General features: G+C 49.9%; 11 protein-coding genes and 3 long non-coding RNA genes across 25 annotated transcripts; 6 read left to right on the top strand and 8 right to left on the bottom strand.

Moving 5' to 3' along the window:
* Positions 1-8650: 8650 nt before the first annotated feature.
* Positions 8651-10210, top strand: LOC105480513 (IQ motif containing F2). The gene is made up of 3 exons (XM_011739512.3): positions 8651-8771; positions 8945-9037; positions 9777-10210. Exons 1-3 carry the CDS (start codon positions 8754-8756, stop codon positions 10155-10157), a joined length of 492 nt encoding a protein of 163 aa, XP_011737814.1. The 5' UTR covers positions 8651-8753; the 3' UTR covers positions 10158-10210.
* LOC139361971 (uncharacterized) lies at positions 10166-34896 on the bottom strand. Its single transcript, XR_011620071.1, has 4 exons — positions 34473-34896; positions 31412-31522; positions 10413-10566; positions 10166-10282 (listed from the first exon to the last, which is right to left on the bottom strand). It is a non-coding gene; the product is annotated as an uncharacterized lncRNA (long non-coding RNA).
* A 791-nt stretch (positions 34897-35687) lies between these two features.
* Positions 35688-64649, bottom strand: LOC105480523 (IQ motif containing F5). Of its 3 annotated transcripts, none has more exons than XM_071091807.1 (4): positions 64615-64649; positions 64335-64439; positions 37072-37222; positions 35688-36142 (listed from the first exon to the last, which is right to left on the bottom strand). In XM_071091807.1, the coding sequence occupies exons 3-4, from the start codon at positions 37199-37201 to the stop codon at positions 35700-35702; spliced, it is 573 nt and encodes a 190-aa protein (XP_070947908.1). In that variant the 5' UTR covers positions 37202-37222; positions 64335-64439; positions 64615-64649; the 3' UTR covers positions 35688-35699. The 3 variants fall into 3 exon arrangements, with proteins under 3 accessions (XP_070947908.1, XP_070947911.1, XP_011737826.1); XM_071091810.1 differs by lacking the exon at positions 64615-64649 and adding an exon at positions 60012-60074 and having other exon boundaries at positions 64335-64411; XM_011739524.3 differs by lacking the exons at positions 64335-64439; positions 64615-64649 and adding an exon at positions 37496-37653.
* Positions 36204-105212, top strand: LOC139361970 (uncharacterized). The gene is made up of 3 exons (XR_011620070.1): positions 36204-37081; positions 96841-96978; positions 105085-105212. It is a non-coding gene; the product is annotated as an uncharacterized lncRNA (long non-coding RNA).
* LOC105480521 (IQ motif containing F1) lies at positions 58068-64724 on the bottom strand. The gene is made up of 4 exons (XM_011739523.2): positions 64615-64724; positions 64335-64439; positions 60012-60074; positions 58068-58520 (listed from the first exon to the last, which is right to left on the bottom strand). The coding sequence occupies exons 1-4, from the start codon at positions 64615-64617 to the stop codon at positions 58074-58076; spliced, it is 618 nt and encodes a 205-aa protein (XP_011737825.2). The 5' UTR covers positions 64618-64724; the 3' UTR covers positions 58068-58073.
* LOC105480519 (ribosomal RNA processing 9, U3 small nucleolar RNA binding protein) lies at positions 97527-106469 on the bottom strand. 2 transcript variants are annotated; one of them, XM_011739522.2, is made up of 15 exons: positions 106312-106469; positions 105944-106026; positions 102146-102252; positions 101730-101797; positions 101609-101650; positions 101203-101329; positions 100445-100569; positions 100271-100363; positions 99677-99777; positions 99436-99570; positions 99291-99353; positions 98726-98871; positions 98570-98649; positions 97805-97878; positions 97527-97696 (listed from the first exon to the last, which is right to left on the bottom strand). In XM_011739522.2, exons 1-15 carry the CDS (start codon positions 106396-106398, stop codon positions 97603-97605), a joined length of 1425 nt encoding a protein of 474 aa, XP_011737824.2. In that variant the 5' UTR covers positions 106399-106469; the 3' UTR covers positions 97527-97602. The 2 variants fall into 2 exon arrangements, with proteins under 2 accessions (XP_011737824.2, XP_011737823.2); XM_011739521.2 differs by having other exon boundaries at positions 97527-97878.
* Positions 106470-106842: 373 nt separating this feature from the next.
* On the top strand, positions 106843-116761 carry LOC105480518 (poly(ADP-ribose) polymerase family member 3). Of its 4 annotated transcripts, none has more exons than XM_011739519.3 (11): positions 106843-107194; positions 107911-108095; positions 108644-108769; positions 108940-109128; positions 109328-109460; positions 109548-109774; positions 110044-110193; positions 110402-110488; positions 110722-110899; positions 112286-112441; positions 112856-116761. In XM_011739519.3, exons 2-11 carry the CDS (start codon positions 107913-107915, stop codon positions 113023-113025), a joined length of 1599 nt encoding a protein of 532 aa, XP_011737821.1. In that variant the 5' UTR covers positions 106843-107194; positions 107911-107912; the 3' UTR covers positions 113026-116761. The 4 variants fall into 4 exon arrangements, with proteins under 4 accessions (XP_011737821.1, XP_011737819.1, XP_070947899.1 ...); XM_011739517.3 differs by having other exon boundaries at positions 106844-107603; positions 107906-108095; XM_071091798.1 differs by having other exon boundaries at positions 106844-107194; positions 107906-108095.
* A 3801-nt stretch (positions 116762-120562) lies between these two features.
* On the top strand, positions 120563-122687 carry LOC105480526 (G protein-coupled receptor 62). The gene has a single exon (XM_011739537.2). It carries the CDS (start codon positions 120835-120837, stop codon positions 121924-121926), a length of 1092 nt encoding a protein of 363 aa, XP_011737839.1. The 5' UTR covers positions 120563-120834; the 3' UTR covers positions 121927-122687.
* LOC105480524 (poly(rC) binding protein 4) lies at positions 122637-127264 on the bottom strand. The gene is given in 14 exon segments (XM_071091799.1): positions 122637-123500; positions 123503-123531; positions 123993-124162; positions 124250-124302; positions 124431-124494; positions 124569-124613; positions 124782-124856; positions 125100-125228; positions 125393-125524; positions 125728-125844; positions 126068-126100; positions 126209-126232; positions 126354-126498; positions 127131-127264. Coding segments are annotated over 13 exon segments (1209 nt in total). The 5' UTR covers positions 126435-126498; positions 127131-127264; the 3' UTR covers positions 122637-123243.
* Positions 127265-133723: 6459 nt separating this feature from the next.
* Positions 133724-140144, bottom strand: LOC105480528 (abhydrolase domain containing 14B). 2 transcript variants are annotated; one of them, XM_011739543.2, is made up of 4 exons: positions 139162-140144; positions 136667-136905; positions 135142-135383; positions 133724-134809 (listed from the first exon to the last, which is right to left on the bottom strand). In XM_011739543.2, the coding sequence occupies exons 1-4, from the start codon at positions 139326-139328 to the stop codon at positions 134630-134632; spliced, it is 828 nt and encodes a 275-aa protein (XP_011737845.1). In that variant the 5' UTR covers positions 139329-140144; the 3' UTR covers positions 133724-134629. The 2 variants fall into 2 exon arrangements, with proteins under 2 accessions (XP_011737845.1, XP_011737846.1); XM_011739544.2 differs by having other exon boundaries at positions 136667-137099; positions 139162-139248.
* A 109-nt stretch (positions 140145-140253) lies between these two features.
* LOC105480527 (abhydrolase domain containing 14A) lies at positions 140254-146423 on the top strand. Of its 4 annotated transcripts, XM_011739541.3 has the most exons (6): positions 140285-140407; positions 142710-142872; positions 143065-143276; positions 143451-143566; positions 145617-145852; positions 146060-146423. In XM_011739541.3, the coding sequence occupies exons 3-6, from the start codon at positions 143083-143085 to the stop codon at positions 146240-146242; spliced, it is 729 nt and encodes a 242-aa protein (XP_011737843.1). In that variant the 5' UTR covers positions 140285-140407; positions 142710-142872; positions 143065-143082; the 3' UTR covers positions 146243-146423. The 4 variants fall into 4 exon arrangements, with proteins under 4 accessions (XP_011737844.1, XP_011737840.1, XP_011737843.1 ...); XM_011739542.2 differs by lacking the exon at positions 142710-142872 and having other exon boundaries at positions 140254-140407; positions 145617-145702; XM_011739538.2 differs by lacking the exon at positions 142710-142872 and having other exon boundaries at positions 140255-140407.
* A 3170-nt stretch (positions 146424-149593) lies between these two features.
* LOC105480529 (aminoacylase 1) lies at positions 149594-155222 on the top strand. The gene is made up of 15 exons (XM_011739545.2): positions 149594-149729; positions 150115-150226; positions 151261-151325; positions 151415-151519; positions 151906-152000; positions 152309-152385; positions 152470-152559; positions 152660-152716; positions 153045-153118; positions 153204-153253; positions 153366-153510; positions 153613-153681; positions 154582-154661; positions 154814-154874; positions 154958-155222. Exons 2-15 carry the CDS (start codon positions 150133-150135, stop codon positions 155120-155122), a joined length of 1227 nt encoding a protein of 408 aa, XP_011737847.1. The 5' UTR covers positions 149594-149729; positions 150115-150132; the 3' UTR covers positions 155123-155222.
* A 3115-nt stretch (positions 155223-158337) lies between these two features.
* LOC105480530 (ribosomal protein L29) lies at positions 158338-160953 on the bottom strand. 2 transcript variants are annotated; one of them, XM_011739546.3, is made up of 4 exons: positions 160898-160953; positions 160432-160476; positions 160050-160114; positions 158338-158835 (listed from the first exon to the last, which is right to left on the bottom strand). In XM_011739546.3, exons 2-4 carry the CDS (start codon positions 160466-160468, stop codon positions 158464-158466), a joined length of 474 nt encoding a protein of 157 aa, XP_011737848.2. In that variant the 5' UTR covers positions 160469-160476; positions 160898-160953; the 3' UTR covers positions 158338-158463. The 2 variants fall into 2 exon arrangements, with proteins under 2 accessions (XP_011737848.2, XP_070947912.1); XM_071091811.1 differs by lacking the exon at positions 160898-160953 and adding an exon at positions 160820-160836.
* Positions 160954-195818: 34865 nt separating this feature from the next.
* Positions 195819-200792, bottom strand: LOC139361773 (uncharacterized). Its single transcript, XR_011619401.1, has 3 exons — positions 200777-200792; positions 196604-196653; positions 195819-195852 (listed from the first exon to the last, which is right to left on the bottom strand). It is a non-coding gene; the product is annotated as an uncharacterized lncRNA (long non-coding RNA).
* Positions 200793-212399: the final 11607 nt, after the last annotated feature.

Raw genomic sequence — 212399 nt, forward strand, 5'->3', positions numbered from 1 at the left:
ATGTTGCCCAAGCAAGACTCGCCCATCTATCCTATCTATGCTGACTCTTGCCTCCTGGGTCCTAATGCTTGTCAGACAAACTTCCTCTCACCTCTCTTCTCTGAGGCTGGTCCTGCTTCTAAAAACCACTCCCTGTTTCTGGTGCTTTTCTAGTTTCTCCTATAAAAATGATTTCTAGGATAAACTCCAGGACTCTGTTACCTTCTTTAGGTACCTGGGATCACCTGTCAGAAAGACATAATTTTTGCCCAAAGCCCCATCAGGGCAGGGGACTATCTTATCTGGAATTTTAGGATCCCTCCTCACACTAACAGACCTAACAAAAGCTATTCCAGAAGCAGAATATGGGGAGCTTCAGAAATGATATCCTTCCTATTCATATCAATGAGGACAAAAGGCATCACTCTTCCAACTCTGGAGATCCCTCCCCTCCCTCAGGGTATGGCCCTCCACTTCATTTTTGGGGCATAACATCTTTATAGGACAGGGGTAAGGTCCCAATACTAACAGAACACTTAGGACTCTAACAGGTTTTTGAGATTGCATTGGTAAGGGCCACTAAATCCAATTTTTCTCAGTCCTCTTTATGGTCTAGGACGACAGGCAAGGGTGCAGGTTTTCAAGAATGCATCAGTAAGGGCCATTAAATCTGACATTCCTTGGTCCTCCTTGTGGTCTAGGAGGAAAACTAGTGTTGCTGCTGCTGCATCAGTGAGCACAACTATTCCGATCAGCAGGGTCCAGGAACCATTGCAGGTTCTTGGGCAAGAGGTGTTTCTGCTGCTGTTTCAGTGAGCGCAACTATTCCGATCAGCAGGGTCCAGGGACCATTGCAGGTTCTTGGGCAGGGGGAGAAACAAACAAACCAAAACCATAGGTGGTTTTGTCTTTCAGATGGGAAGCACTCAGGCATCAACAGGCTCACCCTTGAAATGCATCCTAAGCCATTAGGGCAGATTTGACCTGCAAACCCAGAAAAAGAGGCAGCTCATTTTTTTCTGCACTACGGCTTGGCCCCAGTATGCTCTCTTTTATGGGGAAAAGTGGCCACCTGAGGGAAGTAAAAATTACAATACTATCCTGCAGCTTGACCTTTTCTGTAAGAGGGAAGGCAAATGGAGTGAAATACCTTATGTCCAAGCTTCCTTTTCACTGAAGAATATACAACTATGCAAAGCTTGCAATTTACATCCCACAGGAGGACCTCTCAGCTTACCCCATATCCTGGCCACCCTATAGCTCCCCTTCCTATTAATGATAAGCCTCCTCTAATCTCCCTTGCTCAGAAGGAAACAAGCAAAGAAATCTCCAAAGTGCCACAAAAACCCCTGGGCTATCGGTTATGTCCCCTTCAAGCTGTAGGGGGAAGGGAATTTGGCCCAACCTGGGCACATGTCCCTTTCTCCCTCTCTGATTTAAAGCAGATCAAGGCAGACCTGGGGAAGTTTTCAGATGATCCTGATAGGTACATAGATGTCCTTCAGGGTCTAGGGGAAAAGTTTGATCTCACTTGGAGAGATGTCTTGCTATTGTTAGATCAAACCCTGACCTTTAATGAAAAGAATGCGGCTTTAGCTGCAGCCTGAGTTTGGCGATACCTGGTATCTTAGTCAAGTAAATGATAGAATGACATCTGAAGAAAGGGACAAATTCCCTACTGGTCAGCAAGCCATCCCCAGTATGGATCCCCACTGGGACCTCAACTCAGATCATGGGGACTGGAGTTGTAAACATCTGTTGACCTGTGTTCTAGAAGGACTAAGGAAAATTAGGGAAAAGCCCATTAATTATTCAACGATGTCTACCATAACTCAGGGAAAGGAAGAAAATCCTTCTGCCTTTCTCGAGCAGCTCTGAGCCCTGGGCCCTGAACAAAATCTGGAGGCATTATTAAATCTGGCAACCTCGGTGTTCTATAATAGGGACCAAGAGGAACGGGCCCAAAAGGAAAAGTGAGATCAGAGAAAGGCTGCAGCCTTAGTCATGGCTCTCAGACAAACAAACCTTGGTGGTTCAGAGAGGACAGAAAATGGAGCAGTCCAATCACCCAGTAGGGCTTGTTACCAGTGTGGTTTACAAGGACACCTTTAAAAAGATTGTCCAACGAGAAGCAAGCTGCCCCCTCACCCACGTCCACTATGCCGAGGCAATCACTGGAAGGCACACTGCACCAGAGAACAAAGGTTCTCTGGGTCAGAAGCCACCAACCAGATGATCCAACAACAGGGCTAAGGGTGCCTGAGGCAAGCGCCAGCTCATGTCATCACTCTCATAGAGCCCCAGGTACGTTTAACCATGGAGGGCCAGGAAATTGACTTCCTCCTGGACACTGGCACAGCCTTCTCAGTGTTAATCTCCTGTCCCAGACGACTGTCCTCAAGGTCCGTTACCATCCAAAGAATCCTGGGACAGACTGTAAACAGGTATTTCTCCCACCTTCTCAGTTGTAATTGGGAGACTGCTCTTTTCACATGCCTTTCTTGTTATGCCTGAAAGCCCCACACCCTTATTAGGGAGGGATATATTAGCCAAACATGGAGCTATTATCTACATGAATATGGGGAACAAGTTACCCATTTGTTGTCCCCTGCTTGAGGAGGTGAAACTAGGCCTCATAATTCCTAACCTTATAAAATTTAGAAAGCTTGGCCATCATGAAACTTAAACCCCAGATGGCCACGGATAGCCCCCCGATGTTCCCAGAACCCAAACAGAAAGACAATTCCGGGAAATAGCCTCATGGGGTCCCACCCTGATAACCTCATGGGGCCCCACCCTGATAGCCTCATGAGGTCCCACCCTGATAGCCTCATGAGGTCCCACCCTGATAACCTCATGGGGTCCCACCCTGACTCAATGTCCCCGATGTTCCCGGAATCAGCAATTCCAGGAAAGAACCTCCTAAGGTCCCGCCCCAACCAATCAGAACAAGATACCTTGCTCAGGCCATAGACAGACCCAATTACCATGCGCCTAAAGCTTTGTTTGAATTTCGCACCCTAAGCTGTGTTTGAACTTGTGTTTGCCTATATAAACAACCTGTAACAAGCACTCGGGGTCCCAGGGCCAACTTAGAGCTTGGGACCCTAGCGCGCTAGTAATAAATAACTCTCTGCTGTGAATCTCATGTCGGTGATCCTTCGCGGCGACCCCTGCCCAGGGGGGGAATCGACAGTTCGGTTCCAACAGAGGGAATCAACCCTGAAGTCTGGGCATTGGAAGGAAGGAACTCAAGCTCCAGCTTTAAGCCTTCCCACAGGACATAACTTCTCTTTATACGTCACAGGGAGAGCAGGAATAGCTCTTGGAGTCCTTACTCAGACTCGTGGGACAACCCCACATCAGTGGCATACCTAAGTAAGGAAATTGATGTAGTAGCAAAAGGCTGGCCTCACTGTTTATGAGTAGTTGGGGTGGTGGCTTAGTGTCAGAGGCTATCAAAATAATACAAGGAAAGGATCTCCCTGTCTGGACTCCTCATGATGTAAATGGCTTACTAGGTGCCAAAGGAAGTTTATGGCTATCAGACAGCCACCTGCTTAGACACCAGGCGCTACTCCTTGAGGGACCAATGCTTCAAATATGCATGTGTGCAGGCCTCAACCCTGCCACTTTTTTCCCAGAGGATTGGGGAACCAATCGAGCATGACTACCAACAAATTATAGTCCAGATTTATGCTGCCCGAGATGATCTCTTAGAAGTCCCCTTAGCTAATCCTGACCTTAACCTATATATCGATGGAAGTTTATTTGTGGAGAATGGGATGCAAAGGGCAGGTTATGCCATAGTTAGTGATGTAACCGTACTTGAAAGTAAGCCTCTTCCCCCAGGGACCAGCACCCAGTTAGGAGAACTAGTGGCATTTACCCGAGCCTTAGAACTGGGAAAGGGAAAAAGAATAAATGCGTATACAGATAGCAAGTATGCTTATCTAATCCTACATGCCTGTGCTGCAATATGGAAAGAAAGGGAGTTCCTAACCTCTGGGGGAACCCCGTTAAATACCACAAGGAAACCATGGAGTTATTGCATGCAGTGCAAAAACCCAAGGAGGTGGCAGTCTTACACTGCCAAAGCCATCAAAAGAAGAGGACAGAACAGCAGCATAAGCAGCTGATAGAGGGAGGGAAAGACCAGCAGAAAGGAAAGAGAGAAAGAGACAGAAAGTCAGAGAGAGAGGCAGAGAGAGGAAGAGAGAGACAAAGAGGAAGTCAGGGATAGAGAGAAAGAGAGACACAGAAAGTCAAAGAGAGAGAGGAAGAGACAGACAAAGAGGGAGTCAGAAAGAGAGAGACAAAGAAGAAGTCAAAGAGAAGGGAGATAGAAGTAGTAAAGAAAAAAGTGTACCCTATTCCTTTAAAAGCCAGGGTAAATTTAAAACCTGTAATTGATAATTGAAGGTCTTCTCTGTAATCCTATAACACTCTAATACCACCTTGTTTTCAGTGTAAACAAAGGTGTAGCCCAAAAGCACTGAGGCCACTGATAACCCGTAGCCTTCCTATCAAAAATCCTTAACCCAGCAGAGTTCATAAGAGGGGATCCAAATCTTAATTAATTACCATACAAAGGTCTGACCAGATCTAGGAGGAACTCCCTTCAGGACAGGAGACAGATGGTTCCTCCCAGGCGATTAAGGAAAAAAGACACAATGCGTATTCAGTAAATGATAAGGAAACTCTTGTAGAAGCAGAGTTAGGAAAATTGTCTAATAATTGGTCTGCTAAAATGTGAGAGCTGTTTGCACTCAGCCAAACCTTAAAGTACTTACAGAATCAGGAAGGAGCCATCTATACCAATTCTAAGTTAATATGGACTGAACAAGGCCTTATTAATAACAAAGAATAATTGAAATCCCAAACTTACAAGGTTTTCAACAAAAGTAAAGTTTGCTAAAAGTTAACAGTGTAAACATATATTATCCTAACTTCTGATCTTGTGGAAATCAGACCCTATCACTACTCCTCAAAACTCAAGTCCATCAGCACAGAGTCATACAACTAATACCCCTACTTATAGGGTTAGGAATGGTTACTGCTACAGGAACCGGAATGGCCTGTTTATCTACTTCATTATCTTACTACCACACACTCTCAAAGTATTTCTCAGACAGTTTGCAAGAAATAACGAAATCTATCGTTACTCTACAATCCCAAATAGACTCTTTGGCAGCAGTGACTCTCCAAAACCACTGAGGGCTAGACCTCCTCACTGCTGAGAAAGGAGGACTCTGCACCTTCTTAGGGAAGATTGTTGCTTTTACACTAACCAGTCAGGGATAGTACAAGATGCTGCCCAGTGTTTACAGGAAAAGGCTTCTGAAATCAGGCAACACTTTTCACACACTTATACCAACCTCTGGAGTTGGGCAACATGACCTCTCCCCTTTCTAGGTCCCATAGCAGCCATCCTGCTATTACTCACCTTCAGGCCCTGCAGTTTTAACCTGGTCAAATTTGTTTCCTCTAGGATCAAGGCCATCCAGCTACAGATGGTTTTACAAATGGAACCCCAAATGAGCTCAACTAACAACTTCTACCAAGGACCCCTGGACCAACCCGCTGGCCCTTTCACTAGCCTAAAGAGTTCCCCTCTGGAGGACTTTACAACTGCAGGGCCCCTTCTTTGCCCCTATCCGTCAGGGAGTAACTAGAATAGTCATCACCCAATTCCCAAAGCAGTTGGGGTGTCCTGTTTACAGGGGGGATTGAGAGGTGAAGCCAGCTGGGCTTCTGGGTCAGGTGGGGACTAGGAGAACTTTTCTGTCTAGCTAAAGGATTGTAAACACACCAATCAGTGCTCTGTGTCTAGCTAAAGGTTTGTAAATGCACCAATCAGCACTCTGTAAAAACACACCAATCAGCGCTCTGTGTCTAGCTAAAGATTTGTAAATGCATCAATCAGCACTCTGTAAAAATGGACCAATCAGCACTCTGTAAAATGGACCAATCAGCAGGATGTGGGCAGGGCCAAATATGGGAATAAAAGCTGGCCACCCGGAGCCAGCAGCAGCAACCCTCTTGGATCCCCTTCCATGCTGTGGAAGTTTTGTTCTTTCACTCTTCACAGTAAATCCTGCTGCTGCTCACTCTTTGGGTCCACACTACCTTTATGAGCTGTAACACTCACTGTGAAGGTCTGTGGCTTCACTCCTGAAGTCAGTGAGACCATGAACCCACTGGGAGGAACAAACAACTCTGGACACATCACCTTTAAGAGCTGTAACACTCACTCCAAAGGTCTGCGGCTTCACTCCTGAAGTCAAGCAAGACCACAAACCCACTGGAAGGAAGAAACTCTGGACACATCTGAACATCTGAAGGAACAAACTCCAGACACACCATCTTTAAGAACTGTAACACTCACTGTGAGGGTCCACGGCTTCATTCTTGAAGTCAGCGAGATCAAGAACCCACTGGAAGGAACCAGTTCCAGACACAACATCATACTTAGTGGTGAAGTACTGAAAGCTTCCTCCCTAAGATCAGGAGCAAGACAAAAATGTCCACTCACCACTTGTATTCAACATTGTACTGGAGATTTCAGTCAGAGCACTTAGTCAAGAAAATTAATAAAGACATACAGATTAGGAGAGAAGAAGTAAAACTCACTATTTGCAGATTATATGATTCAAGGTTGCAGGATATAAAATCAATAACAAATAATGGTTGTATTTCTGTATCAGCAATGAAAAAGCCAAAAATGAAATTAAGAAAACAATTTCATTTACAACAGCATCAAAAAATACAATACTTGGGAATAAATTTTACAGAAAAAGAGCAAGATTTGTACACTGAAAACTCCAAAACATTGTTGAAAGAAGTGTAAGAAGACCTAAACAAATTAAGACATCTGTGTCTGTAGGTTAGAAGACTTGATATTGTTAAAATGACAATATTCCCCAAATTGATCTACAGATTCAGCATAATTCCTATCAGAATTCAGCAGACTTCTTTTGCAGAAATTGACAAGCTGGTTCTAAAATTCATATGGAAACTCAAGAGACTCAGAATAGCCAAAGCAATCTTGAAAAAGATAAAGTGGGAGGACCCACGCCTCCTGATTTCAAAACTTACCACAAAGCAACAGTAATCCAACCAGTTTGGTACTGGCACAAAGACAGACATATAGGTCAGTGAAATAGAATTGAGAGTCTGAAAGAAACCCATATATCTATGGTCAATTTAATTTTGACAAGGGTGCCAAGCCCATTCAATGGGAAAACAATTGTCTTTTTGACAAATTATGCCAGAACAACTGGACATCCACAATCAAAGAATTAATTTGAACCTACCCTCAATCCATGCACAAAACTTAAAATGGATCAAAGATCTAAATGTAAGAGCTAAAGCTATAAAACTCCTAGAATTTTAAATCGGCCAGGTATGGTGGTTCACACCTATAATCCCAGCACTTTGGGAAGCTGAGATGGGAGAATCACTCGAGCCCAGGAGTTTGAGACCAGCCCAATCAACATAGTGAGATCCCATATCTAAATAAATACGTATTTTTAAAAATAAAAGAACAAAAAATGAAAACAATAAATAGCCAGGCATGGTGGCATGTGCCTGTAGTCCCAGCTACTCAGGAGGCTGAGGTGGGAGGATCACCTGAGCCCAAGAAGGTCAAGGCTGCAGTGAGCCAAAGTTGTGCCACTGCACTCCAGCCTGGACAACAGAGTGACACCCTATCTCAAAAAAAGAAAAAGAAAGAAAATCTTTTTCTCTTAGTGTTCAAATTTGTCACTATTAATATTTCCTTGTACTTATTTAAATTTCCCTGTGGCTATTTCACCTTTTTCATTCCACTTCGTTCTCTTTCTTGATTACCCAGGTTGGTGAACTGTGTATCTTTAAAACTAGTCTTGTCAGAACACTCTTTTAAATTTATTTTCCACTACCCATCTTTGTTTTCTATGTCATTAATTTAAGTTTTGATCTTTATTTGACTGCTTTCTGGATTCGTCTGGTGTATCTTTTTCTAGTTTCCCAAGGCATTGTGAGGCATTGAGTCAAGGGAAGACAGGAAGTGCTAAATCTCACCAGACACTGGAGAGCGATATGGGGTTGCACTGTCATGGTCCTCCCTGCTTTACCATGCCGCTGATAATGACAAGGGACTGTGGATGGATTTCACATGAGGAGAGCCCTGCTATGGAATGGCACTCAAGTGCTCTATTTTTCCACCCTCAGCTCTGACACATCTCTGACTGTAGGCAAGTAGACAGGTGGTACTGAGGAGAGAGGCCATTTCTCTTACTGTCTCCTGTCTCTGAAGAGAAGGAGGAAGTAAAAGCTGAAGAACAACAGGAATGAAGTCAGTGGCAAGACCAACCAGTGCCACTGACCAGGCCTGAGGTTTAAAGATTAACCCCCCTACTCTAACCACATGTGCTCTCAATCTATCAAAACTCTTTCACGTGGACCCCTTAGAGTTGAAAGCCCTTAAAAGGGTCAGAAACTCTTTCTTCGGGGAGCTTGGTTCTTGAGACACAAGTCTGCCAAGATCCCGGCCAAATAAAGCCTCTTCCTTCTTTAAACCAGTGTCTGAGGGGTTTTGTCTGCAGCTCATCCTGCTACAGTACAAGTTCCCCTGGAGTTTATTTCTGACAGAGACCCATCTCTGTGGCAGATGCACCAATCCCTATGTCACAATGCAATTGTGAATTCAGAGCTCTCTCCTCACTCATGTTACTCATGCCAGACCTTGGGAGCAGAGAAATCAGGGCTAATGAACCATCTAAGGACAGGCCATGAGGGTTCGATTTTGTGTAAGAGACATGGCCAGATCTATTAGGTGGACCAGGGGTGGGTGGGTATCTCCCTGGGCTTTACAGGACTTGAGAAAAGAGAGGATGTTAAAGTAGTAATTGTCTTTGTATAGAGCCATAGAAAGAAACAGTCTTAACTGATTTATGTATTTCCCATTTAATTCTGATGACAGACCAAAGGCAATTTAATTTTAATTATAATTGATGATGTCGAAGAAAGCATTGAATGGAAGACAGTGCAGAAGAAAAAACAGCATAAAGTCAAGGTGAGAAGAATTCCATGTAGTTAAGAGAAATCCAGAACATTTATATCTACATCATGAGGTGTGGGACTTTGCCTCTTATGGATCCAGAGTCTAATTAGGAGTCAACTCAATGTTGGCTCATTTGTCCTCCATCCCCTTCTCAGCCTGGGCTGTCTGGATCTGGGCCTGACTGAGACATTGAGAATGATTGGAAAGAATGAAAACCATCAAGAAATGCATGAGGCTGAGAGGTGAGAATGTGAGAACTTAGAATTAGAGAGTAGACTGTTCAAAATATGGAAAGACTTGGAGTAGAACATGTGGTCAGGGTATTGAAAATCTACCACAGTATTGAAAAATGGTCGTGGCAGACAGAAATCAGCCTGTAGTGGTTTGGGGCTGGAATTAGCAGAGAATTACCAGCCAGAAGGTTATGAGACCTTTCCAAACCCAGTGTGACTAACAAGGTCCTGCACATCACTAATGCACCCTTCTAGTTATTAATGGTTTTTCCCTTGATCCATGCACTGCAGAGATAGTCTGGAGAAGGACTCTGTGACTCTGAGATTGAGATGATGTGTCCACAGTGGCAGAGGAAGGTCACCATCAGGTCCGCTGGCTCCTAGTCAGTGTCCTGCTAACTCCCCTGAACTCTGAGGAAGGGCTGTGTGTTGAGAGAGAAAATCCAGGCTCCTTCCAGGAAGATCCTAGAAGTTAGTGGCAGGAAGTTTTCTGAGTGATCTCTCTTGTCTCTGCCTAGGCAAAACTTAGAATAACAAAAGCAGCTGTAAAGATCCAGGCCTGGTGGCGGGGCACCCTGGTGCGCAGGACACTGCTGCATGCAGCCCTCAGGGCCTGGATAATTCAGTCCTGGTGGCGGATGACGCTGTCCAGGGTGCTGGAGAAGAAACGGCAGGCAGCTCTGATCGCCTACGCAACCAGAGAGAGGGCAGTGATCAAGCTCCAGTCTTTGGTCCGTATGTGGCGCGTCCACTGGCGATACTGCCAGGTGCTCAACGCCATCTACGTCATCCAGGGCCACTGGCAATGCCACAACTGCCAGACCTGCGCTCTCCTCCGGGGCCACTGTGTGGTCACAGCCACTCACCTGCAGTTCCACATTGAGATCATCAACTCCTAAGGGCTGGCAAGAAGGGCACTGTGTCTACTGTCCCTATTAAAGGTCTAACCTGGTCTGGTGTGTCTCACGGGCTCCCCCAGCTAATGAGATTCTTGAGACTTGGTCCTTGCTGCTTCCTCTTCTCCCTGGGAAAGAATTTCAGTGAGGCTTGCCCCATGTGTCCATGGACCCTGTTTTGGACTGACAATGGCCATAGGAAGCCCCAGTCTGTCCTGATATATGACAGAGCCAGAAGTCCCAGTTCCCATTCCCAACCTTATTTTCTTCTCTGGGAAGCAACTGGGCTCCATCTTCCTGAAGATTCTGGGCACCGCTGCACATATGGATGGACTACTGGGTTCTGCTATGTCAACTGAGAATCAAGGTCGGCTGGGGTCTGGGATGCCTCAGTTTCCTCTTTGACAAGCACCTAGATGGAATGGCAATATTTGGCTGATTCTCCCGGGAGCAATGCAGTGCAGCCCCAGGTGAAGGATAAGAGGCTGGTCTTAGTGGTAGGTGGGGCTGGGGCTAGGCATGCTAATGATTAGGTGGCGACCCTAAGGACTAGTGGAAAACAGAAGTTTACAGAATCTCATCTCTTCTCTATAATTTCCTCACTAGTTCTCCTCTCCCCAAGGGCCATGTGACAAACAGGGCTCCCTCTGATATTACCCCTACCCCTACTTTTATCTCAATTATTGGTGATTTTATCATTGGTCAAGATGACCCTACAATCTCCTCCATTCTAACCTCAAATAAACCTTTTCTGCTCTTCTCCTCAGCTACTCACTCCCACAGTCATACCAAAACAGTGTTATTCTATGGAACTTCTGTGATGATGGAAATCTCTCTCTATGCTGGCCAATATAGTAGCCACTAGGCACATATGGTTGTGGTGCACCTGAAATGTGCCTAGGGCAACTGAGGAGTTGAAGTTTTTATTTTATTGAATTTAAATTTAAATAATCATTGGACAGTGATGCTCTAGACCTCATCATCACCAATAATTGTACTATTGTTTAAATTGCTTTTTCTAATTTTCCATTCTTTGATTATTCTCTTCTTTCAGTTCACCTTTTCAATAAGCCCAATATTTCTTCAGATATGATAAGGTCTTCCAGTTTATTGACACCACCCTTTTTTTACAGACACCACCACTGACATGCTGTTGCATGTTTCCTTACCTAGTGCAGATTCTGTGGTTAATTATTGTCTCTCCCCTGCACTACCTCACTCCCTTGGCCCACTCTCATTCTGCAAACGTGTATGAGATGAAGCCAACCATCTCCCTGTTCCATGCCTACAGAATAAGGGAACATGGCTGGGACAAAACCAACAACCATGAGGCATGGTCTTCATGTATGTTCATGATCACATATCTCAACTGGACTAATTTCCCAATACATTTCCCTAGTATGTTTGCATTTATATTTTCTGAGTTGAATAATTTACACCACCTCCTCTCCAAATGTTTGTTATTTTGGTTGGAATAAATGGTGTCAGAAATGAAACCTGAAAAAGAACACTATTGGAAGGGATTGGCAATTCTTAGAAGTGGTGTTCAGGACCCACTTGAGCCCTTTGAGCTCTCTGCTTCCAAGGTTTGCCTTTTCTTCCCTGGTGAGTCTTCTCTCAGGCTGAGCCTCCCTCTTTGTAGTATTATTTGATATTATTTGGGATCTGATTTGGATCATGCAGCCTTAATAAAGGACCATACATCTCTCCTTGGATGATAAAAAGACTTTTTGCCTTTTCTGGTAAGTTCTTTCTTGTATAAAGCTGTGTGTCTTTCTGAGTTGAGTACTCTTGGTTTCTACAGAATTTACATTCAGCCTGTGAGGCATGTCTTTTCTGGTTTGTGGAACTCATTTAATATTTTGATCCACATGCATAGGTTACAATTTTTGCAAACACTCTTTTCTTCTTTTGAGGCAGAGTCTCACTCTGTCACCTAGACTGGAATGCAGTGGCGCGATCTTGCCTCACTGCAAGCTCCACCTCCCAGGTTCACGCCATTCTCCTGCCTCAGCCTCCCGAGTTGCTGGGACTACAGGCGCCCACCACCACACCCGGCCAATTTTTTGTATTTTTAGTAGAGACGGGGTTTCACCGCGTTAGCCAGGATGGTCTCGATCTCCTGATCTCATGATCTGCCCGCCTCGGCCTCCCAAAGTGCTGGGACTACAGGCGTGAGCCACCGTACCCGGCCGCAAACACTCTTATACTGGTTTCTTTTGATTTGATTTGACTCTTTTCTCTTGTTTCTGAAAATCTTCTGAAAGCAAAAACAAACATTCTGGATGGTGAGTGCAGGATGGCTAATGAAAAGCCACTAGGGCAGTCACCACCATCTAAAGCACCAGCCTAAACTCCTGAAATTCCCTAACAGGATTTATAGAATTTTCTTTGCTCTTGAGAGATTAATAAGAAACAGAGTGGAATTCTCAAGCATTAAGGCATACCAGGTTTTCTGGGACTCCAGCTGACTGCATACTACAGCCCACTCTTGTGAACATTTAAAAATTGATGAGCAAAATTATTTATTTTTATTTATACTTTTTGTTTTTGAGACAGTTTTGCTCTGTCACCCAGGCTGGAGTGCTGTGGCACCATCTCAGCTCACTGCAACCTCTGCCTCTTGGGCTCAAGTGATCCTCCCCCGTCAACCTCCCAAGCAGCTGGGACTACAGGCAAGTGCCACCGCACTTGGCTAATTTTTGTATTTTTGTAGAGATGGGGTTTCACCATGTTGGCCAAGCTGCTCTCGAACTCCTGGCCTCAAGTGATCCTCCTGCCTCAGCCTCCCAAAGTGCTAGAATTACAGGCAGGAGCCACCACACCTGGCACCTGATGAGCAAACTTAAATCAGGAAAAATTCAGAACTGAAATGATCAATATTCTAAAAACCTGCAATTGTAAAGTTAACATGTAGAGTCTTCTAAGTTCTCGGTCTGTTTTATTCTACCTACTTTGAATCTGCTGACTTTTCTAGTGGTGTTGAGATAAAACCTACTCCTTATAGCATTCTGGCCAAGATTTTTTTTTAAGCCTTAAAGGACTTTCAAATTAATGGCTTTACAAATTATAACAGCTTTATAGTAACCAAAACTTAGACACCTTTTAGAACTATAAATTTAGGGCCAGGCATGGTGGGTCATGCCTGTAATCCCAGCACTTTGAGAGGCCAAGGTGGGCAGATCACCTGAGGTCAGGAGTTTGAGACCAGCCTGGCCAACATGGCAATACCCCGTCTCTACTAAAAATACAAAAATTAGCCGGGAGTGGTAGCAGGCACCTGTAATCCCAGCTACTTGGGACGCTGAAACAGGAGAATCACTTGAACCCAGGAGGTGGAGATTGCAGTGAGCCAAGATCACACCACTGCACTCCAGCCTGGGCAACAGAGTAAGACTCCATAAAAAAAATAAACAAACAAACAAAAAACCTATGAATTTAGGTTTGCCTGACTAATAATTGCATATGGCAATGGAATGCTTAATTGAAAAATTAGTAAGCTGAAGGAAAAGGTACTAGATAAATATTCATAAAAGTTAGGCTCTCATATCAAACGGTTCAAAATCTTGAGTTCACAGCCATGCTGTGGCATCTCTGTCCAGCATAAAAGGCATAAGGCATCTCTGTTCAGCATAAAAGTTTTACTTTTTCGGCCACAGAGAGGCCAAAGAGAAAAAGCTGGAAAAAAATTGCTAAAGTCTTTCCCCTCCTGCATATGCTCAGGAAACCAGACCAGCAAACAAAAGATAGATTTGTTACTAGTTCAAGACTACTTGGAGATTTTGTTTTCCTTATACAATTCAGCCAGTCTTAGCTAAAATGTAGACATGGAAAATTTAACCCTAAACTTTGAAATTTAAAAAGGACAAAAAGAAGTTAGGGGCGAAAGAAGCTTTTAAAAATCAATCTGCCATGGAAACTGCTTTCCCCAAAATTTTAGTTCACTGGCTTCATTAGAATACCTATAGGGAAAACAAAGTTAAGCCATATGAGTTGGTTCCTATTTTGTCCGAAATGTAATTTAGATCCAACTGTCTTTTATAAACCAGTGAGCTTGCGTTACTGTCTTGTGAAAAAAATTCTAAAATGAAAGATGTAGATCTCTCTCTCTCTCTCTCTCTCTTTCTCTCTCTCTCTCTCTCTCCTCTCTCTCTGTGTGTGTGTGTGTGTGTGTGTGTGTATTTGGATGTGTTTATGTAAGTAGACATGTATTGTATGTTATGTCAACATGGTAAAATCTGACATAGTCAAAAATCCCTTACATTTGTTTTATTTAGATTGAATAAGGCAAACAGGAGTGTGTATAAACTATATAGGAATTAACCCACATGCTTTTTAGTTCCCGTGACTTAAGTAAATATTTAATAAATAAGCTAATTTTAAAATTATTTGTAAAATTTTAAAATGTGTTCAAAATTGTCAGTATACATTTTTGCCTGGGTTTACTGGTCAGTTTTATATTTGTCTCTCAAAGATGTTTAAGGTGTCAGAGTTTGACACAAAAATTACAGAACCATAAACCCAGCCTAAAACAGAATTGTCTTTGTTCGTGTAATTTTTTATCAATAAAAACAATTTAATATTGTTGGTTTAGTGAAAATAGCTGTATCTTCTGAATTACCAGCAAAATATCCATATATTTAACTTTAAGTTTCCTACTTAGGTGAATGCCTGATATTCACAGGCTATAAAAATGGTTAACAAGAAAATAATTTGAGATAATGACTAGTTTGTCTAATATTCCATTTCTCATAAGTAATACAGGCAAGCACTAAAAATAAATAAATAATGCAAATATAAGCTAGATAAATGCATATAAATGAACTTTTTATGTAATTTGACATCTTAAAGTTGTGTTAAATAATAGATACCCACTAAACATTTGGGTTACTTGCAAATAAGACTAGAAAATACTAAACAAATTGCTGAACATAAATATGAGTTTGTTTTTGGCTTCTTAAATTTTATAGAAAGCCTAAATATATTTTAGCCTCTTAATATACATTTTTAAACTATGGGGAAACATGTTTCTAAAAATTATAAAATGGTTCTCATTTATAAAACACTGACATGTGACAGACAATTCTAAATTTCTTGTTTCTAAAGTTTTCACTACAATTTAAGGTTACTAAGAGTTAAAAATTCTAATTGATGTATAATTGACATGTAAAATGTATCAAAAAAGTAAGATGTGTTTTTGATCAGAAAAATATATAAGAAAAACATTAAAGTATGTTCTTTATTTTAAAATAATTCACCTAATTTTGAAGCTATTTAAAGGTTATTTGAAAATATGAAACAAGATAGAAAGGAAGCGGCCGGGCGCGGTGGCTCAAGCCTGTAATCCCAGCACTTTGGGAGGCCGAGGCGGGTGGATCACGAGGTCAGGAGATCGAGACTATCCTGGCTAACATGGTGAAACCCCGTCTCTACTAAAAATACAAAAAACTAGCCGGGCGTGGTGGCGGGCGCCTGTAGTCTCAGCTACTTGGGAGGCTGAGGCGGGAGAATGGCGTGAACCCGGGAGGCGGAGCTTGCAGTGAGCCGAGATCACACCACTGCACTCCAGCCTGGGAGACACAGCGAGACTCCGTCTCAAAAAAAAAAAAAAAAAAGATAGAAAGGAAGCAGTGAAGAAAGTTATGGATATGATGATGTAGTTTGGTAACAAAGGTTAAAAAGAAATGATAATACGTTTGTATAAAAATCTTGTGTGATGTGTTTTTGTCCTAAAGTAAAATCATCAATCATTTAAGAAAGAGGAAGTATAGGCTGGGCATGGTGTCTCATGCCTGTAATCCCAGGACTTTGGGAGGTCAAGGTAGGTGGATCACTTGAGGTCAGGAATTTGAGACTAACCTGGCCAGCATGGCAAAACCCCATCTCTACTAAAAATACGAAAAATTATCTTGGCATGGTGGGCACTTGTAATCCCAGCTACTCAGAAGGCTGAGGCAGAATAATTGCTTGAACCCAGGAGGCAGAGGTACAGTGAGCCAAGATCATGCCACTACACTACACTCCACCCTGGGTAACAGAACAAGACTCCAAAAAAAGAAAAAGAAAAGAAAAGAGAAGGAAAAAAAAGAAAAGAGGACATATAGAATGGAGCAGACAGTTCAAGTATGTCATCAGTGGTCTCAGTAAGTCATAAAAAGCTTAATGAAAGAGAATTTATTAACAGAATTTTGTGTGTAGTTGACTATAATTAGAAGGGAATTATTTATGTCCTTCTAAAGGTTAAGCTTCAATATTAAAAGTACACTAACACAAAACTAAAAAATATGGTTCCCAATGTTACAATAACAAGGTTTTCTTAAAGTATTAACTTGCTCTTAGTAAAATTGCAAGAAAGACCCTAGGCTGTATTGCAGAAATGTGACTTTGGCTCACTGCAGCCTCAAACTCCTGGACTCAAGTGATCCTCCCATCTCAGCCTCCCGAGTAACGGGGACTACAGGCACATGCCCCGACACCCAGTTAATTTTTTAATTTTTTGTAGGGATGGGCTCTCACCATGTTGCCCAGGCTGGTCTCAAACTCTTGGGCTCAAGCAGTCCTCCCACTTCAGCCTCTCAAAATTCTTGGATTATCGGCATGAGGCACTGGACCTGGCCTGACATTTTCCTTTTTAATATTGAAATGTGTCTTTAACAGTCATCTCCTAAACTACAGTTTCTATTACTTCCTGATATGTAGTTAAATTCCCTACTTTCAGGTTGGAAATGCTGTACACCATTTTTACATACAAAATGGTAATTTCATTTATTGAGGTAAAATTTTTCTTTTTGAAGCTTCTCAAATTTATATCTCAGAAGTTCAATTTTTGCTGTTCTTCAATGCACAGGGTTTACAGGTCATACACCATCGCCTTTCAGTCTCCTCCCCCTGAAAACGTATATCTTTTTGCTTGGATGGGGTGATAACTCTCTTCTTCAATCTTTTTACCAACTCCTATGATTTTTTCCTCCAGTTCTAACTCTATTGATATGGCCTGATGCTGAAATATTTATCTTGAAGGTCTAGAAAAGCAATGTTTTCCTTGAGTATAGCTTCATTCTCTACTTTTGTCTTTTCTTAATGTGTCTGAAGTTTTCTATGTAACCAGGACACTTCTCATACTGTTGCTAAGAGCCATGTATTTTCCTGCTCAAGGTACTAGTTTCCTTGTTTATATTCCCCTATAATAGTGTAAACTCATAACCCTGAACACCGATGTGAAGGACCTCTTAAAGGAGAACTACAAACCACTGATCAACGAAATAAAAGAGGACACAAACAAATGGAAGAACATTCCATACTCATGGACAGGAAAAATCAATATTGTGAAAATGGCCATACTGCTCAAGGTAATTTATAGATTCAATACCATTCTCATGAAGCTACCAATGACTTTCTTCACAGAATTGGAAAAAACTACTTCAAAGTTCATATGGAACCAAAAAAAGCCCACATAGCCGTGACAATCCTAAACAAAAAGAACAAAGCTGGAGGCATCATACTACCTGATTTTAAACTATACTACAAGGCTCCTGTAACCAAAATAGCATGCTACTGGTACAAAAACAGATACATAGACCAATGGAACAGAACAGAGGCCTCAGAAATCACACTGCACATCTACAGCTATCTGATCTTTGACAAACCTGACAAAAACAAGAAATGGGGAAAGGATTACCTAGTTAATAAATGGTGCTGGGAAAACTGGCTAGCCATATGAAGAAAGCTGAAACTGGATCCCTTCCTTACACCTCATACAAACATTAACTCAAAATGGATTAAAGATTTAAATGTTAGACCTAAAGCCATAAAAACCCTAGAAGAAAACCTAGGCAATACCATTCAGGACATAGGCATGGGCAAGGACTTCATGACTAAAACACCAAAAGCAATGGCAACAGAAGTCAAAATAGACAAATAGGATCTAATTAAACTAAAGAGCTTCTGCATGGCAAAAGAAACTACCATCAGTGTGGATGGGCAATCTACAGAATGGGAGAAAATGTTTCCAATCTACCCATCTGACAAATGGCTAATATCCAGAATCTACAAAGACCTTAAACAAATTTACAAGAAAAAAACAAACAACCCCATCAAAAAGTGGGCAAAGGATATGAACAGACACGTCTCAAAAGAAGACATTTATGCAGCCAACAGACATACGAAAAAATGCTCATCATCACTGGTCATCAGAGAAATGCAAATCAAGACCACAATGAGATGCCATCTCACAACAGGTGGAATGGCGATCGTTAAAAAGTCAGGAAACAACAGATGCTGGAGAGGATATGGAGAAATAGGAATGCTTTTACATTGTTGGTGGGAGTGTAAATTAGTTCAACCATTGTGGAAGACAGTGTGGTGACTCCTCAATGGTATTTCACCCAGCGATCCCATTACTGGGTATATACCCAAAGGATTATAAATCATGCTACTGTAAAGACACATGCACATGTATGTTTATTGCAGCACTGTTCACAATAGCAAGGACTTGGAACCAACCCAAATGTCTATCAATGATAGACTGGATTAAGAAAATGTGGCACATATCCACCATGGAATACTACGCAGCCATAAAAAAGGATGAGTTCCTGTCCTTTGCAGGGACATGGATGAAGCTGGAAACCATCATTCTCAGCAAACTATCACAAGGACAAAAAATGAAACACCGAATGTTCTCAGTCATAGGTGGGAATTGAACAATGAGAACACTTGGACACAGGTTGGGGAACATCACACACCAGGGCTTGTCAGGGGTGAGGGACTGGGGGAGGGATAGCGTTAGGAGAAATTCCTAATGTAAATGACGAGTTGATGGGTGCAGCAAACCAACATGACACACGTATACATATGTAACAAATCCACACATTGCCCACACGTACCCTAGAAGTTAAAGTATGAGAAAAGAAAAGCAGGGCCAGGCACGGTGGCTCACACCTGTAATCCAGCACTTTGGGAGGCTGAGGCGGGTGGATCACGAGGTCAGGAGATCGAGACCATCCTGGCTAACACTGTGAAACCCCATCTCTACTAAAAATACAAAAAATTAGCCGGGCGTGGTGGCAGGCAACTGTAGTCTCAGCTACTCAGGAGGCTGAGGCAGGAGAATGGCGAGAACCTAGGAGGTAGAGCTTGCACTGAGCAGAGCCCGCCACTGCACTCCAGCCTGGGTTACGGAACAAAACTCTGTCAAAAAAAAAAAAAAAAAAAAGCAATTACACTAAAGGAGGTGTTTTTGGGTTTTGTTTGTTTGTTTGTTTTTACCTTTTTGATAACTCACCTTAAAAAATGAAGATTTTATGTTTTATCAAGATAATTCCTGAGTTGTCTTTATTATGTTTCTGATTATTTAAGGAAACTGAGCTTTAAAAGGATTGAAGTTTCTATATCCATGTAACATATTGTACTGCTTTTGAAGTCTTTTGATGATCACTCTGGTTAAATGAATGACCCTTATTTTACAGTGACCTGTGATTTTGTTTTATTAAAGTGTTTTGAATCTTCTGACATCTTTGGCAGGTTTCTCCAGAATCAAAACCTAAACTAAATCTTTTTTTTTAACTGAGTAGTTTAACTTTATTGTTGAATTATTCCAAATGTATTCATGGTGTTTATAAATGATATATATGATATACATCCACAAGGATCTAATCTTTATACATTAGATTTTTACTATATCCCATATATGTATACATTTTTACTATATCCCTTATGCATATACATATCCCTTATACATATACATTTTTACTATATCCTATACATGTTATCCAAATAATATACTCCAGTGAATTCTTTATATTCGTGGATATGTTGATATTTCTATCCAAAGAATCACCAAGTATTTATTTATTTAAATAAAAACACTAATTGCTTATAAAAAAAAAAGACATTAATTAGAGTAAATCTTTAGCCACTGGTATTTTTTCAGAAGGAATGATTCTAGAAAGATGTGTAAATTTCTAGATAGCTAAAGGTTAACCCCCTATTCCTGGATTTATTTGTTTTAAACAAAATTGCTGGAAATCTTTTTAAATAACTTTCTTGCTTGCTTTCTTAAACAAATAGCACATTGAACTTAATGCAAACATTTCTCATTAAATCCAAGGAATCTTTGAACTTTGTTTACTGTGAAGCACTAAAGCTTCTGCTATAGATAGTAAAATAGATAGAATGGAAAATGCATCCAAATGGTTATGATGCTTGAAACATGTAGAAAACGGTTTAATTCTGGTCTTTCTCAGTGGTTGATTTTTTTCCTTAATTTGTATTTTTTTACATAATAGTCACATATATTAGTGGGGTACATGGGATTTTTTGATGCAGGCATATAATGTATAGTGACCCAATCTGAGTAATCGGGGTATCCATCACCTCAAGAATTTATCATTTATTTGTGTTAGGAACATTCTAATTCCACTCTTTCAGCGATTTTTAAATATACAACCGATTGTTGTTAACTACAGTCACCTTATTATGCTTCTGAATGCTAGATCTTATTCATCCTATCTAGCTGCATTTTTGCACCCATTAACTATCCTCACTCAACCTCTCTCCACCTCCATTAATTGCCCAGACTCTAATAATCATTATTCTACTCTCTATCACCAAGAGTTCAATTTTTTATATATATTTACCTCCCATGTATGAGCAAGAACATGAGAAATTTGTCTCTCTGTGCCTGGTTCATTTCACTTAATGCCCTCCAGTTTTCTCCATGTGACTGTAAGCGACAGAAATTCATTCTTTTCTATGGCTGAATCATATTCCATTGTGTATAGGTATAACATTTTTATCCTAAGTTAAGCTTTTTTTTTTTTTTTTTTGCTTTTTTTGTATTTTTTTAATACTTTCAATTCTAGGGTACATGTGCACAATGTGCAGGTTTGTTACATAGGTATACATGTGCCATGTTGGGTTGCCACACCCATCAACTCGTCATTTACATTAGGTATTTCTCCTAACGCTATCCCTCCCCCAGTCTCCTGCCCCCCAACAGGCCCCATTGTGTGATGTTCCCCTTCCTGTGTCCATGTGTTCTCATTGTTCAACTCCCACTTTTGAGTGAGAACGTTCTGTGTTTGGTTTTCTGTCCTTGTGGTAGTTTGCTGAGAATGATGGTTTCCATCTTCATCCATGTCCCTGCAAAGGACAGGAACTCATTCTTTTTTATGGCTGCATAGTATTCCATGGTGTATATGTGCCACATTTTCTTTATCTAGTCTGTCATTGATGGGCATTTGTGTTGGTTCCAAGACCTTGCTATTGTGAACAGTGCTGCAATAAACATGTGTGTGCATGTGTCTTTATAGTAGAATGATTTATAATCCTTTGGGTATATACCCAGTAATGGAATCACTGGGGGAAATGGTATTTCTAGTTCTAGATCCTTGAGGAATCACCACGCTGTCTTCCACAATGGTTGAACTAATTTACTCTCCCATCAACAATGTAAAAGCATTCCTATTTCTCCACATCCTCTCCAGCATCTGTTATTTACTGACTTTTTAGTGATCGCCATTCTACCTGTTGTGAGATGGTATCTCACTGTGGTTTTGATTTGCATTTCTCTGATGACCAGTGATGATGAGCATTATTTCATACGTCTATTATGCAGCCAACAATGGCTGCATAAATGTCTTCTTTTGAGACATGTCTGTTCATATATTTTGCCCACTTTTTGATGGGGTTGTTTTTTTTCTTGTAAATTTGTTTAAGGTCTTTGTAGATTCTGGATATTAGCCCTTTGTCAGATGGATAGATTGCAAACATTTTCTCCCATTCTGTAGGTTGCCTGTTCACTCTAATGATAGTTTCTTTTGCTGTGCAGAAGCTTTTTGGTTTAATTAGATCCCATTTGTCTATTTTGGCTTCTGTTGCCATTGCTTTTGGTGTTTTAGTCATGAAGTCCTTGCCCATGCCTATGTCCTGAATGGTATTGCCTAGGTTTTCTTCTAGGGTTTTTATGGCTTTAGGTCTAACATTTAAATCTTTAATCCATTTTGAGTTAATGTTTGTATGAGGTGTAAGGAAGGGATCCAGTTTCAGCTTTCTTCATATGGCTAGCCAGTTTTCCCAGCACCATTTATTAACTAGGTAATCCTTTCCCCATTTCTTGTTTTTGTCAGGTTTGTCAAAGATCAGATAGTTGTAGATGTGCGGTGTGATTTCTGAGGCCTCTGTTCTGTTCCATTGGTCTATGTATCTGTTTTTGTACCAGTAGCATGCTATTTTGGTTACAGGAGCCTTGTATCAGGTAGTATGATGCCTCCAGCTTTGTTCTTTTGTTTTTTTGTTTTGTTTTGTTTTGTTTTGAGACAGAGTCTCGCTCTGTCGCCCAGGCTGGAGTGCAGTGGCATAATCTCGGCTCACTGCAAGCTCCACCTCCCGGGTTCACGCCATTCTCCTGCCTCAGCCTCCTGAGTAGCTGCGACTACAGGCACCCGCCACCATACCCGGCTAATTTTTTTGTATTTTAGTAGAGACGGGGTTTCACCATGTTAGCCAGGATAATCTCGATCTCCTGACCTCGTGATCTGCCCGTCTCGGCCTCCCAAAGTGCTGGGATTACAGGCGTAAGCCACTGCGCCCAGCCGCCTCCAGCTTTATTCTTTTTGCTTAGGATTTTCTTGGCTATGTGGGCTCTTTTTTGGTTCCATATGAACTTTAAAGTAGTTTTTTTTTCCAATTCTGTGAAGAAAGTCAGTGGTAGCTTGATGGGGATAGCATTGAATCTATAAATTACCTTGAGAAGTATGGCCATTTTCACAATATTGATTCTTCCTATCCATGAGGTTGGAACATTCTTCCATATGTTTGTGTCCTCTTTTATTTCCCTGAGCAGTGGTTTCTAGTTCTCCTTGAAGAGGTCCTTCACATCCCTTATAAATTGGATTCCTAGGTATTTTATTCTCTTTGTAGCAATTGTGAATGGGAGTTAACTCATGATTTGGCTCTCTGTTTGTCTGTTATTGGTGTATAGGAATGCTTGTGATTTTTGCACATCAGTGTTGTGTCCTGAGATTTTGCTGAAGTTGCTTCTCAGCTTAAGGAGATTTTGGGCTGAGACGTTGGGGTTTTCTAAATATACAGTCATGTCATCTGCAAACCGAGACAATTTGATTTCCTCTTTTCCTATTTGAGTACCCTTTATTTCTTTCTCTTGCCTGATTGCCCTGGCCAGAAGTTTCAGTATTAGGTTGAATAGTTCCAATACTGTGAGTGAGAGAGGGCATCCTTGTCTTGTGCCGGTTTTCAAAGGGAATGCTTCCAGTTTTTGCCCATTCAGTATGATATTGGCTGTGGGTTTGTCATAAATAGGTCTTATTATTTTGAGATACATTCCATCAATACCTAGTTTATTGAGAGTTTTTAGCATGAAAGGCTGTTGAATTATGTCAAAGGCCTTTTCTGCATCTATTGAGATAATCATGTGGGTTTTCTCATTGGTTCTGTTTATGTGGTGGATTATGTTTATTGATTTGTGTATGTTGAACCAGCCTTGCATCCCAGGGATGAAGTTGACTTGATCGTGGTGGATAAGCTCTAATGTGCTACTGGATTCAGTTTGTCAGTATTTAATTGAGGATTTTCACATCAATGTTCATCAGGGATATTGGCCTAAAATTCTCTTTTTTGTTGTTGTATCTGCCAGATTTTGGTATCAGGATGATGCTGGCTTCATAAAATGAGTTAGGGAGGATTCTCTCTTTTTCTACTGATTGGAATAGTTTCAGAAGGAATGGTACCAGCTCCTCTCTGTACCTCTGGTAGAATTCAGCTGCAAATCGGTCTGGTCCTGGACTTTTTTTAGTTGGTAGGCTATTAATTATTCCCTCACTTTCAGAAGTTGTTATTGGTCTATCCAGAGATTCAACTTCTGAGACCATCCTGGCTAACATGGTGAAACCCCGTCTCTACTAAAATACAAAAAAAAATTAGCCAGACGTGGTGGCGGGCGCCTGTAGTCCCAGCTACTCAGGAGGCTGAGGCAGGAGAATGGCGTGAACCCGGGAGGCAGAGCTTGCAGTGAGCCGAGATCGTGCCACTGCACTCCAGTCTGGGCGACAGAGCGAGACTCCATCTCAAAAAAAAAAAAAAAAAAAAAGAACAAAGCTGGAGAGTGTATGTGTCCAGGAATTTATCCATTTATTCTAGACTTTGTAGTTTATTTGCATAGAGGTGTTTACAGTATTCTCTGATGGTAGTTTGTATTTCTGTGGGATCGGTGGTGATATCCCCTCTATCATTTTTTATTGTGTCAATTTGACCCTTCTCTCTTTCTTCTTTATTAGTCTTGCTAGCGTCTATTTTGTTGATCTTTTCAAAAAAACCAGCCCCTGGATTCTTGATTTTTTAAAGGGTTTTTTGGTGTCTCTATCTCCTTCATTTCTGCTCTGATCTTAGTGATTTCTTGTCTTCGGCTAACTTTTGAATTTGTTTGCTCTTGCTTCTCTAGTTCTTTTAATTGTGATGTTAGGGTATTGATTTTAAATCTTTCCTGTTTTTCCTTGTGGGCATTTAGTGCTATAAACTTCCCTCTACACACTGCTTTAAATGTGTCCCAGAGACTCTGGTACGTTGTGTCTTTGTTCTCATGGGTTTCAAAGAACATCTTTATTTCTGCCTTCATTTCGTTATTTACCCTGTAGTCATTCAGGACCAGGTTGTTCAGTTTCCATTAGTTGTGTGGTTTTGAGTGAGTTTCTTAATCCTGAGTTCTAATTTGATTGCACTGTGGTCTGAGAGACAGTTTGTTGTGATTTCTGTTCTTTTACATTTGCTAAGTTGTGTTTTACTTCCAATTATGTAGTCAATTTTAGAATATGTGTGATATGGTGCTGAGAAGAATGTACATTCTATTGATTTGCGGTGGAGAGTTCTGTAGATGTCTATTAGGTCTGCTTGGTCCAGAGCTGAATTCAAGTCCTAGATATCCTTGTTAATTTTCTGTCTCATTAATCTGTCTAATATTGACAGTGGGGTGTTAAAGTCTCTGCTTATTATTGTGTGGGAGTCTAAGTCTCTTTGTAGGTCTGTAAGAACTTGCTTTATGAATCTGGGTGCTCCTGTATTGGTTGCATATATATTTAGAATAGTTAGCTCTTCTTGTTGAATCGATCCCTTTACCATTATGTAATGGCCTTCTTTGTCTCTTTTGATCTTTGTTGGTTTAAAGTTTGTTTTATCAGAGACCAGGATTGCAACCCCTGCTTTTTTTTTTTTGTTTCCATTTGCTTGGTAGATCTTCCTCCATCCCTTTATTTTGAGCATATGTGTGTCTTTGCATGTGAGATGGGTCTCCTGAATACAACACACCAATGGGTCTTGACTCTTTAAACAATTTGCCAGTCTGTGTCTTTTAATTGGGGCATTTAGCCCATTTACATTTAAGGTTAATATTGTTATATGTGAATTTGATCCAGTCATTACGATGCTAGCTGGTTATTTCACCCATTAATTGATACAGCTTCTTCACAGCATTGATGGTCTTTACAATTTGGCATGTTTTTGCAGTGGCTGGTACCAGTTGTTCCTTTCCATGTTTAGTGCTTCCTTCAGGAGCTCTTGAAAGGCAGGCCTGGTGGTGACAAAATCTCTCAGCATTTGCTTGTCTATAGAATAGTCTATTTCTCCTTCACTTATGAAGCTTAATTTGGCTCTGGGTTGAAAATTCTTTAAGAATGTTGAATATTGGCCCCTACTCTCTTCTGGCTTGTAGGGTTTCTGCCAAGAGATCCGCTGTTAGTCTGATGGGCTTCCCTTTGTGGGTAACCTGACCTTTCTCACTGGCTGCTCTTAACATTTTTTTCCTCATTTCAACCTTGGTGACTCTGAAAATTTTGTGTCTTGGGTTACTCTTCTTGAGGAGTACCTTTGTGATGTTCTCTGTATTTCATGAATTTGAATGTTGGCCCACCTTGCTAGGTTGGGGAAATTCTCCTGGATAATATCCTGAGGAGTGTTTTCTAACTTGGTTCCATTCTCCCTGTCACTTTCAGGTACACCAATCATAGATTTGGTCTTTTCACATAGTCCCATATTTCTTGGAAACTTTGTTCATTTCTTTTCACTCTTTTTCTCTAATCTTCTCACTTTATTTCATTAATTTGATCTTCAATCACTGATATCCTTTCTTTTGCTTGATCAAATCAGCTATTGAAGCTTCTGTATGCTTCATGAAGTTCTCGTACTGTGGTTTTCAGCTCCATCAGGTCATTTAAGCTCTTCTTTACACTGGTTATTCTAGTTAGCCATTTATCTAACCTTTTTTCAAGATTTTTAGCTTCCTTGCGATGGGTTAGAACATGCTTCCTTAGCTTGGAGAAGATTGTTATTACCAACCTTCTGAAGCCTACTTCTGTCAACTTGTCAAACTCATTCTCAGTCCAGTTTTGTTCCCTTGCTGTGTTCCTCTGGAGGAGTTCCAAGGAGCTGTGTTCCTTTGGAGGAGAATGGGCATTCTGGTTTTTGGAATTTTCAACCTTTCTGTTCTGGTTTCCCCCGATCTTTGTGGTTTTATCTACCTTTGGTCTTTGATGTTGGTGACCTATGGATGGGGTTTTGGTGTGGATGTCCTTTTTGCTGATGTTGCTACTATTCCCTCCTGTTTGTTAGTTTTCCTTCTAACAGTCAGGCCCCTCAGCTGTAGGTCTCTTGGAATTTGCTGGAGGTCCAGTCCAGACCCCGTTTGCCTGGGTATCACCAGTGGAGGCTGCAGAACAGCAAATATTGCTGCCTGATCCTTCCTCTGGAAGCTTCATCCCAGAGTGGCACCCACCTGCATGAGGTGTCTGTTGATCCCTACTGGGAGATGTCTCCCAGTCAGGCTACACAGGGGTCAGGAACCCACTTGAGGAGGCAGTCAGTCCATTATTGGAGCTTGAAGGCCATGCCAGGAGAACCACTGCTTTCTTCAGAGCTGTCAGGCAGGGACGTTTAAGTCTGCAGAAGCTGTCTGCTGCCTTTTGTTCTGATATGCCCTGCCCCCAGAGGTGGAATCTAGAAAGGCAGTAGGTCTTGCTGAGCTCTGGTGGGCTCTGCCCAGTTTGAGCTTCCCTGCTGCTTTGTTTACACTGTGAACATAGAACAGCCTACTCAAGCCTCAGCAATGGCAGACACCCCTCCCCCCACCATGTTTCAGCATCCCAGGTTGATCTCAAACTGCTGCATTAGCAGTGAGCAAGGCTCCATGGGTGTGGGACTCACCGAGCCAGGCATGGGAGGGAATGTTCTGGTCTGTCAGGTGTGAAGACCATGGGAAAAGCACAATATTTGGGCAGGAGTGTATCATTCCTCCAGGTACAGTCACTCACGGCTTCCCTTGGCTAAGAAAGGGAAATCCCCCAACCCCTTGCACTTTCTGGGTGAGGCGGCACCCTGCCCTGCTTTGGCTCACCCTCCATGGGCTGCACCCACTGTCCAACGAGTCCCAGTGAGATGAACCAGGTACCTCAGTTGGAAATGCAGAAATCACCCGTTTTCTGCATCAGTCTCGCTGGGAGCTGTAGACCGGAACTGCTCCTATTCAGTCATCTTGGAAACAACCCCTCCAAGTTAAGCTTTTTGACCTAAAATTAACTTTGGAATCTTCCAGTTGGGCCTTTTGAGATCATCAAAGAACACAACTCTCATTTTATAGAGATATTAAATGATTAGGCTTATTTGTTATATTGTGTGGACAACCTTGTCAAAAGATAAGTGAAACTAGATCTTCTTTCAGTTACATTTATGGATATATTATTAATATAAGTGTCCCAAACATTATATAAATTCATAAATATGTACTATGTTATCACTCATAATTTTGATTATGTTAAATCTTTTTCTAAGGTTACATTTGTATAGATATGTTATTAATGTGAGTATTCAAAAGATTATACGAAATTTATATAAGTCTGATGGTGCTGTGACACTGTCAGTCATGATTCTTGTTGTTATCTTAAAATGCTATATGTAACAGAAATAACTAACAGGCCACAGCAAGCCTTTCATCCTGTCAGTGGTCAACCACACCAGCTTTCCTAATTCCACAGTTTACACCAACAGAACCTGAGCCCTGGCTCACCTAGTGAGGATCTGACACCCACAACATGGGAGGGAGCCAAAGGTGCCTTGCTTTGACAGACTGTATGGCAAAATGTCACAACCACAACTAACAAAACCATGGTGGGCTGATGCTCATTTGATTACGTGAACAAGAAGTATACCAGAAGTGTACCAGTAGTCACAACAACAGTGGAACTAGCCCTCTATGTAGGGGCTTCATGAACAATATCATACAGGTGAAACTGAGCTCATGCAATTTTGCCAGAAATTAGACCTGGCTGATGGAAGCCAATACCTCCATACCCACGAATGCGTCACTGAGCAATAAAGCAAGGAAAGTGGTGCTGTACACACTCAAGGGCTACCTATTTCTCTGGAGGTGATCTGGGGGTGACTCAAACACAGGATGGGTAATGTCATGTCTGGAAAGCTGGCAAATGGTGGGATTCTGCATACTGGGCATATTGGGGGGATCCCCCTAGATATCACCCTGGAAATGAATCACACCATTGGGCCAGCAACCTAAAGCTATACATCAGGCTTACTAGGGACCTACCAGATGTGACTGATTCTGGGTTTATGTCCTTTATGAAATATTTGCTATCATACATAGAGGTCAGTGCTCATGAAGAAAAAAATGATAGGAAAGCCATTCCTGACCATGGCAAATATAGCTTCCTCTGCTGTCACTGCCTTGACAGCCCAACAGGCATCCCTCATGTCCTTTGCGAAGGTTGTCATAGACAACAGAATTGCTCTAGAATTTTTTTAGCGCAACGGGGAGGAGAGTGTGCAACTGCCAACACCTCCTGCTGTACCTTAATGAACAAAAGAAGTAGAGGAGATCGGAAAGCAAGCCCACTGGCTTCAGCCCATGGGGCCACCTGAAGGATGCTTCTTTGACATCTTTAGCAACTTCTTACCTGGTTCACTGGGATTATGGGATAGGTCACTGCTCCAGACAGGCCTGATCATCCTACTTTCTGTAGCAGTCCTTCTGGGCTTACTAAAAGGAATCCTGGCTATGGCTCAACAATGTTGCACTAAGATTGTGTCAATTAAGGTTTTATATCAGCCTAATGAGACAAAGCTTCACCTCTGAATCCAGGAAGATTGGTAGACATATGAAACAGATGAGCTTTGTTAAGAGGGATGTATCAATCAGGATGTGGACTGCAGGACAGTCCTCCACGTGGCCTGGTTCAATCCAGTTCTTCCCCTTTCTCACTTGTAGTTCTCAAGAATAATAGCAGATTGTACTGGGAATGTGACTGAGATACTGGAACAGCTCAGGCTCTGTTCATCTGCCCCTTGCCAAACAAGATATTTTTTAATGCTTTCGCTCATCAATTCCTGTTTCCCTGGAGAAAAAAAAAAAACTAGGGCAGGCTGCTTTTTGGGGTCCCTCAGTTGTAGTGCATGTGGGGCACATGCAGATGAGACTCCATCCACCACAGGAAGCTTTCTTAAGCCTTGGGTGACTGGCTCGTGATGAATCCAAGGTTTCTGTCGTCCCTTGCTGCATAGATGTGCGTAATGAATCTACCTCATGTAATGTTTTGCATATGAATATGTTCTGTCCCACTGAACTCAGATAAGTTGATAATCAGTACACAATGGATCTGCTTCACAGCTAACAAATTGGATAACCTAGATGAAATGGAGAAATTCCTAGAAACAAAAACCTGCCAAACTAAATCACAAAGAAATAGAAAATCTGAATAGACCAATAACTAGTAAGGAGATCAAAAGAGTAAGCATCTGCATGGGTTGAAAAGAAAAGTCAAAAATGAAAAAAATTAAAATTTAAATTTAAAAAATAATAATCAGAAACTTCAACAAAGGAAAGCTCTGGACCTGATGGTTTCACTGGTGAGTTCTAACAAAAATTTGGAAAAAATTAACAGTAATTATTTTCAAACTTCAAAAAAATTGAAGAGGATGGAATATTTCTAGTTTATTATAAGGCCAGAATTGCCCTGATACCAAAGACAGACAAAGATGGTACAGGAAAAGAAAACTACAGAACAATATCCTTGATGAATATTGATATAAAAATTCTCAAAAAAATGCTAGCAAACAGAATTTAATAGCAGCCAGGTGCAGTGGCTCATGTCTGTAACCCCACCACTTTGGGAAGCCAAGGAGGGAGGATCACTTGAGGCCAGAAGTTTGAGACCAGCCTGGCCAATATAGCAAGACCTCATCTCTACAAAAAGAAAAAAAATTTAATTAGCCAGGCATGGTGGTGCACGCCTGTAGTCCCACCTACTCAGGAGGCTGAGGTGGGAGGATTGCTTGAGCCTGGGAAGTCAAGGCTGCAATGAGCCATGAATGTACCACTGCACTCCAGCCTAGGTGGTGGCGCAAGACCCTGTCTCCGAAAAGAGAAAAAAGAATTAAATAGCACATTAAATGGAATATATTCCATGACCAGATAGGATTTACTCCTGGAATGCAATGATAGTTCAATATATGCAAATTGCTCAATAAAATATACCACATTAACCAAATGAGGGGGGAAAATGCATAATCATCTCAATTTTTGGAGAAAACAAAGTATCTGACAAATTCAGATGTTTCATGATTAAAAACCAACAACAACAACACAACAGGAATAGAAGGAAATTACCTCAACATAATAAGGAGTATATGGGAAAAGCCCACAGCTAATAGTTGGTGGCAGCCAAAGCAACTTTATCTCGGATACTAATTCACCTTGTTCACTTCTGATTAACCCCTGGTTCCGGGAATGCTTTTGATATGATTTGGCTCTGTGTCTGCACCCAAATCTCACCTTGAATTGTAAAAATCCCCATGTGTCAAGGGTAGGACCAAGTGTAGATAATTGTATCATGGAGCAGTTTCCCCCAGGCTGTTCTTGTGATAGTGCGTCTCACAAGATCCAACAGTTTTATAAGCATCTGGCATTTCCCCTGCTTGCACTCACTCTGTCCTGCCACCCTGTGAAGAAGGTGCCTGCTTCTCCTTTGCCTTCTACCATGATTGTAATTTTCCTGATGCCTCCCCAGCAATGCAGAACTCCCCAGCAATTGCAGAAGTCAATTAAACCTCTTTCTTTTATAAATTATCCAGTCTCAGGTATTTCTTCACAGTAGCATAAGAACAGACTAATACAGCTTCTAATATTTCTACTTTATCTGCTTTTACTGTAAATCCTTCCCTAAGGCAGATTCACATGGCATTCTCACCTTTTCCTGAGGGGTTGGTTTCAATCATCCTACACATTCCTTCCCTGTAGTGGATAAGCCCTGGGTCTGGAGGGTGATGGTGCAGGGATCCACCACCTTATCTTGCTGCTGCTGGAGACACAGACATGGCTTGTGTTTGTATGGCCATATTAAATGTTTCTGGATGACTGGATTTGTCATCCTCTTTCTTCAACCTCTCAGTTTCCTCAGACTTTGGGGACAGGTTTGCACAGACCTGCTCACCACAGAACCTATCTTCAGTGGTGGAAGACCAAAAGCTTTTCCTCTAAGATCAGGAACAAAGCAAAAATGACTTCTTTCACCACTTCTATTCAGCATAGTATTAGAAGTTCTAGTCAGGACAACTAGGCAATAAAAAGAAATAAAAGGCATCCAGATTGGAAAGGAAGGTGTAAAATTACCTCTGTTTGCATACAATATGATTTTATATGTAAACCCTGCAGATTACACACACACACAAAAACTTAGAATAAATGAATTCAGCAAAGTAGTAGGATACAAAATCAACGCACACAAAACTCAGTTGCATTTAAGGGATAAAAGACTAGAGAAATTAATAAATAAAAATTTAATAAAAAAATTTAAATCAGTTGCACTTCTGTACACTAACAATAAATAATCCAAAAGGGAAAGTAAGAAAACAATTTCAGCCAGGCGCGGTGGCTCATGCCTGTAATCCCAGCACTTTGGGAGGCTGAGGCGGGCAGATCACGAGGTCAGGAGATCGAGACCACCCTGGCTAACACAGTGAAACCTCGTCTCTACTAAAAATACAAAACATTCGTGGTGGTGGGCACCTGTAGTCCCAGCTACTCGGGAGTCTGAGGCAGAAGAATGGCATGAAGCTGGGAGGCGGAACTTGCAGTGAGCCGAGATCATGCCACTGCACTCCAGCCTGGGCAACAGAGCTAGACTCTGTCTCAAAAAAAAAAAAAAAGGAAAGGAAAACAATTTCATTTACAATATCATAAAAATGCTAAAATACTTAGGAATACTCTTACCCAAGGAAGTGAAAGATTTGTACTTTGAAAACTACAAAATGTTGCTGAAAGAAACAAAAGAAGGCACAAACAAATGTAAGGACTTCCTGTGTGCATGGACTACAAGACTTTATATTGTTAAGAAGCCAATACTACCCAAAGGGATCTACAGATTCAATGCCATCCCTATCAAAATCCCAATGACATTTTTTGCAGAAATAGAGAAATTATCCAAAACTAGAGAGGGGTATGAAAAAAAGAAAAAAAAAGTATTCTAAAATTTATTAGTTTTTTTTTGTTTTTTTTTTTTGAGACAGGATCTCACTCTGTCACCCAGACTGGAGTGCAGTGGTGTGATCTGGGCTCACTGCAACCTCCACCTCCTGGGTTCAAGTGATTCTCCTGCCTCAGTCTCCTGAGTAGATGGGATTACAGGCATGTGATACCACACCCGGCTAATTTTTGTGTTTTTAGTAGAGATGGGGTTTCACCATATTGGCCAGGCTGGTCTCGAACCCCTGACCTCAAGTGATCTTCCTGCCTTAGCCTCCCAAAGTGCTGAGATTACAGGCATGAGCCACCACGCCTGTCCTAAAATTTATGTGGAATCTAAAGAGACCCCACATAGCCAAAATAATACTAAAAAAAGAAGAGCAAAGTTGGAGATCTCACACTTCCAAATTTCAAAACTTATTACAAAGCTACAGTGATCAGTGTGGTACTGGCATATTGGACAGATCTCTAAGCCAGTAGAATAGAAGAGAGAGACCAGAAATAAACCTTCATGGATATAGTCAAATAATTTTCAACAAGGGTGCCAAGTCCATTCAATAAGGAAAAACAGTGCCTTCAACAAATGGTGATAGGAAAGCTGGATATCCACATGCAGAAAAAATGAAAAGGCACCCTTACCTTACACCATATACAAAAATTAACTCAAAACGTATCAAAGACCTAAACATAAGACATGAAGCTATAAAACTCTTAGAAGAAAACATAGAGAAAAATCTTCATAACACTGAATTTGGCAATGACTTCTTGGATATGATACTAAAAGAACAGGCAACAAGGAAAAAAATAAGTAAATTCAATTACACCAAAATTTAAAACTTCTGGCCAGGCACAGTGGCTCACGTCTGTAATCCCAGCACTTTGGGAAGCTGAGGCGAGCAGATCACTTGAGGCCAGAAGTTCGAGACCAACATGGTGAAACCCTGTCTCTACTAAAACAACAAAAATTAGCCGGGTGTGGTGGCATGTCTGTAATCACAGGTACTCGGGAGGCTGAGGCAGAAGAATTGCTTGAACCTGGGAGGCGGAGGTTGCAGTGAGCCAAGATCGTGCCACTACACTCCAGCCAGGTGACAGAGAGTGACTCTGTCTTAAAAAAAAGAAAGAAATTTAAAACTTCTTTGCATCAACAGACAAAAACAACAGAGTGAAAAGCAATCCACAGAACAAGAGAAAAATCTTTATAAATCATATATCCGATAAAGTATTAAAATCCTACAACACACTAACAGGACCAAAAAACCTCAACTCAAAAATGGGCAAATAATTTTAATAGACATTTTTCCAAATAAAATATTAAATTGCCAACGAGGACATAAAAAGATGTTTTTCACCACTAATCATTAGGGAAATGCACATCAAAAACAATGAGATGCCACTTCATATCCATTGGAAGGACTATGATGAAAAAAGCAGAGATAACAAGTGTTGATGAGGAGGTGGAGAAATTGGAACACTTGTGCACTGCTGGTAGCAACGTAAAATGTTACAGCTGCTATGGAAAACAGTATGGTAGTGCACTATGCCAATGGGTTGTCCACACTAAGTTTCGCATCAATATGGTGACCTCCTAGGAGCAGGGCACCACCAGGTTTCCCTAGTAGGAGTGAACCATCCCAGGTTGGAAATGGAGCAGGTCAAAATTCCCATGCTGATCAGTAGTGGGATTGCACCTGTGAAGAGCCACTGTACTCCAGCCTGAGCAACATAGTGAGACCTTTTCTCTTAAAATAACACAAACCAAACAAAAAAATTAAAAATAGAATTACCATATGATCCAGCAATTCCACTTCTGGGTATATACCCAAAAGAATTGAAAGTAGGGTCTTGAAGAGATATTTGCACATCCGTGTTTATAGCAGCATTATTAAAATAGCCAAAAGGTGAAAGGATCCTAGTGTCCATCCACAGACGAATGAATAAAATGTAGCACATACATACAATGGAATATTATTTAGCCTGAGGAAGGAAAATGTGACACACGTTACAATATGGATGAGTCTTGAAGACATTATGCTAAGTGGAATAAGCCAGTCACAGAAAGAGAAATACTGTATTATTTCACTCATAGGAGGTACTTGGAGTAGTCAAATTCATAGAGACAGAAAGTAGAATGGTGGTTGTCAGGGGCTAGGGGAGGGAGGACTAGGGAGTAATTGTTTAATGGGTACAATGTTTCAGTATTGCAAGATGAAAAAAGTTCTAGAGATGGATGGTGGTGATGGTTGCACAACAATGTGAATGTACTTAATGCCAATGAACTATACACCTAAAATGGTTAAAATAGTAAATTTTATGTTATGTATATTTTAACACCATGTTTAAAATAAATATTTAAAATTTATTTTAAAAGGCTGGGCACAGTGGCTCACACCTGTAATCCCAGCAACTTCAGAGGCCACGAAAGGAGGACTGCTTGAAGCCAGGAGTTTGAGACCAGCCTGGGCAACATAATTAGACACCTATCTCTACAAAAAAACTTTAAAAATTAACCAGGTATGGTGGTGGGCATCTGTGGTTCCAGCTACTCAGGAGACTAAGGCAGCAGGAAAGAGTTGGAAGCTGCAGGAAACTGTGATTGAACCACTATACTCCAGCCTGAGCAAGAGAGCAAGACCCAGTCTCTATGAAAGAAAGAATGAATGAATGAATGAATGAATGTATGAATGAATGAATGAATAGCAAAGGATGACATAGTCTTCCACGCTGCACAACCAAGGGGGTTCCATTTACATAGTCTCCCTGGAGTTGGTTGACTTGGTCACCCTGAAACCGCAACTCTTCTACCTATGGCAGACATTGTTAATCAATCACAGGTCCTCCTCATCTCAGATGGCCCCCAGAATCCTTCTCCACGTGGAACCCAAGACTACCCCTGCTGATTCCTCACAGCTGACTTGTGACATGCCTAGTATTTCCCATCATTACCTCAAACAATGACCTCCTGAAAATACATCTGACGAAGAGAGCTGGGGACACAGATATAGCAGACCTGGTCATTCTTTTAATGGAAGGGGTATGCATTGTTGCACCTTACAAGCCTGTGAGCCCAAAGAGATTTCAAGTTGAATATCAAGTTGGTTTTCTTTGAGTTCATAGTGGCCCTCAATAAAGCCACGGGAATGGCAGGTGTGCCAGCGCCAATAGACCTGGATGATGCGGACAGCGTTGAGCAAACGACAGTAACGCTGGCGGACACACCACATGCGGACCCAGGACTGCAGCCTGACTGCTGCCCATTCCTGCTGCACATAGAACTCCAACACCATCCTCCGCCTCTTCGCCAGCAGCTTCTCCAGCACCTGCCTCCACCAGCACTGAATAATCCAAGCCCTGAGGGCTGCATGCAGCAGTGTGCGTCGCACCAGCGTGCCCCGCCACCAGGCCTGGATGAAAACAGCTGCAGACCTTTCTGTCATGATGATCTTCTCTTCTGGGCCTTACAAGAGAAAACAGAAACACTCAGGGTATGCCAGGAAGGGGCCCTGATCCTCTAGCAATGATGGCTCCTTCCTCTAAAGTTCAGCACTGGGCAGGGCAACGGCTGAATCCAGGAGACCAGGTAGGTGTCTCCACTCTGCCACCCACAGGTTAGTGGAAGTGCTCACCTCACTTGACCTCTGAGTCTCAATGTCCCCATCTGCAAAATAGGTGTACATCTGCCCTAGCTACCTCACCCCATTTTCCATGAACCTTGCTGGCCAGTCTAGAGCAAGAACACTGTGACTTAGAGGTAAAAGAGCTGCCATCTCCCTGGGATCCATGACTCTTGCCTTCAGAGCCCTCCCACCTGCTGGAGAAGTAGTGTGCTTTGCTCCCCCTGCCCTCTTTATCCTGACTTCAGGTCAAACCCATAAGCTGCTGTGTTCCCTCCTCTTCAACAAAGTAGTAACAGATTCCTCCACCTCACACACATTGTGAACAGCTTGAACTTCAGCTATGCATGCATCAGTACAAACATGCACGCTCCACCCACTAACACACATTTTGCCCCTTGGTCCCTGCATTCCCCACAGTCCCACTTGCAGCCCGCAACTCTATGTGGTCTGAGATCACACTCTTCTGCCCCACTCTTGGCCACAATCTCCAGTCTGTATCTCAGCCAGACTCACATCTCTCTGCCTGACAAGAAAATGGGGCCAAGAGGCAGCCAATCCCCGTTCATTCCAGCTCTGCATACCCTGACGTTTCACCCGTTTTTCTAGGACACCCTGATTGATGTCAGGTAACGAGGACAGGTGCCTGTTTCCCTCACTGAAGCCACTCTTTGTACAATAAATTACAGGGTCATAGATCTTTGAGTCACTCTGCTGGACCACAGGGGTCAGAGATGTCACTAGTTAAGGCTCTCTGGACCCAGCTACTCACGGACTTGCAGGTAAGGGTGTGGCCTGGTAGGGGTGAGGGTGTTGGGGGTGGAGTCGCTTCCCTCTTCTCCCCTTTGTTCCTTCCAGCTCTGTTCTATCGATATGATTTCATCACTATCTTTGATGATCATTTAAAACAGCTTGCCATCCTTCTGGAATCAGAGTGTATGGGGGGAAATAGGGAAGAAAATAAAAGGTGCTCTCCCACTGCTGGGTACCAAGTCAAACACCATTCTCACTGTTTCTAGACAGCTTCCTGGCTTTCTCTAGGACTTCAAATGGAGGTGGGGGGTCCTGTCATGCGTAACTGTGGGGAACTTACCCTCCCCTCTCAGAAAGCTAGTGTGGTTCTGAGTGCTTCTTACAAAACATCTGATTGGGGACAGGTCATAAAATCCCCACAGGTCTGGACTTTACTAAATTACCTATGGTTAGGGGCTAGATGGTTCCATCACCCTCCGGTCCGCACTCCTCTAATCAGGACTCCAACAGGAAGAGTGGAGGAGGGGCGGGACTTGTGATGTCATAAGGGCACCTGTGATGCAGGCACCAGGACGGCTTCCAGCATATGAGCCTCTTCTCGGGAAAACCTAGAAGACCCCATTATACACCCATTGACACAAAGGTGTATAATGCTGCTCATTAAAATCTGGCTGGTATTCATTAAATGGCTTTCAGTTCCTTCAAACACTGGTATTCCAAATAACTATTAGAATGGGTTTGCTGTCTATGTACAGATATAGAAAAGTACAAGATTTAGTAAGTGAAACAAATCAAGATGAAAGGCAAGGTGATCCCAATATAAACACACATTTATACACATGTGTTGTAAAGGCATTATCTTAAAGAGGGGGAATAGGAGGATGTACACAAAAACTAACAATGATATATCTGATGAGGACGGCGGAATTGGAGGGACACGACAAACTCCTTCACTGTGGCTAAGCCCCCTATGTCTAACCTATCTGCAGGTCAGTCTGTTTTTAGGCGCCTGAGAGGACAGGACACACACAGGCCAGAAAACTCCCTGAGGCCCCCAGGACTAGCCTGGGCTCCATCTAAAGCTTAAATGGGTTCAAGTGCTCTCCTGTCTTCCTCTGCCCCTGAGCACCTCAAGGCCATGATCAGATGGATTAGGGTGACCACTGCATAAGCAGTGCCCCTTTCTGCCTGATCGCAGCCTCTGAAGACCCAGCTGGACATGGTGAGGCCCTGGTCCCCCTCAGAGGCACAGCCCCTGGGGTCACTGTGGAGTGCACTGGGAATGTGTAGGGTGAGTACGGGAGAGGCCGATGTGGATCTGCAGGAGGAATGTAGGGAGGAGGAGGAGGTGCTTTGAGGATGGCGGGTGTGTCGGTTTGAAGTTAATGGAATGAGGGAGTGGGGAAGACAGCAATAAGGTGGGGGATGGGGAAATAGTGGGGTACAATGTGTAGGACAGGGAAAGAGCAGGAAGCCCCTATTTGAAGATAAAGATCTTGGCCAGGCCCCGCGAGACCTGTGTCAATTTAGTGCCTCCATCAGTCTGGCTCCAGAGTCAAGCCACTAGTAACCACATTCTTGTCCGTGGTAATAGCAATGCAGTGACATTAGCCCACTTCGCAGCTGAGAAAATGGAGGTGCAGAGATCATGCCTGGCTCACCTCACCCTGTTTCATAGCTGGTCAGCTGTGGAGCTAGCATTTGGTCCCAGCTCTGCTCCACCCTGAGCCTTGGCTCTAAACCACCACATCATGCAGACCCCAGCATCTCCAAGCTTTCTCAAAGCTTCTGGTTCTCATCGTTTCTAGAAAATCCCGCTAAAAAACCTCCATCCTGAATCTTAAAAAATTAGCCAAGCAAAAGAAGCCAGACTCTGAAGAGGGCACACTGTGTGAATCCGTGTGTGTGCACTGCAGTGGGGACAGCTGTCATCAATGGGGACACAGCAGTGGTTGCCCAGACTTTGGGATGGAGACTGAATGTGAACTCTGTGGGTAATAGAGTGTTCTAGATTTTTTTCTGCCTGTGTCACCCAGGCTGGAGTGCAGTGACACAATCATGGCTCACTGCAGCCGCAGCCTCCTGGGCTCAAGCAATCCTCCAACCTCAGCCTCCAGAATAGCCACCACACCCAGCTAATTTTTGTATTTTTTGTAAAGACAAGGTTTCATTTGTGTTGCCCAGGCTGGTCTCAAACTCCTGAGTTCAAGCAATCTGTCTGTCTTGGCCTTCCAAAGTTCTGGGATTACAGGCATGAGCCACCACACCCAGCCTAGAATGTTCTGTATTTTGGTTGCAAGATGGTCACACAGGTGTATAAACTTGTCCCCCAAAAATCAATGAAATGTACATCTAAAATGGATACATGTTATACGCATATAAATTATGCTTCAATAAAAGCTGATTTAAATACCTCTATCCATCTCAGTTATGACACAGAGATCATCATACTAGGATCCAAGTGTGTTTGGGTGTTAGGGGAAGGATAAAGGTCCCTGCACTCCAAGGGCACAGGAAAGATCCCATTACTAAAGCCCAGTGGAACAGGGGGACTGGAGTCCAGAAAGGAGGGAGATCCAGACAGGGAAGAGGCCCAGGGGCTGGGGCGCTCGTGGATGAGGTAACCCTAGAGGCAGGGTGGGTGCTGGGCCTTGAGTGCTACTAGAACCAGCTCAGCCTCTAGCCAGTGGGCAGGGAGGAGGCACCCCAGGGGCTGAGGAGCAGAGGCAGATGCCATCCAAGGGGAGGTTGGAAAGTGCACTGTGTGAGGTGCCTGGGGCGAGCATGGTGGAGTGAGCCTCCTGGAGCCGGGGTAAGGGACGCAGCACAAGGTGCAAGACACAGGCCCCTCAGGGTCACTGTGGGTGACCGCTGAGCACAGAAGTACCAGCATCCTGGGGTACCATTCTCCCATCCCACCCCCACAATTCTCCACCTCCTCTACCAGAGTTTCCCCCAGAGGTTCTCAGTAGGCCCCTTGAGGGAGGGCTGGAAAAGGGAGAAGAAAGCAGGACTCAGTGAGGGTCCCAGTGGGACCAGCCCTCTGCTTGTGCTCCCAGGCCCACGGCCTGCAGAGGAGGGAACGCAGGTCTCCTGGGAATGGGCTGTTCTAAGGCAACCCTCAGCCCCTGCCTCAGGCATTTCTTCTGCAGCAGCCCCAGCCCCATCCCCAGATAAGTGACCCTCACATGCAGCCCCTGGCACAGCAGCCTCCCAGGAGGACCCAGGAGTTTACTTGGTGGATCCTGCACCTTGGGAAGCCCCATGGCCCCCTTTAAAGATCTCCACCTGATCTATATCCACCTGTGGTCCTCCCCTGATCTTATGCAGTCACCTGTTTGCTGACTGGCCCCTTTCCTCACTGGTTCCTAGAGGGCAGAGGCTGAGCATTCGTCATGTTTGTGACTCTAGAGGCTGCACAACACCAGGACATAGTAGGTGAAAAATAATTGTTCACCGAATGTATAATGAGTGGATGAATGAATGGACTTAACTACTCATAGCCCACCTCTCTGAGGAGACCTGAAGCCCTCAGGGTCTGCATTCCTGGAGACAAATTCTGTCATTCCCTCCTCTGTCCCCTCTACCCTGGCAGGGGTGGGCATGGGCATGGAAAGGACATGGGCTGCTGCTGAGAGTCCCAGATCTGAGGTGAGAAGGCTGGGTGCTTTGGGACTGGAGGAGAAGGGTGACACAGGGAAGGCAGGGGAGGGAGAAATAAAGAAACCTGGAGGGGTCGGGCACAGTGGTGCTCCCTGTAATCACAGCACTTTGGGTGGCAGAAGAGGGAGGATCACTTGAGGCCAGGAGATCAAGGCTGCAGATCGTGCCACTGCACTTCAGCCTGGGCAACATGGCAAGACCCTGTGGAAGGGAGGGAGGGAGGGAAGAAAGAAGGAAGGGAGGGAGGAAGAAACCTGGAGGGGGAAGAGAGAGGGGAAACGTGGGAACTTGGAGTCTGAGAGAGAAAGGGGGAGCAAGGAGGAAGAAGGTGAAACAGAATGTAATTTATTTTTCTTTTCTTTCTTCCTTTCTTGCTTCCTTCCTTCCTTCCTTCTTTCCTTCCTTTCCTTCCTTTCTTCCTTCCTTCCTTCCCTCCCTCCCTCCCTCTCTCTCTCTCTTTCTTTCTTTCCTTCTTTCTTTCTTCTTTTTTTTTTTTTGACAGGGTCTCGCTCTGTCACCCAGGCTAGACTTCAGTAGCGTGATCTCAGCTCACTGCAATTTCCACTTCCTGGGTTCAAGTGATTCTCAATCCTCAGCCTCTCAAATAGCTGGGATTAAAGGTGTCCACCACCATGCCCAGCTAATTTTTGTACGTTTAGTAGGGACGGGGTTTCACCATGTTGGCCAGGCTGGTCTCGAACTCCTGACCTCAAGTGATCCGCCCGCCTTGGCCTCCCAAAGTGCTGGGATTACAGGCATGAGTCTCAGTGCCCAGCCTTATAGTATTTTCTTATAGCAGCCTGGACAAACTAAGACAGGGGACTAGAACAACAGAAGTTTAATTGGCTCACAGTTCTGGAGGTTAGAAATCCAAAATCAATGTGTCAGCAAGGCCTTGCTCCTGAAACCTGTAGGAAAAGGACCTTTCCTTTCCTCTTCTAGCTTTGGGGGATGTGCTGATATCCCCCATGGTGTTCCATGGCATGGAGACACATCGCTCCAATCCTGTCTTCACATGGCATTCTCCTTGTGTCTTCACATATTCTTCCCCCTGTTACATCTGTGCCTGTGTCCCACTTTCCCCTTAATATAAGGACACTAATCATATCGGATTAGGGCCCACCCAATGACTTCATCTTATTGACTACATCTGCAAAAACTCTATTTCCAAAGAAGGTCACTTTTTGAGGTATTGAGGGTTAGGACTTCAACATATCTTTTAGGAGGGATGCACTTCAACCTATAACATCAACCACAAGCCAGTGATTGGCTGCAGGATTCCCCTTAGGAGGGGACATAATCTTGGTCAAGTCTCTTCCCTATGGCCAAAGACAATTCCCAATGGATGACAGCAGTGACCCAGCAGCAGCCAATATTCCCAAGAGATGTGGGATGAGTCACCAGCTATGAAGAAAGGCTCCACTACATCTGCAAATTCACTGCAGCCCAACTGTTTATGCCACTCATATCTACTTGCTTCCCATAGTAAATGTTCACCATTTAAAAATAATGATTCTGGTTGGTCTTGTCTCCTGGGAAAACTTAGAAGAGAAGGGTTGTGTCTTTGCTACTGTGAATGGTGCTGCAATAAACATACATATGCCTGTGTCTTTATGATGGAATGATTTATATTCCTTACAACCTAAATGCCCATCAATGGTAGACTGAGAAAATGTGGTATATACACCACGGAATACTATGCAGCCATAAAAAAGAATGGGATCATGTCTTTTGCAGGAACATGGATGGAGCTGGAGTCCATTATCCTTAGCAAACTAACACAAGAACAGAAAACCAAATACCACATGTTCTCACCCATAAGTGGGAGCTATATGGTGAGAACACATGACACATAGCCAGGGGAACAACAGATGCTGGGGCCTACTGGAGGATGGACGGTGGGAGGAGGGAGAAGATCAAGAAAAATAACTTATGGGTAATAGGCTTATTACCTGGGTGACAAAATGTACAAGAAACCCGAATAACACAAGTTTACTTATGTTTAATAAACCTCCAAGTGTTCTCCCAAAGAAAAAAGAAAAGGGTCAAATGGACAAGCTACAGGCCCATCATTTACTTTGAGACCATTAGTCACACACCTTTTCCCCTTCATCCATTACCCTTTCTAGATTCCTTTCCTGTTTGACTTGCATCTCTGCTGTCTAGACAGGCTGCCAGTAAGGGGAAGGGGAGTGGGTGCAGTGGTGATCCAGACCCTCATCCCTGGCTATAATTCTCTGGCTATAATTCTCAGGCTATGATTGCTGTGTGGGTTAATCTACCATTACACCTGGGCAGCGAGGCACCAAGAAATTTTCCAGTGAATCACCCAAGCCGCATTCATAGTCTTTCCTGCTCACCCCCACCTAGTGTAGCAGCAGTGCATCTTCTCCTAATGATCAGGGTTAATTATTCCTGCCAATTGAGTGACTCCTTTCATTATAGAGTGACTGCTTGTCTCTTGGCATAAGGAGGATAAAGTGACCAGGTCACAGCCATAGCTTTATGTTTAGTGAGACTCTTACTGTGACCCCTGATAAATGTCTTCCCTCCCTACAATCTAGTACCTCCAGTCAGATGGAGCCTGAAGTTACAGGGATAGAATACATAAATTCCCAAGTGAATAACTTGAGAGGTAGTCACAGGTCCACTATCATTCCACACATTGGTTCCTGTTAGGGACTCAGCATTGTGTAATGGACATTGACTTGGGGCACGGTTGGGCATTCTACAACTGGTAGGTCAATACAGCCCACTGTCCGCCTGTTTTTGTACATCCTGCAAAGAATATTTCGTACATTTTGCAGTGATTGGAAAAACTCAAAGAATATTATTTCATGACACATGAAAATTATACAAAATTCAAATTTCTGTGTCTATCATGCTTATTTGCCTATATATTATCTATAGCCACATTTGCACTACAATGACAGAGTTAAATATTTGTTGAAGGGGACCATTCATGGCACTCTCCTCACTTCCACTGCTGCTCAGCCCACAAAAATCACAGAGGTGCAGTTATAGCTAAACGGTGTTTTGTGTGCCACATATAGTGCTATACTGTGACCTATTTTTTAATTACCAGTGCATGCCCATCACATCAAAATAAGAAGAAAAGAGAAAAGCAGACTTTAAATGTCTCACTTTTAAGACAATGGCAAAGCATTGTGCCCATTATGCAATGACACTATAGCTGTGCTAAAAGAACACGATGTTATACATCAATGTTACAAGACTAAACACTCCACAATATTCTCAACTTGCAAGAAGTCACTAATCATCAAAGCTAGACATTTTAAGTGGTATATCTCATCACAGTAGAATTTCTTTACAAAAACTAAAAAATGAAAATGAGACTGCAAGCAAAATAGGTTTCTAAGTTGCTCATTTGTTAGCCAAGCAGGGAAAGCTTATTTATTACCAGTAGTGAGTTAATTAAATCATATTTGATTGCAATAGCTGAAGAAATGTATCCAGAGAAAATAAACATTTTTAGCCTTTTTTTTTTTTTTTTTTTTAAGGCAGACTGTAGCTCTGTCACCCAGGCTGGCATGCAGTGATGCAATCTTGGCTCACTGCAACCTCCACCTCCCAAGTTCAAACAATTTTCCTGACTCAGCCTCCCGAATAGCTGGGATTACAGGCATGTGCCACCACACCTGGCTAATTTTTGTTTTTTAGTAGAGACAGGGTTTCACCATGTTGGCCAGGCTGGTCTTGAACTCCTGACCCCAGGTGATCCACCCGTCTCGGTCTCCCGAATGCTGGGATTACAGATGTGAGCTACCGCGCCCAGCCCATTGTTAGCCTTTTAATGAGAATAACTGCTCAAAGAGTCAAATACATGAGTAACAATATCAATAGCCAATTAAACAAGGCAAATGATTTCAAGTGGTTTTTCTTGGCTCTTAATAGTTGACAGATGTACCAATACCACTCAGCTGTTGCTTATTGAAGGGTAACTGCCAAGTTTGAAGTGACTGAGAAATTAACCTGTATGTGTAGGAAACAAACATGGACGAGAATATTTGTAGAAGAAATTGAGAAAATGCTAATTCAACACAGCCTGAAATGGAATCTGCCAAGATGTGATAAATCTGATAGTAGTGAAAATACGTGTGAGGCTGAACAAAGGCTTAGTTGAAAAAACAAAGCTTATGAAAACATAGGTGCTTAAAGCCTATGGTTATTCATTGTATCATTCATCTGTAGGTACTTTGTGGAAAATATTAGAATCATTCCTGTTACTGAACCAGTAGTGTCAATGGCAGACTTCACATGGCATCATTGACTCAACCATCGTCAGTTCCATGAACGTTTTTTAGAAATAGGAGCTGAATTTGCTGACTTGCCCAACCACACAGCAGTTCCATAGTTTAGCAATGATAAGGTTTTACTGAGAACTTTAAAGTTTAAGGTCGAGATTGAAATTTTTCTGAATGAGAAAAACTGCCTTTAACTACTATTATCAAACACCGAATAGCACTAGAAACAAGTTTTTGCTGCAGTCTTTATGTTCCTTAATGAATTAAACCTGAAGTTAAAAGCAAAACAAAACTTATACATAATATCTATATTATAGTAAAGTCAAGTTGGCAACAATTTTGAATCACAAGTAATGTTAGGCTGCTCTAAGTACATCCTGAGCTGTCAAAAGTTAAAACATGAAGTGAGATATCCACTCCCACACAAATTTGCAAGGGGTATCTTTTCTGAACTCAAACTGCAGTTCCAGCAGCACGTGCATTTCAGACTTCTATGCAAGTACAAGGGGAATTTCAACATTTCTAAATATATTTTTTTAAGCAATTGAGTAGCAACCACCCGAACTTCAACTGCAAGTAATCAACAATGTAATGATATGCATACAGGCAAATGTCAAAAGAAGAATCTAATAGAACTCTATAAATATCTCCCAAGTGAAGAATATTCTCAATCAAAGTCATATGTTCATGGATTCTATATTAGTCCATTTTTCCACTGCTATAAAGAAATACCTGAGACTGGGTACTTTATAAAGAAAACAGGTCTAATTGGCTCATGATTCTTCAGGCTGTACAGGAAGCATGGCAGCATCTGCTTGGCTTTTGGGAAGACCTCAGGAAACTTACAACCATGGCAGAAGATGAAAGGGAAGCTGGTACTTCACATGGCTGGAGCAGGAGGAAGGGTTGCGGGGGAGGTAGCGGAGGTGTTACACTTTTAAACAACCAGATCTCATGGAAACTCACTATCACAAGAACAGCACCAAGGGGATGGCACTAAATCCTTCATGAAGGACCACTCCCACGCTCCAATCACCTCCCACCAGGCCCCACCTCTAACATTGAGAATTACAATTCAACATGAGATTTGGTGGGGATACAGACCCAAACCATATCAGATTCATATTAGTATTTGGCAGTACTAAATATTTTACATAGTGTCTATATGTGTAAAAAGACAGTGCAAAGATGGAATATATAAAATTAATCACATATAAGCATGTGCAACTGATTCTGATGACAGAAAACACTAACTTTCAGCCCTAATTAAACAAAATATTGTCCCCCCCCAAAAAAAATGCATTATTTTCATTAGTTCACCTGTATTACAAAACTTACTCAATTTTTATTATATCTTTAATTTCATCAATAAAAATTTGTGGAAACTTGTTTTCTCTCTTGCTATATAACTATGTATACATGTCACATCATCAATTTTGCCTCTCAGCCCATGAAGCTGGAAATGTTTACTATGTATCTAATCCTTTACTGGAAAAGTTTACTAACTCGTTTCTCTAATGGCTAAAGGTGATGAGCATCTTTTCATGTCCTTAGTTGGTATCTATATATCTTCTTTAGTAATGTGTCTGTTCAAGTCTTTGGCCATATTTTAATGGGCCATTGAGGTTCTCCAGAGAAACAGAACCAGTAAGAGTTAGAGATAGAAATAGATTTATCATGGGATTGGCTCACTGAAACTATGGAGGCTGAGAAGTCTCACAATCTGCTCTCTGAAAGTTGGAGAACCACGAAAGCTGGTGATGTAATTCGGCTGGAGTTGGAAGGGTGGGAAAGGGAGGAGTGCCCTCTGATGCAAGTCCCAATGTCCAAAGCCAGAGAACCCAGCTCTCTAGGAGAAGGTGAATGTCCCAGCTCGAGAGAATGAATTCGGCCGCGCGCGGTGGCTCAAGCCTGTAATCCCAGCACTTTGGGAGGCCGAGACGGGCGGATCACGAGGTCAGGAGTTCGAGACCATCCTGGCTAACACGGTGAAACCCCGTCTCTACTAAAAAATACAAAAAACTAGCCAGGCGAGGTGGGGGGCGCCTGTAGTCCCGGCTACTCGGGAGGCTGAGGCAGGAGAATGGCGTAAAAACCCGGGAGGCAGAGCTTGCAGTGAGCTGAGATCCGGCCACTCCACTCCAGCCTGGGCGACACAGCGAGACTCCGTCTCAAAAAAAAAAAAAAAAAAGAGAGAGAATGAATTCACACTTCTTCCACCTTTTTGTTCTATTTAGGCTCTCAACAAATTGGATCCTGGCCACCACACTGGTGAGGGCAACCTCATTGACCCAGCCTACCAATTTTAATGCTAATCTCTTCCAGAAACATCCTCACAGACACACCAAGAAATCGTGTTTTACTGGCTATCTGGGCATCTTTTAGCCCAGTCAAGTTGACACATGCATTAACCATCACAATTACTACTAAATTTTGAGTCTTCTGTATATATTATGGATAAAAATTATCTGTGAGGTAGTGATTTATATTTTCTCCCATTATGTGGCTTATATTTTCATTCTCTTAACAGTGTCTTTCACGGATGAAGTCCAATTAATAAATTTTTTCCTTTATGAATTTCACATTTGTTGTCATATATAAGAACTGCTTTTCTAATTCTAGGTGATAAAGATTTTCTCATATGTTATCTGCTAAGATTTTATAGTTATATTTTACATTTATAACCATGATTCATTTTGAATTAATTTTTATATGAGGATTAGGTTGAGGTTCGTTTTCTTGCATATGAATTTCCAGTTATTTGACCATGTTGAAAAGACTGTCCTTTTTCCATTGGAATTCCTTTGTATCTTTGTCAAAAAATGATTGGCCTTGTTTGTGTGAATCTCTGGACTGTCTAGTCTATTTCATTGATCTATGTGTCTATCCCTTTACCAATACCACAGTCTTAATTATTACTGCAGCTTTATAAAGTCTTAAAATTAAATAATATGATTACTCTACATTTATTGTTTTTTTCAGAAGTGCTCTGGCTCTCCTAATTCTTTGAATTTTCCACATAAATTTTAGAATTAGCTTGTCTATATCTAAAAATCTTTCTGGCATTTTGATTGGAATTACATTAAATCTATAGATCAATTTGTGTATAATTAACATCTTTACTTTGCTGAGTCTTCCAATCTGTGAATACAGTATGTTTCTCCATTGATTTAGGCCTTCTTTGCTTTCTTTTGTCAGTGTTTTTTAGTTTTCCAAATATAGATTTTTACATGTTTTGTTAGATTTATACTTAAGAATTTCATTTTATGGAACTATTGTAAATAGCACTGCTTTGGCCGGGCGCGGTGGCTCAAGCCTGTAATCCCAGCACTTTGGGAGGGCGAGACGGGCGGATCACGAGGTCGGGAGATCGAGACCATCCTGGTTAACACGGTGAAACCCCGTCTCTACTAAAAAATACAAAAAAATAGTCGGGCGAGGTGGCGGGCGCCTGTAGTCCCAGCTACTCGGGAGGCTGAGGCAGGAGAATGGCGTGAACCCGGGAGGCGGAGCTTGCAGTGCGCTGAGATCCGGCCACTGCACTCCAGCCTGGGTGACAGCGCGAGACTCCGTCTCAAAAAAAAAAAAAAATAGCACCGCTTTTATATTTAAGTTTCCAATTGTTAGTATATAGAAACATGACTGAATTTTGTGTTAACCTTGTTTCCTGCAATGTTGCTCAATTATCTTATCTATTCTAGAAGCTTTTTGGCTTTCATTTTGTAGATTCCTTGGGATTTCCTACATGGACAATCCTGTTGCTTATGAATAGGGCTAGTTTTATTTTTTTGTTTCCAATCTGTATATCTTTATTTCTTTTTCTGGCAGGAACATCTAGTAAATAGGACTGGCAAGAGAAAATACCCTTGCCTTGTTCCCAACCTTGGTGGAAAGCATTTCATCTTTCTCTCTTAAGTAGGATGTTAGCTGTGGGCTTTTTGTAGATAAACTTAATCAGGTTGAGAAAATTCCCTTCTAGTCCTACTTTGCTGAGAGTTTTTATTATGAACAAATGTTGAATTTTGTCAAATGCTTTCTGTACTTCAAGTGATACGACCATGTGGTTTTCCCCCTTTAAATTAATCATATAAGTTACAATGTTTGGTTTTCAAGTATTGAAACTGCATTCTTGAAATATTGAAGTTGTGCATTCCTGAAATAAGGCCCATACAGTCACGCACTACATAACACTATTTCAGTCACATATACACCAGTGGTCCCAGAATGCTATAATACTACATTTTTACTGTACTTTTTCTATGTTTAGGTACACAGACACTTACCATTGTGTTATAATTGTCTAAAGTATTCAGCAGAGTAACATGCTGTACAGGTTTGCAGCCTAGGAGCAATAGGCTGTACGTCTTCTCTATAGCCTAGTTATGTAGAAAACTACACCATCTACGTTTATGTAAGCACACTCTATGGTGTTCCCACAATGATGAAATCACCTAATGATGCATTTCTCAGAACATATCCCCATTATTAAGCAATGTGTGACTGTAATATTGTATACTTTCTGCTGAATTGAATTTGCTAATATTTTATTAATAAATTTTTTGCTTCTATGTTCATGAAGTATATTGGTCCACAATTTTCTTTCTTTTTTTTTTTTTTTTTTTCTGAGACAGTTTCACTCTTGTCGCCAAGGCTGGAATGCAGTGGCACAATCTCAGCTCACTGCAACCTCTGCCTCCTGGGTTCAAACATTTCTCCTGCCTCAGCCTCCCAAGTAGCTGGGATTACAGGTGCCCGCCACATCTGGCTAATTTTTGGATTTTTAGTAGAGACGGGGGTTTCACCATGTTGGCCATGCTGGTCTCAAACTTCTGACCTCAGGTGGTCCACCCGCCTCAGCCTCCCAAAGTACTGGGATTACAGGCATGAGCCACCGGGCCCAGCCTTGGTCCATAGTTTTCTATTCTTAACGCTATCTTTGTCTGGTCTTAATGTCAGAATAATGTTGGCCTCATAAAATGAATTGAGAAGTGTCTCTCCTCTTCTATTTTGCAGAAGAGATTATGTAGAATTGGTGTTATTTGTAAAATATTTGGTAGAAGTTGCCAATAAAACTATCTAGAAGGTTTTAAACTGCAAATTCAATCTTTTAAATAGCTATAGAATGACTCCAGTTATTTATTTCATCTTGGATAACTTTTGGTATAGTAGTTTTTCTGTTTTCAAGGAATTGATTCATTTCATTAATTTAATGTGTGTATACTTACTTGTTCATAGTATTCCCTTCTTATCCTTATCAAGTACCATAAGAAGCTCTGATGCTGAAATGGCCTGGCAGAATTGCCCGATTTGAATGTGGTGGTCAGGTGGTTATCCATTCACCTGTTTCAGTCATTGTGGGTGGCATCTGGAAGGACTTAACCTTGGGCAAGGCAGGCTTTCCGCAGCTGAAGCAGTACCTGAAGGAGCTGACAGCTGTAGTCAGTACTCCCAGGAGCTGATACAACAGGTCCTTTGTTGAGGGAAGTCTAAATGGTGCATCTCTGCATCCACCACAAGCATAATCTGTCTAACCTAGCTTGAGAGTCTCTCTCTCTCTCTCTCTCTCTCTCTCTCTCTCTCTCTCTCTCTCTCTTTCTCAGAGACAGGGTCTCACTCTGTTACCAAGGCTGGAGTTCAGTGGCATGATCACAGCTCACTGCAGCCTCAACCTTCTGGGCTCAAGTGATCCTCCCACCTCAGCCCCTCAGTAGCTGGGACCACAGGCACATACCACCATGCCCAAATAATTTTTGTATTATTTTTAGAGATGGGATCTTGCTATGTTGCCCAGGGTGGTCTAGAACTCCTGGGCTCAAGTGATCCTCCTGCCTTGGCCTCCCAAAGTGCTGGGATTATGGGTGAGAGCCACTGTGCCTAGCCAGAAGTCTCATTTTCTAATAGGTCGGCATTACTAATTTACATTTACCGAATCCTAATATATCAGGCTTATTGCTATATTATTTTGTACTCTAAATCTATCATTTCTCTTAAGATTTATTTTTATTATCCTGTCTTTTGTTGGATTAATTAGGTTTTCAGGGAGTTTTGAGATTGGTGAGGTTTTTTTCTTCCTACTGTTTTAGAAATTGTGTCAGATATTGTGAGTTGCTTACCCATACTTAGTCCCACTTCATCACTAAAAAGAACTGATTTTAGTGGTGTTGGCAACATGTGCAATTAAAGGAATAGCGTTTCTCGGCCTCTCTTGCAACTGGAGTGGTCACGTGATATTCACTAGCCAATGAGATGTCAGCAGAGTCACTGGGTGGGCCTTCTGGGAAACCTCTTTAAGGAGCCAGGCTGGGCTCAAATGGACCCTTTTCCCATTTCGCCTTAACCCTTTGCTTCCCTAAAATGTGAACTTGATGGCCAGCACTCTGGTAACCACTTTGAGAGCATGAGGACATGGGTTACCTCCCCAACACGGTGGGGAGGTGTTGCGAAAAGAGTAGATGCTTAGTTCCATGATGACATCATGGCGCTGTCCACTGAGCCTGGACTGTCCACTCTCAGACTTCTTTTAGGAGATGTAAACCAAACCTCTAATTTGTTTGACTCACTGTATTTTAGATTTCTTTTTTTTTTTTTTTTTTTTTTTTTGAGACGGAGTCTCGCTCTGTCGCCCAGGCTGGAGTGCAGTGGCCGGATCTCAGCTCACTGCAAGCTCCGCCTCCCGGGTTCACGCCATTCTCCTGCCTCAGCCTCCCGAGTAGCTGGGACTACAGGCGCCCGCCAACACGCCCGGCTAGTTTTTTTGTATTTTTTAGTAGAGACGGGGTTTCACCGTGTTAGCCAGGATGGTCTCGATCTCCTGACCTCGTGATCCGCCCGTCTCGGCCTCCCAAATGTATTTTAGATTTCTATGTTAGCTGAATGTAGTTTCTAATTTACCTAGACGTTATATACCTCATTGCTGTTCTTCTAGTACTTACATATTAACAGATTTTATTTTGCCTGTGGAGCATCTGAAGCAAATCAATATCACTTGGGCCTCAAATCAGGCAAGAACTTTAGCCCAAGTTCCTTTTTTCCATACACTGTCTCCAGCAACCTCCCATGTTGCCATCATTTGAGAAACAGACATATTTTATGGAAATATACATATTTTGGCTAGACGCAGTGGCTCACGCCTGTGATTCCAACACTTTGTGAAGCTGAGGCAGACAGATTGCTAGAGCCCCGGAATTGGAGACCAGCCTGGGCAGCAGAGTGAGACCACATCTCTACAAAAAATACAAAAATTAGCTGGGCATTGAGGCATCGACCTGTAGTCCCAGCTACTCAGGAGGCTGAAGTGGAAGGATCACTTGAGCCTGGGAGGTGCAGCCTGAAGTGAGCCATGATCCAGCTACTGCACTCCAGCCTGATTACAGAGAGTGAGCCATGATCCAGCTACTGCACTCCAGCCTGATTACAGAGAGAGACCTTGTCTAACAGGAAAAAAGAAATATACATATTTTATAGGAAAATCTTATTCAGTCGTAATAATAAATGTTAGTGGCATCTATACTCATCACTATGTCTTGTGCCATTCTCCTGGATTTGTTTTCCTTTGTCATGGAGTTAATTTCCCAGAGATACAGTCAGAGACTTTTGATGTAGACTAAATTTTGAATTAAAAGGATGCCTTTCACTTTGCACTTACACTTGAATGACATTTGGGGTAGCATAGCATTCAATGCTCACATTTACTTTCTCTCAGAGCATTGGGAGTGTTGCTCCATTTTCTTCTTGCACTCAGTGTTGATGCTGAGAAAGCTGATGTGAATCTGAAACTTGTTCCTTAGGAGGTGATGTGTTGATTCCTTTTCCTCTTTAAATATTTAAGTATTCTATCTTCATCAGTTATGAGATTGTGCTGTGACCTGTGTGAAGCTCCATCTGTTTTCCTTCATCTTTTGAGGGCAAGTGAGTCTCTTTAAGCTCTGGAAAACTCATCAATGCTTTGAATGTTTCTGCCTTTGTCTCTGCAATTCCTTTCTCAGGAATACACAGTCAACCATGACTGGAACTTCTGGATCAATGCCTCATTCTTTTATTTATTTTCTTTAAGCTTTTCATTTCTCTGACCTTTTGTGCTACACTCCAGGAGGATCCTTTTTTTTTTTTTTTTTTTCTGAGACGGAGTCTCACTCTGTCACCCAGGCTGGAGTGCAGTGGCCGGATCTCAGCTCACTGCAAGCTCCGCCTTCCGGGTTCACGCCATTCTCCTGCCTCAGCCTCCTGAGTAGCTGGGACTACAGGCGCCCGCCACCTCGCCCGGCTAGTTTTTTGTATTTTTTAGTAGAGACGGGGTTTCACCGTGTTAGCCAGGATGGTCTTGATCTCCTGACCTCGTGATCTGCCCGTCTCGGCCTCCCAAAGTGCTGGGATTACAGGCTTGAGCCACCGCGCGTGGCCTCCAGGAGGATTCTTCACATCAAAATTTCCACTCACTAATCTGCACTTTATACCTGCATTCTGCTATTCATCCCATCTACTGGGTTTTAATTTTGACAAGGATTATTCCTTTCTGAGATCCATAAATGGCTTTTTAATAAAGGTTTGTTCTTTTGTATCTAAGATGTCTTCCTCCACCCAATGAGGATATTAATTTCTCAAGTATTTCCCTTGGTTATCAGGTTTCTGCTTGCAGAGTTTAAGAATGCTTTTTCATGCTATTGGTTTCCTCCAAAGCTTGGTGGTTCTTGTTTGGATGCTCATCTTTGGTTTTAGATTTCCCATTAGCCTATTGAGTGCCACGTCCCTGACTCCACGGATTGCAGGGGAGCGGGGGGAGGGGACAACACTTGGATAATATCGGGGTGAGTTTATGATTCTGTGCTGAGAAAGATTCTTCTGCAGAAAGTTGAGGCTGTGGCTCCACTCTCTCTTTGCAATCAGTGTTGCTGCTGAGAAAGCTGAAGTCACCCTGACTTACTCTTTGGTGGATAAGCCATTGGTTTTATTTCTTGTTTAAATGTTTCAGCATTTTGGCAGGGGGTGGTGGCTCATGCCTACAATCCCAGCACTTTGGGAGGCCAAGGCGGGTGGATCACCTGAGGTCAGGAGTTCAAGACCAGCCTGGCCAACTTGGTGAAACCCCGTCTCTACTAAAAATACAAAAATTAGCCGGGTGCAGTGGTGGGCACCAGTAATCCCAGCTACTCGGGAGGCTGAGGTGAGAGAATCGCTTGAACCCGGGAGGAGGAGGTTGCAGTGAGCTGAGATTGTGCCACTGCAGTCTGGGCAACAAGAGCGAAACTCACCTCAAAAAAAAAATTTCGGTATCTTCATTCAGTTTATCTTCAGCCATAACATATTTTGGGTTCCATCTGTTTTCACTCATCTTCGTGCAGTTGGTCAGCTGTCTTAAACTGTAGTTCTTTCTAAAGAATCTCATTAAAACTCTCATTAATGGTGGGAGATCCTCTCATTCATGCTTGCGTGCTCCTTCCCTCCATTCTCCATCCTTTCTCAGAAGCACACATTCGACCAACAGTGGAACTTCTGGGTCTTCCATTTCTGTGAGGTGGCCTGTCGGGGTGGGACCTCTGTGGGTGGTCCTCTGGACAGGGTCCTTGCTGTGCAAGGGTGTCACATGGCACCAGGCCCTGGTGGGTCACAGAGCCCTCTGCCGTCAGCCACTCTTGCCAACTGTGTAGCTCAGCAGAGAGCCAGCTGCTCCTCCTATGGGCATATTCCAACCAATGCCCTGCAGAGCCCACAGCCCTGCTGTCCCTGGCCAGCTAGCTCCAAGCATGGAGAAACTGCATGGCCACTCTTGCCTTTGCCTTTGCCTTTTCTAAAGCTTTAATTTATTGTCTTTCAGTTTTTCCACATATACCTTCTGACTTTTAGGGATTCCACATGCTTCCATTCCCTGAAGGCCCCCTTCCTATATTTTAGGTACTAGTACAAACTTTTGAAATCAATGTTGTTGTTTTTTTTTCTGTTATTCCTATGAATTTGTAGTGGGAGAGGAAGGCCTGAACCTCAAACATTTTGATTCATTATTTCATGAACAATTTCCAGATCTTCTCTGTGGTTATGCTTGCTTGAGGTTTGGGGTGAAAATGTTGAAGCAGATGTTAGCCCATGATTGAGAATTTTCTTCTGCAGATGCTTTGTCTCCATTTTTTTATTGAAAATTTAGTTTTCTCTTGCCCTTGCCTTCATTTTCTTTTCCCTTTCCTTCCTGAATCACTCCATCAGTCTGAAATCCTCAGGCTGGGCAGTGCAACGTAGCTGCACCAGGGGAGAAGAGAGCCACCGTGGAACAGAGCCGGGTGAGGGCGGGTCACAAGACGGGGGAGGAAGGCATTGTTCTAGGAGGGACCAGCATGAAACCCAGGCAGTGGGAGGAGTCGTCCACACAGGGGTGTAAGTCCATACCAGTTATAGTGTCATATCAGGCAGGATGAGAAGGGCATCCTTGGTGGCACAGACCATCAGAACTTGAGCACAGTGAGGAGGATATGCACGCAGAGGGTGGCCTGACATTTTGTTTCAGCTCAGGTTGGGTGAAGGAGCATTTACCCCAGTCATCAGACCAACGTGGGGAGCCACAGCCTCAGCCACAAGAAGAGGGCAATAGACAGTGTCGTATATCAGAGATCAAGAGAAACGGGCCAGTGTCTCTGTAAGACAGGGGCCAGTAGTAGCTGTGCAGAATTAGTTGCACACAGGGAAAATCAAACAAGAAAATGTATTAAAGATCATCGGAGCTAGGGGTGTCACTCTCAGAAAGAAGAGTAGAAATATGGAAAGGAGGCCGGGCACAGTGGCTCACACCTGTAATCCTAACACTTAGAGGCCGAGATGGGTAGATCACTTGAGGTCAGGAGTTCAAGACCAGCCCAGCCAACATGGCAAAACCCTGTCTTTACTAAAAATACAAAAATGAGCCAGTCGTTGTGGTGGACGCCTGTAATCCCAGCTACTCGGGAGGCTGAGGCAGGAGAATTGCTTGAACCAGGGAGGCGGAGGTTGCAGTGAGCCAATATTGTACCAATGCACTCCAGCCTAGGTAACAAAGCCAGACTCCATCTCAAAAAGAAAAGAAATAAGGAAAGGAGAAAACTAGAGTGAATTCTTCAATTTGGGGTGGGATTGGAGGTATCAGTGTGAGCTCACAGATTTCAATATAGATAGGCACAGAAATGAACACGGATATAAATGTGCAATGCTTATGCATATACACAAACATGTATTTCCTGGCTCTGTCCACTGAGGAGGCCTGGGAGTGGGGAGTACCTCAACAATGATGAAAATGCCTCCATGTGCTTTGCTGGGCCACTCCAGCTGACCCCAGAATTGGCTGTTTTTTCTATGGCTACCGGTATTTGAGGCTTGTTTGTGACTCCTTTCCTTGTTTTGATGCTGATGCAGAAAATTTTTTTAGCTTTATTGAGGTATAATTAACAAAGTTAAATGCAAAGTAGGTGTACAAACTTGATGTTTTGAAGGTGCTAGTTTTTATGGTGCTTGACATTTACCCTGGAAGGTGGGGAATGTTAGCGCCAGTTCACAGCTCGGGACACTGGGCTCATAGAGGGGAAATGACTTGTCTATGGCCACAGGGCAATGAGAGGTGGAGCAGACGGAGGTCACAGCTCTATGCTCTGATACTCTGAACACAGGACAACAGGGGCAAGGAGAAAGACAGGAATCCTTCAGAGTGGGTATGAGAGACCCAGGCCCTGAACGAGACACAAGGGGCAGGACATGGCAGGACAGAGCAGGAAATACAGAGCTCATGCCCGAGAGCTAGAGCCTGAGACTTCTGGGCAGCATCTCAGAACATCTATGAGCTGAGGGACCAGCTCTCCAGGGCACAGTCGTTGAAGCAGGGCTGGACATAGGGCTGTGACTCAGTCCTCAGAATCCCCACTTTCTGCAGGGAACCACAGGACAGTGACAACAGTGTTGACAGGCAGAAGTTCAGCTTAATTTTAACCTCTTTTTGTGTTACTAATTTTTTAATTGATAATTGATAATAATTACACATAATTATGGGGTATAATGTTATATTTCAATGCATGTATATATACTGTAATGACCAAATTGGGATAGTTACCACATCCATCACTTTAAACATTTATCATTTCTTTGTAGTGACAACATTCAAAAATCTTTTTTTAAGTATCTTAAAATATACACTACATTGTTATTTGCTAAGTGGCAAACAGGTATGTGAAAAATTGTTCGACATCACTAATCATCAGAGTAATGCAAACCTTCACCTCTTAATTGGCCCTTATCATCACCTGGGCCCCAACCCCACCCCAGCTGGCAGCATTTCACAGGAAGGGACTTTCAGAAGAGCCAGCTCTGCCTGGATTGGCCCTTGTAGAAGTTGGGCCAGTGGGGAGGGTAAGGAACACAAGACTAATGCTTGCTCAGCTCCTGCAGCTGTGATAGCCTGAGGTCTAACACTCACCAGAGGGTTGGGTTGGCAGCAAAATGCCCTCTCTCCCACCCCCTTGCTTGTGGAACCTCCCATGCCAGCCTGGTCTGGAGGAAAATGAGTCCTAGCTTTCATATGGGGCTCGAGGGCAAGGGACAGATGGGGTTTGAGGTGAGGATGAGGACTTGAGTTATGCTAACAGCTTCCAGTTTGGGTCTCAGATTCTTAGAAGCCAAGTATAAGGACAAAGACCCCAGTGCAGCAGGGAGACAGGATCTCAGGGCTTGGGGTTGGGGGACTCCTCTCAGTCCTAGGGGTTGGGGAACAAGCTCTGAGCAACCAGACCCAGACGGGTGAATTCCTGGAGAATGTGCTGCCATTGCCATGACCACCACCCGCCAGGTTTCTATTATACCCAGTCCTGGGGAGGGTGCACTATGTACATAGAATGATGTAAATATGAATGATATTCCATGGAGTTGACCAATTGACAGGTCTGTACCCTCAACTTTCCTTCCTACGGCAGATGTTGCTAATCAATCACAGTCTCTGCTCAGTCTGGAAAAGAGGCTCAGAGTCTGCCCCACATGAGGCCTCAGACAAGCCCTGCCCATTCCTCAGAGCTGGTATATGAAATGCCAAGTATCTGCTATCCATTGCTCTGACCTCCTGAAGCTTGTCAGAGACTATCTGGAAAAGACCAGTTCATTCCTTTATTGAGAGGGGAATACACTCTGTGACAATGCAAGGCCCTGAGCCCAGCAAGATCTCCAGCTGGAGATGCAGCTGGTTGGCTGTGACTCTGTACTGGCCCTTGATGAACCCTCGGGAAGCACAGGAGCGGCACCTCCAGTAGGCCTGGATGATGCGAACAGCATTGAGCACCTGGCAATAGCGCCTGCGGATGCGCCACATGCGGGCCTGGGACTGCAGTGTGACTGCTGCCCACTCCTCCCGGGAGAAGGCCTCCAGCGCCGCCCGCCGCCTCTTCTCCAGAATCTTGGACAGTATCAGCCGCCACCAGCACTGAATGATGCAGGCACTGAGGGCCGCGTGCAACAGTGCCCGACGCACCAGGGTGCCCCGCCACCAGGCCTGGATCTTGGTGGCTACCATATCTTTGTCAGAGAGCTTCTTTTGGTTTTCTGGGGGCTTTCAAGAAAAAAGAGGGACCTTCAGAGAATGCTCCCCACTGCCTTCAGCCCTAGGGTGTGCCAGGAAAGGCCCTGATTCCCTATCAGCAACTGTCTCTTTTTCTGGAATTCAGGAGCACTGGGCAGGACACTAGCTGGAACCAGATCAGGTAGGTGTCCTGCCTCTGCCATTCTCTGGTTGATAGCCACAAGCACATCACCTTGCCCCTGGGTCTCAGTGTCCTGCCCATCTTGGGGCACACCTGCCCTGGCTACCTCACCCAGTTTTCCACGGACCTTGTTGACCAGCAAGAACACTGTGATATAGGGTCAAAGGGTTACCATGTTCCACCCAGATCTGATCCTTTCTTTCAGACCCCTTCAACCTGCTGGAGAAGTCACATCCTTTGCCAGTCCTGCCCTCTCATCCCTGGCAAAAGTTCATAGCCACAGCCTGTTCTCTCCCTCTGTCATGTCTGAAGACTAAACCCTGATTTTTTTTTTTTTTTTGTCTTGCCCAAATTCATATCTAAGGGGCCTGGGGAGTCATGCCCTACAAATCATAACTTCTCATCAGATGGGTTTTATTTAACCCTTTACTTTCCAACCTGACCCTGGCATAACATTATCAGACAAGGAAGAAAAATATTTTATCCCAAAACATGCTTCTTTGCCATATTTTGAAATGGCCCTACAAAGCTGTTCTTTGTGGAGGAAAATTTGCATCTGTAAAGAATCTCTACTAACATAGCTAGATCTTCTTCTTCCAGACCCTCCCAAACCTAAAGAGATTAACTAAGATCTGACTAGGAAATATTTGTCATCTGTTTTCTCTAAGGGGAGATACTACAAGAGTTCAAAAGAACTTTGGTCTCCACAATCTTTTATCTTAACCTGAATGTTCCCTTTCTATGAATCTCAGGTCTTTAGACAAATTCAACCAATTGTCAGTCAAAAGATGTTTAAATTCACCTATAGCCTGGAAACACCACCCTCCCCCCAGCCACCGCTATGAGTTGTCCCACCTTTCTGGACCAAACCAATGTATTTCTTAAATGTATTTGATTGATGCCTCATACCTCTCTAAAATGTACAAAACCAAGCTGTGCCGGGACCACCTTGGGCACATGTTCTCAGGACTTCCTGAGGGCTGTGTCATGGGCCATGGTTATTCACACTTGGCTTAGAATAAATCTCTTCAAATATTTTGCAGAGTTCAACTCTTTTCTCTTTTTGTCAACATGTCATAGTATCAAAAGTTCCTCCACCCCAAAGTTAAAACTCTTACATCTCTTCCCCATCATCATTTTTCTTAACTTTCACATTTTAAATCTTAATTCACAAGCACACATACATGCACAAGCTCAAATACATGCACACACATACACACACACACATGCACACACAGGTACTTCTAACTGAGCCCCGCTTCCATATCATGGTCATTCCATTCCACAAGCACAGCCCCCACATCCCCAGCCCCAGCCCTGTGTGGTTTGGGAGGTCATACTTTTTCTAATTTCTCAATGGCATTGTCCACTCTCTGTGTCTCAACCAGAACTGGAGTTTTAGCCTGAAAGGGAAATGGGGAAAGAGAACGGACAAGATTGAGTTTATTTCTCTTCTTAGCTCAGCACTGTTAGATATGAGTTCTAAATTTCTCTTCAAAGAATCAATCTGTCAGTACGTTCAAATCTTTGCCTTCTACTTTTAAACTTAACTTCCTCATAAAGCAAGGTTTTTCGATTACCTGCTCCACCCTGACTCATTCCCATTACCTGCTCATTCTCCACCCTGACTCATTCCGATTTCCTGCTCTGCCATAACCATTTTTCCTGCCAAACCACTCACTCCATCACTCTCTTTAAATTAACCAATTGGAATTAGTTTAGCCTGTGCGGTCTAACCCTAGCCAACCGAGGAAGGACCCAGCAGCAGGGGCCACGAGTGTCAGGGATAAGAACCCCTTCCCCTCCCTTGTCCAAGGGTGCGCTCACCATTGCTCCATCTGTAAGGGCGCACCCTTCTATAGAAGCACATTGCCTTGCTGAGAATTAAAAAGAAAATTTAACATTCGAGTGCTATTTCTTTTGCGGCACTGAAGCTTTACTTATAACAATCTGGGGGGCTCGCCTGTGATTACATTCCACTCTGGGGAAGGTCTCTGGTTCTCTCTCATGAGGAGGTGCACCCCGCCCCCTTGCAACAGCCTCAGGGGTGAAAAATCAGGACCCACCCAGTGCGAGGAATAACCCAAGCTCTCAGCAACGCGGAAAAAAACTGGCCAGCAACCTAGCTTAAAGGATCCTCACATATTGTGGCAACAACTCTGTGCACAGACCAAGAAAGGAGAAGCTGTGGGAGCCGATAAAGTACTTCCTTGGTGGTCAAATTCTGGAGGGCTAAATGTGTGTGTGTGTGAATGATCACAAACAACCCTACTTGAGGTGTTGTTCATGTGGATGGTGACAAGTCCTACTTCTGGACGGAATGAGTGGATCCTCTCTGCAGTTCTGTAGCTACCTCTTATGGCTTAGGGTGGATCCTGCCATGGGATTTATACCAGCATGCCAACACTAAGAGGGGCCTAATTCTCCCTTGGGGAGTGGCCAGAGAGGACAACATGAGTGGGAAGTGTCCAAGGGACCTTCAGAGGGGGAAAGAGAGGAAACGGGTCAACCTTTCAGAGCAGCAAGGCAAGATGCACCCTGATTTGAGGGGTTGAACCTTCCAGGATAGGCAAGGCAAGACATCCCTGGTTTGTGGGGTTGAGACTTCTAGGGCAGGCAAGGCGAGACATCCCTGCTTTGAGGGGTTGAGCCTTCGGCAAATTTCAGGGGGTTGAACCTCACACAAACCTCTGGTAGTAAGAAAAATATTCAGAACACCCCTTTCCTTTCTTGGGGGAAGAGAGAGTAGCTCCTCTCCCAATGGTCCCTCCCCTAGGGGAAGGGGAAGGAGAGGGGAGAACAGCAGCATAAGGGGCTGGCAGAGGCAGGGAAACACCAGCAAAGAGGAAAGAGAAACTGGGAGAGGAAGTCAGAGAGAAAGAGACAGAGTCGGAGACAGAGAGAGAAGGAGAGAGGCAAAGAAAGAACGAGAAAGACAAAGAGGGAGTCAGAGAGAGAGACAGACAGAGAGGCAGAGAGAGAGAGAAAGAGACAAAGAGGGAGTCAAGGAGAAAGAGAGACAGAGAGGCAAAGAGAGAGAGAAAGAGACAAAGAGGGAGTCAAAGAGAAAGAGAGACAGAGAGGCAGAGAGAGAGAGAAGGAGACAGAAGGACAAAGAGGGAGTCAAAGGGAAAGAGAGAGACAGAGTCAAAGACAGAGAGAGATGGAAGTAGTAAAGAAAATATAGTGTATCCTATTCCTTTAAAAGCCAGGGTAAATTTAAAACCTATAATTAATAATTGAAGATCTTTTCCATGACCCTATAACACTCCAATGCCACCTTGTTGTCAGTGTAAACAAAGGCATAGCCCGAAAACACTGAGGCCACTGACAACCCATAGCCTTTCTAATCAAAAATTCTTAATCCAGTAACCTGCGGATGGCCCAAATGCATTCAGTCTGTAGCGGCAACTGTTTTGCTAACAGAAGAAAGTAGAAAAACAAGTTTTAGCGGAAACCTCATTGTGAGCACACCTCAAGTCAGAACTATCCTAAGTCAAAAAAAAAAAAAAAAAAAGGCAAAAAGGTAGCTTAGTGACTCAAGAACCTTGAAGTATGAGGCTATTCTGTTAGAAAAAGATGATTTAACATTAACCACTGAAAATTCCCTTAACCCAGCAGATTTCCTAACAGGGGATCTAAATCTCAATTACCATACAAAGGTCCGACCAGACCTCCAAGGAACTCCCTTCGGGACAGGACAATAGATGGTTCCTTCCGGGTGATTGAGGGAAAAAGACACAATGGGTATTCAGTAAGTGATGAGGAAACTCTTGTAGAAGCAGAGTTAGGAAAATTGCTCAAACCTGCGAGCTATTTGCACTCAGCCAAGCTTTAAAATACTTAGAGAATCAGGAAGGAGCCATCTATATGAATTCTAAGTTAATATGGACTGAACGAGGTCTTATTAATAACAAAGAATAATTGAAATCCCAAACTTACAAGATTTTCAACAAAAGTAAAGTTTGCTAAAAGTTAACAGTGTAACACGTATTATAGTAACTTCTAATCTTGTGGCCTTAGGCAGTCTAGTCCACAGACATGAAGGAAGTTCACTTTGGAAAAGAATGGTTATCATCTTCAAGAAAAAAAAGCCAGTGGGGGGAGGGAGGATTTATGTAAAAAGGAATGTTATATGATAAATTCTTGTCCTAAAATAAATTAACTGGTTGTTTAAAGAAAGGGATGTTTGCAACAAGTCAGAAAATTGAGGCATGTCGAAGAATTGTCTGTGAAAGTCATGGAAAAAAAATGTTATAATAGGGAATTTGTGCAAGAAATGTTGTATAATTTAAAAGTAATTAGGCCTCCTGAATGTAAAACTATTGAAGAAACAGTTTATGTGCAAGGTGTGTAGGTGTGTAAGGAAAGTAAAATATACCTTTGGTGAAAGGATTATAAGGAGGTATAAGAATGTGGATTTTTACCTACATTAAAAGGTTTAAAATTTTTTTTGTTTTAAAGGTTTAAGCAAGTTTTGAAATGTTAATTGTAAAGGAAGTTCTGCGTGTAAACATATTGGCTAAAGTTAAAGGGGTATCATCCAGTTTTTCTGTGAACTGGACTTTAAAATAAAAGCACAACAGGTTTTTCTTAAAACACTAACCTGCTGTTTAACAAAAATTATAAAAGGTTAAAAAGAGTCTATAAAATTCTTACCTTATAGTCAGATATTAAAAATTGGATAAATATGTCTACAAGGTTTTATTAAAATTAAGTTTAACATTAATAACACACTAACATAAAGGTTAAATTTAGCTTATCTGGTATAAAAGTCATATAGGAAGCATTGTCAAATATAAAATGGTATTTGACTTTCTTTGGTCTAAAAACTAATAAAAATAGGTGCTAAAGGAAATTTCTCAGTAAGAAGTTACAAAGGACTATAAAGTCCACTGCTGATGTCCCCACATTTAAAACAAAAGGTCAATTTCTTAGAAATTATATACTTGGTTTATCTTCTATTTTCCTTTCCCTCAAAACAAAAAGTATTTTAGCACAGGTACCACCCCTAGAATTTCTGGTAAACCAGCACCAGCCTGAGGATCACGTTCTCATCAAAGGGTAGAAAGAAGGAAAACTCATAGATATGAGTTCTAAATTTCTCTTCAAAGAATCAGTATGTCAGTATGTTCAATTCTTTGCCTTCTACTTTTAAACTTAACTTCCTTGTAAAGCAACCTTTTTCAATTACCTGCTCCACCCTGACTCATTCTGATTACCTGCTCCACCCTGACTCATTCCGATTACCTGCTCATTCTCCACCCTGACTCATTCCAATTTCCTGCTCTGCCATAACCATTTTTCCCACCAAACCACTCACCCCTTCACTCTCTTTAAATTAGCCAATCAGAATTAGTTTAGCCTGTGCGTCTAACCCTAGTCAATAGGGGAATGACACAGCAGCAGGGGCCACGTGCGTCAGGGATAAGAACGCCTTCCCCTCCCTTGCCCAAGTGTGTGCTCACCATTGCTCCACCTGTAAGGGTACACCCTTCTATAGAACTACATTGCCTTGCTGAGAATTAAAAAGAAAATTTTATATTTGAGTGCTATTTCTTTTGTGGCACTAAAACTTTACTTATAACAGCACCATGCAAAAGACACTAGCCACAAGCACTAGGACATAGGATCAATGACATCCAAGTCAGGGCTCCTCTTACCTCTGCCTTCGACTCTGCTTCTAAGGACAAATGGGTCAGTGTCTCCTTCTGCTGAGGCTCATCTTCTTTTGAGGGCTCCTCTGTCTTTATCGGCTGCTTCTCCTCCTGCAATCAGCATTAGGGGAAAGGCAAGAGTGAGGTTGCTGTCCCTCTGTCTCCATTCAGTATGGCATGCATCCCCAGCTTCCAGGGCTTCTCAGAGTCTTCAGTGTCAGGGGGTCCCTTCACCCTGAGAGATCAATGGGACACCCCTAACAAGCCTGGTGTGTTTGGCTCTTACCATTGGTCACATATGGATTGGTTGTAGATGGTTCAAATCCCCTCACATCTGTGTTCATCCAGCCATGGCATAGGCAGGAAGGGTGGAGGAAAAAAGGCCTGTGATGTCATAATGGCACCTGTGACTCAGGCACCAGATGGTTCCTAACAAGTGAGCCCCCTCCAAGGGAAAGACAAAAGCGCTGCCCATTCTTTTCTGCCAGAAATGGACAAAGCCCTGACTTCAAAGGCAAGATGCCAGAAATCCTGGCCCATTGCTGTAAAGGTTTATAAAAAGCCAGTCATTGGTAATAATATTTAATTGAAAAAACTTGGCCAGGCACGGTGGCTCAGGCCTGTAATCCCAGCACTTTGGGAGGCCAAGGCAGGCAGATCAACTGAGGTCAGGAGTTCGAGATCAGCCTGGCCAACATGGCGAAACCTTGTCTCTACTAAAAATACAAAAATTAGCTGAGTGTGTTGGCTGTCACCTGTAATCCCAGCTACTCAGGAGGCTGAGACAGGAGAATTGCTTGAACCCAGGAAGTGGGGTTTGCAGTGAGTCAGGATCATGCCACTGCACTCTAGGCTGGGCAAGAGAGCAAGACTACATCTCAAAAAAAAAAAAAGAAAAGAAAAAACTTAAATAGCCCACTTTAATAATCAATAGGGGATTAACTTAATGGTGCATAGTTCATTCATACTATAAAATACTACATAACTATTAAAAATAATGAATTTGATCTATATTACTAATGAGGAAATATATAAAGATGTATTTATAAGTAAAAAAACTAAAGTTCCTTTTGATCCCACTATGTAAACAAAACTAGGAACATAATTCTACACATAAAATTGAATAATTTATGCCAGAAGTTATTATATGATACACATTTTATGTTGTAAATTAATATAAAGAAGAAAAAAGGTATATATACCAAACTATTACCAATGATTACCTCTGGAGAGGAGAGTTAAATTGCTGACTCATGCCTAACACAGTCCCCAAGGAACCCCATGAGGGTTGAGGACCTGCCTGGACTCCGTCTGAGGTTCAAATGGGTTCAAGTGCTCTCCTGTCTTCCTCTGTCCCTGGGGTCTCAAGGCCACAGTCAGATAGATGAGGGGGGCCACTGCACAAGCACAGTGCCTTTCTGCCTGATCTCAGCCTCTGAAGACCCAGCTGGACAGGGTAAATCCCTGAGAGGCACAGCCCCTGGGATCACTGAGGAGTGCACTTGAAATATAGGGTGAGTATGGGAGAGGCCAATGTGGATATGTAGGGGGAATGTAGGGAAGAGGAGGAGGCCATTTGAGGCTGGGATGTGAAGTTAATGGGATGAGGGGGTGGGGAACATGGGAATACATTGAAAGATATGGGAAGTTGTGGGTCTGATATGGTTTGGCTCTGTGTCCCCACCCAAATCTCATCTTGAATTGTAACTCCCACAGTTCCCGTGTGTTTGGGAGGAACCCAGTGGGAGGTGACTGAATTGTGGGGGTGGGTCTTTCCTGCATGGTTCTCATGATAGTGAATGAGTCTAATGAGATCTGATGGTTTTAAAAATGGGACTTTGGGCTGGGTGCAGTGGCTTATGCCTGTAATCCTAGCACTTTGGGAGGCCGAGGCAGGAGGATCATGAGGTCAGGAGATCAAGACCATCCTCACTACCATGGTGAAACCCCATCTCTACTAAAAACACAAAAAATTAGCCGGGTGTGGTGGTGGGCGGCTGTAGTTCCAGCTACTGGGGAGGCTGAGGCAGGAGAATGGCATGAACCTAGGAGGCAGGGCTTGCAGTGAGCCGAGATTGCACCACTGCCCTCCAGCCTGGGTGACAGAGCAAGACTCCATCTCAGAAAAAAAAAGGGAGTTTGCCTGCACAAGATCTCTCTTTGCCTGCTACCATCCATGTAAGACGTGATTTGCTCCTCCTTGCCTTCCACCATGATTGTGAGGCCTCCTCAGTCATGTGGAACTGTAAGTCCAATTAAACCTCTTTCTTTTGTAAATTGCCCAGTCTTTGGTATGTCTTTTCAGCAGTTGAAAATGGACTAATACAGTAAATTGGTACCATTAGGGTGAGGTGTTGCTGAAAAAATACCCAAAAATGTGGGAGCAACTTTGGAACTGGGTAACAGGCAGAGCTTGGAACAGTTTGGAGAGCTCAGAAGAAGATAGTAAAATGTGGGAAAGTTTGGAACTTCCTAGAGACTTGTTGAATGGCTTTTAAAAAAGCCTGATAGTGACATGGACAATAAGGTCCTGGCTGAGGTGGTCTCAGATGGAGACGAGGAGCTTCTTGGGAACTGGACCAAAGGTGACTCTTATGTCGCCAAAAAGAGACTGGCAACATTTTGCCCCTGCCCTAGAGATTTGTGGAACTTTGAACTTGAGAGAGGTGATTTACAGCATCTGGCAAAATAAATTTCTAAGCAGTAAAGCATTCAAGATGTGACTTGGGTGTTGTTAACAGCATTCAGTTTTATAAGGGAAACAGAGCATAAAAGTTCAAAAAATTTTCAGCCTGACAATGTGATAGAAAAGAAAACCCCGTTTTCTAAGGAGAAATTCAAGCCGACTTCAGACATTTGCATAAGTAATGAGGAGCCGAATGTTAATCCCCAAGACAATGGTGAATATGTCTCCAGGGCATGTCAGAGGCCTTCACAGCAGCCCCCCACCACAAGCCCAGAGGCCCAGGAGGAAATGGTTTCAGTGCTGTGTGCAGCCTAGGGACTTGGTGCCCTGTGTCCCAGCCACTCCAGCCATGGCTGAAAGCGGCCAATGTACAACTTCAGAGGGTGCAAGCCCCAAACCTTGGCAGTTTCCACATGGTGTTGAGCCTCTGAGTGCGCAGAAGTCAAGAATTGGAGTTTGGGAACTTCTGCCTAAATTTCAGAGGATGTATGGAAATGCCTGGATGCCCAGGCAGAAGTTTGCTAGAGGGACTGGGCTCTCATGGAGAACCTCTGCTAGGGCAGTGTGGAAGGTAAATGTAAGGACAGAGCCCCCACACAGAGTCCCTATTGGGGCACCACCTAGTGGAGCTGTGAGAAGAGGGCTACTGTCCTTCAGAGCCTGGAATGGTAGATCCAGCTTGCACTGTTTGCCTGGAAAAGCCACAGACACTGGATGCCAGCCCATGAAAGCAGCTGGGAGGGAGGTTGTACCCTGCAAAGCCACATGGGTGGAGCTGCCCAAAACCATGGGAACCTACCTCTTGCATCAGCGTGACCTGGATATCAGACATGGAGTCAAAGTAGATCATTTTGGAGCTTTAAGATTTGACTGCCCCACTAGATTTCGGACTTGCATAGGGCCTGTAGCCCCTTTGTTTTGGCCAATTTCTCCCATTTAGAATGGCTGTATTTACCCAATGCCTGTGTTATGCCCAGACCGTTTATTCCCCGAAGAAGACCACCAGAGTCCAGAGTCAAAGCTAAGCAGCAAGGATCTTTATTACAGGTTCGAACTTGGAACTCTCACTCGCTCGCGAAACGAGACGGGCAGGAGAGAGCTCCCCCACTGAGCCCCGAACAGTGTTATATAGTCTAAGAAAAGTGGGCATAGAATTATTATACAAATCAGATGTATGATTGGCTAGTGTTTGAACAAGGCGATTTGGCTAACTATGATTGGTTCCCGCCATTTCTGATATATCGGTTAAACCTTTGAGGCGGGAGAGCAGTTTTACACAAAGGCAGTTAATTATATTGCGTCAGGTTGCACAACCAGTTCATGGCAGCAAGAGTTTATCTTACTTAAACACGTCTTGTGACCCTGCCTCAGAACTTATAAAATCTCTGGTACGTGCAGAAAAACAGGTACTCACAGAATTTACGAAATCTCTGGTATGTGCAAAGATTAGAGAGCAGAACGGGGGGGGTGGGTACACATCTTTGTGTCCTTTCACCTGTACCCTCAATATATCTAGGAAGTAATTAACTTGCTTTTGATTTTACAGGCTCATAGGCAGAAGGGACTTGCCTTGTCTCAGATGAGACTTTGGACTGTGGACTTTTGAGTTAATGCTGAAATGAGTTGAGACTTGGGGGTACTGTTGGGAAGGCATGATTGGTTTTGAAATGTGAGAACACGAGATTTGGGAAGGGCCAGGAGTGGAATGATATGGTTTGGCCCTGTGTCCCCACCCAAATCTCATCTGGAATTATATATAACTCCCACAGTTCCCACATGTCGTGGGAGGAACCTGGTGGGAGGTTATTGAATTAGGGGGCAGATCTTTCCTGCACTTTTCTTGTGATAGTTAATGAGTCTCCCGAAATCTGATGGTTTTAAAAAATGGGAGTTTGGGCTGGGCGTGGTGGCTTACACCTATAATCCCAGCACTTTGGGAGGCCAAGGTGGGTGGATCACCTGAGGTCAGGAGTTCGAGCCCAGCCTGGCTAACATGGTGAAACTCTATTTCTATCAAAAATACAAAAAATTAACTGGGCATGGTGGCTTGTGCCTGTAATCCCACTACTCAAGAGGCTGAGACAGGAGAATCGCTTGAACCTGGGAGGTAAAGGTTTACAGTGAGCTGAGATCACACCATTGCACTCCAGCTTGGGCAACAAGAGTAAAATTCTATCCCCCCCCCAAAAAAAAATGGGGGTTTGCCTACAGAAACTCTCTTTGCCTGCTGCTATTCATGTAAGACATGACTTGCTCCTCCTTGCCTTCCGCCAGGATTGTGAGGCTTCCCCAGCCATGTGGAACTGTAAGTTCAATTAAACCTCTTTCTTTTGTAAATCGCCCAGTCTTGGGTATGTCTTTATCAGCAGCCTGAAAATGGACTAATAGAGGGTGTGACAGAGAAGGTGTGATATGTGTTCATTTGAGAAGGAAAATAGGATACAGGCCTTTGTTGTAACACTAGTCAGTATTTTACTTCCCCCAACTCCCAACACTCTCCACACCTCCCCTCCGACACACACACACATACTCATGAAAGCCTTGTGCTTCATCATCTGGAAGAATAAACCCCAAACTCCTCACAACCTAAGTAGTGGGCATCAGCTTTTTGAGAGAGAAGAAGACAGAGAAGGCCAAGTGCAGTGGCTCACACCTGTAATCCCAGCACTTTGGGAGGCCACGGCAGATGGATCACTTGCACCCAGGAGTTTGAGACCAGTCGGGGCAATATAACAAAACCCTGTATCTACAAAATATACAAAACTCAGCCAGGCGTGGTGCATCTGTAGTCCCAGCTACTTGGGAGACAGAGGTGGGAAAATCACCTGAGCCCAGGGAGGTCGAGGCTGCAGTGAGCCATGATCGCACCATTGCACCCCAACCTGGGTGACAGAGCGAGACCCAGTCTTAAAAAAAAAAAAAAAGATAGAAAAATTAAATCAAAAATCTAATTACTGATCAGAATATATGGGGCAACTCACATCCTGTGAATAATAAAAAGCCTTGGCAACATCAAGAAAGGAAATGAGACAGTATAAAGGCAGGTCTGGGCATGGAAGGGCTTCCCTCCGGAGTAGCCAGGAGGAGGAAGAAACACCACTTCATGGGAATGTCAGAGGGCTCCACCTCCAGTTAGGATGCAGAGGGTCACAAAATACTCCCACAGCAACTGCACAATAAGAAAACACCTGACAAACTTAAAACATCACATAATAGTAGTTATAGCATCTAAATAAACTGAATTCTAAAGTGGCTCTATCCCTCTCTAGGTGCACGGAGGTTAGTGGCTGCTTTCATGCCTGTGGATAGGTACCAAACCTCTGGACACAGGGACCCGCAGGAGTAAGCCTGCCATATGCAGTGAAATGCTGTGATGAGGATAAACCAGCTGAACTTTCAGTGGCTGCATGCGAGCTGCAAGACAACTTGGAATCTGGAAAAGACACACACACACACACACACACACCGCCCCCCCCACACACACACAGTGAGTCCTCTGCTGCCATCATTCCTTCCCGTGGGACTTCTGTTGGATCTACAGCAGCACAGGGAGCCAGGGGCTGGCTTGGACAGCAGAGAGAGCTCTTAAGTCTCACAGTGCTAACATTCCACACTTTTGCTGGAGAAAGGAGTCTAAGCCCAGCCTCAAGACATTTGAAACTGAGGGGGATGCAAACCAACTAAAGTGTCAACATAGCCCCAACCTAACTGAACTCCTGATTAGTTGAAAAATGGCCTACCCTAGTCTCTACTGCTTTTATCTAGTGTTTGCACACAATTTTTAAAATGAGACACATGAAGCAGCAGAAAAATGTGACCTGTAATCAAAAGGAAAAAAGCAATAGAAGCAGACTCACAGATGATTCATATGTTAGAATTAGCAAAGACTTTGAAACAACAGAGATTATATAAATATACATATAACAGAAAAATGATTTAGAGGTAAAGGTAGAAAAAAATGAAATAAGAAAATGGAGAATTTGGGCAGACAAATGGAAACTCTAAAGAACAGAATAAAAGAAATGCAATTTTTTTTTTCTATTTAAAGAGACAGGGTCTTGTTATATCATCCACCTTGGTCTCAAACTCCTGAGCTCAAGAAACACTCCTGCATCAGCCTCCTGAGTAGCAGGGACTACAGGCACGTGCCACCATGCGCAGTTCTGAAATTCTAAAACTGAAAAATACAATACCCAAAATGAATAGTTCACTAGAGAAAGTAACAAAAGAAAGGATTATCAAACTCAAAGGCAGGTCAAAAAGTTATACGAACATGATAAACACAAAGAAAACTACATATAGGTACAATAATGAAATTGATAAAAATCAAGGGAAAAGATAATTGTTTCTAAAAAACCAGGTGGTTCATGCCTGCAATCCCAGCACTTTGGGAGGCTGATGTGGGTGGATCACTTGAGGTCAGGAGTTTGAAACCAGCCTGGCCAACATGGTGAAACCCTATCTCTACTAAAAATACAAAAATTAGCTGGGTATGGTGGCATGTGACTATAATCCCAGCTACTCAGAGGCTGAGGCAGGAGAATCGCTTGAACCTGGAAGGTAGAGGTTGCAGTGAGATGAGATTGCACCACTGCACTCCATCCTTGATGACAGAGTAAGACTCCATCTCAAAAAAAAAAAAAAAGAAAGAAAGAAACCAAAGATGGCCGGGTGTGGTGGCTCACACCTGTAATCCCAGCACTTTGGGAGGCTGAGGCAGGTAGACTACTTGAGGCCAGGAGTTCAAGACCAGCCTCGTCAACATAGCGAAACCCTATCTCTACTAAAAATACAAAAATTAGCCCCGTGTGGTGGTGCATGCCTGTAATCCCTGCTACTTGGGAGGTTGAGGCATGAAAATCACTTGAACCCAGGAGGCAGAGGTTGCAGTGAGCCAACATCGTGCCACTGCACTCCAGCCAGAGTGAGACTCCGTCTCAAAAAAACAAACAGCTGGATGTGGTGGCTCACGCCTGTAATCCCAGCACTTTGGGAGGCTGAGGCGGGCAGATTACAAGGTCAGGAGATTGAAACCATCCTGGCTAACACCGTGAAACCCTGACTCTACTGAAAATACAAAAAATTAGCCAGGTGTGGTGGCAGTCACCTGTAGTCCCAGCTACTCGGGAGGCTGAGGCAGGAGAATGGCGTGAATCTGGGAAGCGGAGCTTGCAGTGAGCCAAGATCTCGCCACTGCACTCCAGCCTGGGCAACAGATCGAGACTCCATCTCAAAAAAAAAAAAAAAAAAGAAAGAAACCAGAGGAAAAGGTCACATTACATTTAGGGGAAGAAAAATAAACAGTATAGACGACTTGTCATCAGAAACAAAAAGAAATCAGAAAACAAAAAATGGAATGACATTGTAGAGTGCTAAAGAAATGGGAAGAGAAAAATAAGCCAACCTAAAATCCTATACCCAGAGAAAATGTCCTTCAAAAATAAAGATGTAGAAATAAAACTAAAAGTTCTGCTCTTATCATTTCTACTTAACAATACACTAAATGCACTAGTGTATTTATTAACTAGTGTATTAACAATGCACTAGTCCTAGCCAGTGCAATAAAGCCTTTAAATGGCCTTAAAATTCTGTTTAAAGAAAGAAAACTGTGTTATTCACAGCATGCTTATTTGCATTAAAATGTCCCCAAAAATGTACCCAAAAAACCTTACTAGAGCTGATAAAGGAATTCAGCAAATTTGCTAGATATCCATGGTGATGGTGGCACGTCTATAAATATACTTAAAACCATTGAATTGTACATGTTACATAGGTGAATTGTATGGTATGTGAATTATGTCCCAGTAAAGCTGTTTAAAAAATAAAAGTCATCAAAACATTTTCAAGATACAAGGGTAATATATGAAAACCAACTGCATTTTATTTTATTTATTACTATCATTATTATTATTATTTGAGACGCAGTCTCACTCTGTCGCCCAGGCTGGAGTACAGAGTGCAATGGCATGATTTCGACTCACTGCAACCTCTGCCTTCCAGATTCAAGTGATTCTCCTGCCTCAGCCTCCTGAGTAGCTAGGATTACAGGCATGTGCCACCATGCCCAGCTAATTTTTGTATTTTTAGTGGAGACAGGGTTTCACCATGTGGGCCAAGATGGTCTTGAACTCCTGATCTCAAGTGCTCAGTTCAGCCTTCCAAGGTGCTGGGATTACAGGCATGCCACTGTGCCCAGCCAATCAACTGTATTTTCATACATCAATGGATGATTGGGGAATTCTTGATATAGAAGAACAAAGTTGGCCAGAGGCAGCGGCTCACTCCTGTAATCCCAACACTTTGGAGGCCGAGGCATGCGGATCACTTGAGGCCAGGAGTTGGAGATCAACCTGGGCAATACAGTGAAACTCCGTCTCTACTAAAAATACAAAAAATTAACTGGGCGTGGTGGTGGGCACCTGTAATCCCAGCTACTCAGGGGGCTGAGGCAGGAGAATTGCTTGAACCTGGGAGGGAAAGGTTGCAGTGAGATGGACAGAGCGAGGCTGTCTCAAAAACAAACAAACAAAACAATTAAGAACAAAGTTGAAGGATTTATATTATCTCATTTCAAGACTCACTATAAAGTTACAGTAATCAAAACAGCATGGTATAAGAAGAGACAAACAGATCAATGAAATGGAATAGAAAAAGCCGGAAAAAGACTTACACTTATATGGTCTGTTGATTTGTTTAATGTACCAACACAATTCAATGCAGAAGGAAACGCATTTTTCAATTTAAAATAAAAGAATCTTGATCCTTATCTAACACCATAGACACAAATAATAATTCAAGATGGATCACAGCCTAAATGAAACCTAAAACTATAAAACTTCTAGAAGAAATCCTATGAGAACTATTTTGTGCCCAAGAATCAACAAAAACTGTTTTCTTAGCACACAGAAAACACTAAGTATAAAATATTAATAACTTTGCCAGGCATGGTAGCTCATGCCTATCATCCCAGCACTTTGGGAGGCTGAAGCGAGAGGATTTCCTGAGCCCAGGAGTTTGAGACTAGCCCGGACTCAAACACGTTGAGACCTTGTCTCTACAAAAAAAATTTTTTTTAATTAGCCAGGCGTGGTGGCATGCACCTGTATAGTCCCAGCTACTCAGGGAGGCTGAAGTGGGAGGATCACTTGAGCCCAGGGATCAAGGCTGCAATAAGCCATATTTGCACAACTGTGCTCCAGCTTGGATGACAGAGTGAGACCCTGTCTCAAAAAAAATTTTGATAAATTAGACTTTGTCCAAATTAAAACTTCTCTTTATCAAAAGACAGCACTTAAGCTACAATCTGAGGAAAGAATATTCACAATACCTATATCTGGCAAAGGACTCCTACTCAGAATATAAGAACTCTTACAACTCAGTAATAAAAAGCAACCTAATAAAAATGGACAAAAGGCTTAAACCAAAGCTTTATAAAAAAAGATATTCAAGTGGCTTCCAAACACATGAAATTTGCTCAACATCATTAGTTATCAGGGAAAGACAAAATTTAAGCCACCATCATGATGGCCAAAATTAAAGAAAAAAAGAAAAGGAGAATACCAAATGTTGGCAAGGATGTAGAACAAAAGAAACTCTCATATATTTTTGATAATACAACCAATTTGGAAATTCATTTGGCTATTGCTTTTAAAATTAAACATATACCTACACCCACTCTCTGACTCAGCGATTTCACTCTTAGGTATTTACTTAAGAGAAATGAAAACATATCCACAAAAAGACTTGTACAGGAATGCTCATAGCATATACTCATAATAGTCAAACATTGGCAACAAGTGAAATATCTATAAATAGGATAATGGATACACAAATTGTGGTATATTCATAAAATAAAATACCATTGGGCAATAAATAGCCAAGAACTAATGATACGTGCAATAACATGGGTGAATCTTATCCATGATATTATATTGAGCAAAAAAAGCCAAATGCAAAATAGAACATATTGTATAATTCTATTTATATCAAATTTAAAACATGCAAATTTGTTGTGGTGGCTCATGCCTATAATCCCAGCACTTTGAGAGGCCAAGGATCTCTTGAACCCAGGAGTTTGAGACCTACCTGGGCAACATAGGAAAGCACTGTCTCTACAAAAAATGTTTTTAAAAATAATTAACCGAGGATGGGTGTGGTGGCACACGCCTATAATCCCAGCACTTTGGGGGGCCGAGGTGGGTGGGCCACCTGAGGTCAGGAGTTCACAACCAGCCTGACTAACATGGTAAAACCCTGTCTCTACTAAATACAAAAAATTTAGCCAGGCATGGTGGCACATGCCTGTAATCCAAGCTACTTGGGAGGCTGAGACAGGAGAATCACTTGTACCTGGCAGACGGAGGTTGCAGTGAGCCAAGATCGCACCATTGCATTCCAGCCTGGGCAACAAGAGCAAAACTCCGTCTCAAAAAAAAAAAAAAAAATTTAGCCAAGTGTGGTGGTGTGCACCTGTGGTCCCAGATATTTGGGAACCTGAGGTGGGAGGATCACTTGAGTCTGGGAGGTCGAGGCTGCAGTGAGCCAGGATCAAGCCGCTGCACTCCAGCCTAGGTGACAGAGCAAAACCCTGTTTTTTAAAAAATGCAAAACTAATATATCATGATAGAAATCATGAACAGTGGACCGGGCATGGTGGCTCATGCCTGTAATCCCAGCACTTTGGGAGGCCAAGGCGGGCAGGTCACCTGAGGTCAGGAGTTCGAGACCAACCTGACCAATAGGGAGAAACCCCATCTCTACTAAAAGTACTAAATTGGCAGGGCATGGGGGCACATGCCTGTAATCCCAGCTACTCGGGAGGCTGAGGCAGGAGAATGGCTTGAACCTGGGAGGCGGAGCTTGTAGTGAGCCGAGATCGCGCCATTGTACTCCAGCCTGGGCAGCAAGAGCTAAACTCCACCTCAAAAAAAAAAAAACCTCAGCTGGGCACAGTGGCTCACGCCTGTAATCCCAGCACTATGGGAGGCCAAGGCGGGCGGATCATGAGGTCAGGAGATCAAGACCATACTGGCTAGCATGGAGAAACCCCGTCTCTACTAAAAATACAAAAAAAAATTAGCCGGGTGTGGTGGTGGACGCCTGTAGTCACAGCTACTCGGGAGGCTGAGGCAGGAGAATGGCGTGAACCCAGGAGGTGGAGCTTGCAGTGAGTCGAGATTGTGCCACTGCACTCCAGCCTGGGCGACAGAGCGAGACTCCATCTCAAAAAAAAAAAAAAAATCTCAAGCAGTGGTTGCCTCTGGGAGTTGAGATTGATTGGAAAGGGATACAAAGGGACTTTCTGGGATGACATGAATGCTCTATATCTTGATGCGGTGTGGATTGGAGGTATATGCATTTGTCAAAACTCATTTAACTTCACATTTAAGATTTCTCCATTTCACTGTACATAAATTATACCTGAGCTTTTTTAAGGAAGGTGAAATAAAGACATTTTCCAAAAAATAAAAGCTGAGATAGTTTATTACCAGCAGACTCACACTGCCAGAATACTAAAGGAAGGTCCTGGGTGGAAGCTCAGAGCAGCAGGTGGAAATGAAAGCCCCACAATGATGATTATGTGGGCAAACAGAAAAGATCATCTTTTTAAATTTCTTTAAAACACCATTGAATCCAGTGCTGGCAAGAGGAAGTAAGTACACTATAGATAATCTTTCCTAGTGATTACAATAGAAAACTCTGGACAGAATACAAAATCAACTAGACTCTGAAAAGTAAACAATAGCGGCCAGGCATGGTGGCTTACGCCTGTAATCCTAGCACTTTGGGAGGCCGAGGCAGGCAGATTACCTGAGGTCGGGAGTTCGAGACCAGCCTGACCAACATGAAGAAACCCTGTCTCTACTGAAAATACAAAATTAGCTGGCCATGGTAGCATGCGCCTGTAATCCCAGCTACTCAGGAGGCTGAGGCAGGAGAATCCCTTGAACCTGGGAGGTGGGGGTTGCAGTGAGCCAAGATTGTGCCATTGCACTCAGCCTTGGCAACAAGAGCAAAACTCTATCGAAGAAGAAGAAAGAGAAGAAAGAAGAAAGAAGAAAGAAGAAAGAAGAAGAAGAAGAAGAAGAAGAAGAAGAAGAGGAGGAGGAGGAGGGGGAGGAGGAGGGGGAGGAGGAGGAGGGGGAGGAGGAGGAGGGGGAGGAGGAGGGGGAGGGGGAGGAGGAGGAGGGGGAGGAGGAGGAGGGGGAGGAGGAGGAGAAGAAGAAGAAGAAGAAGAAGAGGAAGAGGAGGAAGAGGAAGAGGAAGAGGAAGAGGAAGAGGAAGAGGAAGAAGAAGAAGAAGAAGAAGAAGAAGAAGAAGAAGAAGAAGAAGAAGAAGAAGAAGAAGAAGAAGAAGAAGAAGAAGAAGAAGAAGAGAGAAAGTAGCAATAGCACACAGATTGGGGAAGAAAGTCAAATGTGAAGAATTATCAGCTCCGGTTTCCAAGTCAAAGTCAAAAACAGCCTAAAATGCAGAACTGCTCAAGTGTGAACATAAATAATCCAAAAGAAAGTCCTTATTTTGGATCAGAGGATCAGAAAAAGACACTTCCTCATGCTAGAGAGTATGGACAGCATCCTTCTTCTTCTTTCTTTCTCTTTTTTCTCTTAGCCCTACCCCAAGGCCAGGCTCCGTCACAGAACCGCATTGTCACAGTGGTGGTGCTATGGGCACCTGAAAAATCATCTCCCTGGCTAGAGGAAATGTACAAAGGGACGAGACCCCTGTAGTCCGAAAGCAGTAATTTTTTCTCATTGCTTTTGCCACTTTGCCCTGAAGGCAGCTCTAGTCACATGGAACTGCATGCAAGTGTAGTGGTCTATAACTCTGAGACAAATCTATATTTCTGGCCAGAGGAACCAAGAACATAATTTCTAGGAGTGGAAGAATGAGGCAAGTCCAGAAAATAAGGAAAAGGGAATCCCCTAATTCTGTGTATAACAAACACATGGCCGGGCGCGGTGGCTCATGCCTGTAATCCCAGCACTTTGGGAGGCCGAGGCGGGCGGATCACAAGGTCAGGAGATCGAGACCACGGTGAAACCCCGTCTCTACTAAAAATTACAAAAAATTAGCCGGGCGCGGTTGTGGGCGCCTGTAGTCCCAGCTACTCGGGAGGCTGAGGCAGGAGAATGGCGTGAACCCGGGAGGCAGAGCTTGCAGTGAGCCGAGATCGCACCACTGCACTCCAGCCTGGGCTGGGCAACAGAGCGAGACTCCATCTCAAAAAAACAAAACAAAACAAAACAAAAAAAAACAAACACATGTCTCAGGTTCATGCCTTAGCTGCACATTATAAATCAAAAATAAAATGCTAAGCCCCCAACCACCTGAATGAACCCCTCCTCTTGGCCAAGGGCACTCCAAAGTTAACCTGTAAAACTAGTTCAGGCTATGCTGGAAAGTGGGAGTCAGACATACCTCATTACTATTAATATCAACACAGACCTTAAGACTGATAGAACAGACTCTTTAAGTCTGATAAGAAACACATACAATCTATTTTCTCTAAAGCCTGCTACCGGGGGCCTCCATCTGCATCATAAACCCTTGGTCTCTGCAAGCCCTTATAACCCAGACATTCCTTTCTATTGATTCCAAGTCGTTAGATAATAACCAATTGCCAGTCAGAAAATCTTTGAATCTGCCTATGACGTCGAAGCCCCCACTTCCAGTTGTCCCACCTTTGCAGACCATACCAAGGTACATCTTACATGTACTGATTGATGTCTTATGACTCCCTAAAATGTATAAAACCAAGTTGTAGGTCACCCACCTTGGGCACATGTCGTTAGAACTTCCTGAGGCTGTGTCACAGGCATGTCCTTAACCTTGGAAAAATAAACTTCTAAATTGAGACTTCTCTCAGATGCTTTTGGTTTACAGCATCCTTTGAAAAACGAACTACAACAAAAACCACTTCCAAGTCCCAAACTAACCCCTATGTAGCAAATGCAAGGGCAGACCCAAACAGCATAGAAAAGGCTTTGAAAGCTGACACTGACATCAGAATTATCATCCGTGGAAAGCAAGACAAAGCCTCTGGCCTTTATGTAACTGATTTGTCTGCTAAAATAAAAACTAAACGTTGTCCAGAGATGTAATATTTAAACTGTCTAGGATGCAATCCAAAATTACTCAATATATGAGGAGCCAGGAACATCTGATTAATTATCAAGGGAAAAGACAATCAGTTCTTGCCATTCCCAAATCACCCAGCTGTTGGAAATATTGAAGACTTTAAAGCAGTTACTGTAACCATTATCCATGAAGCAAAGGTGAACCCTTTTTTTTTTTTTTTTTTGAGACAGAGTTTTGCTCTTGTTGCCCAGGCTGGAGTGCAATGGCGCAATCTCAGCTCACTATAATTTCTGCCTCCCAGGTTCAAGTGATTCTCCTGCCTCAGTCTCCTGAGTAGCTGGGACTACAGGCGCCTGCCACCACGTCTGGCTAATTTTTGTATTGTTTTAATAGAGGCAGGGTTTCATCATATTGGTCAGGCTGGTCTCGAACTCCTGACCTTAGGTGATCCGCCCGCCTTGGCCTCCCAAACTGCTGGGATTACAGGCGTGAGCCACAGTGCTTGGCCGAACCCTTTTCAAATGAATGGAAAGATAGGAGCCCTCAGCAGAGAAATAAAACAAAACAAAAATATAACCAGGACCCTGTCCTCCCTCTCCCTCAGGAGGGCAGACGGGTCCACCAAAAATTAAAAAATAAAGAAATATAACTGAATCAAAATTTTAGAACTGTAAAATACAATCAATATCTGACATAAAGAATCCACTGACAGGCTCACTGGCAGAATGTCAATGACAGAAAATCAGTGAATTTGAATATAGAGCAATTGAAATTAACTAATCTGAACAACAGAGAAATAAAAGATTGGAAAAAATAATAAACAAAATGCCAGTGAACTGTGGAACAGTATCAAAAAGCCTAACATTCATGTTATTGAAGACCTAGAAAGAAAGGAGAAAAATCGTTTAAAGAAATAATGGCTAAAAATTTCCCAAGTTTTGTAAAAGGCACAAATCTACAGATTTAAGTATCTCAGCAAACACCAAAAAGGATATACTCCAAGAAAACCATGCCCAGATACATTATAATCAAATTGTTGAAAACCAAAGGCCAAAAAAAAAAAAGAAAGAAAGAAAAGAAAGAAAAGAAAAGACAAAACACCTTAAAAGTAGCCAGAGAAAAAATGATGCATTACTTATAGGGAAATAATGATTCAAATGACCGAACTTCTCATCAGAAATCATGGAGACCAGAAGACAGTGGAACAACATCTTTAAAATGCTTCAAGAGAGCTGTCACCCAGAATTCTATATCCAGAAAAAAAAATAGTTTTGAAATAATGGTGATATAAAGACATTCTCAGATGAAGGAAATAAGAGAATTCATTGCCAGCAGAACTATTCCTAAAGAAATGCTAAAGGAAGTTAGGAAGAAGAGAAATAATATCAGAGAGAAACTTGGAACTTCAGTAATGAAGAAAATACAACAGAAATGGTTATCTAGGTAAATATAATAGACTAAAAGTAGTAGTCTTTTAAGTTCTTTAGAATATGTTTGATTGCTGTTACAGTATTGTCTGGTGGGGCTTTCAAAATATACAAATGAAATGCACACGGCAACTATTACATAAGAAGGGAATATAAAGGGACTTGTATGGTTGTGAAGTTTCTACATGTTACTTGAAGAGAGAAAGCATTAATTCTAATCGATTGTGAAGGTATGCTATATGTATAAATATATAGTAATCCTGAGAGAAAACACTAAAAAAATACAAAGAGACACATTCAAAAATCCAAAATGTAAATTAAAATGGAACACTAAAACATATTCAAATAACCCAAAAGAAATCAGGAATGGAGAACAGAAGGGGAAATAAATAACAGAGGGAACTCACAGAAAACAAATGACAAACTGTAGTCTTAAATTATATCAATAATAATATTAAATGTAAACCGTCTAAATATGCCAATTAAAAGAGAGGTATTAACAGATTGGCTTTTTTTAAAAAGACAAATTGTGTGCTCTCTATAATAAATCTATTTAAAACATAATTATATAGGCATGTTAAAAGTAAAACAAGTACTTTATGTACAATGAAAATAGTTCAAATTGTAAACTTTATGTGTATTTTACCTCAATAAAAAAATTAAGTAAAAGGATGGGATTTCCATTTCCAGCCAAGATAGAGTAACAGTAACTGGATTTACTCTCCCACCTGAAACAACCAAAAACTACACAAAATCTAGAAAACAATGATTTTTAAGATTCTAGAAACCAGGCAATGAAGGACAGTAATCCCCAAGAGAAAGGAAACAAATGAGAGTTTACTGCCTGGAGAGTTTCCAGGCAACTGTACAGGAAGGGGGAGCCAAAGAAGATATCTCAATGGTAAATAAGCATATGTACAGATACTCAAAATCCTTAGTAATTAGGGAAATGCAGACTAGGACAATAAACTATTATGGCCCACATATTAAAATGCCTACAATTTCAAAGACTTACGCCAAGAGCCAGTAAGGATGTAGAGCAACTTGAACTCTTTAGATGAGAACGAACTCGCATACACTGCTCATGAGAATTAAAAATGGTACAACTGTGCAAAAAATTTGACAGTTCTTAAAACATTTTACATATACCTACCATGTAACCCTCCTATTCCAGTCCTAAGTATTTACCCAAGAGAAATGAGAGCATATGTGTACATAAAGACTTGTACACTAATGTCCATAGCAACTTTATTTGTAATAGCCAAAACCTTAAAACAACACAAATGTGAACGCATAAACGTAGTACACCCATTCAATGGGACACTATTCCACAATAAAAAGGAATAAACTATTGATATACGCAGTAACAGGAATTAATCTCAAAATAAATTTTGTTTGAAAGTATACAGATGAGGCCAGGTAATCCCAGCACTTTGGGAGGCCGAGGTGGGCAGATTACGAGGTCAGGAGATCAAGACCATCCTAGCCAACATGATGAAACCAGGTCTGTACTAAAAATACAAAAAAAAAATTAGCTGGTATTGTGGCACACGCCTATAGTCCCAGCTACTGGGGAGGCTGAGGCAGGAGAATCGCTTGAACCCGGGAGGCGGAGGTTGCACTCAGCTGAGATCACACCACTGCACTCCAGCCTGGCAACAGAACAAGACTCCATCTCAGAAAAAAAAAAAAAAAAAAGGCCGGGCGCGGTGGCTCAAGCCTGTAATCCCAGCACTTTGGGAGGCCGAGGCGGGCGGATCACAAGGTCAGGAGATCGAGACCACAGTGAAACCCCGTCTCTACTAAAAATACAAAAAATTAGCCGGGCGCAGTGGCGGGCGCCTGTAGTCCCAGCTACTCAGGAGGCTGAGGCAGGAGAATGGCGGGAACCCGGGAGGCGGAGCTTGCAGTGAGCCGAGATCGCGCCACTGCACTCCAGCCTGGGCAACAGTGTGAGACTCCGTCTCAAAAAAAAAAAAAAAAAAAGAAAGTATACAGATGAAAAGGGTATATCTAAAACATTTATCACTTCTTTGTGTTGAGAACATTTATTTCAAATCTTTTTTTTTTTTTTTTTTGGAGACGGAGTCTCGCTCTGTCGCCCAGGCTGGAGTGCAGTGGCCGGATCTCAGCTTACTGCAAGCTCCGCCTCCCGGGTTTACGCCATTCTCCTGCCTCAGCCTCCCGAGTAGCTGGGACTACAGGCACCCGCCACCTTGCCCGGCTAGTTTTTTTGTATTTTTTAGTAGAGACGGGGTTTCACCGTGTTGGCCAGGATGGTCTCGATCTCCTGACCTCGTGATCCGCCCGTCTCGGCCTCCCAAAGTGCTGGGATTACAGGCTTGAGCCACCGCGCCCGGCCACATTTCAAATCTTTTAGCTATTTTGAAACATACAATAAATTCTTTTTTTTTTTTTTTTGAAACAGTCTCACTCTGTCACCCAGGCTGGAGTGTAGTGGCTTAATCTTGGCTTACTGCAACCTCCGTCTCCCGGGTTCAAGCAATTCTTGTGCCTCAGCCTCTCGAGTAGTAGCTGGGACTACAGGCTCACGCCATCACACCTGGCTAATTTTTGTACTTTTAGTAGAGACAGGGTTTTGCCATGTTGGCCAGGTTGGTCTCGAACTCGTGACCTCAGGTGATCTGCCCACCTCGGCCTCCCAAAGTGCTGGGATTACAGGTGTGAGCCACAGCACCCGGCCACGTGCAATAAATTCTTAACTATAGCCACTCCATTATGCTAACAATTTAACTTATTCCTCCTAGCTAACTGCATTTTTACACCCATTAACCAATCACTCTTCATTCTTCCTCATACCCGACCCTTTCCAGCCTCTGGCAACCATCATTCTACCCACTCTCTCCATGAGATCAATTTTTTTAGCTCCCACATATGAGTGAGAAAATGTAATATTTGTGCCTGGCTTATTTCACTTAACATGTCCTCCAGTTCCATCCGGCTTGCTCCCAAATGTCTGAAGTGATGGATATCCCAATTACCTTGACTTGATCATTACCCATTCTATGCATGTATTAAAATATTATGTGTACCCCATAAACATGTACAACTTTTATATATCAGTAAAATATATATATATATTTTATATATATATATATATCCTGTATAATTTCATTCATATAAAATTCTGGAAAAATGTAAACTAGTCTAAAATGTCAGAGAGCACATCAGTGATTTCCTGAAGATGGAGGTGGAGCTTCAGGAGGGGTGAGAGGAAGGGATGACCGAGGAACATGAGGAAATATTTAGGAGTGATGAATTCTAAACAAAGCCCAGGCTGCGCACGGTGGCTCAAACCTATAATCCTAATGCTTTGGGAGGCCGCAGCAGGTGGATCACTTGAGCCCAGGAGTTCGAGACTAGCTGGGCAACATGGAGAGACCCTGTCTCTATACAAAACAATACAAAAATTAGCCAGGCATGGTAGTGCGTGCCTGCAGTTCCAGCTACTCAGGAGGCAGAAGAATCACCTGAACCCAGGAGGAAGCGGTTGCAGTGAGCTGCACTCCAGCATACACAACAGAGTAAGATTGTCTCAAAAACCAACAAAAGAAAACCACAGCCCAAATCCTAGCAGATTAACATAAATCCTCATACTAAAGGCATATTTACCTCAGTTCCTATTACCTAATACATGCCCAGCATTTTTTTTTTTTTAAGAGACAATATCTTGCTCTATCTCCCAGGCTAGAGTGCAGTGGCACAATTATAGCTCACTGCTGACTCGAACTCCTGGGCTCAAGCAATCCTCCCACCTCAGCTGCCTGAGTGGGTAGGACCACAGGCATGCACCACCAGGCCCTGTTAATTTTTTTTTTAGAGATGAGGGTCTCACTATGTTGCCCAGGCTGGTCTTCAACTCTTGACCTCAAGCAATCCTCCCACCTCAGCTTCCCAAAGCACTGGGATTACAGATAGGAGCCACCACACTCAGTCCATGCCCAGCTTTCAACACAACACTACAAGCATGCTAAAAGGCAAAACATACCACACATACACACAATTTGAAGAGACAAAGCAATCATCAGAATCAAACCCAGATGTAACACAGATATTGAAATTATCAGAAAATTTTAAGTAACCATGATTATTATGTGAAGGGCTCAAATGGAAAAAGTAATGCAAGAATAGATGGGTAATATAAGTAGAGAGATGGAGACCCTAAGAAAGCATCAAAATGAAAGCTAGAAATTAAAAAACACGGTAACAACAGAAATGAAGAATGTCTTCAGTGGGCTCACCTGTGGCTTGACGTGACTGAGAAAAGAATCAGTGAGCTTGAAAATATGCCAACAGAAACTTCCCAAACTAAAATGCAAAGGGAAAAAAAGACAATGCATCCAAGAACTGAGGGACAATTTCAAAAATGTGTAACATATGTGTCATTGGAATACCTAAAAGAAGAGAGAACAGAGCAGAAGAAATATTTGTAGAAATAATGGCCAAGAACTTTCCAAATTAATGGTAGATACCAAACCATCGATCCCAGAAACCCAGAGAACACCAAACAGGATAAATATCAAAATCTACACTAATGCATATCATATTTAAACTGCAGAAAATCAGCAATCAAGAGGCAAAGTTGAAAAGCCAGGGGAGTGGAGAGGAACACCTTACCTACAGAAGAGCAAAGATAAGAAATACAGCAAACTTCTCATCACAAACCATCTGAGCAAAGGAGAGTAAAGTGAAGTGTTTGGCGTTGAAAGGAAAAAAAAAAAAATGCTGGGATTACAGGCATGAGCCACTGCACCAGGGCCAGGCACAGACGCTCACACCTGTAATGCCAGCACTCTGGGAGGCCAAGGCAGGAGGATCACTTGAGGCCAGGAGTTTGCGACCAGCCTGATCAACACAGCGAGACCCCATCTCCACAAAAAATAAAAATAAACAAATTAGCTGGGCATGGTGCTGTACACTTCTGGTCCCAACTGAGGTGAAAGGAACTCTTGAGCCCAGGAGTTGCTACAGTGAGCTATGATTGCACCACCTTGGGTGACACGACCTCATCTTAAAAAAAAAAAAAAAAAAAGGAAAAGAAAAGAAATTGACTTTTATGTTTAAAACTTTCTAATAAAGAAAATCCCAGATAAAGATGGTTTTGCTGGCATATTCTACCAAAAATTTAATGAAGAAATAGCACCAATTCTATACAATTTCTTACATAAAATATAACAGAAGGGAATCATTTTCAAATGGCTTTAGACAGCAGAATTACCTTGATATCAAAACCAGACAAAGACATTATAAGAAAATTAAACTATGTTCCTCATGAACATAGAAAAAAAAATCAGCAAAATATTAGCCAATTGAATCTAGCAATACATAGAAAGAATAATACACTACTACCAATGGGGATTATCACGGGAATGCAAGGAGGGTTCTACATTAAAAAAAAAAAACCATACAATCCATCCTATAAACAGATTAAAGAAAAAAAACTATATAAGCAGGCTGGGCGCAGTGGCTCACGCCTGTAATCCCAACACTTTGGGAGACCGAAGTAGGCAGATCACTGGAGGTCAAGCATTCAAGACCAGCCTGGCCAACATGGTGAAACCCTTTCTCTACTAAAAATACAAAAATTAGCTGGGCGTGATGGTGGGCACCTGTAATCTCAGCTACTCAGGAGGCTGAGGCAGGAGAATCACTTGAACCTGGGAGGCGGTGGTTGCAGTGAGTCGAGATTGTGCCACTGCATTCCAGCCTGGGCGACAGAGTGAGAGACCCTGCCTCAAAAAAAAAAAAAAAAAAAAAAAAAAAAAAACCATAAATTGGCCAGGTGCAGTAGCTCACACCTGTAATCCCAGCACTTTGGGAGGCCAAGGCAGGTGGATCACCTGAGGTCAGGAGTTCAAGACCAGCTTGGCCAACATGGTGAAACTCCATCTTCACTAAAAATGCAAAAATTAGCCAGGCGTGGTGGCACATGCCCGTAATCCCAGCTACTCGGGAAGCTGAGACAAGAGAATCACTTAAACCTGGGAGTCAGAGGTTGCAGTGAGCTGAGATCACGCCACTGCACTCTAGCCTGGGCGACAGAGAGAGACTCCTTTAAAAAAAAAAAAAAGTATATCAATTGATTCAGAAAAATTATTTGACAAAACTCAACATCAATACATGATAAAAACTCAGTCAGGCACAGTGGCTCACGCCTGTAATTCCAACACTTTGGGAGGCTGAGGTGGGCCGATCATGAGGTCAGGAGTTCAAGACCAGCATGGCCAAGATGGTGAAACCCCATCTCTACTAAAAATACAAAAATTAGCCAAACGTGATGGCAGGTGCCTGTAATCCCAGCTACTTGGGAGGCTGAGGCGGAGAATTGCTTGAACCCAGGAGGCCGAGACTGCAGTGAGCCAAGATCACGCCACTGCACTCCAGCCTGGGCAACAGAACAAGACTGTGTCTCAAAAGGAAAAAAAGGCCTGGCGCAGTGGCTCACGCCTGTAATCCCAGCACTTTGGGAGGCCGAGACGGGCGGATCACGAGGTCAGGAGATCGAGACCATTCTGGCTAATACGGTGAAACCCCGTCTCTACTAAAAGTACAAAAAATTAGCTGGGCGTGGTGGCGGGTGCCTGTAGTCCCAGCTACTCGGGAGGGTGAGGCAGGAGAATGGTGTGAACCTGGGAGGTAGAGCTTGCAGTGAGCCGAGATCGCACCACTGCACTCCATCCTGGGCAGCAGAGCAAGACTCATCTAAAAAAAAAAAAAAAAAACTGGCAGGTAAAATAATTGTTAATGGTGATAAACTAAATGTTCGCTCTTATGATTGGGAACAAGACAATGGGTCCACTCTCACCACTCCTGCTCAAGATTGTACTGGAAGTCTTAGTGCAACAAGGCATGAAAAAGAAAGAAAAGCCACACATATTTTTAGTGCAACAAGGCATGAAAAAGAAATAAAAGCCACACACATTCAAAAAGAAATATAAGTGTCCATATTCACAGTGACTGTCTACATAGGAAATCTCAAAGACTCCACCAAAGGCCCCTAAGTGAGTTTAGCAAGATTAAAATAAGGATTTATCTTCATGCTCAAAGAAAAAAAAAGATGTAAGGTTAACATACAAAATTTAATCACATGTCCATATACTTCTATGAATTGTTGGAAACCAAAATTATTTAAAAAATCATTTATAATAGCTTCAAAAATATAATGCTTGGATTTATCTAATCTAATAAAACACATATCTAATAAAACATGAGCAGAATACATATTCTGAAATATACAAAATGCTAATGACCAAAATAAAAAGATACAAATAGAAAGATATATCATGTCTATTGATTGGGAGACTCAATATAGCTAAATACTCCCCAACTTGGTCCATAAATTAAATGTCATTTGAATCAAAATCCCAGCAGAATTTTAGAAGAGACAAGGTGATTCTAAAATTTATGTAGAAAAGCAAAGGAACTAGAATAGCACAGTTCTGAAGATTAAAAAAAGTTGAAAGACTCACATAACTCAATTTTAAGAATTACTATAAAGCTATAGTAATCAAAACAGTATGACATTAGTGAAGATTAGAAACACAGACAAGGCCGGGCGCGGTGGCTCAAGCCTGTAATCCCAGCACTTTGGGAGGCCGAGACAGGCAGATCACGAGGTCGGGAGATCGAGACCATCCTGGTTAACACGGTGAAACCCCGTCTCTACTAAAAAATACAAAAAACTAGCCGGGCGAGGTGGCGGGCGCCTGTAGTCCCAGCTACTCGGGAGGCTGAGGCAGGAGAATGGCGTGAACCCGGGAGGCGGAGCTTGCAGTGAGCTGAGATCCGGCCACTGCACTCCAGCCTGGGTGACAGAGCGAGACTCCGTCTCAAAAAAAAAAAAAAAAAAAAAGAAACACAGACAAATCAATCACAATAGAATATCCAGAAATAGATCTCCACAAATATGACTAATTGCTTTTTTTCCCCACAAAGATGCAAAAGGCAATTTAATGGAGAAAGAGTAGTCTTTTTTTTTTTTTTTTTTTTTTGAGACGGAGTCTTGCTTTGTCACCAGGCTGGAGTGCAGTGGCACTATCTCGGCTCATTGCTAGCTCCGCCTCCCAGGTTCACACCATTCTCCTGCCTCAGCCTCCCAAGTTGCTGGGACTACAGGTGCCCACCACCACGCCCGGCTAATTTTTTTGTATTTTTAGTAGAGGCGGGGTTTCATCATGTTAGCCAGGATGGTCTTGATCTCCTGACCTCGTGATCCGCCTGCCTTGGCCTCCCAGAGTGCTGGGATTACAGGCGTGAGCCACCACGCCTGGCCAAGAGTAGTCTTTTTTTTTTAAATGGTGTTGGGATAATTGGACATCTATCAGAAAATGTAAAAAGGAGGACTCTCAGCCTAAACTTCGTACCTTATAAAAAATTAACCCAAAATGGATTATAGCTGTAAATGTAAAATGTAAAACTTTAAGAAGAACACAAGAGAAAATTTTCCATAATATTGGAAGAAATACTTCTTAGATATAACACTAAAAGCATTATCCATGAAAATGAAAGAAAAAATTAATTTACTTCAAAATTTAAAACTCGGGCACAGTGGCTCATGCCTGTAATCCCAGCACTTTGGGAGGCTGAGGCAGGCGGATGAGGTCAGGAGTTCGAGACCAGCCTGACCAACATGGAGAAACCCCATCTCTACTAAAAATACAAAATTAACTGGGCATGGTGGTGCATGCCTGTAATCCCAGCTACTCCAGAGGCTGAGGCAGGAGAATTGCTTGAACCTGGGAGGCAGAAGTTGTGGTGAGCCAAGATCACACCATTGCACTCCAGCCTGGGCAACAAGAGCAAAGCTCTGTCTCAAAAAAAAAAAACAAAAAAAACTTTTGCTCAGTGAAAAAAACCATTAACAGAATGTAAAAGCAAGTCACAGAATTGGAGAAAATGTATGCAAATCACATTCTAGAAGGGACTTGTATCAAGACTATTATTGAGAATTCTCAAAACTAAATAATAAGTAAACAAACCCAATTAAAAATGGACAAAGGACTTGAACAAACACAGCATCAAAGAGGATATAATGATAGCAAGTGAATGTATTAAAAGATGTTCCATATAATTAGCCATTAGGAAAATGCAAATTAAAACCACAATGAGATATCACTATGCCCCTGTTAGAAATGCTAAAATTAAAAATCCTGGCAACACCAAGAGCTGGCAAGAATGACGAGGAACTGGAACACTCATACACTGCTTGTCGGAATGAGAAAAATACAACCATGCTGGAAAATGGTTTAGAAGTTTCTTATAAGGTAAACACATACTTATCTAATCGTCCAGCAATCCCACTCCTGGGTATTTGCCCTAGTGAAATTAAACCTTACGCTCACACAAAAGCATGTACACAAAGGTTCACAGCAGTTTTAATTGTAATAGCCAAAAACTGGAAACAACCCAATGTGCTTCAAAGGGTAAATGGATAAACACGAACTGCTGTAATTCCAGCAGTGAAAAGGAACAAGCTGTTGATACCCCCAACCACTTGTACAAACTCAGAGACATTAGGTTGAGTAATAGAAGCCAGTCTCAAAATGTTATATGCTGTATAGTTTCATTTATTTGACATTCTTTTTTTTTTTTTTTTTGAGATAGAGTCTCACTCTGTCACCCAGGCTGGAGTGCAGTGGTGCAATCTTGGCTCACTGCAAGCTCCACCTACCGGGTTCATGCCATTCTCCTGCCTCAGCCTCCTGAGTAGCTGGGACTACAGGCCCCCGCCACCACGCCCGGCTAATTTTTTTGTATTTTTTAGTAGAGATGGGGTTTCACCTTGTTAGCCAGGATGGTCTTGATCTCCTGACCTCGTGATCCACCCGCCTCGGTCTTCCAAGGTGCTGGGATTACAGGCATGAGCCACTGCGCCCGGCTATTTGACATTCTTAAAAGACAAACAACATAATATTTAAATAAGCAAAGGATTTGAACAGATACTTCACTAAAGAAGATACACAGATGGAAAATAACCACATGAAAGATATCCAACACCATTATCCACTAGGAAATACAAATTAACACTAAAATGAGATACCACCACACATTTATTTAAATGGATAAAATTTAAAATACTGATAATAAGAAGTGTTACAAAGGATGTGGAGTGACTAGAAGTCTCATAAATTGCTGATGGGGATGCAAAATGGTACAGCTGCTCCAGAAAATAGTTTGGCAGCTTCTTTTTTTTTTTTTTTTTTTTTTTTTTTTTTTTTTGAGACGGAGTCTCGCTGTGTCTCCCAGGCTGGAGTGCAGTGGCGTGATCTCGGCTCACTGCAAGCTCCGCCTCCCGGGTTCACGCCATTCTCCCGCCTCAGCCTCCCAAGTAGCTGAGACTACAGGCGCCCGCCACCACGCCCGGCTAGTTTTTTGTATTTTTAGTAGAGACGGGGTTTCACCATGTTAGCCAGGATAGTCTCGATCTCCTGACCTCGTGATCCACCCGCCTCGGCCTGGCAGCTTCTTATAAAGTTCAACATATGACCCAGCAATCTGGCTCCTTGGTATTTAACCTAGAGAAGTGAAAAAGTATGTCCACGAATATTGAGAGTAGTTTTTTTTTTTTTTTTTTTACTTATTTATTTATTTATTTATTTTTGAGACAGAGTCTTACTCTGTCATCCAGGCTGAAGTGCAGTGGTGCCATCTCGGTTCACTGCAACCTCTGCCTCCTGGGTTCACACAATTCTCCTGCCTCAGCCTCCTGAGTAGCTGGGATTACACGCGCCTGCCACCACACCCGGCTAATTTTCTGTATTTTTAGTAGAGATGGAGTTTCACCATGTTGGCCAGGCTGGTCTCTAACTCCTGACCTCAGGTGATCCACCCGCCTCGGCCTCCCAAAGTACTGGGATTACAGGTGTGAGCCACCGCGCCTGGCTTCATAGTAGCTCTATACATAGTATCAAAAATTTGAAACAACCCAAATTTCTATCACAAAATGAATGGATAAACAAACTGGAATCCATTCATACAACAGAATACCACTCAACTGGAAAAAGGATGTGAAAATGTGAATGAATTTCAAAGACACTATGCTGAGTTGAAAAAGACAGTCTCAAAATGTTACATATTGTTTGATTTCATTCATGTGACATTTTCAAAAAGACAGTTCAGTTGCTGCCAGGGGTTAGGGATGTGGGAGGTCTGACCACAAAGGGGTACCAAGTGGATTGTTTTAGGGTAACAGACTATTCTGTATCTTGGTTGTGATGGTGGTTACATGAATCTATGTATTATAATGTATACTTCACAGAACTGTACATTCCCTAAAAAAAGTCAATTTCAATGCACAATTTTTAAAAATTTAGAACCCCAGGCTGGGCACGGTGGCTCAAGCCTGTAATCCCAGCACTTTGGGAGGCCGAGATGGGCGGATCACAAGGTCGGGAGATCGAGACCATCCTGGCTAACACGGTGAAACCCCGTCTCTACTAAAAAATACAAAAAACTAGCCGGGCAAGGTGGCGGGCGCCTGTAGTCCCAGCTACTCAGGAGACTGAGGCAGGAGAATGGCGTGAACCCGGGAGGCGGAGCTTGCAGTGAGCTGAGATCCGGCCACTGCACTCCAGCCTGGGCGGCAGAGCGAGACTCCGTCTCAAAAAAAAAAAAAAAAAAAAAAAAAAAATTTAGAACCCCATATGTCACATGAAAGAAGTTTATTGTGTGTAAGTTTTAAAAACAACTCAAAACAATCATGATCCTTTTTTTTTTTTTTTTTTTTGAGACAGAGTTTTGCTCTTGTTGCCCAGGTTGTAGTGCAATGGCACAATCTCAGCTCACCGCAACCTCCCTGTCCCAGGTTCAAGAGATCCTCTTGCCTGAGCCTCCCGAGTAGCTGGAATTACAGGCATGTGCCACCATGCCCAGCTAATTTTGCATTTTTAGTAGAGATGGGGTTTCTCCATGTTGGTCAGGCAGGTCTCAAACTCCCAGCCTCAGGTGATCTGCCCACCTCAGCCTCCCAAAGTGCTGGGATTACAGGCATGAGTTATCCCATCCAGCATGATCCTCTTATTTGGGTCTATATGAGAAGCAAAGAGATGAAGGTCCTTACACTCCAAGGGCATAGGAAAGATCCCACATTTGGAGCCTAGGGTGACTAGAGAGCTGGAGCCCAGAATGGAGGGAGGCCCAGATGGGGAAGAGACCCAGGGGCTGGGGGATTGGTGGATGAGGTGACCCTAGAGGCCAGGTGGGTGCTGGGCCTTGAGTACCACCAAGACCAGCTCAGCCTCTAGCCAGTGGGCAGGGAGGAGGCATCCCAGGGGCTGAGGAGCAGAGGGAGATGCCATCCAAGGGGAGGTTGGAGGATGTGATGGGTGAGGGAGCTGGGGCAAGCATGGCGGAGTGAGCCTCCTGGAGCCGGGGTAAGGGATGAAGCACAGGGAGCAAGACAAGGTCACTGAGCACAGAAGTACCAGCATCCTGGGGTACCATTCTCCCATCCCACCCCCACAATTCTCCACCTCCTCTACCAGAGTTTCCCCCAGAGGTTCTCAGTAGGCCCCTTGAGGGAGGGCTGGAAAAGGGAGAAGAAAGCAGGACTCAGTGAGGGTCCCAGTGGGACCAGCCCTCTGCTTGTGCTCCCAGGCCCACGGCCTGCAGAGGAGGGAACGCAGGTCTCCTGGGAATGGGCTGTTCTAAGGCAACCCTCAGCCCCTGCCTCAGGCATTTCTTCTGCAGCAGCCCCAGCCCCATCCCCAGATAAGTGACCCTCACATGCAGCCCCTGGCACAGCAGCCTCCCAGGAGGACCCAGGAGTTTACTTGGTGGATCCTGCACCTTGGGAAGCCCCATGGCCCCCTTTAAAGATCTCCACCTGATCTATATCCACCTGTGGTCCTCCCCTGATCTTATGCAGTCACCTTTGCTAGCTGGTCTCTTCCTTCATCTGGCTCCTTGCTGGCAGAATCTGAGCATTTCCCTCATTTGTGTCCCCAGATGCTAAAAAGTGCCAGCACAGAGCAAGTACTAAATACTCATTGAATGAATGAATATTATAAAGTAAAAGAGGACCAGATGCTTCTGTAAGGAGACTCAACGCCCTGAAGTCCCAATACCCTTTTCTCCATGCCTAGGGACAGGTCCTGTCACTGTGCTTCCCTGTACCCAGTGTCCCCAGAAAGAGGTGGGGGTGAGCAGGAAGTGACTGGGCTGGGATTGAGGAAGCTCCGCATTGGGGAAGGTGGAGTTCAGCACTGGGAACTGGACAGCAGCCAGAAGAGCCAGCACTGGAAAGGTAGGGGTGGGGAAGACAAATGAGGCAGAGACATGGTAGACTAAGAGGGGTTGAGAGAGGCAGGGCATTTAGCTGGCAGCCAACCCCATCCTGCACCAGCTACCCCTCTGTCTTACCTCTGCCTGGGGTTTCTGTCCACACACTTCTCTAGTCAGGAGGCCCTGGAAAGTGGCTCCTTGAGGAAGATTCTCTTGTATTAGGCCTTTGCACAGATGATTCCAAGACTGGGGGTGCTCTTCCCCCAGATCTTCCCATCATTCAGGTCTCACTGGATGTCACTTCTCCAGAAACCTTACCCAGTCTCTGTCCTCTCACTCTGCTTGACCTCTTCATAACACTAATCATCTGGATTTGCATTGTATCTGCTTATTTACATGCTTTATACCTTCAGAGGTAGGCTCCTTAAATGTAGGAACTTTTTCTTGTTCATTTCTGTATCCCCATAGCCTAGAACAGGAGCTGGGGCTTCACTGGAACACAACAAAGTTTTGTTGGACGGATGGATGGATGGATGGATGGATGGAGGGATATGTTACAAGGTGCAAGGGATAGTTTTCCAAGAGAAATTGGAGTTACACTTTCAGAAGGAAATGGGAATGAGTACCTGGCAGACCACACAACAGGTATCGAAGACATATTACTGTCACCATCTCCATAAAGTGGCCTCAACCCTTCTTGTTTGTGGAAAGAAGGTGGGCTGTCAGCCCTATTGCCTTCACCTCCCTGATTTCTAGTTTCCCTTTTGAAGTTAGAATTGATCGTAGATTCCCCCAGAATGACAGTGATTTGGGTGGTTCAGAGGTTCAGACCATACTCCTAGGCCCATTCTCAGGCAGGAGGGAAGAGTGGATACTGGCTGCTCATCTGTCATGCCAACCTCCTAATAGTGGCCAGGGGGCGGCCAGCTGCCGTGGCTCATGCCTGTAATCCCAGAACGTTGGGAGGCCAAGGTGGGCAGATCACTTGAGGCCAGGAGTTTGAGACCAGCCTGACCAACATGGTGAAACCTCGTCTCTACTAAAAATACAAAAATTAGCCAGGTCTAGTGGCTCATGCCTATAAACCCAGCTACTTGGGAGGCTGAGGCATGAGAATCACTTGAACCAGGGAGGCAGAGGTTGCAATGAGCCAAGATCTCGCCACCGTACTCCAGCCTGGATGACAGAGCGAGGCCCTGTCTCCAAAAAAAAAAAAAAAAAAAAAAAAATCTTGGCCAGTGGGCTAGGGTCTGGCCGTTCATCCCTGACTCTTCCTGCACCATTAATCAGAGTCTGAGGTTGCCCTCTAGCACATCCTCTGCCAAATCAGGAGTAAGAAGAGCCTAGCTCTGGCAGGAGAAAGACGGAGTGATGTTCTGCACTGGACAGTAGACTATGTGGATTCCCTGCCGAAATGTCCCACTTCTGTGCCCTTCACAAAATGACATGGCAGTCACTCCCATCAGGAGATGAAGTTTCCTTCCCTTGAATCTGGGATGGCCTGCCATTCACTTTGGCCAACTGAATGCAATAGAAGTGCCATATCCAAGCCTAGACCTCTAGATGACTTGCATGCTTCTCTCCTGGCCTGGGCTAGCCTGCTGGAGAATGAGAAATCACATATGGAAGTGAAGTTTTCCCAGTGTGTCCATTGCCAGTCAACCTCCAAACATAGATAAGTCAAGGCCAGCAGAGCTTCAAACACACAACTGACTGCAAAGCCATGGGTAAGCTCAGCTGGGACCAGAAGAAACTCCCAGCTGGGCTCGGCGCAGTGGCTCATGCCTGTAATTCCAACACTTTGGGAGGCTAAGGTGGGCAGATCACCTGAGGTCGCGAGTTCGAGACCAGCCTGACCAACATAGAGAAACCCCATCTCTACTAAAAATACAAAATTAGCCGCGCATGGTGGCGCATGCCTCTAATCCCAGCTACTCGGGAGGCTGAGGCAGGAGAATCACTTGAACCTGGGAGGCAGAGGTTGCAGTGAGCAGAGATTGCACCATTGCACTCCAGCCTGGGAAACAAGAGCAAGACTCCGTCTCAAAAAACAAAACAAAACAAAACAAAAAAAAACCCTTTGGCCTACAGATCCATGCACACTAATGATTCTAAACCAGTTTTAGGATGGTTTGCACCCAGCAATAGCTAACAGATGCAGGAGCCAGGGAGAACACCTACTCAATCTCAGCCTGAGAGCTAGGTGGAACGCAACCCTCCCGGAACAGCCAGATTTTGGCCAAAGCAGAGGTGAGGGGAAGGGTTGTGGGAGAGGCTGAAGGCACCATATTTGCTGATAGCAGCTCCTGCTCAAGAATCCAATAGCAACGAAGCCCTGACGGAGCAAGGCTGAGAATAGAAACCATGGGAGAAGTTATCTTCACTTTGAATCTGGAGTCCTTGTTCTCATTTGAAGAGAATGTACTTAGGAAAGGGTTCTCTCGTTCAGCAGCTTCTCTGTGTTGTTCACAGTGTTCTTCAGGTGTTTATGACATTGCTGAGCTCAATTTGAGACGGGACACAGGAGTGAATGAATTCTATCAACATCTCATCTGTAATAGGATTTTTCAGGCTGGGCACAGTGGCTCATGTCTGTAATCCCAACACTTTGGGAGGCCGAAGCAGGTGGATCACCTGAGGTCAGGAGTTCAAGACCAGCCTGGCCAACATGGCAAAACCCCATCTCTACTAAAAATACAAATATTAGTCAGATGTGGTGGCACGCACCTATAATCCCAGCTACTTGGGAGGCTGAGGCGGGAGAATTGCTTGAACCTGGGAGGCAGAGGTTGCAGTGAGCCGAGATCATGCCACTGCACTCCAGCCTGGGCAACAAGACCAAAACTCTGTCTCAAAAAAAAAAAATGATTTTTCAGAGGCTCAGCCTGAACCTGATCCCTCTGGCCCCAGGTTAACTGCAGGCACAGGTCAGTCTGAGGGGGAGGCCTCGTGAGCATAGGGTCAAGGGAAGCCCTGTGGCTTCATCTCTCAGGGGACTGCACCACTCCTTCACAGGTTCAGGGCCCCATGGGCACAGGGCTTTCCCTTAATACCCCCTTCTCCTTTTTCCTGACAGGAAGGAACCTCACTGTGCCTCTACACCTCCAGTCCACCTCTGCCTCCTCCTCACTGGCTTCACCCCACAGCAGGAGGGAGCTACCCACTCGGTGAAATCAGAGAAAGTGAACATTCCTTTGACTCGCTTGCCTGGCAGGTAGGTCCTGACTGTGATAAGCACTGTAGCCTGGTTCTGACATTCAGACCAAAGACGGAGCTCTTCCCAACTTGGACCCCTGTCTCCAAACAGTAAGCCCATGGTGCAGGGTCCCACTCACACTCCCACTCCCGATCCCCACACCTCAGAGGCAGTCTGTCCCCTCCAGCTTCCTGACCTGACCTGGGAGAGGAAGCCAAGCCAGTTTGACATGCAGGTCCACTGTCTAAAGCCCAGTCCTGACCCCTGCGCCAGCCCTTACAAGCCATGGCTTCTGAGCTGAGGGGTGAGTAGCTTCTGACCCCAACCACCCCAGAGCAGTGGTGGGCAGCTAGCCTGATGAGGTCGTGCAGGACACACAGGGACCAGGAGCCAGAAGCCAGTTGAGGTCTCCATCCCAAGTTCTTTGGAAAAGGATAACAGCCCTCAGGCTAGCAGAGGGGCAGAGCTAGGAGACTGCTGGAGTCCTGTCCCTCCCCAGGCCGCCTCCCACCCAGTCCCTGATGCACTCCCACCCCCACTCCCCCAAGAAGCTACAAGAGACAAGGCCCAAAAGAGGAGGCTTTTAATACAAAGAGGGTGGGGCATGGCCTGGGAAGGACTTAAATAAGGAGGGTAAGAGTGTCAGGAACCAGCAGCTGGGGGTACGGGGACCCTGCGGAGTGGGATGATGCAGACAGAATTCCGAGCCTCTTTGATTCTCCACCATCGGCCAAGCCTGCAGACAGCGCAAGAAGCAGTTGAGACTCGGCCCAGTCTCCACCCCATTTCCACCCAGCTGTCCAGCCTGCACCACCTTACCTGAACCCTCGAGGGCCACACATACCTGTGCTCTTGCCCCACCCCAGCCACCAGGAAGTCCCCAGAGCTGGAGAACTTGAGGCTGTTGATAAAACCCACCTGAGCAGAGAGAGACACAACACAGACAGACATTAGAATGCCCCTCCACCACCGTCCTCAGCATCACAGTTAAGGGCCGGGCCTTACCAGGCCTGGGTTAAATCCCTGCTCTGCCTCCTGCCACCTGGTGACACAGGCCAGCCCTTCACCTGTTGGGGCCTCAGCCTCCACATCTGCGAGATGGCGGTAAGCAGAGCACGGGGCTAGCAGTGAGTTTGTGAGGATGAAGGAGGCAGTGTACACCAAGTATGGCCTGAGGCTGGCTCCTGGTGGTGGGGCCCTGGAGACCCCATGACTGTCCCCATTGACCTAGACCCTGCATTCTCAGCACACATCACTGACAGATCCTGCCACCCTCCCCCAGGTCACCCGAGTGTGGACAGTAGGGTCCACACGCTCTAGCCTGGCACCCAATCTGGCACCAGCGGTGCAGAATCCATCACAGGGCCAGGTCTCCATGCCTCTGCCCATGCTGCTCCTGACTTGTACCCCAGCACCCTGGACAGGGCCTAGGATAGGAAGGGGAGCAGAGCGGGGAAAGTGAGGAGGGTTCCTGCCAGGCCCAGTGCTATAAGCTGGCCCTGCCCTGAGAAGGTTCCCTTCTGGCAGGAAGACAGACCTTAAAGAGCTAATTCCAGGGGCCTCAGCAGTGTGGCAGAGACAGGCTGAGCATTCAAGCCCACTTACTCACCAGGGGAATGTCGCAGAGAAGGTCAAGCTGCCGGAAGCCTTCCCCACACTGCCAAAGCCGCACGCAGGAGCTGTGGGAGCCTGGGGAGACAACAGTGAGCAACCCCCGCACCGGCCCACCCGGCGACCGCTCCTCCCTGCCTCTCAGGGCACCCACCTGTAGCCACGAGATCTGTGTTGAGGAGGGCTGCCACCGACGATATCCAGAAGGGTTGCTCCAGGCCTGGTTCTCCCCGCAGCCCGTGAGCTTCACGCTGCAGGGCAAGTGGTCGCTTCTTGGAGAGGCCCCACAAGGCCACAGAGCTGTAGACAGGGAGGGAATACAGCAGTGAGGGGGCCAGAGGCAGAAAATACCACACGTGTAACACAAAGGATTAATGCTTGAGGGGATGGGTACCCCATTTCCCATGACGTGATTATTATGTACTGCATGCTGTATCAAAACATCTCAAGTACCCCATAAATACATACACCTACTAAGCACCCACAGAAAATTTTTTTTAATTCTAAAAAGAAAGAAAAAAGGCCACATGACAGGAAGGGATCAACAGCACACAGCCCAGACAAGGTCATCTGAGCTCTCTGCCTCAGCATCCTCAACTATGAAAAGAGGTTACAACAGCTCCCCCACTGGGGGTACCCTGAGGCACGCTCAGGGCCCCATGGGCAGCCAGCGCTCGGGAGCCGAAGCCGTGGCCAGAGACATCCAAAGGAGCTCTTACCCATCATCTGCGCCAGACACCATGTGCTCCTCATTGATTAGGTGGATGCAGTCGATGGAGCCCCTGGAGAAAGGGGCTGTGAGGAGCGTGGCCCAAGCCCACCCCCAGCCCATGTAGCCCCCACTGGCACAGCAGGCCACCTTACTGGTGGCCATAGAAGACAAGCTGGGACTCCTCAGGGATCTTCCACACACGTACAGTCCCATCCCGGCCCCCAGCCGTCACACAGCAATCCCGGCTCAAGGCATCCAGAGCAGCCACTGCGTCCTGGTGTCCAAAGCTGGAGGGCCAGACAGAGCAGGATAGGGGTATTGCGTGAACTCACGCACGCACACTCACACCCCCTCTCCCACGCCATCCACACACCCTCTCCCATACACACTCACAGTGTCTCCACATAGGAGTTCTCCGCCACATTCCACACCTTCACGGAGCGATCGTGGGATGTGCTGTAGAGCTGGTGGGTGCCCCTGCGGAATGCCAGCCCCTAAGGGTGCATGGGGAGAGGACAAAGGGGACCTGGACTACAGCAGGCAAGAGACAGTTCAGGCCCAGGGAGGACTTCCCAAAAACCAAGCCATGCAGCACGTCCTGTGAGGCACTTTTGTGCAGCCCGGCTGTATTGCTCAGGTTGGAGTGCAGGGGTGCGATCATAGCTCACTGCAGCCTCCATCTCCTGGGCTCAAATGATCCTCCATCTCGGCCTCCCAAAGTCCTAGGATTATAGGCAAAAGCCACCACATCCCACCCAGAGACAGCTTCTCAAGGCCCTCCCTGATTCCCGAGCAAGCTCAGCCTGGTCTCCCCCAGCTCCTCTCCATCCCTCTAGACCACTTATGTATTTTACAGCACCACTCACTACCCACTCGCTACCCCAGGATGCAGGTTCCCTGAGGACGGGGACCCCAGAAGCCAGCACTGAACCTAAAACACTAGCATGTGCCCGCTAAAGATCCACTGGGGTAGATCCAGCTCCTCACCGACACTGCATCACGGTGTCCTGTGAAGGTGTACAGATGCTGGCAGCTCTGGGCCTCCCAAATGAGAATGAGCTTGCTGCGGTCACCTGAGGCCTGCAGGAATGAAGACAATGACCACAGGCACCCACCGTGCACCGGACCTCCCACCTGCCCCCAGGGCCAACCTGGCCTTACAAGGTACTTGCCGTCGGAGGAGATGGCCATGCAGAGGACATGGCTGCTGTGGCCAGGGGGTTTTCCCTCGGCACCCTTCTTGGCTCGAGGAATCACATGAAGCTTCCGTCCACTCTCCATGCTCCCTGCCATTGGGGGTGGGGGAGAAGCTACTGGGATGGGGGAATAGGGCTGGCTGGTAACCTCCCTCAAGGGGCAGCATGGAAACAAGAGCCATGGCAAAGGTCCCGGACTCCGCCAGAAGACCTGGCTCAGCCACCATGAACCTCAGGACAAGCTGCCTCAGTTTCCTCATCTATGAAGAGGGACATTAGTGCCAAACAGCAGCCATGAAGCCCAAAGAAGAGAAGAGATGCACAAGGGCTTTGGGATTGATGGTGTGAGCTCTCCTGTTACTACAGCGGGTGGAGAAGGAACTGCTCAGCCAGCAACAGATGGGAACGCAGGAGGACCAGGCACTCAATCCAAGGACTGCACAGCCTCAAATGTCTTCTAGTCCAACCACCCACCTGCGGCATTAATTCCCATTAAATCATCTTCCTGACTTTGCCAGAAGGTCACTAGGGACAGGGAGCTCATAAGCCCCACTGCTGGGCAGCAGCTTCCACGGTCACCCAGAGAGCACCTCTAGGGCAGCAAACCTGCCTCCAGAGACGTCTCCACTTCAGGGCTCAGCCTGCCGTGACCACTCCCACTGCCCTGACCAGCCCTCCCGGATTTGCCCTGAGGGCTGCAGCCCCTCCCAGGCACTCACTCACACTTAATGATGGTGCAGTCTTTGGCAGCAGAGAAGATGGCCGAGTCATCGGGGGTGATGACCAAACATGTGATAGAGAGCTGGTGCCCCCGTAAAACACGAATGTCAGCTGAGGCTGGGGCCTGGATCTGGGCAGACAGGTGCTGGGTCACTGCGGCTAGTGGCATAAAGGCACCACCCCACCAACCCCACCACGCAGTGTTGGCCTTTCCTACCCAGGCCAGAAGGAAAACAAGACCCAAGGCTACAAGGACCAGATCCTTACCTGACCGGATAGGCCCAAGTGTCCATCATGTTCCAGAGCAAAGACTCCCACACACTGAGCCCACACTGAGCCACCTGCCCACCAGCCCAGGTGCGGCCCCCAACTCCCTCTAACCTTATACCAAAGTACCATGCCCACTCACCTCCTTTGCCACCGACTTCTGCAGCCGGCCCCTCTGCTCGAGCTGCACAGAGAAGAGATGGATGAGACCCTGGGAGCAGATCAGCTCCACTCCCGCCCTCCCCACCTCTCCCTCCACTTACCACATCCTCCTTCAGGCGCCCTGCCACCTGATCCTCCTCAAATGCACGGGCCTCAGCCTTCTCCTCCTCTGCGCAGGACAGACCAGACCAAGTAAACTGAGGCTGAGACGCCTCTTTCCCCTTCCATCCCACTGCCGCAGGGCTGGGTAATGCAGGAAGCTCCAGCTGCCTCAGCAGAGGGGAGGGCAGGCTGGAGGGTTTCCTCCTGCCTTTACTTATCGGATCAGCCCCCTGCAGGCTCCCCAGGAGGCCCATGAGAGCTCCTGGCCACCCCCACAGAGCAGCCAGCACCAACAGCCCGGGCACCCACTGGAAACCCATGTCAGTCACCCATCAAGTGGCTGGGGTTGCAGCAGAGGGAAGCAGAACAGCGCAGGCACAAGCCCTGCCCATGGCTAGCCTGCCCACTGGCTCACCTTGCTGACGGAGCTGCTCTAGGTAGAGCTTGGCCAAGCGCAGCTTCTTTTCCTGTGCAGTTTCCTCCAGCTCTTCCTCCTCCTCTTCAGGCTTCCTTGGAGCTAGGCTTTGGGTAGGAAGGGGCTGGGTCTGAGGGGCTCACCTTGTTCCTCTGGCCGCTAGGATCGTGCCTTCTGAATGCCCGCCCTGCCATCCAACCTTTCCCATTCCCTGCCAACCCACATGGCCGGTGACTACACAGCAGAAAACTGAAGGATGTGACTCCCCAAACTAAAAGGCCCCACTCAGTGCCCCACGTAGGGGTGGAAACAGACCCAAATCCCAAAGAGATCACTAAAGCCTCTCAACTCTGGGGGAAAGAGGAGGCTTCCAAGAGAAACCAGGCTTCCAAAAGAAACCAGGTCACATACAAAGAGTCAGGAATCAACATGCTCAGGCATCTCAACAGCAATATTGAGAACAAGAAGACAAAGGAGCCTCACACACAAACCTCTGGAGGAATACACTGACCCCTAAAATGCCATGCCCAGTCAATCAATCAACGACGACACTGCCAGGTGTGCAAAGTGCCACATAACTTTCTCCCTCTTTCTTAAGAAGGATAGAGGATGTGCTCCCCAAACAAGAGGGTAAACTGGGAAAGAGAAGGGAAGGGATACCAGAAACCAGAGATGTGACACAGAGAGCAGAAAAGATGACACCATCCCCAGACATGACGGGGGCAGTCTGGATCAGATCCATGGATCACCAGGCAGACACACCGGGACTGTCATCACCACAGCACCATCCTTTACCCTGGGAACAAGGTTTCAAGTGAACCTTGACTGTTTGGGGATTGACCGTTACTGGTGAAGTTACTGCTTTCCCTTCCATGACCCAGCCCTCAGGACCAGCTGAGAGTACTCACTTCACTCAAAGACAGGTCCTGCTGTGACCCGCTCCTGGGAGCTGGGGGTAGGTCATGGGCACTCAGACGCACAGAATCCAGGGCAGCCCACTCCCTCTGATCATGTGCCTGCAGACATCTAGTCTCTGTCCACTCCCCTAACTGGGTTTCCCAGGACTCACTCGTAACCCTGCCCCTGACTTCCCCAGAAAGGACCTCGAAAACTCTCAGCAAAGCCAAAGCTGGACCATGCCCCAGAAATAATTCAGTGCCCTGTGCCTGGCAAGCCTTCAGCCAACAGGGCTAGTGCTGCCCTTCCCTTACACAGCCAAGAGACCTGTGTTAACTTCAGAGTTCTACTCAATCTGCCAAACCAATCAATCTATTGTTGAAGGATTCATACACATGAGGCAGAATGCTAAAGAAATGCAAAGGAAGACACACTATGATTCCGTTTACAGGACATGCTAGAAAATGCATGACTCCAGGGGCAGTGGTTAGCAGAGACTGGGGGGGAGGGAGAGGGGCTGACTACAAAGGAGCAGGAGGAGTTTTGGAGGGTGATAAAACTCTTTATCTTCAGGGTAGCGGTGGTCACAGGACTGTTGTGTGTTTGTCAAAACTCACTGAACTATAACTTTAAAAAGTGAATGGTACTATATGTAAATTATACCTAAATGGAAAATACTAATTTTTTAAAAGAAGAGCAAAGAAACCAAAAAAATGATTAACTCAAGTTAGGAATGACAGTTGGGGTTTCTAAGTTTCTGCAAATGTTCTAGTTCTTTTTTTTTTTTTTTTTTTTTTTTTGAGACGGAGTCTCGCTCTGTCGCCCAGGCTGGAGTGCAGTGGCTGGATCTCAGCTCACTGCAAGCTCCGCCTCCCGGGTTTACGCCATTCTCCTGCCTCAGCCTCCCGAGTAGCTGGGACTACAGGCGCCGGCCACCTCGCCCGGCTAGTTTTTTGTATTTTTAGTAGAGACGGGGTTTCACCATGTTAGCCAGGATGGTCTCGATCTCCTGACCTTGTGATCCGCCCGTCTCGGCCTCCCAAAGTGCTGGGATTACAGGCTTGAGCCACTGCGCCCGGCCATGTTCTAGTTCTTAAACTAAGTGGTAAGTGTACAGAGATTCACCAATTTACCACTACTCTCTGTAGTACAAATATATCTCATTCACTCTTCTGTATCTAACACACTTCACAACACAACATTCTAAAAATATTTAAAAGCACTTAGCCCACGCTAGTTTGTCACACACTCACGCACAATAACCTACAGATTAAGAAAAGTACATTAATGGATGGGTGTGGAGGCTCATGCCTATAATCCCAGCACTCTAGGAGGCTAAGGTGGGTGGATCACTTGAGGTCAGGAATTTGAGACCAGCCTGGCCAACATGGTGAAACTCCATCTCTACTAAACATACATAATTAGCCAGGCATGGTGGTGCAGGCCTATAATCTCAGCTACTCAGGTGGCTGAGGCAGGAGAATCACTTGAACCTGGGAAGCAGAGGTTACAGTAAGCCAAGATCGCAACACTGCACTCCAGGCTGGGCAACAGAGTGAGACTGCCTCAAAAACAAAAACAAGAAAAGTACATTAAGTCTTTCTGTGAGCAAATTAAGGCAACACGTACTCAATCTTAGAAGTGAGGTTCTAAAGTCAGCTCACAGGGAAGGCACTAGGATTCTCTGGTCCAAGAGCCTCCCACCCACAGGGTCAGGCCTGACCACTTGCCTGACCCCTTGCCTGACCCTTCTTTGAAATCCTGCAAGCAACCATACCCATCCCTTGCAGAAATGAGGGAGGCATTCAAAGCCCTCTACAATTTGCATGCACCTATGACCAGCCCTCCTGTTTGTGTGTGTGTGTGTGTGTTTTTTAGAGACAGGGTCTTGCTCTGTCACCCAGACTGGAGAGCAGCGCATGATCATAGTTCACTGCAGCTTCAACTTCCTGGGAAAGGATCCCCCAACCTTAGCCTCCCAAGTAGTTGGGACTACAGGTGCAGACCACCATACCCAGCTAACTTTTTTTATCTTTGTACAGACAAGATCTCGCTATGTTGCCCAGGCTGGTCTCAAACTCCTGACCTCAAGCAATTCTCCCACCTTGGCCTCCCAAAGTGCTTCGATTACAGGCGTGAGTTACCAGGCCCAGCCCCCTTCCATCTTTCCTAGTGCCCATTCTGGCACACTTACACCTCAGACTTTCCTCTGATCCCTGAATGCCTTCCCTACCTCTCCATGACAGACTCCTCTTCATCTCTCAAGACCATATTTAAATGTCCCTCCTCTGTTCCCAGAACACACAGCTATAAGCTACACATCTCACCACAACCCTGTCTTCACCTGCCTGCCTACCTTTGCTGTTCCCTGAAGGCCTTCCCTACCTCTCCGTGAAAGACTCCTCCTCATCTCTCAAGACACTATTTAAAAGTCCCTCCTCTGTTCCCAGAACACACAACTATAAAATACACACCTCATTACAACACACTCTCTTCACCTGCCTGCCTATCTCTGCATTTCCAACAGTAAAGACAGTGCCTGGTGCGTTAAGAGACGGGGAGTCCAGTAATTGTGAAATTGCAGGAAAACTGGCAAGTGAAGAGGGATGCAAGAAATACTTGACAGCTTTGTTCTGTTTTCCTGCGATTTCACAATCAGTCCAGTCCCTGCCAAAGACTAAGTAGGTCTCAATGGCCTCGGACTGGGGCCTAGGGTCCTTCCCACCCAGAGACCTCGCAGAAACGAGACTGCAGGACGAGAAACTAAAGGAAAGAGCCATGATCTCAGAGCCAAGGGCCAGAGTCTTGGGTTCTAGGCTCAGCTCTGCTAGGACTCACTGAGTCTTCCACACACCATGGGCCTCAGTTTTCCCTCCCACTACGTGCAAAAGAACAGCTCACCTCTCGCTCTCAGAGTCACTGGAGATCTCCTCATTCATTTTGCCGCCACCCTTGGATTTGCCTCTGTCCCCCGCAGAGTCGGCCTGGGAATTATACGGTCCTTTCTTTGGTCAGGGGTCCCGACCACCCTGGCATGACCAAGGGCCCCCCCTCGGGTCCCTCAGAACCCCAGGACTGGGAAAGGCCGTGGCTCCCGGGTTAAGCGCACGGCTTTCTAGGATTTGGCCCGCGGAGAGAGGGACGAAGCTGAGTCCAGCAGGGATCCCGGGCGAAGGGCTGGGGAAGGGCCTGGACCTAGGTCCCCTGGATGGGATGACGGTTGTCCCAGTAGCAGGGCTGACCACAGGCCTCAGAAGCGCCATGCTCACCTTTCGCCGCCGCTTGCCGGCCCCCGCGCCAGCCCCGGCCCCAGAAGCCGGCATTCCCCGCTTACGAGCTCCCGCTGTTGCGGACATGCTGCCTACCAAGAGTGTAGCAGCAGCCGCCGGGGAACTCACGTGGCAGCTGAACCCTCCCAGCTCCCCAGCCGCATGGCAAGACCCCGCGTCCTGATAGGCTTCCACCGCCCGCCGGGCCCCGCCTCTTACTGCTCCATTGGGTCCTTAGGCAGGCTCTGCCTCGCCCCCAAGCACCCATAGGATGCACGCTTGTGGCCCCGCCTCCTGAAGTTCCTAGGCTCCCGCACCAGGCTCGAGTAGGAGGCCCGTATCTCCCGGGCGCTTCCGGCCTAAAGCTGGCGCTTGCGCTCTGCTGCTGGCCGACTTCGAAGTCGGAGGAAGAGCCTTCTCTGTGTTTGCGCGCCTTGGCCGCTGGGGGGCGCCAGAGACGCGGAGTCCTTTCGCGTTCTAGAGCGTGACTCCTCCCCTCCTTGGGCAGCCCGGCACTAGACCCAGCGGGGATCCAAGCAGACCCGGGGAGAGGGAGGCTGCGTACCCGGGCCCAAGATCATCGGGCGACTGGCAGATGCGTGCTCTGCAGGCCCCGGCCACAGGAGCAGCGCTACGGATGCGACTGCCCTGGCCTTGGATATGCCAGATCGAGTGTCCACCCGTCCAAGGGACTGGTCGCCTGACTCGGCCTGCCCCAGCCTCTGCTTCACCACACTGGTGGCCAAATAGCCGATGTCTAATTCCCCACACAAGCTCATCCCCGGCCTCTGGCGATTGTTGGGGAATTCCCTCCCTAATTCACTCCTAAGGCTCATGGAGAGTTGCTAGACCTGGGACTGCCCAGGGAGGCGCACACAACCAGGTGAGGTGGCAGCCAAGACCTCTCCCATGTCCCTGCTTTTCTTAGGTGAGTGTCCTACGGTCCTGCCCACAGCCCTCCGCAGGGCAGGGCAGGGCAGGGCAAGGCCTGGTGGGAGTGGCCTTTGCCCTCTGGCAGTTCAAGACCACTGATCTGGAGTTCTGGCTCCTCAGAACTCTTGAGACCATTGGGAAGGACCAGCCTGGCCTTCCCAGCACTGGATTCTAAGCTCCGGAGGATAAATCTGGCCCCAAGAATCCTGCCCCCAGGAGCCTCTGCCCACCCTCCCCCATAGCTCAGTGACTCAGCCCGGCAACCATGCCAGGGCTGAACTAGCTGACACAGTGGGAGGAGCCCTGAAGTGGAAGACAGAGATCCTCCTTTCACTTTCCCTACCCCTCGGGACACACAGGTGAGCTGGAGAGGGTAGGGAGCCAGGCAGACCCTGTTGACCCGAGTGGGCAGATTGGACAGGGTCCTAATCTTGCACTTGGGATTGGGGAAAGGGGCGTTTCTGAGTGACAAAGAGCCGGGTGTGGTCTGGGACTGGGAATGCCGTCAGGGTGGACAGAGGACGCAGTGGAAGGCCACCGAAGGGCCAGCCTGGGGTGGGGCAAGTTGATGCTGTGCTGGCCCAGGGCGGGGGTGGGGAGTGAGAGTGGGTGGTTAGGGATGAGGAGACCATGGAGGCCTAAGGGCCTCTCTGTGCCCCAGGACAGCCATGGCTCCAAAGCGAAAGTGCTCGGTACAGACTGAGGGCCCTGAGAAGAAGAAGGGCCGGCAGGGGGGAAGGGAGGAGGACCCCTTCCGCTCCACCGCTGAGGCCCTCAAGGCCATGCCCGCAGAGAAACACATAATCCGTGTGGATCCAACATGTCCACTCAGCAGCAACCCTGAGACCCAGGTGAGCTGCAGTCCCCAGTCAGGCCCAGAGCCTGCCCGCTGATAAGCACAAACACACCCAGGCCACTCCCTCAGGGCTCAGTTCTGGTTTTGGAGCCCAAGGCCCCCAGGTAAGCGCCAGAGCAAGGCCATGTTCTCCTGACCCCAGACATCAGGGCTGTGTCCCATCGGGTCCAGGCGGGTCACGTCTGCCCTTCAGACCCCATGCAGGCCTCCCCCAACCACACTTAGGGAAAGGCTCTGACTACATCAGTCTCCTGGGTGCTCACCCATGTCCCCTCAGGGCAGAGCCATGTCCCTCTCAGATTCCCCCATCCAGGGCCCAGTTGTGTGCCCCCGGAACTCCCCACACCCCCATGTCAGGGTTTAGCCATGTCCTCTCACACCGCATCCCCTACGGAAGAGCAGTGACCGCTCAAGCTTCCAAGACAGGGTCCCTCTGACTCCCACTGCTGTTGGACTCCTGTCCCCATCAGAGCCCTCTCGGTGTGCAGCCAGGCACCCCATCTGACCCCAGCCAGCCTGCCCCCCACCTCCCCTCTGGCCCAGGTGCATGAGGACTACGACTGCACCCTGAACCAGACCAACATCGGGAACAACAACAACAAGTTCTACATCATGCAGCTGCTCCAAGATGGCCAGCATTTCACCTGCTGGAACCGCTGGGGCCGTGTGGTGAGTGCCCCGCCTGCTCTGCACATACTCCCCAGGGTCCCCAAAAGGCCACAGCTACTGAGTGGGGGGACACCCCCAGCTGTCCCGGGGCACTTAGCACAGGGCCTGGCCCAACACACAGGCCAGCAAATGTTGATGGTGGACATACCCCTGAAGGCTGTCGGTTTCAGGGAGAGGTAGGCCAGTCGAAGATCAACCACTTCACAAGGCTAGAAGATGCAAAGAAGGACTTTGAGAAGAAATTTCGGGAAAAGACCAAGAACAAGTGGGCGGAGCGGGACCGCTTTGTGGCTCATCCGGGCAAGTACACGCTTATCGAAGTACAGGGAGAGGATGAGGCCCAGGAAGCTGTGGTGAAGGTGAGATGGCCAGGGAAGGTGGGCGGGCCCTGGGCTGAGGGAGGGGACTGGTTGGAGAGTCCCTGTTGGTTGGGCTCTGCCACTGTCCAGCTGCGCAGCCTCAGCCACAGAACTCCCCTCTGGCCTCAGGCTGTCCGGTCTCTGTCTGGTGTCACGCCTTGCCCAGCTGCTCCTGCCCACATGTGCCCTCTATCTTCAGGTGGATGGAGGCCCAGTGAGGACTGTGGCTAAGCGGGTGCAGCCCTGCTCCCTGGACCCAGCCACGCAGAAGCTCGTCACTAACATCTTCAGCAAGGAGATGTTCAAGAACACCATGGCCCTCATGGACCTGGGTGAGGGGTGAGAGGCAGGCAGAGTGGCAGGGGCTTCAGGGTGGCAGGGCTGTGGGGCTGAGTCTCCCCACTCCCCTGTCCCTCCAGATGTGAAGAAGATGCCCCTGGGAAAGCTGAGCAAGCAACAGATTGCACGGGGCTTCGAGGCCTTGGAGGCTCTGGAGGAGGCCCTGAAAGGCCCCACGGATGGTGGCCAAAGCCTGGAGGAGCTGTCCTCCCACTTTTACACTGTCATCCCGCACAACTTTGGCCGCAGCCGGCCCCCGCCCATCAACTCCCCTGAGCTTCTGCAGGCCAAGAAGGACATGCTGCTGGTGAGGGCTGGCAGGGGTGCGGGCAGGCAGTGGGGCAGTGAACAGACAGCCTAGGCGAGCGAGATGAGGTACAGGTAGCCGAGAAGGCCCACAGGGATGGGTTGCCTGGGCAGGCTGACAGACGGGTGGGGAAGGCCAGGCAGACAGATAGGGTGGGAAGGGAGAGGTGGATACACAGTTTGGGTGGCTGCAGTACCAGTTGTGTGAGAGAGAATAGGGCAGTCCAGAGGTCAAGTGGGAAGACAAGCTGCCAGGGCCCATCATCCTAGGTGCTGGCAGACATCGAGCTGGCCCAGGCCCTGCAGGCAGCCCCTGAGCAGGAGAAGATGGTGGAGGAGGTGCCACACCCCCTGGACCGAGACTACCAACTTCTCAAGTGCCAGCTGCAGCTGCTAGACTCTGGAGCACCTGAGTACAAGGTGAGTTAGGCCCCATAGAGGGGCCAGGCTATCAGTGGGCACCGTCCCTCTGCCCACCTGCCCTCGAAGTGCCCAGAGGAATGCTCACCCTCAGCCTTCTCTTCTTGTGTCTCCAGGGCCTGAGGAGGGCTTGGGACTGGGGAAAGAAAAGAGGGGGATTAGCTCCTGAGCCTCCCACCCTGGCAACCAGCTTCTGCTCTCCCCACAGGTGATACAGACCTACCTAGATCAGACTGGCAGCAACTACAGGTGCCCTACTCTTCAACATGTCTGGAAAGTAAACCGAGATGGGGAGGTGAGGGAGGTTCCTCCACCCCCTCCCCCATCATCACTGTGCCTTAGGAAGATGTCCTTGGCTTATCTGCCCCTTAGCAAATCGTTTAGCAACTCTGGTCAGTTTTTGCCGGCCATGAGTGCATGTGAGTAAGCAGAGGGGCGCTAGGCCTTGGTCACACCTCTGAGCAGCAGGGCAAGGCGCCTGAGTGCTTGGGTGGCAGAACTCCCATTTCTCACTTCCTCTCCACTCAGGAAGACAGATTCCAGGCCCACTCCAAACTGGGTAATCGGAAGCTGCTGTGGCATGGCACCAACACGGCCGTGGTGGCCGCCATCCTCACTAGTGGGCTCCGCATCATGCCACATTCTGGTGGGCGTGTTGGCAAGGGAATCTACTTTGCCTCAGAGAACAGCAAGTCAGCTGGCTATGGTGAGGTGCCCCTCTGGGCCAAGCCCTGGGAGGGCTGGCACTAAGGTGGATTGGACCCAGTCCTTGCCCACTGGAAGCTCATGGTGAATCCAAGAGAGGAATCCTTTAATGGTTAATGACTACAGTGCTCAGTGGGTTGTCCTGGGCTTTGGCGGCGGGGTTCTTAGAGGAAGTGTCTGATGGTCAGGGATGGCTTCCTGGGGGAGGTGATACAGATAGGATGGGTGCACCAACCAGACCTGGGAGGGGGTAAAGGGGGAGCCTTTGAGCCAGGTGTGGTGGCACACACCTGTAGTTCCATCTACTCAGGAGGCTGAGGCAGGAGGAGCGCTTGAGTCCACGAGGTTAAGGCTGCCATGAGCTATGATCACATTCTAGCCTGTGTGACAGAGCCAGACTCCATCTGAAAAAAATAAACATAAAAAAAGAGATGTCAAGGCAAGGGGATGGGCAGAGAGGCTGGGAGGATATGAGGATGTGGCAGGTCGGGGCTTCCAAACACTTCCTGATACTGGAGCTCAGAGCAATGCCTAGTGGGGGCAGGGTGGGTTAGGGGCACAGAACGATCGATGAGGCTTTATCCAGAGAGTGATGGTGAGCCCAGCTGGACTTGTCTGTAGCAGGATCCCAGTGGCTACAGCTGTGGAGACAGGGGCAGCAGCCAGAGGCTGAAGGGAGGCCATGCTCTTATCCAGGCTGGATGTGATGTGTGCCTGGCCCAAGGGCTGGGAGGTGCAGGGGAGGGGGCCCGTGAGAGGTACATGTAGGAGGTGGGACGGGGAGCGTGTGGGAAAGGGTCAATGCTGTCTCCAGTGACTTCTGAGTTTCCGGCCAGGAGTGTCCTCACCAAAATGACCTCCCCAGACCAGCTCCTCAGCCCAGGTTGACCTCATCATTGGAGGCCAGCTGGCCAAGAGAGCAAGGACAAGGGATTCATCCCAGAACAGATGGGGCTGAAGTTCTAGGATGCCTGAGGTCACCAAGAGCAAGGGGTCCACCAGGAGGGCAGAGGAGCTTAGGAAAGAGTGGCGGGGTGGAGGGCTCAGGAGAGCCAGGGCAAGGAAGTCCCAGGTAGGGACTGATGAGGTCAGGAGCAAAGTCAGCAGAGCAGGCCAGGGAGAAAAGCCCTTGCCCCGGGTTTGGTCACTGGGAGGCCATTGCTGACCTTGGTGAGGACAGCAGAGGGTGCAGAGGCCTGGCCATAGGGAGCACAGTAAGGTGGGAGGGAGTGGGCCAGGACAAGGAGGAAGTGACGGCTGGAGGAGAGTGAGCCTTTTCTTGCTGGAGCAGCAAAGCCAGAAGGGATAACATCGCAGCAGAGAGCAGCCCCGTGGGTCAGCAGGAGGAAGGCCGAGCTGCCCACTGGTGCCTCCCTGTGTCCTCCAGTTACTGGCATGAACTGTGGGGCCCACCATATCGGCTACATGTTCCTGGGTGAGGTGGCCCTGGGCAGAGAGCACCATATCACCACGGACAACCCCAGCTTGAAGAGCCCACCTCCCGGCTTTGACAGTGTCATTGCCCGAGGCCACACCGAGCCTGGTGAGTCCTCAGAAGCTGGACAGCCCAAGGAGAGAGGTGGGGCCGAGCTAGGGGCTGGGACATTTTCAGCGAGGGGGCTGGGAAGAGGGACAAAAAGAAGCTTCCCTGCAGTCACTCAGTTTGTCATTTGACAAATATCCACTGGTTCAACAAATCATTCCTGGGCATCCCGGAGGGCTTCAAAGAGAGGAGTCTTGACTGAACATTGAAGGATGAGTACGAGTTTCCCAGAGAGAAGTCGGGGCAGACACCACAGGCAGAAGCCCCAGCCCCTGCAGTGGTTTGGAGGTGGGCAAGGTGGAAATGAGCAGGCGTGCCCTGTGACAGACGTGGAGAGCGTAGGGGGCAGGACTTACTGATAAGGCCAGGGACCAGTGATCCCTGGGCCATCCTGGCCCTTGCTATGCCCTGCAGATCCGACCCAGGACACAGAGCTGGAGCTGGATGGCCAGCGAGTGGTGGTGCCCCAGGGCCAGCCTGTGCCCTGCCCAGAGTTCAGCAGCTCCACATTCTCCCAGAGCGAGTACCTCATCTACCAGGAGAGCCAGTGTCGCCTGCGCTACCTGCTGGAGGTCCGCCTCTGAGTGCCCACCCTGTCCCCCGGGGTCCTGCAAGGCTGGACTGTGATCTTCAATCGTCCTGCACATCTCTGGTACCCCTATATCACTCCTTTTTTTCAAGAATACAATACGTTGTTGTTAACTATAGTCACCATGCTGTACAAGATCCCTGAACTTATGCCTCCTGTCTAACTGAAATTTTGTGTTCTTTGACCCACATCTGCCCAGTCCCTCTCCTCCCAGCCCATGGTAACCAGCATTTGACTCTTTACTTGTATAAGGGCAGCTTTTATAGGTGCCACGTGTAAGTGAGATCATGCAGTGTTTGTCTTTCTGTGCCTGGCTTATTTCACTTAGCATAATGTGTACCATATTCACCCATGTTTTCACAAATGACAAGATTTCCTCCTTTTTTAAGGCTGAATGGTACTCTGTTATGTATATGCACCACATTACCTCTATCCGTTCATCTGTCAGTGGACACCAGGGTGCTTCCATATCTTGGCTATTGTGAATAGTGCTGCAGTGAACTGGGAAAGCAGACATCTCTTGAACATTCTGATTTCATCTCCCTTTGTTGTATACCCAGTAGTGGGGTTTCTGGATCCATATCACCCCTTCTTACCAGGCTCCCCTGTGTCCCAGACGTCAATCCCTTCCCTCCAATCCCTGTTAGCCTTGATGTGGCTGTGGCCCCAGAGTCTTGCCTCCTGAAGTGATGGGTGTGGTAGGGGCGTATTACAGGGACACAGATGCAGCAGCCTCCCCAAGGGGCACAGCTGAGAGTGGCTTGGATCCCACATCCACCCAGGCCGTCCATCCTGGCCTGGACTGCATGTCGGAGCCATGTGGTCACCAACGTAGGCTAAACTGCAGGCATACGCAAGCAGCTTTACTAAACATGGTATTCTCTTGCCCCAACCTCTGCCTATCTGTGCCACAACTGTGCTGGGCTTGGGCCTCCAGCCACACTCCAGGGAGCAAGTGCTCCCATCAGTTGATGTGGATCATGCACATACTCCTTGCCCCTCCTGGTCCATAACTGCAACAACCTGCTTCCTCCAATTGAGGCTTCAAGGGGGACCCCCACTGTCAACTCAGAACTATTTGTCATCTGGGGACCCACGTGGTGATTCTGTCCTTTATCCCAGACATTGCCAGGTGAATCAAGCATTCCTCATGTCTTGGCACCAAACATCCCTTTGTGTCTTTTTTTTTTTTTTTTTTTTTTTTGAGCCTGGGTCTTACTCTGTCACCCAGGCTGGAGTGCAGTGGTGCAACCACTGCTCACTGCAGCCTCAGCCTCCTCAGGCTCAGGTGATCCTCCCACCTCAGCCTCCAGAGTAGCTGGGACTACAAGTACATGACACCACACTTGGCTAATTTTTGTGTTTTTTGTAGAGATCGAGTTTTGCCATGTTGCCCAGTTTGGTCTCAAACTCCAGGGCTCAGGTGATCCTCCTGCATCTGCCTCCCAAAGTGCTGGGATTACAGGCGTGAGCCACTGCATGCAGCCTCCTTTGTGTCTTAATCTAAATGTTACAAACAAGTTGAGCACATGTGAGAGGGGCACAGCTCTGCAATCATGAAAGGAGGCAGTTCAGGCAGGAATGCCAGTGATCGCCAGGCAGGTCATCCTATCCACAGACAAGGGGTGCCATTGCTGGAGCAGGCCAACATCCAGGCTAGGGTTGCACATTGCATTTAGTTGTTGTGTCTCTTTAGTCTCCTTTAATCTGAAAACACTCCTCAGTCTTTTTTTTTTTTTTTGAGACGGAGTCTCGCTCTGTCGCCCAGGCTGGAGTACAGTGGCGCAATCTCGGCTCACTGCAAGCTCCGCCTCCTGGATTCACGCCATTCTCCGGCCTCAGCCTCCCGAGTAGCTGGGACTACAGGCGCCCGCCACTGCGCCTGGCTAATTTTTTCTATTTTTAGTAGAGACGGGGTTTCACCATGGTCTCGATCTCCTGACCTTGTGATCCGCCCGCCTCGGCCTCCCAAAGTGCTGGTATTACAGGCGTGAGCCACCGTGCCCAGCCTTTTTTTTCTTTTATAACTTTGACATTCTTGACACTCAAAGAATACAGGCCAGTTGTTTTATAGAATGTCTCTCAGTTTAGGTTTCTGTAATGCTTTGTCGTGATTAGATTTAGGTATTGCATGGGCAGGAACGCGACATAGATGATAAGCCCTTAGGGAATTCCATCTATAGGGGCATGGCTCATTCTTGGTGATGTTAAATAATTTTAATCATCCATTAAGGTGATGTCCACTATGTTTCTCCACTGTGAAGCTGCCATTTCTCCCTTTTGTAATTACTCAATAATCTGTGGGGAAATACTGTTGGGTGTAAATGTCCCTTTCCTCATCACCTTTCACCCACTAGCTTTAATATCCATTGATGATAACTGAAATCAACTACCTGAATCAATTTTTGCTAAGATGATTGCAAATGGTAGTTATCTAACTCCATCATTCCTTTTATATGTATTAGTTTACATTATCCTTTCTGCCTTTATTATCAGTGTAGACTCATGGATTTTGATTTTATTCAGTGAGTTATAATCCATTACTATTCAATAGTTATTTTGATCCTCAAATTGTCCCAGATTTGGCCAGCACAAGGTCCCTTCTGTGTCCCAATCATTTTTTGAGCACATCCTTTCTCTCTGGCATCACAAGATGTTCCAGGTTCATCTCGTACAAACCTGGAATCAACCATTTCTCCAAGGAGCCCTGGTTTCCTGGAGCAGGAAATGTTTAGAATCCAAGATCTGGGCAATAGATGTGCTCCTTGGTACTGAGGTGTCATTGCTTTTAAGTCCTTTCAGCAAAGAGAGCTAAGGAATGTGTATATGTGGCTGGGCGCAGGGGCTCTCACCTGTAATCCCAGCACTTTGGGAGGCCAAAGTGGGAGGATCTCTTGAGCCCAAGAGTTCAAGGCTGCAGTGAGTTATGATTGCAACACTACATTCCAGCCTGGATGACAGACTGAGACCCTGTCTCTTAAAAAATAAAAAAAGAGGCCGGGCGCGGTGGCTCAAGCCTGTAATCCCAGCACTTTGGGAGGCCGAGACAGGCGGATCACGAGGTCAGGAGATTGAGACCATCCTGGCTAACACAGTGAAACCCCGTCTCTACTAAAAAATACAAAAAAAAACTACCCGGGCGAGGTGGCGGGCGCCTGTAGTCCCAGCTACTCAGGAGGCTGAGGCAGGAGAATGGCGTAAACCCGGGAGGCGGAGCTTGCAGTGAGCTGAGATCCGGCCACTGCACTCCAGCCCCGGTGGCAGAGCGAGACTCCGTCTCAAAAAAAAAAAAAATTAAATAAAAAAAGAAAAAAAGAAAGGGGAGAGGGAATATGTATGTGTGAATAAATAACAAACACATCTCTCTATATCTATTTCTGCAGTTCCAGTCAAACACCACAGAGTTCTTCCATTCTTCCCCAATTCCCTATTTCCTTGATTCTCAAACAGTAAGAACCTGGGTTTCCATCAACATCAATGTATCTACTTATTTGCTCAATCCTACACAAAAAGGAGTTTCAGAATTGCCATACCAATACCCTGTAAAAAAAACAAATGTTCTAAATAGAGCTCAAGATGTATCTGATCTTACTCAGTATTTTTTTTTGTCTTTGGACTGAGGGTCCACGGTCAAAGTAACAGTTTGAATACAGGTTCAGTTGTTATTTGGATTGGTTCTTTCTCTTCAATGTAGTTATGTTATTCATTTGAAATACAGGTAGGCTCAGCCATTTCTGTCTACATTCTTCTTTGTTACTTTATTGTTTTCAATATGTGGAACATTAACATAGTTCCAAAAGGTCCACTCTATGCAAGGTGTGCTCAGAAGAGTCCTTCTATCCCCCTTACTCCATTCCTACTCACCTGCTGAAGGGAGCCAGTTTCATTAGTTTCTGGTGTATCCTTCCTGTGTGTGTGTTTTTTTTTAACTTTGTTTTGTTTTTTGCAAATATTGCAATACACACACATACATACACATGCTAACAAAGTGTTTTAATTTTTTATTTATATTGATGATGTTGAAGGGAGCATGAACTCTGCAACCCACCATAGTCCCCACCCCTCCCTGTCGCCTTCCCCAGTCCACTTTTCTCATTTGCTGTTCCCACTTGGCCCTACTGAGCTCTCTCCAGGCCCTGGTAACGCAGGGGCTGCCCCGGGCCTACAGAGCTACCTGGGTAAGGACCAAAACTTCAAAAATCCAGCTTCACCTCCTACAGGCAAATGCCCAAGTTCAAGTTGTATTCAAGGACAGGAAGGGACACCTGTGTGGACAGAGCTCCAGGAAGCAAGTGACCTGGATTCCAGGTCCAACTCAGCTGTGTGACCTGGGACCCATTTCTCCACTCTCTGGGCAGGCCCTACTTTTCTCATCTGAATAATGGAGAACTGCACTGGAGCCCTTTGAATTCCAACACAAAATTAGTTAAACCAAGAGGTCCATGTGCTGTCTTCACCATCTAGATCTGCAGCGATGCTGACCCTGTGTCTGTGAGGGGTGCTAGGGCCACAGGCAGAAGTGAGGCTCAGATGAGGTCCCTGCTCTCATGGAGCTTACATTTTAGTAAAGCAGGCTCTAATCAAATGTATGCATAAATATGAAATACCATAGCAGGTAGGGAAAGTGCTGGGAAGAAAAAGCAGGATAAAAGGATTTGAGTGATGGGAAAGTGGAACAATTTTAGAAAAGATGGTCACAGGCTGGGCATGGTGGCTCATGCCTGTAATCCCAGCACTTTGGGAGGCCGAGGCAGGCGGATCACAAGGTCAGGAGATCGAGACCATCCTGGCTAACACGGTGAAACCCTGACTCTACTAAAAATACAACAACAAAAAAAAATTAGCCAAGTGTGGTGGTGGGTGCCCATAGTCCCAATTACCCGGGACGCTGAGGCAGGATAATGGCATGAATCTGGGAGGTGGAGCTTGCAGTGAGCTGAGATCGTGCCACTGCACTCCGGCCTGGGTGACAGAGTGAGAACCCATCTCAAAAAAAAAAAAAAAAAAAAAGAGGCCGGGCGCAGTGGCTCACACCTGTTATCCCAGCACTTTGGGAGGCTGAGGCGGGCGGATCACGAGGTCAGGAGATCGAGACCATCCTGGCTAACACAGTGAAACCCCATCTCTACTAAAAAAATTCAAAAAAATTAGCTGGGCGTGGTGGTGGGCGCCTGTAGTCCCAGCTACGCGGGAGGCTGAGGCAGGAGAATGGTGTGAACCCAGGAGATGGAGCTTGCAGTGAGCTGAGATGCGCCACTGCACTCCAGCCTGGGCAACAGAGCAAGACTCCGTCTCAAAAAAAAAAAAAAAAGGATGGCCGCTGAAGGTCCCTCTCAAGCAGAGACCTGAATCATGTGAGGGAGCAAGCCATGGACAGATCTGCAGCAAGGGTGTTCTTGCAATGGAAACAGCAAATGCAAAGAAACTGGCTTGAAGGGCGGAAGGAACACAAGCAAACTGCTGTGGCTAGAAATACTGTGGGCAAGGAGGAGGGTGAGCTCAGAAAGGGGCAGAAAAGGCAGATAAAAGGGCCTGGTTCCCATCACAGAGGAGCCGAGATTCTATTCTGATCTATTCTGATGACAGGAAGCTCTTGGAGGTATGAGAGCTGGGTCATGCCCCCATCTGCTTTGTTTTTAGAGGGATCCACTTCAGCCACTGTGTAGAGAGTGGACTGTAGAGTATATGTCAGTTAACATCCAGTCAGCAAAACAGAAATTACCCTAGGTATTTCAGACAAGGGAAATTTGATACAGGGAAAGAATTGAATGACCAAATGGGGGATGATGAGGCAATCCAAAGATTAGCAACAGCCGGAAGTCACTACCACCCTAAGACTGGAGAGATAAAGGAAGTGAATGGTGTTCTGATGCCCAGAGGCTAGGGTCACCCTGCAGGAGCCAGAACCACAGAGGGGGCCACCTGAAGGGAGCCCCTGGCTGAGCTTCAGAGGGCAATAAATCCTGGCTTCTTCCCTCCTCCCATCCGCCAGTCTTTTGCTGGTAGCTTTCATTGGCTGAACATACCCAAAGTCAGTTGACAAAGGAGCCTGGGAAATACAGTTCCCAGGAAGGCACTGGGGAAGAAGGAAATGAATCTGAGGGCAAACAAGGCAGATGGCCAGCACAAGGTGCAGGAGCCGAGGCCAGGAGACCAGCTAGAAGGATGCTGAAATGGTCCAGGTGAGAGGTGGTGGTGGCTGGGACCAGTTTGATGGTGATGGTGAGAAATGGCTGGATTCCAGAGACCTCAGCGGATTGGATATAGGGCGTGGGGGAGAGGGAGGCATCCTGAGATGGAGTTCACTAAGATGGAGAAGATTCTGGGAGGAGCAGGTTGCTGGGGAGGGGTCAAGAGTCATGGTTCTGTTTTGGACATAGGAAGTTTGAGATGCCCATTAGTGAAAGTCCTGGGGGGGAAATGTTGAAAAGGCAGCTGGATACCCAAGAAAAGAGGAAGAGGCTTCAGATACCAATGCAAGCTATCAGACTATAGATGGGGTTTTGCCATGAAACTGGGTGCCATACCTGGGGGCATATGCCCTACTGGAGTTACACAGCTTTCCATGAGCCAACCACATTGGGGCGGAGAACCCTACCATTCACTGATTAGTCAGGACTGGGTTTTGTGCCTAATCAGGAAAATGGAGGGTGAGGATCTTGTTCACCCAAACTTCCTGTCCTGAGAATTGGGGAGGGGTGGTTTCCTAAAGAAAATTCAGGGTGTTTAGCCAGGTGTGGTGGTTCGTGCCTGTAGTGCCAGGTACTCGGGAGGCTGAGGTGGGAGGATCGTTTGAGCCTGGGAGGCAGAGATTACAGTGAGCCAAGATTGTGCCACTGCACTCCAGCCTGGGCAACAGAGACCCTGTCTCAAAAAAAAAAAGAAAAAAAAAAAGGAAAGAAAAAATTCAGGGTGCTTTTACCAGAAGGGCACCTGTTTGCTAGCAGCAAAAACAAAAGCAAACAACAGCAACAAAAAACCAAAGAGCATCTGCCTGCTAAGGCCTCCTCTCACTTATCCCACACAGTATCATGGAGCACCTATTCTGTGTGAAGTTAATATTAGCTGAGCACCTACTATGTGCCATGTCCTATGCTTTTCTCTTATTTTTCCAGCCTCCTTTCTTTCCGAGAGAACTAGCCCTCTTGGGGGGCCAGGGCATGCCTAAGGGTCCTCTTGCTTCAGCTTTTGTCTCACTGGTACCTCAGTTTCCCTTTAATATGAGAGCTAAATGCTGTGATTACCCCCATTGATGAGGATGGGGGAACACAGAAGATGGGGGCCACTTCTCACCACTGAGAAAGGTAGAGCAGACTCTCTGGCTGACTCCAAAGCCCACACTCTAACCTTCTCAAGTCTAAGCTCCAGGTCTGTGCCTGCTCTGTCCTCCACCCTGCCACCCTAGAGGCACCCCCAGGCACTTCCACAGCAGAGCCTCCAGCCTTCAGCTGGCAGCTGCTAGGACCCAGGGGGCTGGCGCCAGGCCCTGCCCTCCCTTGCCAGCCCTGTGTGGCAACATCAGAGTGACAGCCAGTACCATCTCCGACAGGGGCTGAGTTGCTGGAGCTGGGCTGGGGCAGGGGAGAAAGACAGCAGACTCATCCTTGCACCCCTCCATGGGCCTGGCCAAGCCCCCAAGAGGATGGCAGCCTGGGCGTCGGAGCCACCTCCTGGGCAGCCAATGAGGTGAGGGGCCGGAAGAGCAAGGGACAAGAGGAGCAGGGGACAGGTGATGGAAATCCTGCAGCTGTAGGCTCCATTCTGCCATCTACATCCCAGCGCAAGGTGAAGCCTGAGAGCCCAAATGGCCAACTCCACAGGGCCGAATGCCTCAGAAGTCGCAGGCTCGGTGGGGTTGATCCTGGCAGCTGTCGTGGAGGTGGGGGCACTGCTAGGCAACGGCGCGCTGCTGGTAGTGGTGCTGCGCACGCCAGGACTGCGCGACGCGCTCTACCTGGCCCACCTGTGCGTTGTGGACCTGCTGGCGGCCGCGTCCATCATGCCACTGGGCCTGCTGGCCGCACCGCCGCCCGGGCTGGGCCGCGTGCGCCTGGGCCCCGCGCCGTGCCGCGCCGCTCGCTTTCTCTCCGCCGCTCTGCTGCCGGCCTGCACGCTCGGGGTGGCCGCACTTGGTCTGGCACGCTACCGCCTCATAGTGCACCCGCTGCGGCCAGGCTCTCGGCCACCGCCTGTGCTCGTGCTCACCGCCGTGTGGGCCGCGGCTGGGCTGCTGGGCGCGCTCTCCTTGCTCGGGCCGCCGCCCGCACCGCCCCCTGCTCCAGCTCGCTGCTCGGTCCTGGCTGGGGGCCTCGGGCCCTTCCGGCCGCTCTGGGCCCTGCTGGCCTTCGCACTGCCCGCCCTCCTGCTGCTCGGCGCCTACGGCGGCATCTTCGTGGTGGCGCGTCGCGCTGCCCTGAGGCCCCCACGGCCGGCGCGCGGGTCCCGACTCCGCTCGGACTCTCTGGATAGCCGCCTTTCCATCTTGCCGCCCCTCCGGCCTCGCCTGCCCGGGGGCAAGGCGGCCCTGGCCCCAGCGCTAGCCGTGGGCCAATTTGCAGCCTGCTGGCTGCCTTACGGCTGCGCGTGCCTGGCGCCCGCAGCGCGGGCCGCGGAAGCCGAGGCGGCTGTCACCTGGGTCGCCTACTCGGCCTTCGCGGCTCACCCCTTCCTGTATGGGCTGCTGCAGCGCCCCGTGCGCTTGGCACTGGGCCGCCTCTCTCGCCGTGCACTGCCTGGACCTCTGCGGGCCTGCACTCCGCAAGCCTGGCACCCGCGGGCACTCTTGCAATGCCTCCAGAGACCCCCAGAGGGCCCTGCCGTAGGCCCTTCTGAGGCTCCAGAACAGACCCCCCAGTTGGCAGGAGGGCGGAGCCCCAGCATACCAGGGGCCACCTGAGAGTTCTCTCTCCTGAGCAGGAGAAAGGAGGGTGGTTTCCGTGGGGGCTCATCCAGCCCCTGCACAGGTCACAGCAGGTGCCCTGCTGGACATCTGGCACTGGAACAGGAGGAGAAAGGGTATCTGCAGGCTTTTGAGGCCCACGGACTTCTGAGAGCCAGGAATCCTGGGGTCTGGGCCCAACACTGCATAGCACTGTGCACAGGCCGACCCATCCTTAGGCCTCAGCTTTCCCATCTCCACCCTGCAGCATCTCTAAGGGCCCCTCCAGCATAGGTGGTTTGTGAAACTCACAGGTGGTCCCCAGGCCAAGGTGGGCAGGTGTTACAGAGAAGAGGGCCCTAAGGGCTCACAACCAAAGTGATCCGCCAAGCAGGACAGTATCTGCGTTACAGCCACAGCAGGAAGAACCACTGGAGAGACACTCGCAGGGACTTCCCTGACATCTGCACCAAGGAGAGTCTGGACAAAGCTACTGAAACTCCTCCATCTGCTTCTAAAATGCCCAGAAGACAACTGGACCAGTTTGGTGTTAGAAGTAGGAGGTTGGACGACTTCATCCCCAAAGGGTCCTGAAGCACCAGAACTGGCGTGTGGAAGGGGCCGAGGCCTAACTGAGGTTGGTGGATTCACACATGGGGGTCCTCCAGGACCTCAGCTGCACCCATTTTCTGGAGGTTTTGCTGCCCACAACACCAGTATTTCACAACTTCCTGGTCGCTGAGAATATTTATTCAAAAACAGGGATTGAAAAAACTGTACAGAGTGTCTGCTGCTGAGAACTGGGCCCCTGCCCCATGCCACTCCCCCAGCTACCTGGCAGTGCCCCCTCTTTAGGGTGCCCCCTGACAAGCCCAGCCAGTTCATTCCAGTCAAAAGGGTATCAGTGGAAGCAGCAAGAAATCTGCAGGTGGTGGGGAGAGAAGCCTGGCCCCAGCTACCCCCCTGGGCCCTCCTCCCTGACTCCCAAAAGGATGCAGTAGGCCAGGAAGCCCTAAGGGATGGGGAGTGTGTGAGTGACACCCCCCATGGTGGGGGCACTAGGGAGTCTCCTGGCTGCTCCCTGTATCCAAGCACAGAGCTGAAGAGGTACGCCCCCTGCTCTGGGGCTGCCGCAGCTCAGACCCCTGGGCCAGAAACTGCCCCTACTCTGAGAGAAGGAACTCCCATAGACGGAGGCAGGGTAGGGGGTGCATCCATGCGTCTGGGCGTTAGCGGCGTTTAGGACCCCAGGGTGGAGTCTCCTTGGGCGGGCAGGGTGCGGAGGCAGCCCCCTGCTGGTGGTCCTGCCTGCCCCTGCCTGTACCTCAGCTGGCCTCAGTAGGGGGAGAATTTCTGCCGCTCAGCCTTCTTGCTCCCATTAGCCGCTGCCATCTTGGCAGTGTAGGCCGCCAAGCCCGGCGGCGGCCCTGGGGAAGCAGGTGGTAGAGCCAAGAAGGGCACAGGCTTGAGGCCGATGAAGTTGGAGAGGGAGATGGCATAGGGTGTGCCCAGCAGGCCTGGGGGAGCTGTGGGCAGGGCCGTCAGGGGTGGCGAGAAGGGGGCAGGCAGGTCTGCGGGGGCCGAGCCGGGCGTCCCCCAGAGGTAGACTTGGCCGTCTCTAGACTGGAGAGAGGGATACAGAGGGGAGACGAAGGGGAAAGTGGGAGTGAGAGAGGGACAATGAAGGCAGAGATGGGTATGAGATTAGATGAAAGGCAAGAGAGAGGCAGTGAACAGAGAACAATCACATGGGGTGGATGTGTTTGAGGGGAAGATGGGAAATGTGGAAGAGGAAGGGAAGAAAGGACAAGCAGATATAGCACGAGGTGCAGGGAGAAATGGGGTTGCCAGAGACCCAGGGAAAAGAGACAGCAATGGAGAATGAGAGGTGGATATAGAGGGGGGAGATGGGGCAACAGAGGGTGAATTAGGCGAAGACCATGGGGAATTGGGGTAGGGTTAGGAGAGGCAGAGGTCGGGCCCAGACAGAGAGAGGAGGCCAGCTGTCCTCTCCCCACCCCTGCCTTTCTTGGGCACATGAGAACCGTGACCTGCTCCCCTGCTGCCGCCCAGCCCACACTCACCAGGCAGTGATGAGGTACTGGGCCAGGGCGATGGAGACCGGAGAGCCAGTGATGGTGACATGCCGCTCCCCAGCGCCCTCTGCTTGGTTCCCGATCTTGATGTGTGCCCCTGACATCTGCCGGATCTCGCTGATCTTGCTGCCCTGGCGCCCGATCACACAGCCAATCAGCTAAAGGGAAGACAGAAATCAACCCTGGGTGAGGCGCAGACCCCCAGGCCCCTTACCCACTCTCCAGCCATCCCATCCCCTGCTCACATCGTTGGGAACCAAGAACTCCTGTGAGCTGGTCTGTGTGCCGGGATCCAGTCCTGAGGGGGAGAAGAGGGACTGAGTGTGGTTCTGGACCTTTCCCATGCCACCATTTCCACTCTCCCTGGAAGGGAGGGGGCTGCCCTCTTAGGACCCTCCCCTGCCTCCTTGTGCAGGGGTGGCTCACCTGGCACCACACTGGGTGTGGCAAAGGGGACCGCATGGCTTGAGAGCTGCTGGAGCTTGGTGACCTGTGCCAAAGAGGGGTCAGAGGTCAGAGGAGGCATGGTTCAGGAAGGGGTGCCTTGGGCTATGGGTCACTCACCTCAGCTGGGGTAACAGCCCCATACTGACCCTGGACAGAGAAGCCCTGTGGGGACAAAGTGGGTGAAAAGGGGGTTACTGTGACATTAGGGCAGTTCAGCGACAGTCACTCCTTCCCTGCTCCCTGGACCTCCAATTCCTTCTTCCATCCCCTTCTCCATCTCAATTCCCCTTCTCCAGTAATGTGTCCCACTGCTCCTGTTGTTCCCCTCACCTGGTTGGCAGAGAGAAGGACAGTACCTAGGGAGAGGCTCGGATGGTACGGGATAGTGGCTCCTTTGGGTGGGGACTGGAAGGCATAAACAGGGAGGCTCTGTCAGGACCCTCTCAGACTCCAATAACCTCTCCAACTGCCCAGTGGCCTCAGGCCCCACCATGACCCCCAGGGAAATGCACATGATCCCCGGAGCTCATCATCCATCCCTGCAGCCCTGCCCTGCACCACCTGTGGCACAGACATAGGGTTTGGGGTGCCCGACAAGGCAGACCCAGGGCCCACCTCCTGCCCCCACTCCCTGCCCCAGGGCAGCACCTCCAGGATAACAGCGCAGATCTGGCGCACACACAGGATGATGGCATCAGGCACCCCAGACACCGTAACAGCTCGCTCTGTGGAGTTGGGGAGCAGGTCCCCTGCCACCTGTACCTGGGCACCTGTAGTCTGCAAACAGAGAACAGGGGCCACTTCTGGCTGCTACCGTAACCCAGAAAAGGGCTGCCTAGGCTCAGAGCTCTCTAGTTGGGAGGACGCCATAAGCCCAACACCCCTCTTGCAACTGCTCCCTTGCCCCGGACTCCCTGTGTGCAGTATCCCTCTCCCCTCACCTCTCGGATCTCCTTGATCTTGGTGCCAGCCTTCCCAATCAGTGAGCCACACTGACTGGCAGGGATGACAAGGCGCAGGGTCACTGGAGGCCTGGAGACATTTCCACCATTTGCAGGAGCAGCACAAAGGTCCTGACAGGGAGACGGTGGGTTGGCCATGCTCGTCCCTGCTACATCCGCCCAGGAGTCAGGAGGGTACCCTTTCCCCAGTCCCACTTCAAGGGAACACTACCCTGGGCTTGACCTCCCCTCCCACCCACAGCCACTATCTGAAGTCGGAGTTGCGTTCCTCCTAGGGAACCACTCTTGGTCTCCTGCCCTGGCCAGCCACGGACCTCATCCAGTTTGAAAGCAATCATGGAGACTGCATGGAAGACAGCCGCTGTAGACCCGGTGATGGTGGTGATGCGTTCGGGGCAGGAGCCCTCGGAGATGGTGATCCGGGCACTGCTCTGCAGATACAGAATGAGCGCCGGGCAGCGGGGCATCTTCCCTGCTCCCTTGCCAGAACTTGTCTGCCTGCCCCACTCACCAAGCCCCAGGCAAGGCTCAAAACTGCCACCCTCTGGGGCACTCACTGGTCAGCCCAGAAGGAGTGGTTCAGGGAGAAAGTGGGGTAGGGATCTCCCCTCCACATCAAGTGCCCTGGGCTCCTCCCCCAGACTCCATCCTCACCTGCTCCCGGATTCGCTTTACAGTCTCGCCCTTCTGTGGGAGAAAAAAACAGAATCGCTCTTAACTTAGAGGTCACAGCCTCCTTCCCTGGGCTGAAGCCTCAGCTGGAGGGGGATGTACAGAGCAGAGCTGGGCACCTACCTTCCCGATGATGCTGCCCACTTCCTGCAGACAAGACAAGAGCCGTCAGATAGGTGCCAGTGCCCAGGCCCAGCCCCTCCCCATTGGGATAGCCAGTGAAACCCAGCCCAGCCTCACCTCGCCTTGCCCTCCACCTCCTACTCACCTTCCCATGCATCAGCATCCGCAGCGTGAGGGTGATGCTGAGCTCTGGCTCCTCCTCCAGTCCCCCATCCGAGCCGCTCATTCTGTCAGGCGAGGCTGGGGCCACAGCGACCTGCAAGTGTGTCCACGCTGCGACCTGGCCGGCTCTGGCAGGGGCAGCCAAAGAGGGGTTCCAGAGGAGCCCAGTTCACCCTGTCCCTGCCCTTACATGGGGACCCCAGAGCTAGGCTAGTCAAACTCCCGGAGGAAAGAGACTGCATGGACCTTGAGTGCCACACATTCCTCTGACCGGATGCTTATGTGTGTCTCACGAGCTGTGCAAGCCTGGGGAGCCCATTCAACCCTCTGAGCCTCAGCTTCCCCATCTGTAGAAGGGGGATACAAATTCCCATCTCCAAAGAGTGATGAGAATTAAAACAATAAGCACATATATGGTAGGTACCTAGTCTTTCCCTTACCCTGAGACACTAAAGTAAATAATTAACTAGGAAGCCTATGGGAGACCAGAGAGAAGAGCCTCCTCCCTGACCTCTTGGAAGAGGGAACCTCTGTGGATTGGGCCTTGAAGGTGGAGCTCAGGCTGAAAGCTTACTCCATATGAGAGGCACTTGCATCCAGCAGCCAGAACCTCTACAGAAGAGCAGCTGGGGAGGAAGCTGGAGCAGCCATGGGAAGTCTTGAAGCGAGGGAGGCCTCGGGTGTGGTCAGGTCTTGCCCCTGCCTGGTAAAGGCTTGAGGCAGGGGTTGAGGGGGGAATTGAGGCATACCTCCCACCTACCAGAAGTCACTAGGGCAGAGGCTCACTACAGACACCTCTGGGCAGGGTTCATTCAGCACTGGGCTGCAGTGGGTGGGGCACAGCATGTCAGGGGACTGCCAGTTCTGCACGTTGGTTTCCAATCTCTCTCCTATGTGCTGGAAATGGCCTTGGGAACAGGAGGTAAGAAGTGTCCAGGCTGGCCACATTCCCAGCCTGGAACACTTTCTACTGTACCAGAAACAAGTCACTTGGGCTCTGAGTCTCAATTTCCTCACTCATAAAATGGAGGGAATACCTCTCCCTGGGATTGCGTGATGGGTAAGAAAAGGATTTGGTGGGCTGCGGGAATGTCAAGGCCATTAACTGATGGAGAAAGGTGGAGCCTGAGATTAGCTGCTGGGATTAGCTCAGCAGTGGGCCCTCCCCACCCGACCCTTTTTCATGCCCCGACTTAATCCTGAACCTTAATCCTGCTTGGAAATCCCTCTCCTTAGGCGTCTGTCTCCTGCCAAGGCTCAGCCTTGATGGGGAGCTCACTGGGGGACCAGAACCCTATGGGGAACACAGGGAGTGGGACTAACTGGTGCTAAGTCTGGGCCAAGACCAAGCTCTAACACTGCAAATTCCTCATGCCCAGAAGGGTGTGGGGTGAAGGATGAGTGTGCTGGGCTTGGAACACTCCAGAAGTCTCTGGGCGCCTTCCTCCTCAGCCCCCTGCCCCATCCCGACATGACAGGAAAGGGCATGGAGTTCTGTCTAGCGCCCTCTTCTGAACTCCCCTTGCTAGACAGAGCTTGAGCACAGAAGGTGAAGGGGGCTCCCAGCCTGGCTCCTTCTCAGAAGCCCCAGCAAGCCACCGTATGGCATAAGGTCTTTGTTTCCTCACCTATCCAACGGAGGTGACACCCTGCTCCCCTGGGCGCAGCTGCTCCTCCTTCTATTTGAGTTCTGCCATAGGGACTCCAGAGGGTGGAGATGAGCAGTGGATGCAGGGACTGTGCTCTCCGAGCATCCTGGCCAGCCTCATGCTGGCTGCCCTTGCTAGACATTCCCCCAGCTGCCTGCACTTCCCCCATCAAAGCACTTGTGATGACGTGCTTGGTTTCTGCCTCTCTGGACAGCCAAGCCCAGGAGCCCCTTGGAGCAGGAGCCAAGGCTGCTGCCTTCTCCTTATGTCCCCAGGGCTCAGTTCAGAGCCAGGCCAGAGAAGGTGCTCAGAACATACTGAGCTCAGCTGGAACTCAGCTAACATACCGGTTAGCTGAGCAGATGAATTCACTGCACAGAAGGAGAACCTGATGCCTGGAGAGGATCAGTAACCTGCCCAAGGTCACAGAGAGGTGGGACACGGTGGGACTAGCATTGCTAGTGTGGGGCTATCCAAAGCCCCACCTGCCTCCCCTTTCAGGCTGCTCCTGTCTGGATCTGTTAGTCCTCTTCCTGGAGGGCAGGCTCCTTCCAAAGTGGGGATTGGGCTTCAGTTGTCTCTGAGACCTTTGCCTGGCTAGTAGACAGGGATCCTATTTGGAAAGGACTGACAACTTGTCCAGGGCCTCAGTCTTAAGTTCCAAAATTTTCTGGGATTCAAGCACCCCCCTGGGATGGTAACCAGTGGGAGACCTGATATGGTCCCCAAACCATCTCCACATGACCTCTCGTGGCTCCAGGAAAAATGGGGCAGGAGGGCTGGAACATGGCCAGAACTAGAGCTTTTGCCATGAAAAGATGCCTGAGTCTCCAGCAGAGACCCACCGCCCCAAGTCCAGTGGGTAACTTTGCCCAGGTCCTCACCTAACCTAGACCTTGGTTTACCCACTTGCATTGTGTTTAAGGGCTGGGGGTAGGGAGAGAGTTGCTGGTCTATCTGCGCCCTTCCTATTCTGAGAGACTCTCAAGGTCTTTCCCATCTTTAGGCAAGAACAAGGGGTTCTAACCCATGTCTTCCAAATTATTCTCCTAGGGCCCAAGGAATAAGCAGCCCCACTAGGCATCACTGGCTCCCCCTGCCCTCACTGGGGCTCTAGGGAGTTATTTGTTGCTCCAGCCTGGTGGGCCCTGGGTCTTTGCTGGGCCACCCACGTGGCAGCCACACAACATGCCACAGTGACCTCCAGCTCACCTCCGAGGGTGCCCAGCCCCCTCTGGTCAGCAGGGCTCCCTGGCAGGACACGCCAAGCTCACACCAGGCCTCTGACCTCGGGCATTCCCTCCTGACTCCCAGGCCCCCTCCCCAGCCCCAGTGCCCACTTCTTCTGTCCCTGGCTTTCTGCCACTCAGGCTGGAGGGGGTGGCGGGGGGGGGGGCGGTGACAGCTGTGTAAGCGATGGCGGCTGCCCCCTTCCTGCCCCTCCTCCCCAGCTGTCTCTCTCTCATGACAGCTGCCCAATCAAAGGGCTGGGGGCTTAGCCAGCTCCCCCCACATGCAGGGATCAAGTGTCCACCCTGCCTTTGTTCTGGAACAAGAACAATCCGGGGGAGGGGAGGGCTCCTGGGGCCAGGCGATTCAAGTAGACTGGCCCGCCCCTTGGGGGATTCCCTCTGCTCTGCTGGCCAGAATGTCTGGACCAGCTAGGGCCTGTGGACCCACCTGGGCTTCACTCTCCATCTCACATCCCCCTACATCCCCTCAGCACCCCTAGCTCTCCACCTAGCAGCCTCCTTCTCCTATTCCCACTCCCAAAGCAGCCATGCTAGCCACACCCAGTGATGCTGGGGAATGGCCTGGAGCATCCAGGGAGGCAGGGTGTGGTGAGGGTGGAACCTGGGCCTGAGCAGGTCTACATCGAGGGCTCCTAACTCTCCTGCCCAATCCTTTCTCCAGAGATGCTCACTATCCTAACTAGCCAGGCCTTCATAAGAATTGCCCCAGCGTCCTTGGACACATGTGCCCAGCCTCTTGGCCTCCCAGCCTCCGGGGATGGCCAACCATCTGCAGTTGGGAGAGGAGGAGGGGAGTGGGGAGCCTCAGGTGAGCATCCTGGGATCCACAAGCTCCAGCCTCTGGCTTCTTGATTCAGATCTGCCACACAGACAAAGTGCCAGGAAGGGAAAGGCAGCTCTGACAAGTTGGCAGGTGCCAGAAATGCTACAGCTTCCGTACAGCATCATTAGGCAGCCCCCAGAAGTCTTCGGAACCAAGGCAAACCAAGTCAAGTCCGGGCCCAGGCTTGGCTCCAGGAGAAAGGACACAGCCTCCTCATGGTACCCATCCCCTCACTCTCTCACCTACACTGAGAAAGACCTCTAGCTTCCATTCTTCGTGCTGAAAAATGTATACTTACTCTGCTGCTCAATAGCCACCCATGGCTCCCCAGTGCCCAAAGAATAAAGCCTGAGCTCCACAGACAGACCATTAAGGACCTTTGTGATCCAGCCCCCGTCTCTCTTGTCTCATCTCCACCCCATCCTTCACATATGGCAGGCTGCAGAACACACGTAGCACCTCCAGCCCTTCAGGCCTTTATCCAGGCTTACCTCAGCTCAAAACACCCATCCTCCCCACTCTCTGTCAAAATCCTTCTCAAATGTCACCTCCTCTGTGAAGCCCTCCCCAGGCTTCCAAGTCAGATGTGATCACTAAGGCCTCTGTGCCCCTCAAAGATGTTGCTGCAACTCAAAGAAGTCCCTGTTGGGCATTTCTGAGCCTGTCTTTCCACTATACACAGAGCTCCAGAAAGAGGAAATTTGAGACAGGACCAGGGTCAGTGTGCAAGGAGAAGAGTTAAGGTTCATGGGGCCTGGGGACATTTGGAACCAAAGATGGGGCTAAGGGTCCCGGAGGAGTAATGAGACCAGAGTGAGAAGACCCAGACGTGAGGGGCCAGTCACATGGGCAGAGGTAGGACCTACCTGGACAGGATTCCTGGTTCGTTTCTCAGCATCCCCAGTCCTACTCCTGCCATTTCACCAGAACTAGGAGCTCCCTAGGTATGCTGCTGGGGTGGGGGATTTGGGCTATGCTTTAGGTTTTCAGAGGGTGGGAGCAGAGTGGGTCTCCTCACGCAAGAGGGGGACTGGAAGAAGAGCTAGGGGGTGGAGTACGTTTCACAGAGTCGAGTTGGGCTCAGCCTGCCACAGCTGGAAAGGCCTCACCAATCACAAGAGGGGCCTGAGGCCCAGAGAGGAAGGGAAATATTTCTAAGGCTACATGGGAGGCAACTGGCAGAGCTGGAGAACCCAGGGGTCTACCTGTGCAGTTCAGAGCTCTTTCCTCAAGATGTCAGCGCCACTGAGCAATGGTGATGGAAGCTGGAGGGGCAGCAGTGATGGGAGTAGGGAGGGTGGACAGCCTGTCTGGGGACACAGGGTGGGGCAAGCCAGCCTCCTCGTGGCCTGGGCCTGCCAGGGTGTGTGGGCTGCCTGCTCCCAGCCCCCCACCCTGAGCATGCAAGAAGAACAATCCCCTTGTGTTTGGGCAGCCTGAGCCTGCATGCTGATGAAGGCTAGGGGGTGGGGGCTGGGATGGGGGTGCCCTGGAGGTTGAGGGGGCTCCAGGACCTGGGAAGGCCAGGGGATTTTTTCAGATGGGGAAAGAACAGGGTCCCAGGTACTGGTCCTGAGGCAATGAGGGTGACCCAGGGAACAGGGAGGGCATGAGCTCAGCTCCTAGGGAGTTCATGGGTTTTAAGAGCCTTTGTGGCGGAAGGCGAGCCCCTGGGGACACATGTCCTGCTGGTTCAGCAGGAACATGAGCATCCTGGGCTTGGTGGGGAGAAAGGAATGCAACTGGCCCTGGGTGCATCACCTTGGAGACCACTCCCCTGGGTGCTGGGGCTGGGTGGGGCACTGGGTGCCACAGGTCTCAAGATGGCGGGCCAGGGATAGGGGAGAGAGGAGGCGGGCACCTCCCTCTCCTGGCCAGGCAGGCATGAGGGCCAGGTTGAAGTGAGTAGCAGAGCCTCCCACCCCCACCGCCCAGGACCCCAGCCAAGAAGCTAGGTCAGAGCTGAAGGGCTGAAGAGCTATGGGGCAAGAGGGACCACTCTGAGCCCCCAGCTGTCATCTCCATACACCCCTGGCCTGGAAGTCTGTATCTGGTTCCTCCAAGGACTGCAGAGGATGGGAAGGGGTGTGTGCCCAGCCAGGAGCTACAGGGGAGTGGCAGATGAGGGCAGAGATGGAGCAGAACCAGAACCCAGGGCAGGAGGCAGAGAGAGGAGCAGGCCCAAAGGACAGAAACAGCGAGTGGGATGGGGGCCTCAAATCTGGGATCTAAGGTCCAGGAAGCCCCTCCCTGGTGCCGACAGCGCCTCTGGCAGACCAGCGCCCCCCACCTGTGCAGGCCTCAGCCGTGTGGGACAGGGAACGTGTTCCTCGCAGTCTCACAAACCCGGGACCCCAACCGAGGGATCCAGGCGCGGGCTCCCTGCCCCCGAGCGAACCCCCAAACTTCGCGGCCCGCCGTGCCCCGCCCGGCCCGCGCCCTACCTCGCTGGGGCTGTCCTGCGGCGGCGGCGGCGGCGGCACGGCGGCTGGGCCGCTCAGTCCCACATTGTCCCCGGGAGAGGCGGCCGCTCACAACTGCGAGTGACATCAGCTGCGAACAATGAGGGGTTTGACAGGCGCGGAGCCCGGCCGGCCCGGAGCCCGGCTCCGCGCCCCCCCCCCCCACCCCCCGGCCCGCCCGGCCCGGCCCCTCCCCGCCCCCCTCCCCGGATCCGATTACAGAGCGGCGGGCCCGCCCCAGCCGCCCCAGTGCCGCAGCCACCCGCCCCGCCCCGCGCGCCGCGGTGCGCCCCGAGCGGCGGCCGCTTCCAGGAGGGCTCGGGCGACCCTTCCCCTGCCGCTCCCAGGGTCCCGCGGGTTGGGGGTAGGGCCATCCGGCCTGAAGCGCGGTCCCCAGCCTTGGCCTTCCCCGCGCCGCCCCGGGCTCCGAGCCCCCTCCGCTCCCGCCAGGCCAGTCCTTCCGGCCCGGGCCGCCCGCCCGGCGCCTCTGCCGAGCCCCCTGCACCCCCATCCCCGCCTCGGCCCCGCCAGCCCCGGCTCCGCCTCGCTCCCGGCCCGGGGCCCTCCGAGCTCCGGCTGGGACCCCGCGCCCCGCCTAGTTCCTAGCTCTGCTCGCTGCGCGCCATCCTCCGCTCGGGCTCGCGCCCACCAAGACCCGCTCCCCTCAGCCACCCACAGTTGCACCGCCCGGCCCTCGTCCGCGCAGGGCAGGCTGGAGGAGGGGCCTGAGAGCTGTGTGGCCCTGTGCCCCCGGTCCTGTGATAACCCCAAATCTACCCCCGGAATTCCTTTTGGGGCTAGGGTAGCAAGGAACGGGCTCCGTTGAGTCTTTTACTGGAGAAAAGATACTAGTGGGGGAGAAGCTGAACTGTTCTCAAGTCCCCTGGGCACCCCCCGGCCTCGGGGGAGCAACTATTCCTCCCCCTCTCCTCCATAATCGGCTCAGCCTGGTCCCACTGACCTCCACCTCCCCCCACAGCTGAGTCTCTTGGCACCTGGGTATGTGTGGGTGGGGAGGGGAATCCAATCTCCCTTCCTCTCCATCTGGCCTGGTGGACAAAGGGCAGGGGGACCATCTGGTCCCGCCGGGGTGGGGGAGGGGCCCACAGTGTTGGTCCCAGGGGTGGGGGAGGGGCGGCGCTCTTTAGAAGCAGCAGCCGGTGGGGTCTAATTGCATCACTTTATTTCACCGACCTCCACTCTGGCTCCCACCCCCCAAAGCCTCAGAGCAGGAAACAAGCTTGGCTGAGATGCTTCAGGCCTGGTAACCTCGGGAGGTATAGAGCACCCAGAAGGAAGGGTAAAAGCAGGGGGGCAAAGCGGTGGCCCTCCCTTTCTGGGGGTCACTTCTGAGCTGGGGCCCGCTGAAACCTGTGTCCAAAGTAGCTTTCAGGGCTGGCCACACCCTAAGCCTTGCAAAAGGGCCTCCTGCAAGGGCTGGCCCCATGGGGTCCCCACCTTCCCAGCCAGTGAGGTTAGCATGGTTAGGAGTCCACGTGTGCAAGTGCTTGTGTGAAGGATCATGTATGCATGTGTGTATATGCAAAGCTGTACATGACAATGTGCTTGCCAGTCCAGAGTTACATGTACCTATGCAGTTGCTCTCAAGCGAAGGGTCATATTTGGGAACAAGGATGGCTCTAAACATGTAAGCGTGCATGTGGGCATGTAAGTATCTGGGGCCTAACGGGGTGGGGAAGTGGGTGTTGGGGGAAGGGCTGGCCTTCAGGGCATTTGCAGAAGGAGGAGGGGGTGGGAGGGAAAGGCTGGGCAGAGCAGAGGAAGGAGTGAAAGCCAGGCAGGAAAGTGGAAGAACAGGAGAAGCTCATGTAATGGATTACCCTCCACCGGATTATGTTCCTTGATTCCTGAGGGTTTTTTCTCTTGATTTTACCCCCTCAGCCTATCACTGCAAGAGAAAGAGGCAGAAAAGACAAACAGACCACAAAAGACAAGAACCCAGACAGACGCACCTGTTGCATGTGCATGAGGCAGAGCCCGTGAGAGAAGAGAGAGCGCGCCAGAGAGAGCTCGGCAGGCAGGCAGCCCATCCCCTGCAGCAATGCTGGGCTTCACTGGAGCCCCTGCAGGAAGTCCAGCAGCCCTGTATGCCACTCCTCTGGTTTGTCCAGGTAACAGGGGTGCCCCGCCCCCTTCATGATCAGCACCCGGTGGTTGGGCAGCTGCTTCAGGTGCTCAAAGCTGGACTGACCCATGGGGTCCTGGTCTCCATATACAATCAGAGCCGGAGTCTGAGAGGAAGGATGGGGCAGAGTCAACAGGGACCTGCCATAGCATCCCCAGCCCTCCCCACCACTTCAGTCTCTCCCTGGGACCACCCCATATAAGGGAGAGAGACAAGCTGTCCCAGTGGGTGGGGGCACATATTGGTATCTGCCCCAGAACACAGTTTCGCACAGGGCTTGGGACAGTAGTCTGCTGAGTAAACCAAAATGGTGGAGTTGGGTGGTCAGTTCCTCCCAGAAGACACCCCTTGGTTACCCAGCCCCCAGATAAGGAAGGTCCAGGGATGCACCCTTCCTTGCTCCTGGCAGGGACACCTCAGCTTCCCACACAAGGGTACCTTCACACTGGCATAGTTGGCAGCATTGATTTTGTCAGTGCAGATGGGGGCCACTGGCACATAGCCGCGTAGCTGGGAGCCAGGGGCCGTGAGGAAGGGCAGGGAGTACATGCCACTCAGTGATGGACTGATCACAACCGGGGGGCCCAGCTCCAAGGCATCCACCACAGCCGCCAGGAAGCTGCCAGGGGCCAGCTCCCCAATAGGCGCAGGGGCTGCTGCTTCCTTGGAGTGCCCCAGACCTGCAGGGATTCAGGTGTGGAAGAGATAAGACAAGGGCAGTGAATGGCAAAACAAGGGAGATGGTTGCTCTCTCCAGGAAGCCCTCCTAGGTCAGTTTCTCTGTGGCCAGGTTCCTATAACACCCAGTGTGCCCACGTTTATTCCTACAGTAGCCTCACTCTATCCTATCTGTGCCAAGCATGAGGCACTTCTCTCCATGTCTGTGCCTGTCTCCCCAGCAGTAAGTGTCCTGGAGAGAATCAGACTCTGAAGCCCAACAAGTCTGGGTCCAGAACCCAATTCTGCATTTATTATCTATGTGACCTTGGGTAGGTCCCCCTCAGCCTTCTCTCAGCTGCTCAGTTTCCCTGTCTGTTAAAGGGGGATAACAAAAGTATCTGCCATTTAAGATTGTTGTGAAAATTAACTGCGTGAAAGGCACCTGGCCTTGGATTGGGACAGGAGAGGCTCCTGAAGGACAGCAGCTGAGGGGCAGATTCTGCAGCTCCTCCTCCGGTCACTCAGGCTTCACCAACAAGATTAGCTCCAGACCTTCACCCTGAAGCTCAAGCCAACCCACCATTGGAACCAATCCTGCCTGGGCTGGAGGCTTGCCCTTGAGCCATGAAACCATACCATCCCTGGCCTGAGGGGGTGGGACCAGCCATGCTGCTCCTTTCACACCTGGCACCAAGGATTGGGACCCAGCCGTCTGGGTTATCACAGGCAGTCTGGGCACTGATCCCACCTCCCTAGAACCTAGCTCAGGGCTTTGCATGTGGGATCACAACTGGGGGCCTGGCCACCCACCAGGCCCTGCCTTGTCCCCCAAGGCTCCAGAAGACTCAGATCTCACTCCTTAGGGCTTCCAAAAGCCTATGGTTATGACTCAATCAAAATACTTTACTTCCAATTGGCTGAGCACCAATTACTCTGTGTCACATACTAGCCACATACTCACACGGATTATCTCATTCCATTCTCATTAGAGCCAGCCCCAAACATGAGTGTGGTTATCTCCCACTGCAGATGAGGAAACAGCGGCTCAGAGACACTGAGACACTGCCCAGGTAACAGTGAGGAGCAGCTGGGCGATGAGGACCACATCTGGATCAAGACTGCTCAGAGGCCCTTGCAGTGTGCTTGACCAAATGCTGTCAAGTTCAGGGCCCAGCCTGGCCGGGTCCTCCAGATCCCACCGCCCCCACCTCTAGAGTGGGGAGGGGCTACATGTTATAGGAACCTGTCCCTGTCCCTGATGAGAACTCCCCAACCCCTGCCCAGAAGCCTGCCCCTTAAGTACCTGGCAGGTCAATGGCCACAGCCTGGTAGCCAGCCTGGGCCAGCCTGTGCAGTGTACCTAGGTTCTGCCAGGTCTCGGAGGAGAAGCGAATACCATGCAGTAGCAGTACAGAGAAGTGAGCTTGCCCACTGCTGGGCCGGGCCTCTCGGAAGAAGAGGGTCTGGCCCTGCACCTGGATGGTGCCCTCGTGCTGCTCCACGCTTGCCGCCATGCCTGCCGCTGCTGTGCTGGTGAAGGGCCTGTGGTCAAAAGCCACAATGATGAGGGGCCACAGAACACCCTGCTCAGGGTGGTGGTCCCACAGGAGCAACAAGGAAGCCTCCAGTTGGCTTCCAGAACTTTAGGAACATGCTTTGGGGTCAGGAGGACATAGGTGTTATTTCTGCCTCTGCCATTCACTTTAGTGTGTAACCTTGGGCCTCAGCTTCTTGATCTGAAATATGGGAACAATAAAGCCAACCTCAATAATTAAGAATTAAAAGTTTAAGAAAAATTATCGGCCAGGAACAGTGGCTCACGCCTGTAATCCCAGCACTTTGGGAGGCCAAGGCGGGTGGATCACCTGAGGTCAGGAGTTTGAGAGCACCCTGGCCAACATGGTGGAACCCCATCCCTACTAAAAAAAATAAAAATAAAAAATTAGCCAGGTGTGGTGGCGCGTGCCTGTGGTCCCAGCTACTCAGGAGGCCAAGGCAGGAGAATCGCTTGAACCCGGGAGGCAGAGGTTGCAGTGAGCCAAGATCGCACCACTCTGCTCCAGCCTGGGCAACAGAGTGAGATTTGGTCTCAAAACAAAAAACAAAAAGAGCCAGCTGATGGTCACATGTCACTGCCATTAGGCCAGTGTGGTGGCACACGCCTGTAATCCCAGCACTTTGGGAGTCCGAGGTGGGCAGATCATCTGAGGTTGGGAGTTCGAGACCAGCCTGATGAATGTGGAGAAAGAAACCCCATCTCTACTAAAAATACAAAATTAGCCAGCTGTGGTGGTGCATGCCTGTACTCCCAGCTACTAGGGAGGCTGAGGCAGTAGAATTGCTTGAACCCAGGAGGTGGAGGTGCAGTGAGCCGAGAACATGCCATTGCACTCCAGACTGGGCAACAACAGCGAAACTCCATCTCAAGAAAAAAAAAAACAGAAAAATTATCAGTGGGGGTGCCTGCTGTAAAAACTCAGCATGTGGTAGGGCTCCATTACGATTGCTGTTCTTATTCTCATCGTTATTATCCTTTTCTATAAATGGGGATAATTCAGTAGTACTAGCTCATAGGTGGTTGATAGGATTAAATAAGGCCATGCATGTACTATGCCTAGCATGTAGTAAGGACTCAGTGCTCAATTAAGTTACAGATCATGAGTTGGCAATGCAGGCCAGAGGGAGCCCAAACTGGGGTAAAAAGCCCATTTTATTTTATTTATTTATTTATTTTTATTTTTTTGCGATGGAGTTTCACTCTTGTTGCCCAGGCTGGAGTGCAGTGGCATGATCTCGGCTCACTGCAACCTCCACCTCCCGGATTCAAGCAATTCTCCTGCCTCAGCCTCCCGAGTAGCTGGGTTTACAGGTGCGCATCGCCATGCCCGGCCTTTTTTTTTTTTTTTTTTTTTTTTTTTGAGATGGAGTATCGCTCTGTCGCCCAGGCTGGAGTGCCCGTGGCGCATCTCCGCTCACTGCAAGCCCCGCCTCCTGGGTTCAGCCTCAGCCTCCAGCCTAGCTGGGACTACAGGCGCCTGCCACCACGCCCGGCTACTTCTTTGTATTCTTTTAGTAGAGACGGGGTTTCACCGTGTTAGCCAGGATGGTCTCGATCTCCTGACCTCGTGATCCGCCTGCCTCGGCCTCCCAAAGTGCTGGGATTACAGGCGTGAGCCACCGCACCCGGCCTAATTTTTGTATTTTTTGGTAGAAACGGGGTTTCGTCATGTTGGCCGGGCTGGTCTGGAACTCCTGACCTCAAGTGATTCGCCCATCTTGGCCTCCCAAAGTGCTGGCATTACAGGCGTGAGCCACCGCGCCGGGACTAAAAGCCCATTTTCTTCTTCTTCTTTTTTTTTTTTTAAGAGAAGTTGTCTCGCTCTGTCGCCCACGTTGGAGCGCAGTGGCGCAATCATGGCTCACTGCAGCCTTGACCTTCCTGGGCTCAAGTGATTGTCCCGGCATTCACCCCCAGTAGTTGGAACCACAGGCGCGCACCTCCACACCAGAAAGCCCATTTTCTAGAGGCGGAAACCGAAGCGCCCAGTGAGAAAGGCGACCCGCCGGGGACGCGGGGTGCTCAACGCGCTGCCACCTGGGGCCCAACGCGTTGACCTCGCGGTCAGGTTGCTTCCACGGACCACGGTTCTGGCTCGCTAGGTGTGGGAGGGAGCACGGGGAGGGAATGGTGGCAACCCCCAAGGAGGGGACCCAGGGATCCGAAAAACGAAGACTTGGGGTAGGTGGGGTTGGGTTTTGACTGGAGAGAAGAAAGGGTCACAAGCGCAGGGCGGGTACCTGGGGAGCTGTGTGGACTCGCGCAGACGGGAAGCAGACGCGTACTGGCGGTGAATTGGAGCCGGCGGAGGAATGGTGGGGGAAGAGGCCGGTCCCCATCCAGCGGGGGCGGGGACTGGGCCGTGCTCCGGGGCGCCCTCTTGTGGCCACAAGCTCGCAGGGTCCATAGGCTCCGCTCAACTCGTTCTTCTCACAGCTGCGTCAGTTTCCCCAAGCCACTTGGTCCCACATGCCCCAAACGCGGTGCTGAGCACGGTTTCGAACTCCTCAGCGACCTGCCCCACATGGACATGGAGCAGTCTGAGGAGGAAAGTTCCTTCGGGATCGCATCCTTGCTGCTCTCTTCCGGCTCCCCATCCCCCTTATCTCCAGCCAGAACTGCCCAGGGCAAGTTGTTGGCCTGGCACAGAGTTGAGGCCGGACAGGTTTGAGTGCGAGGCTCCGCCAGTGTCCAGCCAAGTGGCCTTGATCGTTTTCCCAATGCCTCCGAACCTGTTTCCTTCCTGTAGAGCGGGTCATACGTTGCCAACCTCTGCAGAGTAGCAATAAAGAGTAAACGCCACGCTCTGCACAGCCTCCCAGTGCTGGGCCTGGTTGCCACGCGGAGCCTTGGGCCTGGGACAGGCCAGACGTTGGTAACACATCACCAACCAGGGCAGGCGCCATGAGTAGATGTGAAGGAGCCCAGGGCCGGTCCAGGCTCTGATCGTGGGTGTGCGTCGGGGAGGGGTTGGGGTGGAGTGGGTAGGAGTCAGGAAAGTGGCTGGGCCAAGACCTGGAGCTGCTGCATAACAATATCTGACATTTACACAATGAGGCCTCTGCTCCGGACACTGTTCTGAGGCTTGACCCGTCCTTAAGAACCTAGAACAACCCTGTGCTGTGGGTTTTATCCTTAACTCCATTATACAGGCCAGAGAACAGAGCCAGAGTGGAGATGTTCCATTGGGAAGAAGCCACATGGCTCTCTGCCATCCTTCAAGCCAAAAACAATTCCGAAAATCTGGGCAGGGGGCGGGCCAGTGAGCATTTGGGCTCTGCCCCCAGCACCCCCTTCGCGCAGACGACTCGGTAACTGGGCTGCAGGCCCGCGGCTGCGGAGTGCGCAGGCGCGCCTCGGTGGCCGCGGTCCTGGCCTTCTAGAGCCGGAGCGGCCCGCGGAGCTGCGGAGGTAGCCATGGTCGGGGCGCTGTGCGGCTGCTGGTTCCGCCTGGGCGGGGCCCGCCCGCTCATCCCGTTCGGCCCGGTGAGTCTCCCCGGGTACGGAGGCCGGCCGGTGGCCCGGGGGCGGGCCATCTTTACCCCGCCCCTTGCTCCGGGGCAGAGTCCCGCGGAAGAAGCAGATGCTGGGGCCGCGAGTGTGCGTGTGCGCGCGTGTTGTGTGTGCGTGCGTGTTGTGTGTGCGCGCAGGATCTGCGTGTGTTCTTGGGGGTCTGGGTGTATGTGTACGCTCGTGTGTCTGCGTGGTGTCCGTCAGTGTGTTTCTGCGCGCTTATATTGGTGGGGGGAGTGTGTTCGTTGATGTCTGCCTGCTTGCGTCGGCGTATGTCTTCCCAGTGTATTTCTGTGTGCGTGTGATTTTAAGGGTATGTGTCTACCTGTCTGCGTGTGTGCATTTCTGAGGGTTTGTGTGTGTGTCTGCTTTCCTATGCATGTGCCTTTCTTGTGTGAGTGTGTAGTTTTACTGTTGTGTGTATGACCATGCTTGAGTATTTCTGAGGATCAGCCTGTGGTTTTGAAAGCGTGCACCTCCATTAGTCTCTCTGGCTTCCTGATGCCTGACTGCGTGCGTGATTTAGAGGATACCATTACTAAATGGAAGGGATTGATCCCACACGGGCCAGTGTGTGTGCAAGGAGGCTGCATGTACATGCAGGGAATAGCTTGTGCAAAAGAAAAGCGTGTGGGGGCAAGATTCGTATTTGTGCTTGTGTGCACCTGTGTATTACTGTCAACGCATATTCCAATGACCTAACGCGGGCACAGTTTACCCTGCCCCTCGCATATCCCCCCAGGCGGCCGGCTGCAGGTCCGCTACAATTGCCTAGTACTGCGTAGCACCTTGGGTTGCCAAGGCAACATCCTAAGCCCCGCCCTTCCCTAGTTGGAGAGGCGCGGGGTCGCCCCGAATGGACTACAAGGAAAGGTCCCTCGCGCCGGGTGGGTACCTGGGCTAACGCCCTGTTAGAGACGTGCGTCTGAGGTTGTTCGTGGTCTCGAAGAAAAGAGGAATGCGGTCTTCCTCCACTAGGTCCTGGTTTTCCAGAAACAGCAGAAAGGCTGCTGCTGTGGCCCACAAACCCCGGAAGCCTGGGGATGCAGGCTCAGGAAACATCCCTAAAACATCCCAGAGGGATGAATAGGACCCAAGACGGGCCCCCGGCTCCTAGCTCGGGCAGATGCCCAATTGGCACTCAACAAAGGTGTGCTGGCCGGGCGCGGTGGCTCACGCCTGTAATCTCAGCACTCTGGGAGGCCGAGGCGGGTGGATCACGAGGTCAGGAGTTCGAGAACAGCCTGAACAACATGGTGAAACCCTGTCTCTACTAAAAAATAGAAAACTTAGCCAGGCGCGGTGGCGAGCGCCTGTAATCCCAGCTATTCGGGAGGCTGAGGCAGGAGAATCGCTTGAACCCGGGAGACGGAGGTTGCAGTGAGCCAAGATTGTGCCACTGCACTCTAGCCTGGGCGACAGAGCAAGACTCTGTCTCAGAAACATAAAAATAAATACATAAAGATGTGTTTGCTGGACTCCGGGAATGAAGCAGGCGTGCTCATCCTAGGCCCAAGAAATGGCAGGAACAGCCCTGATCCAGTCCATGGTATTATCTAAATCTCACAGGAAGCTTAGGAGGGCAGCCACGAGGTTATCCGATTTTACTGACAAACTGAAGACACAAGGCCAGGAAGTGGCAGTCTCAAAGGCCTGCCCAATTTGAGTCCTGGGTCCTAAGGGCTGTCCTCTGGGGTGGCAAAGACCCCAGACTGGAGGAGTCCACGAAGCAGGTCATTTGGCCAGAAGCTGTCTGTGTATGGGTTGGGGAGTAGCATTCATCTCTCCAACCTCTACGCTGTGTTTTTCATTTCTGGGTGTACCATGCTCCTCCCTGGCCCTGCAGCCCCTCACTCCTCAGCATTTTCCTCTATTACAGACATTCACTGTGAGCCTCTTCATAACAGCTGGGTTAGACCGTTAGTTATAATGTGATTGTAAAACGCATTCTGATTTTAGCAGTATTAAATGCAGCGAGATTAAAAGAACCATTTCCAAACATGCCCTTAAGTGGGAGGTCCCTTTGCACGCAGTCTTTCTCCTTTGATGGCCCTCACCACTTTTTCCACCTGCAAGGCTCCAGTTCATCCATCACCTCCCAGCTCCACGGGTTCCTCCTTGGCAAACCAAGTGTGGCCTGGTAGTTAGAAGCCCATTCCTAGGTTCAAACCCCAATTCCCCCACTTGCTACTTGGCACTTTGGGCAAGAGAATGTACCTCTCTGAGCCTCCATTTCCTCACCTGTAAGAGAACTGTAATCACATCTGCTCCCCAGCGTTCTTGGTGGAAAAGAACGTTGTATGTAAAGTGCCACACTCAGGGCCTGCTGTCATAAGCGCTTGATGAACGGAAGTGGTTTCAGTTGATCCCATGATGGTGGCGGTCACTGAGCATGCTGTGTGCCAGAGGACACCTCAGATGCACCTCCTCACACTGAGGTATCTGAGCATTTGCCCTGGCATGTGGAGTAGTTGAGCATGAACCCCCAGAACTTTGCCCATAGCAAGGGAAAGGGCAAGGGCTAGAGCTCTTCCTCTGCTGGGGACTCTGGGTGGGTTTTTGGGATGGGATCCAGGGGTCCTTGTAGGGGCTCACTCCCAGCCTCTTTTCCCTCTCCTCTCCTCCTCCAGACTGTGGTACAGACCTCCATGAGCCGGTCCCAGGTAGCCCTGCTGGGCCTGGGTCTGCTGCTCATTTTCCTACTGTATGTGGGGCTGCCAGGCCCCCCAGAGCAGAATTCCTGGTTCTGGGGAGACCCCAATGTCACTGTCCTGGCTGGTCTTACTCCTGGCAACTCCCCCATCTTTTACCGCGAGGTGCTCCCACTCAACCCGGCCCACAGGTAGGTGCTGCCCCAAGGGTCTAGTGGAGGGACTAGGCCCAAGGGGAGTCCCTGTGTGGGACCTCCATTATACTCAGAGTGCTCAGGGCCTGGGAGGGCAATGGGAGAAGCCTAGGAATAAAGAAAGGCGGGCTACACCAGGTCCCCAGGATATACATTCCCATGTGCCTGCAGGGTGGAGGTGGTGCTGCTTCATGGAAAGGCCTTTAACTCTCACACGTGGGAGCAGCTGGGCACACTGCAGCTACTGTCACAGAGGGGCTACCGGGCCGTGGCCCTTGACCTTCCAGGTGAGCACCCCCAACCCTTTGTCTAGGGAAGCCCTAAGGTGTGGCTGGGGGGCAACTGGACCCTAGTGTATGGACAAGCAGTGGCAGGTCACAACGTGAGGAGGCACCATGAAAAAGTCTGTGTTTTCATTTTCTACCATGAAAACTAGTGTGAATTCTAGGTCACGAAGCAAATAAAAACTCTTCACAAGCAGTGTACTTTCTTTTTTAATTTTATTTATATATATTTTTTGAGACAGAGTCTCGCTTTTTCACCCAGGCTATAGTATAATGGTGCAATCTCAGCTCACTGCAACCTCCGCCTCCTGGGTTCAAGCGATTCTCCTGCCTTAGCTTCCGAAGTAGCTGGGATTACAGGTGCCTGCCACCACACCCGGCTAATTTTTCTATTTTTAGTGGAGATAGGGTTTCACCATGCTGGCCAGGCTGGTCTTGAACTCCCGACCTCAGGTGATCTGCCCACCTCAGCCTCCCAAAGTGCTGGGATTACAGGTGTGAGCCACTGTGCCCGCCAAGCAGTGTACTTTTTATGACAAACTATATAGGTTTTGTGTTTTTAAGTACACAAATGATTTATGCTATCATTTTTGTCATTAAAAAAATTTTAAAATGTCATCGAATCATAGAGGATAAAAAAAAAACTAAAAAATAGCGAAGCACTCGGAGACCGGTGCCGCATTTCTCTCCCTCTCTAAGAAGTTTAGGGGATGCCACACCCTCTTCTGGGTATTCCCACACATAAAGATGCAGATAATATAGAGAATTGTCTGGTAAGGTCTGTAAACATGACTGGTGTCCTGCCTGCTTAGCACATCCATCTGCAGCTTGGTTTTCTCTCCCTACATCATGTCTCAAAGATCATGCCGGTCCCTGCAAACCTCCCTCTCTGTTGTTAACCCTGCAGTATGTCCCATAGAAGGGATGGACAGGCTTTATCCAGCCATTCCTCTACTGGCGGAATGCTCAAGCAATGTAGTAGCTAAAGCATCCTTGGACATGCTTCTTTGAATATGTAAGCAATAATTTCTCTAGGGTAGCTACTGAGGACAATTGATGGGCCAAAGGACATGGTTTGTTTCTTTGTTTGTTTGTTTGTTTTAGATGGAGTCTCGCTCTGTCTCCCTGGCTGGAGTGCAGTGGCTCGTACTCGGCTCACTGCAACCTCCACCTCCTGGGTTCAAGTGATTCTCCTACCTCAGCTTCCCGAGTAGTTGGAATTACAGGCGCGCACCACCACGCCCAGCTAATTTTTGTGTTTTTAGTAGAGACAGGGTTTCACCATGTTGATCAGGCTGGTCTCAAACTCCTGACCTTATGATCCACCCGCCTTGGCCTCCTAAAATGCTGGGATTACAGGCATGAGCCACCGCGCCCAGCCACCAGGACATGCACTTTTAAATTTAGATAACTACTACCTCATCCTCCAAAAACACTGTATGGATTTATCTTCTCATCTGTCATGTATGAAAGTGCGCATTTCCCCATGTCTCCCCCAACACTGGGTGTTATTTCAGTCTTTTTCATTTTGCTAATATTAGATGAATGAAAGATATGCTTTTCTTTTTCCTTTTTTTTTTTTTTTTTTTTCCTGAGACAGAGTCTCACTCTGTCACCCAGGCTGTAGTGCAGTGGCACCATCTTGGCTTACCGCAACCTCCACCTGCTGGGCTCCAGCAATCCTCCTGCCTCAGCCTCCCAAGAAGCTGGGATTTCAGGCGCCTGCCACCATGCCCAGCTAATTTTTGTGTTTTTTTTTTTTTTAGTAGAGACAGTTTCTCCATGTTCTCCAGGCTGGTCTTGAACTCCTGACCTCAGGGGATCCGCCTGCCTCAGCCTCCCAAAGAGCTGGGATTACAGGGGTGAGCCACCACACCTGGCCAAGATATGCTTTTCTAACAGGCATATTACGTTGCCAAAAAATAGCTTCTGGGCAGTTTTAGGTAGTGTGCGCCAGTGCCACTGGTCCCCAACTTTTTCCCCCACTGTGGTGGGCAGGAAGTCTTGTGCTCCTTCCCATTGCCCCTCAGCTGGTACCTGCTGCTGTTCCTAGGTTTTGGGAACTCGGCACCTTCAAAGGAGGCAAGCACAGAGGCAGGGCGGGCAGCATTGCTGGAGCGGGCGCTGCAGGACCTGGAGGTACAGAATGCCGTGTTGGTGAGCCCCTCGCTGAGTGGCCACTATGCCCTGCCCTTCCTGATGCGAGGCCACCACCAGCTACATGGATTCGTGCCCATTGCACCCACCTCCACCCAGAACTACACCCAGGAACAATTCTGGGCTGTGAAGGTACTGGGAGAAGGATCTCAAAGGTCCTGGCGCCCTGTCTCTGGCTTGGGGGGGTTCAAGACTCAAGTCTTACTTGGCAGGACATGGCCTTATCCCTGATCTTGGAAGGAAGAGTTGGATGGTGTTGGGGAAGGCTTCCTAGGAAGTGGCTTGGGGGTCAGAAACTCATCAGGCCCCAAGATCACAGCCCCCTGCCTTGCCCTGCAGACTCCAACCCTTATCCTGTATGGAGAGCTGGACCACATCCTGGCTCGAGAGTCACTGCAGCAGCTCCGCCACCTGCCCAACCACTCTGTGGTGAAGCTACGAAACGCGGGCCATGCCTGCTACCTCCACAAGCCGCAAGACTTCCACCTTGTCCTGCTTGCCTTCCTTGACCATCTACCTTGAACTAACCCACTCCCAGGTCCCGACCTGGCCTGAGCTTGGACAGTCTGGACTACCACCCTCCCCTGACCAGGGAGACAACCTCTGGGATTGGAGGCCAGAGGCCAGAGGGTCAGACCCAGCCAGGACTTCTCATTTCATCTCACAGACACAATAAAAAAGCATATTTGTCCTGCCTGGGAAGTGACAGGTTCCATTTCCTGGTGTGCTGTGGGAGAGACGGGAGTGGGAGGCAAGTCTGGGACTACTTTGGGCCTGGGAGCTGGAGGGGATGCTCCAGCAGTCTGGGAAGGCTAAGAGTGCGCCACTTCCTAAGTGCCTGGCCTCACCACTGTGTGCCTGAGTTTCCTCATCTGTAAAACAAGTATGATGGCAACGCCTAGGTTGGAGGGTGGTTACAGGACTGAATGAGTCTGGATAACTGAGTACTCAGCCACATAAGGCTGGGGAATTGCTGGTGGGAGGCGGGGTGAATTACTGCTGCTGCATGACCACTGGGATTGGTGGGAAATCCAGGGTCTGGACAGCCAAGCTGAGGGAGTCAGGAACCTAGAGGGTGTGGGGAATGCGATTTAAGAATTAGCCAGCATTGCCGGACGTCGTGACTCACACCTGTAATCCCAGCACTTTGGGAGGCCGAGGCTGGCGAATCACAAGGTCAGGAGATCGAGACCATCCTGGCTAACATGGTGAAACCCCGTCTCTACTAAAAAATACAAAAAACTAGCCGGGCAAGGTGGCGGGCGCCTGTAGTCCCAGCTACTCGGGAGGCTGAGGCAGGAGAATGCCATAAACCCGGGAGGCGGAGCTTGCAGTGAGCTGAGATCCGGCCACTGCACTCCAGCCTGGGCAACAGAGTGAGACTCTGTCTCAAAAAAAAAAAAAAAAAAAAAAAAAAAGCCAGCATTGCCGGGCATGGTGGCTCACACCTGTAATCCCAGCACTTTGGGAGGCTGAGGCTGGCGGATCACGAGGTCATGAGATCAAGACCATCCTGGCTAACACAGTGAAACCCCGTCTCTACTAAAAAATACAAAAAATTAGCCAGGCGTGGTGGCCGGTGCCTGTAGTCCCAGCTGCTCCGGAGGCTGAGGCAGGAGAATGATGTGAACCCGGAAGGCGGACCTTGCAGTGAGCCGAGATTGCGCCACCACACTCCAGCCTGGGCGACAGAGTGAGACTCCATCTCAAAAAAAAAAAAAAAAGAGCCAGCATTGGCTGGGCACAGTGGCTCATGCCTGTAATCCCAGAACTTTGGGAGGCCGAGGTGGGCAGATCACAAGGTCAAGAGATCCAGACCATCCTGACCAACATGGTGAATTCCTGTCTCTACTAAAAAAAAATACAAAACATTAGCCGGGCGTGGTGGCAGGTGCCTGTAGTCCCAGCTACTCCGGAGGCTGAGGCAGGAGAATGGTGTGAACCTGGAAGGCGGAGCTTGCAGTGAGCGGAGATCATGCCACTGCTCTCCACCTGGGCAACAGAGCGAGACTCTCTCAAAAAAAAAAAAAAAAAAAAAATTAGCTAGCATTGGGCCTGGTGCAGTGGCTCACGCCTGTAATCGCAGCACTTTGGGAGGCTGAGGTGGGTGGATCACGAGGTCAGGAGATCGAGACCATCCTGGCTAAGGCTCACACGGTGAAAACCCGTCTCTACTAAAAATGCAAAAATTAGCCAGGCATAGTGCATAGTGGTGAGTGACAGTAGTCCCAGCTACTCGGGAGGCTAAGCCAGGAGAATGGCGTCAACTCTGGAGTTGGAGCTTGCAGTGAGCCAAGATCTCACCATTGCGCTCCAGCCTGGCCGGCAGAGTGAGGCTCCATCTCAGAAAAAAAAAAAAAAAAAAAAAAAAAATTAGCCAGCATTGGCTGGGCACAGTGGCTCCCATCTGTAATCCGAACACCTTGGGAGGCCGAGGCAGGTAGATCACCTGAGGTCGGGAGTTCAAGACCACCCTGGCCAACATGACAAACCCTGTCTCTACTAAAAATACAAAAATTAGCCCAGCGTGGTGGCACCCACCTGTAGTCCCAGCTACTCTGGAGGCTGAGGCAGGAGAATCACTTGAACCCAGGAGGCGCAGTTTGCAGTGACCCAAGAACGAGTCATTGCACTCCAGCCTGGGCAACAGAGTGAGACTCCATCTCAAAAAAAATAAATAGCTAAATAATTAGCCAGCATTGTTATGAGTTAAAGTCTATTTGCCCGCATGAATAAATAGGTAAATAATTAGCCAGCATTGTTATGAGTTAAAATCTAGTTGCCCACATGACAGAGTGAGACTGTATCAAAAAAATAACTAAATAAAGAATTAGCCAACATTGTTATGAGTTAAAGTCCATTTGCCCTCATGTTATATGAGAGCAGCCAAGACTTAAACCTCAGGAAAGGTGGGACAGAACCCCTCCCCGCAGCGTGCCTCCTTGGCCTAGAGATTTAAGTCTTTGTCCCTCACTCTTCCCCAAGCTGACTCAGCCCCTGGAGCAGAGGGCAGACCTGGCTGGGAGTACAAAGGGCAGCTGGTGCACAAGTGGGCAACTGCAGCTGTGGCCTGCAGGGGGTCAGTGGTACACCTGTGCCTGTTTAGCCTCCCGCTCCCGTGGCTGCAGAAGAGCCAGTTTCCTCACACTGTCATCCAGGGTCACAACTGCATCCACTCACAGTGACATCGTCACACCGACCCACCATCTCACACTGTCCCATACACAGTCATACCCACTGATAGACTGCACACGCAGTGGCACGCTCACACCATCACACGTGCTCTTGTCCATGCGTTTATTCCCATTTCTGGCACAGTGTCCGGGGTCGGCATGGCCAGGGGCAGAACCTCGCAGGAAGTGGAGCTCACAGTGTGGGCAGACAGATAATGACCAATAACTTTCAGTACAAGTGGAGCTGAGGCGCTAGGAGGACCTCCCAGAGGGGCCGAGGCCTGCACAGGGTCCTGCACAGGGGAGCTGTTGCCGAGGAGCGCAGGGGCGCAGACCTAGGGCTTTGCAGCCCTGCATCTTCAGAGCCTCGGGGCGGACCCTTTTCCTCCCGCCCTATCCGGGGGCTGAAGGAGGAGGCGTCCTTAAGGGACGGGACCGTCCTGAGCTCCGGGGGCAGGAGTGGCAGGCCTGTGGTGTGGGGCGGGGCGGGCCTGTCAAGGCGGGGCCAGCCAGGAGCTCGCAGCTCACGGGGCGGCGCTGGCTGCGGCGGCCGCTGCCCGGGGGCGGGATCCTGATCTAAGCCTCCAGTAATCCCGCTGAGGCCCGAACCAGAGGCGGGCGGGGACTTCCGCGCCGACGCGGCCGCAAGCGCTGGGACGGCCCTCACTGGCGGTCTTTGGTCTCCGCCCCGACATCCGGCCCGGGGCACGTGGTGGGCGGACGGGGGCGGTCCTGAGCCTGCGACCTCGCAGGCGACCTCGCTGTACCCTAAGTCCAGGCCACAGTCAGGGGCGGGCGCTGGGAGGCGAGCGTGAACTCAGCGACAGGAGAGTGAGGTGGGGCCCCGTGGCTTGGAAGCCGGGCAATTGGGAGGCGTTGGGTTTTTTCCTGTTGTTGTTTTTTGAGGGATGGGGGAGTACAAGTCTTGGTTCAAACCTCGCTGGGCTACTCTGAGCTGTCCTCGAACCTCTCTGAGCGTCTCGGCTTTCTCCTCTGTAAAGTGGGCATTCTGAGCCCAAACTTCATGGGGCTCTTTTGGGGGATTAAATAAGGAAATGTGCTGGAAGCAGACAGCCCAGAGTTGAAACAGAGTGGGTGCTCCTTAATGGGAAATCCTACCCCTGTGGGAAATCCGGGAGCCGCCGTAGGGACGGGCTGTGTGCAGGAGCGAACCGGGTCCAGGGGCTGGGAGGGGTAGTTAGCCATTCACTTTGCCCCCAGCTCACCACGCGCAGCGCCATGACCAGCAAGAGTCCCGAGGAGGAGCATCCATCAGTGACGCTCTTCCGCCAGTACCTGCGCATCCGCACCGTCCAGCCCAAGCCTGACTATGGTGAGAAGACGGTGGTTCCAGAGCCTGTGACGGGGCCTAACGGACGGAGACTGTGCTCTAAACCAGCCTCCAACACCTGTCACCCAGCTGAGCCCCCCTCTGCTGTCCAAATGGCTCCCCAACCCCTCCAGTCATTGCCCAAGTAAATAGACTGAGGCAGCCCCTCCAGGTTATGGAGGAATCCTTTCCCCAGACGCTCTGCTGCTGCCCAAGGTTACTCATGGCAGCTGGTTAAAGAAAAGCTTCACCTCACTCCCCAGGGCAGGAGTGGTGGGGGAATCCTCAGGCAGCCACAGGGGAAGGAGAAGCCCTCCAGAAGCCCACTGAGGCTGGACAAAGGCCACAGCCCTTAGGGAATCAAGCTTGGTGGTTAGGGCCTGGGAGGTGGCTCCTGCCTTTTATCCCAGCACTTCAGGAGGTTGAGGCTGGCAGATTGCTTGGGCCCAGGAGTTCAAGACTGGCTTGGGCAAATGGCAAGACTGTCTCTACAGAAAAATACAAAAATTAGTCAGGAACGGTGGCACACCTGTAGTCCCAGCTACTCCGGAGGTTGAGGGGGAGGATCACTTGAACCTGGGAAGTCGAGGTTGCAGTGGAGCCGAGATCGCACCGCTTCACTCCAGCCTTGGTGACAGAGTGAGACCTTGTCCCCCCCCCAAAAAAAAAGGAAGAAAGAAAAAAAAAAAAACTTGGTGACTGGGAATTCTGAACGTGGGCCCAAATTCCTCCTTTGTGATTAATCAGCTGAGACATGGTGGGTGAATCTCTTCATGTCACTGTGCCATAGTTTCCCATATTTAAGGAAGATAACACCTTCCTCCAACGCTGGACGCCCCCTGGCCTTCCAGAAAGGGTCACTGAATAGCCAAAAATATCTTCTTTCTTGGGGATGGAAATGCAAGTGTCTCTGAGGGATATGGAGTGTGTTGGGGAGGCAGCAGCCCATTTCTGGGTGTGCTCCCTTCTCCGGGCTGCCTGGGCTGGTGGGAAGCTGTGAGTAGGCAGAAGCAGCCCCAGACACTCTGTGCCTCCAGGAGCTGCTGTGGCCTTCTTTGAGGGGAGAGCCCGCCAGCTGGGCCTGGGCTGTCAGAAAGTGGAGGTGAGCCTGGGGCCCTAAGCAGGGAAGGGAGGTGGGCCTGGGCACTTCCTCACCCTGCTCAGACCACCTCCCCTCCTGACCATCTCCAGGTGGCACCTGGCTATGTGGTGACCGTGTTGACCTGGCCAGGCACCAACCCTGCACTCTCCTCCATCTTGCTCAACTCCCACACGGATGTGGTGCCTGTCTTCAAGGTATGTAAGGGGCTGGGGCGGTGGGCATTGCAGACCTTGGGGACAGACATGATGCAGATCCCAGGATCCAGCCTCAGGGAGCGCATGGTCCTGGTCCCAGTCCTGGCACTGACTTTCAACATCCTTATGACATTACACCACTCAAGCAGCCTTCGTCCAGCAACAAGATCTGGGCCAGAGTGGGGTAGGGACTAGGGGGTGGGAAGCAGGAGACAGTGATGGGGGATGGCAATCAGCTGCCTTCTTCAGCCCCCGTCTTTCCTCCCCCACCACTCCACCTGTCACTCCAACCCTATGGTGGGCTCCTAGGGAAGGGCCACTGTTGACCAGAGTGGATTAATGGCTAAATTGAAGGTTTGGGCCCCTCTTCCCATCCCTGCCCCCAGGAACATTGGAGTCACGACCCCTTTGAGGCCTTCAAGGATTCTGAGGGCTACATCTATGCCAGGGGTGCCCAAGACATGAAGTGCGTCAGCATCCAGTGAGTGTCCTCCATTCCCACTCCTCCACAATGTCCCCACTGGTCTAGTGGATTGACCCAGGACCTGGAGGGGTGATTGGAGAAACTTAAGGCCAAGGGACACCTTGACCCCTTGGACAGGAATTACTTCCATGACCATTGCATCGATAGGGAGATGCAGCCCAGAGAGGAGCATGGACTTTCTGGAGTCCCTATCAGGGTGTGGCAGGGTAAAGTCCAGGGCACAGGACTCCAGCCTGCTGGCCCTGCCTGCCGGGCCAGCCTGAGCATCTGGTGGCTCCCCCAGCACCTGGCTTATGCCCCCTCAGGTACCTGGAGGCTGTGAGGAGGCTGAAGGTGGAAGGCCACCGGTTCCCCAGAACCATCCACATGACCTTTGTGCCTGGTAGGAGTGGTTCAGATACCTCTGGGAAAGGGGAGGGTGGGGGTGGGGCAGCCTCCTCATCTCATGGCCCTGCTGCTTTTACAGATGAGGAGGTTGGGGGTCACCAAGGCATGGAGCTGTTCGTGCAGCGGCCTGAGTTCCACGCCCTGAGGGCAGGATTTGCCCTGGATGAGGGTGAGCAGGTTGGCAAGCTGATGAGCAGCCAGGCAGGGAGTAGGAGGCTGCTAGTGGGGACTGGGCTGCTCCACCCTCTGAACCCCCTTTCCCTCCTCAGGCATAGCCAACCCCACTGATGCCTTCACTGTCTTTTATAGTGAGCGGAGTCCCTGGTGTAAGTATGAGCTTGGAGGGAGGGCTCACTCTACAGGTGGGAGGCTAGGCCAGAAAGGGCACGGTCCTATGAAGGGTTGCACAGCAAAAGTTGAGGCCTGAGAAGGCCTCGAACCCAGAGCCTCTGCCTCCCAGCTCTTTCCTATCTGAGCTTCCCTGAGGGCAAGCCCTGACTGGGCAGAAACAAGCTCTACGCTATGGGCCCTGAGAGGGGACAGGACCCTGCCAGAGGAGCCTGGAATGAGGGGGAGACCTGGGTCTACCCCAGGGCGGATTGTTTCTCCAGCCCCTCATGCTGAAGACACTCCCTTCCCCCTACACCTCCCCAGGGGTGCGGGTCACCAGCACTGGGAGGCCAGGCCATGGCTCGCTCTTCATCGAGGACACAGCAGCAGAGAAGCTGGTACGTGGCACCCTGGGAGGGAGTCTGGGAGTTCAGGAGGCTCTATCCTGAGACCACTGTCCCATTTAACCTCATATTCTCGTAGCACAAGGTTGTGAGCTCCATCCTGGCATTCCGGGAGAAGGAATGGCAGAGGTGAGGCAGTCTGGGAAGCGGTGGGGTGGCTCTGGGAGGCGGTACCACAGAGGATAGAGTCTGAGCCACCTCTTTTATCTGTTGCTGCTGCTTCCCTGTCCCCACACCACAGGCTGCAGTCAAACCCCCACCTGAAAGAGGGGGCTGTGACGTCCGTGAACCTGACTAAGCTAGAGGGTGGCGTGGCCTATAACGTGGTACCTGCCACCATGAGCGCCAGCTTTGACTTCCGTGTGGCACCGGATGTGGACTTCAAGGTGCCACCTCCACCTGGGTTTGGAGGAAGGATCCTGGGTCCTCAGTCTTGTCCTAGAGGCCTCTGGAAAGCCTGAGGGATCAGCTCATCTTCCTTCTCTTAGGCTTTTGAGGAGCAGCTGCAGAGCTGGTGCCAGGCAGCTGGCGAGGGGGTCACCTTAGAGTTTGCTCAGGTATGGACTTGGGACATGTGATGGGAGAGTGTGGGAGCTGGGGGAGACCCAAGTGTGCAACAGTGGAGTGTGTGCTTGGTGTGTCTGCATATGTCTGGGCATTTCTTTATCTATGATAGACACATTTTATTCCAACAAGCATTAGTTTGTAGATGCTACTGTGGGTGCTGGGGAATGCTGTGGGGAATAAAATTAGGCACAGTTCATGCCCCTGTATGGTGAAACAGGGAAACATAAATCAAACATTTATATGATACTACTGTTTTTCTGAGAGAGTCTCACTCCGTCACCCAGGCTGCAGTGCAGTGGCACAATCTGGGCTCACCTCCGCCTCCTGGGTTCAAGCAATTCTCGTGCCTCAGCCTCCAGAGTAGCTGGGATTACAGGCACCTGCCACCACACCCAGCTAATTTTTGCATTTTTAGTAGAGACAGGGTTTCACCGTGTTGGCCAGGGTTGTCTCGAACTCCTGGCCTCCAGTGGTCCACCCACCTTGGCCTCGCAAAGTACTGGGATTACAGGCATGAGCCACTGTGCGCAGCCGTACTTTTATATAATACATGTGGTACAGAAAAGCGTGGCCCCTTGCACTCTGAAAACTTCTAACTGGAGTATCCAACTAGTCTGAGGTCTAGGGGAGCCATCCTGAGGAAGGGGCACTTGGGGTAGGATCTGAAGGATGGCCCAGGAGGTAAGTAGATGGAGGGTGGGAACATCCCAGACCTAGGACATTTGAGGGGCTGAAAGAGGATCTGTGGCCGGACTGGCCACCCAGATGTCTGGGTAGGTGAAGGAGTGGGGGTGGGGAGGTGTTCTGTGCCAGGCACAGCCCACTCTATGGGAAATAGGGCAACATGCCCAGGCCCATGTCCTGATCCTGCCATCCTTCCCATCCCTCAGAAGTGGATGCACCCCCAAGTGACACCTACTGATGACTCAAACCCCTGGTGGGCAGCTTTTAGCCGGGTCTGCAAGGACATGTGAGCACACTGGCCAGCTCTCCTCACAGCCCAGCCCCCTGCTCCTCTCCTTCCTGCTGCCCCCTCCCTTCTCCTGCCTCTCTCCCACCTTCCCTTGCCCCTTCAATTCTTCCCTTTCTCCCTCGCCATTCATCAGGCTCTTTCTCCTATAGGAACCTCTCTCTGGAGCCTGAGATCATGCCTGCTGCCACTGACAGCCGCTTTATCCGTGCGGTGAGCCACTTGCATGGAGTGCCTGGGCAGTGGACTGGGCCTGAGGCTGCCTTTCCCTTAATGGCTTCTCCTCGCCTCTGCAGGTGGGGGTCCCAGCTCTAGGCTTCTCACCCTTGAACCGCACACCTGTGCTACTGCACGACCACGATGAACGGCTGCATGAGGCTGTGTTCCTCCGTGGGGTGGACATATATACACGCCTGCTGCCTGCCCTTGCCAGTGTGCCTGCCCTGCCCAGTGAGAGCTGAGCCCTGGAACTCCTCAACCTTTGCCCCTGGGGCTTCCATCACAACCAGTGCCAAGGACCTCCTCTTCCCCCTTCCAAATAATAAAGTCTATGGACAGGGCTGTCTCTGAATTACTAACAGCAAGGCACTCGTGGAGCAAGAATTTTCCTTTCCTTGGGGACATGTTACCATCTCCATTTCACAGATGAGGAAACTGAGCCTGGCTGTGAGCACTTCCCCACTACCCCACACTGCTCCGTGCGCCTTGATACAGCACACCCATTCAGTACCATCCAGCCATGTCTGTGCCTAGCAAGAAAGGGCCAGTTCCTATTTCAGTGGCCACCATACTTAGTTCTGACCTGTCAGGGATTCCATTCCCATCGAAGGGGGATACTAAGGACCTCAGGAACCACTCCTATCTTCCTGGGTGTACATCTGGGATCCTAAGACAGGACCAGAATAGTACCAGCTGGGCCCCTGCCAGATGAGGGGCAGGCAGAGGGCCAACGGTGACTGCTGCCTCTTGTCAAAACCTGTACACCGTTGTATTGGCAGCAGGGGCCACAGAGGGGCGGGGGCCCTGGTAAACTAGGTCCGTTCATCTTAGGGGCCTCAGCACCCTGGGTCTGTGTGTACATAGGCCTAGGAAGTGGGTTTCCATGTCAGCCTTGCTAGGACCCCAGGCTTTACCACGAGTAAACTAGTAAACTATGGCCCCAAGAGCAGAGCCTGATCTAGCGAGATCTGCTCTATCCTGTTCTGACTTCCTTGAGCATGGGGCAGGGGAGATGGGTGGGTTGGGGTGGTTGGATTTTTTGATTCTAGTTGTAGCCAGAAGAGAAGTCCAGAGCCTGGCTGCAGACTGCAGGCTTAGTACTAATAGAAATAACAATGACTCCTGCTCACAGTTGACAAGGAGCCAGGACTTAGACAGTTGTTTTTTTTTTTGAGGCGGAGTCTTGCTCTGTCGCCCAGGCTGGAGTGCAGTGGCGCGACCTCGGCTCACTGCAAGCTCCATCTCCTGGGTTCACGCCATTCTGCCTCAGCCTCCTAAGTAGCTGGGACTAAGGCCCCCGCCACCACACCCAGCTTACTTTTTGTATTTTTAGTAGAGATGGGGTTTCACATCTGCCTCCCGGGTTCAAGGGATTCTCCTGCCTCAGCCTCCCAAGTAGCTGGGACTACATGTCCACGCCACCACGCCTGGCTAATTTTTTTATTTTTAGTAGAGACAGGGTTTCACCAAGTTGAGCAGGATGTTTTCGATCTCTTGTCCTCAGGGGATCTGCCCGCCTCGGCCTCCCAAAGTGCTGCGTTTATAGGCGTGAGCCACCGTACCCGGCCTAGACTGGCTTACTTTACATTGAACCCGTACAGAAGTCTTGTGATGGATGCCAGGTCCCACTAGCAATGCAGAAACAGGTTTCACTAGCCAGGGGCAGTGGCTCATGCCTGTAATCCTAACACTTTGGGAGGCTGAGGCGGGCGGACTGCCTGAGCTCAGGAGTTCAAGACCCAGCATGGGCAACATGGCAAAACCCCATGTCTACCGAAAATACAAAAAAATTAGCCAGGTGTGGTGGCATGTGCCTATAGTCAGGAGGCTGATTCTAGAGAATGGTCTGAACCCAGGGGATGGAGGTTGCAGTGAGCCGAGACCACGCCACTGCATTCCAGCCTGGACGACAGAGCAAGACTCTCTCAAAAGAATAAAGAAACATGTTCCACTAGCATAGTTTGCCCTAGACGACAGAGCTTGGAGGTGCATGAGTCGAGACTCAAGAACTGGAAATTTGTGCTTCCTGAGCACAAGGCAGATTCCTGTACAAGCTGGAGGCTGAAGGCAGCAGCTGGGTGTGATTTTAAGCCCAGTTGAAGCCCTGACCTGGCCTCCCCCTCAGACTGGCACTTGGTAAAGGGATCACTTTTTTCATGGCAGGAACACTTGGGACCTCACTTTGGAAGTCATCAACTTGGTGGCCTGTCTGGGCCAAACCACCTTCAGAACACAACCTGCTCCTGCTCCCTTTCAACCCCATGTCTACCTGACACACCTTGGCAAGGGGCAGTTGGCCTCCCAGAGACTGCCAGGATTACAGTCAAGAGCTAGCAGCCCCAGCCCTGGTTGGGCAACTGAAGCCTCCTAGGGCCCCACATGGACTGCCTAGGATCAAATGCTACCCCCACCCCTTCCCAGCTTCATTATCTTCAATATTTTCTCACCAGTGAAACAAAGATAATCATAATATCTACTTCGGAATTAGGGGATCACATGCCATGGGCTGCACCTGCTGCTGTAGCATAACAGCACCCCTTTTTGAGTTTCTACACTGTCCAAGGCTGGTTTTGAGGATTAAGTGCAGCTGGGAAGTGCCCACCTGGTGCCTTCTATAGGAAGCCTCCACAAATGCTTATTTTACTACTTGCTTCACTGACTGCTGAGGATGAAGACTTCTATGTGAAGCAGCTGACTCAGGGGCACAGCAGGGTCAGAACCAGTCATGGGAGTAAAGCAGTGCCACCACCATCTGGCTTCCTGGGTCCCTAGCTGTTGGGGAACTAACATAGCCCAGAGCAGTGGATGCTCACCAGGTGCACCGAAAGAACCCAAGTCTGGGACACCTCAGGCCAGAGTGCAGAGCTGCTCAGCGGGGCCCCTTCCCCTCCCTCGGAGTACGCGTTAAGACCTCATGAGGATGTTTATGATTTCTCCCTTTGGGCCAGGTGCACTGGCTCATGCCTGTAATCCCAGCACTTTGGGAGGCTGAGGCAGGCGGATCACGAGGTCAGGAGATCGAGACCATCCTGGCTAACACGGTGAAACCCCATCTCTACTAAAAATACAAAAACAAAATTAGCTGGGTGTGGTGGCAGGTGCCTTTAGTCCGAACCACTTGGGAGGCTGAGGCAGGAGAATGGCGTGAACTGAGGCGGCGGAGCTTGCAGTGAGGTGAGATGGCATCACTGCAGTCCATCCTGGATGAGAGGAGACTGTCTCAAAAAAAAAAAATTACTCCCTTTGCTCGGCAACTTACACAGTCCAGCAAGCAATGTGCCCGAGCTTCCCCAAAGCCCTCAATCATTTCTCATTCATTAGGTCCTCCTCTTGCACTACACGGCCCCATGTCCTGACTCTCACCCACCCCCCACCACCCACAGACTCATGTCTTCTCCCACACCAACAGATGGAGCAACCAAACCCAGTCCCAGGATCATAGACAGAGGCTAACAAATCCTGCCCCAGGTTTATTTGTAGAAATAGCACAGGAGGACCCCAGCCCCATGCAGATGGCAGCCCAGAGGTGGGGGTGGGGGGGTCGCACCAGTCCTTCTGTCCTCATGTTGGCAGACAGAGATACCTACTCTGTAGCCTTTGTAGTGGCCTGGGCACCTTTGGGAGCCTGAGCTGGAATTGAAGCTGGAGCTGCAGCCTGGGCCTTGGTTTGATCCTTGGCCTTGGCCTTGGCCTTTGGCCGGCACAGTCGGAGCCCCTTGGCAATGCGAGCACGAGCACGCTTCCCAAGCTTGGGGTGGGCAATGTAGGCAAGTCGATCAAGCTTGCGGCTGACACCCTTTGGGATCTTGGGCTTAACCTCCTTGGGCTTTACGAGGGCCTTGACAGCCTCGGCACGTGCACTCATGGCCTTGGCATTGTTGGCCTGCATCTTCTTTAGGCCCTTCTTGTTGTGCTTCTTGGCAAAGCGCATGTTCCTCAGGAACTTGGGGTCCACCTGAAAAGCAGGAAAGGTACAGGTGGCAGCATGTGGGTCCCCAAGTCTCTCACTGATGCCTCTCTCCATAGGGGTACCCAGTATTCTAAAGACAGCATCAAGTCAACCTCAAATGTGGAAATACCCAACCTCTTGAAACTATTTCCAGAAAAAGGGTACCACCACCCCAGGGAGCCAATACTCCACCTGGGTAATGCTGTACAGACCTCCTTCAAGAACAAAATTACAAGCCGCTTTGCTGCCCTGTCTGCCAAGGTTGCGGGGTTTCAACTTCCTACAGCAAGGGTTCCACCAAGTTTCTTCCTGACATCCCCTCAGGGACACCCCCGCTCCCATCTTTAGAAGAAGGTGTCAATTAAATACCAAGTCTGGTCCAAAAGACTTATAGCCGAGGCAGAATATGGGGAAACCGAGGCACAGAGTTTGTGATTTTTTTTTTTTTTTTTTTGAGACGGAGTCTTGCTCAGACGCCCAGGCTGGAGTGTGGTGGCGCGATCTCAGCTCACTGCAAGCTCCGCCTCCCGGGTTCACGCAATTCTCCTGCCTCAGCCTCCCAAGTAGCTGGGACTACAGGCGTCCGCCACCACGCCCAGCTAATTTTTTGGTTATTTTTAGTAGAGACAGGGTTTCACTGTGTTAGCCAGGATGGTCTCAATCTCCTGACCTCGTGATCCACCCGTCTCAGCCTCCCAAAGTACTGGGATTACAGGCGTGAGCCACCATGCCCGGCCAGAGTTTGTGATTTACTCCACAGAACACAGAGAAAAAGGGGAGGAACAGACTGGGGACACGCTCAGCCGTCCCCTAGACCCTCCCGCCTTCTTGGCTAATTCTTAGAACTCCCTGACACAGGAAGAGAAGCTGACCCCAAGTACAGCACTGGGTCAGATCGAGGTCATAAGGCTGGTCAGTGTGGGAATGTGCCCTGAACACACTCGGACAAGGCCACTCCTTACCCTAAGTGCCACTGCCAAGCAAGGGAGATGGCCAGGAGCAGGTTACGCCCTGACCAGAGGGTTACACTTCAGGCTGGGGAAGACCAAGGAAAGCTTTATTATGGGTCTGGTAGGGTAGAAAAAGGAATTGCAGGCTTTGGCTAGGCCAGTTAGGCTCTGCTCAGGCAGAAGCCAAAGTAAGAGAAAAACTACATGAAAGGCCTTGACTGTGCACCTGGAACCAAGAAAAGACACTTCCACGTGATTCAGTGCACTCACCCCCTTAAGAGATTCGTATCTTTGTGATCGGGGTTTCTTGATACCATTTCTGTGCCATTTTCGGGCTGTGGGAGAAAAAAGGGAATTAAGCCAACAAAGAACTTTCCTCTGATAAAGACCACCCAACATCACAGCTGGCAAGTCTGGGAGAACCAACGCTTCCTACAGCAGCTACGCTTGAGATATGGGAAACCCTTGCTACTAAATGCAAAACACTGTGTATCTCAAGTGGATCTCTAAACCTATAACCCTAAAGTTATTACTGGGTGAAATCAATCAGCCTCAGGCCCACAATGGAAACGTGCCCCTTCATCCCTGCCCCAGTTTGCCTGAACCAGTCCTTGCCAAGGTCTGGGATGTAGACAGGGCCCGAAAAACTTACACTGGTTGTGTGTGGTGTGGTTCTTGGACTTGGCCATGTCTGCACCTAGAAGACAAAAGTGGAGATCAGGGTTAGGGGCTCTCCAGGCTGGGCCACCTCTGCCCCCCCGGCCCCCGCCCGACCCATCCAGTGGAACGTGAGACCAGAAGCCAGAAACGAGCCTGCAGACAGAAGATGTGCAGCCTCCACCAGTCTCGACTTACTCTGCACGACCCGACGCCAGTCCCCGACTCCCAAACCCACGTAATGATGCCCTGAAATCAACTCCTTACCCCCGGAAAGCTGCGTTCCCCAATAAAGTGGCTTTCCCTGCCATTCCCCTCTTAGGACCTAGAAACACCAGTCCCACCCCGCAGCCTTCGCTCCCCACAGACACACAGTCGGTCACCCGTCCTCTCCGCAGCCTGCGCCCCGCCGCCGCTCGTAAGTCGCGGATGGCATCGGATGCCGCGCGGCCAACACTTACCTTTAGCCGCGGCTCCCGAAGCGCCTAGAACCGGAAGAGAAAGGGGCTGCGGTGCAGCACGGGAAATAGGGTCAATAACGCCGGAAAGTACTATTGGAAAGGCTTCCCTCCGCTCCGGGAAGAAAAGTTCCGAGGCCCGGAAGAACCAAGCCGGACGTGGAGGCAGTGCTACGAGCTTGCCTCCGCCCCCTTCAGGCTGCCTCTTCACCTCTCTGTTTCTCCAGGACCTGGCTCTTAAGTCTTATTCAAGATCCTGAAAGAGAAAGAAGTCCTTCAGGGATCGATGTTAGGCAAGGAGATCTGTGTTCATTTTTTTTTTTTTTTTTTTTGAGACGGAGTTTCGCTCTTCCACCCAGGCTAGAGTTCAATGGCACGATCTCGGCCCACCGCAACCTCCGCCTTCTACTGCACCTGGCCGATCTGTGTTCCTAAAAGCACCCCTGTAGTTCCAGCACTTTGGGAGGCCGAGATGGGCGGATCATGAGGTCAGGAGTTCGAGACCAGCCTGGCCAACATGGTGAAACCCCCATCTCTACTAAAAATACAAAAAAAAAAAAAAAAATTAGCCGGGCGTGGTGGCACGCGCCTGTAATCCCAGCTACTCTGGAGGCTGAGGCAGGAGAATTGCTTGAATCTGGGAGGTGGAGGTTGTAGTGAACCAAGATTGCGCCATTGCACTCCAGCCTGGGCTTCAGGGCCCGACTCTGTCTCAAAACAACAACAACAACAAAAACACCTGACAACAACAACAACAACAAAACACACCTCTTTCGTGGAGAAGGAGCAGAGGGGAGGAAGGAGAGAGGGCCTGAGGGAGGACAGTGGGAATGCAGAGGAGTGGACAAGGAAAGAGTAGACTGGACTTGGGACACAGAAGATGAGGGAGAAGAAGGAGGCAAGGATAGCCCCTGTGTCTTTGGCTTGACAACTGGGTGAATGGTGGGGCTGTTTACAGAGATGGAAGATTGAGTGGGGAGCAGGGGCTTTGTTTTGTTTTGAGGGGGAATGATGAGCCAGATATTTTTGTTGGATGCATTAAATGTGAGATGCCTGTTGGACATCAGAATTGAGTAAGCACTGCCTCTAACAACTCTGTTGCCCTCTCCACCTCTTCCCCCTATAGTTCATTTTCCACACAGCAGTGGGGCTTGGGGACTTGTTTTAAGATACAAATCAGATCCCGTCCCTTAAATCTGCAAGGACATCCCCTTGCATTGAAGATCAATTCTTTACCCCACTTGACCCTGACAACCGCTCTTTTTCATTTATTTCTCTCCAAACCCATGGCCTTTCTTTTGTGCCATGCACAGATGTGTATTCTGCCTCAGGACCTTTGGACTTGCTATCCCGGCCACCTGGACTGCTCTTCTCCCTGCTTTTTGGATGGTGTGCTCTTTCCTATAGAGGCCTCCCTGGACTCCACTATCTAAAATAGAGAACCTCTGCCTCATCTCATCAGTTATTCTGTGTCCTCTCATGGTTTGCTTTCTTTTCTTTTCCTCTTCTTTCTCTTTTTTTTCTTTTTCTTTTTTTTTTTTTTTAGATGGAGTCTCACTCTGTCGCCCAGGCTGGAGTGCAGTGGTGCGATCTCGGCTCACTGCAACCTCTGCCTCCTGGGTTCAAGCGATTCTCCTGCCTCAGCCTCCCGAGTAGCTGGGATTACGGGCGCACACCACCATGCCCAGCTAATTTTTATTTTTATTTTTTTTAAAGAATTATTTTTAGTAGAGACAGGTTTTCACCATGTTGGCCAGGCTGATGTTGAACTCCTGACCTCAGGTGATCCGCCCACCTCGGCCTTCCAAAGTGCTGGGATTACAGGCATGAGCCACCGCACCTGGCCATGGTTTGCTTTCTTTATAGAACTTTCCCATACTCTAATTGCATTGTTTACTTACTTGTGTATGTATCCATTATCATAGGAGCCCTGAGTTTGGGACTGGTTTGATCACCTTTTCCCACTGCCTAACTCAGCACAGTGTAGATAGAGCAAGAGCTTAATAAACACATGCCCAGTGAACATTCCTGAACAAGCCGGGTTCATGGAGTGACAGACGCATACTGCAGAAGTTTGGGGAGTGAAGGGGAAAGAAGGTTGTGGAGGCAGGACATATGGATGACTCCTTACCGAAGCATTCCTGAGAAAGGGGAGAGATATCTGGCAGGTGTGAGTTGGTAGAATGAAAAGCAGGCTTATATACTGATGGATGACCTGGTGCCAAGAAACAGCAGAGCCCAGAGGAGAGTGTCTCTGCAGGAACAAAGTCCTTGTGGGGTGCTGAGCACAGGTGGAGAACCTGGTGGGCAGAGGTAGGAACTGCAGGAGGTGGGGGTGGTGTGATGCCTGAGAGCAAGTCAAGTCTTCAGCTCAGGAAGTGGAAGCGGTAGCTCTGGAGACTGGGACAGGGAAGAGGAGGTCTGACTGCCACACGCTTGAGAAAGAGAAGCCAGGGTAGAGGCTGACAACAGGGGCTACAATGACTTTATTTATTTACTTTTATTTTATTTATTTATTTTATTTATTTTGAGACAGAGTTTTGCTCTCATCGCCCAGGCCGGAGTGCAATGGTGCGATGTTGGCTCACTGCAACCTCCACCTCCTGGGTTCAAGCGATTCTATTGCCTCAGCCTCCTGAGTAGCTGGGATTACAGGCACCTGCCACCATGCCCGGCTAATTTTTGCGTTTTTAGTAGAGACGAGGTTTTACCATGTTGGCCATGCTGATCTCGAACTCCTGACCTCAGGTGATCCACACTCCTCAGCCTCCCAAAGTGCTGGGATTACGGGGGTGGACCTGTAATCCATGCCCAGCCTGTGATGACTTTAAAAGAACCAGGCTGCCCTGCTATTCCAGGCCTTCCAGCTGGGGAGTGACTCCCACAGCTCCTAAAAAGTGAGTAGTGACTTGGTTTAGCTAGACTGTTAGGACAGAGGCAGAAAAAGCAGTGAGCAAAAAGTCACGGTCTGATGGGGGAGGCAGATTCAGTGATGGACGATGGCCATGCAGTACCACTGGGGCTGTGTTAGGGATTGGCCCAGAGTGAAATCCCAGCTATTAGGCAAGGGGGAGTCGGTGACAAGAATGAGGAACTTTGGCTGTGACTTGACCTGTTCAGGAGCCAAAGGGGGCCATGACCTGGAGCCACTGACCTGTCATGCTTTTCTTTTCTTTTTCTTTTTTTTGAGATGGAGTTTTCTTCTTGTTGCCCAGGCTAGAGTGCAGTGACCCAATCTCAGTTCACTGCAACCTCTGCCTCCCGGGTTTAAGCGATTCTCCTGGCTCAGCCTCCTGAGTAGGTGGGATTACACGCGCCTGCCATCACACCTGGCTAATTTTTGTATTTTTAGTAGAGATGGGGTTTCACCATGTTGGTCAGGCTGGTCTCGAACTCCTAACCTCAAGTGAGCCACCATGCCCAGCCCCTGTCATGCTTTTCAAAGTGGGATGGATGATAGGGCCATCCATGTCTATAAAGATAGTATTCTTTCTAGGAATAGTTTTCTTTATTTCTCCTTTCCTTTCTTCCTCCCTTCCTCCCTCCCTTCCTTCTTTTTCTTCCTCCGTCCCTTTTTCACTCCTTCTCCCTTTCATAAATGGAAACTTACACTATATGAACTCTTCTGTAACCTGATTTTATGCATTTAATCATAAGTTGTGAACATCTTTCTCTGCTCATGAAAATCTTTTGTAATCCTAATCTATTTTACATATTTTGAAACATTATTTTGAGAAGAGGTCAATAAATATCACCAGATGTCAAAGGAGTCTCTGGCACACACATACAAAAAGGCAAATAACTTAACCTTTCCTCGAGGGTTGACACACTCTCACCCTTCATGAATGAGTGGTTCTTGCCTCATCTCAAATCTGCCTGGAGGCCGGGGTCCATTTGCCTCCTCCATGGAGTAGCCTTGGGCAGAGCCACTATCTGGACCCAGCAAAGCATCAGCCAGGTGTCTCTCAAATGCCTTGGGCACAAGGCAGAGAAAGATGTGAGCCTGGGTGACAAGATAGGGCTGGATAGGGCTGGATGTGATCAGCCCAACCCATGTGACCTGCAAGGGTGTTGTCCAGGCCTTGTCCAGACCCATCACCCAGTTCAAAGCCCAAGTAGAATCCCATAGTGTCTCCTCAGCAAAGTGATGGGGTTGGAGACATCTGGGGTTGTTTTTGTAGTTCCTATCATAGTCCCAGGAGTATGTGGGGACCTGATACATGTTTGAGGAATTAAATGTGCACATTTCACAAATCCAGGAAGATGACAGAATCAGGGTCAAGAAGCCAGCTGGCCTGGAGGGATTTCTCAGAGATAAGAGTCAGCTCTTCTCCTGGACCCAGAGCCTTGCTTGCCAAGCCTCAGTTCCCAGCGTAACATGGGGATAAAAATAGTAATTACCTCCTGGGGCTAAACTGGAAAATTTGAGTAAAGCACTGAACACTATGTTAAGTACACAGTAGGTGCTCAATCATTGTTAGTCCCATCCATGCATCTTCCCCACAAGGCCTCAGGGGAGGGAGACAGGGCTTGGGGAAAGAAAGTCAGTGGCAAGTGGATGCTAAAAATAAGGACAAGATCCAAAGAACAACAAGCGAAAGCCAAGGTGGAGAAAAGTGGCGTTCCTCACGGGGGCTGGGGCCCCTCAGCCTCTGAGGTTCCAGAGAGACAGGACTACCAGTGTTTTCAGGTAAGACGGACTGTGAAGATTATCAGAACCAGGGTGTTTTATCTGGGTGTTTTACCCCCACAAGAGAGAAGTGTGTGTGTGGGGGATGGGCTTTGGAACTTTGGATCTGCTTAGAACTTTCTGAGGGAGGGGCTACCTGATTCTGTGTGTCCCTAGAAGACAGAGCTGTGACTGAGGACAGCAAATGCCAGCTTCATGGACAAGGGACATTTTTGCAATCAGAATTCCCTCCAAACTATGGGCTGCTCCCAGAGGCAGTGAGCTTCCTGATACAAGGGTTGTGCCAGCAGCGACTGAATGACCTGGGGTTGGGGGTTTAAAAATGGATGGAGGGAGCCAGCCATGGTGGCTCACGCCCGTAATCCCAGCACTTTGGGAGGCTGAGGCAGGTGGATCACTTGAGGTCAGGAGTTTGAGACCAGCCTGGCCAACATGATGAAACCCCGTCTCTAGTAAAAATACAAAAAATTAGATGGTTGTGGTGGCGGGCACATGTAATCCCTGCTACTTGGGACGCTGAGGCAGGAGAATTGCTTGAACCCAGGAGGTGGAGGTTGCAGTGAGCTGAGATCGCGCCATTGCACTCCAGCCTGGGCAACAAGAGTGAAACTCTTTCTCAAAAAAAAAAAAAAAAAAAAATGGAGGCCGGGCGCGGTGGCTCAAGCCTGTAATCCCAGCACTTTGGGAGGCCGAGACGGGCGGATCACAAGGTCAGGAGATCGAGACCATCCTGGCTAACACGGTGAAACCACGTCTCTACTAAAATACAAAAAAAACTAGCCGGGCGAGGTGGCGGGCGCCTGTACTCCCAGCTACTCGGGAGGCTGAGGCAGGAGAATGGCGTGAACCCGGGAGGCGGGGCTTGCAGTGAGCTGAGATCCGGCCACTGCACTCCAGCCTGGGCAACAGAGCCAGACTCCGTCTCACAAAAAAAAAAAAAAGGAATGCAGGGTGGGAAAATAGAGTTAAGTTCACTTCCCGCCAGGAACTTGGGATTCAAAGCTCCTGGTAGAAGGAAAGGGCGATGGGCTGCATGCAACGCCAGGCTGATGCTCCAGTATCTGTCAGAAGAGAGTTCCAGCAGAAACTGGAAAGTGCGGCCTATTCCTCAGGTCATCGCGCGCACGCCCCTCTCGGCCCCAGGCCTGATCACCCTCTGGGGGCGCACCTGGCCCACCCAGCCCAGGAGTGAGCCGGGATGTGAGCCTATCGTCCGCAAGGGGGCAGAGTGGGATCGCGGATGGAGTCTGGTGCTGCAGCTGGGCTATAGACAGGCACCGTGCCGCTCCCCTCCCGCGGGAGACTCTTGCAGCCTCCCAGGGCTTTCACAGCTGCGCTTCTCAGCACCCTCCACCGCCCCCAGCTCCAGATTCAGTGCCTGTCTGTCCATTTTGAACAGGTTCTCTAGGCTGGGTCAGGTCTCCCTCAGCTCCAAGTTCCTGGTGGTGGTGGTGAGGTGTCTTCACCCAAAGAGGGTTCAAGGCAGAGGAAGTAGAGCCCGTGGTCATCCCTGGGCACAGCCCATCCTGGCCCACTTTGGAGTTACCCAAGGGCCATGCCTCTTGTGGGTTAAAGGAACAGGCTTTGGCATCAGACAGACTTGGTTTTCGATTCTGATTGCCACTTACCAGCAGAGCGACGTCACCTCTTGGAGCCTCAGCCTCCTGCCACAGTGGAGGCAAGTAGCATCAGGGTTGAGCAGGCAGGAAGCCTCCCGGAGCCTCACTGTGCATTCGGGAGGCCTGCAGTTTTGATTGTGAGACCGCACAGCAGCCTTTGGAAGGGGTAGTGTTTTTATCACCCCACTTCACAGATGGGGAGATGGAGTCCTTGGGCATGACTGGCTAGAGGTCCCAAAGCCAAATGGAGAGCTACTGCAGTCCAGACACCTACCAGAATCTGGGGGAGCATGGGTGGTTTGTACCCAGTGAGGCCATGGAGGGGCCTTGTGACAGTGACTGCCATGTGATGGGAGAAGCCGGTGGCCTCCATGGTCAGTGGATGCCCAGAGTGAGGACATCCTCTGTGCCAGCCCCTGCCTCTGCCAGACACACCTGCTCCATCCAGAGCAGGCCTAGAAAGGAGGTGGTAGTGTCCTTGGGTGGAGGGCAGGCTACCGCCTGAGCAGGCCTGGGCTGGGGTCAGCTGGCCTCAGGCAGCCAGGGACTGGCCAAGTATAAATGGAAGAGAAGTCCAACAGCACAGAAAACTGACCTGCCAGGAAGGGTGGAAGGGAAGGGACGGGGTAGGTGGGTGACATGAGGGTGTTGGACAGGGCTGGATGGAAGCCCCGAGTACCTCTCCCCACTCTTGTTCCCAGCCACAAAAAGAGGCTACGGAGACTCCCTTTTAACAAAGAGCATCTGAAAAGGAAGAATGAAGCTGAGGGTTGGGAGGGACACCCCTCTCCTTTCCCTCCCCAGCAGGCTCCAGTGGCCCCAGCAATGTCGTTGCCTTGGCAACCACAGCCCCCTTCTAGCTCCCTTTCTCCTTTAACCCCATCCTGCCTGGATGCACCTCTCGCCTGTACCCTCCCTCCCTCCCTTCCCAGCTCAGACTAAAGAGAGGCTTGGTGGGTCAGGGAGAGAGGACTTCTCTGCTCACCAAGCAGTCCTGGGGTTAATGCCCTGGCTGCATCCCAGGACCACCGCTTCCTAGGGATCAGATGGAGGACTCTTTAAGATGGAGACAGAACAGGATGAAATGACCTTTGAAAGAATTATTCTGAATGAACAAGGGAGCTATCTTCTCCCAAAGTTTTCAAGCCCCAAGTCTCCCAGACTTTACTCCCTCCCAGGAGACAGGGGCTGTGACCCAGGAACCCCTGGCAGAGTTTAGGGAACCAGCGCTGGAGCAGGGGGTTTGAAGATCATCTAGTTGCCCTCTCTAAGCCTATGGATGGGGAAACTGAGGTCTAGGAGGAGGATGAATTTACTCAAGGGCACACAGTGAGTAAGGGAGAGTCAGGGAGAGAACCAGAGAGGCCGGAGCCAGGGTGAGGATGGAGGGTGCATTTGCTACTGTTGGCCTGAGGAGTGGCTAGGTACAGAGGGCCACAGGAGGCCTGCACCCCATGGGAAGGCAACTGCTGGCGTTTCTCTCATGAGTCCAGAGAAAGCCCCTGGCTGCCCTCACCCACTTCTGTTCCCTGAGATGTGCCTGCCTCCCTACCATCGGTGTTCCTGGGTTTCCTAAACTTAGTGTTTCAGTAATCCCCTCCCAGGCCCCAGCGCAACATAGGGTAAGGAAGGAGAATTAGGTCTGGCCTTGTTTAGGGAGGCACGCGAGACTCTAGCAAGAGCAGAGAGGAGTTACGAGTCTGAGAGAGCTGGGATCTTAAAGGTCCCATTGAGAGTGTCCCCTGAGCAAGAAGGGCTTGTGGCTGCAGGCAGCGGGTTCCGGCCCAAGGGCAGCCCTGTCCTGACTGTGTCCCTGGCAAGTCACTCAACTTCCCGGGGGCTGCTAAATGGCCCACTCCCACCTCCACGTAAATGAGGTCGGCTACACAGGCTACCAGAGATTCCCCTGAGGCAGCAGACAGAGCTGTGGACAGGTCCTAGGAGGGGGTCCCAGCCCCAAACCTCTTGTATCTGCTGTGTCAGGGCTACTGACATGATCACTTGGAGCACCTACGGTGTGCAGAGCCGGGGAGGCTGGGAGGGGAGGAAGCTGTGGTCACAGCACCCCTAGATGTAGACCAGAGAGGGCTTCATTCAAGCCAGGCCAGAGGGTTCCACAAAGCCTCTGAGGGTTGGAGGAGCACCCTGGGAGCCTTGCTGGAAGATAAGGCAGGCCCTGTGCGATCAGGCGGAGGTGGAGAGAACACAGTGGGCTGGAGAGGGTGAAGGTTGGCATTTGCTCCCATAGCTCTCCCAGCTGATCCGGACCTCCCTGAGCTGTCACTGTGCCCCTGAAGCCCCCAAGGCCTGGCCCGAAGAGGGTGCCCTCGCCTTTCCTGCACACACCCCTAAATCCTGGGCGCAGGCAGAGAGAGGGGCCTGCTGCTGGGGGTTGAAGTCAGGAGCTTTGCCTTTATTGTGGCTGGTTCTCACCAAACCCTCAGAGTGGCCTCGCCTGTTAATCCCACGTTGCAGAGGAGGAAACAGTCTCAGAAAAGTAAAGCGACTTGCTCCTGTTCACCCAGCTTTTTCTCCCCTGTCAAAGCCGCTCCTTGAAATTCTCCTGGGCGTGGACACTGCCTGAGACTCTCACACTGATGACAGCTTGGGAAAAGGAAGGGGACGCCTACCGGGAAGAGTGACACTCTGGTGGACAGTGCTGAGGTGTCTGTGGAAGGTGGGGGCAGGTGCTGGGAGACTCAGGCCCACCTCATCCAGCAGGCGTCCCTCTGCAATATTGCATTTGTTAGTCCCTCTTTCTATATCGGCCCCATACCCGCTCAGTAGTTAGCTATTCAAATTCTCAGGCACCCCTTCAGCAGGCAGCCACTGGCGAGGGCTGGGGAGCACAGTCCAGACCTGCCTGGACGCCAGGCAGCCAGGTGACCTTGAGCAGAGACTCAACCCCAAGGCTCAGCTTCCTCATCTGGGAGAGGGGAAGCAGGGCAGTACCTGCTTGGCAGGCTGTGGTGGGGATCCAGGGACCTGTTCATTCTGAGCACCTACCAGGGCCTGGCCTGTGGACACTGCTCGCCCACAGGCACTCCTCAGCCCTGGTTAATCCCCCAGCCACCTGCCTACTCCTGTGCATGCCTGTGACTTTGGTCCCCATTTCCCAATAATCCTCAGGGCCAGGTGCTGGCAGTCAGAGGGTCAGGGTTGTCCCCGCCCACCCCGCAGGTCTCCTAGGACAAGGCTCGGGTTGGACAGATGACCAGGCAGGCAAAATGGGGGTCTTTCTCTGCCCTCCCCTATCTCCCCTGGTGGGCAGAGGCTGGTGGGGACAGAGGCAAATAATCCCGCTGGGAGTGGGGATAAGAGAAGGGGATGGCTCTGGGGTGGCCGTCCTCCCTGTGGGCAGGGCTGCTGGGGACAGGGTCAGATGAGGTTGGGCTGAGAAGCAGCTGCTGAGCCGTGGCAGTGAGGGACATGTGGGGACCCCCACCACTCCTAACAACGCGGCACCAGTGCCTGGGAGTCAGCAGGTGAGAGGCCCACAGTCCTGGCTCTGCCTGTCTCAGCGCCTGCTGCCTGCCTGGCACAGGGCCCTGCAGCACTGGTTTTAATCGATCACTTTCTTTCCGCTAGCAGCTCCTGGAGGTGCGGGGGCGGCTTCCCCTTGACTCTAATCTGGAGGATGCAGCTTGGCTAAAAATAACTTGAATTGCTGAGCTCCCACCCTGGCGCAGAGGAGGGGCCTGGGCGCTGTGGGGGCGGCACCTGGAGGGAATGTTGCGGCAGCCAGGAGGGGGTTCCCTGACAGGAAATGGAGAAGAGTGAGTGTCGGTAGGTGGGAAGGAGTGCAGCTTGTTGAAGGGAGGCTGGCCCTTTTTCGCTCATTCCTCCAGGCTCAGGCCTGCTCCCTGGGGACAGTGCTTCTAGAGAAAACCTGGGAAAGGGCTGGCCCTGACTCTTGCACTGGCATCACTGAGGGTGAGCGGCCTGGCTGCGGCGGGGGTGCTCCTCCCAGCATAGACACCGGATTTGGAGGAGACTCCCCCTGTAGATGCTCTGGGCAGGAGTCTCCTCCATGCCCTCTCGCAGGGCACCAGAATGCAAGCCATGTTGGGCATCAGGCAGAGGAGTCAGGTCTGGTCTCGTCCTGTTCCTTCTGTGTGACACTGAACTCAACTTCCTTATCTGATAACTGGATACAACTGCAAAATCAAGCATTTACCTCCACCCCCATTCTGCAGGCAGCCTCTCATCTGTCTGGAGCAGCAGCATCAGGCTTCCTGTCACTCCTCACCCCCTTGGTGCCTGCAGAGGGGGCAAGTCCCATGACCACCCTTTAGGGCAGAATGGGTGCTATGTCCAGGTTGGGCAGGCAGGACCTGGGTCTCTCGAGGTGCAGCAGATCAGGTCAGGGAGAGTGGGGACTCCGGGGCCTCATGGAGAGTGGAGGGTGACTTCAGGGCCCAGACAGAAGCCTGGGGTCAGGTGGCATGGTAATAGTCCCAGCTACTTGGGAGGCTGAGGCACAAGAATCACCTGAACCTGGGAGGTGGAGGTCACTACTGTCCCCCGCCATCCCCATCTTCATACCCCAGGCCAGGCCAGAGCGTGATGCTGCACAAGCAGTTCAAGGGCAGGTCCAGGGCTGCGTGGCGGAAGGGAGACAGCATGGCAGTCCCTTGCATGCACACGGAGGCAGTGGGGACATACTGGTGTGGGCCCAATCCGTCCTGCAGCAGGGAACAGGCTGAGAACCCCTAGCCCCTGCCATTGCCTCAGTTCCCTCATCTGTAAAAGAGGTCTGGGTTAGATGCTCTCTGAAGTTCCTGATAGCATCTGGGGACGATGGAGCATAGCAGCTGCCCTCGGGAAAACAGCAGCAGCTGCGACTTCAGCTTCCCTGCCTTTCACTGAGCACCTCTGGCACTGAGATGCTTTGTGAGGACAGCACTGAGGTTATGCCCCATCACACATGAGGAGACCGCGGCTTAGAAAGGGGGACTTATCTGAGGTCACATGGCTTGGACGTGATGGGCTGATTTTGAACCCAGCGCTGTCCAACTGCCGTCTGTTTTCCCATTCCATCCTATTCTAAACATAGGGCCTAGGGGACGAGATGTGCTTTTAGGGGTGACTCAAGGAGGGGTGAAGGGCCATGGATCCAAATAGAAGTTCCCTACAGCTGCGCCCCCTGCCACGCCCTCTCCCACCCCCACCCAGGTTTGGCTCAGGTCACAAGGACCCTCATTCTGGGGCACCAATGGGCCTGGGAAGTGGCTGTACTTGCAGGAGGTCGAGAGGAGAAGAGGGAGTGTGAACCTGCTTGAATAGGAACAGGACCAGTGATAACAATAATGACAATAATTCTCACTCCCCACCCCAGAGACATTTTTAGCAACACTGTTCCTAAGGAGAAACTCCAATATCTGGTGACAGGCAAATTGAGAAATCAGCCACAGCTCCCACAGCAGCATGGGTGAATCCTGAACCATCATGTGAGGTGAAAAAGCAAATTGCAGGAGACTATGTTCAGTTCAAAGCCAAATGTTTAAAGCCCCCCCGAAGTATAACTAAATGATATCGTTTGAGGAGTTCAGGTGTATATGATGATAGATAGAACTATCTACAGCCTAGGAAGTGCTAAACCAAAATTTGCCATACTCGAGGAGAGGCAGGAGCTGGATAGGGAGGCCCAAGCGGGGGACCTCACCCATGGACTCTTGCTGTAGGCCCACAGGGTGCCAGGCACTCTTCATGGTGCTGGGGAGATACAGGCACGAGCAAGGCAGACATGAAGCCCAGGCCTTGTGGAGCTTATGGTCTAGCAAGGCAAGTTCCATTCGCATTCTGTGTTGTATGGTAGGTCGCAGGTGTCCACTATACTGTTTTGCATTGTCTGCATTGTCCCTTGCAGATATTCTTTTTTTTTTTTTTTTTTTTGAGAGGGAGTCTCGCTCTGTCGCCCAGGCTGGGATGCAGTGGCCGGATCTCAGCTCACTGCAAGCTCCGCCTCCCGGGTTTACGCCATTCTCCTGCCTCAGCCTCCCGAGTAGCTGGGACTACAGGCACCCGCCACCTCGCCCGGCTAGTTATTTTTTTTTTTGTATTTTTTAGTTGAGATGGGGTTTCACCTTGTTAGCCAGGATGGTCTCGATCTCCTGACCTCGTGATCCGCCCGTCTCAGCCTCCCAAAGTGCTGGGATTACAGGCTTGAGCCACCGCGCCCGGCTTTTTTTTTTTTTTTTTTTTTTTTTTTTTTTGAGACAGAGTCTTGTTTTGTCACCTAGGCCGGAGTGTAGTGGTGTGATCTCAGCTCACTGCATCCTCCTCCTCACAGGTTCAAGAGATTCTCCTGCCTCAGCCTCCCAAGTAGCTGGGGTTACAGGCATGCACCACCACACCTGGCTAATTTTTGTATTTTTAGTAGAGTCAGGGTTTCGCCATGTTAGCAGGCTGGTCTTGAACTCCTGACCTAAGGTGATCCACTTGCCTCAGCCTCCCAAAGTGCTGGGATTATAGGTGTGGGCCACCGTGTCCAGACACACATATTTATTTATTTATTTATTTATTTAGAGATGGAGTCTCGCTCTGTCACCGAGGCTGGAGTGCAGTGGCGCATCTCGGCTCACTGCAAGCTCCGCCTCCTGGGTTCATGCCATTCTCCTCCCTCAGCCTCCTGAGTAACTGGGACTACAGGTGCCTGCCACCATGCCTGGCTAATTTCTTGTATTTTTAGTATTTTAGTAGAGACGAGGTTTCACCGTGTTAGCCAAGATGGTCTCAATCTGACCTCGTGATCCACCCACCTTGGCCTCCCAAAGTGCTGGGATTACAGGCGTGAGCCACCGCACCCGGCCTGATATTCTTTTATATTAATCAAATACTGTATTTAGGCCAGGAGTGGTGGCTCGCGACTGTAATCTCAACACTTTGGGAGCCTGAGTCGGGTGGATCGTTTGAGCCTAGGAGTTAGACACCAGCCTTGGCAACATGGCAAAACCCCATCTCTACTAAAAATACAAAAATTTGCCAGGTGTGATGGTACTACATGTCTATAGTCCTAGCTACTTGGGAGGCTGAGGCACAAGAATCACTTGAACCTGGGAGGTGGAGGTCACAGTGAGCCAAGATCGCACCACTGCCCTCCAGCCTGGACAACAGAGTGAGACTCGGTCTTAAAATATATATATATATATATATTTAAATACTACTGTTTTATCTGTTTAAATACTATATATATAATCTGTTTAAATACTATATATACACACACATATATACTATAGTGTATATATACTATATATAGTATATATGTGTATGTATATATACACTACATGGATGTATACCATATATAGAGTATATATATGTGTGTGTATATGTATATAGTATTTGGTATTTAAATAGATTAAATACAAACTTAAGGAATAAACACAAACTTAATTGACCACCTTCTCCCCAGTAAAACATCCCACCCAAGTGGGTGGGTTCTGGGGGCTGAGCTCCTCTCTCTGCGACCACTCATGGATATCCCATCACACTCACCTAGAGGGGGTGCAAATCCCAGATTCCTTCCCCCATCTCAATCTCCCAGCCCAACTGAATGTCCCACAAAGTCATTCTCTCATTCAGCAGCAGGTAAGGGTCAAATATCGCTGGGAGTGCTAGGCTGGAAAGTGGGACAGAGTTCCCTACCTCTGGGAGCACCAAAGCCAGTTGGAAAGATAAAATGCAAGAGAAAGACTTGCAGGGTGGCCGGGCGCAGTAGCTCATGCCAGTAATCCCAGCACTTTGGGAGACTTGGGCTGGTGGATCAGTTGAGGTCAGAAGTTTGAGCCTGGCCAACATGATGAAACCCCGTCTCTACTAAAAATACAAAAAAATTAGCTGGGTGTGGTGGCACAAGCCTGTAATCCCAGCTACTCAGGAGGCCAAGGCAGGAGAATCGCTTGAACCAAGGAGTCAGAGGTTTCAGTGAGCCAAAATCAAGCCACTGCACTCCAGCCTGGGCAAAAGAGTGAGACTCCATCTTAAAAAAAAAAAAAAAAAAAAAAAAGACATGCAGAGCCTGGCAAACATCCCTTTCCTGATTCAGTGCTCTTGCACTATATTAATAGTGACAGAGAGTGCAGGAGATGGGACATAACAATGTATGACCTGTCTCAAACTGTTCATTCCCATCAGAGGCAGGGGAATCAGGAGGGCTTAGTCTGCCATCCATCCATCCAACCATCTCCCCATCCATCCAACCCTCTATCCATCTGTCCATCCATCCATCCATCCATCCATACATACATACATACATACATCTATCCATACATATACCCATCCATCCAACCAACCACCTATCTATCTGTAATAGGCAGACTAATGTCCCCCAAAAGATGTCTCCATCCTAATCCTAGAGCCTGTGATTATGTTACTTAACATGGCAAAGGGGGATTAAGGTTGCAGATGGAATTAAGGTTGCTAATCATCTGGTGTTAAAATAGGGAGATTATCTTGGATTATCTGGGTGGGCCCAAGGTAATCACAGAGGTTCTTAAGAAGAAAAGAGGAACCAGAGAGATGGCAGCATGAGAAGGGCTTGGTCTTACATTGCTGGCTTTGAAGATGGAGGAAGGGGCCACAAGACAAGAAAAAATGACAACCCCCAGAAACTGGGAAGGCAAGGAGGACATGGATGCTCCATTAGAGCCTCCAGAATGCAATCCTGCTGACACCTTCATTTTAGTCCAGTGAGACCCCTTTCAGATTTCTGACCTCCAGAACTGTAAGATAATACATTTGTGTTGTTTTAAACCATGAAATTTGTGATAATCTATTACAGCAGCAATAGGAAACTAACACAGCAACTAACCAGCCAGCCCTTCATGCTACCATCCACCCAACCATCTAGCCAACCATCCATCCAACCATCCATCCATCCAACCATCCATCCAACCACCCATCCAACCACCCATCCAACCATCCATCCAACCATCCATCCAACCACCCATCCAACCATCCATCCAACAATCCATGTGTCCATTTAACTATCTACCCACCCATTTAATAAATATTCATTGACCTTGTGTCACCTGGCAAGCTGTGAAAGAAAAGTGGCCAAATTCCTGAAGCTCCCCATCCATTGGGAGCAATAGACACAGAATTTCCATCCAGGATCCTCAATGCTATGATGGTAGAATATGAAGCACTTGGGAAGGATTATAGGAGGACCTGTGGCTTGATGGCTTTTGGTGGCAGGAACAAGGAAGGGAGCACTATAAAACAATTATGAGTCACATTGATTTTTTTTCTTTTTTCTTTTTTTGAGATGGAGTTTTGCACTTGTCGCCCAGGCGGGAGTGCAGTGGTGCAATCTCTGCCTCCCAGGTTCAAGGGATTCTCCTGCCTCAGCCTCCCAAGTAAGTGGGATTACAGGCACCTGCCACCACTCCCAGCTGACTTTTGCATTTTTAGTAGAGATGGGGTTTCACCATGTTGGCCAGGCTGCTCTTGAACTCCTGACCTCAGGTGATCTGTCTGCCTTGGCCTCCCAAAGTGCTGGCATTACAGGCGTAAGCCACTGTGCCCAGTCATTTTTTTTCTTTTAATTTTTTTTTTTTTTTTTTTTTTTTTTTGAGACGGAGTTTCTCTCCTGTCACCCAGGCTGGAGTGCAATGGCACTATCTCGGCTCACTGCAACCTCCACCTCCCAGGTTCAAGCAGTTCTCCTGCCTCAGCCTCCTGAGTAGCTGGGATTATAGGTGCCCACCACCACACCCAGCTAATTTTTGTATTTTTAGTACAGACAGGGTTTCACCATGTTGGCCAGGCTGGTCTCGAACTCCTGACCTCAGGTGATCCACCCACCTCAATCTCCCAAAGTGCTGGGATTACAGGCGTGAGCCACCATGCCCAGCCAATTTTTAAAAATTTTAAATAAAAAAAGCCAACAATTGTGAGTCTCTGCAGCCAGCCCCTCACCTGAAGGCTGCCCCTTGAGGCACTGTCCCTTGCTGCCTCTGTCCTCACCCCGGGTACCTGGAACTCTTTGCCTTGTTCAAGGAGTAGGGCCAGAGGCCTGGTCCAACCAGGTTTTGTCCTCCTGTTGTGACTTCTACCTTCTGCTCCTCAGCTCAGGCCTCATGCCTGCCATACCTTCTGCGTAGCCCTGGGGCTCTGAGATCCACTCTTGCTCCCAACTAAGCCACCAGCACATCAGTTAGTAGTTAATGGCCATGACACCCACATTCTTGGTACCAGTGAGGAGCAGCTGCTCAAGGGTCAGGCTGAGCCTAGTTCTTGGGCTGTGTGATCTCAGGACTACCCCTGTCTGGGTCTTCACACCCTCATCTGCAGAATGGGAATAATGATAGCTCTTCCTTTCAGGGCTGTAGTCAAGATCAAGAGAACTCATGTTGAAGACCAGCCTGCACAGGCTCTGGCATACAGGAACCCCGCCATCATCACCGGAAGGTGCTAGATTGTTACACTGGGGGATGGGGTTGTTGGCATTTAGCTCCTCCCCACAGGAAAGGACCAGTTTCCTGTCTGTGAGTTGTTGGCTTTGACATGCCGAGCTGTAGCCCTGTGGAGCCTGATCACAGGGGATCCTGCGATCCACTGACCAGAGTTGCCCAGTATCTTGTAGGGCCATGGGCACAGTCCCCCCGCCCAGCCCAGCTCATTTCACAATCTTCCAGGAACAGCCTGTACCTTGGCATGGCCCTGAGAAAGAGCAAAGACAGTGTTGCCCATCCTATTCCAACCTTGTCACAGGAAGGATATGTGTCTGGCCATGTCTAGCAGATGTTTCAGGTCAAATGTGTAGCCTAGGATAGCTTCCTGGGCAGCTGGCCCCAGGTTGGGTGTGGGGGAAGGGAGGGCAGAGGTCAACATTGAGAAGGGACAGCAAAAACGGCTCAGGGTAGAATTTCAGACCCTATCTGCCTAGGGCAGATTGGGGTAAGGTCTTCCCAAGCTTCTTACAGGATCAGCCGCCATGAGGGTCACCCAGGTACCATGTTGGAGGCCTGCTTAGCCAACCTCGACTAGATGTGACTGGCTCTTCTCTACACACCCAATTGAGACCACAAATCCCAGATGCATGAACCTGCTGGGTTTGGCCCACCCCAAGCCAGGAGGCAGTGTTGTCAGGATGCCACACCATATGCCAGGAACTTGGTGTGCCAGTCTTGGCTCTGTCATTGCTCTCAGGATGTCACTTTACCTCTCCAGGACTCAGTTTCCCCTTCTGGAAAGTGGATCTATACACAGTAGCCCACAGTTTGTGGAATGCCTGGGGACTGTGCCCAGAGATCTTTTGAAATTTAATCTCATTGCTCACCTGATTCTGAATATGAAAGTTGAGGCTTCGGAGGAAGCAGGCTACCCGAGCCCATGATCCATGGTGGCAGCTTGTACATAGGTCTGGCTGACTGGGTGCTGGTGCAGAGCTGAACTGGGGCAGCCGCCTGCCGGCTCTGAGACCACTGTGCTGCTGGGCTCAGTCTGTGCCACCCCACCTTCCCCTGGAACAGGTTTTCTACTCAGAAGTTGGCCTTTAAGGATCTCCCACCTGAAGGGCCGAAGCTCCAGATGCTCATTTTTCCCTGACTGGCTTGGGAGCCTGGTGAGGTGTAAGGGACCCCCTGTTTTTCATCCTTGTCTTCACTCTCTCTCCTAGCTGTGTTCTCTGCCCAGCTCTGGATCCTGGAGGTGAGATCAAATGGGAGAATTCTGTTGGCCCAGGCAATGTCATCTTCCTTCAGATGTGTGACACCTTCCTAAGTCTGGCCAGGCAGCAGGGGCAGAAACTCAGGCCCACCTGGAACCTGGTGACCCAGGCTGTTCAGTGGCAGCCAAAGGTAGGGGCACAGACTGGGGGTGTTCATTGTACAGACACCCTTGTATCCTGAAGGGGATCCAGCTGGGATTAGGCTGGATGCCAAATAAGACAGGCAGCATGTGGAAGCCCAGGACCCGGGTTCAAGTCCTACATCCACTAGAGCAGGCTAGGAGAGCTTAGATTAATCACTCATCTGTCCATCCATGAATCAACCACCCACGATCCACACAACACACATTTATAAGGCATCCTCTGTGTGTCAGGCGTCATGAGCAGGTGAAAATCTGCCCTCAGAGGTTGCAAAGGTGTAAGCATGGGAACAATCTAATAAGAACGGAGAGATGACAGTAGGGTGTGTGTGCGAGCAGGGTCCTGGTGTTGTGCAGGGTACAGCTTGCCCTAGTGGACAATGATGATGCAGCAGAGGTGGACCCAGAGATGACCAGGCAGTCAGGGCTCTAGGTTAGGTGCACACGTGTGCATGTGTCACAGGACTCTGACTCTCTGGAGGCTGTTGGCAGAAATCTGGAGGCCCCATATCCCTGTAGTAATCGCCACACAGCAAAGTAGTGTGACAGGAAATACCTTGACAGCCGTTGCAATTTACGTTGCAGAGCACAGAGCAGTAGCTCCCGCGACGGTCAGCAAGCCCAGACCAGCAGAAAGGGGTGGAGAGAAGGGGGCTTCACCTGTTCTGCCCTCAGACTCTGCTCCCAGCTTCTGGCCTCAGGCTACCCCAAGCCCTAGGATCCAGTGCGAGCGTTAAAGGAAGTTCACAAAGCCTTCCTGGCCTCCTTATCAAGGACAGCTTTGGGAAGGAGTGGGTTGGCAGCAAGGCCTCTAGGGGGCCACCCTGGAGTTAGGCTTAGGGACGAGGGGGTGGTGTAACTTTTTTGTGGCAGCTCTCAAATGCTGGTGTCCAGCCTCCCAGTGCAGTCCCATCTCCTGCCTGTCTGTCTCCTACCTCATTGTGGTGGCTTCATCTCTGGCTGGGCCAGAATCCCACAGGAAGACCACAGTGGACACCTCTCTGAGGCCCACTCCAACCAACTGGGTGGGGGAACTCAGCTTAGTCTCTTGACCTCTCTGGGCTGGGAGTGCCCTTCTGAGCAGGTACCTTTGGGCTTCCATGTCCCCAAGGGAAACAAAGAAAGGGACTTTTGATCCTAGCACAGAACCAGGAAAGGAAACAGGTCAGGAAGGAGGTGGCCGAGGTACTTCCTGCATGCTGGACCTTGATGACAGGAGGCCCCACATCCCAGATCAGCCTCACTCTAGACTCCAGTGTGTCCACCCCACTCCCTTCTGGGGTAGGGCCCATCTAGCTGCCTCCAGCCAGTTGCCTGGTGCATGGTCGGTGCTTGCAGAGGGAGTGCCCTGCCTCTCTGTCTGTGCTTTCTGCAGGGGAGGATCCACTTTCAAACCCTCACGTGCACTGTTCCCTCTGCCAGGGACAGTGCACACCTCACCTGACCGAGCCTAAAGGTCACTGCCTCTGGGAAGCCTTCCAGGACCACTTTAGTCAGGCCAGGCCCTGCACGCTGGTCTTGCTTTGTCCAGCTCCGTCTCCTCTTCTGAGTGAGGGCACTCCCCAAGGGCAGGCCTGGGCCCCCAGTATCCCCTGGGCTGTGCCGGGGCTCTCAGGAGAGCTTTGAACTTCCTCTTATCTGCCATTCCTACTCCTGAACACAGTCCGCTATCTTTTCCCTGGAGGAGCTGAGCAGGAGGGGAAGCAGCCACTTTACCTCACCAAGACCTCTTGGATGCCCCTTTCTGGGTTTTTGGCCCTCCCCTAGCAGCCATCTTCCCTGAGGGCTACCAGGGCTTCGGGCATCCGTCTCTTCCAGAGCTACCTTCAGCGGGAGAGATCGTGAGCAGGAAGGGAACAGGGCTAGGAAAGGGGGCTGGGGGCTGGGGGCTCCAGGGGAACACCCCTGAAAGACACGCTGCTCCCCAGTTGTCTGTCCCTGCGGCATGCGATGGAGGCTGGGGGTGGGGGAGGGGGGAGATGGCAGGGGCTGGTCCTCGGTCCAAATCCAGGTCACTCCCAGCCTGCTCAGCAGCCGCTCAGTAATTAGGGGCCAGCAGGACGTGGGCAGGCGGGTGGCAGGAAGCCTAATTGTCTGATTTTTCAGGTAATTAACGGGCGGCTGTCTGGCTAGTCCCCACGGGGCCCAGCATCCGCCACCCCATCCCCTGGGTAGCCCTAGCTGCCTAATGAGGCCAATTACTGAGTGGTGCCCAGGTTCTCATTAGCCACCTGGAAAGGTCATGTGAGACTGGCACCGGGGGCAGGGCTCAGCCAGCCATGGTGGAGGCTGGGCCTCTCCTCCAGAAATTGGGGTGCAGCATGGACTGGTTGCCGGGCTCTGCTGCTGCCTGTTAAGGAGTAGCCAGTCCGACAGCTGAGACCTCCCTCCACAGTTCCCTTTTCAGGACAGTAGCTTTAGGTCAAACACCAGACTCCCTTCCCACCTCCCAGCTATGTGGCCTTGGGTATGTCAAGCTCCTATCTGGCCCTAGGATTCCTGGATCAGAGATGATGGACATAAAGCCCAGTAGGTGCCCCACTCATGGGTGGGCACTCACTTTCCAACAGTGCCAATTCCTGTCCTGACTCTACCTGTGAGGAGCAGGAGGCCAGAGGGGATAGAGACTGAGGTCACCAGCACGTCAGGAACCCACTCTGCAGGGCCCTGGAGGCTGAGGGCAGCAGGGACAGCCCCCTGGTATTCACCCCAGAGGACCTCAGCACCTGGGTGGGGAGTCTTAGGAGGGGTCAGTAGAGGTGGCCAGACGAGGTTGGGGGTGCTCTAGGAATGACTGGTCATCCAGGGCATCTGAGCTGGAGGAGGAGGGGAAGCAGGCAATCCTCAGGAAATGAGGGGATTTGGATACCATGGTGGAGCCCTCCCCGTCCCTGGGTGCTCTGGGACATGTAGGGAAAGAGCCCAGAGTGCCCAGGCTCCTGTCCGAGGCAAGAGCTCATCTTTTCTTGGTCAACTCTCGACATTTTCGGCCCAGGAAATCGGGGGAGGACTGCATCCTGGGATGTTGAGCTTTTTGGGCTTCTGTGGCTCTTCTGTTTTAAGAATTTTGTGACCTAATTCCATGCTGACAAATTCCATGCTGTTCCGGCTCCTGTAATCGTCAGCTAACGCTACGTTTGGTCCTGCTGCTGGCCTAGAATCTAAGTTAAGAGTTTCCAAAATGTGTCCCCCAGGAGCCCTTGGGTAGAGGCGGAAGCGAGGGGTGAAGGGATGCCTGACCCCACAACTGGAGCAACTTGCCTTTGGTCACTGGGAAAATATTGGTAGCTGCCCCTTCGTGAGCTCTTGCCTTGTGCAGGGAATCCGCCTCTATGGTTGCGTTTTGTCCTCATAAAACCCCAAAAGGAAGATAACATCACAGTCCCATTTCCCAGATGAGGATTCTGAGGTTATTGCAGGCTAAGGCTGAGTAGCTTGCCTCAGGTCTCAGAACTTACAGGAAGAGCCGGGACTTGGATCCAGCTTCCATTCTGAGCCACCAGGAATATGGGTTCCTTAGAAAGAAAACCAGGTGCAGGGTTGGGGATGTGTGTGTCACATTCATTAAAACTTGTTTCCTCCAATCGGGGTGTGGGTACTGGCCTCTCTGTCCCAGGGGAGCGTGGTTCTAGCCCCAGGTCACCCAAGGGCCCCTGCATCCCACCACGCGGTGTGGTGTCTGTGTGTTTGAGGGCCCATCTGCCTGTTTCCCTTCCCTCTGCTGTGGGCTCTGCTTTGCTCACGGTCCAAACCAATAAGATCCAGCCCAGAAATAGCATATGTTTCCAGCCTCTGCTCCTCCAAGTCATACATCGCCTGGTGTGATGTGTCCCTGTGTCAGCCTGCTTCAAGACTCAGGGCGGGGGTGGCTGAGGAGGGAGTGTGAGGAGCTCGCAGGGCCACCTCCAGGTTGAGAAACTTAGAGGTGAGGAGCCGGGTGAGCCCAGGACATAGCCTCAGAAGGCAAGTGGGGACCACTATTCCCTAGGCCTGGGCTGGGTTCGGGGCTCAGCCTGGGATGGGAGTCAGAGGTTGATGGCCCAGATTCATCCTGGGCCTAAGGGTTGAGACTTTAGAAATTAGCTGGGCACGGTGGCTTACGCCTGTAATCTCAGCAGTTTGGGAGACCGAGGTGGGTGGATCACCTGAGGTCAGGAGTTCGAGACCAGCCTGACCAACATGGAGAAACCCCGTCGCTACTAAAAATACGAAAAATTAGCCAAGTGTGGTGGCGTGTGTCTGTAATCCCAGCTACTCAGGAGGCTGAGGCAGGAGAATCGCTTGAACACGGGAGGCAGAGGCTGTGGTGAGCCAAGATCGCGTCACTGCACTCCAGCCTAGGCGACAAAGAAACTCTGTCTCAAAAAAAGAAAGAAAGAAAAGAAAGAAAGAAAAGAAAGAAAGAAAGAAAGAAGGAAAGAAAGAAGGAAAGAAAGAAGGAAAGAAAGAAGGAAAGAAAGAAGGAAAGAAAGAAGGAAAGAAGGAAAGAAAGAAGGAAAGAAAGAAGGAAAGAAAGAAGGAAAGAAAGAAGGAAAGGAAGGAAGGAAGGAAGGAAGGAAGGAAGGAAGGAAGGAAGGAAGGAAGGAAGGAAGGAAGGAAGGAAGGAAGGAAGGAAGGAAGGAAGGAACGAACGAACTAGAGTTGGGGCCCAGAGGTTTGGGCTTCAGTCTTGTCTAGCAGTCAGAGGTCCAGACTCAGGAGTTAGAGGGCCGGGTTCACTGTTCACAACCTGACAAGGATGAAGGTCCAAGCTCAGTTTGGGGTCAGGGTCAGGACTCAGGCTGGTCCCAAAGGCCACGACTGCATGAGGAAGAGGTCCCCAAAGACCTAGAAGTCTTCTTATTTTCTGGAGATGACTCAGAGCAGGACTGGTAACAAAGAGATGCCTGAAAAATGGGCTTCTAGGGCTTGGACATGACTCTGCATAGGGCGGTAGCCAGGTGTGGTGGCGGCGCCTACACTCCCAGCTACTCAGGAAGCTGAGGCGGGAGGATCGCCGGAGCCCAGAAGTTTGAGGTTACAGTGAGCTATGACAGTGTCACTGCACTCCAGCCTGGGTGACAGAGCAAGACTCCGACTCTAGAAAGAAAGCAAAGGGCTTAGACCGAATCTTATTCCCGAAGGCCTCCAGCCCCGGCTGCCTGCCTGCTCTCAGTGTGCTTCCCCTGAAAACCTGGCTGCTCATCTCTGAACTGTGGGTGATCATACCACCCACCTTCACGCCGATCGTGCTCCCTGAGCGTTGCTGATTTCTACCCTCAAGGCTGTAGGCTCGAGGGACCAGAGGTGGCTGAGCTATTAAGTGTGGATGAGTGTTTGAGGTGGGTGTGTGAGACGCCTAGTGTGGATTCGTGCCCTTTCCCTACCTCTATGGCATGGGGGCCTCAGGGGCAGGGCTGAGCCAAGGCTCTAGGTCCCCAGTCACAGCCCAGGGCCCTATCACTTCCCAGACCACCTGAGCAGGGGACAGGCAGTACTGTCCAGGGAACCTTTTCCAGGCCTCCATTCTGCCAACTGGGTTTTCCCGCCTCTTCTCCATTCTGGGCCCAGGGTGGACAGACATTTGGGGACCAGCCCACACGGCGGCCAGTGGAGGAGCCAGGGTGGAGTAAGCCAGCAGGAATGAGAGGCAGCGGAAAAGGGTGCAAGGGGGAAGCCTTATCACAGGCTTCTCTGTTCTCACCTCCCACGGGGCCTGGTCACAGACCAGCCTCAGGCACCAACCCACAACTGGGGCAAGAGGTCTCCCCTCCCCAGGGGACCACAGGAAGATTCAACCAAGGGAGAAACCAATCCTGTGTGAGGGGCAGAGGGGTGGGGGCTGGAGGAGGAGAGCACCCCTGGGGGACAGCAGTGGTGGAGTTCAGAGCCAGCAAGAAAGGGGTGGACAACAGGGGGATTGCTCTGCTGCCCAGGATGGGAGGCCTCCAGGGTTTGGCTGTCAAAGTCCCGGTCACCTCCTCCAGCTGAGCTATTAATACCCAGCTACGACCCACGCACCCTTGCTGGGAGGACGCCGAGTTCCTCAGGGGGCTAAAAATGGTCTCCCGTGGGGGCAGGCAGGCCCTTCTCCCTCTCTTCTTCTCAGAGGAGCTGAGGCCAAAGGCCAGGCTGGCTTGGAAGGAGACTGGGGCCAGAGTGGAGGTGCAGAGAGAAGAGGGTGGCTGAAGATTCCAGTTGGGAGCAGGAAGGAGCTCAGCCAGTCCAATCCCCATTGCTCAGAGACTCAAGAGGGAGGGGGCTTGCCAGTGGCCCGTTCCAGGAGGGGACCACACCAAGGTCTCCTGACTCCTTGCCCCCATCCAGACTTTCTCCTTTTCCTCAGGTCTTCGTTTGGTCCTCCCCAAGCTGCAGTGGGGCTGGAGACCTGAGGGCTGCCTGTCACCTCCTGCCAGGAGGGGCCTAGACGGAAAAAGGGGGCTCCAGGGAGACCTTTGGAGCCTCTGGTAGGAGCTGGGCTGCCTAAAGCATAGCCACTTATGTTTCGGTTTCATGTACAAAATCTTGTTTATCCACAGCATTGTCTGAGAAGGGAATTACTGGCAGCGCCATTTTACAGATAACAAAATTGAGGCTCAGTCATCTCCCCAGAGCTTGAGCTGGAAGGAGCCAGGCTGCCTGACTCCAGACCCTACCTTGTGTTGTCTCCTGTTATGAGTTATTGGAAAAGGAGATTTCCTGGTCTGTTTGGGGGGCCCATGAAAAAGGTGTTTCCATCCCTGGTAATCACAGTGTCCGGGCCCACTGAGGGTCATGGACCAAGAATGAGGAGGCTGCACGGGTGCCCTTCTCCTGCGTTGACCAACCCTCCTGCCTGGACTCATCAGCCACTTCTTTCCCCATTCCTGGGGCTCAAGGGCACATCCTCAAGGCCTATGCTGGTCTTATGGCCTCAAGGCCACCCAAGGCCACCTGTTCCCTGCTATGTCCTCTTTTCTCATGGCAGATGCTCTAGGGTCCGGACATAGACCCCAGAAGAGTGCAGACTTGGCCAGCAGATTCCAGACAAGAGAGTGGCTGAGAGAGGTGTCAGCCCCAGAGGCCCCCCTGTGCTGGAAATCCCGACAGCTGCCTGGCTAATAGGTCGTGGGCACTGAGCCCTGACCCTGGGCGGGCAGCGGCCGTGTCAGGTATCCAGAGAAGTTGGGGGAGGTGATGGCTAGAGCCAGGGCAGTCTGCCTGTGGTTACCAAGACTGTCAACACCTTCTGGGTCGCCAAGGCAGAGTGGGGTGGGGGTCTGGGAGAGGGTCCTGCCATGGGCTGGAGAGAGAAAGTCTCCAGTCTGGCCTGGAGGTAAGGGTAGAGGCAGCTTCTGCCCTGAGGGTTCTGGGAAGGCTAAAGGAAGTAGGCTGAAGAAGACCTGGCTCCGCCTGAGGAATCTTTTTTTTTTTTTTTTTTTTTAAGGCGGAGTCTCGCTCTGTCGCCCAGGCTGGAATGCAGTGGCGCGATCTCGGCTCACTGCAAGCTCCGCCTCCCGGGTTCCCGCCATTCTCCCACCTCAGCCTCCCGAGTAGCTGGGACTACAGGCGCCGCCACCACGCCCGGCTAATTTTTTTTGTATTTTTAGTGGAGACGGGGTTTCATTGTGTTAGCCAGGATGGTCTCGATCTCCTGACCTCGTGATCCGCCCGTCTCGGCCTCCCAAAGTGCTGGGATTACAGGCTTGAGCCACCGCGCCCGGCCCGCCTGAGGAATCTAAGCAGGGAGACGGGGCCCTGGCCTTCGGAGCTGGTAGAGGGGGTTTATTTCCTAATGGCTGGTGGGGACTGGGGTGCTGAGGGATTGTCGCAGACTGACTTCACTTCCCCATCCAGGAAATGAGCCAGCCTAACTCTGCCTGGATTTTCCTCATCCCCTGGGGAGGGTTCTTGCCTCTGAGTTGGGGTAGGGAGAGACTAGCCACCCTCAGAGACTGGGTTCCAGAGGAGCCTCTCCCCGGATGTGCCCAGGGTGGCTGCCACCTCCTACCTGCTCCCCTGCCCCACACACATTCGGTTCTCCTAATGTCCTAACATCCACATGCTCTCCTGCTCTGGGGTCACTCTCCAGGCAGTCTTCCTAGATTGATACAGGCTGGGAGGAAACATGTTCCCAACACCCAAAGCAGGCCTGGAGCCCCTCTGCCTGCCCCAGCTCTTAGGAACCCTCCCCAGCAAGGCTTGGCCTGAGGCCGTGGGCCTCCACCTTCCTTCTCCTGTTCTCTTGTGGGTGCTGCCTCTCTTCAGTCTCTGTCCTACACGTCAGCCCTCCGGTTCTCCCTTGTGTCTCTCCGTCTTGTTTCCCTGGGTTTTATCTTTGTCCCTTGGTCTCAGACTCAGATGCGGCTGTGTCTCTGGTTCAGTTTCCATCTCTGCCTCTCTCTGCCTCAGCAGTTGGACTGGTAACTCCCTGTCCCCTCTCTAGCTCTGCCTGGCTCTCTCTTGTCCTGTCTCTGATTATCTCCGCCTCTCTGTCGTTGTGAGTCTGGAACCCTCCCTGCCTGGCCAGGATGCCTGCTCAGACATCTGCTCCAAATGCCACGCACTGGGCCTCATGAAGAGCTTAGGGGACTTGTAGTCTCAGCTCTGGCCCAGTGCCAAGGGAGCCGCTGTGATTCCCAGGAGGCAGGCGAGGGAGAAACCAGACAGAGGGCCTCGTGCCTGCTCTGCTTGTCCCTTGGGGAGCCTAATGACACTGGGCCTCCCCCTGCTCAGGTCACTGGCCATGCCTCCCCACCCCGGCCAACTCCCAGCACCACATGGCTCATGGTCACCCCCCCCACTCCCCCCCCCGCTGTATCTGTGTGACCCTGGATGAGTTTCTGAGCCTCAGTTTCCTCTTCTACAGAATGGAACCAGTTCCAAGGCCAGCTTCAGCAGGCGTCAGAAGGTTAAATGTCAATGCACATGGCAGACATCTGGCACTGTGCCCAGCCTGCCGTGGTGCTCAGTAGAGTCCCCGTTACCATCACTGTGGCGGTTATTCCAAAGGATCCCCAGAGCCATGGCTAGTCGGATGGTGGCTGGGTGGAGCCTCTGCTGCTTGTCCCCATGTGCACCCTGCATCCCACGCCCGTCCTTCCTCTGCTGGGCAGTAGACGCCCCCACAACCTGGGACCTGCCTGTCTTCGGAGCCAGTCTGAATTCTACACAGTGATGCTCACCCAATTAATTTTCACTGGCTTGGGGATATATATATATATTTTTTTAAGAAGACATTTTTCCAGGGGGAAAAACACGCAGGAGCTATAATTAGTTGGGAAGAGGAAAGAAGAGCGGAGTGTGTGAATCACCAGCCCCAGTGACAGACTGTTGGAGCTGAGCAGAAGTTTCAAGAGAAGCCACTGGGGTGTGGGTGAGTTGGGGTGGTGTGTCGTGGGGATGGCACGCTGAGGCAGGCAGGCTGGGGTCCTTGAACACCAGGTCCGGGGATGGGCACCTTCACCCCTCACCCTGAAGAGCTTTTTTGCCCTGTCTCTCCCTAGACCCTGTCACCCGACACCCCATCCCGGCGTTCAGCTTCCCTGCAGCTCCTGTCTGCCCTGACCGACCCCAGGACCTCTCCCCTCCCCAGCCCTTGCTGATGCAAGCCTAAGCAGAGAGACTAGCACTCAAATGAGGAGAGGGAAACTGTAGAGGATTTGATCTCCAGGGTTTGGAGACTGTCTAGTCCAACTCCTTATTCATTCATTCATACATGCATTCATTCACTTAGTCATCAAATACGCAACTACTGCTCTCTGCCTAGCCCACAGCCAAGCAAACTGAGGCCCAGGGAAGTGCCAGGCCTTGCCCAAGGCCATACATCTGTGAGTGGGGCAGCCTCTCTGCCTGTCCGTCATCACTAGCTCTGCTGAGCCAGACTGTGGCCAGGGCTCTGACCACCAAGGTGACCACAACTGGGACCCACTCTCAGAGCCCCTATCCCGATGGGGAGGCAACCAGGTACCTGTTAGAAAAGGAGCCTGGAGTGGACCAGCCTGGTGGACATGGAGGACTTCCCAGGGGAGGAGGAAAAGCAACATGACAGCAGCCGTCATGCTGGGAAGGACCTTACGTGACTCAGTGTGCCTAAGTTCAGGGAGTGGCAGGAATTGGGGTCAGGCTTGCTAGAGAGTGAGGCTTCTCGGGCCATGTCATTACAATACCCATTTTGCCCATGTTTCTCCTGAGCTCTTGCCTGAATGGGCGTGACCTACTGGCCAGGGGCACCCTGGGGCAATGCTCACCATGTGGCCTTGGTCCTTGGAGACCCTCCACTGGTTCTTCCTGATGCCAGGAGCACCAGTCAGTCAGTGGACCAGACAGGCAGTGACCAAGGAGTCTGGCCCTGGGTTTCTCCCTCCCTCCCTCTCCCCTGGCTGAGAACCAGCTGCCTGACTCTCTAGGGGCCTCAGCTCAGGCCTCAGGAGGGAGCACACTGGAGCAGTGTGGCCTGCAACTGAGAGCAGAGGCCCCAGGTCCCCAAGGAGGGGATGCTTCCTCCCCTGGGAGAGCGTGGCATCATTCGGCACACAGAGAGCTCCCTTCTAACCCCAGACCAAATTAGCCTTCCAAATTATAGGCTGCGTTTCCTCTAAATTGGAGACTGGGTGGGAGAACAGAGGCCCGGCTCTCTTTCCTGCTTCCTGTTCACAGAGGGCCCTCAGTTGGTCTAGTCCCAGATCACAGGACCACATTCAGAAAGAATTCAGGACACACACACCCTCCTGTGCCTCAGTTCAGGGATCTCCAGGTCCCAGACCAGCATCCAGGGCTCAGGGGAAGCCTGTACTCTTCTGGGGTTTGACAACGAGCTTAGAGCCAGCATGGTTCAGATAAGGCCAGCCTAGAGTTCTGAGGTCATTTCTGGGGGAGGTCATTCATTCAGAAAACACTTTCTGGGTACATTCTCTGTGCCAGGTACAGGAGAGAATGAGAAGGTGCACAGGTGGCTGTGGGAATGCCTGGTGAGGTTAGGGAGGGCTTCCTAGAGGAAGAGGCATATACACTGATACCCCAAAAATGAATGTGCCCTTGGTGAGGGGAAGAGAGGGGAAGACAATTATAGGAGGAAGGAGCATTGAATGAAAATCCCAGGAGCAGAGAGTGAGGAAGTGGGCATCAAGAAGTTGTTGGAAACATTGGTTTGTCCAGATTGGGGGGTGGGGAGGAGTGTCAGTCAGCCACAGTGGGAGGATTGCATTTCATCAGGGAGGAGGCCTGTGAGCAGGGGTGAGGGGGTGGGGAGTGCTGTGCAGAAGCAGGGCTGGACCCATTGCCTGACCCAGAGGGCTCCTTGGGATCTCTCACACTGGCCTCCCTTAGGCCCCTTCCACATGGCCTCAGGCCTTTGGAGAAATAATTAAATTTACTTCAAGGAAAACATGGGACATGGGTTTTATTTCATGTGACCTGAAATGAAAGTGGCTTCCTATGTTTTTGCTAATTGGCTTGGGACTTTTTGTGGTTTTCTTTTAGAAGAAAGTTATTCTAGATGTTGAGAATAAATGCAATTATTGTTTGGTGCTGAATGCAGAAATAAAAGGAAAATACCTCCCTGAGCTCACCCACTCCTGTGTTACAGAAGAGACGAGTGAGGTGGGAAGGGGAGGGACCTGCACAACGAGGCCCCATAGCCTTGGCAGCCACACTAATTGCTCCAGGGCAGGAGAGGGATGACTTTCAGGGCTCAAACAGGACAGAGGATGCTTAGTGGGGAATATTCCTAACGGGGTGGAAGAGAGGAACTGGGAGATCCTCCAGCTTCTGATCTCACTTGCATAACTCTCCAGACAGAGAGCTCACTGCTTACCAACTGCCTGGTAAATAGCTGCAGCTGTTGGACAGTCCTTCTTGAGTGAGGTGCTTCTCCCCTCAAACTCCCAGCCAAGGTTTTCTGCATCCTAACCTCTACCCACCCTCTGCCCCCAACTTTTCATCTTTCCCCCCTTGGCCTGAATGGAGTCTGGGGCCAGGGTGGACTCCGTGGGTAGGGCCCTGGGCTTCTGCAGGCTGCATGACACTAGCTGCCCATCTGATCTGTCCTGGGAATATGGCCCCAAATGGCTGAGGTGGGTTCCAGGCTAGAGCCTCCCCAGCTGGCTGCCAGCGTGTGCACATGAGGAGAGGCACACAGTCTGTTTCCTGGATGCCTGGCCTGTCATCCTGCACATCCTGCCTGGACTGACCAGGTTGAGGACACAAGCCAGTGGGTAGAGGCAGGGCCAGACAATTTCATAGGCATTGACAGACAAGTGGAGCACCCCATTAGTGACCTCCCTTGCTCAGCACACATCTGTTCGGCCCCTGCCACGTGTCTGTCCCTGTGATGGACACTGGGCCCTCAGAAATGAATTAGCCGGGAATCCACATCCTGCCCTCCTAGACCAGGAGCCCTAGGTCTAGACAGGCATGGGGAGACCACAGGGAACAGTATAAAACCTGCAGCCCTGGCCATACCAGCAAAATCAACTCCAGACTTTTGGGAGTAAAATCCTACAGAAGCCACCTTCCACCCAGCAGCCAGAGAGGGACCTCTCAAAATCACCCCGACCTCCTGCTCCTTCTGTATGGCCAGCCATGGCTCCCCAGTGCTGGACCTATGAGGCCCTGTGTGCCCCTGATGCCACCTACCCTCCAGCCTCCTCCCTGGAACTTGACTCCTTCCCTCCCCTTCCGCTGCCCCAAACGCTCTCGGGTTTTCTTGGTCCTTCTGGCTGTCTGGCCCTTGCCCAGGTTTTCTTCTCTGCCTGGAATATGTTCTCTGTCCTTTTCACCTGCTAACTGCTAGTTACTCTTCAGATCCCAGCCCTCTCCCAGGGCAGCTTGCTCAGCCCCCAGACTATGACAGCTCATGGCACCTGCTCCTGTAGCCCCTTGCTCTGCTCCTCATGGAATCTGCAGTGAGAACCTCAACTGTATGATTATTCAATTGGTGTCTGCACCCACTACAAAAAGCAGGCTGTGTTCTCTTGGTGACTGCTGTATCCCATCACCTCATCCCCTGGATGAGCCCTGGAGCACATGCTTAATCAATATATGTTGAAGCCGGGCGCGGTGGCTCACACCTATAATCCCAGCACTTTGGGAGGCTGAGGTGGGTGGATCACCTGAGGTCGGGATTTCGAGACCAGCCTGGCCAACATGGTGAAACCCTGTCTCTACCAAACACACAAAAAATAGTCAGGCATGGTGGTGCGCACCTGTAATCCCAGCTCCTTGGCAGAATGAGGTGGGAGAATCACTTGAACCCCGGAGGCAGAGGCTGCAGTGAGTTGAGATTGCACTACTGTACTCCAGCCTGGGCAACAGAGTGAGACTCCCTTTCAAAAAAAAAAAAAATATATATATATATATGTGTGTGTGTGTGTGTGTGTGTGTGTGTGTCCAGTGTGGAGTAAATAAATATAAAAACCAGTGTTTCCGCTAGTAGAAATTTAAGGTCAGGATATCAGGCCAATAGCATTGAAAATGCAAGTCCAGAATGGGTACGGTGGCTCACGCCTGTAATCCCAGCACTTTGGGAGGCCAAGGCGGGTGGATTGCCTGAGCTCAGGAGTTCGAGACCAGCCTGGGCAACACGGTGAAACCCCATCTCTACTGAAAATACAAAAAATTAGCCGGGCATGGCGGCGTGCACCTGTAGTCCCAGCTACTCAGGAGGCTGAGGCAGCGGAATTGCTTGAGCCCAGGAGGCGGAGATTGCAGTGAGCTGAGACTGCACCACAGCACTCCAGCCTGGGTGACAGAGTGGGACTCCATTTCCAAAAAAAATTAGAAGAAAGAAAGAAAATGTACGTCCATACCCTCATGCTGAGGATGTCAAAGATAGTTACACTCAATCATAAAATATCCCTGAGCCAGCCCCAATGTCACTGGCAGAGGCTGGTTCCCAGGCAGCCGGGAAGCTAAGGGAAGCTAACCACAGCAGCAGTAGCACTGACCATGTGTTGGGAGCCACCTGGGCACCAAATGAGTGAGGAAATTTTTTCAATGAAACACATTCGAATGTAAGAATTCAAATGTGTTTGAAAGTATCAAAGCAGGTGTAGCCCAGGTTCACTTATTGACAGCCCTTCCCTCCCTCCCTTCCTTCCTTCCTTCTTCCTTCCTTCGAGTTGGAGTCTCGCTCTGTCACCCAGGCTGGAGTGCAGTGGTGTGATCTCAGCTCACTGCAAGCTCCGCCTACTGGGTTCAAGCCATTCTCCTGACTCTCAGCCTCCCGAGTAGCTGGGACTACAGGCGCCCGCCACCACACCCGGCTAATTTTTTGTATTTTTAGTAGAGACGGGGTTTCACCATGTTAGCCAGGATGGTCTTGACATCCTGACCTTGTGATCGGCCTGTCTTGGCCTCCCAAAGTGCTGGGATTACAGGCGTGAGCCACCATGCTCGGGCATCGACAGCCATTTCTTCAGTGCCAACTCTGTGCCAGGGGTTGCCTGGGCACTGAGGTTGTGGACAGACAGACCCTGCCTTTGCCCATCAGGCTGAAGCCAGGAGGCTCAATGGACCTGACCAAAGGGAAGGGAAGACATTTTCTCCCGTGGGAGGTGCAATCTCTGGGCATAGCTGCCGTCTACAACGCAGCACAGACTGATCCTGTCCTGCAGGACCCTGAGAGGCTTGGGCCAGCCTGAGGCCCTAGAACCTCCTGTCTCTCTGTTGGGGGCCTGGGCCATCGCCCACGCCATCTGCGGCCAGCATTCAAGCAGCTGCGATAGCAGGTCAGGGCAGAAGGACCCACAGAGACAGGCTGGCAGCTTGCCCTGCTCATGCCTTCCCCTTCCGCAGGGCACCCCTCCGCTGCCAGCCCATGGGATGCAGCCTAAAACCAGCTTCTGCTAAGGTCATGTACGAGTCACGACTCAAAGCAGCCCCTCCTGCTGCCGGGGCACTGCTCAGTGTGTCTCCATGACCCAGACTGCATGATGTGTGTGTGCTGGGTGGGGGTGTGCAGGGGATGGGGGTGCTCTGTGAGGATCGACTCAAGGCAGGACTGAGTCTCCCCATCACACCAAAGTCCCCAAGGGCCCTAACCAGGAACATGATGCAGCCAGCCAGCTTCCCTGGGGCCAAGCCCCCGTCCCCACCTGGCAAGACCCTTGGGTCAGTGGCCCGGGATCTTCAGCAGCTGTGCTGACGAGCCTCAGCCCAAGGCTGCACCCAGCTGTGCCCCGTGCAGGCAGGCAGGGCTCTGAAGGATACAGGCAGCTCTTCCTCTGCCAGGACAGTGGGACCATCTATCAGGGAGATAAGCGGTAGCCAGAGGGCAGAGCTGGTGGAAGGAGCTGTCTGGAGGAGATAACCCGGGGTCACTCAACAAAGGGCAGCTCATGGCCCCACTCTCAAGCCACCTAGACCTGGGCTCTGACACTCTGCCCCCATGGCCCGCTGGCCGCAGACATCTGGTTGCCATACCTCGGAGTAAATCCTAAGGCCCTCTGTGCACAGCTTACTCGGGACCTGCAGTCGGTATGGAGTGTGGTTCTTCTTTGTATTCTGTGCCATGGCAGGGCCTCTACTATGGTTCTGTCTCACTCATTTACAGGCTTTACAGATGGGGAAACTGAGGCCTGGAAGTGGCTTTGGTCTGCTCTGGTCCAAGGGAGCAGACACAGGGTCCTGACCTCGCCCTCAGCCTCCCAAGCATTGGACAGGGAAGAAGCCACATGGCGCTGCATCACTGGGCATTTATTGTGTGTGTCCCCACATGCTGCGGTGCGTGGCCCCTGTCCTGTTCCCTCTGCCCTGTGGACCACCAGGTCCTCCTTTCTAAATGGGGACAATGCCCAGAGAGGTGAGGTCACCAGCCCAAGGTCACACCACTAGAAAGTGAGGTTTGAACGCAGGCCTCTTAGAGCTGCATTCAGAGCCTCAGCTGACCAATGAACAGCACTGTCTGCCCAGATGGGCCTCGGGTGCCCAGTAGAGGCCAGAACAAACCCCCAGGGCAGAAAACGGTTAAAAGCTGTCACCCACAAACTGTCAGAAGACCCTGGGCTGATCTGGCCACCCCACCTCTTATTTATTGAGTAGGACCCAATAAATCTGAACAGATTAATAACTCAATATTGAGCAAACACATGGGAATAAATAATACAACCTTTCCCCTTTCTGAGCCCCTGAAGTTGTTCTGGCTAATCACACACTGGTCCTGACAGCTCCCTGGGACACACCTGTCCATCATCTGTTGGACTCTCAGGAAGAACCATCAATAATGACAGTGCCACCTGTGGGAGCCAAGAAGAGCCCAAGCCTTGGATCACAGAGACGGGAGGAGGAGGGTGAAGGAGTGAGGAGCCCCTTGGCCTGGACGGGAGCCAGACTCATCATCACCCTTTGGTGGAGACTTCTGCAGCCCTCACTATCAGGGTCTCTAAGGGCTGGCGTGTTCAGGTGTTGAAGGAGGCTGGGGCCAGTCTTGGGGATGAACCCTGGCTTTCTTCTCTGCCCCAACGTCCAGGGCAGTGGACATAACCCAGAAGCAGTTGAGAGCTTTTCTGGAAAGTATTTTCCGGATGAATGGTTGGAAGGGGCACCTTGTGGAGTCTTGGAATTCATCTGGCAGGCAGTGGAGGGATGGGGGCCTTTAAGGGGCCTGGGACCTTTCTGGCCATCATCAGCGTCGGGGGGCTTCTGGGTCCTTTTTAGCCTTGGCCACCCCAGGAAGGGACAAGTGTGTGTAAAAGGAAGAGTCCCTGGGGCCTGGGGAGGGAGCCAGGGAAAAAGATGGTCACTCAGAAAGGAGCCCACAGGCTGTCGGATGGGTGCCAGCCCCACCACCCCAGCCCCTGGGAGGCTTCCACACGGAACGGGTCCTTCTTTGAATCTGGCTAAGGGCCTCCACTTCCACCCAAGGCTGGATTCATGAGAACCTGAGGGTGTGGAAAGGATTTTTGCCACATGACATGGGTTGAGTCACCTCATGCTAACCCAGAGGGGAGATCCAAGCCTCCAGTTCCCCTGAACCAGAGACCAGGCCCAGGCACGCTTCTTAGCAAAGCTCCCACCCTTAGGACCTGGGTGGTTGCTGGCTGCAAGATCCCAGCCAGACCAGGCAGATGACACTACTGACAATAACAGGAACCTGGGGAACAGCACCCTTCTCTTGCTCTGCTCCAGACACTGACTGAGCTTGGCTTCCCAGCACTCCCTCATTTAACTTAATTCTCATGATCCTGGGAGATTTGCCCAATTATTTTCCCCTGTTTTACAGATGAGGAGCTGAGGCCCAGGGGAGTTGAAATGCTTGCCCAGAGTCACAGAGCACCAATAACCCTAGTACCCAGATGCACACTCAGAGGGACTGAGACACTCTGCTCAGCAGTCTCATTGCTCACGAGCACACTCTTTGCAAGAGGGTCTGTGACAGCAGAATCCTTAATGGCAAATCCCTGGGAAACTGGAAATGTCCATGGCAGGTCTTTGCACAGGACCCCATTGAGCCAGACATGGAAGCTGGCGCAGAAGGCAACACAAGCTTGTTGCTGGAGGAAAGGCAGCTGCAGCTAGTAGAGATCAATCCCACTTATGCAACACGAGTGTCAGAGACAAAAACTGGGGGCGGGGCACGGTGGCTCACACCTGTAATCCCAGCACTCTGGGAGGCCAAGTCAGGGGCATTACCTGAGTCAGAAGTTTGAGACCAGCCTGGGCAACATAGTGAGAACTCATCTCTACAAAAAATAAAACAACAAAAACTTAGCCAGGCATGGGGGCACTCACCTGCAGACCCAGCTACTCTGAAAGCTGAAGTGGGGGGATCGCTTGAGCCCCTTGCTGCAGTGAGCCATGATCACACCACTGCACTCCAGCTTGGGTGACAGAGTAAGACCCTGCCTCAAAACGACAAAAACAAAACCAAAGCTAGGTGGCTTGGGGAGCAGATGGGACACCCCGCTACACGCCCACTGGAGGGTAGCCACAGATAGGGCCCCAGGACCACACCGCCACATGTCTGCATGCTTGCATACACACAGGCCCCCCAGCCCCCCGGGGGACCCTCCTGGCCTCTCTGCCTGGGCCTCTCTGCCTACCAGGCTGGGATGAAGGGACTGGTGGGCTGGGCCCAGGTCAACAGCAAGGAGTCCTAGCCAGTCCATGGCAGTCTGGGGGCCTTGGCTCTGCCCTCTCCAGCAGCTCCCTCCTCCTTCCTTCCTCTTTTCTTTTATCCTGCTTGCTCCCACCCCTCTGTCACCTCTGAGAGGTCCCGAGAAGGAGTCCTCAGTGGCACCAGCCACACACATGACATGTCATGCTGTTCAGTCCCACACTGCATTCCTGCCCCCAGCCCGTAGCTGCAACTGGCTGCCCCGTAAAGACAGTTTCCCTCACTCCATCCCTCCTTCACGACCACAGGGTGTGCCTTAGCCTTGCAGAGCCTCAGTTTCTTCATCTGTAAGATGCAGAGAATGCCACACATATCTGGAGAACAGGTGTGTCTCGTGGGCTATTTGTGAAGATGCATTGTACACCCCAGTTTCATTGCCTGAAAGATGGGGAGAAAAATTTCTTCCCATAAAGATGAAAGCATACGAAAGTCTTCGTGCAGAGCTTGCACAGAACAAGGCCTCACTATATGGAAACAGTGCTCTCATGATCACGCCAGGCCCTGCACTGCCCCACCTAAACCTCTGGGGTTCTGGTCTCACACTCCCCATTTTCCTAATGAGGAGTCTGGAGCTTAGTAGGGTTAGCAATGTCCCCAAGGTCACACAGCTGTAGGTGGCGGAGCTGGGGCTCCAACCCAGTGTTGTCCTATACCTGCAGGCTCAACTCCACTGGATGACCTGCTCAGCCCACGTGGAGGGCGTCTGGGCAGCCAGTTTTGCACAGGGTTCTTTGTCTGAGCCCACAGAACACCAGGGGAGGAGGCTGAGGCATGCCTGCCTGGCTCTGCGTTCAGCCCTCTGGACAGGGCTCTGAGCCCAAGTGGGTGGCTGGGCAGCTGCCAGCTTGCAGAGAGGGGCTGAGGGCTCTGCAGGAGCTTCTGCTGCCCCTGGCACCACTCTCCCAGGTCCTGGGGTGGGGTGCGGTGGGGGCAGGAGCAGGTAGCCTTGGGTTAACTCACTCTCCTTTTCTTGTGTGAGGACCCCTGAGGCCACAGCACCTCATGCAGTGTGGAGAGACCAACCCGGCCTTGCCTGGAGCAAGCTAGGCTCCGGGCAGATGGTCTCTGCAGCTCAGCTTTGGAATTCCAGGCACATCCTGAGGCTGCAGCAGAGGCTGTGGCGGATAAGCCAGGGCCTGGGCCTGCATGGCTGGGAGAGGCCAGAGCAGACACCCCCAGCACCTGCTGCGGCAGCATGGGGAGTGACCCTGCAAGGTCTCAGGAGGACAGGCGCTGTGAGTCCCTAAGAGGCCTCCACCTGGCCTGCGCCCTTCTCCCTGCTCTCGTGCCTTCAAGGACTCCCTCCCCACTGTTTGTGGGATTATAGCTGAGTTCCTTGGCTGGGTGCCTGAAACTCCCTGTACATCCCAATTTCACTGTCTGAAAGATGGGGAGAATAATTCCTTCCCATGAGGATGAAGTAAGGTGGTATGTGCCTAGAACAGAGCCTGATACACATGAGGGGCTAAACCACACAGGTTCCTCTTCCCTGAGACTTCTGAGTTCCCTGAGACTTCCCTGAGTTCCTCTTACCTGTGACTCCTGAGAAATCAGGTATCACAGTTTAAGCTGCCTAGGGTGGTGCACGGTGCTGAATGGATTAAGTACCTTCTCACTGTGCTGCACTCCTTGCCCAGTAGCCTGGCCTGTGTCTCTCTGTTTCTCTGTCACTCTCTCTTTTTCTTTTTTTGAGATAGGGCCTCACTCTGTCTTGCAAGCTGGAGTGCAGTGGTGTGATCATAGCTCACAGCAGCCGTAAACTCCTGGGCCCGAGTGATCCTCCCACCTCAGCCTCCTGAGTAGGTGGGGGTCACCATGCCTGGCTAATATTTTATTTTTTTATTTTTATTTTTTGAGACAGAGTCTAGCTCTGTCGCCAGGCTGGAGTGCAGTGGCACAATCTCGGCTCACTGCAACCTCCTTCCCCTGGGTTCAAGCGATTCTCGTGCCTCAGTCTCCTGAGTAGCTGGGATTACAGGTACTTGCCACCACACCCAACTAATTTTTGTATTTTTAGTAGAAACAGGGTTTCACCATGTTGGCCAGGATGGTCTTGATATCTTGACCTCGTGATCCATTTGCCTTGGCCTCCCAAAGTGCTGGGATTAAAGGCATGAGCCACCACACCCAGCCAATGCTGGGCTAATTTTTTAATTTTTTTGTAGAGATGGGGTGTCGCCATATTGCTCAGGCTGGTCTCAAATTCCTGGTTTCAAGCAATCCTCCCTCCTTGGCCTCCTAAAATGCTGGGACTACATACATGAGCCACTGCACCCAGCCACCTCTGTCTCTTGGACTTACAGGGAACACAGGGCAGAAGTTCACTTACCTCCTGCTGGAAAAATAGACTTTGTAGGCAGCAAGGGCTGGAGGTGGGGGGAGGAACAGATGACCCCCCGGGGGCCTAGAGAGGGAGGGGAAGAGGGCGGCCTTGCCTGTGTCCGGCATCCCAGGCTATGCTGTGTTGAGGCCGGGCACTGCCAAAGCCAGGGAGCATGAGGCTGACCCGCCAGGTGTGTTGTCATGGTGCCCTCATGATGCCTAGGGAAGGGCAGCAGTTCAGTCTCACACCCGCTAGAGACTCTTGGAATTCAGCAGGGAGTGGTCAAACAGCACTATGGAGAGTGGAGCCACCTCATACCCACAGGGAGGACAGAGGTCTCCAAAGACCTCCACCTGGGGGCACACAGGGTGCAGGATGCCCATGGATGAAATCTGAGCAGACTCCCTGGAGGAGGGGGCCTCTAGGATGCCCATGTTTGGGCAGAGAGAAGCCTGAGTCCCAGAAAGGTGAAGGATGGACAGGGAAGGTCCATGAATGTGTAACACAGGCCTGGGCAGTGGCCTGGGCACCGTGGGCCACATTCTCTGGGGAGGATGATGGACATGATCCTATGGGAGGGAACAATCTCACTGGGGGAGGCTGGACAACAGCCACCAGGTCCAATGTGAGCCAGGGAGCCACAGATCAAGTTAGAGGCTAACCCACTCCACTTCTCCCTTCCTTCAAGCTGTGATTTTCTTAGGGCAGATTCCCAGGAATGAGATTGCTGGATTAAAGGTTGTTCATATTTTTAGGCCTTTTGATTCAAGTTGCCAAATGGCCTGCAGAAAGCATCTCCAGATCCCCCGCCGTTGGTGGGTTACGAGGCAGCCAGGGAGAGCTGAGACACCATCCCACCCCCATTTCAGGAGGTCAGTTATACCTGTGGCCTGGGACGAGGCTGCCTGAGCTCCCCCTAGGATAAAAGGACCTGCTGTGACATCATGGCCCACGCCACAGCCTCATGGTCCCTTCTCTGGGCTTCCCTTGCTCCCTCTGTGGGAACATAGGAGTGGGTGAGCCAGCCCTACCCTCGTGGAGCCTTATGGGTGTTCCCATAGACAAACAAGTCCCACAGCACCAGGACAGGGTGGTGGGCACAGCGAAGGCATTTCCCTCAGCCTGGGGCTGGGCAGCTTCCTGGAAGCGGCAATGCCAGCCCACGCATGAGGCAGCCAGCTGGGGACAGGAGGATCAGGACAGGCGGGCCTTGGAGTGGCCTTGTCCCTGTGCCTCTCTAGGGCTGACCCCAGGACGAAGCATCCTCATTCCATCCCTCCTGTCTAGCCAAAGGCTGGGGCTCTGGGTTCTCCTGCCTCACATTCTAAGCCACTGAATTTCTCTGGGCCTCTGTCTCCATACTCACAGTGCAGTGGGAACCTCGTGAAGGAGTTAGAAGCACTTCTGTGACGTCTTCAGCTTGGAGCGGTGGTTACTGCTGGCTCGGGTACCTGGGAGGGAGAGTTCTTCCAGGAGGGGAAGCATGGCTGAGCCCACTCAGTCCGAGGGCTCCCCCAGCCCGGGGTCAGGCTCAGACTGCAGCATTCAAGGAGCCCTGCTGCCAGAGGAGAGACACCTGAGGCCTCCTTCCTTCTGGGCCTGACCTCTGTGTCTCTCTGCCCTCTGTTCCCTGAGACCCAGTGCCAGGGCAGAGTGGCCTAGCACCCTGATCCTCCCAGCCACCCACAGGGTCACCAGACGGTGTCCCCCATCTTCAAGGCAGCATTTCCATCCCCCCTGTCCTCCAACTGGGGCACACTCCACAATGGCTGCTTGGACAGCCCCTGACGATGCATCCCCAGGGCTCTTCCCCCAGCAAGGTGAGGCACCCAAACTCACTCCCAGCCCAGAGACTGTGGGGTGCTTAGGGGTGCCTGGGAGCTACTGCTCCCATCCCCCAGCAGGCACAGCCCAATACCAGCTGCTCTCATCCCCCAGGGCCTGGTGGTTCAGACAAGTTCTCCCACACCTGATGAGACAGGTCCCTTTATGATCCCCATTTAAATAAGGCTCAGAGAAGGGAAGTACCCTGCCCAGGGGCATACAGCTGATGCCCTCTGAGGGTGAGATTGGAAACCAGTCTGACTCAAAGCCAGACTCTCAGCTGTGCCCCAGAGCTCACCCCACTGGGATACTGCCATATGTGATGCTCACCACCTGGCTTGGCTGTGTCCAGAGCTTTTTTTATTTTTTGAGACAGAATCTTGCTCTGTTGGTTGCCCAGACTGGAGTGCAGTGGTGCAATCATAGTTCTGTGGCCTCCACCTCCCGGGCTCAGAGGATTCTCCCACCTCAGCCTCTAGAGTGGCTGGGGCTGTAGGTGAGTGCAACCACATTCGGCTACTTTTTTTTTGGATTTTTTTGTAGAGACGAAGTCTCACTGTGATGCCCAGGCTGGTCTCGAACCCCTGAGCTCAAGCAATCTTCCCACTTCAGTCTCCCAAAGTGCTGGGATTACAGGTGGTTTTCAGAGCTTTTGTTCATCAGAGGTATCTGACCCTTACCACAGCCCTTGGGGAGGGGATGCACTTACTGCCTACAGGTGGCAGCTGAGGCCCAGAGACCGAAGGGCTGGATCACATACCGACCACTCACCGACACCGGATGCTAGTGGAGTGACACCTATACAGAGGGAGGTGCTCAGGAGGTCCAGGAGTGGAGGCTGCTGGGCTGGGGGAAGGTGGGAGGAGGGGGCTGGTCTGCAAGGGGCTTTCTGCCTATCCCAGGCCCACCACCCCAGGGCTGCACTTTCAGCAGCCCCAGTATTTTATTGCCTGAATGGCAAAAAAGCTTTCAGCATAAACAGTGCTGTGTGAATGTGGAACAAGGTCTATAGGTTGGCCTTTCGAGGCCAGGTCTCCCCACCTCTGTGAGGACCCTGTCAGCTGCCCCAATTACAGCCCCGGCTCGCCTTGTCATCAGACCATCATTGTACTTTTCTCAGAGTGCCTCTTCACCAGAGGACAGAGTAGGATCCCCTCCCAGAAATCCTCAGGACAGACAGGGTGACTGCTGGGGGCCTGCTGGTGTGTTCTGCCTCGCAGGTATGATGCAAGAACTTGCAGAATATGGACTGCCAATAGCCCTCTACAGGAGTCCAGCCAGTGTGCAGATGGGGAGACTGAGGCCCAGAAAGGCCAGGGACCTGGCTGCGGGCCCACAGCCCTTCGGGAGCAGAGCTGGAGTCAGGATCCAGAGCCTCAGCCTCCTGGCTCTACCTAGGAACACTCAGGCCAGTTGTGCTTCGCCCTCAGGCCGCAGCAGCCTCCTCTGCCTAGTACAGCCCAGCTCAGGCAGGTGCTGGCCACCTCAGGGCCTGAGCCTGGGGCAGAGGCTGGAGCAGGCTATGTTGGAGCTGCGGCCCTGCCCTGGATCCAAAAGTTGCCTGAAGCCCCATCCCTCTTCCCTTACGGCAGCTGCCGCAGATCATCCAGGGATCCCAGAGGAGGCAGCCCCCAGTGTAAAGAGGCCAAACTCCCACTTCTCTCCCAGACATCTTGGGGTAGCCTCCACCTCTCTGTTCCTTGGATGGACACAGTTCAGGGGCTACCTTGAAACTGAAGGAGGTTGAAATTTGGCTCAGAGCCGAGGTTTTCCCCTTCTGCTGGGGGCTCGGCACCTAACCCCCTCCCTGGGTCTTGGGCTTGACTAGGCTCGAGGAAGCTTTAGGCACCAAGGATTCTGAGGCTGGGGTGTCAGCAAGACTGGCAGCTGGGACAGAAGGGGTCCTTGGCCAGGTCTGGACGAGAGAGCACCCGCTTCTACCCCCGACTGCCTGATGTTGGCCCAGGCTGAGCCCAGCACCCTCAAACCAGGGGAGCAGCCTCACCCCCACCATGTGCTCCTGGCAGCCTCTGCCAAGGAACCCAGAGAGAGGGTGACAGGGCAGGCAGGCTCTGGGGAGGCTGGGCTGGGCATTTCCTGCCAACAAGTGCCAGAGCTTGAGTCCCCTGAAGGGGTGAGCCTTTAGCCTTAGTCAGAGGAAGGGAGGCAGGGCAAATGGGCAATGTGTGTGTAGTGCCGCCGACCTGGCAGAGACCATGGCTGCGGGGATGGGCAGCCATAGGGACTGCAGAGCAGGCCTGGCCCTGCAGGTCTCCAGCATCCTTATAGCCATGTCTGCCCTCAGCGGCCGTGTACTGCCCAGCACCCAGGGCGGTCACCCTGTGACCAGGCCCCTGCGGTGACCAGCCCGACCCAGCTGCATCCTGACCCAGTTGCTGAGTCTCTGTTCTGCCCCTCACCTGCCGTGGGGTTTCAATGATCACTTGACCTTTCTGAGCCTCAGGATTCTCATCTGGAAAGTGGGGAAGACTGTGGAACCCAGGTGCCTCCGGTTTCTAACTCAGTCCACTCCTGAGTTAGGAAGAGCTCATCAGGGTAGAGTCTGCTGCGTTGAGGGAGTGCCCTGCTTCGTTGAGCAGAAGCGGCATCTGGGCCCGTGCAGCAGGGCCTTCTCAACACAGGCTGCCCAGATGGTTTGTGCTGCGCAGATGACCCAGGGTGAGCCCCCAGACCCATCAGCCTTGAGTGTCATCTGCATTCCCACGGGGCTCAGGAAATCGAGCTTCCCTCCTCACCCCTGGGTGATGAGTTATCAACACTCTTGCCGTCTGCAGGCCCAAGGCTGTGAGCACCCTCCAGGAGGCCACCAACCTGTCCCACAGCCCTTATTCCGAGGATGTGGCTTGGGCCCCCGATGGCTGGATTCTCAGGCATTTTTCCTGACCTAGTTCTGACCATGCAGGGTGAGAGGGTGCACTTTCTGTCTTGGTCCCCAGACTGGGGTCTCTTCATCAAGAGCAAGACAAGGCCTCCCACCCCTCCCCACTAGGAAGCCCCCAGCAAACCCTCAACATGTGGAGAAGGGAGGAAACGTGGGGCTCAGGGTCCCAAACCCCCAGGCCCTAACAAAGGCAGAAGGCAGAGCTGGGCATGGGGGAGAGAGTCCACCCTGGGCAGAGCCCTGTCCCCCTGGGTCTCTGTACAGCCTAGTATTCATGGAGGGCTCAGGCTAGCCCAAGAGTGAGCAAAAATGGCCTTGGGCTAGCTCACATCATGGAAATTCACTGGGAACAAAAGTCTAGGCACGGGCCTGGCAGGGACTCAAACCACAAGGCCTCTTCTATTTCCTGTCCCCCATGGGCCAGGGACTCCTCCCAAGGAGGCATTGGCCCATCCCACTTCAATGCTCCCTCTTGGGGACCAGGACTGGGTGGGGGCAGAGAGTACAAGTAGAAAGGCTTACACCTCAGAGTCATAGACCTGAGCAGAGCCTGGGGGCCCATCTCTCCCAGCCCCCTTTCCACAGATGGGTAGACCAAGGCTTGGGGAAGGGAAAGAGCAGAGCAGAGCCAGGTGTCTTCATAGAAGGCCAGCAGTGAGCCCAAAAGGCAAAGGTGTGGGAACTGAGGAGGGTCCTGGGACGGATGTGGCTAGGACAGATGGGAGACCGTCCCGGGCTCCGGCCAGCCTGGGCAGTCAGCCTCCCTTCCTGGGCCCGGCTGGGTGGGGGCAGCAGGGCTCAGGCGGGCGGGCTGTTGATCCAGCCCGACAATGATGAAACGGCCCCTTTGTCCTGCGGCGCCAAAGTTGCTGTGACTGGAGGAGGCGTGACGTGAAAGGGTCATTGTTCCCACTTGGGCAACCACTCAGGGAGCTGGAGGACCGGCCCAGAGCAGGCTTCATGCCAGCACTGCAGCCCTGCCTGCTGCCTGTGGCCGGTTGGGGTGTCCTGGGCTCCCTGCTCCTACTGTGGCCAGTTGCTCCCCAGGGCCAGGGCCAGCTTGGGCACAGGTATCCCTCCTCCACCACTATGTCCCCCTCCCTTCCCCTCCTCCCTCCTGTCTGGAATAGATCACAAATGAGGTATTCCACATACATGTGAACACTGCTAGATCAGACGCCTGCAGGTACCAAGGAGAGCTGGGGGGTGGGGGGTAAAGAAGGTGCTTTATCCTGGGACAAGGAAACATGCCAGTGACATTCACATCCTGAGGCTGTGACCTCAAAAACATCTCCTCCCCACTCCCACCCCCAACCTGGGCACCTTGTGGATGGAGGGAGAGAGGGCCAGAGAAGGGAAGCGGGTGGCCCCGGACCATTCAGTACAAGCTCATGGGCTGATGCCCAGATTGGACCTCACTCCCCACCAGCCCCTAGACATGATGGACCTCCATTCTCTCTGGAAACCTGAGGCCCCTTCTCCATGCCCCCATTCCTCCCTTGTCCCTTCAATCCACTCGCCCCTGAGCAGCTGTCCCTCGTGAGATCTTTCTAAAACCAAACCTTAATTGGATCCCACCCTAGCTTCAAACCTGCCATGCCACGTCCAGAGAAATCCCAAGCGCTTGTGTGGCATTCAAGGCACAGCAGCAGCCAGGGCTGGAGCCCCTGTCTGGATCCTCCCTCAGCCCCTGTGCAGGAACACAAATCACAGTAAAGACTACTTCATCTTCCCAGATCCGGCCTCCACCCTTTCGCTCTCACAGGTCCTGCCTCTTGAGTACACATTTTCCCTCCTCCAGGTCCCACTGCCTCTGGCCTCTGGGGCTCAGGGTGGGGGTGGTCAGGAGTGGCTGGTCTGGGTTGAAGTGAGAGTCTCCTTCTCCCTGGCCTAGGTGGCCCACTGGCTTCAGTGCCCAGAACTACTCTCCTCTTGGGCTCTCCACTGCCCCCAGCAGCTGGCATCAGGCTCAGCCTGACCCAGGCTAATTAAACCCTCCCCCAGCCCAGAGGAGGCTCTGGCTCCAGCTCTAGACTTTTTCCCTGGAGGGACAGAGCTAATTAACCGAAAGGGTTTAATTAATCAATTAGTGTGGCCTCCAGACCCCTCCACTTAGCTGTGGCTGTGGCAGATATTTATAAACAGGAGCTGCCAGACCCTTCTCTGGCTGGAACCTGACAGAGGGGAGGGCAGGCGATCATGGTGGGCAGTGAACATGGCTGCAGAGGCAGGAGGTCCTGTCAGAGCTGCAGAAGCGTCAGCCCCAGCTCTAGAGCACCACCAAAGGCCTGGACAGATGCAGTGACTCTGGGACATATGGGGGGACACAGTGAGGCAGATGGTGCAACCCCTCTTTGTGCACAAGTCACACAGGTCTGACACCCAGAGCTAGGTAAGTTCCCAGAGGTGCCCCAGACATATGGCCAGGGGTGCTGATGATGTCCAGCTGGACACAGCACCCTGGTCACCAAGACCTCCAGGGATGGGCCTGCACAGAGGGCCATGGGAGCCACAGGAGGCATCAGAACCCCAGCTGGGGGACAAGGTGAGGGAAGACTTCCTGGAGGAGAAGACATGTGCAGTAAACTCAGGGAAAGAGCAGACAGGCCAGGAGCAGTGGTTCACACCTGTAATCCCAGCACTTTGGGAGGCCGAGGTGGGCAGATCTCTCGAGGTCAGGAATTCTAGACCAACTTGGCCAACATGGCATAACCCCATCTCTACAAAAACCACAAAAATTAGCTGGGTGTGGTGGCTCATGCCTGTAATCCCAGCCACTCAGGAGGCTGAAGCAGGAGAATCACTTGAACCTGGGAGGCAGAGGTTGCAGTGAGCCAAGATCGTGCCACTGCACTCCAATCTGGGTGTCAGAATGAGACTCTGTCAAGAAAGAACGAATGAAAGGAAGAAAGGGAAAGAAGGAAGGAAGGAAGGAAGGAAGGAAGGAAGGAAGGAAGGAAGGAAGGAAGGAAGGAAGGAAGGAAGGAAGGAAGGAAGGAAAGGAAGGTAGGTGCCTCATGCCTGTAATCCCAGCACTTTGGGAAGCTGAGGTGGGCAGATCACGAGGTCAGGAGATAAAGACAATCCAGGCTAACACGGTGAAACCCCGTCTCTACTAAAAATACACACACACACACAAAAATTAGCCAGGTGTGGTGGCGGGCACCTGGAGTCCCCAGCTAATCGGGAGGCTGAGGCAGGAGAATGATGTGAACCTGGGAGGTGGAGCTTGCAGTGAGCCGAGATCGCACCACTGCACTCCAGCCTGGGTGACAGAGCGAGACTCCGGTGAAAAAAAAAAGAGAGAGAAGAGAGAGAAGGAAGGAAGGAAGGAAGGAAGGAGGGAAGGAGGGAAGGAGGGAAGGAGGGAAGGAAGGAAGGAAGGAAGGAGGGAAGGAAGGAAGGAAGGGGGGAAGGAGAGAAGGAGGGAAGGAAGGAAAGAAAAGAGAGAAAGAAAAGAAAATAAGAGAAAGAAAAGAAAGAAAGAGGGAGGGACGGAAGGAAGGAGAAAGAAAGAAGGAAAAAGAAAGAAAGAAAAGAGAGAGAAAGAAAGAAAAAGAAAGAGAAAGAAGAAAGGGAAGGAAGGAAAAAGACAGAAAAGAAAGAGAGAAAGAAAGAAAGAGAAAGAGAAAGAAGAAAGAAAGAAAGAGAAAGAAGAAAGAAAGAGGGAAGGAAGGAAAAAAAAAGAAAGAAAAGAAAGAGAGGGAAAGAAAGAAAAAGAAAGAGAAAGGAAATAAAGAAAGAAAAAGAAAGAAAAGAAGCCAGGCGCAGTGGCTCACACCTATAATCCCAGCACTTTGGGAGGCCGAGGTAGGCAGATCACCTGAGGTCGGGAGTTCGAGACCAGCCTGGATATGGTGAAACCCCCATCTCTACTAAAAATACAAAAATTAGCTGGGTGGGTGGTGGGCTCCTGTAATCCCAGCTACTCAGGAGGCTGAGGCAGGAGAATCGCTTGAACCGGGAGGTGGAGGTTGCAGTGAGTCCAAGATTGTAGCTTTACTTGCACTTTGGCCTGGGTGAAAAGAGCGAAACTCTATCAAAAAAGAAGAAAGAAAGAAGAGAAAGAGAGACAGAGAGAGAAAGAGGGAGGGAAGGAAGGAAGGAAGGAAGGAAGGAAGGAAGGAAGGAAGGAAGGAAGGAAGGAAGGAAGGAAGGGAGGGAGGGAGGGAGGGAGGGAGGGAGGGAGGGAGGGAGGGAAGGAGGGAGGAGGGAGGGAGGGAGGAAAATAAAAAAAGAGAAGCGAAGAAAAGAAAAGAAAAAGAAAAGAGGGAGCCCATTGAAGGGGGTTGCAGCAGGTGGAGAATATTCCAGGAGAGCATGTAGCACGCACAAAAGCTGGAGGCAGGAACAGCAGGATGTTCATCTCCACTAGAAGATGTCCCTTCTGGGAGATGCCCCCAGACTACCTTACCTGTTAGAACTGGGTGTCCCTGACTCTCTGCCCCTCCAGCCTGTGCACTCCAGGAGGACGGCCCTGACTTGACACTCCCTCCCAAGCCTCCCCAGCTGTTGTCAGCTCTTCTCTTCCATTTCCCTGCCTAACCCAGGTAACCTACACGTGCATCGCAGTCCCTTCAGAAAGGGAGCTCAGGGCTCCTTCCCACAACATGCTGCTTTCCTCGGGTTGGCACAGGTGGGAGCCCAGCTGGTGTCAGGATGGGAAGGGGTCAAAACCCAAAGGTCTCCTGACCTCTCAGGCCTGGAGTAGTTGAGAGCAAGGACTCCCAAGGCAGCCAGACCTGTGCCCAGACCCAAGTGGGGCCCCTCCTGACACATGGTTTCACAGTTCTCTGTCTTGGCTTCCTCATCTGTCCGTGGGGGATATCCAGCACCTGCCTCCGAGAGTTGCTGGGGAGATTAAGTGAGTTTATCATGTAAAGCCTACAAGACACCTGGCCCAGCACAAGGCCATGGTTGTGTGTTATTATTATGGCTCTTACTGCAGTTTGAACTGCCAGGCGACCGACTACATCGGAATGGATCCCAGGCAGGACCAGGCATGAGGGCCATGGCAGGACTTCACACTGAGGAATGATTCAGCCCCCAGTGCTGTCCTGGGCGCCCTGCCGTGTGCCTGGCGACTGCCAACATGTGGCTTCTCTAAATCAGCAACGGTAATAGCTGAACGTAAAAGACACACAACTCGGCATTCCTTTCAGAAGCCAGTCTGGAAAAATGGAGCAGAGGTGTTTGTCCCAGAAATGCCACTTCTGGGAAGGAGGCCCAGGGAAGAATCTGAGATGTGGAAGAACCACACCCAGACTCCCTGCCCAGAGGTGCTGGTGAGACCACCTGAGTCCCAGCAACCAGGCAGGGACAGTGGTATCCGCCTGCCTCTCTCCCAGCGGCCAGGGAATAGGGCTTGCAGGGGCCTGGCACCAGGGATCTGGGGAAAAGTGTGAGCTGGGCCTTCGCTCCTGTAGTTCCTCCACCGGGAGCCCCCAGCCCCAGCCCCTATACTAGGTTCCAGGGGGTGAGGAGAGAACTAGGTTTTGGGCATGCGAATTAGGGGGACCAGAGGCAGGCTCAAAGGGGAGTGGTGCTGAATCTGAGGGCCAGGTCCCTCAGGGTCATTATTCTATCTCTTGTCAGTGGAAACAGGGAAATTGGAGAACTGAACGGGGGACGAGGCTTGTCTGAGATCACACACAACAAATTGGCAATGGTTGGGCCGGAGAGGTGCCCCTCAGCAGGGGTGGGGATGCCACAGCTAAACGAACTCACCTGGGCTCCTATTCCAGAGGTCTAGCTGAGCAACAGGCCCTTCATCCTGCTCTCTCCTCTTGAATTGCAGTTCTTATCCCCGCTGTACAGATGAGGAAACGGAGGCTCTGAGATGGGCCATCAGGGCTGTGCTGCCCTGGGGGAGTTTCCAGGATGCATACGGATCTTGGGGCCGCCTGGCTCTCCCTGGGTGCCTAGCATGTGGCTGCACAGTGAGGGTGAGGCAAGCTTCCCTCAGGGGAGGTGAGTGGGGGCTCAGAGTCCATAGGCCCACGCATGCCCCAGCTAAGCTATATCCTTCCGCGTGGCACAGTGGCTGGCTTTCACTGTGGACGTGGCGTCAGACAAGCTGGGACCCTCTGTTCACACCATGGGTCTCGATTCCCATGGGGCCCAAGTCCTGCTGGTCTGCAGATGTGTCCTTCTCACACCCTCTCCAGCCCTCCTGACCCACCCTCAATGACTGTCCCAGCCTCCTCCCTGTCCCTTGGCCTGTGCGCTTACCTTTCAGGCTGCTCTCCACTCAGCAACTAGATCTTCATTGTGACAGCCAGACCTCATCAGCCCTGTTCATGATGCCCTCTAGGGGCTCCCCTGTCCCCTAAAGAGGTTCCTCCCTGGCCCATGATGCCCTGTGGAAGGGCACTGCAGCTTCTCCTCTGCCTGCAGCCCTGAGGCCAGAGGAGGAGGTGAAGGCACAGAGGGAGGCGTGTGGAGATCCCACACATGCACGGAAGCTACATGGCAGATAATGGCCCCTGGAGGTGTGCAATAGGATGGCTCTGGGAAGGGGGCTGGCTGCCTGGGCAAAGAGGGGTTCTAGCAAGGGCCAGAGTCTGCGTCACGGTCCACCTGTGGGGGCTCATCTGCCCCAAGCCAGGAGACAATGGGGCCAAGGCCTCTAAGAGTTGCTAATGATAGTCCTTTAATGATCTGGCCTGGAAAGGGATGACTTCACCCAGGACGCACCCTGATGAGAGGAGGCTACAGTCACAGGCAGGCGGCTCCTCCATTGCTATGAGACCTGCATGGGCTTGTCTAGTCAGAGGACGGCAACAGTGTGTGTGTGTGTGTGTGTGTGTGTGTGTGTGTGTGTCTGGTCCCTCACAGAGCCAGGGCCTAGTGAAAAGCCTCAGGGCAGCAGGGTGGGGGGCCCAGCTTCTACCTTGCCTCACTCTATGACACCCCACCCCTCTGCAAACCTCACCTTCCCCATCAGCACAGGACTGGGGAGCAGAGTGATTACGAGCCTTCCCGGGGCTCTCAGGTGGGCTGGGTCTCAGGAGTCAGGTGAGAGCACTGTGTCCCGGTGGGGCCCAGAACAAGCAGGGGAAAAGATGTCAAGAATCAGGACCTGGACACCCTCCTTCGGGGCACCCACAGGTTAACATGCTAATGTGCTCCCTCCAGAGAAAGCTGGCTCCCACATCAGGCCCTCTGGCTTCTGCCAAGGATCTGGGAGTAGGTGTTGGTGTCCCAGACATATCCATTTTGACACAGAGGGAGGCACAGTGCAGTCATGGTGTTGACCCAGGTGCGCAGTACATGGGCAGTAGTACATGGGCAGTAGCAGGGACAGACAGGCTCCAGTGCAGGCTTGCCACCCACCCCAACCCTGGTCCATTCACAAGGCATGACTGCCCTCTGGGGAGGGGCCCCGTGGGGGCGACAGGCAGAGCACGGCCGTGTCCTGAGGGCTCCCTCTGCCCCCAGGCTCAGAGCGGGACCACCCTAGGGAAACGTTCATCTCTCCTGTGGTCTCCTTGTCGGAACCCCTTCAAGGTCACCGCTCCACAGCGCTCCAAGTGCTTCCTCGTATCCAGCCTTAGTCAGTCCTCATGTTGCACTTGATTCATTAATCAGAGGACAAGTTGAGGGCCCCATTATCCTGCCACCCAGCGTGACATCACCGAGCTTCCCTCGGGCATGTTCCCTCCCTGGGACTGCCCAGCCGGCACAGGAAATGGCTGCTGGATGAATGTGCAAGTGAGTAAGTGTCTTGGATCCTCCTCCCATGTGAACACTAAGCGGCCAAGGAGTGGACCAGGTCCCCGAGGCCCAGGCTGAAAGGAGGCAGAAACAGGGACCAAGGAGGCAAAGAATCTCAGGAGAGCAACAGGACTGGGGACAGAGATAAAGCAGGTGCACCCCCAGGGAGCCAAGTGTCCAGGAGCTCAGGGTGGCTGCATTGAGGGCCTCAGGCACGGATGGCCTGGAGCAAGCAGGGCCTGCGGAGGAGAGTATGGTAGAAATGGGGTGGGATAGGAAGAGCTCAGGACGCAGGGCCATGAGATGGGAACACGAAACCTGGGGGTGGGGGACCGCAGTCCAGTAAGTGTGGCCCAGCCCAAGGTCATAGAGCAAGGACCCAGAGCCTCGGCCACTCAGCCATGACCTGGCTGTCTGTTCCCCCGAAGGGAACCTTAGCCAGGCCCAGTGCTGAGGTAGGAATTTCTACAGGTAAGGAGGACACAGACGGCCAGAGAGACCTCTGGCCCCAGAGTGCACAGGGGTAAGTGGCGGGGCTGGCCCTCTT

The sequence above is a fragment of the Macaca nemestrina genome, chromosome 2, assembly GCF_043159975.1.
Source record: "Macaca nemestrina isolate mMacNem1 chromosome 2, mMacNem.hap1, whole genome shotgun sequence".
In the NCBI taxonomy this organism is placed as follows: domain Eukaryota; kingdom Metazoa; phylum Chordata; class Mammalia; order Primates; family Cercopithecidae; genus Macaca; species Macaca nemestrina.

Coding starts and splice junctions, on each gene's coding strand:
- LOC105480528 (XM_011739543.2), bottom strand. CDS start 139,328: ATGGACCCTGCGAGCTTGTGGCCACAAGAGGGCGCCCCGGAGCACGGC. Junction 136,906..139,161: donor GAGTCCACACAGCTCCCCAG/GTACCCGCCCTG, acceptor TTTTGACCACAG/GCCCTTCACCAGCACAGCAG. Junction 134,810..135,141: donor CCAACTATGCCAGTGTGAAG/GTACCCTTGTGT, acceptor CCTTCCTCTCAG/ACTCCGGCTCTGATTGTATA.
- LOC105480530 (XM_011739546.3), bottom strand. CDS start 160,468: ATGGCCAAGTCCAAGAACCACACCACACACAACCAGT. Junction 160,115..160,431: donor CCACACCACACACAACCAGT/GTAAGTTTTTCG, acceptor TTTCTCCCACAG/CCCGAAAATGGCACAGAAAT. Junction 158,836..160,049: donor GATACGAATCTCTTAAGGGG/GTGAGTGCACTG, acceptor CCTGCTTTTCAG/GTGGACCCCAAGTTCCTGAG.
- LOC105480519 (XM_011739521.2), bottom strand. CDS start 106,398: ATGTCCGCAACAGCGGGAGCTCGTAAGCGGGGAATGCCGGCTTCTGGG. Junction 102,253..105,943: donor AGTGACTCTGAGAGCGAGAG/GTGAGCTGTTCT, acceptor TCCTACCCAAAG/CCTAGCTCCAAGGAAGCCTG. Junction 101,330..101,608: donor AGAAGTCGGTGGCAAAGGAG/GTGAGTGGGCAT, acceptor CTGTCTGCCCAG/ATCCAGGCCCCAGCCTCAGC.
- LOC105480526 (XM_011739537.2), top strand. CDS start 120,835: ATGGCCAACTCCACAGGGCCGAATGCCTCAGAAGTCGCAGGCTCGGTG.
- LOC105480513 (XM_011739512.3), top strand. Junction 9,038..9,776: donor AAAAACAGCATAAAGTCAAG/GTGAGAAGAATT, acceptor GTCTCTGCCTAG/GCAAAACTTAGAATAACAAA.
- LOC105480521 (XM_011739523.2), bottom strand. Junction 60,075..64,334: donor AAGCAGAGTCGAAGGCAGAG/GTAAGAGGAGCC, acceptor TTTCCCTTTCAG/GCTAAAACTCCAGTTCTGGT. Junction 58,521..60,011: donor CCATTGAGAAATTAGAAAAA/GTATGACCTCCC, acceptor TTTTCTTGAAAG/CCCCCAGAAAACCAAAAGAA.
- LOC105480523 (XM_071091807.1), bottom strand. CDS start 37,201: ATGATCATCAAAGATAGTGATGAAATCATATCGATAGAACAGAGCTGG. Junction 36,143..37,071: donor ACACCCTTACCTGCAAGTCC/GTGAGTAGCTGG, acceptor TTCTCTTGTAAG/GCCCAGAAGAGAAGATCATC.
- LOC105480527 (XM_011739538.2), top strand. CDS start 140,339: ATGGTCGGGGCGCTGTGCGGCTGCTGGTTCCGCCTGGGCGGGGCCCGC. Junction 140,408..143,064: donor CGCTCATCCCGTTCGGCCCG/GTGAGTCTCCCC, acceptor CTCCTCCTCCAG/ACTGTGGTACAGACCTCCAT. Junction 143,277..143,450: donor CCACTCAACCCGGCCCACAG/GTAGGTGCTGCC, acceptor ATGTGCCTGCAG/GGTGGAGGTGGTGCTGCTTC.
- LOC105480529 (XM_011739545.2), top strand. CDS start 150,133: ATGACCAGCAAGAGTCCCGAGGAGGAGCATCCATCAGTGACGCTCTTC. Junction 153,511..153,612: donor CACCGGATGTGGACTTCAAG/GTGCCACCTCCA, acceptor TCCTTCTCTTAG/GCTTTTGAGGAGCAGCTGCA. Junction 153,682..154,581: donor TCACCTTAGAGTTTGCTCAG/GTATGGACTTGG, acceptor CCCATCCCTCAG/AAGTGGATGCACCCCCAAGT.
- LOC105480518 (XM_011739519.3), top strand. CDS start 107,913: ATGGCTCCAAAGCGAAAGTGCTCGGTACAGACTGAGGGCCCTGAGAAG. Junction 108,770..108,939: donor GGAACCGCTGGGGCCGTGTG/GTGAGTGCCCCG, acceptor TGTCGGTTTCAG/GGAGAGGTAGGCCAGTCGAA. Junction 109,129..109,327: donor CCCAGGAAGCTGTGGTGAAG/GTGAGATGGCCA, acceptor CTCTATCTTCAG/GTGGATGGAGGCCCAGTGAG.